Below are 241,956 nucleotides of genomic sequence, written 5' to 3' on the forward strand. Positions count from 1 at the left end.
AGAAATTATATGGCATTGATCCTTTGAGGATTACGAAAAGAACGGCTGACACTGGCCATTAGGCTCCTAGGATAAGCCCTAAAAGCCAATGTGATACCTGCATGAGTCTGTCTCCCATCAGCCAATATCAGCCACAGTACCTCAGCTGAAATCAGTGGCATTTCACCAGTGTAAGGGAGGGGAGCCTCAGACCCATTGGCTTCCCCTGCTCAACCACATATCAATTCTATCATGATCAAGTGAAATAAATGACGCAGATAGAAGTAACGTTTCAGTGCCTGACGGGCAACAGAAGATCCCATTCCAAGCAGTTCACCGTTTTTATTGGACGCCATAGGACGATACATGTTTCATGCAGGCGCTGTGTTTGTCCCAGCCGCCGCTCAGAATGAAGTGCTTCACTTCATGTAGGTGGGTCCTGGGCTAAGGTACTTGGTTCCTGGTCTGTAGCACCGGTGGCTTTATCGAGGGTCCTGCAAGCAGAAAAAGAGAGTCATTCCACAGCTGCTAGACTGAACCGGTGATCAAAGACCACAGAACATGCCCCCCCCGCCCGCCCGCCCTCGCCAGTTGGTATTGGCCTCACAGTGAATCACTGCATGGAGTGCATTCATTTATTATAAACCCAATAAATAGTTCCTACGATCACCATATCGACGATGGGACTGATTCTGCTCTCATTTAGGGACTGATCTAAAGCCCACTGAAGTCAATGGGTGTCTTTCCATATACTTCACTGGGCTTTGGGTCAGGCCCATGCACTGGTTTTACTACACCTGTGCCACTTCATTGACTTCAGCAGACTTGCTCTGGGTTTGGGCACAAACAGGATCAGTCCCAATGGGAAGCCACAAATCGGGGATGAAAAATGTTTGCCAATTGATTATAACCTGCATAGGCAGTCAAAGGGTGTCTCACTGTAAAATTCTACAACAAAGAAGCAGTGTCTTTCCCTCAAAGCGAGCCGTGACTGCCCTGTGACATAAGGGAGCTGTGTGCTATAAATTAAGGGGTGACTTGTCTGCCCTGAGCGTCTTAGGGACTCCTGAAGTGCTCAGATCCTGCCGGGTCATTAAAATGATTGGCTTTACCAAACAGCAGCTGCCTGAATAATACAGGCCAGGGTTTAGGGTAAGCAGATAGCAATGTGAAAAATCGGGACACTTTCTTTTGGGGGTGGGGAAATGGGGGTATAGTTGCATATGTAAGACAAAGGCCCTAATATTGGAACGGTCCCAATAATATCGGGACTTCTGCTCACCCTACCAGGATTCCACTCTGCCAACACCTTTCATATGTAAATTCAGCAATCCAAGGGAACTGACAGACATGGGTGGTGGGTGAAGCTTCCCCTGGGGGCTCGCTCTCTGTCCCCCACTCTGCCCCAGGCCCTTCCCCATCCCCACTCAGCCCCCCCCCACTGCTGCTCACCGCTTCCCTCCTCACCTCCCCACTCCTCTCAAGGCCCCCCCCCGCCCACCACTCGCTGCATACCTTCTCACCTCCCCACCCCTGCATGACCCCCCCCCACCTGCCACTTCCCTCCTCACCCCCGTGAGACCCCCACCATCCACCAGTCATCGTGCTCCCTCCTCACCCCCCTACCCCTGCAAGACCTCCCTGCCCACCACGTCCCTCCTCACTCTTCCAGCCCCACAAGACCCCCACCATCCACCTCTTGTCTTCTTCCCTCCTCACCCTCTATCCCACAAGACACTCCCCGCTAGCTGTGTACCTCCTCACCCCCCAGTCCCCACAGGGGATGGGGTGGAGGAGAGGAGGGATGTGGCGAGCAGCAGCAACCTCTGGAGAGGGGGTGGGTGGAGTGAAGGAGAGGAGAGACAGACTCACAAAGCAGCAGTGGGCGGTGGGGGCCTCAGGGCAGGGTGGAGCAGGGAGGGGAAGAGGCAGAGCGCAGGCAGGGCCACTATGGGCCAAGCATCTGGCAGCGGGTCAGAGGACGCTTAGCCTCCCCTGGCCTATTATACCCACCGCCCATGATGACAGATTCTGTTGGGTTTTTTGAGGGGGGGGGACTCAGATGTTGGGCATCGGTATTGATTAGCGCTCCACAGGGCCAGCGGGTTCCATAGGAGTCGATGCTGATGTAACCAGCTGAGGCGCTGGGTCCTTGTGCTAAGGAGGACAGTCCATGGGGACCATAGTAGGAGGTGCTACATGCCTGAGGTCAGCGCAGGTAGCAAGTGGAAGCAGGAGGGGAGAGGATCCTGGAATCAGGGAGGATGGTGGGGGAACAAGCTGAGGGAGATCAGGGCAGGAGGCAGATTGGCCCCTGGAGGGGAAAGAAGGAGGTCTGCGGGTTTGGCGTGCAACAGGTGAGAGCTGGAAGGAGAGGATCTATGGGGTCAGGAAGGGCAATGGATGGGATCCATGTTGGTCAGGAAGGAAATGGAAGGGGGATTTCTGGGGCTGGGGAGGAGTATGGGAAGGGAGAGATGGGTGGGAAGGGCTCTCTGAGGTCACAGAGGCAGAACGGAGATGCGGGCGGAATCCAGGCCAGATTTTAAATGGCTGCCCCGCGGCCATTTGAAATATCTGGGAACTGCGTTGCCCTTTTCAATGAGACTCATACGCAGGCCCTGGCCATATGTACAGACCGATGATAGTTGGGGATTAAAAGGCAGGGTGGATTTTGTGGCCAGCGCCCTGCCCATGTGCGTGTAGGTACAGTAGTGTCTGCCCATCTGATTGAATCCAGTGCAATCCTGGTTTGCAGCCTGTGAGCACAACTTTCCCTGCAAGAGGCTATATGCCAGTTCAGGCTAGAGCCTGGACTGGGAGCTGCTCAGCTAGGGACAATCTCGCTCATGTGTCCAGGGTTTACCTGACCTCCACACTTGCAGCAGGGTGGATTTTTCTGCCGGAACATATTGGCAGGGGGCCTGTGGGCACTTCCCCACCCCACGGAGCAGTCATGGAGCAGGGAGTAAGCTGGTAACACAACTGGCTTTCTGCAGAGGCCAGGGGTGCGCGGTGAGAGAGCTGAGAGCTGGCCATAACTTGGAAGGGGGGGACCCCAAGAAGGAGGTGAGCCCAACACTTAAGGACAGTGGAGTCAGTGGGAGTGTCAGGCCTACGGCAGCGCCCCACCTGGACCAGTCAGGTTAGGGCGCTGCACTGAGTGCCTTGGGGCATATTTACACTGCATCTAGGAGTCAGCCTCCCAGCCTGGGTCCACAGACTCCTGTTAATGTGCTAAAAATAGCTGTGTAGACACAGTGGCTTATGCTGGGGCTCTGAAGCCAAGGGTGGGGTTCAGAGCCTGAGCTCCAGCCCAAGGTGCACCATCAAAGCAATGTCTACACAGCGAATTTGAAGGTGCTCGCATGAGTCTGTGAACCCAGGCTCTAAGGCTTTCTCCAAGATGCAGTGTAGACATAACCTTGGAGGCCAAAGTCCTCTTGGCATAGAACAGGAACAGCAATGCAAGTTCCCCTGCATCACCCTGTGCAAATATCATCCAGCAACACATGGGCAGGCTATTCATCTGTATTTAATCTGGACAGTCCTCTTTTTGGGTGGTTTGTCCCTTGTCTGGTACTGAGACAAAACCAGACCTGGTTTTGTCCAGTATCAGATGGGGATGCCATTTTGAAGAGGCCATGTTGGCCGGGGGTGGAGGAGCGCAGTCTTCAAAATGGTGTACTCTCTGTGTGGCGTGACCTCGTACACACCGTGGATGTGAAGGCAGGTCAGCCGGGGCAGGCCTCCGCCATTCCCAGCAGTACCAGAATGCTCAGTATTCTGGGAATGTGTCAGCAGACACCCTAGCAAACCACACTAGGGCTGAGAGGGCCTTTCAGTCTCCATGCAGCACTCGTGCTATGAACAGTTCTCCCCTAGGAGCTGAGCTGAGACCACCAGCTTCTTTCATGTAAGCCACTGAATGGCCATGAGATGAGCATGTCCCAGCAGGCTATGCACCAGCCTCCTAGATGAGAAAAGGTCCACCAGGCCCCCACCTCCCCCTTCTTTGGCATCCTTCATGAGACACTGAAATAAGAATAATGGTGTGATAGTCATTTCAAATAAAGCTGATTCACAACAGGCAATAAAATGGGGGAGGGGGAGGCTGCATTAATTCCTTGCGAAATCCCTACTCAAGGAAGGACACAAGAAAGAAAACATCCCCCACAACCCCTACGTTGTCCAGCACACGCAAAACAACCAACTGGATCATGTTCAGTGGACCTGGACAAAGTGAGTCAGGAAGGTGAACTATCTACCCTCAGAACAAGGGGTGGTTTGAAAGAAAAGTGAGTCAGGAAGGTGAACTATCTACCCTCAGAACAAGGGGTGGTTTGAAAGAAAAGCCAGATCCTGAAATAAAACTGTCTCAATTTATAGACTGTGTGTTAAAAATTCCTGTTGTCTCAGCCAGGCGAGGCACTTATCTGAAGTTCTTTGCACTCTCACGGACCGTCTGTGACAACGTATCATCCAACAAAACTGGGGTCTCGCCAAGCTTGCAGCAGAAATTAATGATGTGCTATGACAAGGTGACAGATCGGTGCCCTAAGGACGGGATGGATGCTAGGCAGCAGCTCATAACTCTGGTTGCAGGCAGCTTGGGAAAGAGATCTGGCAAGAAATGCAGGGGTTTAGTAGTGAATTATCAGGTGTCTTAACAACCGGCCAGCATTTAACAGCTTTAAACAACAGACTGAGATACTGTATGTCATGCACAGAACCCCTCGTGTGCTAACAGGAGGCTGTGGCCCCAGGCGGGGAGGCTGGCTCCCAGTTGCAGTGTAGACATGCCCCAAGGCACTCAGTGCAGCGCCCTAAACTGACTGGGCTTGATGGAGAGGTGCTGTGGGCCTAAAGGGCCCACTGACTCCATTGTCCATAGGCATTGGGCTCCCCTCCTTCCAAGTTATGGAACCCAGAGATGGGAGCCCACCTCCTCCTGATTCTTCTCCCTTACATCACCACTACGCTGGTGTCACACCAGTGAGCTCAGTGGCACGCCTCATCCTGGTTTGCACTGGTGTAAATGTGTTTAGAATGGGCATAGCTCCATTAAAAACAGTGGGCCAGATCCAGTGCTATGCGTTGGGCATGAACCTAGGAGGCAAAGGACCTAGCTTCTCATCCTAGCTCTGATGCTGACTCACTTAGGGAAAGTCACTTAACCATTTGGTGCCTCAGTGTATTAGGGATATGAGATTTCGCCACCTTTGTGAAGTACTTCGAGAGCTTTGGATGAAAAAGAGCTAGATGCAAACTACTATGATTTGTAACTAAGGTTCATCTTTGGTAAACAAGGACTGAGCTGCTAAGAATTCATAATAAGGAGAAGTGCTGGTACCCAGCACTTGCCAGAAGAAGAACCAGGGACCATGCATGTTCTTGTTCCATTTGGGCACTGGAGTTTTTGTTCCTAGCTTCTTCATTTCTGTACATTGGTTTATCCTAAGGGCCTGATCCTCAGCTGGTGGCAGTGGGCATAGCTCCACTCCACTTACACCAGCTGAAGATCTGCCCCTGAATTGCATGTCATTCATTTGCCTAGATGCCTGCTCTGCTCATGTCATCATGAACCCGGGGCTAGATTCATAACAATGACTTAGCCACATAATGCCTAGGTATCCTGCTGTCCAGTGGAACCCTCAGCCCCACGTTATGCACCCAGGCTCCCCCTGGGCACAGTGAGGCACTGAAGAAAGGGACTCACAGAAGGCAGGATGCTGAGTAGGGAGCCACAAATGACAGGCAGTAGGAAATGTCAAAGAGGAGGTGGGAGGCAGCACGCATACAAGCCAGCCCATTGTAGCCACCGCCCTGTGTTAGTCACTCACTGGGGAGGCAGAAGACTCGGGTTTAAGTCCCTGAACTAAATCAGGGATTCAGACCTGGATATCCCACGCCCCAGATGAGTGCCCTCACCCGGACAGACATACTCCAGCCATCCCCCTACATGCCTGCTCCTGGCTGTGTGTGCAGGTGAGGTATGTTCTGAGCACCCCGACCAGGTCATGGCCCACAGACAAGATAAGTGGGGGAATGCCTAGTTTGATCATTTTTCCAGGGCTCAGGTGCGAACAAGGGCTCCCAGTAGTTTGGTGACAGCAGGACCTAGGCGGCTTTGTGCTTGCCCACCGGCAGAACTTTAAGCACCTAGGGCCTACAGCGTCAGCTGAGCGGTGGTTTGTAAATGTCAGTGACACCTAAATGTTGGCCTCAGGTGCCTTAAGAGGCAGTTAGGTGCCCACGTCCCTTTGTGAATCTAGCCCTTGGTCACCTTCCTCCTTCTCAATGAAGGATCCAATTTTGTGGCATCTGCCGTGTTAGTCACTTCCCCGCATGTGTGTTCTCTTTTCTAAGACACTGACGGATAGAGGCAGTGTGGTCTAGTGGACTGAGCATGAAGATGGGCACTCGTAAGTTCCTAGATTCAGCCAGAAGGGACCATTACGGCCATCGTGTCTGAGCTTCTGCCTGTCACAGACCAAAGAACTTCACCCAGTAAACTCTGCCCCAAGCCCATAACTTCTGGTTGAGCTAAATTCTAATTAAGTTAAATTGCAATCCCAGGTCTCCAAATGTCTTGCTGTGAAGCCTCAAGCGCATCACTTAGGCCTAGATCCCCAAGGTATTTAGACGCCTACCTCCTGTTAATTTCAGTGGGAGCTAGGCACTCAAATAGGTTTGAGGATCTAGGCCTTAGCCTCTCTGTGGCTCATATGTAGAATGCGGAGAGTAATACTATGCTTCCCTTGCGTCTTCTGAGAAGTGTGAGCATTAACTAGGTAATATTTCAAGTGCTTTGTAAATACAGAGCCTCACGCCTTTGCGTTGCACTGGTGGACTGAGCGCAGCACCAGACAGGTAAAGCATGAGGGTTGGGAGGTGTTAGATCCTGATACCCTGACTCACAGTGGATAGTCCATTATCCTGCTAGCAATCCCATTGATTTCAATGCAGAGTCATTTAGTACTCAGTGAGAGGAAGGGCATCAAGAAACTGGCCCTGTAGGAGCGCTATGATCAGAACTAAGGGGAACAGCTCTGTCCTTCATAGTGGCCTGGCTCTCGCCACACATCTCTGCCTTCTCTCCCCTTCGAGCCTTCCAGCTCCCTCATGCGCCTCATGCCATACATTGTCTCTGGCTTGCTCGCATGCCTGTAGCTGGCACTGTGTTATGATGTCACACACTAGTACATTTCCTGAAGGAAGCCTTTTCAGTGGTGACTGGCTGGCTCCCATTGTTCCTCATCCAGTCTTTTACTAACATGCTGCTCTTTCTCTGTGGCTAACTGCACCCAGTGATCCCATTGTACACAATGGCAGGTCTCCCGCTGGAGGTCATTAGGAGCAGAGTGTGGTGATGGGTAGCAGTTCAGTGAGTGCATATACCCATTGCTACCCCTACCCTCCTTATAGAATATTTTGTGGTGGGATGCTGTAGGAACTGAGAAGCAAGGATCGAGCTGTGACTCTGTCGGTCTCAATGCAGTCCCTGCTCTGCCCCTCACAAGGGCAGGCCAAAGATGAGCAGTGCAAACCAGAACCATCAGGCTGTCATCCAGACTCAGGCTACAAGCAGCCCTGTTGAAATCCACCCTTGAAACGTCTCCTGCTGCTGATCCAGCCGCTGCAGCTTCCTCTGGAAAAGACGGCTGCTTTGATGTCCACGGATGCAGCTTTTGATGTGGCTCCCGCTGCTTTCTCTGTTCTGCTAGGAAAGGCTGATGCGTGGGCATCTGCTGCTGTTGTGGCTTCTGCAGCTTTCTCTGGGCTATGCGAGCTCTTTCCCAGCCTCCACAGCTCACATGGCTGCCCCGTCCCATGAAAATCCAGGAGCCCCAACGAATTCCTCCGCGCGGAGCCCCCGCCCCCCCACGTTCTGCCAGCAGCACCAGGGCCGCAAAGGCAGAAGGTCACGTGACAGCGCTGAGGTGTGCAGAAGGCACAGGGCCGAGTGGGGTCCCCCGCTGCCATCAGCCAGGGGTGTGGGAGGGAGCAGAACCACAAGCTCAGCAATCCCAAAAGGCTGCTACGATAGGCCAGGTAACCAGGCCAGACAGACCGCGCTCTGGCAGACGGGGGTGCCGAAGCTGCACACCCGTCAGAGAGGGAAGTGGGGCCCTGGAGGGGTGAGGTATCATTGTTTATTCTCACCAGTTACATAGCGACGGACGTCTAAGCTCAGGGAAGCCCCGACGAGCTGACGCTGCACAAGAGAGCAGACAAGGCACGAGACAGGCGCTCGGGGAGGGCGTGGGGACGGTGGAGGGATTCCTGTCAGAGGCAGGTTTTCAGGAGGGCTTGGAAGGAGAAGGCGCTTAGTGGACGGGAAGCAGGAGAGGTTTAAGGGTGTGGGAGGGGCTGCACGACCACACCCTGCCAAAACGACGGAGAGTGAAGAACGCGGAGGGGAATGAGAGAGGCGCACAGAGAGCAAAAGGGGAAGCAGCGTGCAATGACAAAGGTAGAGGAGGTGGTGGTGACCTTTCTCCTCTCTGAAGGGTGGCTGAGCCACAGTCTGCCCCAAGAGGGTCCCGGGGTACCTAGGCTTGTCCCAGTGAGAGGAGGCTTCCACAGACAGGCAGCTAGCAGGACTGGGGATTCAGGTGCCGCGTGAGCAGCTTCTCGCCGCGCAGCAGACGGCAGCACTGAAAGCAGCTTCGAAACAGCACATGCACAGCCCTGTCCTGATCTGCAGCCGCCTCTCCCTGCCCTTCCCGCAACACCTGCTGCTGAGATGGAAAAGCCCAGGGCAAAGCCTGGCCTTTTGGGGTGACGTCAGCTCCCAGGACGTACATGGCCCTGTCAGCTCAGTAAGGAACCCTTACTGAGTTTCAGTGTATGGGCAAGGGGCCTACCCTAACAGAATGGAGCAAGGCAACCCACGCATCCCATGCAACAGTGTCTTGCTGGCCAAGGAAGATGTGAAGAAAGGCCACTACTACAGCAGACAATTTGCTTTAAAAGCCGATGAGGGTGGGAGATCATGGGGTATCATGATGACAACAAAGTAGTTTCAAATCTCAACAAATGTTTATTGGAAATGAATTTTCTCTTTGCTGGCAAACATTCCTTCCAGCTGTTGCTTACATTTACTTTGCCTTCTTAGCCACTGTCTTCTGAGAGCACGGACATCTCCATCCTGTAGCTCGCTTTATGCAGCAGCCTCTCCGTAGAGCAAGCTGGCATTCGAGACACCCAAAGATCCTTTCAATCCATGCACAGATTTGTCATGAGCCTCACATGTCCTCCATTCTGACATTCATTGGGTAGGTAGCTTTTCAAAAGGCAGCCTGAAACAGAAATCCATGTTGTTTACACGGAATCTCCACACTTCACCATGAGCCACCAGTCATCAAATATCAGGGGTTTATTACCCCTGCCTGCAAACTTTACTCGTGTGAGTAATCCTAGTAATTTCAATAGATTTACTCACATGAGTAAGGATCTGTATGATTGGGCCCTTAAACCCACAGTTAAATCAGACTTACCAAGTAGCTACTGCAGATAGGTGGCCAAGATCTGGCCAAGATCTGGTTTGGAAGATGGAAGCACCAGGGTATTTTGCTACAGCACTGGGGATAATATTCTTAGCACTCAATGCTAGCATATATTCAAGTCCACACTTAGAGAAACATTTCTTGTTCCAGTATAGTTCTTTAGTTTCTGATGCTGCAGTTGTTGAAAGAAGAACACAATTATTTCTAGACATTGGGAAACACCAGCAATGACAGAGACTTCTGCCTTGACATTCCTGTTCTCTTTGGCAGTGGCAGATGGCCCAGTATATCCTAATGCCTACAATATTGACACACAAAAGACAGGACTCATCTCTGCGGGTAGCGCATCAACCAGTGAGATATATTCTTGACTTACTTGGACTTTAACAGTCAGGAATTGGGACTGATTAGTTTAAAAATTTGAGATTTTCGAAGATTATCTGGAGATTTAGACACACAACTTGGAATATCTCAATCCAAAGCCACGTCTTAGCCAGCCAGGCAACCTAAAAATAGCCAATTGTGAAGGGAAATCTAGTGTATTTTGTCAGATTTAACCATTTTTTGACTGGCCAGCTACTGGTAGCTCAAGCCAACCTCAAACATTCGGTTTCTGAGGGTGTAGTGAAGTAAAGTTGACCGTTGGTTGTTTTAATTTATACATTTCAATTCTTTTAAATCTTTTCTCCCCTAAATTCATATCCAACACTGTGCTCATTCTGGTGTGTCTCTCCACATTTTAAGTGATCTACAAAGCATAACATCCCTTTTTAAATAATGCTTGTCCTCAAAGCTTTGTACTGATAGTCCCACAACACCCCTCTGAGACAGATGAATTGTGTCAGTAAGTGACTTGCTCCATGCTACACAGTGAGTCAGAGGCAGACCTGTGATTAGCCCCCCAAGAGTTCCTGGTGTCTAAGCCTATCTTTCATTCATTAGGCCACACAGTCTCTTCAAAATGTATTATTCACATATATGTAGCGCTTGAAATTCACAGCTAATTCTAAATCACGTTTTCCAGCACTGCGCATGGGGGTTTCCTGCAGGTTCTTGTTGGAATGCTAAGCAGAGGTGCTCAGTGATTCCATGGTAGGTCAGATCCGGGTGCATAAATACTGGATGTATGAAAACAATTCTGATGAGCTCCCACAATTACAAACACACACATCCAAATTGCGTACTCTTAATGACACACATTTTCCCTATCTACCCGATCTAGCTGAGTGCAAACACACCTCTGGAAATTAGAGCTGTGGCTGAGACACCCTTAGAGCAGCTGAAATGTTTTACGGCTGTATGGTTGTCATTGACAAAGCCCTGGCTGGGATGATTTAACTGGGAATTGGTCCTGCTTTGAGCAGGGGGTTGGACTAGATGACCTTCTGGGGTCCCTTCCAACCCTGATATTCTATGATTCTATGATTCTATGCTTGACCACAGGTTGGTACGTGTGTGTCTCTGAGAAGTTGCTGAGGCTAGAACAGGGTGTTGTTTTCAGCACTTGATGGAAATGGATATATATTTAGCAGATTGTTTGTAGACTAGGCATGGGTGTGAAATCTGGTAGGACATACGGTATAATGTCATTTTTTTTTTACATGGGCCAGTTTCTCAGCTGGACTGAATGGGCATAGTGCCACTGAAGTCAATAGTGCTATGCCAACAGACAACAGCCACAAATCTGGCCCAAGGACAGAAGATTTTCTCCAGTTGAGGATCTGGCCCAGTGTGTTAACGTAGCATTCATTAAATGAGAATAGAGGTAATATTCAAAGCAGAAGCTTGCAGATCTGGATGAAAAAAGCTGAATTAAGTTCTCTGGCTGTTCATAACTTGAAGCCAAAATATCACCCCTTCCCCCTCTACCCTTCATCTTTTTTCCCAGCTAGGAATCACATTTACATTACTATCTACACCAATACTTTGCATTTACACAGAAACTTTCATCCAAGGTGCTCAAAGTGCTTCATACTCAGTTAATTAAGCCCCTGAAGAACATCTTGGTGGTTGGGTATTATTAGCTTTAGATGGGTAAACTGAGGCACAAATAAATTAATCTGTGACTTGTCCCAATCAGTGGCACACAGAAACAGAACTCAGGAGTCCTGGATTCCAATCCACTGCTCAAAATAAGACCATTCTTCCTCCCTCATGTAGCCAATATAGTACATGTTCCAACATGTATTTTTAACCCTTTGTCACCTAATTACCACTGAAAAAAAAGTCAAGCAAAACAAATGCACTATTTTCCCAGCACGGATTTTATGGACCCTGGTCAAAAAATTGTTTGGCTTCATATAGACTGCCTGTGTAAGCCCCCTGCTGCTGGTCATCTATGCATATGGACCAGCTTGTGAATGGGCACCAACTCTTCCTAACACCTGGATATGACTGTTGGCAAGATAGGATGCAAGCGCTGGTGTTGAGAGTAGGATTCTGAGTTTCCCGGCTTGTGGTTGAGAATGTGCCATTGTTAGTTCACCGCTGGGTAGCTTTCATTTTATATGATCATGTCAGAGAACCCTGAGCGTAAGTTTCTGCACTCAAGGCCTGATCCAAAATCCATTGAGGGCAATGGAAAGACTCCCAATTGACTTCAATGGGCTTTAAGTGGCTTTATCGGAATGCCAGGTATGAGTGCTAATAACTCAGCCATCATGCTCTTGGCAGGAGCTCCTCTCCTCCTCCGCATGGGCCATGTTTCTGTGGCCTGGCTGACTGTGATCCGAACAGCAGCAAGGCGCAGAGAATCTTGCCCAGTAACCTCCTGCACGCAGGGGCACGGAGCAGGAGACCTCTGTTCAACACGGCACCGATTAGAAATAAAATCCAAACTACCTGCTTCGTTCACATGACTTCACTGTCCATCTTCATCTCTGCCAATGTTTAGCCCTCAGTTCATGCTTATGTGATTTTAGCAGCCATCTGAAGAGAGCCAGATTGCAGCCTCTCACTGTTATCTCTGCAATATGAAACTCAGCATGGCTCTCCCAATGTAAAACATTGGAAAAGGTGCTTCCTTCACTTACTCAGTTGTGCTTCTTAGCGAGAAAACAAGATCAAGAAGGTGGTATTCGTCTTCAGCATTTATTTATCATTGGGGGAAAAAAACCCTTTGAGCAAGCAAAGATCACAAGCACGTCACAATCAATTGGCTATACATTAATCTTTTTGTTTCATCATTCTCATACTAACAGCAAGAATGAAGTAGCACCAAGAGGTGGTGTGCTCAACACATTACAGAGACAATTTGTGATATGCAACCAAAGCCAGGCCACAAAATAGTAATTAGACACTTCCTAACTGCCTCGAAAAGGCAAGAGTACATGGGAGTCATGTATTTACACCAGAAACATTGCAGATGAGGAAGCGGATGATGGATTTGCAAAGCAGTCAGAAAAAGAAGCCTGTTGGCATTTAGCACCATCTTGCAAAAGGGAGTGACAGCACAATAAGAAGACATAGTGAAAATAAGAAAGCAGGTGGTCAAAACCATAGCAATTCTCACAAGGATAAAGCAAGCACTTTTTAACCAGGAAAGCAAAACATATGATAAGTTGGTAATGAAGTATAACTGCCTTTGTGGCAGTTGGAAACCCAAAATCAGAGAATAAATTCTTGCCAAATTAAAGCCACAAGCTTAGCATCCAAAGTGGACTTGAATGAGCAAAGATTTCATCTCCTTTCTGATCAATGTTAAATTCACTCTGTGGATATTATGTCGGAGCAATGAGAAAGCAGGTGGAGGGCTATACACTGTCCTGAATCCAGGCACACAGCTGACATTGGTAGGAGTTCCATCACAAACTAAGGCAAGATGAGGCCCCTAGGACCAAATTCTGTGCTGAGACATGCCGCACGTAACCCAGCTGACATCAGTGGGCTAGCATGGAGTGCAACTCAACGAAGAGTTTGACCTTAAGACCTGATTTTATTATATCTCCTAATACTAATCCCCGGGCCAAACTATGCACTTCAATGCATGCCTGGGGCCCTCAATAGTGTGCACATATAGGGACAAAATTGGGCCTATCCAAGGGACTTACTGCTAAATCTCTTAGGGCCCCATTTTAGTCCCATTAACTTCCAGTGGACTTGGCACTTAGTGACGCATTAATATGGATGCTAATGGGCAAAAATGAACGATCCTCTGCAATGAATGGATACAGTCTCTCTCCTGTGTGAGGGAGCCAGTGTTTCTGGCTATTGTAAACTACTTTCACGCTTTAACTGCTCTAACGCTTCATCATCTTAACTGTTGCTATCCTCTACCTGAGATAAGGAGGTATGTTATGGAGGCCATGTCTACATTAGCACGTACATCAGCAAAGTCTTGTCGCTCAGGGGCGTGAAAAAAACACCTCCTGGAGCGACACAAGTTTTGCTGGCATAAGTGGCAAGACATTCTCCCACCGACATGACTACTGCCACTCGTTGAGCTGGTTTTATTGTGGCGACAGGAGAGCTCTTTCCTATTGGCATCCTGCAGCTACACAAGCGTTGTGACAGCAGCACGGCTGCATGGGTACAGCGGTGGCCCTGTCAGCTTGTCAGCGTAGGCACGGCCAGAGAAGTGTAACGGTGAAGGGAGGCATCCGTCAACAGGTCAAGCGTCACAGAGTCTTTGAGGCTCAGCTCTCTCCGAAAAGTTAACAAACATCCATTTTGATGCAAGGAACATGCGTTATCTTTCATGAGTTCAATGAAACCCTTTGCTGAGCTACTCTGCACTCGCAGACAGAACTGAGGTTTGCAGTTGCGCAACATCCATTCAATTTCTGAGCACTCGGAATAGTGATGACCATTATAGACAGTTCAGTGAGGTTCTCCATGAAGCATGCATGTCAAAAATGCATTACATTCGCAAACAGTTCCACAGTTTTACTTCCTGGAGGATTTCCCTGGTTTCCTCCTAAATATTGGAGGTATATGTATGTATATATATATTTTTTTTCCACATAAACATCCTGGTTAGTTCATACTACACAGTTCTAACACAGCTAAACTTGGAAATACACCACTGAATTCAGAACATTACACTTATTTATACTCAAAAGCTTTAGGCTGTTAGCACAAGGCAAACAGGACACATTACACAACACACTAAACTTTGCATGTATTCATTACTCGGGCCAACAAAGTTTGCTATTCCCATAGCATAGAACTTCCTTAATCTTTAGAAACCTTCTCTTACCCTTCCATTGTGGCACCCCTTTTAATTTTTCAGACATACCAAATGACAAACATTTAGATTCTGAAAACTGAAATCGCCACCTCCGGAAAAACAAACAAACCCTTGCAAGTATTTAACTGAAATCTAATATAATCTAGAAGCAAGATAGTCCTTTTTCCAATACCACTACAGCAATATGATCCTGGAGCTCTCACCTAACGTCATCCCAAGTTGCTTTTGCCTAGTGAAATTTGCAACTTGGATTGAGCTATAACAAAAAGGATTAACCAAGGCCAAACAGGAATGATTCCTACAGCTGCTCTGGGGGTTTATTACCCAGGTGGTTCAACATCTCCGTTTTGTTAAGCTAAAGCAATCCTGCAAGGTACTTAGCTCTCTTAGCTCCTGCTGAATCTGTGAACCGAATGCTGAGATCAGCACTCTGGGCCAGACTCGCAGCTGGTGTAAATCAATATAGTTCCATCGATTTCAACAGAGCAATGCAATTGATACCAGCTGGGAAACAGGCCTTTGTTTACTGAGTCAGACTGACATTGGTGGGAATTTACCAGAGTAAGGACACAATAAACACTGAGTTGAGAGCTTGAGGATTTGGCCAAGTTGGAGGTTAGGGCTCCCAATAACTGAGTCATGGCTCCAATCGCACAATTATGAGCAACCATGACTTAACGTGCAGGTATATTTAAAACTATTGTGCTTGTGACAGTTTCCTAGCACTGTGTATGAAAATGCAATCAGAGCTAACAATGGTGACTTGCTCCATGCTACCCATAAAGAAGCCATGTCTGCAAATTGAATCCATTTCTGAAACCTCCTCCTACTCCTGTTGCACACAATATCCATCTGCATCTGAAAAACAAAGGAATCAGACCAAGATCCAAAACAAATCGGAAATCATAAAAAAGAAGCAGATCCTGGAAAATGACAGGGAGGAACAACCTGCAGAGTCTGACTTGAAGCCCATTCAGGAAATCTTTGCAACCAGCTGGACTCTCTCTGTGCCTTACTTCACTTTCCATTCTGCTGCAACACAGGGCCAGATCCTGAGCTGGTGTAAATGGGCATGGCCCATCTATACCAGCTGAAGATCTAGCCCAAAATCTTTCCTTACAAGGGATCTGAGCCTTCATCACTTCCTTGGGCCAAATGCCCATTGATGTCTCTGAGAACAATTCTGCTCTTAGTCCCAGTAGTGTGAGTCTGGAGTGACTCCACTGAGTTATGCCAGGTTTGCAGGGCCTGATCCTGCAAGATATTGAGCACCTCTCCTGTACTGTTGATGCCAATGGGAGAAGACAAAGCTCAGCACCTCCAAAGGACACTCAGCCTCATGAGATCAGCTCCTGGGAACAGAACTGAGCCCATTCCCTGCACCAGTGGAACAAATGGCAGCTTTACACCATCAAAGCACTGGAGGATCAGGCCCAAGGAAAGAGACAAGCCTTTTAATACATTCGCAGCACACAATTAATTGAAAACCTTTGTAATCCTACAATCCTCTGTGCATTCCACCCTCCTCATTCTCTCCCCATCATTCTGTGTAGATCTGTGTCGTACAGGCAAAGCCAAAAACCTGACCTCTGAAATGAGGATTCCTAATCCTCCTTGGAAATAAAACATAAAAGCTTCTAATACAATCAGAACAAAAGCAGATTAGAAGCCTCTAATTAATTTTGTGGCCTTTATTTAATAAAAGAAAAAAAAAGAGAGAAAAGTGCAGTGAAATTTACTCTTTAGCCTCAGCCAATTTATTGTTCATCTCTTTACTTTTCTCCTTGTCCTCTGGCTTTGTCCCACTGGAGCTCTCAGCACTCTTTTTCTTGGCAGCCCGGCCAGATGCAATCTGCTTGTCTTTGGCCTTTTTCAGTAGTTTATGGCTCGTCGTTGTCTTTTTTGGTTTGGAAGGCTGAACACTACGCTTCTCCACCTGGATGGACGTAACATACAAACCGCCAACACAGAAACACACAGGAAAAGGTAGAAAAATAGGATTTAGAGAGAGACATCATCAAAGAGATGGCAATTTGTATTTATTTATGTTTCGCATTTAAGAGCTTGTCTACACGGAGACTTTGATTTACACCCCAGTTTGCCACGCACTAAGCCTAGTCTACACTGTGGGGAGAGGGAGAGAATCGATCTAAGTTACACAACTTCAGCTACGTGACTAACGTAGCTGAAGTCAACCTACTTAGATCTACTTACCGTGGTGTCTTCACTGCGGTAAGTTGACTGCTGACACTCTCCTGTGGACTCCGCCTGTGCCTCTTGCCTCGGTGGAGTACCGGAGTTGATGGGAGAGTGCTCAGTGGTCAATTTATCGCGTCTAGACTCGACGCGATAAATCGACCCCCCGCTGGATCGATCGCTGCCCATCGATCCAGCGGGTAATGTAGACAAGCCCTAAGTCTCTGTGTAGGCAAGCCCTAAGTCAAGTGTTGGGGCTAATGCTATTTAAGTACAAAGCGCCAGACCGTCCTGCACAAGGTATATTGACATATTGGCACTGAAGTAAATGAAGCTACGCTGATTAAAGCCAGCTGAATGTGTGGCCTGACTCTGAGCTCTCTAAGGAGTTCTACTCATTAGGAGACGTCATTCAGGGCCTTATTGTATTTGTTTAAGGATGCCGTCCAAGGTCTCATTCTAACGTCTCCATAATGCATGTGGCTATCGGGACACCACTGAGGAAAACAGCTGTCAGCGTTCAGCAACCTTGTGAACAATGGCTGCTAGGGTCAGCTTAGCAAAAGGGGCTTTTTGATGTGATATGTTGGACTCCCCAGGTTTTGAGTAAACACAGAAGGATGCAGGGATACTGGTCAGTCACTGGAGGCAGGGGGCACATTTTGTCACCCCCTTGACTGGCTGATTTGGGGAGTGGCCTTTGCAATCTCATTAGGCGTGGCCTTTCTTTGGGATCAGACAAGGGAAACGATGGCCCAGAACAAAGGGGAGGGGAAGAATCACAGGATCCTCTGTTGGATGCTTTATAAGTTCCATTGTTTGGGGGGCTGCCGACGCGGGGTGGCGGGGTGGGCGTGCTCCTTGTTCCGCTCCTTTCTCAGGTTGATACAATGGAGGAAAAACACAATGGGATGCCTGGGGCTCATCTACTGCCAAAAGAAACAGCAGCACCAAGCGTGGACTTGGAATGATATCAGGGGAAGGTGCGAAGCAAAACCCTGGATCCAGCCCATTCTCTCTCCCAGACTTGGGGAGGTGGGGTGGGGTTCAGAATCCCACTGGAAGCAGAATTTCCCATCTGACCCCGTCTCTCTTTATATCGGGACCAAACAACACCTTGAAGAACTGCACAACCCCAAACTCTGGGATGAAGGAAAAAATCCAGACCCAAAATTGTACAGATCGGATCCATTTAAAGACCCATCCGTGGTTGCTGTAAATCAGTGTAACTCCACTGAAGTCAATGGAGCTACCTCCATTTACACCAACGGAGGATCTGGCCCTTAGCATGTTACTGGGGTGAAAGACAAGAAGGTAACGCATTTGTAGCTTTGTGTTTACCAAGTAATAATAGTCTACATTAGAGATCAGGGAAATGCGAACACAAAGAGATTGTCCTGGGGCCAGATTTTGCACCTGTTGTAATCCAGCATCCCACCTCTGACTTCAGTGCAGTTATATTGATCTACACCAGCTAAGGATTCAGCCCCACACCTCTTACTGGGGTGTCAGAGAACGAGTCCTAATAGGGTCCCCTATTGAATAAGAAATGAATAAGCCATGGGAAGTGGAATGAAACTAAGCAGTGCTGTGAAGTCTTCATAGCTATGCCCTGCTGCAGACACGTGCTGGCCCTTGTCCCCTTACACTGTATTTCTCACCTTTGAAGATTCTTGGAAGGGCTCACTGTACAGGCTGCGTATCCTCCTGCGATCGATGAATTTGTTATCAGCTTGTACAGGCTTGCTGGGCTCCCCCTTGAATTGAGAGCTGTAACTGGTTTCGTGGCTCACTTTCTCGTCCGGGGGCTTGTATTGGGGCTTAGCTTTTATAAGCTTGACTCTGTTGACATCTACCCAAGGTCTGAATTCATTTCTAGGGTTCAAAAAAACACAAACAGGAGGCAGAAATTAAAACAACGGCAACATGGGTGGCTTGTGAAAACTAAACCAACCTTTCTTAGCAGACATCTCATTAGATGGCCCTTCCCCTTCTGTATATTTTGCATTCTGAAAACCCTATGCCATAGACATATGGGGCCAGATTTGACAGAACTCAGCATCCAACAGCTCCCGTTGGGCTTGATCCATTGCCCATTGCCAAAACTCCTACTCGGATCTGGCCTATTGAAACAAAAGTCGTTGCTGGGAGGCTGAAAATCTCACCACTTAATTTAGGTGTGTAAATAGCTGGGCCTTTAAAAATCTGGTCCCAGATGTGGGTGCTGAGCCCTTTTGAAAGTCTGGCCTGGCCTCAGTGCCTCTTAAACCTATATTGCTTCACCTATGCTCTGGAAAGCCCAAGGAGAGATTCCAGACTCTTGTATGCATTTATTCTTATGATGAAAATTTATATGTAAAGAGAGAGGAATGTGCAGGGTTACTGGATGTCACAGTAAACGTTTGGTTTCCCATCTCAGCACACGAGCTTTGTTATCAGCGAGTTTACCTGTAAGAGAACCAGCTAGGTGAGTGTCAAATGTAAAGAATCCAGTGTTTTCTACAATCACCACTCATCTAGGGATTGTATTGCGCCATTTGTACTATTTTGCACCACAACGTATACATTAAAGCCCTGGTTTAGCACATCCCTTTGACTGCACATCTGTCAATTATGTAAGGGTTTTTTAGGATTCGCCCAGATTGCAATAAGAACGGGAGGACTTGTGGCACCTTAGAGACTAACCAATTTATTTGAGCGTGAGCTTTCGTGAGCTACAGCTCACTTCATCGTTTGTTAGTCTCTAAGGTGCCACAAGTACTCCCAGATTGCAATGTGTACCAGCACTGGTAGCTACATCTCTGCTTCTCCTCTTCATTAGCCCCTGAAGGCAAACACTAGAGCTAGTGGAAAATTTCCAATCAAAACTTTTACTGGTGGGGAAATGGCTTTTTGGTCAATCAGAAATTTTTTAAAGACTCCATTTCTGTTTAAAATTTTCACGGATTTTGGGAGAAAAAAAGCAAACAAAAATTGTTTTGTTTTCACCAACCAAAACAACCCAACTTTTTCCACTAAAAAAAAATCCACAACCTGGAAAAATTTCAAACAAACTGTTGACAAAAAATTTTTTTTCACCAAAATTGTATTCAGGGAAAAAGGAGAAGCATTTCCTGACCAGCTGCATGAAACACAAAATCGGAATCCCATGCTACGACATTTCCTTACCTACAGATGAAATTCACTTTTGCTCAGGGAGCCAGCACAAGATCTGTGCATCAGTTATGTCCTAAGGGTTCAAGTAGGTGATGCGTTAACCCTCTGCACGGGGTGAATTTCATCCATATAGCACAGCACTTGTCTGTTTTTACAACGCTTGAAGGAAATTAAGCGCTGCATGCATGCATTTCTATCCCTCCTGCTGTGGCTGCAAGGTCTCTGTGGGTGCTATGACCCATCTTTGACTCTGGTAAAAGCTCCCAGTTATTAGTCATTTAAATTTTAACAATACCTTTCACTTGAGGACCCATTTGGTCTTGTATTTACAAGCCTCTTGCTTCTGCTTCCTCACAGAATGTTCCTCTCTCTGCTTTCTTGCCTCTTCTCTCTGCCCATCTAGCCTTTGAACTTTTTACCTTTACTTAAAAAGAAAAGGAGTACTTGTGGCACCTTAGAGACTAACCAATTTATTTGAGCATGAGCTTTCGTGAGCTACAGCTCACTTCATCGGATGCATACCGTGGAAACTGCAGCAGACTTTATATACACACAGAGAATATGAAACAATACCTCCTCCCAGCCCACTGTCCTGCTGGTAATAGCTTATCTAAAGTGATCATCAGGTTGGGCCATTTCCAGCACAAATCCAGGTTTTCTCACCCTCCACCCCCCCCACACAAATTCACTCTCCTGCTGGTGATAGCCCATCCAAAGTGACAACTCTTTACACAATGTGCATGATAATCAAGTTGGGCCATTTCCTGCACAAATCCAGGTTCAGTTTGGATGAGCTATTACCAGCAGGAGAGTGAGTTTGTGTGTGTATGGGGGTGGGGTGTGTGTGAGAAAACCTGGATTTGTGCTGGAAATGGCCCACCTTGATTATCATGCACATTGTAGGGAGAATGGTCACTTTGGATGAGCTATTGCCAGCAGGATAGTGAGTTTGTGTGTGTGGTTTTTGGGAGGGGGGTGAGGGGGTGAGAGAACCTGGATTTGTGCAGGAAATGGCCCAACTTGATTATCATGCACATTGTGTAAAGAGTTGTTACTTTGGATGGGCTATCACCAGCAGGAGAGTGAATTTGTGTGGGGGGGGTGGAGGGTGAGAAAACCTGGATTTGTGCTGGAAATGGCCCAACCTGATGATCACTTTAGATAAGCTATTACCAGCAGGACAGTGGGGTGGGAGGAGGTATTGTTTCATATTCTCTGTGTGTATATAAAGTCTGCTGCAGTTTCCACGGTATGCATCCGATGAAGTGAGCTGTAGCTCACGAAAGCTCATGCTCAAATAAATTGGTTAGTCTCTAAGGTGCCACAAGTACTCCTTTTCTTTTTGCGAATACAGACTAACACGGCTGTTACTCTGTTACCTTTACTTAGTCACTGTTGGTGAAAGAGCCTTCTCCTCTGCAACTCCTACCAGTTGGAACAGCCTCCTTGTATCTCTACACCACCTCAACTCCCTATTTTATGGCAGATCTCAGCTAAAAACATTTATTTCCTTTGCCTCTACTTCTTCCTTTCTCTCCCGCTCTGTAATTATTTAATCCTTTAATTGTCTGGTGGATTAACTATGCCGACTGGAGAAGCTCTCTCCCATCGGCTTAGAGTGTCTTCCTGATAACCCTCTGCAGAGGTGTTAATTACCCACTTCATTTTAAGTGGTCTCCTACAGCATGTGTGAACCCCTTATGCTTAACAACCTGTCCTACTTTGTATTTATCTTCTCCACACCCGATGCAGTGCTCTGTGTAGCTCAAAAGCTTGTCCCTCCCACCAAAAGATGTGACCCACCTACTTTGTCTCCTGGGACCAACATGGCTCTAACAACTCTGCAAACTAGCTAGCAGTGTCAAAACATAAAGTGTAACAAGGTGTAAGCCTATTTGTGGCCAGCACTGAACAAATTAAAATGAAGCTCTTATTCAATAGCGTTTGTATGCCCAAGAGATGCTGCTTTCAAACAAAAATGGAGGCTTTGTTCAGAACAATACGCCCCCTTGTGGTATACTCTGGATGCATGGCATCTTTGTTGTGCTGTGTCAGCTGATCCTGGAACAATGAAACAGATTCAGCCTGGCAGCAAGTGGTTGTGACGCTGAATGCTCCTCCATTACTATTTAATATTTGCATTGCCCCAGAAGGCTGTGAGGCACCTTGCAAACAGGTAGGAGCACAAGATTCCTGTCCTGAGGAACTGACAGTCCAACAGCATGATGGAACCTGTGTTATGCTTCCACACAGAGGAGACAAAGGCATAAGATGTCTCCTCGCTTCTCAGCACCAGCTGCATGTATGGCTGGAGTGAGAAAACGGCCTCCACAAAGCTGCTACTCCACCCCCAGTACAGGGGGCTGGAAACTGGACAAGCAGGTCTGGGAAGTTGTCGGATCCTTGACTCCACCCCCTCTCCCACATGAACCGGCAGTATGGTAAAGTGCTGGTGCAGAGGACTTGCCCCTTGGACCACATGGGAGAGAGGAAGCAGGCTAATCATCACACATGGCCCCTTATACAGGGCTTGTGGCAAAGCCACCTCCTAGCCCCAAACAGGCAATATGAAAGAAAGGCTGGGCGTGGACTGCAGCAGTGAGCATGTGCAAGAGAGAATGGGCACGGTAAGCACAGCCTCGGTTAGCCCACCAGGTTTTGTTTCAGATTTTTTCCCTCCTTTAATTTTGCTGAGTTTGTTTTTAAGGAGGTATTTCTTTCGGTGAAAGGCAGGCAGGAGGCTGCCAAGGAGCTCGCTCCTGATTCGCCATCCAGCCCCAGGCACAGGTGAGGAAGATCTGAAAAGAACTAACTGAAAATCACTGAACTCCCCAGTATAAAAGCCGTGCCTGTGGAATTCAGTGACTACTAACGGGTCAAATCCCACACTCCAGCCTCCAGCAAAACTCCCACTGCCGTTAACAGGCGTTTGACCAAGTAAGGACTGACCCAAAATATGCAACTGAGGACAACGATTAGCATGTCATTGTATGAAATCATACAGTACCTCTGACCCTGGGTAATATTCCACAGAGTGGTTAGTGAGCTATCTGACTTGACTCAGGCCCGGCGTATCCTATAGTCAACATCCATGAGAGTCAATGGCAGTCTTTTTTTACTGTCTTCAATGAGCTTTGGGTGAGGCCCCCATTCTGCATCCGATGAAGTGAGCTGTAGCTCATGAAAGCTTATGCTCAAATAAATTGGTTAGTCTCTAAGGTGCCACAAGTACTCCTTTTCATTCTGCAGGGAGACTCTACTGTTGGCCAGCTGGATTCATAGTGGTTCTTTTCACTCATATGTCAGATTTGATTCCCCCTCGGTCCAGGAGGGTTAATGGAGACTGCAGGTGAAGATGAAGCAAATAACCCACACGCACACACCTGTGAGATACTGGCTGAACCGGAGCTTAGCTCTGTGGCTGGCAACCACCTGAGGAGATGCTCACTGAAAGTCAGGTAGGCATTGATTTCTCCCATCTCCGTCAGGTTTTGAAGCCAGCGCCTACAGGGGTCAGGTTTAACTGGTTCAGAGAGTGATACCATTTCAAGCTACAACCCACACGTCTTTCAGACAGGTTTATGTTTGCTCACAATGAGCTTAGGATGTCCAATTAATTCTGCACCCAAAGGGAGAGATCTTACTATCAGTTACGCTAGTGTTAATCTGGAGTGACTCCACTGACATGCATGGAGTCAGCATCTCCTAGATTTACATCAGTGTAACTGAGATGAGAACCTGGTGTTCCTTGGCTTTGATCACTTCAAACGTACCTGGAAGCAGATGCTACAAATGGAGCCTGCACATGTAACCCCTGGTTCATCGAATGTTACGGGTTTCCTCCCAGTGGCTGGTCCACAGGAGATAGGAGTCTGCTACAGCTAGCAGTGAAAGGAGTTCCTCCTTGGGTATGTCTAAACAGCAGCTGGAAGTGGGATTCCCAGCTTGAGCAGACACACATGGGCTAGCTCTGCTTGAGCTAGCCCCTAAGAGTAGCAGCATAGCCCTGGCATGTTGGGTGGCGGCTTGGGTGCGCCGCCCAAGTACAAGGCCATCCAAATCGCTGGGTGCGTCCTCGGGAGGCCTAGCCCGAGCTGCCATCTAGGATACGTATTTGTACCTGAGCTCGGGCTCACACCTCCCAGTCGCTGGGGAGACATACCCCTTCAGGCTCAGTGCTAAATGCCCCTGCTCTTAGTACGTCCCATTTTCGGTCCCTGGTGATTACTGTCATTGTACACCCTGTGCATAGTTCCAATCTATCCACTTTCTAGGGCTTCCCAACAGCATCTCCTCTATGCCAGCCCATGGTTCTCTCTGCTCTCGAGGCACACTTCAATTTCCCTTATACTCTGGTTGACGCTAACAACATCCATCTGCCAGCATGAATCAACAGTGTTTATTCTGCATCTTTATGCAGAGTGGTAAAAAGGTCTTTACACGGGGTTCCACCCTTGGTCTTAGCCTGGCTTAAGAGAGGAGCCCTGAATTCATATGCAAGGGCCTAGAAACTGTGACCCTGTTACAAACCTTTGCCCCAAAAATGTCAGCTTTGAGCAGACTCAGCCGATCTGTAAGTATACTCACTCCACCAGAGTTTGAGCAATAGAAACTGGATGTCACGTTATCCACTTTGTGTTGGGGAGTTAGAAAAATATTTTCATGACTACACAACAATGCACAAAATTATTTTTAGCAAAGATTTAGAACCTGGAATACGTTGGTTGTATTTGCTACCCACTCCTGCGTTCTACCTACCAGTAAACTGTTACTGTGTTTTTAAGTTCCAGACTGATGAAGGAAGGCTATGACACAATGAAGCCCTATTACTTATCACCTCGGCTTAGAAAACAGTGAACAGGATAGAATCCCTGTCTCCTATTCTATCCACCCAAAAATACATCGTCCAGATTCCTTCCTTATTGTGATCAGGCACTGTAGGGCAACCAGATTCTAACACTGAATTTACTTGGACAGTGGTGTTTGGGCTGCTAAGGTACCAAAGTGGTGGAACATATTTAGGAGCCCAGATGCTCAAATAAGATGATGGGAGCTGTACACAAAGAGATAGATAGATTGATAAATCACTTATTAAGAAAAACATTTTGGTTAGGATAATATTAAGTGGCACTAGTCTGTTACTAAAAGGAAACTGCTTCTCATAGGTTAAATGCTACTGATAAAATTAGAGGAAAGGTGTGCAGCAGGGGACATAATAAATCAAAGCAGAAATTAAACCCAAATATGAGCATGCGCTGATAAAATGAGCATTCCCTTCGCTTCCATCACATCCACTTCTGCCTTGGCTCCAGGTTAAAAAGAAAGCACCTTCAATTATCTCCTTTTAACATGGAAACTGAAGTACATTTCCTGTCAGTCCGAGACAAACTCTGATGGCTGCAGACTGCACTAGTGCAGCATGTTTGGCAACTCCATTAGTGCAAATTTAAGAACCCTTTGCAAAATCCACTTAGCACGAACTAGGTGTGATAAATGTTTCTTCAGAAAAGTCTGGCCGGCACAAATTAAGGGCTACATCCTGCTGCTCGTACTCATGGAGAGTAGCTCCTTACTATTTGAGTAGCCCCATTCAGCTCAGTGCAACTAGTTGAGAAGCAAAGGACTACTCTATGTGAGTAAGGGTGGCAGAATCTGGCCCTAGACTCCTGATTTTACACATCAGATAAATTACAGAGGACAACACCACACTCATCTTAAAACGAGGGGACATAATGAAAGCATTTAAAATAATGAATGTAGAGAAGGTAGATTGGGAACTTCTGTTCTCCCATAACACATGGCAAGCAAACATTCAATTAAATTCAGTGGTGGGAAATGCAAAACCCATGATAAGAAATACGTTTTCACTCAACATGTGATTGAACCTCTGGAACTTTCTGCCACAAGAAGTCACCGAGGCCAAGGACTTAACAGAAAGGGACTGAACATTTATATGGACATCAAGAATGTCCAGAGTTGTTATAATTAATGACAACAATAATTTTGGAAGGGATAATAAACTTCATGCTGCATTGTGTGCTTTGGGTCTTAGCTAATCTCTAACTAGAGACCAGGATGAGAGCTATGTGTAGGAGGCAGATTACCCCACAACTCCCCACTGTCGGGTTCTTGCACCTTCCTCTGGTCATCTGGTGGCCGCCACTGTCAGAGACTGGATAGGATGGACCACAGGTCTGATCCAATTGGGTGATCCTACTCACACAAATCCAGTAGGACTGCTCAGGTGGGTCAGATAAGAGCTTTAGGACCAAAATGTGGTTAAGCTCAACTCTAGTGGCAAACATCCCATGGACATTAATGGCAAAAAAACAGGCCCCCGCGCATGCCTGCAAGCCAGTACGTGATCTGTTTATGTTAAAAATAAAGACCCCCTGGACTGTAGGTTATTACAAGATCAAATTTCTACATGCAGCCATACAAACGTCACAGATAATTTTTTAAATTGTACTATTGTTATTCGTATTACTTGGAGAAGCAGTTGGTTCAGGGAGTTCGTAATGAATTATGGAGCCTTTCGCCCTTCAGTCATTGATGGGAATGCAGTCCAGGTCAGTACTGACTAGAGTTGGGCAATTTTTTTCAGTGAATAGTGTATTCACCAAAAACCACTATTTGTGAATTTGGAACAAGTTTTGGCTCCCCAAAAATTGGAAAAAAATTTCAGAAAAGTTGACACTGTTCCTTTCAGCCACTTAGAAACAAAATGTTTTGATTTTTCATTTCAAAATGGCATTTCATTTTAAAAAATTAGCTAATTTAAAAAGTGGAAAAACACCCCAAAATGACCCAAAACAAAATGAAGAAACCCCCCCAAATTAGTTTTGGGTTGAACAAAATGTTTTGTTTGACCTGTAATGATTTTTTTTTCCTTTTTTTTTTCCTTTTGGTGAGAAAAAAAAGATTTCAGTTTTGGTTCGAATGGAGCTCAATTATTTTTCAGATGTTGCGGTTTGGCCCATGAACCTAAAAATCAATTATTTGCTCAGATCTATAATTTACTGACCCAAAATGACAGGTTTCAGAGTAGCAGCCGTGTTACTCTGTATCCGCAAAAAGAAAAGGAGTACTTGTGGCACCTTAGAGAGTAACACATTTATTTGAGCATAAGCTTTCGTGAGCTACAGCTCACTTCATCGGATGATCTGATGAAGTGAGCAGTAGCTCACGAAAGCTTATGCTCAAATAAATTTGTTACTCTCTAAGGTGCCACAAGTACTCCTTTTCTTTTGACCCAAAATGGTTCCCTTATATGGACAACATACCCCCATATCTCTATGTCTGTACTTTGACCGGTTAAACTTTTACCCCCAATCGGGGAGATTGCAGATTATGTATTCCTTACGCCACCCGTTCCTAAACCGAATTTCACACCCCTTGATAATCTGTACCTTATTCCCTGATAACCAGAAACTTCTATGCTTGAACTCTGTACCGTTTTCTTTTTATTTCAACATTATCTTAATAAAATTATTAAATTCTTGGTCATCTGTGTGAAATGGGGCTGGTGGCCTAGACAGAAGTTAGATAGTACGGGATCATTAGCTAGGCCAGTTCATATCCCTGCCCCAGGGAGAATTGATCCCTACTGGGCATTTTCTAAAGTGCTTTGTCTCAATCCAGCTCCTAATGGACAAGAGCCCAGATCACAAAACCACCAGAAGAGCCAGTACTAATTGACACCAATGTTGGCCAGCTCAGCAGAAAGGCCTAGTTGCAAATGAACTATGGAGTTCCAACTATCTATCCACTTGTATCAATGGCCTTAAGGACCAATGGCATAAAGATATTGGGGCCTACGGTTCAACACACCTAGCCCTCCAAGCATAACAATGGATTAAACCCCAAGAGGAGGTGCTGAGCTCCTGAAACTCTTGCACCAAAGGAATTGCAGGAGCTTGGCAACTTTCAGGATTCCCAGTGACTGGGAAGATCCCATATGAGCGTGAGAGGGAAGCTGAAATACCCAGTAACAGCTGATCCGTCAAGGGAAAGGGACACTGTTATCAACTTCGCCACAGTCACTGGTGCAACCCCTGCTTACAGTTACACCTATGTAAAAAGCTCAGTAGCTCTGTTCAAGTTCATGGAGAAACTGCAGACTGAAGGCCTGCTCCAACCTCATCAGAAGTGAATGGAAGTCTTTCCCCTTGGCTTCACTGAGATTTGGCTCAGGTCCATCTGCCAGCAGGGCTGAGAGCAGAATTTGAACTGCACAAAATATCTGCAGTATCATGGTATGAATGTATCAGTTATGTACAAATATCCTGAATCAGTTTGATGTATTCATGTGTGAGTGGGAAACAAAAATCAAACAGAGGAGCAATCATCAAGGGGAAATAAAACCTATGGATATGCCTCGCTAGGTCTTACCCTGCGCTGAACTCAAACACGAGAGGGGGAAAGAGTCTGTAGGGATCCTCGCTCACTGCGCAAGAGGCATGAGTTCAAAAAGGCTGTAAGAGGGACCAGGCTAACATGCTATCCATGTACCATATCCTCCACAGGATGTGGTCAATTCAGCTAGGAGGAGTCAATCCTTCCACCTGGTTATGAAGGATGCTAGAGTCAGTAGCTCAAGACAGCACTAGAATGAGGACCCCAAGTTAATGTGCCAGCCATGCATCGTGGCCCCCATACAGCGCAACACAGAAGTTGCATCTGCTCTTATCCCTGCTCCACTGCAAACAACACGGTGCAGAAGAGTGACATCAGAAATACTCTAGAGAATCTCAGAAAACCAGCACGGTAAGATAGCAATGCACCCTTGAGGGCAAATCTAACCACAATCTAGCCCTACTTGATTAACAGATTTGCCATGCGCCCATGCTTCAGGATCTGCAGGAGCAACAGGGGGAGTAGTTCCAGAACTGAGGGCCTTCCACTGAGAACGGCCACACATCATGTTCAGACCCAGTTGATCTCAATTTCTGCAATGGTGCCTTGGGAGGAGAGTCGGTCTACACGGTATGCAGAACCCAAACAATGTGGGGCTTTAAATGTTGATACCAACACACTGAGTGATGCGGAAAGCAATGCAGTCTTTAGCCCATGGGTGTAATATGCTCCCTACGACCATCCCCAGCGAACAAGTGGGCTGAGCCCTTCTGCACTGGTTGTAGCCTCAGAGCGGTCTTCAGAAGTAGCTCCATGGACCATGAAGCATGCTGCAGTAGTCCAGTCTGGACCCATCTATCATTGTCCAGACTCTATTAAAGCAACACAGACCAGTTTTATATCTTGGGCTTCTGAAGTTAGGTGACTGAAACCCTCATGGACATGCGTGGCGGGTGACCTTCTGGCTCGAGGAGGCTAGCCCCTGGCCAGCCCCACCCTTTCTGCCCTCCTTCCCGCGCTGGAGCCCAGAGGCCCCCCCCCCCCAGTGCACCAGGCAGGCAGCATGCAGCCCTCCCAACCCAAGCACCAGGCAGGCAGGAAGGCAACGTGTGGCTTCTAAGCCCAGAGCCTCCAGCCCCCCCGAACACAGAGGGGGCAGCCGCAATGCCAACAGCCTCTCCCCAGCACTGGGCAGCCCCAGCCACAACCAAGTCCCAGCTGCAGACCGACTGCGAGAGCCCTAGCCTTAAACCTAGCTGCAAGCACTAGCCCCAGCATGCTTCCCTAAAGAGGAGCAGCCAGCCTGCCTGGGCTGGAGCAAGGGCGAAGGGCAAGCAGGAGGGGGGGTATCCGGAAGGAGCGTGGGTGGGGCCCTGCGGGGCTGTTTTGGGGGCACAGCCTCCCCCAGCCCATGATACGTGCCGCCCATCCTCATGGAACTGTTTATAGGTCTGACCCAAAGCCCACTGACACAGTCAAACTTCCTAGTGTAAATGCAGCTTGTTGTAAATGCTAAAACAACAGTACTGGTCAGCCCTGCGCAGAGAGCCAGTAAGAGGCTTAGGCAGCATTTAGGTGCCCTGCGAGCCCCCCAATTCCCTCCCAGTGGTGTCAGAATGGAAGCCACAGCACGGATTGTCTTGTCCGTGCCCTCCAAAAGCGGTGGGGAGGGGGCTGCAGAGGGCGAGTGGGAGAATTTGCAAACCTCTCTCTCCAAATGCGGGTGAGCGAATCACCCTGCAACACGTTAAAAGATCAAACGAACAAAACAACTAATTACACAGATGTTCTGAGACGTGAAAATCTTTATTGTTGACAGCTGAGTACAGCAGGATTAGAATCCAGTTCAGAAGTTGTCAGAGGCAGATCTGGGCAAGCCTTGGTATTTAAACAGAGCTAGAAGAGTGAAAGTGCTGCTGTAAACATTTCTTGGACCATGGAGTTCTGTGGGTCTGATTTATCCCAAGAACACGTGCAGTGCTACACTTTTGCAGTGGGAGGATACAGGCATACAAAATACTGAGACTAACAAAGCAATACGCTCTATATCTTCCTAAATTCAGGGAGGAAAGTTCAGGGAGGAGGGGTACTGACATAACCTGCAAAGACAACAGTACTTAGCACAGTCCTGTAAATTCTGCTTTTCTCGGAAGATGCAAATATACTTTTGTGCAATTAATATCAAGTGCAATTCATTCACATATCAGGGTACTGGTAGACTGGCTCCAGGATACCATGGTGACTGCATGTGCTCTCTCCTTCTCCAGCCTAAGTTCTTCTATGGTGCCTGTCCTAAATGTAAAGGGAAGGCTAACCACCTTTAAATCCCTCCTGGCCAGAGGAAAAACCCTTTCACCTGTAAAGGCTTAAGAAGAAAAAAGATAAGCTCACTGGCACCTGACCAAAATGACCAATGAGGAGACAAGATACTTTCAAAGCTGGGGGGGGGGGAGGAGAACAAAGGGTTCTCTCTGTCTGTGTGTGTCTTTTGCTGGGGCCAGAGCAGGAATGCAGGTCAGAAGTCCTGTAAAAGGTTAATAAGCAATCTAGTTAGATATGCGTTAGATTCTGTTTTGTTTAAATGGCTGATAAAATAAGTTGTGCTGAATGGAATATATATTCCTGTTTTTGTGTCTTTTTGTAACTTAAGGTTTTGCCTAGAGGGATTCTCTATGTTTTGAACCTGATTACCCTGTAAGGTATTTACCATCCTGATTTTACAGAGCTGATTCTTTTACTTTTTCTTCAATTAAAATTCTTCTTTTAAGAACCTGATTGCTTTTTCCTTGTTCTTAAGATCCAAGGTTTCGGGTCTGTGTTCACCTATGCAAATTGGTGATGATTTTTATCAAACCTTCCCCAGGAAAGGGGGTGTAGGGTTTGGGAGGATTTGGGGGGGAAAGATGTTTCCAAGCGGGCTCTTTCCCTGTTACATATTTGTTAGACGCTTGGTGGTGGCAGCAATAAAGTCCACGGGCAAAAGGTAAAATAGTTTGTACTGTGGGGAAGTTTTAACCTAAGCTGGTAAAAATAAGCTTAGCGGTTTTTTCCTGCAGGTCCCCACATCTGTACCCTAGAGTTCAGAGTGGGGAAGAAACCTTGACAGGGTGGCAGAGCGGTGGGATTAACTTGAAATCATTTTGAGATCAATTTGAGATTTTTTGAACCAGAAGCACAGATTTTAAAAAGGAAATTTTTTTTCCTTTGGGCAGCTGGAAAGCAGTTAGAGGGTTTTTTTTGTCTCTGCTTGGGGGCCAGAGCAGAGACAAAAGGGAATTGTCTTTTCTGAGCTGGAGTTTTCTCTACCTAAAGGCAGGGTAGTTAACCTCCTGCAGGGAAATTTACAAGTCTTCACAGACCTGAAGAGGTGGGTTGTTTTTTTTTCCCCTAAGAGCAACTAGAGGGGTTTTTTGTCTATTTGCCTGGAGACAAAGGTGTTAGTTGGTTTTTTTTTTTGGTTTTTTTTTAAAGGATTTTTCTGTAGGCTGACAATCATTATCAAAGAACATCGGTATCTGGTTACAGCACAACCTATTTTTTTTTTGACAAGCCAAGTTTTTTGTTTTTTTGTTTGTTTGATTTCTAACTCTCGGGTGTAAAGTTAGTTAAAAACAGAGAGGCTACCATGACAGAAACCAAGGCACAACACAAATTGGAGTTAACCAGACTGGAGGCAGTGAAAGAGGCAGAAAAAGCCCTAGAGGCTGCCCACAGGAAAGCTACGGAGGCAAGGGAAAAAGAACTGGAGGACAAGGAAAAAGAGAGGAAGCATGCACTGGAGATGGAGAAGGTAAGAGCTGAGCGGAATCTACTGGTTAACCCTAACAATCCCCAACAATCAACAAATGGGAGCGACTATGTCCACAGTGTGATGAATCCAGTGATATTGCTGAATATTTTCTAACCTTTGAGAGACTGTGCACTCTCCATAAAATTCCTGAAGCTCACAAGATGACCACATTGGTCACAAAATTGACTGGAAGAGCTCTGGACATATTCAATAAGAAGTCTATTGATGAGGCTTCTTACTATAAGAAGTTCAAGGATTTGGTTTTAAAGCAATTTCAAATTACACCTGAAACGTACAGAGTAAAATTTCGAGCCCTTAAGAGAGGGCCTGGACTAAGTAATGTGGCTTATCTAAACCAGATGAAGGATCTGTTAGATAAATGGGTCCAAGGAAGGGGTGTCACTAGCTTTGACGGAATGTGTGATTTGATAGCTCAGGAGCAATTCCTGAATATGCCCAAAGGAGGAAATAAAACAGTGTTTATGGGATAAGGAAATGGACTCAGCAGAAAGTCTTGCTTCTTATGCTGATCGATACGAGCAGTCCTGGACCGCCAGAGAGGCGGGGCAAGCCAGAACAAAATGGGTGGAGGTAGGAGAGAGGAATAATCCTGGTCACAGTTGGAGCAGATACCAGAAGGGACACCCTCAGACCACACCCTACTACTGGGGGCAGCCCAAGACCCCAACTACACACCAAGGAATATTCCAGACACCTTATCGTCCTGCCACACCATTCTCCAGCAACCCACCTTGCCCCAGTGATCCGTCAGCTGGACGATGTTTTAAATGTAACGAGCCGGGGCATGTGAAGGCCAACTGCCCCAAGAACCCCAACAGATTACAGTTCATTGCACCGGAATCACACCAGAGGTCCTCAGGCCCAGATACCTCCCAGATACCCTTGGAGCGGAGGGAAACTGTGAGAGTGGGCGGGATGAAGGTCACCGGGTGGAGGGACACCGGAACACAAGTGTCGGCTATCCGTGCTTCCTTAGTGGACCCCAATTTAATCGACCCAGAGATCCAAGTGACAATTCAACCCTTCAAGTCCAACTCTTTCAATTTGCCTACAGCCAAGTTGCCTGTCCAGTACAAGGGCTGGTCAGGAACGTGGACTTTTGCAGTATATGATGATTATCCCATCCCCATGCTGTTGGGGGAAGACTTGGCCAATCATGTGAAACTAGCCAAGAGGGTGGGAATGGTCACCTGCAGTCAGGCTAAGCAAGCTGTCACACCTAGATCTGTTCCAGAAACTTCTACCAGGGCCCGGTCAGAGGTGATGGACCCGGACCCCATGCCAACGTCTGCAACAGCAGTAGTGGACCCAGTCCCAGAGACCGGAACCGGCAGCAGCCGATAACCCTACACAAGAGGCTCAGCCGGAGCCTGAAACCCAACATAGTGCACCAGTGGAGAGCGGTTCACAGTCAACGGAAACAGCCCCATCCCCTACATCGCTTCCAGAGGGACCAAGCCTAGGTCCACAATCCAATGAGGAACTGATGTCTCCAGCATCAATGGAACAGTTCCAGACCAAACAGGAAGCAGATGAACACCTCCAGAGAGCTTGGACCGCGGCACGGAGCAACACACTGCCTCTCATCTCTTCTAATCGATCCAGGATTGTTGTAGAAAGAGGACTTTTATACAAGGAAACTCTTTCTGGTGGACACCAGGAAGACTGGCATCCTCAGAGACAGTTGGTAGTTCCAACTAAGTACCGGGTAAAGCTCTTGAGCTTGGCCCACAGTCATCCTAGTGGCAATGCTGGGGTGAACAGGACCAAAGACCATTTGGGGAGGTCATTCCACTGGGAGGGAATGGGCAAGGATGTTTCTACCTATGTCCGGTCTTGTGAGGTATGCCAAAGAGTGGGAAAACCCCAAGATCAGGTCAAAGCCCCTCTCCAGTCACTCCCTATCATTGAAGTTCAATTTCAGCAAGTAGCTGTGGATATTCTGGATCCTTTTCCGAAAAAGACACCCAGAGGAAAGCAGTACATACTGACTTTCATGGATTTTGCCACCCGATGGCCGGAAGCAGTAGCTCTAAGCAACACCAGGGCTAAAAGTGTGTGCCAGGCACTAGCAGACATTTTTGCCAGAGTAGGTTGGCCCTCCGACATCCTCACAGATGCAGGAACTAATTTCCTGGCAGGAACTATGGAAAGCCTTTGGGAAGCTCATAGGGTGAATCACTTGGTTGCCATCCCTTACCATCATCAAACAAATGGCCCGGGGGAGAAATTTAATGGGACTTTGGGGGCCATGATACGTAAATTCATAAATGAGCACTCCAATGATTGGGACCTAGTGTTGCAGCAGTTGCTCTTTGCCTACAGAGCTGTACCACATCCCAGTTTAGGGTTTTCACCATTTGAACTTGTATATGGCCGCGAGGTTAAGGGGCCATTACAGTTGGTGAAGCAGCAATGGGAGGGGTTTACACCTTCTCCAGGAACTAACATTCTGGACTTTGTAACCAACCTACAAAACACCCTCCGAACTTCTTTAGCCCTTGCTAAAGAAAACCTACAGGATGCTCAAAAAGAGCAAAAAGCCTGGTATGATAAACATGCCAGAGAGCATTCCTTCGAAGTAGGGGACCAGGTCATGGTCTTAAAGGCGCTCCAGGACCATAAAATGGAAGCGTCGTGGGAAGGGCCATTCACAGTCCAGAAGTGCCTGGGAGCTGTTAATTATCTCATAGCATTCCCCACCTCCAACCGAAAGCCTAAGGTGTACCATATTAATTCTCTAAAGCCCTTTTATTCCAGAGAATTAAAGGTTTGTCAGTTTACAGCCCAGGGAGGAGATAACGCTGAGTGGCCTGAAGGTGTCTACTACGAAGGGAAAAGTGCTGGTGGCATGGAAGAGGTGAAACTGTCCATGAACCTTGGGCGTATGCAGCGACAGCAGATCAAAGAACTGTGCACTAGCTACGTGCCGACGTTCACAGCCACCCCAGGACTGACTGAACGGGCATACCATTCCATTGACACAGGTAATGCTCACCCAATTAAGGTCCAACCTTACTGGGTGTCTCCTCAAGCTAAAACTGCTATAGAACGGGAGATCCAGGATATGCTACAGATGGGGGTAATCCGCCCCTCTGGCAGTGCATGGGCATCTCTAGTGGTTCTAGTTCCCAAACCAGATGGGGAGATACATTTCTGCGTGGACTACCGTAAGCTAAATGCTGTAACTTGCCCAGAGAACTATCCAATGCCACGCACAGATGAATTATTAGAGAAACTGGGATGGGCCCAGTTCATCTCTACCTTGGACTTAACCAAGGGGTACTGGCAGGTACCGCTAGATGAATCTGCCAAGGAAAGGTCAGCCTTCACCACACATATCAGGCTGTATGAATTTAATGTACTCCCTTTCAGGCTGCGGAATGCACCCACCACCTTCCAAAGACTTGTAGATGGTCTTCTAGCGGGATTAGGAGAATATGCAGTCACCTACCTTGACGATGTGGCCATATTTTCGGATTCCTGGGCAGAACACCTGGAATATCTACAAAAAGTCTTCGAGTGCATAAGGGAGGCAGGACTAACTGTTAAGGCTAAGAAGTGTCAAATAGGCCTAAACAGAGTGACTTACCTTGGACATCAGGTGGGTCAAGGAACTATCAACCCCTACAGGCCAAAGTGGATGCTATCCAAAAGTGGCCTGTCCCAAAGTCAAAGAAACAAGTCCAATCCTTCTTAGGCTTGGCCGGATATTACAGGCGATTTGTACTGCAATACAGCCAAATTGCTGCCCCACTGACAGACCTAACCAAAAAGAAACAGCCAAATGCCGTTCAGTGGACTGAAGAGTGTCAGAAGGCCTTTAACCAGCTTAAAGCAACACTCATATCTGACCCTGTGCTAAGGGCCCCAGACTTTGACAAACCGTTCCTAGTAACCACAGATGCGTCCGAGCGTGGTGTGGGAGCAGTTTTAATGCAGGAAGGAGTGGATCAAGAATTCCACCCTGTAGTGTTTCTCAGCAAGAAGCTGTCTGAGAGGGAAAGCAACTGGTCAGTCAGTGAAAAAGAATGTTATGCCATTGTCTACACTCTGGAAAAGCTACGCCCATACGTTTGGGGACGGCGTTTCCACCTGCAAACCGACCATGCTGCGCTACAGTAGCTTCATACTGCCACGGGAAATAACAAAAAACTTATTCGGTGGAGTTTAGCTCTCCAAGATTTTGATTTTGACATACAACACATCTCAGGAGCTTCTAACAAAGTGGCTGATGCACTCTCCAGTGAAAGTTTCCCAGAATCAACTGGTTAAAATCGTCCTTGAGATGTGGAAAATATTGTTAGTCTTTATGTACTTGGTAGTATATTTAGAGGTACATGTATCTTATTAACTTTGTTTTCTCCTAGAGCTCCAGGAAGAAATCACAGCCAGCGTTTCACCCTATCTGTGATTTGGGGGGCGTGTCATAAATATAAAGGGAAGGCTAACCACCTTTAAATCTCTCCTGGCCAGAGGAAAAACCCTTTCACCTGTAAAGGCTTAAGAAGAAAAAAGATAACCTCGCTGGCACCTGACCAAAATGACCAATGAGGAGACAAGAGACTTTCAAAGCTGGAGGGGGGGTAGGAAACAAAGGGTTCTCTCTGTGCGTGTCTTTTGCCGGGACCAGAGCAGGAATGCAAGTCAGAAGTCCTGTAAAGGGTTAATAAGCAATCTAGTTAGATATGCGTTAGATTCTGTTTTGTTTAAATGGCTGATAAAATAAGTTGTGCTGAATGGAATGTATACTCCTGTTTTTGTGTCTTTTTGTAACTTAAGGTTTTGCCTAGAGGGATTCTCTATGTTTTGAACCTGATTACCCTGTAAGGTATTTACCATCCTGATTTTACAGAGCTGATTCTTTTACTTTTTCTTCAATTAAAATTCTTCTTTTAAGAACCTGATTGCTTTTTCCTTGTTCTTAAGATCCAAGGGTTTGGGTCTGTGTTCACCTATGCCAGTTGGTGATGATTTTTATCAAGCCTTCCCCAGGAAAGGGGGTGTAGAGTTTGGGAGGATTTTTGGGGGAAAGACGATTCCAAGTGGGCTCTTTCCCGGTTATATTTTGTTAGACGCTTGGTGGTGGCAGCAATAAAGTCCAGGGACAAAAGGTAAAATAGTTTGTACCTTGGGGAAGTTTTAACCTAAGCTGGTAAAAATAAGCTTAGGGGTTTTTCCTGCAGGTCCCCACATCTGTACCCTAGAGTTCAGAGTGGAGAAGGAACCTTGACAGTGCCCATCACTTTATGTATTTGTGAGCCAGATTTATATATGTTGGATGGTGCCTTTCCCCACAAGTAATTCTATTGATAATACCAAACTGGGAGGGGCTGCAAGTGCTTTGGAGGACAGGATTAAAATTCAAAATAATCTGGACAAATTGGAGAAATGGTCTGAAGTAAACAGGATGAAATTTAATCAGGACAAATGCAAAGTATTCCACTTAGGAGGGAACAATCAGTTGCACACATACAAAATGGGAAGTATGCACACATTCACTGCGGAAAGGGATCTGGGGATCGTACCTGATCACAAGTTAAATATGAGTCAAAAGTGTAACACTGTTGCAAAAAAAGCAAACATCCTTCTGGGATGTATTAGCAGGAGTGCTGTAAGCAAGACACGACCAGTAATACTTCTGCTCTACTCCATGCTGATTAGGCCTCAGCTGGAGGACTGTGTCCAGTTCTGGGTGCCACATTTCAAGAAAGATGTGGACAAATTGGAAAAAGCCCAGAGAAGAGCAATAAAAATGATTAAAGGTCTAGGAAACATGATCTATGAAGGAAGATTGAAAAAATTAGGTTTGTTTAGTCTGGAGAAGAGAAGACTGAGAGGGGACATGATAACAGTTTTCAAGTACATAAAAGGTTGTTACAAGCAGGAGGGAGAAAAATTATTCTCCTTAAGCTCTGCTTCTTGTCCTATCCTCAATGGGCTTAACTTGCAGCAAAGGAAGTTTAAGGGGGGGCATTAAGGAAAACTTCCTGTCCAGGTAGTTGAGCACTGGAAGAAATTGCATAGGGAGGTTGTGGATCTGTCATGAGAGGTTTTTAAGAACAGGTTTTACAAACTCCTGTCAGGAATGGTCTAGTTATTACATAGTCCTGCCTTGTGTGCAGGGGACTGGACAAGATGACTTCTTGAGGTCCCTTCCAGTCCTATGATTCTATGACTTCAGTGGGACTATTTGTGGAGTGAAGTACTATTCCCTTGACTAAAGTTATCAGAATTTGGTCTTAAGTGCCTGTAGATAGATATTCAAAATATTACTCCCCAGTACTCAGTGAGGTACTTAAGCACATGCTTAATTTTAAGTATGTGCTTATGTCCATCCCTATTCACGAAAGCACTTAAGCACATGCTTAACAGTACATAAGCACATACATTTAAATGTACTTAAATGCTTTGCTGAATCAGAACCCATGTTACTGCAGTTAAGAACTTAAATTCAATCTACATTTTAATTTAAAATGGAAATCTGGCACAGCTAGGTGATTTGGTGGAGGCTGGGAAAGACAAAGGTGTTTTGGATCAAATGTGTAGAATCAGGGTTCTGTTGGACCACCTAATAGTTCTTAAACCAGGTCCTTGGTAGAACCACGGAAAGGAACTGGATGCAATGCTTTTCAAGAAAGAATGGTCTGAATGTTCAAAAAATATGGCATGAAAACTGCCCAATCAGACTGGTAATAATGCAACCGTCTGATCTGACCTACTGTAGCAGGAGCCAGGGCGGGCTCTAGGCACCTGCAAAACAAGCAGGTGTTTGGGGCGGCACATTTCTAGAGGCGGCATCCCAGCGCTGGCCATGCCCTCCCTAGAACTGTGCCCCTGCCGCCCCAGTCTGCTCCCCTGAGCACGCTGCTGCCGCTCCACTTCCCCCCCGTCCCGCCCAGGCTTGCTGCGCGCTGAACAGCTGTTTTGCGCTGCAAGCCTGGGAGGGAAGGAGGGAGGAGAAGCCGAGGTGGTGCGCTCGGGGTAGGCAGCGGTGGTGGAGTGGAGGTGAGCTGGGGCGGGGAGTGGTTCCTCTGCCCCCCCGGCCCTCACTCCCCTCCACTCTGCCTGCGCCCCTGAACGCACTGCCTCTCCCTCGCCTGAGAGGGACGGGGGAGAAGCGGAGCAGCAGCGTGCTCACGGGAGCAGGCAGAGCGGAGGTGAGCTAGGGTAGGGGTTGCGGGGGGAGTTGTGGGGGGGTGGAGAAAGTGGCATGCCCAGGCGAGGAGGAGGCAGGGCTGGGGATTTGGGGAAGGGGTTGGAAAGGGGTGGAGTTGAGGCGGAGCCGGGCACGGGAAAAAAAAGTGGGGGCAGCCAAAAAAATTTTTCTTGGGACGGCAAAAATCCTAGAGCTGGTCCTGGCAGGAGTTGGGGAGAGAAAGGGTCTTTTGTTCTGAACTCTTTGTTTCATAGAATATCAGGGTTGGAAGGGACCTCAGGAGATCATCTAGTCCAACCCCCTGCTCAAAGCAGGACCAATCCCCAATTTTTGCTCCAGATCCCTAAATGGCCCCCTCAAGGATTGAACTCACAACCCTGGGTTTAGCAGGCCAATGCTCAAGGGAGTGATTCATGTCACCATGGAACAGATATTTGCTCTTGCAGGGGAGGAGTTCCACTGTGGAAGAACCCCTGCTGTTTTGGCCATCATGGAAGCTAGGGTGTGAAGCAATTTCAACACACCTGCCTGCTCCCGTTATCTAGACTCTTTCCCTGCTCCAGCAAGGGGACTCGATTCCAACTCCAGTGCAGGCCCAAGAGCTAAGAGCAAAGTCTGGACACCTGTGGGGATGGCGCTGATGGAGCAGGGCAGCTGTTGCTCAGATCCTCGCAGGAGGTTATTGGGCTGGATGCAGGAATTACGGGGTGAAATTCTCTCACCCGTGTTAAACAGGAGGTCAGACGAGACAATCACCATGGCCTTAAAAAAAAAAAAAGTCTATGCATCTCGGAGAATGTCTTCACGGCAGGGGTAACAGCAGCACAGCTACGGAGCAGCCGCTATGCCACCGAAGCGCCACAGTGCAAACGTGTCCTACGTTGACGGAAGGGGTTTTTCCACCTATGCAGTTAATCCACCACTCTGAGAGGCAGTAGTTAGGTCAACAGAAGGCTTCTTCTGTCAGTCTAGCTGTGTCGATAGTGGGGTTAGGTCGCCCTAACTATGTTGCGCAGGGTGTCACACTTGACACAGCTCGGAGCCACGCAGCTAATTTTTAGTCGTAGACCAGGGCTACGTTTTGCCCTAAGGTCTGGACTTAATTTTACCAAAATCTTTCTAAACGATGGCCTAGATGAATCCTGAAAACCACAACAGTCAACTCTCTCTCTCATGGCTCCCTTTTCTCCATTCCGTGTGGAGGGAAGCGTTGGAGTTGACCAACCTGCTCTGACCCAGGGAAGGTCAGAACGGTCTTTGGCAGGGGATAGATGTCTCTGTTTCCCCGCCATTTAATATTATTGGCCAAAATATTCTTTCCAGTCCCATTTGGAAATCTCTGGTCCACCTTCCCCCCCGCCTCCCATCCCCAGTGTTTCTAATGGAGCTTGAAATCAGCATGGCTTTCTGATATCCTTTCTTATCTGTGCATCAGCATCATCAACCATGTCAATTCAGCTGTGGGAATAGAACTGAACCGACTGCCTTTGACCAGGCAACAAAGGAGACACAGGATGAGAAACACTGTTGCTGTCTAGGTCCTACTTAAATAGCAGCTATTGTTTTGCTGTTCTGTGGATCCAGCTGGGTATTCATACTGCGCTCATCACCATAGCATCCTTTATACGAATATATCTGGAGTATCACTTACAATGTACACAAGACACAATGTACTGCAAGACTTAAATAAAAGACCGTTCTCAGACATGGAAAGTTACTGGTTATTCAAGTCGGAAAACACATCCCATGTCACGTTAATATGAGGATGTGATAATGATGCAGGCGTTACTGTAAGACACAGGTACCCAGCTTCTAGTGCTTTTCAAGTTCAAGACACTAAAAAGGCAAAAGTAATGATCCAAGCTTCCACTATTGGGAAAGGGAGCACAGGGATCTGAGCCCTGGTCTACTCTAGTGGGGGGGGGGATCGATCTAGTTACGCAACTTCAGCTAAGTGAATAACATAGCTGAAGTCAATGTACTTAGATCGACTTACCGTGGTGTCTTCACTGCGGTGAGTCGACTGCTGCCGCTCCCCCGTTGACACCGCCTGCGCCTCTCGCGGAGCTGGAGTACAGGAGTTGATGGGAGAGTGCTCAGGGGTTGATTTATCGTGACTAGACTAGGTGCGATAAATCGATCCCCGCTGGATCGATCGCTGCCCACCAATGCGGCAGGTAGTGTAGACATACCCTAAGTCTCCTTGTACACTCATGCAGGAGCAATCAGAGAACAGGGACTCCGCCTGTGCGCTAACAAGCTGAATGGTGCTGTGTAGCACTAGGAGGGTGTGGCCATGCTCCCCAGCCTTCTGCTCAGATGTGGCTTTTCGCAAGGGGTGCTGGAGGAGGGGAGAGGCTGCTACTGTTTGGGAGAACTCAAATTTAACACCTCTGTGCCAGCCTGCTCGACATAAGCAGGTGGAATCAGGGCCCCTCCCCCCGCACCCCAACCCACTTTGTAAAAGTTTGTCTGGAATCTATCTGGGCAACAAAGAGCAACAAACGTCTCCAAGAGCAACAAACGTCATCCCAAGACATTTACAAAAATAAAGACCTATACAACTGAAGTACATTTTATAACAACGTTCAACTGAGCTCTGTGCTGGATACCACTTGCAGTTCAGAGTCCTGAAGCATGATCCTCCTCTTCCTTACACTTGTGTAACACAGGTGACTTCAGCAAAGTCACTCTTGGTTTACAATAGTGTGAGAGGGGAACTAGGACCATGATGCTTTGCAAATGCAACTAGGGCCTGTTCCAACTCCTGCTGAAATCAATGAAAAAAACTCCCATTGATCTCAGTAGGAGCTGGATCATGTCCTTAATTATTGACGAGATAGGCATTTCAGGCCTATATTTGGTCAGATCAGTCCACTTAGTATTCTGCATCTGCAGGGATATCCAGGCAGCCTTCCCTTGGGCAGCACTGCAGCCATTTCAGCATTTTCAAATTCTAATGAATACCAAACATTTTGTGCTGTTAACAGGCCAGTGCAAAGAAAACCCAGCTCTGGCAGCCCACGGAGCACTGAACATGCCTTCTGCACATATTGCTAATTACTACCAAAGGTAGAGAGTCTGATCCAGAAATCCTTAAACTGACAATGTTTTCTTCGACTTCAAGGGCCCATCAAATTCACTGGGAGCGTTGATGCAAGATTATGCCCTAAATTGCCTCCAATGTCTATGGATAACATTTTCAGAAGTGCCTAAATAGCCTATAATACCTAGCTCTTACATAGCACTTTTCATCAGCAGATTCCAGACATAGCACTTTTCATCAAAGCACGGTGCAAGGAGATCAGTATCATTATCCCCATTTTATAGAGAAGGAAACTGAGGCACAAGGTCACCCAGCAGAGACTAGAACCCAGGTCTCCTGGTTCCTTGTCCAGTGCACTTATACATTAGACAACACTGGCTAGATCTATACACAATGTTGCACTGGTTTAACTAAATTAGAGAACATAAAAACATAAGAATGGCCATAATGGGTAAAACAAATGGTCCATCTAGCCCAATATCCTGTCTTCTGACAGTGGCCGATGTCAGATGCTTCATGGGGAGTGAACAGAACAAGGTACTTTATTGAGTGACCCATCCCCTGTCGTCCAGACCCAGCATCTAGCAGTTTAATGTTTACGAACACATAAAGCATGGGTTTGTGTCCTCGACCATCTTGGCTAATAGGTCCACCAGGCTATCCTCCAGGAACTTATCTAATTCTTTTGTTAACCCAATTATACTTTTGGCCTTCACAATGTCCCCTGGCAACGAGTTCCACAGGTTGACTGTGCATTTTGTGAAGAAGTACTTCCTTATGAAAAAACGAGGAGTCCTTGTGGCACCTTAGAGACTAACACATTTATTTGGGCATAAGCTTTCCTGGGCTATAACCCACTTCATCAGGTTGCATTTGTTAGTCTCTAAGGACTCCTTGTTATTTTTGCTGTTACAGACTAATATGGCTACCCCTCTGAAACCTACTTCCTTATGGTTGTTTTAAATTTGTAAACCTGCTGCCTATTAATTTCATTGGGTGGCCCCTGCTTCTTGTGTTATGTAAAGTGGTACAGAACACTTCCTTATTTCACTGTCTCCACACCAGTCATGATTTCATAGACCTCTACCATATCCCCCCTCGGTCATCTCTATTCCAAGCTGAACAGTCCCAGCCTTATTAATCTTTTAGCATATGGAAGCTGTTCCAAACCCCTCATCGTTATTTTTTTGCTCACCTCTGTACTTTTTCCAATTCTGATATATCTTTTTTGAAATGGGGCGACCAGATTTGTCACCCAGAAAGAATGGCTCAGGTGTGGGAATCTGCCTCACATCTTCTGCAGTGAAGACCAATACAAACAATTCATTTAACTTCTTCGTAATGGCCCTGTCTTAGCACCTCGATCATCCAGGGACCCACTGTCTGTTTGGCCGGCTTCCTGCTCCTGATGTTCTTTAAAAAAACTGCTATTAGCTTTTGTGTCTCTTGATAGTTACTCTTTGAATTCTTTTTTATGGCCTGTCTAATTCTACTTTCACACTTGACTTGCCAGAGTTTAGGCTACTTTCTATTTTCCTCAGTAGGATTTGACTTCCAATTTTTTAAAAGATGTCTTTTTGATTGTAACAGCCTCTTTTACTGTGTTGTTTAGCTATGGTGGGATTTTTTGTTGTCCTCTTACTGTTTTTTTTATTTGGGGTGTATATAAATATATATATATATAAGAATATATATAAATACACCCCCCCCCCAATAAAACTTGCAGGCATTTTACTCTTGTGACTGTCCTTTTTAACTTCCCTTTAATATTTTATGTAGTTTCCATTTTTGAAGTTAAACGCTACTGTGGTGGGTTTCTTTGGTATTTTCCCTCCTACAAGGGTGTTAAATTTAATTATGGTTGCTTACCAAGTGGTCCAGCTATATTCACATCTTGGACCAGGCACTGTGTACCACTGAGGATTAAATGAAGAATTGCCTCTCCTCTTATGGGTTCTTGGACTAGCTGCTCTAAGAAGCAGACATTAATCCAGGAGCAACATGGCACCTTTAGTTAAACTAGTGAAACTTCTGCTCTTAGAGAAGCTTGTTGATTTTCAATGGACTTGAGCTAGTTAATCACCTAAACACTTTTGAGAATTTTACCCTATATTATTATTTATATGTATATAATAAATATAATACATATAATACATATGCATTATTTTCTATATCATTCCTCAAATGCTTTCTTTATGTGATGACATATTCAGAATTGTACAGATGATTTAAAACAATGACATTGTACACTTCATCGTACCATAGAATATGGTCCATGTTTTAATATGGTGGAGGGACCACCAAGTGCCACTCCTACAAGGCCAGATGCTGTTCTTAGCAGGGCTTATTCCACTTGAATGAAATCAGAATCCAAACCTGTACCCTTAACAAAATTTGATGAAGACTCATTGACCATATGGGGCTTCAGACATGAGAGTCCTGAGTATGACCAACATGCTGGCCATGTTACTTAAACTTCAACAGCACAACTGAATGCCGTCCACACTACCATCAACCAAAAAGTGCTGGCTAGCTCCGGTGCTGTTTGCAATATTACTGCATGTGGTTCTGCAGCCTTGTCTGGGTTTCCTGATGTCCTATGACAACATTTTCTTGAGACTTACTATAATGTGCTCACCAGCTGGCAGCACAGAATTCTGTATTGACCCACTATGAATATTTCATAGGACACATTTCTGCAATTCAACGAGCCACATTTCCACAATTCAACGAGCCACATTTCCACTATGCCCTGAGAGTGTAACGCCAGTGAGTGAAATCAGGCATAGAAACATGCAATATGCAACATGTGTATCTTCATTAGAACTCCGTCATGCATGCATTACGACAAAAACAGAAATATGAATAATGTAACACGGAACATGTAGGCAGCCAAGATTAACCCAGAGCAGAGCCGCTCCACTGCTGGAATTGGTGTAGGTCTGTGTCTTTTTACATGGCTATTTATAGTGAAATTAAGGTAATTTTTAGCTAGCAAATTACTGCTGCTGGCTTTGATGTAGTAGGCTGAATTCTGCCCTCCATTACTCCCATGCAATGTATTCATGAAGGTTTCTTGTACTGAAATAAATGAAGGTTGTATTTATTTTTAACTGGGAATAATTAAAGTCAGTAATAAAGATGGATCAGAACCAAAATCCGAGATCCAAATACCACTGAAGTTTTGGTGGGTGGGTGGGAGTCTGAACCAGGATCAGAATCTTAAATGTTCACAGTTCATTATCTCTATAAACGGGCCAACCTTTGCCCCAAATCTGAACAACCTTTAACTTTTGGGTGAGCAAAACCTACCTCCAGATTTGAACAATGCATCTCTAGCATGTCACTCTTCACAGTATAGTGCATCAAGCTGAAAGTGAGGTGACTGTCTGCATGATCCTGGAGCCCATACCTCAAATTTTAGGTAGGGACTTTGGGAAGAAATGTAGGGACATAGATTTTAAGTCCACAGAAATACACTGGGCTAGTGCCTAGACCACATGATATTGTGTGAATTAAAAGTAAAATAGACAAATAGACTAGACTGGGCTGGATAGACAGACAGACAGGTATTTTGGAGGGACAGAGTGGAAAAATGGGGATGTCCCTTGTAACTAGGGACAGTCAGCATGTGACTATGGTACAAAGTCTCACACTGTGTCTATAATCTGTATAGTTCTCTAGGAAGCCACAAAAGACCCCTCAAAACTACAGTGGGGCTGCACGGGGTTCACTGAGGGCAGAGTCAGGCCCATGGAGTGCATAGCACATAACACAACAGAGTAATACTTGGCCCACTCCTTTTTCAGCTGACTCTTCCTTCGTTTGTAGTTATTCAGGCCTGTGGAAGGCACAAGATTTTGGACCAATGGTAGAAGGCGACACAGTAAGATACCCCTTTCTCTCCCCCCCCCCCAAGAAAAACAGGCTGAAAGCTTTTGGAAATGTAAACACCATTTGCATGTCAATCATTATTTTACAGGGAAGAACAATTGAATCTGGTTCCCAAACAACTGTTTTAGCCCCACGCTATTGGATCAGCAAGCGCCAGGGCCATCAGCGGCATCTCAGGGGAGTCTGGGGAAGAGACAGCTCGAGACACTGCAGCAGATGGCCACATTGTAAGAACTCTTGCTAATTAGGTGAAATAAAGAACGATAGAAGTGGATGAAGCAATTATTGGTCAGAGCTGGTACTGATGTCACAGACACTGTTTATATGACGACTGCCGTCGAAAACCAGAAATGCTGAAAAGTCTTGCTTGGTAGGTTATGTGAAGCCAGGCTTCAGAAGAATGTTATTTTATAATGAATTCGCTTCGAGGTTTTCTCCAAAGGTTACACGGATTCCAAGCCTTTATGTTGAACAACGGGCAAAACTGGTTGCACCTTTGGACACCAAAGGAGTTTACAGTAACATGGGCGACTTTATACATTCCCCTGAAGGTTTCGTTCTAAACACCTGATCTAGGAATATGTATATCACAATGACCACAGAAATAGTGTTATTATTATTTGCATTACAGCAGCAAGACTGAGGTCTCATTGTGCAAGGTGCTGTACAAATACATAGTAAGAGACAATACTTGCCCTGAAGAGTTTACAGCCTAAATACACAAGACAAACAAAGGAAGAATTATTGTCCTCATCTTACAGAGAGGGAACTGAGGCACAGAGATTAAGTGAATTCTGCAAGATGCCACAGAGAATCTGCACTAGACCAAGAAATTGGACCCAGATATCCTGATTCTCTAGTGCCTTAAGCACAAGACCATCCTTCCTCTTTCATCTCACACTTGGCAAACAAGTAAATTCAGAGGTGATATGTGTTTTTCCAGCCAAACAGAGCAAATCGGATATGGTGAATAAGAATGGCTTTCATTTCAAACAAAAGTAAAGTCTCCATGAGAGAGTACAGTGTGTGTGTCTCCTCTGTAACTGCATGCACTGAACTAAACATTACAGAGACCGGTGGCCATTTTAACCCCATTGCCAGAGATTTAAAAGTGCAGTACACAGAAAACAAAGACATAATAATTGCACAGATTAGGGGTAAAAATTTCAGAAACACCTATGTGTTTTAGGAGCCTAAGTCCCATGTTCAGAAGTGACTGAGGCAGCTGTGTCTCACTGAAAGTCAGGAAGTGCCTAAGGGCCAGATTTTCAGAAGTATTTGGGCACCTAAAGATGCAGACAGGTACCTATCTTGCTATGGCGCATTTGAAAATACCACTAGGTGCCTAACTCCCATTGAAATCAAGGGAAGGTAGGCACTTAAGTACATTGGATGATCTGGGTTGTACACACCGAAGTCCCATTGACTTTCAATGACATTTAAGCTCTTAAGTGCCTAAATCACTTCTGAAAATGTTCCCTGAGATGATCACAGCTGTTCCATATGGCCTTAAAATCTACAAACGAGGTTCCTCTCCTGTTCCTGAGCGGTTACAGTTAATTTAGCACTGTGTAAAAATACTTCCAGTTACTCCTTGCAGTGTGCACCACCCTGCATTTGTCAGCATTTCACCTACCTCTGCTCTGCTCCCTCTGTAAACTCTACTCGTTGCAGGTTCTCCAAAGATGTTTTGCCATCATACAGCTACCCACAAAGGCTTTGAGATGTGGCTTGGATGGCAGTGCCCTTAACTTTTAGACAATTGAATTAAAAAAATAATAAAATGGCCAAGATATTAAGCACCTATAACTTATCTGCAAAGATATTTCATAAATATATTATTATGTGAGTAAATACCGCATACATTTACACTCCCTCCGAGCCACCGGGGTCCATGGGGTAAATAATCTGCATTTGGAAACAAGGTCAGTAAACACTTATTTCTTTGGAGCTGTTCCAAGTTTAATTGACAAACTAAAACCTGCTAGGAACAAAGGGTACTTAACTGAGAGACCACAGCAAGGAAGATAACTCCTTTCTGGCAAACCGTGCATGGTTTAAACACATTCCTAAATTGATATTTATTTCAACCAACGGAGCAGAAAGCTTGGAGAAAGCTGTGCCTTCCTCTCCCATAAATAATTTACAGTTTGTAACATTTCATAAATGTTTATATTTAAAAAAAAAGAAAAGTAACTTAAAAGAATGCAATCAAGTCAGAGAGAAATCAACAGCACTGAGGGTGGTGAAAGTGAAGGTCCTTAAATGACAGTGTTGGGTCTTTCCTTAGTCGCTGGCACACCCCAACCCACAGCAAAAGCAGTCGAAAGAGAGACTATTTTGCTCAGCAGGAATCAGAGAGCTAGTCCTTCCCTCTACTGCATAGGATCAAATCCTTCTCCTCTCTACACCAGTGAGAGTTGTTCCACTGATCTCCTTGGCATTTGGATCAAGCATCTTTTCATCAATGTTAATTCATCCAGCTTCCCCCCAACCCCCCCAGAATATGGACTGCCCCTTAGGGGAGATCCAGAGGCAGCAGCTGCTACAGAGGCAGGGCAAGGCCACAGTGCTAATGCAATGCCCCCTGGCCCTTGCCACATGGATGACTCCAGTGGATTCCCAGAGATCCTCATGGACCTGGGGGTTTTGTAGGCTTGCTTCCTTTTCTGGGGTGCAGCATAGTCTCATCTGTGCTTTCTAGGTGGGAGGGTGGACGTTCCCGCATACAGCAACTCCATGCATCTGCTGTGCACGCTCTTCCCTTTGTGTTTTTCAATGCACATTCGCATGTATTTCCAGCTGCCTGTTGCACTAGAGCTCAGTGCCACATTCACTAGCCCATACTGACAGGTCTGGGCCTGTAGCACTCACTGACAGAGGGTCGGGGCAGAAGTTTCTGACAGCTCAAAATCCCACTGAGGCCTCTCCATAGGCCCCCTGCTGCTAGCTGTAGAGGGCAACAAGGATGTCGTGCAGGGCGCTGGGGGCATGGTCTGCAAGTTTATGCGCACCTGGTAATGTGCAGCCCTTACCTGGCATTTGCACACCCAACCTGTGCAGCTTGTTTGTGCACTTTGGTGCCTGAGGTTCAGTAGGTGGCCCCAGACTGCGCTTATGTCGCAGCCTGGGGGTGGGAGGTACTGTGCTGCTGGAGGGGCTGGCCTAAATGCTTGGAAGCGTCCAGTGACTTTGGGTGCCTCCTTTTCTGGGTGCTCAACTTGAGACCACTTAAAGCCCCCTGATTCTTACAAACAGCTGAGCACCTGCCTGTTGAAAAGCAAGCCTTTTTAAAGCTGGGCACCCCAAAATGGAGGGACCACAAATCACTCGTCATGTCTGAAAATTTGGGCCATCAGTCAAGGCCCTCATCACTTATGGCCAATAAATCTCCCATGAGCATAGGGGTGGTAGACATGATGGCTCCGACAAATTAACATGTATGTTAAACAAGCACTATGGAGTGCATCTAGATGTCCAGTCAAATGATAACCACCTCAGAGCACCTGCTGGGCTGGAGGAATGTGTGTGTGTGTGGGGGGGGGGTGTAATGTGTGTCAGGGGAGGAGTAATGATTAAGGACCAACAAAGCCATAAAGGTCATTTGACTCACAAGTGACCTTACTTATATCAAAGTACTTTTTATTACAACTGCCATTGCTTGATCCAGCGCTCTCCCCGTGGAGCATGGAGGAAGGCAAGGAAAACCAAGGGTATCGCCGACTGGAAATCAATGGAGAGAATGATTGTGTGTGTGTGTGTGGGGCCATGGAGGAGGTGACCAAAACAATGGGGATATAGTGGGGGAAGCTATAGCCTCCAGCTGGCACACAATGTACTTTGGACCTATGCCCTGATGCAGCAAAACCCATCAGCACGTGCTTCACTTTGCGTATGTGAGTGACCCCACTGACCTCCCTGGGGGTGTCGTCAACAGCATTATTCATGTGTTTAACAATAACATGCGCTTAAGTGTTTCGCTGGATCAAGGGCCTAGAGAGACTTTAAATCTGGGTTTGCAAAGTAATTTGTGGGCTGTAGCTCAATGAGTCAAATATTGAGATCTGACATTTCTAATCCAAATTAGACATAAACACAAATTATTAACCATGAGGGGAGGATTAAGCAATGTCACAAATTACTAGGGGAAGTGATGGATTCTCCCTCCCTTGAAGTCTTCAAACCAAGACTGGGTGCCTTTCTGGAGGATATGCTTTAGCCGAACACAAGTTACTGGGCTCCGTACAGGAGTAACCCTGAAATCTGTACTATGCAGGCAGTCAGACTAGATCATCTGATGGTTCATTCTAGCCTTCAAATCTATGAATTGCAATAGGTTCCAGGTCAGGATAGTAGCACAGAACCTTCACCAGACATAGTGCTGTGAAGTCAGCCCCTTTTGGGGGCTCCTGAGTAGATTATTTCCTGTATGGAAGGGAAGGAACCACTTTTCCTTCTCCAGAGAGCTGTGAGAATGAGAAGCTGTGTTGACCTCTTCTCATACAGAGAAATGTCCTTGCCAAAGTGTGTGTGAAGACTAGACAGTGGGGGGGATTTGCTCAGTGAGTAGGATGACTGGGCACCAGCAACTAACTCGCCTAGTGACAGATGCAAGGCTCCAAGTCAATTACAATCTTTTCATTGATTTCATTGGGCAATGGATCAAGCCCTGGGCACTTGGCTTTAGCACCTAGAACTGACCCTAGTGGTAGGCTAAAGGCGATCACTCGATAGCCACAGGCAGGTTGGCTATCCTGGCATATTTGCAGACTTGCAAATACAGCATTCTGGCACTTCTTCTGCTCTCCCAAACCTCTGGATCTATACACTTATTGCTGTAATGGCTCTGAAAACATACTCCCGACAGCATTTTTGGCAATGAGACTTTTCACATTCCCCTTGTCTCATTACCAGCAATGGGGACCAAGGATACATCACCAAATTGGGACTGAGTCTATGTGCCAAGCAATTTCCACATTACAGAGAGAGAGAGAGAGAATCTAACTAGCCAGCACTTATATGGGCAAGAACTGGGCCAGAACATAGCGACTTCTGCAAATCGTAGCCAGGGCTGCAGTGAAATTAATTGAAGGTGAGGCATGAATGGATGCAATGCGTCTGGCTGCATTTGGGGGGCTTTGAACAAAGTAGGCTAGCCTGCATCTAAAATCACAGTAACCTGCTGCTGACAGCTCTCCCTTGCTGCTAACAGGATACTATTGAGCCTATACAAAGAGTCAGGCTATGAGAGCAGACAACCCCTGCCTATCCAGGAAACACAGACCCCTTAAATCTTAAGAAGTCCCCCAGAAGTCCCACCCCCCTCTGTGCCTCACGTTTCCTCCCCTGTTAAATGTCAAATCCCTGGGCTGGGACTGCAACCCACACCTCCACGCCTGCTCCAGTCACAGACCGACCAGCCACACCAGCTCTTTCGTGTGACGGCCACAGAGCCACACACAGAGATTACCGAGTAGCAGCAGCTACCACCTCCTCCCGAGCAGCCTGGGGCCCTGCATAGTGCATAAGCAAAGCTTCAGGCGTTTGTTCGAGGAAGGGAAGCCCAGCCTGCCTTAAAGCCCAAAAGAAAGCAGCCTCCAAATAAAACAAGTCCCCAACCTCCGCAACTCGTGGAGAATGAAAGCGACTCTTAGAAAAGACAAGCCCAGTTCCATGAAAAGCGCTACAGAGGTGCTGCGTGTGAGCATGGCCCACAGCAGACATGTTTTGACACTGCCTTCAGTACAGTGCATTAGGAGTGGCTCGTATTTTATTACTCAGTGCTCTGTATATTTATGCCAGTGGTTGGGGAGAGGGCACTGCCTGTCCTTAGTGTAACAAACCATTCCACTGATCTCCCTGACCTCGTCCACGGCTGGGAGCTGGGCAGCTGGCCAGGCGGGTTTTTCGTATGGATGATCGGCTCTCCACATTACCACCCTGCAGCCACACCGCACAAACAGGGCACGTGGTTCCCCTTCCGGCCACTACACTGTTCCACCTCGCCCCTTTGGCTGCCTGCCAGCAAACCCACTTGGAAACTTCAGGGCCGGTTACCATAGATACTTGCAGACTCTGTGACAAGCTCCGCTGCTTCGCTCAGACGGGCTCATTTATCCACTGGACACACGGCATCCCTGGCTTGCTCCGCTGCCTCACAGCAATTGACTATGCAGCCTCATGCAACCATAGCCAAGTCCTTTATAATGACAGGGGCGCTCCCCCCTGCATGCGACCTGCTCAGATCTCTTGCGGCGTAAGGATTGGTTCACAGGGATTTCAGGGATATTTCCTTGGCACTTGTGCCAGGTGCTTTATCATCCTGATTCAAAAGTCTCTAAGCTTCCCGGCACCCCGAATACACCAGCTGACTTGTCAGTCTCTCTAGGGTGGACATAGGTTCCCAGACTGCATGAATGGGAGTTCAGATGACCCTGCTCACTCATTATCATCTTACATCCCTTAGGAAGCCATTCGCACCTGGGCAAAAAGTGGGTGAAGTGCTGAGAGCAGAATGGTCAGGTGTTACCCAGGTGTAAATGAGTCCCCAAGGCAGCGGGAAATCAGCCCCTCAATCTCTGGGGCCTGATTCTTCTGTTATACTAGTTTTACCCCAGTGTAACTCCACTGAATGCATCCGATGAAGTGAGCTGTAGCTCACGAAAGCTTATGCTCAAATAAATTGGTTAGTCTCTAAGGTGCCACTAGTACTCCTTTACTTTTTGCGAATACAGACTAACACGGCTGCTACTCTGAAACCTGATTACAAGAGAGTCACTCCTGATTTACACCAGCATCAGTGAGAGGGGAAATCAGGCCTGCAGGAGAGTTCAGGACATGCTGGACCCAATTCTGGTCTGACACCAGTGCGAATCAGATCAGTGGGGCACCACCCTCACAGCTGGCATGAGAAGAGGGGTCATTATCTACAGTACAGTGTATGAGTTTTAAGGTTGTGTGGCTCCCCGTTCCAGGGCTTTCACAAATAAATCACCAGCCCCATCTATTTTCCCTGAGCTACCCAAGTCTGACCAAGGAAGGGCTAGCTGTGTTTTCAGTTCTCCCTATGCTTCCAAAGAGAGCTGCTACACAGATTTCTTTGAAAAGTCCCATTTGCACTTGACTATCGTATTACTGTATCCAAGGGCAGGGGACGCAAATCAAAAGTGGATATGAACTTAAGATCAGGTTTCTGAATTCAGTCCCTTCACTAAGCAGCTTGCAGGCACTGGTTCAGAATGGGTCCATAGGGATTTTAGTATGGTTTAGACAGCACGGTGAGGGGCGTGGTAAAAGAACCATAATAGTCTGAATTTGTACATTCTGTTCTCTGTCCTATGAAGAATTCCTGGTTCACTGAAATGTGACATCACATCTACAAGCAGTCTCATTCTGTCTGTGCAATTTGTGGTGTTTGCCATACCCAAGAGACCTTCAGCAAGCTAGGAAAAAAACCCTGGATTTCTGAACAAAGGAGAGTTCAGACCAAATTTCCTAATTAAGCTAAACCAATTTAAATGAAGCATAAACTGGTTTATGTGCATCAACATTAGGGGTTTCATATGTTAAGAATATGCATAAGGGCCATGGCTGGGGCAAGAGATTTCTGGTGTGGGGCACTGTCTTCTCCCCTTGAAGATTGTATTTGAAGGACCTGCTGAGGCCTGTGAGTTTCTGAGTGCAGTTTTTCTGGCAGGCATCTACGCTCTGTTGCCTGGTTAATGGGAAAGAATGAGAAGAAAATGGACAGGGAGGAAGAAAGCACTAACTCACTCCCTGAATAATTAATCACAGAGAATTCCTCATATTCAACCACACTCTCTCTCTATTAACCATCATGACCAACATTCCCATAATGGGCTTAACTACCTACCCCATCTGCAAGGGGTTACAGCAGGGGTGGCCAACCTGAGCCTGAGAAGGAGACAGAATTTACCAATGTACATTGCCAAAGAGCCACAGTAATATGTCAGCAGCCCCCCCACCAGCCCCCACCCCCGCTCGCAGCACCTCTCACCCACCTGCAGCCCCACCGATCAGCACCTCCCCCTCCCTCCCAATCAGTAGTTTTGTGGTATGCAGGAGGTTCTGTGGGGGAGAGGGAGGAGCGAGGGCCCTGCAGGCTCAGGGGAGGGGGCGGAAAGGGGTGGAGTGGGGGCAGGGCCTGTGGCAGAGCCAGGGGTTGAGCCGTGAGCCCCCCCTGGCACATTGGAAAGTTGGCACCTGTAGCTCCAGCCCCGGAGTCGGTGCCTGTACAAGGAGCCGCCTATTAACATCTGAAGATTGGCCACCCTGGAGTTACAGGATCAGGGCCAGCATGGGTGACTCCCTCTACAAGCAGGGAGAAGGCAGAACAAGGAAACTGGTGTATACTAATGTTATTGTGATGTTTCTGCACAGCACCCCTCCTTAGGTGTCAGACTGGGAGCAGACTCTCTTCAGACACAAAGCTGCTTTCCATGGCATTAGAAGCAAATGGCAATCAACCATGTTTTTATTTCTAAATAAACCTTCCTCCCCTGCTGTGACCCACTGCACCAGCATGAGAGCAGGGCTCAGTGGACCTGCTAGCACTCCACAGCCCCATGGAGGCTGCCTCTCTTGGCCAGATCCCCAGCTGGTGTGAGTCAGAATAGCTCCATTTATTTAGCTCCATCAAATTACACCAGCTGAGGATCTAGCTCCTTTGCGTAGATGCTGTGATTGGCAGGAGGGACATTCATGCTACTGCCTCCTGGAGCAGCAGGAAATTGCATCACAGCGTCTCTCGCCCTCTGCAGTCAGGACGGCTCCAGAACTGCTCCGCTCCCCAAAAAGTGCCTCTGGTGAGGAAAGAACATTCTTCACCCTATATATCTTATAAGATAGACCAGCAGCAAGAATCAAACAACAGGTCAACTTCCGATAGCCACCTTTAAAGCGAATGAAAAGCAGCAGCAAAACAATATTTGCAAGCCAAAATACTTTGCAAGGTCATTGATAACAGAATACCCAGCCAGCCATTCTCCAGGAAACACACCCGCAAGACTGGATGGAGAAACAACATGCTAGTTTTCATTTGCATGGAGGGGTGTGATCCTTCAGGGCCATGCATGCAAAGTCCCAGTGCAGTTCAGCCCTACATGTGTACTGTCCATGCAGAAGAGACAACACAGCTTTCCTTGCTATCGATAGTGGCATAGTAACCGATGCTGAAATGGATCATCTAACTTGCAGCTCCACCATGTCTCTGTGCTGATATTTTTAGAGTTAAGAGATAAATGATAAAGGCTTGTGATTTGACTGATTGCCAATCGTTTAGCACAAGAAATCACAAATTTTCTGGCAGCGACGGACAGACAGTTCTATGCAGTGTTAAACTGCAATGACAAGCTTTTATTCTTATAATACAATAAAGAGGAGCAGTGGGCTCAAAGGGTCTTAATTTAAAAACTGGGAGCCTGGAACATCTGAGTGCTAATCTCTATCACCAACTCCCATGCATGACCTGAGGTAAGTTATTTGAAAGCCCTGCCTCAGTTTCCCCACCTATAGCAATAATTATATTTTGCCTCACCACAGCGTCTTCCATCTGAGACTCTCAAAGCACCCTAGACATGGGGACACTAGTGACTCTGCTTCACAGCGGCATTGTGAGGGCTAATTAGGTGTCTGAAACTTGCCACATTTTATCATCTCAACAACTGATGCAAAGACAGTTTATTGTGCTGACTCAGTGCTTTGCCAAGCTAAGGGCTTGGTCCTGAGTGTTAGGCTCTGGTCCTCGCTGGGGTGGAACACATCTGTCCTGTCCCCAAGGAAGGTCCAGGAGGCCTGTTGAACAGCTCCTATAAACCCTGCCACACTCAGGGATACATTATGTGCTCCCCTCTGGGACCATTCAATTCTTCCAGCCAACGCTGAGGATCTTGGGGCCACTGCCTCCCCTCACTGCCCTTTATGGGGTGGCTAGGACACCCAGTCCTATGGGACTGCAGTCCTTAGGCCAGATCCTTCGCAAGTGTAAATCAGTGTAGCCCCATCGAAGCCAATGGAGTGACATTGATTTATGCCAGCTGAGGATCTGGCTCCTTGTGTTCGGTAGGACAGCCACTCCTGTGAGTGAATGGTTGTAGGATTGGGCCCTTCTGGCCCACTATGATGTCAGCAGGCACTTGGCAGTTGGAGATGCTTTGACCATCTATAGTCCTAAGTGATCAGATGGCATTTTTGGCAAGAGGTAGGGATGTGAACTACAGTGTCCTGTTCAAATGGCAACCCCAGTAATTACATGTGCCACCTAGAATCCTCCCCAGGACTGGGTCACTTCCCCTGCAACAAGTCTCCCCACCCTTCCCCACTAGAAAACACCCTGGCACAGGCTGTGTTTCACCACGGAGGTAGCAGTTTTCCCACTGGTGGCCAAGTTATTCCTACTGTATATACTGTTTGCAAAGTGTTTTGGGACTCTGCTGGGTGAATGGCCCCATATAAATATATGTAGCTATCATTAGAAAGCAATATACCTCAGATAATGTTCTACTTGAGGACAGGAGAAATGCTTGGGGACTGAAATTAGGAGCCCAGTATACTGAAGTGGGTAAAAGGTGAACCAAGCGCAGGAAGTTATAAATCGAAAGATAATTGTTCCATTAGATAAAACTCTCCTAAAACCACACTCACTGTCTCCCATTTGGGCTGTCAGGCTCAAGGAGGGGTATTTGAGTTCCTGAAATGGTACAAAGAGGGCTAACAGGTGTATCTGGAGATCAGACAGTCAGCATAATGAATACCTTCAGCTAGGGATAAAATAAAGCAAGACGTGGCGCTTGATAAGTATTTATAGACAAAGACCTGTCCTGATGGCAGGGAGATAGGAAAACCAGAAGATGTTAGAAGATACAAACAAATCATAGAACACCCATTCTAAATGTAAGCGTAAGGCGAGGGAAAGTCCAGCTCTCTAAATTAGCTGCTCCTTGCCGCTATTACCATTCTTTATTATTGTTATCACAGCAGCACTTTGAGGACCCAACTGAGGTCAGAGTCCTAGGCATCTACACGGAGAAATCTTACAGTCTAACTAGACAAGAACAGACAAAGGGTAGAAGGGGAAACGGAGAAGTGAAGTGACTCGACAACACATTAGAGCTGAGACTAGAACCCAGATCTCCTGAGGCCCAGGCCAGGAGTCCACTTCATGCCTTCCGAAGAGCCCTCTGCAAGTTCAAACACAAGCTGTTGGGCTCAGTGCAGGAATGTGTGGTTAAAACCTTTGGTCTGTCGTGTGCAAGAGGGCAGACTAGATGAACATCATGAATCTTGTGTCCTTCTCCCACTTCTGTTTTCATGCCTTCTGCCATGGCAGTCCTATGCACTTCTCCATGCTGTCACACAGGCCCTCATTCAAATCCTTTTCAAGAAGAGGGCGGCCAGTCTTGGGGTTAATGCACTGGACAGGGACTCAGGGCATCTGGGTTCAGTTTCTGTTTCTCTTACAGATGCACTGTGTGACCCTGGACAAGTCGCTTAATCGCTCTAAAAATGGAGCTAACGTCCCTTCCCTGCTTCAGAGGGGCGTGGTGAGACTAAATTCTCTTAGTGTTTGTGAGGCCTTGGATCCTACAGACATGGGGGCCCTATCAGTGTATCTTTGGTGCGTCAGCCAAAACGGCAGCTGTCACATAAGCACCTAGACAGATGGAAGACTCAAAGACTTTAAGGCCAGAAGGGACCATTGTGATCATCTAGGCTGACCTGCCACATTGCAGGCCACAGAACCCCACTCACCCACTGCTGCAATAGACCCATAATCTCTGGCTGAGTTACTGAAGTCCTCAAATCATGATTTAAAGACTTCAAGTTACAGAGAATCCACCATTTACCCTAGTTTAAACCTGCAAGTGACCAGTGCCCCATGCTGCAGAGGATGACAAAAAAGAAAACAATCCAGGGTTTCTGCCAATCTGACCAGGAGGAAAACTCCTTCCTGACCCCAAATATGGTGATCAGTTAGACCCTGAGCATATGGGCAAGACCCACTAGGCAGACACCTGAGAAAGATTTTTCTATAGTAACTCACAGCCCTCCCCATCTAGTGTCCCATCTCTGGCTGTTGGGGATTTTTGCTGACAGCAGTTGCAGATTGGCTACATGCCATTATAGGCAGTCCCATCACACCATCCCCTCTATAAACTTATCAAGCTTAGACTTGAAGCCAGTTAGGTTTTTTGCCACTATTCCCCACCTTGGAAGGCTGTTCCAGAGCTTCACTCCTCTGATGGTTAGAAACCTTCGTCTAATTTCAAGCCTAAACCTGCTGATGGCCAGTTTATATCCATTTGTTCTTGTGTCCACATTGGTGCTTAACTTAAATAATTCCTCTTCCTGATATTTATCACTCTGATGTATTTATGAAGAGCAATCATATCTCCCCTCAGCCTTTGTGTGGATATGCTAAACAAGCCAAGCTCTTTGAGTCTCCTCTCATAAGGTAGGTTTTCCATTCCTCGGATCATCCTAGTAGCCATACCCTGCACCTGTTCCAGTTTGAATTCATCTTCCTTAAACATGGGAGACCAGAACTGCACACAGTAGTCCAGATGAGGTCTCGCCAGTTACCAAAAAATACCAGCATCTTTAAAAAAATTAAAAATAAAAATAAATAAATAAAAAAGCTGTGCCATCCCCCCTTGTATAATGGTACTAACAATACTACCTTATCTGTATTGGAAATACCTCGCCTGATGCACCCTGAGACTGCATTAGCCTTTTTCACGACCGTATCACACTGTTGGCTCAGTCATCCAGTACACCCAGGTCTCTCTCCTCCTCTGTCGCTTCCAACAGATACGAATTTTTGCTATAAGCTCAGGACTTATTGTTAGTCCCTAAGTGCATAACCTTGCACTTTGCACTATTAAATTTCATCCCATTTCTCTTATGCCAGTTTTCAAGGTCATCCAGATCTTCTTGTATGATATTCTGATCCTCCTCTGTATTGGAAATATCTCCCACCTTTGTGTCATCTGCAAATTTTATTAGCACACTCCCACTTTTTGTGCCAAGGTGATTAATGAAATGACATCTTCTGCAAGGCCTACAGCCATGAACTCACCTCAGTCAGCTGCCTTCTTTATCCCAGGAATAAAAGAGGGAGGAAAGCAAAGTAGTCAGGGAGAAGGAGTAAAGAGGGAAAAGACAACCTGAAAATTGTGCCACTGAAGAATCAGGGCCCCAGTCTATAGACACCAATTTTAAATAAATAAATCCATTAAAATACAATCACATAGCAAAGCCACTTAACACACACACACACACCTGAGCCACCATATCTGATTATTACTCTTGTCCTCCCTTTCCCCTGTTCCTCTTCTTTGTTTATTGCTCTCTTATTGCATTAGGCCTAAAATTAGATTGTAAGCCCCTTGTGACTTTTGTTCTGCAAAGCACCAAGGCCCTGAACAAATAACAAAGAAATATTCAAATATGCAGTGGCTCACAGGATCAAAGACCATCACGTCTGGGAATCTTCACAAACAAGTCACTGCTGATATTACGGGGGGTGGTAGTTTCTTCTGCGTGAAGTTGATCAGTACGGGTAACGGACTAGACAGACAGGTGATTGGAACAGGTGGAATAGATGGGTTTAAGAAAAGATGGCCATACACCTCACATAACTTACTGGGTTTGCAGGCTGAAAAGTACCAAGCAGCAGGAGAACCAGATGTTCTCTGCATCTTCAGTATGGGAGATGCTGAGTGACTTAGTCCAAGGTTGCACAGTGAATAAGGGGCTATGCAAAAACTGGAGCACTAAATCATTCTGTCCCCCAGTTATATAGGTTGGGTGCCCGCAATCCACAGAGCCCTGATTGGCTGGAGATGGGCAGATGAGAAGCTGGCCTCTCCATCCCCCCCATCCCTGGTTGGTTAGAGAGCTGGCCGTAAATCCAGCTCTATGGAGCCCAGGCTGGAGGGACCATTGAGACTGTGCATGACTGATGGAGGCAGAGTTCCTGTTCAGCATCTGGGATTATACCACACGCCCATTGACTGTTCTCTGCCATGGCACCAGCGTTCAGCCCAGGCTGATCTAGTCACTGCAGTGATAGGTGTAAGTGAACCTAGCTGAGATGGGAGCCCCCAGCACAGACTGTACAAGCCAGACTACAGTGCTGCCTATTACCTGAACAGGGGGAGAACAGGCAGGAGTGAACTGGACTCCAGGGTGCAGAATTCACCTCCCCGACAACCAGATTTTCAGCCTCTCTCTGCAGTGGCTCAGCATCAGTTTTCACTTTGTTCGTCTCTGGAAGGTTATGCACAATTATTCATCCATTTAACCTGGCTGTTCTCCATGGCTTCGGCAGAGCCATAACATCCATGCTACCACTCAATTACATATTAAATAACCACTGAGTACCAAAGCTATTGTGGAAGTATAACATTGTATAAGTATAACGTTGTATAAGGGGACATGCTGGATACATTGTATATGAGAGGGCATGCCAAAACATGTTACAAAGTATCTGAGGGAGCACACTGTAGGGACAGTTAGCTTTTGAATGGAGAAGCAATTAAGATAGATCCAGCACGTCTAAGAAGCAGGCATCAGAATGGAAGGTGTGAAGGGCAATTAGTTAAGTTAACTGGAAGCTGTTAAAGGAGATTGTTAAGGGTGGCAGGTAATTGAAGATACGTGACTGGTCTCAGGGATCTCGAAGGGTGGTGACTAAAATCTTTTTCTTCTTTTGTCTGTAACTTCTCTGTAACTTGTTCTCCAAAAAAACTGTATAAATTAAAAGACACAAGCCCCACTCGGGGGGCTCACTTCTAAATGTATTAGCAGAGCAGCTTTGCTAATAAAACAGAGAGGTCTGATAAATTGTGAGTCTGAGTCAAACTTTGACAATTTGGAGGTTCCACCGAGATGGCAAGCGGCTTCACTGAGGCTGTGTGATCCCTGACTGCCTTGCAGGATGATCGTGGCAGCCGGCGCCTGGACGCTTAGTCCAAGCGATCCTCCACAAGACAGAAAGGTACACAGCAGCAACGCAGTCTACGCCATTGAACTTGTTGGTTCCCACTCTGTTTGGGTAGGGGTCTTTGGATCTTTGGTCTTCTGGAATCAGACGTCTCAGGTAATTATTATTCTTGTGCTTTAACCGGTTTGAGGACTGTCTAGTCTTTGTGTCTATCCGTCTTCCCCGTGGTGTGTGTGTGAATCTGGAGCCATCTCTGTCCGGAGACTGGCTGACCAAGGGGTCCCCGTCCCCACGGTCTGAATAAGTGGAATCCGCTCAGCTGCAGCCGCACCACGCCTTGGGTATAACCCCTGGTGTGAAAGCAAAGGCAGTTGAGGCAGTAGCCTGTGGGCTCGTTTCTGTGTGTTGCACCGGGTGCCGCTCTGCTGAGACCGAATTTCCTTCTTGTGTGAGTGCTGTGTGAAGTCCTCCTGGATGGGTAATCAGAAGTCTAAGGTAGAACAGTTCCCTAAGGGAACTCCAGCTTATTTAATGTATTTTAGGAGGGGTCCGGACTCTTGTAGGTTTCTTGAAAAATGGTCCAAATTAGCTCTAGAGAACCCCAAATTACAGTGGCCACTGTTAGGTTCTTGGGACAAGGATTGAGTGGATGCTTTAAAAAGCAAACTCGTCCTCCCAAAAACCAAATTGGAGAGAGGAGAAGTAGACTGCTTCATGCAGTGGTGGGAAGAGGCAACTCACCTCTCTTAAAAATTCTATCAAAAAACTAACAGTTCAATTGGATGCAGTCTCTCCCACCACTAGTCCGAGCACTCCCCTTTACCCAGTCCTGTGCAATGATCCGAATCAAACCCTACCCCCACCATACTCCTGCGCAAATAAGAAATCAGAAAAGGAAAAATCTTCAGTGACTACAGATAATGAAAGTGAAGAAGATACCCTCATTGGCCTCGCAGCTCTGCAAAATATTATGAAGAAGAAATCCAAAGCAGACTGCAAAGATTCTCTTGACATCTCTTCTTGGAAAAGAGAACCTGATGGGAGGTTAATGAGAGACTCTGATCAAACTGTTGTGGCACCCTTACGAGTCCTTAAGATGGGAGAAAGTGAGTCCATATGGGATTATAAGCCCTGGACTCGTACAGAACTTTTATCTATAGTTAAAAGTTTTCCCAAACCACAGGAAAACTCTGTCAAATTTGCTGAGGAGTTTCTGTTAATCTGTGAAACCTATGAACCCTCTGAGACAGATCTCCTCCAACTGTGTAAATTGTTAGCTCCTGCCAGTTATTATGAAAAATGGTTGGCTGCCATAGACTGGCCAGCTGAGGCACGCCACTCAACCATAAAAAGTACTGGCCCAGATTCGGCATACAGAGACCGGTGTATGGCTCTTTGGAAGTGCCTGCATCAAGCCATTCCCAAAGTGTGGTCTCCTAAAACAAACTGGACAGCAATAGGTTGCTGTAAGCAAGGGCAAGGAGAAAGCCCAGGCGACTATAGGTCCCGGCTAACTGATATTTTCCTACAACATTCAGGAATACAAGAGCCCGATGTAAATGGGCAGGGGGCCTTGGCACATGCATTTGTTGATGGTCTTCTCCCTGCCACAGGCAGCATGTTAAAACGAATAAGTGTGGAATGGGAAACTGAAACCATGGACAAATTGCTGGTAGTAGCAGAGCATTGCCACCGCACTTTAAAAGGAAAGGAGGAACAGTCCTCCCAAAAGTTAATGGCTCTGCAGATACATCATTATTCAGGACTAAGCAGACCACACCGGGGACAGGACAGGGTTGAGGAAGGGGGTGGGGGGCTGGATTAACTGGGGTTTGTAACTACTGTAAACAGCCTGGACACTGGAAAAAAGAGTGTCCAAGACGACCTAATAATTGTATGGGAAATCAAGTGAACCCCCCGCTGGTTCCTCCAGCTGATCCCCAACCCTATTTTTCACCCCAACAATGACGGGATGCTGGGGAACCTCACAAAGTTTTAGCTCCCTTATTACCTCTGTCCCCTACTGGAGAATGTGTCCTGACTGTAAATGATCTCTCTCCCTTTCCTTGTTGATACTGGAGCTTCTCTTTCTACAATCCGCACCACTGACTTGCCTGAGGTTCCCCGATCTGGAAAATCTGTGTCTGCTGTTAGCATTACAGGGATCCCTACCTCTTTTCCCCTCTCAAAACCTTTGTCTGTTCAGGTCGGTCCCCTCTCTGAGGAGCATGCATTCCTCCTCTCTGATTCCACCCCTGCAAACCTTCTGGGACGGGACTTGCTATGCAAACTTGGCTGTTCTATTTACTGCTCCCCAGATGGTGTCTATCTGCAAATCCCTCAGTCTTCCTTATGTGATTCTGTAGCCTCCCTGCTGTCTGAAACTTCCCTCTCCACTCCAGTCCCTTGCTGTCCCTTAACTCCATCCCTAGAGCACCTAATCTCTCAGGTGCCTTCCTCCCTATGGCCATCGCACCCATCTGAAGTGGGCTGATTAAATACTGACCCAGTTCGGATTACTGTAGACAATTCCAAACCTCTGCCTTGCCTGTTTCAGTATCCTTTGAATCCTGAGGCAGAGGCTGGGATTGCTCCAGTTATATCTGCATTAAAAGAACAGGGAATTATTGTCCCTTGTTCCAGCCCCTGTAACACCCCTATCCTCCCAGTTCAAAAGGCTGATGGCAAATCGTGGCGATTTGTTCAAGACCTTTGAGCTATTAACCGTATTGTCATATCTTCTTTTCCAGTGGTTCCTAACCCTGCTACAATACCAGCGTCTATTCCTCCAAATGCAACCCACTTTACTGTTGTAGATTTGTGCTCCGCTTTCTTCTCTGTCCCAGTTCACTCTGAATCCCAGTATCTCTTTGCCTTCTCCTACAAGGGTCAGCAATATACATGGACTACCCTTCCCCAGGGGTATACAGAGAGTCCATCCTATTTTTCCCAAGCCCTAGCCAGGGATCTCGCTGATCTGGTTTTCCCATCAGGATCCACACTGATCCAATATGTGGACGACTTACTCCTGTGCTCCCCCTCTCTGTCTGCCTCAGAAACTGATTCACTAACACTTCTCACAGCTTTAGCAAACAAGAGTCATAAGGCTTCTCACACAAAATTGCAGCTCTGCCAAACCTCTGTCACATACCTAGGCTTCCTTCTCTCCCAGGGCTCCCGTACACTCTATCCAGCCCGGGTACAAGCCATCCTTAGCTTTCCCCAGCCTTGCTCTCCACACCAGGTCAGAAAATTCTTAGGCATGACAGGGTTCTGTAGGCAATGGATTCCCCAATATGCTTCTCTGGCTAAACCACTCCAAGAACTCACTCGATCGTCTGTACCTAACCCCATGCCATGGCCACTTGAAGCAAATGCTGCTTTCATCTCCCTTAAGCAGAATTTAGCCTCTGCCCCTGCCTTAGGGTTACCTAACTATGACAAGCCTTTTACCCTTTTCTGTCACGAACAATCTGCTTGTGCCCTCGTGGTTCTTACTCAGGAGCACGGTGACAGAAATCGCCCGGTGGCTTATTTTTCTGCAACCTTGGACCCTGTAGCCCAGGGTTTACCCCCTTGCCTATGCGCTGTAGCTGCTGCAGCACGCCTGGTCGAGATGTCTGAGTCCTTTGTCCTCCGCTCTCCTCTCACTCTCATGGTTCCCCCATTCTGTGAAAACTCTCCTTCTGCAACGCAACACTGCTCACCTCTCCTCTGCTCGCCTCACTAGGTATGAACTTTTGCTGCTTTCAACCTCACATATCACTATTAAGCGCTGCTCCCGGTTAAACCCTGCTACCCTCCTTCCTTTACCTAGTGATGGTGAACCCCATGACTGCCTTGCAACTGCCTCCTCTATCACTGTACCGCGCCCCGACTATCAAACATGTTTTTTCAACATGGCCCATAATGGCTTGAAGGAAACTTTGCTTGGTCTTTCCTTAAATACTGCCAAATCCTACTCTCAGTGACACAGAGCTTTCAAGGGATTACACAGATGTAACCAAGAGCAGAATTTGGCCCATACTGTTATATACCCTGCTTTAATAATATCATGGGCCCAGTCTGGCTCCTTATGGGTCTGATCCAAAGCTTATAGAAGTCCATGGAGAAATTCCCATTAAGTTTAACAGGCCCGACACCACTGGTGGATATCAGGAGTAACTGCTGACTTCTTTACTCTGGATTCACCCAATAGTAACAGAGTAGAAAGAAATAGGTCCCATAAATGTTAATTTACAGAACAGGTGACACTCCTACTGTCCAATGGTTTCAATAAGTACCTATAATCCAGTTACAGTAAGATCTATCAGGCATGTATTACTAACTCAATCTTATCTCCAGAGTCAGAGACAGAAATTCTAGACCCAATTCTGAACATAAAGTGTAGTTCTGAATATGAACTTGCTACTTTATCAGGGCCTAATCCAGCATTTCCTAAGAGGTCCCTCTATTTGTTGCTTGTGTACTGGAGGAGGCCAGGCACTGACATCTACTCTGTGGCTTTTATGAACTTTCACTTGTTCAGCTTGTTTTTAACAATGATTTCCAACCCAAACCCCTGCTCCCAAAAACAAAACAACAACAACCCAAACAGGTTTGTTTTTTTTTATGCTAGCAAATTATATCTACCTTTCGAGAGCAACACCATGACAATGCTGGTCAAAAGTTTTCCAACAAAAACTTTTTCTGAGGGAAAACACCTTGTCAACCAAAATGAGAATTTTCACTCTCACACACACACACCCCCCACCCTTTCATTTTGCTCAAAATTTTTCATTTTTCAGTGAAAATTTGAAACGAGTTAATTTTTTCCAAAATGTTAATTTCATTGGGATGAGAGGGGATAAATCACTCTTATTTTTTCCTTACTGAAAAAAAGATGGAAAATTCCCACTCTATTTTTTCCCCACAGGGATGAAGTGAGTGCAAGCTTTTGCCTACCAAAATATAGGGAATTTTTTCATTAAAATTAAAAAAAAAATGCTTCAACATTTTTCATTGATAAAACCAAAATGTTCTTTCTTTCTTGAAATTTTTTACCCAACACATTCCCCACTTTCTCACCTACTTTAATCAATAGGTCCTGTGGGCTGTAATTCTTTGGTGTCATTTCAGCTCTTGGTTGATACACAGGAGGTCTTATTAGATGATCAAATGGTCCCTTCTGACCTTAAACGCTATGATTCCATGACTCGATGCCACTGCCAAACTGTATGCATATTACATGGACTACTCTGCCACAACCCTCCTTGGGTAAGTCACTTGGGCTCTCTGGGCTCAGTTGCCCATCTGTACAATGCGGATAACTGCACTGCCCTACCTCAAATATGTGAGGATAAATGCATTGAGAGATGCTCAATTTCTAGCGTAACAGGGGCTATACACGTCTGTAAAATAGAGAGATTAAGCAGAGTATGAATGTTACTGGATCCTCTTGCAGGACACCAGATAACTAAATACAAAAGGGCTCCATTCACCAGCAAGAACTTTCCATGCAGCTGAAAACCACAAATTTGGTTTCTTCCACCCAGACCATTCATCCGATAATTGGACGAGTCACGTAGGCCTGTTTTTTTCCTGTCAGGCTGCAGAGCAGAAAGCCAAAAATGGGTTCAATCACCGAGTAGCATACACGAGTACTTCCCCCTCCATTCAGCCATGGCTGATGATCACAACTGGTTTTAAAACAAAGCTAATCCCCCTTTAAACTGGATCACTGGGGTCGGACCCTGCCAGTCACATACCTGTCCCTTGCTGGCCAACCCAGCTCAGCTGCTTTTATTTGGCTACCTTTTGCCACTGCGGGGCCTTTCTTCATTCAGTTAGTCAAATGCCCTATTCGCTTGCTGTTGGACAGGACAGGCAGCCACGGGGTTGGAGTTGACTTAAGGGTTCCCGTGAAACCCAGCTGAATACAGTGATGCGATGTATCCACCAGTCACGTGTGGCTGCATTGGCTCCATACCAGTGCACAATATACAAGTAACAACGAGGAGTCCGGTGGCACCTTAGAGACTAACAGATATATTTGGGTATAAGCTTTCGTGGGTAAAAAGCCCACTTTTTCAGATCGAAGTGCGTTTTTTACCCATGAAAGCTTATGCCCAAATAAATCCGTTAGTCTTTAAGGTGCCACCGGGCTCCTTGTTGTTTTTGTGGATACCGACTAACACAGCTACTCCTCTGATACTTGAATATACAAGTGCTATTGCAGATGTTCACAGCATTGATGCTGGTGCACCCCAGGTTGTACCTGCTAGTTTCTGGATTATGTTGGCTCTCGTTTTTATCTTTGCAGCTACCTTCTCAACATGACCATGGAAGGAGAGGGCGCGCTCGAGTTTCACTCTGAGATATGTTGGAATGTAATTGTGTGGCACATTTTTAATCACTGAATATTACTTTCAGTGTGTTGTTGGCACTCCTATTATCAAGATGAAATGCGCTTACTATTGTTTTTGCAGGGTTTGGTTTGAGCCTTCATTTCCAGAAATATTGTTCCGTATTTTGGAGGTCCTCAGATAATGCTCTCTCAGTGTCATGGAGGTTTGATGCTTGGCAGGATCATCTGCATATCCAAATTTTCGTGATTTAGTTGGAGAGATGTCACTTATGTACATACTAAAAAGGATTTTTACAAGTACAGAGCCTTGTGGTAACCCATTGTTTCTGATACAGGATGAGCTGGTCTTATTAGCCAGGTATACCCGTTGGCGTCTGTTACTCAGCATGGGCCACAGCAGGTGAAGTGTTTGGTAGCAAGGTATAATTATAGCAAGTTTCAGCATCAGGCTCTTAATCCAGACAGTATCATGCACAGATGACAGGTCAACAAATACTGCACCGATCTTTAGTTTTTTTTGATCGCCAGCCTCAATGTGAGTTGCGAGCACCAGAATTTGGTCACAACAACTATGTTTTGGCCAGAAGCCTGCCTATTTGACAGGGATAATTGGCTCAGTAAAAGGGCATATTCTTTTGAGGATGATACATTCAAGAAGTTTATAGGTCATACATAGTATAGAAAATGGCCTACAGCTTCCTGCTTCATCAGCGGGCTTTCCAGGCTTTGGAATGGCAATTACCGTTGCCTCATGCCATATTTCAGGGATCCATACTGTCCTTAAGGTAGTGGAGTACAATGTTGCTAGCCATTGGAGTCCTTTGGGGACCAGATGGTGGAGGAATTCTGGTGGAATACCATCAGGGCCTGCAGCCTTCCCTTTTTTTAATCGCGGCAAGTCCTTCTTTTACTTCCTCAATGCTGACAGTGGAAGGTTCTCCTGGGGGGATCGATGCAAGTGTTCAGCAGAGTTGTTGATACACTTCTCTTCTTGTATGTTTATCAAGTGGTCCTTGTGTGTTCTCCACCAGTTTGAGGCTATTGAGTTTGGCTGGATTTTTGGTGGCCAGTAGTCATATGATGTGATTGCAGTTATCCTAATGAATCAGTGGCCTTCCTGGCCATTATAGAGCTGGGGATCATCAGAGTGCAAGATGGTCCTTATGCGTGGTGGGGAGCTGGGAGTGAACAGCACAGAGCTGGTTACACAGCCTGAGTATTCTCTATGCCTCTGAAATCCCCAGCTGCCCCATTAGGGCTGTTTGGGGGTACAAAGGGGCTGGGATGGGGAACTCCTTGCCAAGCCACAGACTCCCTGTGTGGGCAGACTCCCTTGGACAGGTGTCTTATCCTACACTGTGCCTCACTTCCCCATATGTATTTAAAAAAAAAAAAAAGTACTTTCCTGCTTCACAAGGGCATTGTGAGAATAAAATCTATGCACGAGGGTGAGATGCTCCGCCACTACAGAGGAGCCCGTAGACAGAAGAGACAGTCTCAGATATGCACATGTACAACAGATTACTGGTATCCATCTAGTGCAGACAACGTCTCCGAGTCAAATCACAGCTCCCTCTGCCAATGTGTGCAGTCCCCTTGAAGCCAGTGGAGCAGCACATGGGAGTGAGATAAGCAAAATTTCCCCTTTTGTGATGTGCTGCCATGTGTGGTTTGTACAGCACCCAGCACTACGGGGCCCTGGTCCAGAGCTAGGGCTCCTTGGTGCTACCGTAATAGAGGAATATTAATGTATTGTGCCGACATGTGTTATTATTTACTGTCTGTATTTCCATAGCCTCTGGGAGCCCCAGTCCATTGTGCGAGGTGCTATACAAACACAGAACAAAAAGCCAGTCCTGGCTTCAAAGAGCTCTCAATCTCAGTGTTTGCATGAGTAATTATGAGCTTGTCTATACAGCAAAAGAGCGTGGGGGTATTGAGAGCTTTTCAGTGGTGAGCTACATCAACTCAGCTAACACAACTGTAGAGAGCCCCCTTTCTGTAAGGGAAGGATGGGGTGAAGGGATGTGCACGGGGGGGGGGGGGGCAAGCAGGGGCACGGGCTGCCCAGTTTCATCAGGGGCACAGAACTCTCCAGGCCTCCCCAGAGCTGCAGGGAAGAGAGTGAGCTCCAGCCAGAGCCAGAGAGGGGGTGGAGAGAGAGGGAGAGGAGAGCGAGCTCCTGCCGGAGCCAGGAGAAGGGAGCACAGAACGTGCCCCCCCAAAATTACTGCACATGCCCCTGAATTAAGATGTTGTAGGGCTAATGGGGAGCATCCTTTACATTGATTTGTCTTGTATATCTACACGTTGATTCAGTCTTGTCCATTTGCAAGTTCGGAGCTATTTTTGTGAGTAAGTCAAAGCTGGCAGAAATTATTATCTAGCCGTATCCTGGGGGGAGGGAGTGGGGAGCAATTCCAACATGGGCTGGGAAATCAGGCCCCAAACCTCGCTTTAATTAGGTGTCAGAATTTTCATGACCAGCTCTCATGAACCCCCTCTAGCAGACCCCTGAATAGTGAGTCACCTTCATAAGCTTGATCCTGGTGAAATCCCCAATGAGTGCTGTGGGAGTTTTGTTCGAGAAAGCAGTGCAGAATCAGGCCCTATTCCCACTGCATCCCTACAACCAGAATATCATCTGCTACTGAATTTGTCATTTGCTTTTGGCTGGAGACCGGTTTTATGGCCTTAAAGCATCACATTACGCTGATCTTCAGCAGCAACAAGGACTGTAAGGAAATCTCCCAGGTCATCTGTTCTCTGAATATTGGCTGCCAGCCCCCACCTGTGCATCAGTGCAGCTAAGGGCAAAGAGGACAGGCACCAATATGAAACGTCCTTGCTGCCCTGAAGCAATAGGTTAATAGTATTACATTGAGTTTAGGGTCTGGCCTCTGGCTGCCCTTACTTGGCTTTGCTGGGGGAGGATGGAAAGAAAATACAGGAAGCCACTTCCCTCCCCATTACACCCATGCAGTCTCCAGGCATAACAGTGACCATAGCACTCTTTAGGCATTGATGGAGAAGATCCAAAGGAGGCATAGTCAACTGGTTTGAAGGTGTGGTCAGTCCTTGTGCCATTGGCTATCCAGCGGTACAAGGAAGGTGCCATTTCACCTTTATCTGCCCTGTGCAAGCACAATGCCCCAAGCACCTCTGCTCAGCTGCCACAGATCTGTATCCACCCAGCCCCTCCCTTCTCTGCCTACAGTTTGCTTTTTTGGGCCCGATACTGAAAGATGCTGAGCAAAGTTCTGTGCTGATGTCACTGGGGGGCCAAGAGAGCCCTGCACCTGGCAGGATTAGAGACTAACTCCTTAAATTCAGGTGATTGGAATTCGGCCATCAATATTTCCTTAATGCCTCCTGAAGGCCCAGCAGCTCATTTTAAAAACGCTTTTCAGACACAGTGATTTCCCTGATTTTTTTCGGAATAAAGTTAAACATAAAACAGAATAGCTCAGAAATTCCATTAATTTCTACACTTGTGCAAGTGAAAAGTGGCTTTCATATCAGACACAACATGATGTTTAAAGAGCACATGGAGTCAAATTTTCAAATGTAGGCACCAGAGGGTAGGCACCTAAATCCGGATTTTGTGTACTTATCGAGCTGGTTGCGTCATGGACAGGTGAAATTCACATGCCATGAAGTCCTAAGTGCCTAATACAGATATTTACAGTATGTGCCTTACCGAATATGAGCTGCCTAAACTTCTGGCATTCAAGTTTGCAAACTATGCCCTTCGGCTCTGGCACACTCTCTTTCTTATTTGAGGTCTTGGCGGGGAGGAGGAAACGTAAATGTCTGAGAGACTACACGCACAGAGTGCTGCTTATGAGCAGAACGCTTTTCACTAATTAAAAGGATTTCTAGAATTTGGCATTTTCTAAACAATGAATAACTCTTAAATATTTCCATATTAAACACAGAACTAGAAGTCATCTGGCAACTAGCACAAACATCACTTTGTTATAAACGAAGAGGCAAGTGCAAAGAGAGATACCATTTTATAGCCCACTCCCCTCCTGTGACACACTCCAAGGACTAACAGGATTAAAATGAGAGCACAAAGAAAGGAATACTGGGGGGGGGGGGGAAGAAGAGATACCAAAAAGGGATAATACACTGCAGATTTAAGGCTCAATCCTGCCAGCACTGAGGCCCTTCAGTCAGCATTGATTCCAACACCTCCAGGGCTAAAGATAGAGCCTATATAGCATATGCTGGACACCCAGGACTGACAAAGGAATGAGGAGTCTACTGCTCAAGATTCACTTTGCAAAACACCAAACAATGGGCTTTGTAGCAGATCGCAGACTCACAGCGCCTCCTGCTAGTCATCCGGGAATTAGCTTGATTCCAGCACTCAGAGCACCTCCTGCTGGCTGGTGTCGCTCCTGCCTCAGGCCCTGTGTCCCTCCTGGATGCTGGTGCTCCTTTCCCTTGGGGTTCTGCCCACAGCAGCACCCCCCCACTCTGGGTCTCTGCTCTCAGGGGAACCCGCAACCCTCTAAGCCCACCTTCCCTCAGTGGCTACTGCCAGTCATTATCTAGTCCCCTTTCTCTGGGCAAACTGCAGTCTGTAATGGCCACTCATCACTGGCGAGGGAGTTGGACCAGCTGCCTCTGCCTATCCCCAAGGCTGGAGTGAGACTAACCCAGCTCCTCCCTTAGCCCTTACATCAGGGCCAGCTGTGGCCTGGCTGGGTTTGGCCACAACTGTGGCCACTTCCCCAATCAGCCTACCTTTTCCCCCAGGAGCAGAGTGAGTGCCCTGCTACAGGCTCATATGACAGATGACAACAAACAAGTTCAGAAGAAGCTTTCAGCATTTTGATGGTAAATAACTTATTTCCAAAGGTAGGACTCTACTTTGGCTCAAGGATCTGGACCTGTGTTCAAGAGGATGCACCACCTGCAGGGTAGCAGCTAGAGGCATTATCCCTGCACAAGGCAGGAGCAGGCATGAAGCCTTTAGAAGAATGAGGGGAAAGTACAATCGCTTGCAGAAGTTACTTCACCGGTAGGAAAGGTATAGCTTGTGCTATCCCAGTGATGCCTCCTGGCGCTAGCTAGTGTGAAGATGGGGCCATGACTAGCCCCATTTGCAGTGGTGATCACTCATGTTAGCACTGGGCAACACCTCCTGCCAAAGGGAGCGCAATCAGCTAAATTACAACTGCTCCCTGCATGGGTGCATGGAGGGAGCGGGGAGAAGGGGGTCATCCATCCTACCCTTTCAGCAGCCTCAGAGAATAGGCATAAACCTGCCCTTTATTAAGCATACCAAACAGAATTGACCTGATCAGACCTATTACATTATATCCACTGCATCCTCAGAATTAGTCATGGCATCAAAATACTGACTAATCCGATTTAAAGATGCTACAATCAGTTGCATTACCAGTGCACCAGGGCTGTGATTCTGTGTATGTAAATAATCTAAATATCCACTTACTCAATGTGGTAGAATAGAATATGGCACTTTATCATGTCAGCTATCACATGATTCAAGGGCACCGTTTACCTTTTATTCCTGCCATTAAAAAACAAGCAAGGAATGTTAAAGGCAAAAGCTATTTCTGTTACTAAAAAAAAGTGTCAAGAAAATCCATAATTAAAAGGGACTAGTGATCTTAAAGAAGCCTTATTTTTAGAGGGCAGGTGCTCAGCACTTTCTGAAAAATCAAACCCCTTTAGGGCACCTCCAGATGAGCCCCCTTAAATATCGAGCCACCCCAAACCACTAGTCATTTTGGCAAATCTTGGCCAAATACCGTAGTTCCTTTGTCCTTTAAACTTCCTACTAGATATTTCACAATATAAAGGTCCCTAGTGTCACATGCAGAGCTTTGACAACAGCCGATAACCACGGGAGCCCTGATTCAATCCAATATCAGTCTCAACTCCAAAACAAATCAGAAGGCTCTTACTAACCCCCTCCCCACCACCAAAAAAACCTGCTTAATTCTCAGACATTTCCTACAGGGATGTGACAGATACACATTAATTTCTGACTTTTGCAAATACTAGCCATAAACAGACATTTCAGATATCGTTTTTTCTATTTAAACTTTTTAGGTTAAAATTTTGTTCACAAGGGTGAGCTAATTTGCAAGCGGCATGTTCATATCAGAATCTTAGGGCCCGTTCTGCTCTCACATTAATACAGCTCCATTGACTTCGAAAGCTGTCACTGCTGCTTTATACGAATGTGAAATCAGAGTGAGGCTCGTATATACACTAGGGATCTTCATTGCGGTGTATCGTTTACACTAGTGCAAAGTGAGGGTGAAAACACTGTCAGCTAAGAGTGGCACTGTTTGACACTACTTTTACTCCTGTGGGAATTCTGTGCCACTTTGCATATGCGGAGTTCATGTCCCGGGCAGATTATTTTTCTCCGCAGAAAATACATGCTGCTGGAGAGGCGCTGCAGATACACCTTTCACCCCCAGAGAGTGTTGTGGCGAGTGCAGCTGGCTCACAGGCCAGAGCAGCCAAATGTGGAGAGGGAGGAGGAGAGCCTGCTTTCCTCACAGTGCCCTGCCCCTTGGGCCAGGTGAAGAGGCCCAGGTTTTTTTTGGGTGTGGGGGACAGACAGAGCTGGGCATATGGGAATGCTGGGGGGGTGACACAGACTGGGGTTCAGAATGGCTATGGGGGGGACAGACTGGGGTGGGGGCTGAATGGGAGTGGGAGTGCAGGACCACATGGGGATGGGGGGCGGCTGAGTGGGGGTGCAAGGACACCAGGAGACTAGGGGTCAGCCAGGGTCTCCATGGGGCAGGCTCCCCAATTCCCTAACAATCCCTCCCCTTCCAAAAAAACTGTTGCATACTTCTTCCACCCACACCCAACAACTGTTCAAGTTCACTCCCAGTCTCCTTCCCAGCAATTACTTCCCTCTCCCTCACCTCCTTCATTATCCCTGACTTCCCCAAGCCTTTGCACTGCTTGTAAGGGGTGCTGGAAATAGCATTCTGTATTGTAGTTGAAATGAATTATAACTTAAAGTTCTGTATTAATATGCCTAGTAAAGAATCTATTTGTCAAAAACATTTCCTGAACCTTTTTTAGTTGTCTGTATTGTTACAGGTATACTTGCTGACAGGTACTTTGAAATAAATTACCGAAATAATTGAAATGGGTGTGATTACACAGTGTTATTTTGACAAATAAAATATGCAGAATTTTTAATTTTTTGGCGCAGAATTCCCACAGGAGTACACTTTGCACATGGGTACATGGCTGCCAACATGCAGGGCAATGAAGAATCAGGCCCAGAATTTTTAGCCTTAGTTCATAAGAAGGAAAATTCTACCACGTCCATGATTTTCAAGCTGAATGCCAACTGTCCCTTTCCCCACTGCAAGCAGAAAAATGGAGAAGCTAAATTATGTATACATTTTAGATTCATATGAATTGTTTCTCATGTTGCTATGTGACAGATATCATCTGCAGAACCCATGAGATGGGCTAATTAGTCACATTCGCTTTGCTGGAAACACCCCCAATGGGGGTTGAGGAGACAGAGAAATTGCAAAATTTATTTTATCAGCAAAAAACCAGCAGTTCTGCTTTCAGGACTATAGAACCCTAGTTTCCTCTGGCAAGGAAAGATCTAGAAAGCAGCATCACGAAAATCTCTGATTTCAAAAGGAAATCAAAACTCCAGTTGGGCCTAGACAATGTGTGTATACTTCCAGCCTGTCACCTCTTTGTTACAGTTTGTTTTTCATTTATAATACATACTTCTTCAACCAGAAACAAACACCTTACAGCAGCTACATTTCATTCTGAACCACAGGGAGGACCATTTTCATGTGAAATCAGGCATCAACTGCCTTCTGAGAATCAAAAGAGAGATAAAATCAAGGAGAGAGGTTACTTCATCAGTGCTGGGGAAAATCTGTGGCTTATATATACTGGAATGTGTGATTCCCCCAGCAGCCAGCAAGCTACTTCAATCAAATGGATTTAACACGACAGTGACAAAACTTTGTCCCACCCACCTACCGCAGGATCCTGGAGGACACACCTAATCTGCATAAATGAAGCCCATTGTGGAGGTCTGTTTTCATCCCAGCCACCTCCTGCTCTTATAAATCTGGACCAATGCATGCTCCCACCTGTAGCCTCTGCAGGAGGCACCTTTGGATTAAAGGCACACTGCAGGCTTTAAACTCCACAAGTTGCCTTCAGCTCACAGTCCATGCTTCAGCCCAGTTGATTTTATCCTGGGCTCCTATGAAGCCTCCAGCCCAAAGCCTCACTGTGTTCATAACGGCTTGCAGACATAGTGCAAAAGTGGCCAGCAGGTTTATTAGCCCAACATGTGAACACATACAGTTACAAACAAAGGGGAGGTGGAAATGGAAGGGTGATTTATTGTTGAGACTGCACTGGTGGGAGGAGCCCCCAGAAAGTTCTTGAAGCTGCAGACCCAGTGATTTTTTATTGGGTTTAGCTAGTAGGAAATGGTCACGCACACCACAGGGAGATACAGTATATCTGGGGTGAGGTTAGGGGAGGATGGCAAGAGATTTCCCTGGCTTCCCCTCAACAGAGAGGACACAGAGGATGGAGGAGGGGTGTTGGGCAGGTGTACAGGGGTTGGGGGAGGGTACTGGGCAGACACAGAGAAGATGGAGGAGGGGCGTTGGGCAGGTGGATGGGGCTGGGGCAGGGCACTGGGTGGACACAAAGAGGATGGAGAAGGGGTGTTGGGCAGGTGAAGGTGGGTTGGGGGTGGCCCAGAGACACTAGCTACTGGGCAAAGGCACACAGAAGATGGGGGTGCTGGGTAGGGGGGTGATGTATCCGCCTCTCACCTGTAGGAGCTGCTCACCCCGGCTGCTGATTCCTCCCTGATCTGCCTGTTGAGGGCATCCACTGCTGCTCGCCCTTTGGCCGCCTCCTGGGATGCCGAGAGCCCGGGCTGCTGCTGCCCCCCATCCTCGACCACCTGGACCCTCTTCTTCCGCCCTTCCTCAGCCCTGGCCACCTTGGGCTGCTCCTCCTTTGCCCTTTGCTCTGCCTCCTCCTCCTTCTTCTCCTGCCCTGGCTGCAGCTTCCTCCTCTTCTCCTGGCTGGGAGGTTTCTCCTGGGGGCCCTTGTCCAGGGCTGGCCCAGGGGACGGGGCTGGCTTGGGGATCCAGGGGTGGTCCCCTCTCTTGGGGATGGGCCAAGCTCGGAAATCCTTCTGGTACTGACTCTCCTTCTCAAAGGGGGTTTCCGAGGGCTGGTACTCGCTCTTGGGTTTGCAGCTGGGCTCCGGCCGCTGCGCCTTCCAGTGCTTGTAGTCCTGGCGCATCACCGAGTCGGCCAGAGGCTGCTGCCCCGGCCCTGCCTTGTGGTCCCCCCCTGCCGCAGTCGCCTTGGCAACTGCATCCAGGTCGCTGCCAAGGATGGAGGGCTGGGTCTCGATGGCAGAGGAAGGGCGTGGCTGCTGCTGCTGCAAGCCCACCTGGGCCGTGGGGTTCTCAGTGGCCTCGGAGTATTTGGTGAAGACCAAAGGGACCGCGATGTCCGCCTTGTCCAGCTGGTTCCAGAAGCGGGCGATGCAGCACGCCCGGGTGATGCAGGGCCAAGCCATGGCGACGCCTCAACCTCTTCCCCTCCCAGACAGCCTGGCCTCTCCCCGCACACCCTGCAAAGAACACAGCAAAGTAATCCACTCGCTCCGTCACTCCTCCTCCTGAAACAGCCCCCGGCCGAGGGGGGCAGGAAAAGGAAATTCGGTGCCAGTTCGAGATCGAGGGGGGATCTCTAGGAATTGCAAAGGGCTGGGGGGGGGGGGCAAATCGAGCTGCGGCGGTGCACGCAGCACTTCGAGGGCGCGGGGGGGGGGGGGCAAACCGGTGCCAAGCCCGAGAGTCACAGTCCCTAGCTGCAAGCAGAAGGCTCTGTACGAATTGCAAAGGGCGAGGACTCTGGCAAACGCAAGGCAAAGGAAATGCTGCCCCGCAAGCAATGGTCGGTCAAAGCTGCGGATCCCCCCCAAGTCCTTGGCGACCTTAGGCAAGTGCAACCTCCTCCCCCCCCCCCCCGCACCCCACCCTGCAGGCGCGCGGCAGCCCGGTCGGGTTTCAGCCCCGGTGCATCGCGGAGAAGAGCCCGGCTGCAGGCTCCTGCCTTCCCCCCGCACCGCGTCTCTCCCCGGCTGGCGCCGCTGCGGATCTCACGGCCGCGGCTGGAGGAGCAGCCGCCCTCTAGCCATCATCTGCGCGGAGAGCGGAGCATCGCCGCCGCGGCGGCTGCAGAGAAAAAGGCCCCACCCAGCCCCGCTGTCAGCAGCGCCGCGCAGCGAAGGATGCCGAAGAAGGGGGGGGATGCAGAGAGATCACCTGCCTCCCTCAGCGCCTGCGGAGTGGGGGGAGCCCTGTTAACTCTTCCCTCCCAGACCCCTGGGGCGGAAGGGAGGGGAGCCTAGCTGGGAAGAGTGTGTTGTGTGGCTGGACAGCAGCAGGGAGATGCTCTGGTCCCACCCATTTTCAGGACTAAAAAGCTTTGGACAGAGGCCCGCCTCCATACAGCCGTGCCGTGCAGAGAATGAAGCCGCAAACAATAAATTAATCCACTTTAATCCACCCTGGCATGCCCAGTTCAAGAACCAGGCTGCGGGGCGGGGAGGGAGAGAGAGAGAGAATGAGGATCACCGGCTATTAAAGCCTTAGGGTCTTTAAGGAAATCCAAAGGGCTAGAGCCACTTGCTTGTTGGGGCGATTGTTCCAGTGGCCTATTTCTGGGTGTGGATTTCAGCGATCAAAATGGTTCCCCTCATGGGGGAGAAAAAAAAAATCACAACAAACCTACCCAGCTCACAGCGCCACCTTAAAGCAAACACTGTCTAGACAAGAGTAAAAAAAAAATTAAAAAACCACCCAAAGCCCCACCACAGACAACTCAGATCCTTTGTAGGGGACTGAGAATGGGAGATGAATCAAGAGGGAAAAGGTTCTTCCCTCCCCTCCAATTGGTGCTGACTCACTGCTCCTTCCCTTGATGGCTCAAGTTCTGTTTCCCTTAGGGAGTCTGCATCTCTGCTGCCTCTTCGTCCACCTCACCCTCATTCAGTCTCCTCCCTGCTTTTACAGGCACCTCTCTCTCTGGGCTGCTTCTATCAGACCAAATCTTGTTATGCCACAATTTTGAGCCTGTGGGTATTTAGGTCCCGAGCTAAACACACAAATAAGCGTACACACAAGTGGGGTAAACTTGGCAGGTTGGGGGCCTTGGTCTGAAATACTGTCCCCTCTATCGTTTTAGTCCCTGCTGGGTAAATAATTCCAAGAAATATACAATGGGGGAGAAAAAGAGCTGGGTTCATCCGAATTTCTTGCCATTAATGAGTAAAATATGATAAGAAAATGATTTTCCCCAGCTAAGGTAAGTGTCTGAAATTTGTGGGGCTGCAGCAAAGAGTAGCTTCAGCTGCTATTTGGTTGTATTATTAACAGTAATGCTAACAATACTTTGCACTACTATAGTACTTTCAATCCTACAATCTCAAAGTAATGTACAGACATTCGCAATATAGCCCCAGATACTCCGAGGTATTTAGGTACCTAACTACCATTTATTTCAAAGGGGGATAGGCACATAAATACCTTTAAAGATCTGGGCCTTAATCCTCACCCCTATGTAAATTTACATGACTGGTTTAAACAGATGTGTGTTTATAAATCCAACAGCTGTCCCTTTATCTATAGTGACTGCCCTGTTTCTGCTTTTATAGAAAGCACAGTTTAAAAGGGGGCGAGAAAAGAGTTTCCTCTTTGCTATGAATGAAATAGGAGGTTTTTCACCCTCTCTCATACTGCAATCAAGATAATTGCAAACAAGCCACAGGTCTCCACTACCTGGCTCTGATATGTGTATCTCTTTTATTATGGCTTTTAAAAATAACAGCTAGAGACATATTGCCTGGCCCATTACAGCCAGATAAAAGCAGTGCTGTAGTTAAGGCTGAGCTAAGTTTTGCACTTGAAGCAGGGATTGTAAAGACAAGAGCCCCAGGGCAGACAGTACCTTTTAATTTGAAATTAGATGGGAAATACATCAGAAAGACAACAGACCATGGAAGGTGAGGTCGTCTGGGAAGAGTATTCATGGGGAGAGCAGGAGGTAAATCCTGATATTTGGATATACTCTGCACAAGCATAGCACTTTGTACCCAACTCCCACCACATTTTATAGAGGTGACTGTGTTACTCCTGTTTTATAGATGTAGAAACAGGGGCACAGAGACTGAAGTTGATGTGTGTGAGATCACACAGTAAACATAGTGGCAGAGCAAGAACCAGAACCCAAAGCCCCTGCTACCCAATCTCCCACTCTAATCTCTAGTGAGCTTTGCTTTCTGCAAAGGTACGATAGTAGGTACTAGATAATATTAGTTCTGATGGTACCACCAATGATCACAAGTCAAGAAAATGCTACTTAATATCTCAGAGCAAACAGTAAAGTCACAAGGTTTTCTGGGAAAAAAATCCTGCTGTTTGAACTTCTAGGATGCTTTTTAAAAAATACTTATAGGCAGACAAATAATTCTATTTATCTGAGCCCTGCTACAATCAAGTACTACAACATAAAACCAATACTGGTCTGAGATCTGCTATTCTTGGAGATCCCACATGCCTGTGCACACACATAAAATCATAGAAGTAAGTGTAGGAATGGAAGGGACCTTGAGAGGTCATCTATTCCAGTCCTCTGCACTCATGGCAGGACTAAATAATGGCTCGGCCATCCCTGACATGTGTTTGTCTAACCTGCTCTTAAAAACTTCCAGTGACAGAGATTCTACAACCTCCTTAGGCAATTCATTCCAGTGCTTAACTACCCTGACAGTTAGGAAGTTTTTCCAAATGTCCTACCTAAACCACCCTTGCTGCAATTTAAGTCCATTGCTTCTTGTCCTCAGAACAAATTTTTATTCTCCTCCTTGTAAAAACTTTTTATGTACTTGAAAACTGTTGTGTGCCCCCTCAGTCTTCTCTTGTCCAGACTAAACATACTAATTTTTTTTAAATCTTCCTCAGAGGTCATGTTTTCTAGACCTTTAATCATTTTTATTGCTCTTCTCTGGACTTTCTCCAATTTGTTCACATCTTTCCTGAAATGTGGTGCCCAGAACTGGAGACAATACTCCAGTTGAGGCCTAATCAGCGTGGAGTAGAGTGGAAGAATATCTTCTCGTATCTTCCTTACAACACTCCTGCTAATACATCGCAGAAGGATGTTCGCTTTTTTTGCAACAGTGTTACACGGTTGACTCATATTTAGTTTGTGATCCATTATGACTCCCAGATCCCTTTCCACAGTACTCCTTCCTAGGCAGTCATTTCCCATTTTGTACGTGTGCAACTGATTGTTCCTTCCTAAGTGGAGTACTTTACATTTGTCCTGATTGAATTTTGTCCTATTTACTTCAGACCATTTCTTTAGTTTGTCCAGACCATTTTTAATTTTAATCCTATCCTCCAAAGAACTTCCAACCCCTCCCAGTTCGGTATTGTCCACAAACTTCGGAAGTGTACTCTCTATGCCATTATCTAAATCATTGATGAAGACACTGAACAGAACCAGACCCAGAACCGATCCCTGCAGGACCCCACTTGATATTCCCTTCCAGCTCGACTGTAAACCACTGGCACCAACCCTCTGGGAACCGTTTTCCAACCAGTTATGCACCCACCTTATAATAGCTCCATCTGGGCTGTATTTCCCTAGATTGTTTATGAGAAGGTCATGCAAGACAGTATCAAAAGCCTTACTAAAGTCAAGATATACCACATCTACTGCTTCCCCCCATCCACAAGGCTTATTACCCTGTCAGAGAAAGCTATTGGGTCGGTTTGACGCAATTTGTTCTTGACAAATCCATGTTGACTGTTACTTATCACTTTATTCTCTTGTAGGTGTTTGTAAAATGATTGCTTGATTATTGGCTCCATTATCTTTCCAGGTTCTGAAGTTAAGATGACTGGTCTGTAATTGCCCTGGGTTGTCCTTATTTCCCTTTTTATAGCTTGACACTATATTTGCCTTTTCCAGTCTTCTGGAATCTCTCCCATCTTCCATGACTTTTCAAAGATAATCACTAATGGCTCGGATATCTCCTCAGCCAGCTCCTTGAGTGTTCTAGGATGTATTTCATCAGGCCCTGGTGACTTGAAGACATCTAACTTCTCTAAGTAATTTTTAACTTGTTCTTTCCCTATTTTAGCCTCTGATCTTACCTCATTTTCACTTGCATTCACTATGTTAGATGTCCAAGCACTACTAACCTTTTTGGTGAAAACTGAAACAAAAAAGTCATTTCACATTTCTGCCATTTCCACCTTTTCTGTTATTGTTTCCCCCCCTCATTGAGTAACAGGCCCACCCTGTCCTTGGTCTTCCTCTTTCTTCTAATGCATTTATAAAATGTTGTCTTGTTACCCTTCATGTCTCTAACTACTTTAATCTCATTTTGTAGCCTGGCCTGTCTAATTTTCTCCTAGCATGCTTGTGTTGTTTGTTTATATTCATCCTTTGCAATTTGACCTAGTTTCCACATTATGTAGGACTCTTTTTTGATTTACAGATTATTGAAGATCTCCTGGTTAAGCCAGCGTGGTCCCTTGCCATACTTCCTATCTTTCCTACACAGTGGGATAGTTTGCTCTTGTGCCCTTAATAATGTCTCTTTGAAAAACTGCCAACTGTCTAAAACTGTTTTTTCCCCTTAGACTTGCTTCCCATGGGATTTTACCTACCAACTCCCTGAGTTTGCTAACATCTGCCTTCTTGAAATCTACTGTCTTTATTCTGCTGTTTTCCCTCCCAACATTCCTTAGAATCATGAACTCTATCATTTCATCTGATGAAGTGAGCTGTAACTCACGAAAGCTTATGCTCATATAAATTGGTTAGTCTCTAAGGTGCCACAAGTCCTCCTTTTCTTTTTGCGAATACAGATTAACACGGCTGCTAACATCTCATGATCACTTTCACCCAAGCTGCCTTCCACTTTCAAATTCTCAACCAGTTCCTCCCTATTTGTCAAAATCAGATCTAGAACAGCCTCTCCCCTGGTAGCTGTCTCCACCTTCTGAAATAAAAAAAATGTCTCCAATGCGCATTCCAAGAACTTGTTGGATAATCTGGGCCCTGTTGTATTTTCCCAGCAGATGTCTGGGTAGTTGAAGTCGGCCATCACCACCAAGCCCTGTGCTTTGGGTGATTTTGTTAGATGTTTTAAAAAAAGCCTGATCCTAGTAAGGCAGGTCTGTGGTAAACCCCTACCATGATATCACCCTTGTTTTTTTATCCCTTTTTTACTTACTCAGAGACTTTCAACAAGCCTGTTTCTTATTTCCATCTCAGACTCAATCCAAGTATATCCATCTTCGATATACAAGGCAACACATGCTCTCTTTTTTCCCAGCCTGTCCTTCCTGAGCAAGCTGTACCCTTCTCTACCAATATTCTAGTCATGGGTATTAGCCCACCAAGTCTCTGTGATGCCAACTGTGTCATACGTGTGATTATTCACTAGTATTTCTAGTTCTTCCCATTTATTCCCCATACTTCTTGCGTTAATATGCATCTAAGATACTGATTTGATTTCCCCCCCACCCCATGTTCTCTCTTGTCTCTCCTTTATCCCTGCTATCACAGCCCATGCTCCCTACAGATTCCAACCCTTCTCCCAAGTCTCCATGTTTTTGATTTACCTGTGGGCTTTTGTTTCCTGCCCCCACTGAACCTAATTTGAAGCCCTCTTCATGAGGTGGACCCATCTCTGCTCAGCATTCCTTCTTCCCAGAACAGCATCCCATGGTCAAGGAAGCCAAAGCCCTCCTGATGACACCATCCCCGCAGCCAGCCATTCGCCTCCAGGATGCATCTGTCTCTGGCTAGGCCCCTACCTTGACTGGAAGGATCAAAGAGAACACGACCTGTGCTCCCAACTCCTTCCCCCTTACTCCCAGATCCTGGTAGTCACTTCTGATCTGCTCAGAGTCACACCTCACAGTATCTTTAATGCCCATCTGGAGGAGTAGCATTGAGTAGTAGTCAGAGGGCTAGATGATCCTCAACTGCTCTTGTATTGCGCAGTGATATTATTGCTCTGTTGTTTCATATCTGTTGCCTTAAAAGCTATTGGTGTGATTAGTTGTTGTAAGTATAACAGAGATAGTGTGGTCCAGCAGATAGGTTACTAGACTGGGAGTTAGGAACCCTTCATTCTACCTCCACTCCTGACACTGATCTTGATCAAATCATATATCTTCTCATCCCTCCCATCCTTCATCTATTTAGACTGCAAAGTCTTCAGGTCAGGGACTATGTCTCACTATGTATTTGCCCAGCACCTCACACAATGGGGCTTTAACCTCATTTGGAGACTCCAGACGTTACTTTAATACAAATAATTTTGCTACAATATTTGAAAGAAGCTTTAAAATATCTGTTGATACTTACATCTTGCATGTGTACAACTAGCATCATTTCACTCTACTTCTTAATAGGTCTTTTTAAAAAAAGGAGAAATAAAATGCTTTGTCATATACAGCTAGCCTTATTCTACATGAGATATGGCACCAGCACATACGGTACAGTATTTGCAGACAGAGGATGGTATAAATTCACTGCTTTGCAGACACCAGTTAGAGCAAGAGGCTGTAATAAGCTCCATAATGAGACAATATCAAAATGCCTTTGGTAAAGGCTGTTTGTTTTTGCAGTTAAAAAAAATGCCCTGAAACCTAGCTGCTGATTCATTTTCAGAAATAAGCTACAGAAAATAATGTAATCTCTTTCTGCAAGTAAAGCACATTAGCACCAATCAGTTGAATTGATTTGCTGGCTTTAAATCTCACTCATAAAGGACAGAAGGTTAAATAAATAAAATGCCTTATGTTTAAATAGCAGCAGCAGTGTACAGGAAGAGCTTTTATCTCATGCAGATGGTTGTGTAATGATGGGAAAATACCAACAGCAGAAACAATTGTGCTATGTAAATCATCTGATCCCAACTAACTTCAAAGAGGCCAGGATTTCACTCTTTACCTTTAGCTCTGTCTCCTACCTACTTAGGACCTAGTGCTGCACCAACTGAAGCCAATGGGAAAGTTGCTATGGATTTGGATGGTGCAGAGAGGAACGATGGTCCAGTGGTTTGTGAAGCAGAGACTTGAACCCAAGTCCTAGACTAGGGAGACTTCGGTTTAATTCCTGGCTCTGACACAGACTTTTTGTATGACTTTAGTCATTTAGTCTCTGTGTGCCCCAGTTCCCCATCTGTAAAATAGGGATATAATACCGTTTTCCTACCTCACGTGGGTTCCGTGATAAATACATTAACAGATCATGAGCTGCTCAGATACTAGGGTAATAGAGGCAATATAAGTACCCAAGATAGATAGGGTTAGGTTTTTACAACACATGTAGAACACAGCATGGTATAGTGGATAAAGCAGAGGACTGGGAGGACCTGAGTTTTATTCAAGACTGTCACTGATTTTTTGTGTGACCTCGGGTACTTCACTATTTTTCTAGGGCATTTCTAGGGTACACCCACTGTCATAATATCAAGGTGACTTTGCCTGTGCCTCAGTTTCCCCATCCTTAAAATGGACATAGTAAACATATGCCTACTTGTCATGCACTTGGAGCTCTTCAGATGAAAGAGAGCATATCCATGAAGGTATTATTTAATAGCAAACAGATGCATGTAGTCACTGAATGGAAGACTGAAGGAGGACTGGTGACATCTGATTGGTTGATGTACTGTGCATTAATTCTCAAGAAATCCCAGGAACAGCTAAATGTTGCATAGCTCAACTCTAGCCGTTCCTCACTACCAAAGCCAAGTCTTCATGTCACAGAGCTGCTCATGCCTAGCTGGCAGGGGAGGGGACCAGTCCTATTCAACATATAAAAATGATACATGCATACAAATAGGATAATCATATTCAGTACATTATAACCTTTCCAATGATATCTCACATGACCTATCTTGCATAAAATACATCATAATTATGCCATACTCATATCATAATAATATCACTATAACGAATACGGGATGCAGTGTCACAGTAAGGCTAACATTTAGTCACAGGTATTTTAGTAAAAGTCATGGACAGGTCACGGGCAATAAACAAAAACTCATGGCCCTTGACTGTCCATGACTTTTACTAAAAACACCCCTGACTAAATCTTAGCTTCCCAGGGGACCCCCCAAGTCCAGCTGCACCAGCTGCTGCTCAGGTGGTTCCTGGGGCCACGCTCCAGCTGTTAGTCAAGCCAACCTGGGACCGCTGCTCAGGCAGTCCCTGGGGCCAGCCGCACCAGCTACTGTACGTCAGCAACACTGATGTCAGCAACACTGGCCGCTGCAGCTGCGGAATTTCACAGATGTCGCGGAAAGTGACAGAATCCGTGACTTCTGCGACCTCCATGACACACTTGCAGCCTTATTTAAAGGTGAGTGGGGTGTGTGGCCATGCATGTCAAATAGCTGGGCATTCGCTAGAATAGGAGGAATTTAAATACCAGGGTGTATTTGCAGTACTTTGCCAGGAGCTGTTACTGAGGCACCAGCCCTGGGGTGTTGACAGTACACTAAATAAAATACTGAGAGGTCAGTACAGTGGGCAATCCAGCGCAAGCTGATCCAGGGTGTCCTCCCCATGCCCAGAATCATTATTCTGGGAAGTTTACTTCTCAGATCCCTCCTTTGTGCTCTTATAGACTCATAGATATTAAGGTCAGAAGGGACCATTATGATCATCTAGTCTGATCTCCTGCACAATGCAGGCCACCGAATCTCACCCACCCACTCCTGCAATAAACCTCTCACCTATGTCTGAGCTACTGAACTCCTCAAATTATGGTTTAAAGACTTCAAGGTGCAAAGAATCCTTCAGCCAGTGACCCATGCCCCATGCTGCAGAGGAAGGCGAAAAACCCCCAGGGCCTCTTCCAATCTGCCCTGGAGGAAAATTCCTTCCCGACCCCAAATACGGCGATCAGCTGACCCCTGAGCATGTGGGCAAGATTCACCAGCCAGATACCCAGGAAAGAATTCTCTGTAGTAACTCAGATCCCACCCCATCTAACATCCCATCACAGGCCATTGGGCCTATTTACCATGAATAGTTAAAGATCAATTAATTGCCAAAATCATGTTATCCCATCAAACCATCTCCTCCTCTAAAGAGAAGCATTCTCAACCTAGCAGAGAAGAGGAGAAGGAAAACAAAGAGGAAAGATATTGCAACCAGAACTGTCCTGGGGGCGCAGGAAAGAAATTGGACCGGGCTAAGAGCTGGAATTTCAGTAGGAGTTTCCCTGAGGCTCTTTTGAAAGTCAGTTGGAGTCATAGAATCATAGAATAGAATATCAGGGTTGGAAGGGACCTCAGAAGGTCATCTAGTCCAACCTCCTGCTCAAAGCAGAACCAATCCCCAATTTCTGCCCCAGATCCCTAAATGGCCCCCTCAGGGATTGAACTCACAACCCTGGGTTTAGCAGGCCAATGCTCAAACCACTGAGCTATCCCTCCCCCCAGGAGTCTTTATTTATAGAGCTTTTTCTGACTTTCGTCACCGTGGTATCTTGGAGCTTCAGACATTAGTGGTTTAGCCTCCCACCACCTCTCTGAGGAAATGTATTGCCATCCCTTTTACAGGTAGGGAAATGGAAGCACAGATATTATAAGTGACTTGCCCAAGGTCACATAGGAAACCAGTGTCAAAGCCAGAAACTGAACCCAAATCTTCTGACTCCCAAACAAGTCCATCCTTCCACCTCTGTCTATTAATTTACTGCACATTGGTAAAGATGCTCTGATATTATACTGCACCCATTTCATAGATTCCAAGGCCAGAAGGGACTGTTGTGATCATCTAACCTCCTGTATAGCATAAGCCATAGAACTTCCCCAAAATAATTCCTAGAGCAGAGCTTTTAGAAAAACATCCCATCTTGATTTTAAAATGGTCAGTGATGGAGAATCCACCATGAACCTTGATAAACTGTTCTAATAGTTAATTACTCTCACTGTCAAAAATGTACACCTTATTTCTGGTACGAATGCCTTATTTCCAGTCTATGATAAATAAGCTCTTCCTGATCTCAAATTAACACCCTGCTAGGCTTTGGGTCAGTAACAGTGTGGGGTTTTTTTTCCTCTGTTAATTTTGAGTTCCAATGTGTCAAAAATCTCTAGGATCATGTGCATTGAATTGTTCATCTGCTGTGGTTGATCTTCCCCAGACCATGACCCCTTGTCTCCTCCAAACTGCTGCCGCAGCTGCCAAGCACTTGATGAATACAGCTAGTACTCTGGAAAGCAGAGATGCCTTGTATTCACCAGAAGTGTTTTTTACCAAGTAAAATAATGGTTTTTATCACCCCGTAAGAAACTAATTAGTCCCAGTTTAAGGCATTTTCTATTTAAAAAAGAACTGTTTAATTAATGCACACCACATTACACTTAGCTTTAGTGACACATTCAGAGTGTGGTTACATACGGCTGTTTCAATGAGGTTAAAGGACTCCGTTTCTCTTTCAACCCTATTGCAACAGACTATTTCAATTTTTCCTGCTCCTTTTTGGAGTAACATTAAGGATACTGTGGAATGTGCTGTGCCCCCAACCAGAGAGCATCACTCCAATATCTTTTGCTCCCCGTGTGTTTCCAAGGCCAGAGTTTTGCCTGTGTTTTAAACCTAGTCTGGTTTAAAACAAAACAAAACCCATCCCCCTCAGTTGCGATGGCAGCCTTTTTAGTTCTCTCTAGTCTTTAAAAACAATCTGTTGACTGCTAGAGATGAACGTTTGCACCTAGTTTCTAACGGCGCCCTTGTGTGAGGCAGAAGCGCTGTGGGAGCTGCAGAAGCGGCCGCTTGACAGCATCCTTTCATGAGCTGCAGCAGGCAGAGATTTATACAAGGTGTCTCTGTGCAGGAACTGACAGATCAATGACAGCAGGAAGGTCACCCTTTGAATTCCTTATGACTATCGCTGCTCAGTGCAATTGCTGTGCACCAGTGGAAAGCAATGAAGAGGGGCACAGCTATTTATGGTGAGGAAGGGATGGGGTAGGCTGCCATTCTCCAATAGCTATGCTCAGCAAAGTCTCATTAAAAGAACTTTCGGCGCTCCATAACCCTTTAGAGGTTTTCTCCCCACAGAGAGGCAGCCTCTCCCAGAGAGCAAAGCCCTGAGATAACAGATTTCAAAACACCCCCTTTGCGGGGTTTCTTTCCCCCAGGTGTTCCTGTTGGGCTAAGGCGAGAGGAGCAGGCTGAGCATTCCCTCTGTCTGGGAGGGACCACCACTGGCACCTCCCTCCCTAGCGCCGCCTCTCCCATGTTCTGAGAGAAGGAGGTTGGTTCGTATCCTGTCCGCTTTCTCAGAACTCTTTCTGATTGGCTATGGGAGGGGGAAGCCCCACCCACACTGCAAAACTCCAGTCTAGGACTACAGAAGGAAGGAGCAGCCCAGGGTCTTCTCAGAACACCAACCACCTTCCTCTCACGCAGCGGCTGCCTGCCTGGGTCTTTGCAGCAAAACCCAGGCATGGCCCCAGAGACTCCCCTCTGCAGCCGTAATATGCGAGTACACTTCACTGCAGCAAATGGTCAATGATAATGAAAGGCAAAAAGGTTAAAACTGATCGAGATTTAAAGCCACACAGCATTTTGCTAACCAATGGAACTCATAGCCACAAGATATAATTAAGGTCAAGAGTTTAGCAGGACCCACACAGGAATTAGATCTTTATAGCAATGAGAACATCCATAGCTGTACTGGGTCAAGGGGGAAGGGATACATCAGTAAATGCATGCTTCAGGGCAGGAACTACCTACTCACTGATGAGGGTCAGGAAGCAAACTTCCCTGAGAGATTGGTTATTCCACAATTGTCCACTATGTGTTAAAGAGACTCGGCAATAAACATCCAGAGCATATTTGCATCAGAAATGTGTGTGTGTGCCTATCTTGACAGCTGAGGGACTTCAGCACTGTGCCTCAGGATAGCACAGTTCACCCTATGCTACTCTGCGCAGGGCACCAAGTGCAAGGTGTGTGTCATGGCCTCACCTCCATCCCGCCCACATTCCCCAGCAGCAGGAACGAGACTTCCATAAAGGGGAATGCAGTGACTGCAACTGCAGTTGGGCCCAGCCTTGGGGCATATGGGATGAGGTGAGAAGAAATGTTCCTACCTCTTGTACACAGAGGGAAGGACCAGCCTAGAGCTGACTGAAAGTCGGAATTTCCGTTCTGTGGGAAATTCCAAAATTCTAAAAAAAGATTGCTCCCTTTTTGGAACGAAATGGAAATTTCTCAGTTTCCCACTAAAGGGGAATCCAAACCCCTGCCCACCCCAAACACTTTGTTTCCAAATAATGTTTTGCTTAAAGAAGTTGAGTCTGGGAGCCCAAACTCCAAGGCTCCCCGACTCCACATCACTCTTGGTTTATGGACACGGAGCTAAAGAGCTCTGGAGTTCTGTCTCTGAGGCAGTCCATCCGGCAGGACTTCCCCAGAGCTGCAGTCACTGGAAGCTCTAGGACAGTCCATGTGGTGGGGCAGCCCCATTGCCACAGACCCCAGAAGCCTGAGTACCCTTGTTTCTGAAGCCTGCTTGCGTTTCACTGGAAGTTCATCAAAACCAATGTGCTTCCACAAAACATTTCGGTTTCAACAAATTGTTATTTTCCGCTGAAAGACTTCAGTCAGGATATTCCTGACCTGCTCCAGACCAGGCATATCAGGCAGATGGAGGGCCAGACTGTCTTGATTAGGTGGGGGCAGGGGCAGTCAGGGAGGCTAGCAGAATTTGGCTGCCTTTAGAATTTGATCATCTGCATTAATAGCCTAATTGACAGAGTCAAGCAATTCAAGGAGATCTTTCCCCAGGGCACTGCACACAGTGCAAGGGAGTCATTTAATCGTTGTGACAGCCCTGCACATTCTAACAGGCACCCAACACTTTCCCAGCTTCTCTCCCGCCAAGGCATTTACATACACAGACCCTGGTTTAACTGAGATTTCAACTTGTAAATTCTGAACCTTCAAGCTTTGCAATCTTCTGGTTATCAGAAAGTTGCCAGTGTTAGCAAATGTCTCTCTGCCAGTGTTTATTACTTTATTGTCCTTTTATGATGCAAAGCCTTTATCTTCTAGGCTTTACACCACAACACGGGATTGGCAATGGATTAGTTCATTTTCTTGAGTAATTTCTTAATTATCAGAGCTGGCCATACATTAGTGAGGGAGAGGGAAGGAATCTATTAATGTTTCTCAGTGATTTGGGGGGATAATATTATTCAGACTGCTGCTGGTGATCCACCAAAAAGTTTGTGAACTTCAGTACAGATCTGAAAATTTGTACCTGGAGTTTGTTATCCATTATTCTTCTGGTTAAGGAGGCTCAATCGTCTGGGATCAGAAATATCATGTGGTTTAGATGACAAAGCTACAGAGAAAGGATAATCTAGTGATTAGAGCACACCAGTACTCAGCCCTGCCTGCCACAGACTTCCTGTGAGATTTTGGCAAAGTCACTTAGCCTCTCCGGACCTCCATTCTCCATCTATACAATGAAGACTTAATGATAATTATTTCTATTGCAATAGCATCTAAGGTCCCACAGGGGGATCAGGATCCCATTATAGCAGACAACAAACAAGTCACAGAGACAGCCCCTGCCCCAGAGAGTTCACAAGCTAAGATTTAGACAAGACACGGTGAAGAAACAGGTGGAAGGACAAGTTTGTAGCAGACCTAAGTTAGTCATCAGAATGTTCTCAGCCATCACAAGCCTAAACACTATTTAGCTCTGATAAAAGCACTTTAGATTTAGATACTTTAAGACCAGAAAGGTCCGTTCTGATCATCTAGTCTTGTCTAATACAGGAAATCTATAGCCTGTATCTAGCTCAAAAACTTGTGGTTGTACTAGTAGAAAGTCATACAGTGTTGATATAAAAACTCCACGCAATGGAGAATTTATCACCCCCTATTAGCAAGCTGGTTAGAGACCCTCCTTTAGAAATTTTCATCTTGTTTCACATTCAACTCCCAGCAACTGGATCTTGTGACACTTTGGTCTGCTGGGTGAAAGAGCCATCTAGCACCAGATATTCTCTTTAATAAGATAAGCAGATTGAGCTCCTCCGAGCTCACTAATTTTTCAGTATCCATTTTTATCCAGAGATTTCCAAAGCATCTCCCATAGAAAGTGTACTTTTAACGCCTGATAAAGAGGAAACCGAGGCACAGTGAAACTAAACTTGCCCACAGTCACACAATTGGTGAGTGGCGGAGCAGGGAACTGAACTGAGGTCTTCAACTCCCAGGGTGGTGTCCTTGTTGCCGCCTTTGAAAGCAGTACATAAATCAGAACAAGAGTTGTCTAGTTTCCCAGTTGTCAAATCTATTTTTCCTCCTTACAGTAGAAGGTAGAAGTTTACTGTACGCTTCAAGGTTGTTAGAAGAAATGAATCCCTTCTGGTAAGTGTTGAGTTCACCACCTCACTTATCTCAATCATATGCCACATGCGCCATTTATAATTCAAGCAAATATCATGGAGATCATGATCCAAGTAAACTGTGCAATCAGAGAACCTCTTGCTGCCCACCTCTGACCACACACCTTGCTCTTAGACCTGATGGCAGAATCTTCTCTTTTCTCTCTCTCTCTCTCTCACTACAAATTTAATCATTAAAATCAATCAGCTGAAAACCCCAGGCTTTTGTCACCACAAAAGCAGACAATTCAAGTGAGCTCTATCTTGGGGCTATTCTGGAAACTGAAGCTAATGGAGAGTGCAGCGAGTCATCTACTGATGGGACGTTATACCAGGACCACAGCTGGTGCGCCACACGTAGCTGAACACAATTTATTGGGGAAGAGTCAATGTGGCTTTTGTAAAGGGAAATCATGCCTCACCAATCTGTTAGAATTCTTTGAGGGGTCAACAAACATGTGGACAAGGGCAATCCAGTGGATATAGTGTACTTAGATTTTCAGAAAGCTTTTGACAAGGTCCCTCAACAAAGGCTCTTAAGCAAAGTAAGAAGTCATGCGATAAGAAGGAAGGTCCTCTCATGGATCAGTGTGTGGTTAAAAGACAGGAAACAAAGGGTAGGATTAAATAGTCGGTTTTCAGAATGGAGAGAGGTAAATAGTATTGTTCCCTAAGAATCTGGACTGGAACCAGTCCAATTCAACATGTTCATAAATGATCTGGAAAAAGGGAATAAATAGTGAGTTGGCAAAGGTTGCAGTTGATACAAAATTCCTTAAGATAGTTAAGTCTGATGCAAACTGAGAAGGGTTGCAAAGGGATCCCACAAAATTGGGAGACTGGGCACCAAAATGGCAGATGAAATTCAATGTAGATAAATGCAAAGTAATGCACACTGGAAAACATAATCCCAACTATACCTACAAAATGATGGGGTTTAAATTAGCTGTTACCACTCAAGAAAGAGATCTTGCAGTCATTGTGGATAGTTCTCTGAAAACATCCACTCAATGTACAGCAGCAATCAAAACAGCTAACAGAATGTTAGGAACCATTAGGAAAGGGATGGATAAGACAGAAAATATCATAATGAATTTATATAAATCCATGGTACGCCCACATTATCAATATTCGTGGAGTTCTCAGACTCAGAGACTTTAAGGTCAGAAGGGACCATTGTGATCGTCTAGGCTGACCTGCACATTGCAGGGCATAGAACCTCCCCCACCCACTCCTGTAATAGACCCACAACCTCTGGCTGAGTTACTGAAATCCGCAAATCATGATTTAAAGACTTCAAGTTACAGAGGAATCCACCATTTACCCTAGTTTAAACCTGCATGTGGCCCGTGCCCCATTCTGCAGAGGAAGGCAAAAAAAACCCAGGGTCTCTGCCAATCTGACCCTGGGGAACATTCCTTCCTGACCCCAAATATGGTGATCAGTTAGACTCAGAGCATGTGGGCAAGACCCAGGACCCAGATACCTGGGAAAGAATTCTTTGTAGTAACTCAGAGCCCTCCCCATCTAGTGTCCCAGCACCAACCGTTGGGGATTTTTGCTACTGGCAGTCTTTTGTAGTTCCGCTAACCTGCTTACCAATCTCCCCCTCCAGCTGCAGTAGCCATGAAAGATCCAGTCCCTTATCTACAAGGTAAACCTTTTAAAATCAGATTCATCACCCCCAAAGCAACAGAGCTTCTCGCCTCTGCCCAGCAGACACCAACACCCTCAGCTGTTGTGTCTTCCTCATTTTGTAATATTGTCTCCCTGCATTTGCCTTGCTCTAAAAGAAGAAATAGCTGGATTTCCAGCTTCCAAAGCTGCACTGCTGAGGGAGAATTTTGCATGGGTCCTTCAGCTACATACAGTCTGCAAATACAAGAGCCCTTGACAATGTGAACAATGGACCTGCCTGTGCTTGTCCCTTCTATAATAAGAGAAAAGAAAACCAAAAACAATTCTAATTTACAGTTGTCATGGAGCGTTGTATGGGGAGAAAGAAAAGTGTCTCTCCGTGGCCATGTCTCAATTGTGTGCATGTGTGTGTGTGTGAATGCTCCAGAGACCAAGTCCCTTCCTAGAAGCAGATGCACAGCTGAGTACTTCAAGCAGCTGGAGGAAAGAAACAAGAAACTCCTTCCCCCTCCCGCCCTCCCCCGGAAATAGGGACACACATGAATAAAAGGTCAGATCAGGGTCCTAAAGAGAGCCTATTTCAAGGATGGTGAGTAGGAGGTAAGATTGTGAAACCCTAAGTGACTGTCTGGTTTTTGTTTGTTTATTTGTTGAGGGCTTTGATTTACAGTCCCTGTCTACTCCCAGAGAACATTCTTCTACTCACGCTTCCTGAAATGGGCTGGGCTTGCTGATCACAAGATTACCAACCTCTGTACTTACTGTATGTTGCACAACTTGCTGTACTGTAAAACGGTGTAAATACATGCAAAAGACTTTGCTCTCTGCTTTTCCCACTTGAAGAAAGTCCTGTGCCTTTTGAATCACACACTTGGTCCAAGATGAAGGTTGAATTTGCTCCTCTCTCTATTCCTTTAAAGAGAAGGCTTCAGACTGCTTCAGTAGTTCAGTGGGTCTTCAGTTTCCTGGGACTAGGTAAGATTTATTTTAATGTCTCTCTAGAGAAAAGTGCTATCCCAGCACCTTACAGAGGAAGAAAGAGCCTGTGACCCACATTACAGATGAGGAAACTGAGGCACAGAAATTAACCTCTCACATCAATACAATGGCAGAGCTGGGAACAGAGCCCAAGCCCACCAACGCCTATCAGGTAGCCACTGCACGATGCTGCCTCCTTACAGCGCGAGCAGCAATACATTTGTGCACAGGGAAGCTGCGGACGCCCCCACATCTCTCCCTTACCAGAATCTAAACATTCTGTAGGTTAGGAAAGCAGGATAGTACATCTCAGAATATGTTTAATAATAACGAAGAGGAGTGGAAAGTTAAGTCCTTTCTTTGGACACAAATGACGTTGCTCTTAATTTCGATACTGTGCCCAGATACGGGTGTGTTAGGAAAAGTCTGTCCTGCAGCCTGTAAATTGCATTTGCCGCTGCACTCTGCCTTGTTTCTGTTATCACCACCCAAACAGCATAGTCCCAGGATCTACTGAGCGCTCCCTTTCTGTGGCTTTGCCTTATTTAGGGATTTCTTTAAAAAAAACCCTGCAAGCTAAGAACAGAGACTTGGTGTAGTCTGCATCTCTGAGCCACTCTGCCCAGCCCCACTCCCACTTCTTATTCAGAGCTGGCCTCTAAATTAGTTATCCTTTCACCTCCTTAGGCTTGCCTTTTTGCTTGTCTAATTACACACGTGCTCGGTGTTACTCATAAAAATGCAACCCTGATGATCACAATGCCTGGATTCAAGTTAGTCATAGGAGCGTCTACAAAAATGCATTATGGCCGAAGGATGTAGAAGCTGGTCTGCCTGCACTGAGCAGCAGAGTTCTTTGTTTAGATAAACAAAACAAAAAAAAAAGGCAGTTTCCGAGGAAACCCAGCTTGGGCAAGGAACTCATTCAAAAGTTCAGAAGCTCAGAAAACCTATTATCATGCAGCTAACAGATTAAATTAAATAATAATGAAAATGAGAGGGAGAGACTTGCTGTTCTATTAAGGCAGTATTGTTCAATGGACAGAACGTGGGTGTGGGAGTCAGGAGATGTGGGGCCAGATTCTCAGCTGGTGTAAGGTCTGTTGCTTTATAGCAGTTCAAGATCTGGCCTCTAGGTTCAGCCACAAGAATAGGAATAAACTGGACCACTGTCCCACTGGCCAAGCCATTTAACCTCTCTATATCTCAGTGACTACGGGAAGTGGCTAACTTATTGTGGCAGATGCAATGTAACTGTGCCCTGGATACAAAGAGGCACAGCAGAGGTTCTTTGGGCAGAGAACTGGGGTCTTGCAGGGAATCCAGACCTGCAAGGAAAGCAAAGGCTGAGGTTTCGTTTTGTTGTTAACCCTCTGGCATGGCTACGTTTGGACTCAATGCTGTGTGATCCATAGCATCGGCCCCTTTATATTGTACCAGGCGCACCAACAGCCCCTAAAGCCACCCTAACTGGACAATTAATCCTTCCCCTTTCCCTTGCATCTCTGAGGAATGCTTAGGTGGTGCAGAGCTGACCAGGCCAGCCCTACACCATCCCAGCATGTGTGGCGTTTCAATGCATGTCAGAGCACGGCTGGGCAATCGCTCTATTGCCTTGCACCTGCTCTAATTTGCCAAGTGCTGGTTTAATGTCTATTGTAGCCTGGGGGATCCCAGGAATGCAAGGGAGGTGTACAGTTCCCTTTCCCCCTCCAGGTTCTGCACAGAATACAGCTCCACTGGACCCAGTATGTCTAGGTTCTGTTCAGGAAAGTCCCTCTCCCCCATTTATAAAATGATGGGCAACCTTCCTCCAACTGAGCTAAATAGCTCAATGATTGTAAAGCACTTGAAGTTCCCTCTGTAAGACGTGGTATATTTGAGGGTTTTAACAGCACATTGGTAGCCAAGTTGCACTTTAAGTACAAGTGGAGTTCTCTAATCAGTGACAGGAACAAGTTTTGCTCTTATTTCACGCTGATGTAAATCAAGAGCGACCCTGCTGAAATCAATAGAGTTATGGTGGTTTAGACCCGACAAGTGAACAGAATGAGCTCCCTTGACTTCCAAGGGGTTACTTCTGGATCACACGGTTGTAAGGATCGACCTGGTCAAAACTCAGAGTTTCAATTCTGAGAGAAATGCTGAAGTTTGTTATTGTTCCAAACTGAAATTTCTGGGGGGCAAGAGGGCGGGGAATCAAATAGTTGAAAAAGAAGTTGGTTTGGGGCTCAAACAAAAATGTTTTCTTTAGATTGTCACTTCATAGCTCATATTCTATATATAAATGTACATGCACATACACGCACACAAGCATCCCATACAAAAACCAAGGTGTTCCAAAAAAGTGTCAGAAGGGAACCGTTCAACATGGCTGAAATGCCGACAGTTTCACTCCCTCCCATTCCCCCCAAACAGAACGTTGTTGACATCAGAACTTTCCGCAGGAACACATCAGTTTTGACAAGCCAGCATTTTCTGATGGAAAAATATTCAGCCAGAAATTTTTTGATGAGTTCTATACAAGGACATTACCCTGTAAGGTGCTGTGTGCCTTACAGGGTACCACCCAAACTCACAAGATCAGGCTCTAAATGAGCAGAGTTTGGTCCCTGGCTGCTAATCTCTGGCCTAGAAAGGTTCAAGGTTCGGCCCTGAGATAAGGACTCTCCAAGGTACAGTCAATCTGTGCCAGGCATTTGCACAGACCTTTAGCTGGAGAGCCAGAAATCAGCCATTCAGCTTTACCTCCTCTGGTAGCTGTTGCTATGGTTATGCAAATGAACCAATGCAAGGAGAATGGGGCAGCTGGGAAGTAAGAGGAACCATTCTTTCTCAAGAGGGGTGCTGGATAGCTCAGCACATGAATGGCACAGCCAGATCCCAGGGGCTGGGCCAGCTCTGGGGGTAGAGTCTGCTGCAGTTTCTTTTTCAACAGGCAGACATGATCTGCATCTCCACGAGGCCGAGGTTGGGTCCTGGAAAAAGAGAAAGAGAGGCACGTGAGAGAGAGAGAGAGAGAGTGTGTGTGATGAACATTGAGGTCCTGCTTGCTTCAGAAGCAGAAAAAGCTTGGGAGGCACAAAGCTTGTGGGGGGAGCGTGTGAAAAAACAGTTTGCACCTCTCCCATCGGACGCTTACAGCCTCAAGGGCTGCCCTAGCATGTGCCTCATCTGCCTGGAGTTTTGCAGGGCTCCAGAATCAGCAGAACCCAGCTCCATTCTCATTTACCCCTCTGCCCCTTTCAGCCTGCCTCTGCTCCAGTGCCATGGCAATGGCGGTTCTGCGCCTGGACACAGGGGCATCTGCATCATGTGGATCCCCCCAATGCGTCCTGGCACTTATTCTATGACGCAAAACTTGGGGGAAGTGGTAAATGATGAAGAGGACAGGGCACTGATGCAGAGCGATCTGCATCGCTTGGTAAACTGCCACAAGCAAAAGACATTCATTTTAATACAGCTAAATGTGAGTGGATACAAAGACTGTAGGCCATACTTACACAATAGGGGACTCTATCCGGGAAGCAGTGACTCTGAAAAAGTTTTGGGGGCCCTGGTGGATAATCAGCTGAACATGAGCCCCTCATGATGCTGTAACCAAAAGAGCTAATGTGATCCTGGGATCCAGAAACAGGGGAACCTTGAGTAGGTATAGAGAGGCACTGTATTTGGCACTGGTGTGACTGCTGTTGGAACACTGTGTCAATTCTGGTGCCCACAATTCAAGAAGGATGTTGAAAAATTGGAGAGGGTGTAGAGAAGAATCACGAGATGCTTAAAGACTTAGAAAATGTGCCTTATAGTGATGGATCTACTTAAGCCTATGTATTTTGTTTAACAAAGAGAAGGTTAGGAGGTTACTTGAGTACACCCTATAAGTACCAACCAGGAGAACAAATATTTCATAATGGGCTTTTCAATCTGGCACCTTATAAATGCTTATGATAATTAGTGTGTGATGTGCTATCTGGTGTGTTGGTGCATCACCCCCTACTGGATGGGATTAGAGCTACTAAATGTTGTCTTAGGCCCTATGCTGCTGAGAGACCTTCCTTTAGTTCACGCAGTAGTGCCAGAGAGTCAGCCCCAGTGGACACCGATGTCACTTTCAGAATCTGAAGAGCCTCCATTCATAAGCCACCGTTCTTCCAAGTTAAAGACTAAATGGACAGATACTAAAATTTCAGGATCCGTTGGCATCTGGGCAGCTAGTTTTGCTGGGACATGAGCCCTCCTTTGACATAGACATAAGAGTCTCTCACCTTTGTTGCTTTCACTCCTCGAATAGGTTATTTAAAGCCATAAAAAGCCATTGTTGATGTTTCAAGAGGTTCAAAAGGAACCAGCTGAATTCTGAGGGAATCCACTACAAAGAATAACCACTAGGCAGCAGGAGCCCCAGCCCTAAAGACCATAATCATGTCTCCTACATGGCAGAGCAGAGCAGTAACCACTAAGATAACACACTCAGCAGTGAGACCCAGGAGGACAGCATCCTAGACAGCACCAGGGAAATTACACCTAGGAATCCAATACAGCAGTGTTACACAGTAACCACTAGGCATCAGGGCTGAGGCCAGAACACTTATAACTTGGCAGCCTAATGTCTAACGACAGGATCTTAGATTCTAGGGCAGGAATGAAAGCCCTGGCCTCTTGAATTCTGCACAACAGTAAATGCCAAGGGCTAGATTGTGTCTAACCCTAACCTGGTCCCACAGGCAAGGGAAGAATATGGATCCCTTTTGCGTGGTCACCTAAATGCTCAGGGGGGCAGAGTGGGCAGAGTCATGGCTCCATGATGTGTACACACACAAGCAAAAAATAGAGCCCCAGGAGGAATTATGCCTCTGTGCTCCCCGCTTCCCCATCTGGGGCAGTGCCCTGTTATGGGCAGCATGATCTAACCCAAAAGAGTTACAGGCACTGCAGCCTGGGCACCTTTAAGGGCTAGGCTCTAGACTCGGACAGAACTGCTGTATGGGAAACGCGAGTTCACTGCGGCATGTTTTACAAGCACATGCACTAGTAAGCTAGGGTGGAGTCTGGTGGGGTACGGCACCTATTCTGCCCAAATAATCTATTAACAAAAAAGACAACCACCTGAGTCTAAATAACAGGCATTAATCATCATGAGACATAACTGCAAGAATAAATCTAACTTTACTGACCAGCAACTACTTCTGGCCAGGAAGACCACTGCCTCCTTGTAATATGTACTTTGGGCTGTACGCAATAAGATAAAAAGGTAATTAGATATTATGCAATTTTGCAGCCAGCTTGTTTGCATGGCTCAGAAGTGTATTAAGAGCATGGCCAATTTAATGTCGATATGGGGCTTTTGTACATCATCTTGTCCCCCAGCGCCTAATTTAGCTTTGGGTGCTGTTTTCACAACGTGTTATAAGCAGTCCATGCACATGAGTTGTGAAAGGTCATTTGTAATATTTAATTTCAACATGATTGTCAGGTTGAAAGGTCCTGGCTCATTCTACCCTGGATTATTACATGAGATTCCCATTGAATTCTGTGGAGCATCTGTAGCTCTGCAATGGTCTGGTCTATTTATTTTTTTGTGTACTGCATTTCTGTGTGCCTAGGCATCTTGTCTGCTGGAGGCCACTGTATTCAGTTTAGATGGATACACTCCAGCCTGCAGCATCTGCTCTAGGAAATTGCATAGTCCTATTTCAGCTCTATGCAGAGTTAGATAACATGGGGCTGCTAAAATGCTTATGCTAGGTCTACACTAGAGCTTATTTAATTGGTAGCACCTGTGCTTACAACTGCAGAGCTGTTTGTCAGTGTCTACAAGGCTTTGCAGTCATTTTGCCTGAAGATACGACTGCATTTTGTGCACGCAAAAAAAGAGAACCGCAGAGCAGTGCAGACGTCTCCTGGTTAAGAAAAACCAAACAAGAACGAGCTACAGTGATGTCAAGAGAGCACTGTATGTGTCTCCTCTAGCAAGATGCATCTGAAATGAACTCAAGATGGCAATTACTGCCAGCCAACTGCTATAAGGGTGAAGATCTAGTATTCAGGGCATAAGATCCATCCACATACACCACAATTTCAGTGGAAGCCTGTTACACAGTACACAGGAGCCTGCAGCAGCATAAACTTTGAAGAAGTTCTTATGTTATCAATCACACCCTTACTGGGTCCTTACCTATGTGCCTGGGCCCAGTGACTGGTCGCATGACTAGATATGCACAGGACCACAATTTGGATTTTCTGGCAGAACTTTATATATGCTGATGATAGCACGTTATTTTTATTGTCTGTTGACTTCTTGAGCTTTGCTCTGAAGCTCAACAGCTCGGTAGTTTGTCCTCCTGCAGGAGAGCAGGAAAAGCGAGTGTTGTGTTTGGGCTGCACAGTGTAGAACAATGTTGGTTGTTTTTTTTAAAAAAAAATCCTAGAAAGGTTTTACACATTGACTCCCCCTCCCAGTCACACCCAAATTCCACTCTCACACAACCCTCCTTCCCCACCCCTGCCCCAGATACAGTCATGTAGGGGATCGAAGGTAGCAAGCAACCTGTGGGCTACAACCGGTACTCCAGCCTATGACCCAGAATAGCCACTGTACTCTCTGTAGCAGCTGTGGGCGGGGTAAGGCCACTTGATCAGCACAAGTGGATTCAGAGGCCCTGCCCACCCAACAGCCCCCTCCATGCTGGCCCAGTGGAAGCCATCATAAGGGGTGACTGCCCATGAAATAGGGCCATTGGCACCTGCCCACTTCTGGGAGGGCAATGCAGGGGATTAAGTGGTGCAGAAGGTCTTGGGCCAATCTAGTTTTGCGGAAGCAAAATAAAGACTAAATTTTGGGCCTAGCCCATCTGATAATGGTGGTAGATTACTTAGGGTCAGCGTCCAATAGCTACAGAGCATTACTTGTGACAGTAATTGTCAGCATTGCCAACCTCAAGAGATCAAAAGACATGAGACTGGCATCAAATTGTGGGGTTTGTGTGTATGTCTTTTGACTTTTTAACTCCCCCGCTATTCCTCTGCCGGTGCGTGCGTGATAATTGCAGGTTGAAAAAAAAAATCAACCTTTAATGCACACAAAAGTGCCACCTCTCCCTGGCTGCTTGGATGGAGACTCTGCTTAGTCTTGTCTCACCCCTAAAATCCCTTTCCTCTTCCTGTCTGACTTGCCCCCCTCCTGGTGTATTTCCTTTGGTCAGAGAAGGGCTGGATGGTCAATCGGTTTAGAACCACTGACCTAAATTAATGCATTATTATTCACAGATAAATGTGTTACTTTTTAGGGCTGATGAGCTAGACATTAATTTAAAGTTCTTTTAACATGAGTATCATTCATGGAGTATCACAGCAAAGACAATATGGGACTGGCTTAGCCTTTTACACTTCCCAGGCCGCCCCACCCCATCCCCCGACTCTTTTGCCCAAGACCCTCCCCCCGACCCCAGCCTTCACCCTGCCTCCCCGAGTCCAGAACCCCCGTCCCTGACTCCCCCTGAACACCCCCCCGCTCCAGCCTGCCACCCCCTGCTCCCTCCCCCACGGGTATGCTGTCACATATTCTGTACCAGATACAGACTAGCTACAGAGCTTGCTTATACGCACCAGATGTGTTCCTCAAAAGATCCCTTAATGCGCAGCCAGGTAAGGCTGTTGGCTGAGGTGAGCTTAAATAAGGTATTTTACACTCAGCACCACCTAGTGGGTGAAAAGTATAACACAGTTTAGGGTTTCATTACAACTGTCCTCCCTTCTTGTCCTCTGGAACCCCCCCTTCCACTCCCCTCACCCTCTCCTCACTCCCCCTCCTCTCGAACCCCCCTTCCACTCCCCTCACCCTCTCCTCACTCCCCCTCCTCTCGAACCCCCCTTCCACTCCCCTCACCCTCTCCTCACTCCCCCTCCTCTCGAACCCCCCTTCCACTCCCCTCACCCTCTCCTCACTCCCCCTCCTCTCAAACCCTCCTTCCACTCCCCTCACCCACTCCTCACTCCCCCTCCTCTCGAACCCCCCTTCCACTCCCCTCACCCTCTCCTCACTCCCCCTCCTCTCAAACCCCCTTCCACTCCCCTCACCCACTCCTCACTCCCCCTCCTCTCGAACCCCCCTTCCACTCCCCTCACCCTCTCCTCACTCCCCCTCCTCTCGAACCCCCTCTTCCACTCCCTTCACCCACTCCTCACTCCCCCTCCTCTCGAACCCCCCTTCCACTCCCCTCACCCTCTCCTCACTCCCCCTCCTCTCGAACCCCCCTTCCACTCCCCTCACCCTCTCCTCACTCCCCCTCCTCTCGAACCCCCCTTCCACTCCCCTCACCCTCTCCTCACTCCCCCTCCTCTCGAACCCCCCTTCCACTCCCCTCACCCTCTCCTCACTCCCCCTCCTCTCAAACCCTCCTTCCACTCCCCTCACCCACTCCTCACTCCCCCTCCTCTCGAACCCCCCTTCCACTCCCCTCACCCTCTCCTCACTCCCCCTCCTCTCAAACCCCCTTCCACTCCCCTCACCCACTCCTCACTCCCCCTCCTCTCGAACCCCCCTTCCACTCCCCTCACCCTCTCCTCACTCCCCCTCCTCTCGAACCCCCTCTTCCACTCCCTTCACCCACTCCTCACTCCCCCTCCTCTCGAAACCACATCCACTCCCCTCACCCTCTCCTCACTCCCCCTCCTCTCAAACCCCCGCTTCCACTCCCCTCACCCTCTCCTCACTCCCCCTCCTCTCGAACCCCCGCTTCCACTCCCCTCACCCTCTCCTCACTCCCCCTTCTCTCGAACCCCCCTTCCACTCCCCTCACCCTCTCCTCACTCCCCCTCCTCTCGAAACCCCCCTTCCACTCCCCTCACCCACTCCTCACTCCCCCTTCTCTCAAACCCCCGCTTCCACTCCCCTCACCCTCTCCTCACTCCCCCTCCTCTCGAACCCCCATCCACTCCCCTCACCCTCTCCTCACTCCCCCTCCTCTCGAACCCCCCTTCCACTCCCCTCACCCTCTCCTCACTCCCCCTCCTCTCAAACCCCCGCTTCCACTCCCCTCACCCTCTCCTCACTCCCCCTCCTCTCGAAACCCCCTTCCACTCCCCTCACCCTCTCCTCACTCCCCCTCCTCTCGAACCCCCTCTTCCACTCCCTTCACCCACTCCTCACTCCCCCTCCTCTCGAAACCACATCCACTCCCCTCACCCTCTCCTCACTCCCCCTCCTCTCGAACCCCCCTTCCACTCCCCTCACCCTCTCCTCACTCCCCCTCCTCTCGAACCCTCCTTCCACTCCCCTCACCCTCTCCTCACTCCCCCTCCTCTCGAACCCCCCTTCCACTCCCCTCACCCTCTCCTCACTCCCCCTCCTCTCGAACCCCCTCTTCCACTCCCTTCACCCACTCCTCACTCCCCCTCCTCTCGAAACCACATCCACTCCCCTCACCCTCTCCTCACTCCCCCTCCTCTCAAACCCCCGCTTCCACTCCCCTCACCCTCTCCTCACTCCCCCTCCTCTCGAACCCCCCTTCCACTCCCCTCACCCTCTCCTCACTCCCCCTCCTCTCGAACCCTCCTTCCACTCCCCTCACCCTCTCCTCACTCCCCCTCCTCTCGAACCCCCGCTTCCACTCCCCTCACCCTCTCCTCACTCCCCCTCCTCTCGAACCCCCCTTCCACTCCCCTCACCCTCTCCTCACTCCCCTCCTCTCAAACCCCCGCTTCCACTCCCCTCACCCTCTCCTCACTCCCCCTCCTCTCGAACCCCCGCTTCCACTCCCCTCACCCTCTCCTCACTCCCCCTTCTCTCGAACCCCCCTTCCACTCCCCTCACCCTCTCCTCACTCCCCCTCCTCTCGAAACCCCCCTTCCACTCCCCTCACCCACTCCTCACTCCCCCTTCTCTCAAACCCCCGCTTCCACTCCCCTCACCCTCTCCTCACTCCCCCTCCTCTCGAACCCCCATCCACTCCCCTCACCCTCTCCTCACTCCCCCTCCTCTCGAACCCCCCTTCCACTCCCCTCACCCTCTCCTCACTCCCCCTCCTCTCAAACCCCCGCTTCCACTCCCCTCACCCTCTCCTCACTCCCCCTCCTCTCGAAACCCCCTTCCACTCCCCTCACCCTCTCCTCACTCCCCCTCCTCTCGAACCCCCTCTTCCACTCCCTTCACCCACTCCTCACTCCCCCTCCTCTCGAAACCACATCCACTCCCCTCACCCTCTCCTCACTCCCCCTCCTCTCAAACCCCCGCTTCCACTCCCCTCACCCTCTCCTCACTCCCCCTCCTCTCGAACCCCCCTTCCACTCCCCTCACCCTCTCCTCACTCCCCCTCCTCTCGAACCCCCCTTCCACTCCCCTCACCCTCTCCTCACTCCCCCTTCTCTCGAACCCCCCTTCCACTCCCCTCACCCTCTCCTCACTCCCCCTCCTCTCGAAACCCCCCTTCCACTCCCCTCACCCACTCCTCACTCCCCCTTCTCTCAAACCCCCGCTTCCACTCCCCTCACCCTCTCCTCACTCCCCCTCCTCTCGAACCCCCATCCACTCCCCTCACCCTCTCCTCACTCCCCCTCCTCTCGAACCCCCCTTCCACTCCCCTCACCCTCTCCTCACTCCCCCTCCTCTCAAACCCCCGCTTCCACTCCCCTCACCCTCTCCTCACTCCCCCTCCTCTCGAAACCCCCTTCCACTCCCCTCACCCTCTCCTCACTCCCCCTCCTCTCGAACCCCCTCTTCCACTCCCTTCACCCACTCCTAACTCCCCCTCCTCTCGAAACCACATCCACTCCCCTCACCCTCTCCTCACTCCCCATCCTCTCAAACCCCCGCTTCCACTCCCCTCACCCTCTCCTCACTCCCCCTCCTCTCGAACCCCCCTTCCACTCCCCTCACCCTCTCCTCACTCCCCCTCCTCTCGAACCCCCCTTCCACTCCCCTCACCCTCTCCTCACTCCCCCTCCTCTCGAACCCCCCTTCCACTCCCCTCACCCTCTCCTCACTCCCCCTCCTCTCGAACCCCCTCTTCCACTCCCTTCACCCACTCCTCACTCCCCCTCCTCTCGAAAACCACATCCACTCCCTCACCCTCTCCTCACTCCCCTCCTCTCAAACCCCCGCTTCCACTCCCCTCACCCTCTCCTCACTCCCCCTCCTCTCGAACCCCCCTTCCACTCCCTCACCCTCTCCTCACTCCCCCTCCTCTCGAACCCTCCTTCCACTCCCCTCACCTCTCCTCACTCCCCCTCCTCTCGAACCCCCGCTTCCACTCCCCTCACCCTCTCCTCACTCCCCCTCCTCTCGAACCCCCCTTCCACTCCCCTCACCCTCTCCTCACTCCCCCTCCTCTCAAACCCCCGCTTCCACTCCCCTCACCCTCTCCTCACTCCCCTCCTCTCGAACCCCCGCTTCCACTCCCCTCACCCTCTCCTCACTCCCCCTTCTCTCGAACCCCCCTTCCACTCCCCTCACCCTCTCCTCACTCCCCTCCTCTCGAAACCCCCTTCCACTCCCCTCACCCAATCCTCACTCCCCCTTCTCTCAAACCCCCGCTTCCACTCCCCTCACCCTCGTCCTCACTCCCCCTCCTCTCGAACCCCCATCCACTCCCCTCACCCTCTCCTCACTCCCCCTCCTCTCGAACCCCCCTTCCACTCCCCCTCACCCTCTCCTCACTCCCCCTCCTCTCAAACCCCCGCTTCACTCCCCTCACCCTCTCCTCACTCCCCCTCCTCTCGAAACCCCCTTCCACTCCCCTCACCCTCTCCTCACTCCCCCTCCTCTCGAACCCCCTCTTCCACTTCCTCACCCACTCCTCACTCCCCCCTCCTCTCGAAACCACATCCACTCCCCTCACCCTCTCCTCACTCCCCCTCCTCTCAAACCCCCGCTTCCACTCCCCTCACCCTCTCCTCACTCCCCCTCCTCTCGAACCCCCCTTCCACTCCCCTCACCCTCTCCTCACTCCCCCTCCTCTCGAACCCCCTTCCACTCCCCTCACCCTCTCCTCACTCCCCCTCCTCTCGAACCCCCCTTCCACTCCCCTCACCCTCTCCTCACTCCCCCCTCCTCTCGAACCCCCTCTTCCACTCCCTTCACCCACTCCTCACTCCCCCTCCTCTCGAAACCACATCCACTCCCCTCACCCTCTCCTCACTCCCCCTCCTCTCGAACCCCCATCCACTCCCCTCACCCTCTCCTCACTCCCCCTCCTCTCGAACCCCCCTTCCACTCCCCTCACCCTCTCCTCACTCCCCCTCCTCTCAAACCCCCGCTTCCACTCCCCTCACCCTCTCCTCACTCCCCCTCCTCTCGAAACCCCCTTCCACTCCCCTCACCCTCTCCTCACTCCCCCTCCTCTCGAACCCCCTCTTCCACTCCCTTCACCCACTCCTCACTCCCCCTCCTCTCGAAACCACATCCACTCCCCTCACCCTCTCCTCACTCCCCCTCCTCTCAAACCCCCGCTTCCACTCCCCTCACCCTCTCCTCACTCCCCCTCCTCTCGAACCCCCCTTCCACTCCCCTCACCCTCTCCTCACTCCCCCTCCTCTCGAACCCCCCTTCCACTCCCCTCACCCTCTCCTCACTCCCCCTCCTCTCGAACCCCCCTTCCACTCCCTCACCCTCTCCTCACTCCCCCTCCTCTCGAACCCCTCTTTCCACTCCCTTCACCCACTCCTCACTCCCCCTCCTCTCGAAACCACATCCACTCCCCTCACCCTCTCCTCACTCCCCCTCCTCTCAAACCCCCGCTTCCACTCCCCTCACCCTCTCCTCACTCCCCCTCCTCTCGAACCCCCCTTCCACTCCCCTCACCCTCTCCTCACTCCCCCTCCTCTCGAACCCCCTCTTCCACTCCCTTCACCCACTCCTCACTCCCCCTCCTCTCGAAACCACATCCACTCCCTCACCCTCTCCTCACTCCCCCTCCTCTCGAACCCCCGCTTCCACTCCCCTCACCCTCTCCTCACTCCCCCTCCTCTCGAACCCCCCTTCCACTCCCCTCACCCTCTCCTCACTCCCCCTCCTCTCAAACCCCCGCTTCCACTCCCCTCACCCTCTCCTCACTCCCCCCTCCTCTCGAAACCCCCTTCCACTCCCCTCACCCTCTCCTCACTCCCCCTCCTCTCGAACCCCCTCTTCCACTCCCTTCACCCACTCCTCACTCCCCCTCCTCTCGAAACCACATCCACTCCCCTCACCCTCTCCTCACTCCCCCTCCTCTCAAACCCCCGCTTCCACTCCCCTCACCCTCTCCTCACTCCCCCTCCTCTCGAACCCCCCTTCCACTCCCCTCACCCTCTCCTCACTCCGCCTCCTCTCGAACCCCATCCACTCCCCTCACCCTCTCCTCACTCCCCCTCCTCTCGAACCCCCCTTCCACTCCCCCTCACCCTCTCCTCACTCCCCCTCCTCTCAAACCCCCGCTTCCACTCCCTCACCCTCTCCTCACTCCCCCTCCTCTCGAAACCCCCTTCCACTCCCCTCACCCTCTCCTCACTCCCCCTCCTCTCGAACCCCCTCTTCCACTTCCTTCACCCACTCCTCACTCCCCCTCCTCTCGAAACCACATCCACTCCCCTCACCCTCTCCTCACTCCCCCTCTCTCGAACCCCCTCTTCCACTCCCCTCACCCTCTCCTCACTCCCCCTCCTCTCGAACCCCCCTTCCACTCCCCTCACCCTCTCCTCACTCCCCCTCCTCTCGAAACCCCCTTCCACTCCCCCTCACCCTCTCCTCACTCCCCCTCCTCTCGAACCCCCCTTCCACTCCCCTCACCCTCTCCTCACTCCCCCTCCTCTCGAACCCCCTCTTCCACTCCCCTCACCCTCTCCTCACTCCCCCTCCTCTCGAAACCACATCCACTCCCCTCACCCTCTCCTCACTCCCCCTCCTCTCGAACCCCCGCTTCCACTCCCCTCACCCTCTCCTCACTCCCCCTCCTCTCGAACCCCCCTTCCACTCCCCTCACCCTCTCCTCACTCCCCCTCCTCTCGAACCCTCCTTCCACTCCCCTCACCCTCTCCTCACTCCCCCTCCTCTCGAACCCCCGCTTCCACTCCCCTCACCCTCTCCTCACTCCCCCTCCTCTCGAACCCCCCTTCCACTCCCCTCACCCTCTCCTCACTCCCCCTCCTCTCGAACCCCCCTTCCACTCCCCTCACCCTCTCCTCACTCCCCCTCCTCTCGAACCCCCGTTTCCACTCCCCTCACCCTCTCCTCACTCCCCCTCCTCTCGAACCCCCGCTTCCACTCCCCTCACCCTCTCCTCACTCCCCCTCCTCTCGAACCCCCATCCACTCCCCTCACCCTCTCCTCACTCCCCCTCCTCTCGAACCCCCCCTTCCACTCCCCTCACCCTCTCCTCACTGCCCCTCCTCTCGAACCCCCCCTTCCACTCCCCTCACCCTCTCCTCACTCCCCCTCCTCTCGAACCCCCCTTCCACTCCCCTCACCCTCTCCTCACTCCCCCTCCTCTCGAACCCCCCTTCCACTCCCCTCACCCTCTCCTCACTCCCCCTCCTCTCGAACCCCCCTTCCACTCCCCTCACCCTCTCCTCACTCCCCCTCCTCTCGAACCCCCCTTCCACTCCCCTCACCCTCTCCTCACTCCCCCTCCTCTCGAACCCCCCTTCCACTCCCCTCACCCTCTCCTCACTCCCCCTCCTCTCGAACCCCCCCTTCCACTCCCCTCACCCTCTCCTCACTCCCCCTCCTCTCGAACCCCCCCTTCCACTCCCCTCACCCTCTCCTCACTCCCCCTCCTCTCGAACCCCCGCTTCCACTCCCCTCACCCTCTCCTCACTCCCCCTCCTCTCGAACCCCCCGCTTCCACTCCCCTCACCCTCTCCTCACTCCCCCTCCTCTTGAACCCCCGCTTCCACTCCCCTCACCCTCTCCTCACTCCCCCTCCTCTTGAAACCCCCCTTCCACTCCCCTCACCCTCTCCTCACTCCCCCTCCTCTCGAACCCCCCTTCCACTCCCCTCACCCTCTCCTCACTCCCCCTCCTCTCGAACCCCCCTTCCACTCCCCTCACCCTCTCCTCACTCCCCCTCCTCTCGAACCCCCGCTTTCACTCCCCTCACCCTCTCCTCACTCCCCCTCCTCTCGAATCCCCCTTCCACTCCCCTCACCCACTCCTCACTCCCCCTCCTCTCGAACCCCCCTTCCACTCCCCTCACCCTCTCCTCACTCCCCCTCCTCTCGAACCCCCCTTCCACTCCCCTCACCCTCTCCTCACTCCCCCTCCTCTCGAACCCTCCTTCCACTCCCCTCACCCACTCCTCTCTCCCCCTCCTCTTGAACCCCTCCATCCACTCCCCTCCCCACCACTCCCTCTCCCTCCTCTCGAACCCCCCTTCTACTCCCCTCACCCTCTCCTCACTCCCCCTCCTCTCGAACCCCCGCTTTCACTCCCCTCACCCTCTCCTCACTCCCCCTCCTCTCGAACCCCCCTTCCACTCCCCTCACCCACTCCTCACTCCCCCTCCTCTCGAACCCCCCTTCCACTCCCCTCACCCTCTCCTCACTCCCCCTCCTCTCGAAGCCCCTCTTCCACTCCCCTCACCCACTCCTCACTCCCCCTCCTCTCGAACCCCCCTTCCACTCCCCTCACCCTCTCCTCACTCCCCCTCCTCTCGAACCCCCGCTTCCACTCCCCTCACCCTCTCCTCACTCCCCCTCCTCTCGAACCCCCCTTCCACTCCCCTCACCCTCTCCTCACTCCCCCTCCTCTTGAACCCCTCCATCCACTCCCCTCCCCACCACTCCCTCTCCCTCCTCTCGAACCCCCCTTCCACTCCCCTCACCTCCCTCCCCCCTCGAATCCCCCCTTCCACTCCCTTCACCACCCCTCCCTCTCCCTCCTCTCGAACCCCCCCATCCACTCCCTTTGCCCACTCCTCCTCTGAGCCCCCCTTCCACTCCCCGTGTCTCCCTCCCCCTCCTTTGGAGCCCACCCTTCCACTCCCCTTCCCACTCCTCTCAACCCCCCTTCCCACTCACCTCAGCACCCCTCCTCTCAAACCCCCCTTCCACTCCCCTCACCTCCCTCCCCCCTCGAACCCCCCCTTCCACTCCCTTCACCACCCTCCCTCTCCCTCCTCTCTAACCCCCCTTCCCACTCCCCTCACCACCCTCCCTCTCCAACCCCCCTTCCCAGTCCCCTCACCACCCTCCCTCTCCCTCCTCTCTAACCCCCCTTCCCTCTCCCCTCACCACCCTCCCTCTCCAACCCCCCTTCCCAGTCCCCTCACCACCACCACTTCCACTCCCCTCCCCCCTCCTCTCAAACTCCCCCTTCCACTCCCCTTGCCGCCCCTCCCTCCCAGTCCTCTGCAACCCCCCTTCCACTCCCCTCCTCCTGCCCCCAGTATGCCCCTGCACCCCTTAAATCTGCCTCCTGATCCCCCTCACTCTCTCTATGCACCTTTCAGAGCATCTCCCTGATCCTCACAGTCCCTGTGTCCCGCCCACCCCCCAGATGGTTGGCAGCCATGTGGCCTGTGGGCCTGGTTTCATGTTCAGTGTCATGAGGGAGGTGGCAGTCAGCTTTATTAAGGGCAGCCCCCTTCCACATGCAGACAGACTGTAGGGGAGTGGCAGCTGTTAGGGACACATGGAATATTCAAAGGCTATTATATCAACTTCATAAATGTACGTATATCTGTGGGCTAGGGGTTGTATTCTAGCTCCATGGGGGAGCTGTAAGAGATTCCTGCATGAACTAAAAGTCACTTGGGGGACAGAGAAATTAATACAAATCCTTAGTCTGGAAACCAGGCTGGAGAACCCTCCCTGCCTGGGGGAAATTGCATAGACTGGTTTGACCTGGTTGGCGAAGCCTAGCAAGCAACGACTGAGAAGTGAGGACATTGAAACCTGCCAGGGGCTCCATGTGGCAGATGGGTATTGTCTAGTGAGCATGCAGACAGGCGGTTTTTTGTTTTTAAGGTATGTTCTTTCTGTAATGCTTTTGATCTGAATAAGTAGTATCTTGCCTTACAAATGCTAGCAAGTCACTGGTGAACTCTGTCATTGGCCCTACCAGAATTGCAGGTGCTGCCATAAAGTCAGGCCTTCTAATGGGATCACAGTGGATAGCAGCTAAATCCCTAGTCTACAGGGAAGGAATCCCAGAACTCTGCCCTGCAAAATGTGATGGGTAGAGGCCGGAGATCTGACTGAGGTGTCCTCAAGAAGGCAACAATGGCAGTCAGAGGCGCCTTGGAAGCCATGATATTTCTGAGTAAGTTCTTTCACCTCTTGACCCCAGCCGAGCCTGGTTTGCCCATTGATTGCCCTGTTTTTATCTCAGCACAGTGCTGCATAGTTCTCTTCATCGGCCTCTTCTTCACTCGTTTGTGGCTGGTCAGCGTCCTGTATGCAACATGGTGGCTTCTGGACTGGGACAAGCCAAGCAAAGGTGGGCGACGAATTCACTGCATCAGGAACAGCGTCATCTGGAGATACATGAGGGACTATTTCCCCGCCACTGTAAGTGCAACCAAAGGTAGGGTCTAATCCAGTTCCCACTGAAGTTTATGGGAAGGAACTCCCATTTTGTTCCATGGGCATTAGATCAGGCTCTTACAGCCCTGAAGAGGGGCCAAGGGATCCTAGCACTGGACCTAATAAGTCAGCACTAGATTTTACTGCTTTGTCTTTCACCGCCTGGAGGGAAGGGTGGGCTAGAGATTAGGGCAGAGGGTAGGAGACCTGGTGCTTGACCTTGTAATAGTTGTTTAGCCAGCATTTTCAGACCCACAGACCAAAATAAATCTGGCTTTAGATGCCTACCTCTTCAGTTTCACTACACCTTGGGAGGTAGGGAAATAGTCTCCCCATTTTCCATCCATGTGTGTTTAGATTCTTGTCCTGCACCCTCTGTGGTATCTGAGCACTTTTAAGGAAGCTGAAGAACCAGGGACACTAAGTGAAGTTACACAGCCAGTCAGGAGCTGAGATTGGACTTAAACTCAAGAGTTCCCGGCTCCTAGGTCCTGTTCTTAGAGCAATTTACAGACAAGTAGCTGGCTGGAAATTAACTGGCTTGAAGTCGAGACTGTAGCCCCCAGCTGCAGGGCCGGGTGTACATTTTAAATCCTAACTGGCGCTTTGTTTTACTGTTGGCTATACAGCACCCTGAGTGCACATGACACAAGGCGCATGTGCAGAACCCATGAGAGGGCTGGCTTCAAAGTGCTTGCAGTTTCCAGGCATAAGCTGTGCAGTACAAAGCCATAGGCGCTGACTCTGTGGGTGATCCGGGGCTGGAGCACCCATGGGGAAAAATTAGTGGGTGCTCTGCACCCACCGGCAGCTCCCTGCCCCACCCCAGCTCACCTCCACCTCCCCCCGAGTGTGCCGCCGAGTCCTGCTTCTCCCTGCTCCCTCCCAGCGCTTGTGCTGCGAAACAGCTGTTTCACGCAGCAAGCGCTGGGAGGGAGGGGGGAAGAGGAGGAGGAATGTGGCGCGCTCGGGGAAGAGGCAGGGCCGAGACGGGGATTTGGGGAGGGATCCAATAGGGGCAGGGAGGGGGCGGAGTCAGGGCTGGGCCAGGGGCTGGGCCAGGGGAGGGGTGAGCACCCACTGGTGCCAAGGAAAGTTGGCGCCTGTGTACAAAGCAACGTATTATGGAGAGTCAGGGATCCTGCCATGGAGTGAGACCAAACTAGGCTGGAGTCTGAGAATCTTTAGGTCAGGTCACAAGACCTGCCTCTTCAAGAGCTGCTTGGGTGCGGGGGAGAAGCTGACAAAACCCCCCAATCAATGCTCTTAAGAACCAAAGCCAGAGCCTCCAGAAGTCCACTACTACAGGCCTCGCCATGCCAGCCTGTTAGCCTGGGAGGCAGACAGATACTACTGCTAAGTACAATAGAGAAGATTGACCCGGTGAGGATCCTACAGGCAGAACACTTCAAACAGGTGGGCTGTCAGGAGCTCAGAGAGGGAGGGCCATGGGGCAAACGTTAACCAGGAAGGCGTTTTCCATAGATTCCAAAGCCAAAAGGGACCAGTGTGATCATCGAATCGGATCTCCTGGCCAAAGGACTTCCCTGAATTAGAATCTACCTTTTAGAAAGACATCCAATATTGAATTTTAAAAAACGTTGCCAGTGACGGAGAATCCGCCACAACCCTTGGCAAGCTGTTCCAGTGGTTAACGACCTTCACTGTTCAAAAACTGCCCCTTATTTCTAGTCGGAGGTTGTCTAGCATCAGCTTCCAGCCACTGGTTCTCGTTACACCATTGTCTGCTAGACTGAAGAGCCCTCTACCGCCAAGTTTTTGTTCCCCCTTTAGGTACTTACAGGCTGATCAAGTCACCCCTTAACCTTCTCTTTGATAAATGAATCACTATAAAGATACGGTTTGCAATCCTTTAATCGTTCTTGTGGCCCTTCTCTGAACCCTCTCCCATTTATCAACATCCTTCTTGAACTGTGGACACCAGAACTGGACACAGGATTCCCAGTGCCCTTATGACCTCCCTAACTTGCGATTCCCCTGGTTATATATCCAAGGATTGCATTGGCCTGTTGGCCACAGAGTCACACTGGGAGCTCATGTTCAGCTGGTTAGATACCTAGCATTTTGTGGTTGTTGTGAATAGGGTGGCATGAAAGGCAGCACAGAGTTGGGAGTGGATGAAGGGGGCGCAGGGAGAGAAGAGTCAGCAGAGAAGGGACAAAGGGACCAGCAGAGAAGTCTTCAGGACAGGGATATAGAGAAGGTACAGAATGGGTGTAGTGGGGCTGCCATCCTTCTAAGGCTTCATGGGGGAAGTGAAACTTGATCTCCAGTGTCTTTGAATGAAAGATACCCTGAGTTATTAAAAGAACTGGGGATACCCTTGGGCAACAATGGTGGAAGTGTGTTCTGCTATACATGAGCCTGTCATACATGGACGTTGGCTACTGGCATTCAGATACCACACCCCTCTGACAGCAATGGTGAGCAGCCCTGCTTTGGGTCTACAAGGAATATTGCTCTGCAAGAGCATGTATTTAGTGCACTTCTTAAGTGCCAAGGATATGCACACCGCTGCTGCTGCTTCCTGTGAGGGAAGTGAAAGGGAAGTGCAGCGCTGCAAGTAATAAGAATAAATCGGTGCAGAGATTAGGGGTGGGCAGAAGACAACCCAGAGTCTCTGTTTGGCCAGAACTCACTGATGGGTTTTGATTTGGAGCCAGTGGGGGAAAAAGGTGGATGCTTGTGTAACACCTGCTTCATTTGGGACGTCTGCTTTTAAATAATCCGTGCAGTCCTGGAGTTACAAGATGCAGCCTGTGGCCATCCTCATCTTTTAGGCCTCAACTCAGCAAAGCACTTTAGCACAGGGTTTAGAGCACAGTCCATACTTTCCCGAGTCAGTGCATCCTTAAGGAGGTGCAGCCCATGGAGACGACAGATCCCAGCCAGTACCGCTCATTTTCCTCCGAGCAGCCTTAGAATGAGTCTGCAGGCAGCTGATGGCAAATACGTGCAGGTGTTTGGGGTTCGGGGGCCTTGCTATTCCTACAGCAACAGAATACAGCCGGCTATCCTACCAAGCTGCCCCTCGTCCAGACTTGCACGTGAGTGCCAGAGAGGTACTTTATGGGTTTGTAGGCACATTTGGTTTTTTTCAGTGTTTTTAAAATATTCCAGAATGCAGGACACCATCTGGCATTCCAGCATTTTCCAGGGAATGAAGTCCCCCAATTCCCCCCTCCCCCTACTCCACCAACCCTTATTTTAATGGTTGCTTCCTTCCAGATGCCCCACTGTTGCTCGGCTAGGTGCCGGCACTTGTCATTCGTGTACATTAGTTAATTAAGCCAGCCAGCTTTGCAGAGTGTTATTTGCACATGTGTCAGGGTTGAGTAATATTTTGTAGGCAAGTGAAATCTCATTTGTTTTTTCATTATCATCATCATGACAGCAACAAGGGAGGGGGATGGGTTGCCTGGGCTGCTTCAAAAAAGTGACAATTTTACAAGGCTGTATGAAGCCTTCAGAGCACAATGCGATAGGAAATCTGCAGTTCTTGCTTATCTGTGAAATGGGGATAATGAAGTACAGCGGGACTAACCTGTAGTCATCAGCGAGCCAGAAGTAGATCCAAAAATAAGTTCTTCAAGTCTCAATTTACAGTCCCCTGCTCTAACTACTGGACACTTTCCTGTGAGCTTGTATCATTTTTCCCAACAATTCTTTAACAGACCAACCTCCACTCCTCGTTAAGTCCTATCAACACGACTAAAGTGGTAAGAGAATTACTTATTATTTGCACTTCAGTAATATCTAGGGGCCCTAGCCAGGGATCAGGGCCCCATTGTGCTAGGCCTGGTATAAACAAGAATAAAAAGACAATCTCTGCTTTGGAGAGCAGCCAGTCTCCTTGAGCCCCATTCCAGCAGAGCCGCATCTGGCTCTAAACACTAGACCAAAGAGTTTTTAAGAGTCCCCATTGCAAAGGGCTACTGGATCTCCCCTGCATGCTGCTGGACTACAGCAGCCATACTAATTTTTAAGACATAACATTTTAAGCTTTTCTGAAATTGCTCTCCTGATGCCCATTGTACTTTACATTTCTCCTGGGTGCAGTGATCAAAACTAACAATGCCTTTGAATCTGAGTGCCCAGTGGCACTGTAGACGTTAGGGATCCCTCTGTGATAAGGAAGGAGCAGAGGCTGCAAGAGAGATATTTATGCTGTGGACAAGGAACAGTCACTGCTGCAGAGCTCTGGACTGGGAAGGATTAATATTGTCAACAATAATACTTGAGCACGGCTACATAAATGCTGTTGTTAAAATGCTGTACAGACAGTAGCTGATTGAATCTCACAAGACCCCCATGTAATAGGCAATTATCCATCACCAAGTGGGGAAACTGAGGCACTGAGGAGCTGAGTCACTTTACAGTCACATAAGGAGTCAGTATCAGAGTTTGATTTGGAATGCAAGAATTCCCAGTAAAGGGCCATGAAATATTTGCATCACTTCTGGGCTCAAGGTCCAATGCCTTCCACAAACAGGGACAGAAGGGAGACTTGTGTCACTGAAGTCAGAGTCATACCAAGGGCAAGTCTGGGTCAGCACATTCACAAAGCTACTAGATTTGCAAGTCCCCTTCCTCCCTCCTGGCAAGCCACCCGCCCTCACCAAGGGCCCACTGAAATCAACAAGAGTCTTTCCATTGATTTCAGCAGGCATTTGGTCCGGCCCCCAAGAGCTCCAAGTTCTCTCCCACCATCTAAGAGCAAGTCCCTGGAACAGGGTGGCGTGCCTCTTTACAGGCCAGAGGCCAGCCCTTCCTACCACACCCAGGCTGGGGTGTGGTGTTTAATGAATAGAACCAGCTGGGTATGGTGGAACTGCTTCTCTCTAGGGTGACCATCTGTCCCATTTTTAAAGGGACAGTTCCATTATTTGGGACTTTTTCTTATATTGGCGCCTATTACCCCCAACCCTCTGTCCTGTTTTTTCACAGTTGCTATCTGGTAACCCTACCTATGAAGAACAGCAGGGAGCTGCAGAGAGGGGGATTATCAGGGAGGAACAAGCAGTGTCACTGGCTGCTGGGAGCCAGCAGGCAAGACTAAGTTTTCAGGGAAGAGGCTCCAGGCAGGGAAGGTGTGGGAGACCCCCCCCAGCAGGAAGACAGGGAGCAGGGACTTGAGAACTTTTATTCTGAATGGTTTGTCAGGTTAATAAATCTACCCATGGGGAGGGGTGTTGCTGAAGCTAAGTGAGTGTGTGATGTTTTAAAGGGGCTATGAAGAGGGGAAACTGAGGCAGAGCTTGCAGTGCTACCCCCGGCCATGAGGGGGCACTCAGGAAGTAGCCAGCCTGTTCAGTCTCCAAATCTTCCTTTCCCGCCCCTACCTTTAGATGGCCCTGAGAGGTCCCTGGTCCGGTTGTGGGGGGAGGGATTGGCTGGTGATCCCTGTGGGAGGAAGAGGAAAATATCCTGTGGAGTTCAACAAACAGAAAAGCTTAACTCCTGTTGAATATACAGGTTCATAAATTATAAAGCCAGAAGGGACCACAGGGATCATCTGCTCTGCCCACCTGTCTAACACAGGTCTGAGAACTTCCCTAGGAAAAGCATCCAGAACAGATCTTTTAGAACCACATCCAATCTTGATTTAAAAATTGTCACTGGTAGAGATTCCACACCAGCCCTTGGCCGCCTGTTCCGATGGTCAGTCACATTCACTGCTAAAAGCACTGCAGCTTCTTTCTAGTCCGCCCCTGTCCAGCCGCTGGACCGTGTTATGCCTTTCTCTGCTGATGGAAGAATCCTGTATTATCAAATTTCCATTCCCTACACATAGATATGTACAGACTGCTCAAGTCACCCTTTACCCTTCGCTTTGCTGAGCTCATACAGTGAGCTCCTTAAGTCCAAGGCACGTTTTCCAACCCTGTCATCGTTTTCACGCTCCTTCTCTGAGCCCTCTCCAATTTTGAAACATCCGTCATGAACTACAGACACCAGAATGGAGCACGGCATTCCAGTAGCGGGTCTCATCAGTGCCAACACAGAAGTAATATAACCTCCCTATTCCTACATGAGATTCCCTATGTATACTGCCAAGGATCACATTAGCCCTTTTGGCCACAGCATCGCACTGGGAGCTCATGTTCACCTTATCATCTACCATTACCCCTTTCTCTCCTCCCTCTTCCCTCCCCAAATCTTTTTTTCGGAGTTATTGCTTCTAGGAAGGAGGCCACCATCCTGTAAGTATGGTTAGTGTACATACGGCCCAGAGTTTAACAGGGATTACCAATGGAGTTCCACAGAAATTGGATCTCTCAATCCTTACAGACAACAGGACATGCTAACTTGTCTATAAAGTGTTTTTAAGACAGCGCTGTAGCAGCAACTTACCTTTTCTTCACTATAACACAGCTGCTACTTCAGTTTCCCTTTCGAGGCTGGGAAGGTTAGCGCTCCAGCCAAGCCCAACAGTTCCTCTTCCAAAATAAGTAAGAATCCAAGCCCAGTGCAGGGGCGCACCACTCCCATTTTAGGAGTGCTTTGACACTGGACTTTGGTCCACAGCCTTTTGGTGGAGAACTACAAGGAGCTCCCATTCACTCCAGGTCTCTCTAGTTTTCTAGAGCAAGACACCACTCATCTTCCAGAGCCCCTTTGACTGTCTACTTAGGCCTCTTCCCAGGCTCCTTGCATAGAGAAATTCAGCAGTCAGTCCCACTCCCTTCAGGTAGGAGATCCCAAAATAAATCTTGTCTCTTCGTTGACTAATGTCTCACCCCAATTTAAAAGACAGCTCTTATATATCCCTGCCCCCTTTTCCAAGGATGCATCACTGCCCAGACTAAAACTCCCATAGTCCCTCTGAACTACAAGTCCCAGAATGCCTTGGCTCTGAGCTGAATCAGGAACAGGAACAGTGCTTGACCTTGAACCCCTCTTTAAGGGCCAGCTCACTCTGTGGCACTATCCTATAGAATCCTACAGCAGAGAAACACAGTTATATTAAATCCTATTACATGGCTTAAAAAAGCCTATTAAGTTCTACAGGATTTTTCTGTAAGGCACAGTGGCACAAGTTACCCATCTCTACATGGAGATAACTACTTCCCACACTAAGGACTTGTAATGATTAAATTAACTAATCTGGAAGATGCCATATAATTCCAAAGCATCATGACTTGCTGTACAGGTCATCAGCTGAATCTGAACCCAAGACCTTCTGCACAGGCCTCTACCACTTGAGCTAAGGGGCTAACTCCATTAGCTGGTAGCAGCAATAGGCTGTTATCCTCTAGTGAGCCAGCAACGAGTAGAGAGTGGGACACACACTGTGCTAAGATGGGTTAGGCTTGCTGCATTTGATTTCTGCCTCACCTGTTGACACACAGTCAGCAAGCATCAGACAGAAGTACCTTTGGCACCTCAGAGACTAACAAATTTATTTGAGCATAAGCTTTCGTGGGCTAAAACCCACTTCATCGGATCCATGCAGTGGAAAATACATTAGGAAGAGAGATATATATACACAGAGAACATGAAACAATGGGTGTTACCATGCACACTAAACCTTAATTGATCACTCTCCTTATAGTGTGCATGGCAACACCCATTGTTTCATGTTCTCTGTGTACATATATCTATCTTCCTACTGTACTTTCCTCTGCATGCATCTGATGAAGTGAGCTGTAGCCCACAAAAGCTTATGCCCAAATAAATTTGTTAGTCTCTAAGGCACCACAAGTACTTCTCATTCTTTTTGCTGATACAGACTAACACGGCTACTGCTCTGAAACCTGTCACCTAATGACAGGATCCCTGGGGCTTTAATAAAAGCACCACATACCCCAGGAGAGTTGGCAACACTGCATTTACACCAGGGCAAACTGGGTGCAAGCTTCTGTTTCCACAATCATTTGGGGCACTGTTTTCTATCTGTGCCAGCAATGAAGCCTGGATCGTCCCCGTGAGATCCGTGTCTGGAACTCCCCACTCACATGTGGATGAGGGACTCAGCCACTTCATGGCATCAGCCCCCCACCCAACTCTCACCTTCCAGAGGCCTCTCCTGGATCCAGATTTCCTGCTGGGAGAGGGGGCTGGAGATTGGCTGAAATGGGGCACACTGTGTCCGACCCCAAACAGGAGGGTCAGGTCAGAAACCAGCGTTGTGGAGAGACTGGCTGTCTGGTATGTGGAGTGTACCAGGGGGATGCCAGGGAGGAATTCCAGCAGCAGCAGGGCAGAGTAGGACACACCCCGAGGAAGAATCCTGACCTCCCACAAGGAGATCTCACTTCCCCTCTGCTGGAAGCCTTCCTGATACCTCCCCAATGGTGCCTTCCAGCAGATCAACCCACAGGCGCCTGAAGACAGCCAGCTCCCACACGTCCTTGTATTGCTTCATGAGGACCCCAATGTCAAAGTTCAGGCAGCCCTTGTACCTGCACCAAATCAGGGAGTATGACAAAGGAGCCCTTCCCTCTTCTGCATGCCAACACGGACTCTGAGCTAGTGCTTACCCCATGGGCCCAATGGAGTTTCCACGTTGTCTGAGCCACCATTTTCCACCTTAAGCCCCTGCTCACCTCCAGACGTCACTCCATTGCAGTAGTAACTGCAAGGCCAGAAGGCCACGCACCGCAGTTACATTCACACAGGTGTAACTGCCCTGGACTGAGGAGATCAGTCACTGATTTACACCAGTGAATGAGAGATCAGAATCAGGACCCGAGAGTCTCCTCCAAGGCAATGCTGCTGTTCTCTAGACCGCCACTGGGTGGTGCTGCAAAGCAACAAAGCCCATGCAATATAGCTCACTCTGCTGAGAGGAGGAAGAGCTGGGAAAACAGTGGACTCCCCCAAAACCTTCCTGCTCCACACAACCTTGCTTCAGGACCATGCTCCTCAGTCACACAGACGCTTAGCACTCTGCTGTCAATAGGAAAAACAACAATTAAGGCCTTATGGCTTGAAAGCCCTTTGGAAACATGGATCATGACTCCCGCTTGAAGCAGGGCAGTGTTATTATCCTGATGGAGATAACCAAGGCCTAAAGGCCCGGAGACTCGCCCAGGTCACAGGAAGACTCAGAACTGGAATGAGAGGCTTTTATTATTTATACGATGGGAGCCCCTGACTGGGGCCTCATTTTGCTGGGCAATGGGCATGAAAATATTAAGTGAGAGTCCCCTGCCCCAAAGAGCTCACAGTCTGACAGCAGGCAGGCGAGACAAGCAAAGGGAGGGGAGCGCAGACTCCAAGTGATACAGGCAGGTTTTTGCAGAGCCTGAGGCCAAGATTATCAGGAGTGACGCGTGGTTTCTCTGTGTAAAGGTTTCACAAAGCATGGAGCATTTGGAAATCAGGCTCCTGTTTAAGGCATCTGAAATCGATCACTAGGCACTGCTGAAAATGTTGGCCTGGGCCCAGGGAGGGGTCTCTTTAGAAACACAAGGTGTTGCGTGTCAAAGAGAAGACAACCTGAACAGCACACAAATATCGAAAGAGAACCACTGGGCTCTGGGAGCGAAGGCAGCCAGAACCATTCCGCTGGGCAGGGCTTGGAAGGAAAGCGTTCCGGTGCTTCACGGTATTGTAGAGCAGTAACGTTACACCTCGGTACAACGGGCTTCTTTACTTGCGACATCTAGTAGGGGCAAGGCAGATCAAGAGAGGGTCTGGGCCTTGACTTCAGGAGAGCTGGCTGCTATTTCCGCACCTGCCATTGACTTGCTGCCTAGCCTTCGCAGGTCTCTCTGTCCCTCCATCGATACGGTGCAGGGAGACTGAGCCTTCCTTTGCTCTGCAAAGAGCTCTGCAATCTCTGGAGGGCCCGCACCATACGGCATAAGGGCTGAGTATTATTGCCGTGCAGTTGGCTAGGTGATGGATACCCAAATAGCTAGCAAGCTTGAGCATTACCAATCTAATTTACTAAAACAAATGGATCTGGTCTTTGCTCCTCAGTCGAGCCCCAGAAAAGCAGCTCAGGCTGCAGTGTTTGTGTACGATCAGTTCATTTAACACAAAAGGATCAGCTGCTCCTGGAGGATTAAACATGGCTTCTAATCCTCCCCTATCCCAGCAGCAAACCTGGCATGGCAAACCTTCCGTTTCTGTGGGTAAGAAGGTGAAAAAGAGCTGCCGATTTGCTCTGACCTCTGTTATTTTAGGAAGCTATTTTAAATGTCCCCTACAGCTGAGCTCTGATCTCGGAGCACCATTGCTGCAGGAGAAAGGAGGGGAGGGCTGGTTCGTGCATCCATTTTCTTGGAGTCTGAGTGAAATTAACTCATCATATGCAGCTACTTGCCTGCAGGTAACTAACTGGCTGTGCAGTTTTGCCATTGCAAGCTTCAGGCATGTGAACATGGGCTTGTCGCAGATCTATCACTGTCAGAGCTCCCCGCTGCTGGTATCATGCTAGCAGAGTTACCATGGTGTGACTTTTTTAAAAAAACAGGGACAATTCTGTAAGCGAGGGCTGCCAGGCCCCTGTGAACAGGCCAGCAGGCCGGATGCCCGTCCTGGTGAGTTTAGGAGAACTTCTTAGAGTGGGGAGAGAAGGAAGCAGAGAAAAATAAACCTGAAATTCAGCAGGGTGCACAGAAAACTCTTGCACGGCAACCCAGACCCCTTATGTGCAGTTGCAGCAGTCTGTAGGGGGTGGGGCTGGCAGGTTTTGAATGAGGGAGGTTGCAGCAATGGGCCACTGAGGAACTGGGCGAGGCCCTGATGCGTGTATCATGATCAGGGCCAGGGGAACTGGAGTCAGAGGGCACGCGTTCCCCAGAAGGGCTGTTAGGACCAGGGGAACAGGTCTGGAAGCACCTCAGCCAGATGGACAGACTAGAGCAGGGCACAGGGTTTAATAAAGTTGCACTTGTTCAGCTTAACCTGCATTCGGCTTCACTCTTTGCTAATGAACCAGTGGGTTTAATGGGCACTTGCTAACTACCACTGGCCATCCCCCACTCAGTGTTCCTCTCCTGTCCCTTCACACAGTCCCTTCCCTTCCACACACATCCACTTGCATCCCCCATGCACCTGCCCCACTCACGCTGCGGGCCATCTATCAGGAAGCGCTGTTGTCTGGGGGTTTCAGTGAGAGACTAGATGTCAGGAGCCCTGGGTTCTATACCCAGCTCTGGCACTGGCTTGCTGGGAAGCCACGTTACTTCACCTCTTGTTCTGCAGCCCCTCTGTAAATGCAGGGGTGATAATGCTTACCTGCCTTGCAAAATTAATGCTTCGATATCTTATGGGGAAAGGCCCTGTCAAAGTGCAGAAGCCAGAATGTCCCAGGGCTCAGTCAAGCCTGGTGAGATTTAACTTGAGGCCTACCAGCCTGAACCTTGCCCTCATACAGCAATTTCTTGTAAACAAACAAACAAAACCCACCTCCAAATTGACTGTTACCTGGTTTCATCCTGACGCAATTTGACAAGAACCAGTCGTTAAGCCCAGAAAGGGGAGAAAATGGAAACCCTGTCAGAACCAGAGCAGAACTGATGCAAAGCACAGGAAGCATGGGCTCTTTTGTAATCAGCTACTGTGTGAAGAGCAAATCCACCCTTAAATTCTTGTCTTCCGGTTCTGGTATCAGGTACTAGAGTACCACTCTAGTACTCGGGACAGGTAGAAAAGTTTACCTCAGTATATACAGCATCCCTTTCTCTTTCCCGCTGCTTACAAGAGGAAATATCTCAAGTACTGCAAATACTGAGGTTATCTAACGGAATCTACTTATCTAAGGCAACTGGCAAACTTTGAAAGGCCACCACTGTAAGTGGCGTCACGCTGGATTGTCACTGGTGTAACTGTGAGCAAAATCTGGCCCATGTGTCTTCAGATAGCACAGTGTAATGCTGTAAAGCTGCCATTCAGGACTTTCCGGCCTGCATCTTGCTCATTCCATTGGTTATGCAGAAACCATGACTGGGGTTACTTAACAGAACTGTGGTCCTGAGGCACTACTGGATTTTTCAGGCTCTGACCCATGCACAAACTACTTTGATTGAAAACAAACGCACCCAGGAATTCTTTACGTCAGCGAGGACCCTTCGTCATGAGCTGTATAAAAGGGCGGCATTATTCGTAATTGAGGCAATTTATACAGTTGCCTGTGAAATTAACCATGAACTTTTAAATTTCTAACAGCCTTGGCCAGTCACTTCGTTTTTCATTTATTGGTAGGAGAAGAAAGAAGGGAGTATGGGGTTACACAAAGTCAAGTGGCGCAAAGTCATCTCTCTCTTAGCTCTTTCTGTGTCACTGGCATAGGCCCCAATCTCTCTAGGCCATTTGAAATCTGCCCTAATTTAGGGGCAGGGCATCGCCGTATCACTCCAGAAGGAGACCACAGAACTACAGACAGCTCAGAGTCACCATTCCTCTCCTGCGCAGGGAGGAGGGTGCAGGAAGCCTGATCCTGACTGAATACTCACATAAACTTAGGGTGACCAAATTTTTATAGGGACAGTCCCGTTTTTTTGGACTTTTTCTTATATAGTCACCTATTACCCCCCACCCCATGTCCCGTTTTTTCACAGTTGCTATCTGATCACCCTACATAAACTCATATTTACTGGTAGGAGTTATGTGGCCAGCCTGAAGCCTCTTTGGGAGCCATCCAATCTGGGAGACTACACAAATACTTGAAGCAGTAGTCTGGGAGAATGGATCTTGAATAGCCCACAAACGGAGACGTGCTCATGCAAACCATTCCTTCCTGCCTACACTGGCTCAGATCAGTGCCTTTTCCAGGCCAGGATCCTAGCTCCAACAGCAGCCAGCACAAGCTGCCTCAGAGGAATGTACAACTGTGGAATAAACAGCCCAGAGAGGAACTTCCCTCCTGACCCCCTCAATTAGCCCCCTATATGCACGAATAATGAGCAGAATGTATTGACACTGAAGCCTGTTTGCAGATAATTCACTGACCTCAGCCTATAAACTGCCTATTGTTAATAAATGTGTCTACGGCCCCCCTTGCTATAGTACCAAGGTGGCCCCTGCTCTTTTAACATAGTTATCCCCATAGCACCCCTGTGAGGTAGGGCACAGCTATTATCCCCATTGTATAAAGAGGGAAACTAAGGCAGAGTAAGACTAAGTGACTTGCCCAAGATCACCCAGGTAGTCTGTGGTAGAGCAGGGTCTTGAACCCAGGTCTTCTCCCAGTTACAGTCTAGCGCCCTGCCTGCCCAGTCTTTCTAATTCAGCTAGCTCCCCCCGGTTACCATATCACTGACGTGCCTTGCCATTAAAATACCAAACAAAGCTCATTTTGACACAGAGATGATCAAACATTGCTAATGGAACATTTTTCAATCAAAAAGTCCAATTCAAAAAACCTAAAGGTTCCATGGGAACATGTCAATTTCAATAACATTTTGTTTTGAAAAAAAAAAAAAATAATGAAACAGTTCAATGTGGTTGAGACGGTCCATTTCAACCTTATCAGAGCATTTCAATTTTTCATTTTGAAATTGACTTCTCATTTAGAAATGTGTTTTATTTTATATTTTTATTTCATATTTATATTATTTTATTATACCATTTTATGTTATGCAAATTACAGTATCAGTTACTAAACTAATTAGCAGTTGGATTACCAAACACAAATTATTATTTTATGTTCATATTACAATTTTAAAATAATTAAACCCTCATTTCAAATTATATAAAAAAAGAAAAATAAAGTAAAAATTTATATAAAATAAAACTATAATGGACAAAAAGAGTCAAAGTCAATATTCAATTCTATGGAAGTGAAATGTTACAGCTGACCTGAAACAAATTTTTTATTCTGAAATTACACGTTTGGGGACATTTTGAATTGTCAACTTTTTGTTCCAATCTCAAACCAAAAATGTTTTTTTAGGGTCGGCATTTGCCATGGAACAGAAATTCAGTATTTCAACCAGCTCTGTTTTTTCACTGCAAAATGTAGCTTTTGCTTCCCTGCACATGTCTGATCAGCCTGGTTTCCCATGTTGTGATCATTTGACTGTAATCATCGGTCCAGGACCAAGGCATCTCGGTACTACCAGAATAGAATAGAGAAGTGAAATATCAAGATGAGCCTCATTGTACGGCAACTTCAATCCTGTGCCCGGATTCGAAGGCGTGTGACTTGATGTGTATTGATTTATATGCCCATTTATCATATCGTACTGTATTATGGCACACGGTTCTTGCATTTATTTGTTGGCTACTGACTTAAGCTTTATGCACCTGATGGTGCAGCAAGAACGCTGATGCTGATACTGCTAAGTGATTCCTGCTTGTTTTGAAACCACCTTTTATGTAACTTTTCATGCTGTACATAGGTCATATGTTCTCCCCCGCCCACCCCACATTTCCTTCAATAACCTACGAGATAACTCAGGGAGATTGAAATGAGACAAACCAATCTGGAATTCAATCTTGCTTCATTATTGTCTGATACTGCAGCTGCCCCTGCTAGTTCACTCAAATGCCAGGAAGTCCCAATGGCAGTGAAACCTCCAAACCATGATCTTGAAAAGCCCAGCATTGTTCCGACTGGATGGAAGCACATCAGATTTATCTCACCCTGGTCAGCAACTCTGTCCTTCTTTGAGCTTCCTGTGCGTATGGATACATACACCATAGGAGCATAAGTGTCAGATGCAACAACATGGGAGCAGTCTTGGCAAGTCAATGACACATCTGTGAGATATAAGCGAAGGGCTAGCTTGAGCCTTTAAGCTCAGCCCTGAGTAAGGGGCAGTGTGTAATCGCTCAGCCCCAGGAAGCCATTTTGACAAGTCACAATTCCTCCCATCTCCCTCTTGCTCAGGTGGGTTGGAAGCAAGTTACTACAGCCTTTGAAAGGGTGCTGCTTGAAATCTTTGAGGCAGGGTTTTTTTGTTTTGTGTTTGTACCATGCCTGGCACAGTGGAGTCCTCTAGATCCATAACTCAGGCTCTGAGGTGCTACCACAAAACAAATAATAGCACTTCTCCATGTTTACCTGGCAAATAACCTGGCCAGTGCATGGGCGGGAGAGAGACACAGCTCCTCCCCTTGCCCACCCACTTGCACATAGGGGTTAATATCCCGAGAGCAAGGCCTGCATTCCACACCAAACTGGACTCCCAGGTAGGCCAAGCAAGGAGGGGTGTCTTCTGCCAGGAAGTCGCTGGGAGGTGTGTGTGCTCAGCACCTGGGAACATCAGGCCAGCTCTGCTTAGGAGCCTCAATGTGGATTTAGGGGACCAGCTCAAGACACACAAGTAGGAACACTTTGGCCTAAGAGATTTATCCCGGATCAATCAGCCTCCGATTGGGGAACAGACTCCTGGTGCCTTGCTCTGATCACAAGACAGGCTGCCCCGGCCTCAGGGGAAGGGGAACTTTGCAGCTCCAGTTGTGTTCTAGAGCTGCCCTGGAATGAGGGGTGTGTGGGCCTGAGGGGACTCCACATGGGATCACAAAGCAGCAGAAAGCAGTGGCCCAGGGCGGGAGGAAGGGGATGGGGAGGAGAGAAGGTTTGCTGTTGTCTAGTTGTTTACTGGAGCAGAGCAGGAAGAAGGACTGTGGCCCACAGCCTGATCTCCATTTGAATAATGGAAACATAACACAAACGCTGCTTGGACTGCATGAAATATTAACAGTCCTCCTTCTCCCTGTGGATGTGCTAGCCAGAGAGAAAACATGGCTTTAGCTTAGGCTCCAGGGCCTTTCTGCCTAGGACTGAAGATTAAAAGGTGTAGTGGTGTAAAGGGCAATGATTGCCTGGCAAACACCAGCTCCTCCATCTCAGGCTCAGGAGAACAAAACAAGAGCTAATGAGCTTGTATTTGAGAACCACAAAGGGTGAGGCATGTGTGGTGTTTAGGTGTTGCTTGTAACTTGCCTGGCTACTACAACAGCGTGGCCACTCCTAAGAGCATTGTAACAAGGCCAGTGCAAGGTTTCTGGGCATACGTGCACTCAGGAAACCCTTGCTGTGCCTTTTGATAGGGCACAGTGTGTGTATCCCACTGCACTCTGCCGGCTGGTGCGGACAATACCAGGGTCAGTGCTCTTACCTCGCTGGCCTGTGCCCCTGCATGGAGGGGAGGGGGATTCTATCTCAATACTTATGTATCGGCTAAGGAGAAGACAGCAGATTAGCAGAGTGGACAAGCCAATGTGACTTGGGTGAGCTGTATCCTGTCCCTTCCCAGCTTGTGGAAGTGGACCAGGCCTCTGTTACCCAGTGTTGTGTGTCATGTAAAGGATTTTGCATCTTCTGTTTATTAAGAAAACCAGCCCTGAAGAAAGAGACATGGACTTGAACTGGAGGGTTTGGGCTTTATTTTGACTACTGTGACAGATGACTTTCCCCCAGTGGTTCTCAACCTATTTACCACTGTGGGCCACATATGCAGCTCCCCATGTGTTATGTGGGACACACAACACTGGGAATAGAGGTCTGGTCCACTTCACAGTATATATACTACCTGTATGGCCCTGAGGGCATCACATGGGCCATGGCTGTGTGGGCCGCAAGCAGCCCACAGGCCATGGGTTGAGAACCACTGCTCTACCCACTGGCTTATAGTAGTATTTGGGAAAGAGCAAAAGGGAGTGGATCTAAAATGGAGTAATGTAATAGGATGAAATTTAGCCCAGGAAAGTGTAAGATTAACTCATAATTTAACAGCAAGGTCCACTGGGCTGTGGAATAGTCTTCCGAGGAAAGAGGATAAAGCCCAGTAAACAGAGTAATTTAAAATTGCATTGAAAAAAGCACCGGGGAATACTTTTGTAGGGAACAATCTCTCGTCAGGAGATGAACTAGCCTGTCCTTTGACCTTGAATTCCTACAGTTCTGCAAATATAGCTGGCAGCAATGTTAATCTGAGACCCAACACTGCTCAGCTTGGAAAATCTAACACAATCACAGCCGAGGTGGGTTCTTAGGCATCTGGATCTCCTGCCATTGGCTCGGCATCCCTCAGATCTGTTGGATGCAAGAGGAAGGCACATCCACACAGGATTGTTTCTTGTTTACCATTTTCTTTTGCAGGTTGTTGTTTTTCTGGAATGGGAAATACCTTGGGATGCACTGTAGGACAGGAGCTCACTTTATTTAGATTTATCTACATGGATACACCTGCCCCAGACTCTGGGTGCTCTGACAATTATTAAAGGCATAACTCATCCAAAAAGAACAGATCAAGAGCAAATCCCACCCCACTTTAAAAGCAAACAAACAAGCCAGCCAATCAGCAAGAGAAGAGGTCCCCACCTTTCTCCCATCCCAAAGGGCCTATAGGACAAGTCTGTATTGCATAACAATTAGGCCGCACAATGTAAGAGATTAGCTCCCTTCCTAGTATGTGAATATTGTGACCATGACCCAAACTTGACCACTAGTCCGGTAAGAGATTGAACTTTGACAAAGAGGGAAAATGGGAATGTCTAAATGTTAGAAAGAAAACATTCAGGCACCAAGGAGCTAGTTATTGTGTCTAGGAGTTCCCTTAATGAGAGGAAGGCTAGAGTAGAAGGATTGTCCAGTGGTAAGCATAGCACCTGGGAGACCTCAGTTCAAGTCCATGTTCTGCCACAGACATCCTGTGTTACCTCAGGCAAGTCTCTGTGCCTCAATTCCCCATCTGTACAATGGGGATAATGTACTGCCCTACCTCACAGGGGTGTTGTGAAGCTAATTCTGTTAAAGACAGTGAGATGCTTAGATACTGTGGTAATAGGGGTCAAATATGTACCTAAGATATTGAGAAAGCATGGTTGCCCTTACCCAAGCTTGCTATATGCACATCACTATTCAGTCCAGCCTGAAAGGGGCAGAGGTGCTGTGAATGTGAGCAGCCGTCTTATTCATTGATCTAGGTGCAAGTTCCAGCTGTGGATACTTGAGCTGCCCATGAAAAAGTTGCTCACACGTCCACTGTGTGCAGAATTGCTTGTTGTTATTACAGCAATGCCCAGACGCTGAACCAACGTCAGCACCCCAGTGTGCTAGGTGCTGTACACACACATAGTAAGGAACATCCCTGCCCCCAGTGCTTATAATCTAAATAGGCAAGACAGGAATTTCCCTTTCACCCACAACATATCAATGGAAGTTTGGGAATAGAGGCACTGATGTGACCAAGGTGACACAATTAGTCCATGACAGAGTGAGAAATTGAACACACATCTCCTGAGTCTCAGGCCAGTGACCTAACACCAAAGCACCCTCCCTCCCCAATCTCTATGCCAGTGGCTCTCAACTTATTACACATTGTGGGCCGCATATGTGCCGCATATGTGGATAAATTGGAGAGAGTTGTGGATAAATTGGAGAAAGTCCAGCGAAGGGCAACAAAAATGATTAGGGGACTGGAACACATGAGTTATAAGGAGAGGCTGAGGGAGCTGGGATTGTTTAGCCTGCAGAAGAGAAGAATGAGGGGGGATTTGATAGCTGCTTTCAACTACCTGAAAGGGGGTTCCAAAGAGGATGGCTCTAGACTGTTCTCAATGGTAGCAGATGACAGAACGAGGAGTAATGGTCTCAAGTTGCAGTGGGGGAGGTTTAGATTGGATATTAGGAAAAACTTTTTCACTAAGAGGGTGGTGAAACACTGGAATGCGTTACCTAGGGAGGTGGTAGAATCTCCTTCCTTAGAGGTTTTTAAGGTCAGGCTTGACAAAGCCCTGGCTGGGATGATTTAACTGGGAATTGGTCCTGCTTTGAGCAGGGGGTTGGACTAGATGACCTTCTGGGGTCCCTTCCAACCCTGATATTCTATGATTCTATGATTCTATTCTATGTGTTACCTGGGCCGTAGGGGCTGGGTGGCAGGGCAGTAGCTGCCCCTGCCCCCCGCCACGCGGGGCCGGCCGGCTATCCGCCCCAGACCCTGAAGCTCACGGGGTCAGCCGGCAGCCCCGACCCCAGACCCTGTGGTGGGGGCTGGCTGTCCCGACCCCAGACCCCTGCCATGCGGCTGCCCCAGGCCCCAGGCCCCTGACCCCATAGGGCAGGCCAGCAGTCCCAACCCCACTGCCCTTGGCAGCAGGGCAACCTGGACACCTCCATGCTGGGCAGCTGGGAACCTGGCAGACCCCAGCACGCGGGCCGGCCTTTAGCACACTGCTGAGCTGGACCACAGCTGTGTACTAATTGGGCCGCATGTGGCCTGCAGGTTGAGAACCGCTGCTCCGTGCTGAAATGCCTGTTTCACTATGCTTGCAAACAACACATGAACAAGGGAACAGCCCATGAAACAATTTTCGTGGGACTGCAGAACTGACCCATGCAGAATGTGGGGTCCTCTTGGCTTCTCTGGTCAGCTGACTCCACGTTACCATCCTTCTGGTGGGTCAGCCAGTTGCCAACATTTATGTCCTAGCAGCCTTTGCACTCATACCCATTAGCCGCTGCTGAGGCTGCTGGGACATACAAATCTATGTGCAACCATAACAGGGAGGCTGATCTGGAATTCTCTGGGCTGGCAGAGTAGTAGATGGGGCAGAGGGGAGGAAGGTTTACCCAGGCGCTAGTGAATGTGCAGCTGTGGGTCAGGACATGCAATATCAGCTCTGTGGAAGCATGGTCCTTTTGCCACCACAGCGGCCTAAAGTTGGTACTGTGTACACAGGTCAGGGTGCGCTGCTTACTCAGGGCCCTGGACATGCTGAGGCAGCCTGGCCAGGACTGCCCTGGCAGAACCAAGATCTGCACGTCTGCGTTACCTGGTGGGTCTGCGGAATTATGGAACCAGATCGGGAGAGGCTAACGCACTGGGGAGTGGATGCCGATGGGACTCATGATGCTGCCGGGCGAGCTGGTGGGCAGAGAGAGAGGAAAGGAGAAGCCAAGAGTATGGCGGGAAGAAGTGGACCCAGCTTGAGCAGGGATTTTGGCCTACAGTTCCTAACATGTCCACTGCTTTTGGATCACCCACTAGAGATGCCTGATTTTCAAAGGGTGCTGAGCACCTGCATCTGCCGCTAGCCTCAGCTGGAGTTGTAGGTGCTCAGTGCTTCTGAGCAACATGGCCCTGTGTCCCTCAGATTGGACAACCAGCATGGGAGGCACCCACAATGAGTGGATGCTGGGTTGACAATGTACCCCAAGAAGAGGGGAACTTTGACTGGGCCCTGTTTATAACCCTGAATGACGGAAGGGTAACTTTAGTCTTGCTGCCACTCATGGGACAGCTGAACATGTGAGGGTACATATTTATCTTAGGGAAACATCATCTGTATGGGCCCAATCCACAGCCCACTGAGGATAATGGGAGCCTTTCCACTGACTTCAGTGGCCTTTGGATCTGGCTCAACCTATATTGGGAACAGATGTTCCAGCTGATAGGATTATAAAACACCAGGATTTTCATTCTGGCTCAGCTCCTGCCAGAAGGAACCTGCAAAGAAAACAAATGATACGGCAACAGATAGCGCAATTCTAAATGCGGTGGCTAAACACAGGCATGCTATAAAAGTATAATAAATCACGGGGAAACCTAAAAGGAAAGCATTGCAGGAGAGCAATAAGCAGCCAGCAATAATGAGAACACTGTGCAACCAGTGATAAATTAACTGCACAGGAATCAGGATTCATGGAAATCAGGGATGGAAAAGGACTGTTCAGTTTTATCTAGTCCATGCCTTTGGGGCTGCTGCAGGTTTGTTCCCTCTAGTGTCTATTTGTGTTGTGTCCAGTCTTAGGAGGCACAGATGGACTATTCTTGGGGTTCTGATTGCTCTTATTGCAGGGGAGGTGTCAGGGTTCCCTCCCCACTCTGAACTCTGGAGTATAGAAGTGGGGATCCGCATGAAAGACCCCCTGAGCTTATTTCTACCAGTTTAGGATAAAAACTTCCCCAAGGCACAAAATCCTTCCTTGTCCTTGGATGGGTTATGCCACCACCACCAAGTGAGTTAGACAAAGATTCAGGAAAAGGACCACTTGGAGTTCCTGCTTCCCTAAAATATCCCCCCAAGCCCCTTCACTCCCCTTCCTGGGGAGGCTTGAGAATAATCTACCAACTAAATAGGTAAACCAGGTGAGCACAGACCAGCCCCTTGGGTTTTTAGGATACTAAAAACCAGTCAGATTCTTAAAAAACAGAACTTTATTATAAAGAAAAAAAAAGTAAAAGAAACGCCTCTGTAAAATCAGGGTGGAAGGAAATTTTACAGGGTAATAAGATTTGACACACAGAGGATTCCCCTCTAGGCAAAACTTCAAAGTTACAAAAATGGGATAAACCTCCCTCTTAGCACAGGGAAAATTCACAAGCTAAAACAAAAGGTACTCTAACACATTTCTTTGCTATTACTTACTATTTCTGTAAGTTTAGATATATCATTCAGTAGGAGCTAGATTACTTGCTTGGTCTCTCTCTTCGTCTCCGGAGAGAACGCCCAAGCCCAAAACAAAAACCTTCCCCCACAGATTTGAAAGTATCTTCTCCCCTTATTGGTCCTTTTGGTCACGTGCCAACCAGGTTATCTGAGTTTCTTAACCCTTTACAGGTAAAGGAGGGATTTTATGCTATCCTTAGCTGTAGGTTTATGACAGGAGGGTATCCCAGAATGGAAAAGGTTGAGAACCACTTGACTGTTCCAGTCTAATGCAGCGTTTCTCAAATGTGGCCATCAGGGGCTTTTCTTGCGGGCACAGCCTTCTGGGTGGTGACTGGGGACAGGCGAACCAGTGGCCCTCCCCTGGAGCCACAAACGCCAGAGGAGCAGACAGCTGGTGTGCACCTTCCCTGGGGTGGTGGGGCTCAGGCTTCCAAGTTTAGCCCTGGAGTGGCAGGCTCCAACCATGCGGTGGTGGGCTCTGGCCCCCAGCCCCTCATGCATCAGCCCCGGTCCTCGCTGCCTCCTCCAGCCCCTCACCCATCAACCACATCTTTCCTTATTAATCCCTCCAGCCCCCTAATTATATCTTTATTTGCCAGTGTCCTTTTGCTGTGGTGGTACCTAGTACTGAATGTACTGTCCAAGGCCTGGTTTCCCCAAGGATGACAGGAGCAGGACTTTCCTTCAGCTGTAACATCTCTATATTATGATTTGTGCATCAATAGCACCTCAAGGCCCCAAGCAGGTCAGGGCCTCTTTGCACACACGCACGCACGCACACACACACACACACAGCCCTTGCTCTGAAGAGTTTACTCTCTAAATAGACAAGAGAGACAAAGTGGGGGGGGGGTTGTCTGCCCATTTTACAGAACTGAGGCACAGAGAGGTTAAATGACTTGCCCATGGACACACAGGGAGCCTTTGGCAGAGCTGGGAATCAAACGTGGTCTCCTAAAGCCTAACAGCATCCAAAATTATGATTTCCACTGTCACATCTAGGTTTATTTTTCAGCATTCCTGCTTCCCAGGTGTCTGCTTCCTATTGAATAGTTCTCTTTGAGATTTGCATTCCCCATCCTCGGCTTGTCTAAATTGGATCTCCTTCCAGGAACTGTGCCCTGTGTCTCACTGTCCTTCCTTCCCTTATGGTCTGTGATAAAAATCAGTTCTCCCTGCATGACATTTTCAAAAATGTTCATTTTGTAGCATACAGGTTAATGAGGAGCCCATGCAAACAGAGGCAATAGTGCTTGTAAGAATAGAGTGTTAGTTAAGGGACTGGACTCACCTCAGGAGAGCTGGGTTCAAATCCTAGCTAGGCTATGGACGCTCTGCGTGGCCATGGACAAATTGCTTCCAGCCAACTTTTCAGATATGCTCCCTAACTTAGTGTGCCTCCATTTTTGGGTGCATAATTTGAGACACTTGTTCCTGGTTGTCAAGGAGGTCTGGACCCATGTCTCACCCTTGTGAGCTCGGCCAGTGTTATTAGTGTTGGATGTAGGTTGCAATATTCAGATTGTGAGCAGCTGAAGTCCATTCCAGGAGTGTGTGGCGTTGAGATTTTGATTTGGAGTCATCTCTCATTATTAGAGGGGCAGACCAAGGTCACACAGGACCAGATTTGCAAGTGCTCAGCACCCACAAAGGGTCAGGTTTTTAAGAGCTCAGCATCCGCCTTAGCACCTAGATAAAAGGACAAATTTTCAAAAACTCAGCTCTTATTGTGATGCCTATGGCCATCCCCATCCTGAAGTCTTCTGAAAGTATGTGGTAAAGCTAGGATTACAAACCAGATCTCCCAGTCCTCTGTTCTAACTACTAGACCAAACTACCTCCCTTGGCTACAACTTACCTACTTCCCCTTCGGGCCGGTGGAACTGGTCTTCACTTCCTCTCCTAAGCTGTTCTTGAGTGTTGCTGTGGCCCATTAAACAGCTCCTGAGAATCCCTCTGCCCCAGGGGCGATGACATTTCAGTGATGCCCCAAACCCTTAGATCTAGTTTGCCTTCCCGTTTATGGACTACTTGGGGAGGAGGAACAAAACTAGCAAACAAAACTAGGCTGCCTGAGGCTGAGAGACTCATGGAAAGGTCCCTGGCTACGGAGTAAAATCAGCAGTCGGACCCCTTTGCTTGCTCAGCGCCTGGGCCCGGTAGCAAAGGGGCTTTTTGTTCACGACCTCACCTCGTTAGGAGATGGCACGTGACTGGGTACATGTGCATTGTCAATAATGCTCCGGGACAGATGGAAAATTAGCCACAGCATAAAAAATACCTCTTATGACCTACCTGCTGTCGCTGCTGTTTCTGGCTTTCTCCAGGGGAATTAATTAGCTGCCCTGCCATTAGAATAGCTCCATGGAGCGGATTGATGTACTTGGAGGCAGCAGAGTGGATAATGCTTGTGGGGCCTGATTCTCTCTTAGGCAAAGGGCCCTTTAAGCTGCTCTGGAGGTGAAAAGGGCTTTATGCTGAGTGGAAATGGACCCCTGAATGGACCCCTGTGCAGTGAGCTTGCCCAGCTGGTGCAGAGCTGCTGTGCACCAACCCTGCTCCCAGTCTCCCTGAGCTCATTAACAAGGCCTCCACCCTGCCTTGAGTGCCGATTACAGCCTCGCTCTGCCTGCTGCGCTGCCAGCAGGGCGTGTGTATGTTCTTGAGGAGTTTCTTTCCCTGGGGGCTTTCCCTGGTAGATTTTATTCCCCTCCTAATAGTGCTGCAGCCAGACACGCACAGACTGCTCTCAACACGCTTCTTCACTCATGAAGCTGGACAGTAAGTAAAGCTAACTGTACAGCCAGTGGGGGTGGGACTGGATGACTCAGGGAACTGGGAGCAGGTCGGCAGGAACTTTTGTTTCCAGGTCACTGAGGGTTTGTCTACACTGCAATTAAAAACCCACGTGGCGGCTGACCTGGGATTGCGGGCACAGACTAAGGGACTGTTTAACTGTGGTGTAGACATTTGGGCTCGTGCTGTAGCCCAGGCTCTAGGATCCTGTATATCTACACTGCAGTTAAACTGCCCCTAAACTCCACAAATCCGAGTCAGTTGGCATGGGTCAGCCACTGTGTCTAATTGCAGTGTAGACAGACCCTTGGTCAAGTCTAACTCAGGCTGGAAGTGTCCATGTTCTCAAATGGGTCAGGCAAGTCAGTCTAGGGTCCCAGGCACAGTCCAGGCACCCTGAACTGCACTATCGTGTCTCATGTCCTATCAAATGAATCTGCTTCTCCTGCAGTATCCAGATAAAAACATACCCCCACCCACAATTCTCCAGATAAACACAGGTTTCAGAGTAGCAGCCATGTTCCCTGACACACCCTCCTCCTGTAAAGCCTGGGAGAAAAGCAGCCCTTGCAGCACATCCAAATGGCTATGAAATCCAGGCCAGCTCCAGATAGTTGGGGGCTCTAGCAATGATAGGGAGGGTGGGGGAGAATGTCGTTAAAGGGGCAGACCCGCAGTCCCCAAAAGCTGTCCCAGCTGGTAGGGACTGAATATCTGAGTTGGGCTGTAACCAAACTAGTCCAGTGGCTCCTGTCACCTGCTGATGATCACATCAATGAAGTGGGACAGGGATGCCCTTTAAAGGGGCAGATGCCCCTGTCCCTGAAACTGTCCCAGCAGGTGAAAGGACGGGGGGACTCCGGATCTGCCTCCTTCATAGGAATCTCCTTCATAGGATATAAGGGTTGGATGGGACCTCAGGAGGTCATCTAGTCCAACCCCCTGCTCAAAGCAGGACCAATCCCCAATTTTTGCCCCAGATCCCTAAATGGCCCCCTCAAGGATTGAACTCACAACCCTGGGCTTAGCAGGCCAAAGCTCAAACCACTGAGCTATCCCTCCTAAAGTTAGACACTCAAGGGAGCTGTGTGTGACATTTACCCCTAAGCCAGCCCAGCAAAGGGGGAAGCACTTTCCAGAGTCTGCAAAGAATACGATGATAAGCTACGCCTGTGTAACACCAAGGGACCCTGGTTGTTATCAGCTGGGATCAAACCTGGGACCTCTGGAGCTTAATGCATGAGCCACAAGACACGTGACTCTTAGCCAAGCCCGTAGCAGGCTCACCAATCTCTGATGGTGTAGCCACTCCTAGAGGGGGGCAGAGCGCCCCACCAAGGAGACAGGGGTTACCCTTGCACCTGGTCTGCCCCGCTTCTCCCACAGTCACTCCCCCTCGAAAAGTGGCTTGGGGTGGTGCTATAGCACCAGCGGGAGAATTCCTTCCCCTTCTCACTGCAGACGAGGCTCCAGGGAATGTGCTTTTAGCCCAGACGCCGCTGAGCGCCACCTGCTGGTGGCACTGGCTCTTTTTCAGCCTTCTGCCACCATTTTCCTCCTCCTCAAATGTGAGCGCTCCCCCACCCTCAAAGTCAGGCAGGCTGTGTTGCTAGGAATTCAAATTGTACCCGCAAGCCTTTGTCCTCTCATCGCCTTACCCCAGAGGGCCTTTGCCTTAAAGCAGAGCAGGAGCGTCACACCGCTGGGGTAGGACATGAGGACCCAGCTCCTCAAAGGTATTTAGGTGCCTAGCACCCACTGATTTCAATGGGAGTGAGTGCTGACATACTTCTGAGGCTATAGGCCTATTGTGCACAAATTCCCTTTGAGGATCTGGGCCAAGGAGCCTTCCCTGCATGCTTTGTTTGCACCACGGGAGCTAGGCACAGCTGCAGTCCCTGCTAGTGCTGGGTGAAAAAATGAGTGGGGGGAGGGAGAAACAGTCTCTCAATTTTTAAACTTTCCCACTAGAAAAGGAAGGGGATGTTTAAAAAGAGAGAGAGAGAGACAGGAGAGAGGGTTCCCCCCCCCCCACACACACACCGGGCCACATACAGCCAAATGAAATGTTTCCAAAAACTTCAAAAGCTTTTGGCTTGACATTTTTGTCAGAAATTGAAAAATAGTGACCAAAATGAAAATGGTGGGTGGAAATCTCCCATTTTGGTTCAAAGGGCATTTGCCATGAAAAGTTAAAAAAAAAAAAAAAACTGGGGGGGACACGATATTTTTGAACATCTTTAGTCTCTGTGAATGTCGGAGGGTAAGGGCTGCTCACTGGTAGCGCCCCCAAGAGGGAGGGAGACAGCTGCACACACAGAAAAATCATGACTTTTCTCTCAGGCGAATGCCCAGCCATGCAATGCCTGAGCTCTAGGATGCATTACAAACTCCCAGCTCCGTCTGTGTTATATCTCCTCATTGGTGATTGTGTCTCCAGCTGGTGAAGACGGCAGAGCTGGATCCAAGTAAGAACTACGTGGTTGGCTTCCATCCTCACGGGGTCCTGGTGGCTGGTGCCTTCCTCAATTTCTGCACCGAGGCAACGGGGTTTTTGCAGCTGTTCCCAGGGATGACCCCTCACATGATGATGCTGACACTCTGGTTCAGAGTCCCCTTCTTCAGGGACATCCTGCTGAGTGGAGGTAAGCAGTAGCATGGGGCAGAGTATGGGTGGCAGTGGTAATCACAGGTAGGACCTCGGCCCTCTGGGACCATGTGAAAAGCTGGAGATTTTGGAAGAGTCACACTGGGGAGCCTATTAGTTGTTTGGGTTCATATGTTCTTTGCCATAAGCATGGACGCAGTCAAGGAGTGGAGGGGACCCAGAAGAAAAGCTTTGAACAGGTACAATCCACCCTTTAAATGCTCTGTCCTTCCTTCTCTCCTCTCCCTACTTTCTCAGTTTAAATTTTTATCCTTATTTATTACCTCGGTTGTAGAAGCACTGAGAGGCCTCAGTCAAGATCAGGGCCCCATTGTGTTGGGTGCTGTACAACCACATCATGCAAGACGGTCCCTGCTCTGCGGAGCTTACAGTCTAAACCAGTGGTCTCCAAAGTGGGGTGCGCGCACCCCAGGGGGTGCACAGAACGATCGATGGCAGGGCGCAGCAGGAGGAGCGCCACTGGAGCAAAAGGGCGGCGTGGCAGGAGGAGCACCGCCCGAGGGGAAAAAAGGGGGGGCGGCCCTGAGTCCTCCGGCCCGTGGAGGAGCAGGGGCAGCCGCACAGCCAGCGACCGGAAAGAAGCGGCACTTTGAAGGGGAAATCATAGAATCATAGAATATCAGGGTTGGAAGGGACCTCAGGAGGTCATCTAGTCCAACCCCCTGCTCAAAGCAGGACCAATCCCCAATTAAATCATTCCAGCCAGGGCTTTGTCAAGCCTGACCTTAAAAACTTCTAAGGAAGGAGATTCTACCACCTCCCTAGGTAATGCATTCCAGTGTTTCACCACCCTCCTAGTGAAAAAGTTTTTCCTAATATCCAACCTAAACCTCTCCCACTGCAACTTGAGACCATTACTCCTTGTCCTGTCCTCTTCTACCACTGAGAATAGTCTAGAACCATCCTCTCTGGAACCACCTCTCAGGTAGTTGAAAGCAGCTATCAAATCCCCCCTCATTCTTCTCTTCTGCAGACTAAACAATCCCAGTTCCCTCAGCCTCTCCTCATAAGTCATGTGTTCCAGACCCCTAATCATTTTTGTTGCCCTTCGCTGGACTCTCTCCAATTTATCCACACCCTTCTTGTAGTGTGGGGCCCAAAACTAGACACAGTACTCCAGATGAGGCCTCACCAATGTCGAATAGAGGGGAACGATCACATCCCTCGATCTGCTCGCTATGCCCCTACTTATACATCCCAAAATGCCATTGGCCCTCTTGGCAACAAGGGCACACTGCTGACTCATATCCAGCTTCTCGTCCACTGTCACCCCTAGGTCCTTTTCCGCAGAACTGCTGCCTAGCCATTCGGTCCCTAGTCTGTAGCTGTGCATTGGATTCTTCCGTCCTAAGTGCAGGACCTTGCACTTATCCTTATTGAACCTCATCAGATTTCTTTTGGCCCAATCCTCCAATTTGTCTAGGTCCCTCTGTATCTTATCCCTGCCCTCCAGCGTATCTACCACTCCTCCCAGTTTAGTATCATCCGCAAATTTGCTGAGAGTGCAATCCACACCATCCTCCAGATCATTTATGAAGATATTGAACAAAACCGGCCCCAGGACCGACCCCTGGGGCACTCCACTTGACACCGGCTGCCAACTAGACATGGAGCCATTGATCACTACCCGTTGAGCCCGACAATCTAGCCAACTTTCTACCCACCTTATAGTGCATTCATCCAGCCCATACTTCTTTAACTTGCTGACAAGAATACTGTGGGAGACCGTGTCAAAAGCTTTGCTAAAGTCAAGAAACAATACATCCACTGCTTTCCCTTCATCCACAGAACCAGTAATCTCATCACAGAAGGCGATTAGATTAGTCAGGCATGACCTTCCCTTGGTGAATCCATGCTGACTGTTCCTAATCACTTTTCTCTCATGTAAGTGCTTCAGGATTGATTCTTTGAGAACTTGCTCCATTATTTTTCCAGGGACTGAGGTGAGGCTAACTGGCCTGTAGTTCCCAGGATCCTCCTCCTTCCCTTTTTTAAAGATTGGCACTACATTAGCCTTTTTCCAGTCATCCGGGACTTCCCCCGTTCTCCACGAGTTTTCAAAGATAATGGCCAATGGCTCTGCAATCACAGCCGACAATTCCTTTAGCACTCTCGGATGCAACTCGTCCGGCCCCATGGACTTTTGCACGTCCAGCTTTTCTAAATAGTGCCTAACCACCTCTTTCTCCACAGAGGGCTGGCCATCTATTCCCCATGTTGTGATGCCCAGCACAGCAGTCTGGGAGCTGACCTTGTTCGTGAAGACAGAGGCAAAAAAAGTATTGAGTAAATTAGCTTTTTCCACATCCTCTGTCACTAGGTTGCCTCCCTCATTCATTAAGGGGCCCACACTTTCCTTGGCTTTCTTCTTGTTGCCAACATACCTGAAGAAACCCTTCTTGTTACTCTTGACATCTCTTGCTAGCTGCAGCTCCAGGTGTGATTTGGTCCTCCTGATTTCATTCCTACATGCCCGAGCAATATTTTATACTCTTCCCTGGTCATATGTCCAACCTTCCACTTCTTGTAAGCTTCTTTTTTATGTTTAAGATCCGCTAGGATTTCACCGTTAAGCCAAGCTGGTCGCCTGCCATATTTACTATTCTTTCGACACATCGGGATGGTTTGTCCCTGTAACCTCAACAGGGATTCCTTGAAATACAGCCAGCTCTCCTGGACTCCTTTCCCCTTCATGTTAGTCCCCCAGGGGATCCTACCCATCCGTTCCCTGAGGGAGTCGAAGTCTGCTTTCCTGAAGTCCAGGGTCCGTATCCTGCTGCTTACCTTTCTTCCCTGTGTCAGGATCCTGAACTCAACCAACTCATGGTCACTGCCTCCCAGATTCCCATCCACTTTTGCTTCCCCTACTAATTCTTCCCTGTTTGTGAGCAGCAGGTCAAGAAAAGCTCTCCCCCTAGTTGGCTCCTCTAGCACTTGCACCAGGAAATTGTCCCCTACGCTTTCCAAATTGTCCCCTACGCTTTCCTGGATTGTCTATGCACCACTGTATTGCTCTCCCAGCAGATATCAGGAAAATTAAAGTCACCCATGAGAACCAGGGCGTGCGATCTAGTAGCTTCTGCGAGTTGCCGGAAGAAAGCCTCATCCACCTCATCCCCCTGGTCCGGTGATCTATAGCAGACTCCCACCACTACATCACTCTTGTTGCTCACACTTCCAAACTTAATCCAGAGACACTCAGGTTTTTCTGCAGTTTCGTACCGGAGCTCTGAGCAGTCATACTGCTCCCTTACATACAGTGCTTCTCTCTGCTTCTCTCCAGCCACTGGCTGCACGGCTGCCCCTGCTCCTCCTGAGTCCTCCGGCCTGTGCTCTCAGGGCCGCATTCCAAAAAGGGCTTTAGAGCTGCAGGCCAGGGCCCCGGGGCCCCCTTAGCCCAGGGCCCTGAAGCCCCTAAAGCCCCTGCGTTCCGGGTGGCCCTGCCTGCTTGGGGGGGCAGCTCCCAGAATCGTGGCCATGGGGGTGGTGCTGCCCTGCGCACAGCCACCTGCACACCCCCTGCACCAAACAGGAGCTGCCCCAGGTCAGTGCTCTGCACCTCCTGCCTGCCCCAGCCCTGAGCCTCCTCCCGCACCCCCACCCTGAGCGGCCTCCCACACCCTAACTCCCTCCTAGACCCCCCACCCCACCCTGAGCGCCCGCTGTATCACAAAGTGTTAAACCAAGATTTTCAAAAATAATAAAGCATATTCCATCACATTGCTCTCACTAAAACAAAAATTATTATTAATAAGATTTTAGTGAGAGCAAAAAAAGTTTTTGTACTGTTAATAAATAAAATTAAAAAATATTTTAAAAATATTGTTTATTTCATCTTTATCTCATCATTTTTTAATTTCTATTTTTGTGTATGTTTTATAATTTACACAGTATATTAGTACAGTAGTACATGTATATAATTTATACATAAATAAGTAGGAGCAGAAGAACAGCCAGGCTAAGTGACTCGCCCACGGTCACATAGGGAATCTGTGGCAGAACAAGGATTTGAACCCCCATCTGTTGGGTCCTGGCCTAGTGTCTCAGCTACGAGACCACCCTGCCTCTGTTCATGCATTGCTCGTTACATGAAATGGTTAAAGAAAAGCCAACACACCCTGATGCAACCCCAAACACGCTCAAAGCTGAGGACATAGCTTCACCGCCGCCGCTGATTTCAAAGGGCGAGTGCTGCTCACTGGCAGAGCTAAATCCCCCACATGCTGGGTGGAGAATTCAATTATTTCATGTTCAAATCGCATCCAGGCGAGAACTTGCTCTTACTATGGAAGAGGGAGAAAAAACGTCCTCTGGACTTAGACCCTGCTGCTGTTGCAGGGAAACACGATGCAAATAACAAACCATTGTGCTACAGATGGAGCTGCCAGTCCACAGGTCACACAGGGTACATCTACCCTGCAAAAAACACCCTGCAACAGCAAGTCTCATCTGACTCCGGTGCTCACTACAGGGCAAAAAAATAGCAGTGTAGATGTTCCCACTTGGGCTGGAGCACGGCTCTGAAACCTGGGGCGGGGGGGGAGAGTGTCTGTTTTTAGCCCTGCAGCATGACCCTTGCAAGCCCATCAGTTAAACTGGGCTCTGAGACTCACTGGCTTGTTTGGCAGTGTAGACGTACCCACAGACAGAGATAGAATCCTGGAGACTGGAGAAGAAACAGGCAGTGAGAAAAAATAAGCAGATGAAAATAATACATCGCACTTTCCATCTGAGCACCCCCAGCACTTTTCGAAGAAGGTTAAGTGTTATTGAATAGATGGGGAAACTGAGTCAGGGAGCTAATAGGTACGATTTCCACCTGAGCCAATGAGAGTTAGATACTCAAATCCCAGTAAGATTCAGTGGATGTTTCTTAGGTTCCTTTGAAAATCCCAGCCTAAGTGTCTTGCCCAAAGTCTCTCGGTGAGTCAGTGGCAGAGGCAGAATAGAATGCTGGCCGAGTCACAGCTGCATCTCCACTGTTTAAAGAGACATAAGAGGGAGGCAGAAACCCAGTGGGCTCACCAGGGCTGGCACCGTTTTCATTGGCTCCACAGGTGAAGATGGGGTTTGTCATCCCACCAGGTCACCCATGGGAGCCCAATCCTGCTCCCATTGAAGTCAGTGGCCAAACTCCCATTGATGTCAATAGGAACTGCACGCCAACCCACCTCTGTCCTTTCCTCCTCCAAAATGCTGCCCCTGTTGCTGTTTATTATTAAATCAGCGAGGCTTTAGGTCCCGGTCCAGTAAAGCCGGAAGCATCCGCTTTGCTCTAGGCACGCGAATGGTCTCACTGAAGTCCGTGGCACTATTTGCACACAAAGGTGAGCACCTGTGTAAGTGCTTTGCGGGATCAGTTCCTGGGTGCTTGCCCAGACCCTTTACACCCGTTGCAGCAGCGCTTTCAAAGTGCTGGAGCAGCAGCTTCTGCTGTGCCCCTGGCACCCGAAAGTGCCCATTGCACATGAGCTGGCAGAAAGTGCAACAAGGTTTTGGGGTGGGAACTGAGCGAGCAGCCGCGCCATGGCATGATGCACAGCACTTTCCAGCTGAGCACGCGCGGCGCTTTATGAAGGACGAGATGGGGAAATGGAGCCAGAGAGCTACTAGGTACGATTTCCACAGTGGCCAGTGAGAGTTAGACACTCAAATCCCAGTAATATTCAATCGAGTTGGGCACCTAACTCCGAAAATCCCAGCCCAAGTGAGTTGCCCAAAGTCTCTTTGTGAGTCAGTGGCAGAGAGAGGATGGAATGGTTCAGGGCTGGCCTCTTGGCAAAAGGCCACAACAGCTCCCGTGCTTCTCAATAGCAGCTGTTTAGCAGAGCCATAACTTGGCATTGTAGCACCTGGGGCAAGCAAACATATTTGCGCCCCTGCACGGGTTTTTTCCTCATGCCCCCCCCCCCCCCCCCCCCGCAGCTTGGCACCCTGGGCGGCTACCCCACTCGTCCCACCCTAGTTACGGTTCTGCTTTTTAACCTATTCCTTTGTCTGCTGCTGCCTGGTCTCCAGATGCTAATAATCACATACGTACTGTTGTTTTCCACCATGATGCCTCCTGCACCAGGAGCAGTCTCTTTGACCAAATCTGTCAAATACCTCTCACCTCCAAATCCCTTCTTAAAATCTCCCCAGGCAGTCGCTGCCCCTTACTTCTTCCCATTAGTAACCCCGGACCTGCCCTCTGCAGAAAGGGGGCCATAGGTCTTGCCTTGTCTTATTTAGACTGGAGACTTTTCAAGGCAGGGAACAGGACTTACCTCTCCAAGGGACCTCATTTTCAGGGACACCACTCATTTCAGCCCCAAAGTCACCCACATTCCATGCAAATCTGTTGTTGAGAAATTACTGACATCAGCGATACAGAACCCTGACCCCGACCTAACAAAGAGAGGGATAAATCCCACGCTTGTTCAGTCTCCTGCATGGGCCCCACACGTTGGGTCACTGTCACAGAGTGAGGCTGAGCCCAGATTCCCTAAAAAGGACCAGCTCACCCTGTGCCTGTCCCCCAGTTGGGGTTTGGAGGGCTGGAAAGGGCTGGATCAACTTCTGGCACTATAGAAGAGAGGAGGAAGCACCTTCAAGCACCGTAGCGGAGCTGTACAAGTAGTGATGTATGAATGACTGACCATGGTAATGGAGGCTCTTCATGTCAAGTGTCTCTTCTTGTCTCTGCCCCACCCAGGCCTCGTCCCCTCCGACAAAGACAGCGCTTCGTACGTACTGAGGAGGCGGGGAGGCGGGAACGTGCTGGCCATAGCAGTGGGAGGGGCCCAGGAGGCCCTGGACGCACGGCCCGGAGCCTTCACCCTACTGCTGAAAAACCGCAAGGGGTTCATTCGGCTGGCCATAGAGCACGGGTAATGCTGGGAGCCCTGTCGCTGCCCTCACGCCGACACCACAGCAACAGGAGGGGAGGCAGGGGAATAAGGCCACTAGGCCAGAGGAGGGGAGGACAGCCTGCTGGCTGGGCCATTCCCCTTCCAGTCCCACAGCCGGAAGGAGAGCCGGGGCTGGCCTGAGAGCGCCAGGACTGACGCTGGTTGGGGTGCCTCTACCGGCCAGCTCCAAAGCCTGTTGACGCCAGTGGGAGTCTCTCCATTTACTTCAGTGGGCTTTGGCACGAGTGGCCATTGGCTTTGCTCATGCTCAAGGCCGGCACTGTGTTCATAAAACCACGCCCTAGACAGCCCTGCCCATCCGCGGGAAGGGGGAGCCTGCTTGCTCTGAGCAAGATAGAGACTCCTTTGATGGACAGGGGTAGGCTAGCCGAGCCACGCCACTCCCCCGGCACTATGAGCCACAGAGCCCTCGCGTGGGCGCTGCAGACGCTGCTCTTCCAGAGGGGCAGGTGGCGGTGCCTTCACCTTGTCTCCTGCCCAACGGCAGAGCGAGCATTCGTGCAGAGTGCAGAGCTCTGCTGGCTTCTGGCCATGCACAGAAAGAGCCTCCTTTTGCGTGCCCTGTCTGCTGGCCTGCTGCCTGCCGTGTCCCCGTTCTGCCTCTGCAGGGCTCCACTCGTCCCCGTGTTTTCCTTCGGAGAGAACGAGCTCTTTGACCAGGTCGACAACCCAAAGGGCTCCTGGCTGAGGCGAACGCAGCACCGACTTCAGCAAATCATGGGCATCTCCCTCCCCCTGTTCCACGCCCGGGGCGTGTTCCAGTACAGCTTCGGGCTGCTCCCATATCGACGGCCCATCTTCACCGTGGGTAAGTTTGTCCCGGTCACAGGGTGCTGTGATTGCGCTTGGAGATGGTGACAGGCACCTAGGGCAAGACGGTGCCTTTGGACCTAGCCCTGTGCCAGGGATAGTGCTTACGCTACATCAATCCCAAAGCAGCCCCCCAAGGGGCGTTGTTACTCAGAGACATACAATTCCTGCCCCTGCTTTCTCCTGGCTCCAGGGTGGAGTTAAGGATTTGCTGCCAGCTTGCACAAGCTAAGCCATGGCTCGTTTCAGGCATATGTCTAGGGCACCTGCTCCTGGATGCACAGAAAAGCTTGAAAAGGTGACCCAACTATAATGGATGTCTGCCTGAGTCTGCAGACAGCCTGAAACAATAGCTCTAAGAAGTGTGAACTGCCCCATTGATCTGAGCTCAGAAACCTTCTGCCTCCCGCAAGGATGGGCTGGGCTACAGCATAGGGATGGGGGCTACAGGGAGCCCCTTTTATGGTGTACATAGGGACCAGGTTGCTTTGGTTCAGCTCTGACCTGAGACTTTGCATCACACTAAGTAGATTTGATTGTTTCTGCATCCTCCAGCCAGTTCCACAAGCAGATCAGAGACTGAACAAATCTGCAGCCCTACGGAGTGTTTAAAAGGAGCAGCACTAGATTTAAAGAAGCAGCTGAAAGAGCTGGTTAAATGAACAAACTACAGAGAAAGGCGGTTCCTAGCATGCCAGTCCACGTGTGGCTAGATTTCAGTGGAGCTCAGTGGTTTCAATGGAATCGCACCTGCTTTCACCAACAGTGGATTTGACCCACTGAGCACAGCCCGCATTTGTTAGTCTAATTAAAGACCAAGGCTGACCATGCTGATTGGGTTTGACAGCCTACAATTACTCCTAATTGTTTTACAGCTTGTTTGGAACTTCTCAATGGCTTTACTTGCCCTCACACCTGCGTCTTCAGGACCTTTAATTAGAGAGATGGACAGCAACTTGAAACAATAGGAACCCATTGCAGCCTGACAAACACAATTAGAGTGAAGTTCAGAAGGACAACAGATAACCTCAAGGCCTTCCTGCCTGATAAAGAGGCAGCCTGTCCCACTGTAAATTGCTTCTTGGGGAGGAAGGACATTTGTTCTTATTGCTAGAGTCTCTTAGGCCCCATCTACATCTTTCATTGACTGTAATGGAAGTTAGGGGCCAAAATACCTTTGAGGTGTTTCAAAATCAGTTTCAAACCCTGTGAAGGTTTTCAGAGGGTGGGCGAATAGCACTTTCTGAAAATCAGGCCCCTTTAAGGTGCCTCTCCAGGTGGGCGCCCAGAAGTGGAAGCAACCAAAATTACAAGTGTATTTTGAAAATGTTGACCTCTGTGGATATGCCTCCAGTGCAATAAAAGACTGGCCGCTGGCCCGTGTCTGCTGGCTCAGGCTGGTGGGACTGGGGCTGGGGGGTTATAAAATTGCAGGGTAGACCTTCAGACTCAGGCTTGAACTGGGGCTCTTGGAACCTCCCCTGTCGCGAGGTCCCAAGTCCTGACTGCAGCCTCATCTCATACATCTATACTGCAGTTTTTTAGCCCTACAACCTGAGCCCCACCAGCGTGAGTCAGTGGCCATTGGCCAGCGGCAGGTGTTTCACTGCAGTGTAGACATGCTCCCCAGGCCTCACGCCTAGCTCCTGGGGCTCTGTGAATGGCTTTGTAGATAAATTCAGCTTACGATTAAGGGGGGAGGCTTTTTTGGTGATAGCCACAGTGCTCCCACGGCTCTTCCCTGGGCAAGAGCCAAAATTCCGGTGGCAGCTTGTGGCTTCACTGAGATCTTTTCTCTGTGTTTTAAAACAAGAGGTTACTCTAGAGGTGCCAAATCCTAGTGACAGTGAGGGCTGCAAGGGCAGCTTGCCAGGAGCCCCAATACCATATCTCATTTATCTCAAATGGTGACAGCCTGCCTTTGTGTCTCATGGTACCCACAGATAACGTTACCTAGCTCTTATCTAGCACTCTTCATCCACAGATCTCAAAGCACTTTACAAAGGAAGGTCAGTATCATTATCCCCATTTTACAGATGGGGAAAACTGAGGCACAGAGTGGTGAGCAGACTTGCCCAAGGTTACCCAGCAGAGCTGGAACTAGAACCCAGGTCTAGTTCCTGAGTTGTAGTTCAATGCCCTATCAGCTAGGCCCACCACCTCCCAAATACAAGTCCATAGCGTACAATATTCCATCTTGATCCCTAACTACAATTCTGTTCAAATGGAACATTGCATACTTGAACCTAGAGCCTCCAGGGGCCACAGCTTGGGATTAAAGATGAGGGCAGCATCTGGATACCCTGGCACATAGGATGTAGTCTTTCCTAATGTTTGTGCATTTGTTTTCCAGTTGGGAAGCCAATTAAGGTGGAGAAGAAGCACAACCCATCCCAAGAAGAAGTCGATCGATTACATCAGACGTACATTGAGGAACTGTGCAAACTCTTTGAGGAGCATAAAACGAAATACAATGTCCCAGAGGACAGGCATCTTGAATTTATATAAACCAGGCCAACCCATTTGTTTATTCTGGGGATGGGCCTGAAAGTTCAGCTCCACATTTCTCCACCATCTGGAGCGTTCAGAACCTCAGGTTTGGATCCTGCCCTCTATAAAGCTAGGGGCCAGCTACAGATTTGGGGCCTGTTTCCCCAACATTTGTGTGCGTTTAGATCCAGAGTTTGAATTTAGGCCCATCTCTAGTTTCCACTAGTACCGTATGGTACTTTCTCCAGTTTCCCACACTCTATAGTGTCATGATCACTTGGTAAGAGATTGTCAAATAAAAATCACAGCAATATTAAAAGTCCCCTTTAGTAAAACTCCTATTTCCAATCCAGCCTTAAGACTTACATCAGCTTTATTAAATCACCCTGCTATTTCCAGACAGTAGTAAACTATTAAGACCCTCCCTTGCATTTAAGTCTAGATGGGTGTTGTTTTCACAGGTTAGCCGTGAACAAGTTCAGGCTCAAAGAAGCAGAGGTCAATGCCCGCAGCATCAGTATGGGCTATTGAGCCTTTCACGGGTAGATTGCCTGTTTGGCTTCAACAGAGGTTATGTCTGCACTGCAATCAGATAGGGCGATTGCAACACACGTATACATACCCAACTTGGCTTTGATCTAGCTAGCAGTATAACTGCTTATGGAGTAACAATAGCAGTTATGCTGCAGCAACAGCAGTGGCTACACGGGCTAGCCCTGCCCGCCCAGACCCTGGATACACACCTGAGTGGCCTTCGCCCAGGTACGTCGACACGTGCTGCAGTCGCACCTCCTGACTGCCGTGTAGACATACCCAGAGTTACTCAGCATTCAGACCAAGGTAACAGATAGGAGCACCTCCCCAAGGGATAGCTCAAAGCAGTCACCAATGAGCTGAGAACAGGCATTGAAAAAAGAATGTTTATTCATAATCTCATCTGTGTAAATTGCTATAATTTTTTAACATAATTTTGACAGATAAATGTATGCTGTTTTATCTCTTAATCTGGTGCTGGTTCCTGTACTCACACTGGGTTTTTTCCCCCTCCCTGAACTACATATAATTTACTAGGAGGTTCAGATTCTCAGCATCACAGCATGGCCTTGTGTAACAAAGAGACCTGTGGCCATCACTGAATGCTGTATCCCACTGACATGAAAGAGACGAGGCCCTTTATAAAGGGCAGGGTGAATTTCAAAGGGTTTGAGATCCCAGCTGAGGCAGCACCTGCTGTGTGTTAGGTCTGGATAGTTTGGAAATGTTCACAGCTTGGCACGTTATCCACATTTCATCACACCATGTTGTAACTGTACAGGGAACGAAGGATTCCCAAGCACTTTGTTAACATTCATTAACCAGGTCTCGCAACACCCTGATGAAATGGATCATTACAGACACTGCGACTGTTTCCCTCATATTAGGTAACCCTAACCTTAACCCTAATCCTTTGAAAACAAACTCTGTGAGACGACAAGACCATGCTCCCTTCTCTCTTCCGCCAGTGCAATCCTACTGATTTCAACAGGGCTGCACCAACATACCAGACGAGAGAATCTGGCCCAGAGAGTCAATCGTGAATGGTGCTATGTACACATAGTGTTTAATCCTAAACTCTTTCTTAAAGGGAGAGTGTGATGGTTTCAGTCACAGAGACCCCCTTGGGACTGTCACCTGATGTGCTGGAATTACCTCTGAGCTCGTTTTCCCTGCCAGCTTGGGACTCCAGAACCCTGCCTTGTTGAGCCAGACATGCTAGCCTGCTGCAACACAGACCTAGGTCTGGTCCACGCCCCCAGAGCTGCAGACTTTAACCAAAAACTGTTCAGAGGGTCACCTATCTCCAGCACTCAGACACCCAGTTCCCAATGGGATCCAAACCCCAAATAGATCCATTTTACTCTGTATAAAGCTTATAATGGGTAAACTCATAAATTATCCATCCTCTATAACACTGCTAGAGAGATATGCACAACTGTTTGCTCCCCCAGGTATGAATCACTTATTCTGGGTTAATTAATAAACAAAAGTTATTTTATTAAGTATAAAAAGTAGGATTTAAGTGGTTCCAAGTAATAACAGACAGAACAAAGTAAGTCACCAAGCAAAATAAAGCAAAAACATGCAAGTCTAAGCCTAATACATTAAGAAACTGATTACAAGTAAAATCTCACCCTCAGAAATGTTCCAATAAGCTTCTTTCACAGACTAGACTCCTTCCTAGTCTGGGCCCAATCCTTTCCCCGGTATAGTCCTTGTTAGTTCCAGCTTAGGTGGTAACTAGGGGTTTACTCATGACTGGCAGACCCCTTTGTTCTGTTCCACCCCCTTTTATAGCTTTGGCACAAGGCAGGAATCTTTTGTCTCTCTGCGTCCCTACCCCTCCTTCTAAATGGAAAAGCACCAGGTTTAAGATGGATTCTAGTATCAGGTGACATGTTCACATGTTCTGTGAGACCCCAGCTTTCATTCTTCCAGGGCTGGCCCGCACGCACCCAGGAAGGTTTGCAAGTAAACAAACCAACCAATTGTCCTAGTCAATGGGAGCCATCAAGCTTCCAAACCACCATTAATGGCCCATACTTTGCATAATTACAGTAGAACCTCAGAGTTATAAATTTGTTAGTCTCTAAAGTGCCACAAGTCCTCCTTTTCTTTTTGCGGATACAGACTAACACGGCTGCTACTCTGAAACCTTTCATATACCTAGTTTCAGATACAAGAATGATACATTCATACAAATAGGATGAACATACTCAGTAGATTATAAGCTTTATAATGACAGGTTTCAGAGTAGCAGCCGTGTTAGTCTGTTCCGCAAAAAGAAAAGGAGTACTTGTGGCACCTTAGAGACTAACCAATTTATTTGAGCATAAGCTTTCGTGAGCTACAGCTCACTTCATCGGATGCATTCAGTGGATCCACTGAATACTCCTTTTCTTTAAGCTTTATAATGATACCTTACAAGAGACCTTTTGCATAAAGCATATTCCAGTTACATCACATTCACACTCATAAGTATATTTCCATAAAACATTATGGAGTGCAATGTCACAGAGAGTAGGAGGACTTGTGGCACCTTAGAGACTAACCAATTTATTTGAGCATAAGCTTTCGTGAGCTACAGTTCACTTCATCGGATGCTGTAGCTCACGAAAGCTTATGCTCAAATAAATTGGTTAGTCTCTAAGGTGCCACAAATACTCCTTTTCTTTTTGCGAATATAGACTAACACGGCTGTTACTCTGAAACCTGTCACAGAGAGTATGGACAGAAGATGAGGAGGGAGAGGCATCTGAGACAAGAAGCATGTTACTAAAGGGCACGTTTGGCAGGTAATCAGGACTTTAATTAGCTGCTTCTTGATATTGAGAACTTTATTAAACACTAACTTAATGGCATTTAGCATTTGGGAAGTTATGCTGGGGAATGAGGAGTAATCTTTAGGAGGCCATGAGCCATCTGTTTAGATTATTTTTCACTGCCCATAGCTCCCCAGGGGCTTCTACAACCATCACTTCTCTCCCCCTTCTCTCCTCCAGCCGTATGGAATGCAGTCAGAATTCTCTCAAAGATTTTTATTATAACAATTATTTGTATTAATGCACCAACAAGCACATCTTTTAGCACATGGGTAAAAATGGGCTGATCAGTTTCTAAATGGGGAATACTATTGATTTCTAGTGCACTTGTTCCAAATTCTAAACTGATCACATTGCAGCTGGTATTATTCTGAGGTTGAATAATCCTGCACAAAACTCTCCTCTTTGGAAGGAACAATAGACAACAACATGAAAAAGCAGCAGAACCTCGTAAACATTTCTAAACACTCCTCTAGTAATCCCATGCTTAATCCTACTGAATCAAGCAGGTCATCTGCCATCATTTCTTGCACTGTTCCTATTAATAACTCTCTCGCTCAGGCCTTAAATAAGGTTGCAGGTGGCCATATGCAGCAGGAAGATGTATCAGGAAAAAGAAATTACTCTCCAGCTCCCCTTCCCCCTCCATTCTCATCCAAGCTCTTGCTAAATCCTGTTGTTTCTTCTTGTATAATAGCACCACAGTCTGTCCTGTGTTTTCTGTCTTCATGGCCATTGTCTGTGCCTCAGTGGCTTTTCAGCTCGATTGCCATGACCATCTCCTGCCTGACCTCTACAGCTACAGAGCATCAAGACTGGTATTGTTGGTGGAGTGGAGTCTGAGGGACATAAAAAGAGACAAGGTCCAAGATGCAGGCCAAAGCAGTGTTGTGCAGGGCCTAGAAGACAAGGGGGAGATGTTTAGCTTTGAAGTAGCATGACAAGGGGCTAATAGGTGGGGAGCTGACATGACCAGATCCATGCATGAGGAAGATCATTTTGGCAGCTGCATTTTGGATGGCCCGGAGGGGGTGATGTTGTTGCCAGGGTGGCCAGACGGGAGGAGGCTGCAATGAAAAATAATCGGAGCCTGGGTAAGCATTCCAGACATTGGGACAGAGAAAAAGCCCTAGAGTCTAGATATATTGTGGAGAAAGAAGCGGCCTGACTTAGATATGGCCCGATGACCCCCGCAGGCTGCAAGCCTGGGTGGCACATAGGATGGTGATATCAGCAGACATGGAAACTGGGGGAATAGGAGTAGACCTCAGGAGCTCAGTTTTATCCATGGTAAACTGGGCTAGGAGGGAACATGAGCGAGACAGGCTGAGCTGCCAGAGGGAGGGAGACAGGTCAGCAGGGGAGAGGTAGATTTGTGAGTCCTCAGCACAGCCAAAATTGCTGAATTCATGTGAATGGAGAAGGTCACGCAGGGAGAGGGCATGGGAGGAGAAACGGAGCTGGCCAAGGACAAACGCCACACGGACGCCAGCCGAGAGGGGGAGGAGGAAGAGGTGCCAAAGGTGGTTGTGAGTGAGCTGTCAGACAGGGGGCAGTACGAAGGGTGCACAGGGCCCCAAAAGTCAAGGGAGGACAGTCCAGGGGGTGGCAGCGAGCAGTAGTATCAAAGTGTAGTCTGGTGGGCCTGGCCACACAAACACAGGAAATATGGAAAAGTAACCAGCGTGATAGTCCTGACCTGGACTGAGACTAAAGCAGGGTCTTTACCCCCTCTCCTCCAGTAGCTCAAGGGTCCTGGCCCTTCCTTAGCATCAGGGGGACTACAGGCCAGCTGGCCTGCCTGCCCCACCCTACTGCTGCTGCTACTAATCAGGAAAGTGTTTCTCTCTCCCTTACACAGCTGGGTCTCTCTGGAAATCTTTAGCTGCTGCTTAGCTAGAACAGCTGGTTCCCAGCACCTGCTTACTGGGCTTCTCCTTAGGCCAGGGCTTGCTACACCCTGGCTCTGCAGACCCTTAAGAGGGGAAGACTGCCCTGCTGCAAAGGAAACAGCACGGCCGGAGAAGGATGGAGTACAGGCCCTGAGGCCTGGCCAGGAAGATGTAGAGACCTTGAGGAGGGCAGTTTCAATAAAGTGGACAGAGCACAAGCTGAGGCTGGAGTGACTCTAGATTTGAGCTGGAGGAAAGGAAGTGAATTAAGGCCTTGGTTATAAATGGTTTGTTAACAGGACAGTTTTGTCCTAACGCCAGGACTGTGCACGTGGGCACCACAGGAACCTAAAAAAACCCACAGAGCTCAGTATTTGTGCTTGCATTGTATTTGTCATGCAGCAGGGAGCCATTAATGGATCAAAACAATGCCAGGCCTTATCTTCTCATGGAGCCACCGGTCAGCAACTGAATTATTGTCAGGAGACCAGCTCTTGTGTTAGTTTGGTCGCACAACTGGCTCCTTGACTCATTAAAAAATCCCGTGAAAAAATACAAATACAAATAATCAAAACTTGGAACCAGAGAGTGACCTGAACCAAAATCTCAGACTCAAACTCCAACTCCTTCCTGAACGACAGCAACGCTGGGATCTGAATTTCCTGTCCTGGGGCCATCTCTCATTGAACCACAAGTACTAGAATTTGTGGATGCCCACCCATACTGTAGCCAATGCCAAATCCACAGGAGTTCATTACATTATGTGCAGGGGTCATCTAAAAAATACATCACTTTTTGAAGATAGAATTACAGAGCCCCCTTTCTACCCCCTGCTCCATACATCAGCACCGGGGACTGGCTTTGTTTAATGTGAGGCACAACCATCAACAAGAAATGATCAGTTCAGAGATTGCTTTCGGGTGTAGCTAAGGTAGCTCTAACTGAATGTGCTGCACACATAGACAGACATTTCATGTTTCCTTGTTTTGGAAATATCAGAAGAAACTTGAGAGTCCTGGTTTAATGGTCTCTGCTTGCTTGGTCGCTTGTCCATCTGTCAGATGCTCTTTCTAGCAATTCTCTTAAGAGAAACCCTAATCTGGATTTGTCTTACTTAGTGGATTCAAATGATAAGACTCAGAAAATCAACTCAGACAACTGAAGAATACAGAACACTGACTGATTCCAAAGCAAAAGGAAAGCCAAATATAATAGCAATTTGCCCTTGAACAGCAGCTTCCCTCCAGAGATTGCAAATTGCTTTACAGATGTCCTTGAATCAAGTTTAAGGTTTGTTGGTTTCATGGCAAGAAACTATAGAAATTATGCTTTGTCATGGCAAAAAGCCTTCTCAGTGTGAGCTGAAATCAACCCCACATCTCACAGTATTAATGTTTTTGCCAAGTATATTGTACTTAAAAATACCCCAAAACTACAAATGCATTTGTACAGCGCCTAGCGTAACAGGATCCTGGTCCATGACTGGGGTTCCTAGGTGCTACGATAATATAAATAAATAAATAAATAAATAGCAATTAATAATAAAATCACTAAATTAATTCAAACAGAAAAAATCCAGAATCCACCTGGTATATTTATATGTTTATAAAAATTATCCTAGACTTCAGTTCAATCAAGTACAATGATCTAAAGGTTCCAAAATACCTAGTGATTTTGGGTACCTCAGTTCATGGGTTGCCCAACTTGAGACACCTTTGTGGGATTGGAACTTCAGAGAAAGCTGAGCACCTGCCCTCTGAAAGGGGCTAAATTATATGGTTTTCTAGATCTCCTGTCACCTCTAAACACAGCTTGACAAAAAGATGCTTCCAGAAGCAAATAGTTTGTTGGACTTCAGCAGGCAGCACTGCCTTGGTTACACTTGGAGGATTATCTTCATTATCATAAGCACAAGGAATGGCCACATATTCAGAAGTAGCCAATGATGTTGCATGTGTCAGCCTGAAACACCATGGACTGAATCTTAAAAAGTATTGAGACCCCTAACTCCAGCTGAATGAGATGCAGGCGAACATCAGAAAGTCCATTTTGACTTCAGAATCTTTAGTATTCCTACCCGAATCTTGAGTCTAAGAACTCATGCAATCAGGGGACAGAAACATGGAATGTGATATACGTAGCCAATCAAAACAGCTTGATGTTTGAATACGCAAAATAAACTACCCATGAGCAAGCTACAGACCAAGAAAAATGTCTAGAAAGTCCTGGCAAATTATTTCAAACAACATGACATTTGAGAAAACCACGATTTACTTGCAGATGCTTCATGAACAGAAAAAGATGCGCAACTTGACAAATTAATTTGTTCTGAATTATTCAACCAGCCCCAGTAACTGATATTCAGGACAAAAACCCATTATTTTGGGACAAATGCGTAATTGTCTCTAATGCTATTATGGGTTCAGTAAATACAGTAGTTTTGTGATTGCAAACAACTGATTCATGGGAAAGCATACACGTGGAGTAATAATAAAAAGAAATTCTACTCCACATCAGACCGTACTTTGAACTCAGTGAATAACCCTGCAGTACCAAAGCAGGTAAATAAAGCTATAGAATTCTCCTCCTATATATCACTAGAATAAAGTAACACCAAAATGTTCAGAAGGGACCACCTAGGACTAAGTACCTGCTCTCTGAAAATTAGGCCCTGTTAAAGTGTCTCAAATTTGGCCACCAAAAAATAGAGCCCAGTCACTTTTGAAAATCTTACTCTAAATGACCTGCTTTTATCATCCCATCGCTGCTGGGACTAAATATTAATCACCTGTGCCAAAGGAGTTACTTGGGTTGCATAATCCCTTACTGTATTGTATATCTGGCCATGTTAATATCTTAATAAATATACTTTGCAGCATCAAAGACCAGTGACCTCAAAGCACTTTTACAGATATTTATTAAATAAGCCTTACAATCTCCCCGTGAGAGGGGTATTATTAGCCCCCATTAACAGATGGGGAAACTGAGGCACAGACCGGTCATGTGACTTTTCCATAGTTACGAAACATGCCAGTGGCAGAGAAAGGAATGGAATACAGAGCTCTTGGCTCCCCATCTTGTGCTTTAACCACTTGATAGACTTCTTCCCTTTTGCTGAAGGATTGTCATAATTTAACTCTTTAAACAATGCAAGAAGTGATGTACTGAGGAAAAGGTTATTGAATTTAGCTCCTCCTCCCAAAGAATCCCAGTCCCTCCCCTTAATATTGATTGGTCCCTCGTCCTCACCCACTGCCCAGATTTGATGAGATGAGATTTGGACGTATCCCGCCCACCGCCATCCACACACCCCTAACAAGTAGAGGACAAGATTGTGATAGCTGTTGGCAATTAGTAATTTATTAAGGGTGACCATTGTAGGTAAACTGAGGCAGGGTCCAGACTAATAATGAGGCTATCAAAATACTACATATTTTAGTAATGCTTACTAACATGTCATTCTGCATTTGTACAGCGCCTAGCACAGTGGGGGTCCTGGTGCATAACTAGGATTCCTAGGCGCTATCACAGGGCAATTGATCAGATAATAGTAAATAATAAAAATAACAAGAAATGCTCCTCAAGCAGGTCCTGGCACTCAGCGCACGCCACAGTCACTTAAACACCAATAGAGTCTAAAACATCCTGGGCCAGATCCTCCGCTGGTAGCCGCCACTGAAGTCAACGGCATTGACGAGCACGATTTACACCTGCGGAGAGTCTAGCGCCATCAGATAGATACTATAAAAAACCTGGAAGGGGCATCATTAAACAGCCTGTGCACTTGACATGAGCATCTCCTATACCACTGACAGCATGCCCAGCCATGCTGGATAACGCTGCCCCAGCTGGGCACCTCCTAAGGGTTCAAGACAAAAGGAGGACCAAACTGGGGGCATGCTGTGGACGTCTATTATTATCTGATTATTGTCGTGGCTAGAGGCTCCAATCTGTGGTGCTAGGGGCTGTACAAACACACCATGAGAAACAGGTCCTGCCCCAACCAGCTCACAATCGAAATAGGCAGAGGAAGGGTGGGTGAAAGAGGAGGATTATCTTCTGCATTTCACAGGTGGGAACTGAAGCACAGCGAGATGAGGGGACTTGCCCTGCGTCACAGGAAGTCTGCGGCAGAGCTAAGAATTGAACCTGGGTCCCAGGACCTTGACTATAGGACTATCCTTCTTCTTTTCTCTGAACCCCACAGCTCAGGGTAGGGGTGCGGGGGTGGAGGGATGGGTGTCGGATAAATGGGTCTGGCCCATCTCTGCTACCAAGCGTGTCCCTTGAAAAATCTCCTGCTCTGGGCCTGATCCAGCCAGATACAGGGAGGCACCGAGGCCCAGACCCTCAAAGACATTTAAGCACCTAACTCCCACAGATGTAATGGGAGTTAGGCACCTATGTATCTTTGAGGATCAGGGCCTAAGCTCCCCTTTAATGCCTGATCCTGAGAGGTGTGGATCAGCCACACTACCTACCAGCTCCAATGGGAGCTTTGCAGCTTGCAGGATTGGGATCCCTGAGAGGGGCGCAGACAGATGAGAGGGGGCAGGATTATTCACTGATACCTGCAGGGCCTCAGGGCCTTATCTTCTCCCAGGACAGAGCCCTAAGCACACTGCAGGGCTTTCCTGTACCACACAGGCTGCTGCACGGTGATTGGGGGGGCCGGGGGGAAGGTGTACACACAGCCCTGGGATTAGAACTGAGCCCTCCTGGCTATTAATTAACAGAAGTATTTCAGTCTAATGGCTCTCTGGAGACAAGCCGCAATAAAGAACTCGCTAAGGCAGCATAGCATCCAGGAGGACACCCTGCCGCTAATGCATCCATCATGTGGTGTCAGGCGTTGGAACAGGCTGGGGGAGGTGATCCCATGCAGCGAATGGGTGCTTTGGTCCTTCCATGTCTGTGAGTGGTACTGGGTTGTGCGGGTGTTTAGCTTCTGGCACAGGGATCTACTTAACAACCCAGCGGTGACGAGAGGAGGTAAAATTAGAATGCATCAAAGGAATCAATTTTTCACTCTAATAAGGATGGGTGGGGGGTTATCGGCCCGGTGGGTGACAGCCACCAATCCCAGCCCTTCACGAGTCCCCCAGCAAGGGAGGAATGTGGATGAAACCAAGTGCTTTGTCAGTGTCGATGGGCCTATTCTCATTTATACCCTGTTACACTGGGGGCTTAAAGTGGGCATACGTTACATGTAGAGTCCCCTTTCCATTGCCAGAGCGGTGCAAAGGCCCTTAGGTGTGAATGAGGGTCAAGCCCAAGATTTTTTTGTATCTAAAACCAGCAAATCTGGGGCCTAGGCCCCAGTCATTAGATAAGATTCCAGTGTCCGAGATTCAAGGCTAGTTCCAAGTACAGTGTGTGCAGGATGTTAGACCTGGGCTACACACAAGTGTTGGATTTATATCATTATTTTGATGAGGAGGGGTTAGTTCTACTAGCCTGGCTGCAGTTATACGAGTATGAAGGCGTTTATACCAGTAGAGCATATTCCCCTTCCTTTTGGGAATAGCTATACACCTGTCTAACTGCATCCACACTAAAGGGCTGTATGTACCACTTTAACTATGCCAGGAAGTGAGCTGTAGCTCACGAAAGCTTATGTTCAAATAAATTGGTCAGTCTCTAAGGTGCCACGAGTACTCCTTTTCTTTTTGCGAATACAGACTAACACGGCTGTTACTCTGAAATATGCCAGGATAGTTAAACTCATGTGTGTCGATATGCCTGCGTAGCCCCTTACACTAACTTAGTTTGGTCCACACGCCAAAGTTTTGGCAGCTTAGCTCGGTCGATTGGGGTGGGGTTGTTTTCTATGACATTTCTTTGCTGGCAAAAGCCCTAGTGCAGATGAAGTTATACCGGCGTCCATCAACATCCATTTGCTGGTACAGCTTCTTTCTCTCAACAAACTGGAATAAGCTATACCAGCAAAAGCACTTTTATAGCGGAATATGCTGCATCTAAATTAGGAGGTTTTTGCCCTTATATGGCTAGTGTAGACAAGGTCTTAGACTGTAGGGCAGATTCTTCATTGCACTAAGAGATTTTTTAGTGGGTGAGAGTCTAAGAGCTTGTCTACATTGGGGGTTAAACTGTGGTGTTTTGCTATGCTGCAGGTAGCGCACAGTGTGCAAGCCACGATAATAGTGTGCACACAGGCGGGTGGGCCCCCTGTGAATGCACATAATTGTGTGTGCATGGCCGCTGTTTGCTGGGAGCTGAGAGCAGGGCATTCTTGGAGGATATCGCATGCTCCTTTGCATCACTGGTGAGCAGCGTGCATTCTGGACCTTTGCCCACTGTGCATTTTGGGAGGCATAGCAGAACCCTGGTGCATTCACATGATCCATCTGTCTCCACCCCGTACTGTACTTCTGTTCTGTGCAGGCCAGCACCATTTAAAAAGAGCTGTGAGCCAGCATGGACCCAGCAATGCGCTGTACCACTATGCTGGCAACCGTGATAATGCAGAAGCTGCTTGGATTGTATTTCAGCACTCAAAGCTGGATGAATTCGGCTTGGGACTTCGCCTGCCACACCCCCAAAGCAGACGATGTGACGGCGGCAACAGGAGCAGTGGATCCGGGATGGAACGGTTTAACTACCCCCCGCAGCAGGTGCCAAATGGTACTAGTGCAGGGAGCATTTGGCAGTTTGAAAGGGAGATGGTGCTGTTTGTGGACCAGGTTGGAAGCAGCAGAGAGAAACACCCCAAAGGTTGTAGCAGTGTGTTGTATTTTGCACAGTGTTTGAGAGTAAGGGAGAAAGCCTTAGTGAGGGCAGGGAAGCTGGGCCGCAGAAACCTTCTCAGTGGTTTGAGCAGCCAGCAAGGTATCCACTGCAGAGTGCAAACAGCTGGGGCGGTATCGTCAGGGAAGCCTATTGCGGCCTGACACGGTGCCGCTGTACATCCAGGTATTATCCCCTGCGGGTTGGGTTACGGGGAAGGGTTTTTTGCACCTTTCAGTGTTGTTTATGGGTGGTGGACGTGTGATTTTGTAGCAGGCCCTATTGTACCTTCTGTTTTTGCCTACAAGCGTTTGCATATTTCACAAGAGTTTTCGTTATTTCAATCAGCAGCTGCGCCATGCTCTTCCTCGCCATTTTGAGCTGTCAAAGGGCCTTGGGGGCATTCACTGGCCAGGACAGCAGAGGGAAGGTGAAAGGAAACGGGTACATGGGAATATGCCTTCCAAATGGTCAGTCCTTGGTGCTTTAGCATTTGGTGCTTTTGTCCAGCCGGTGCAGCGGGCATTTTGGAAAGGAGGAGAACAGACAACGTGGGCTGAGGGAGGGAAGCTGAGGAGGTCAGACTTGGAAAGGCTTCTAGCCTACAATGGCTGCAGCCAGGATGCACCCGGCTAGCACACAAGCTAGCTCCACAGTAGAGCATTATAACTATAAATTGAAAGAAACAGTAAATCGTTAACGAAGTAGTGGGAAAACGTACACGTCGAGGTTCCCTCCATAGGATCAGCCTGCTCAGCCCTGGTCTCAGATCGTGCCTGGGAATCAGGCTTTATTGCTGCAAGGCAGGAATCAAATTCACCTTCTACGTGGCCAGCATCTGGGTCCTGAGTCCCAAAGAGATCCTGACTTTCAGGGGAGTTCTCTGCATTGGCCTCCTCATGTTCATTCTCTGGTCATCCTTACTGGTCATCCTCCGGGGAGAGGAGCGGAGAAGGGAGCCAGCAGGCTCCACAAACTGCCATGAAGCCTGGTCATGTCATTATGCAAAATCCTGTTTAGCTCCTCAGTAAAGTGGATAGGTTACATGTCTTCACACAATGCACAGTCAACCTGTGGAACTCCTTGCCATCGGATGTTGTGAAGGCCAAAACTACAACAGGGTTCAAAAAAGAACTAGATAAGTTCCTGGAAGATAGGTCCATCAATGGCTATTAGCCAAGATAGGCAGGGATGCAACCCCATGCTCTGAGTGACCCTAGCCTCTGTTTGCCAGAAACTGGGAGTTGACAACAAGGATGGATCACTCGATGATTGCCTGTTCTGTTCATTCCCTTTGAAGCACCTAGCATTGGCCATTGTTGGAAGACAGGATACTGGGCTAGATGGATCATTGGTCTGACCCAGTATGGCCGTTTTTATGCCTCAGTTTCCCCATCTGTAAAATCAGGATAATGATACTGACCTACTTTCTAAAGTGCTTTGAAATCTACAGATGAAAAGTGCTATATAAGAGCTAGGGATTATTATCATATTTTACACTAAAAGACAGACACCCTGAATTCCTATTTTCAAAAGAAAAATATAATGAGGACTTTAGTTTAGACCTTGCCCTCTTAAAGAAAAAGCTTTGATTAAAAAGGCATATAGGGGGATACCTGACATACAAATCATTAGTCCTCACAACATTAGCATCAGGGCACAGTAGTTTCTGTTCCCAATTCTATGCTCTGACCACTAGACCACACAGTCTCTCTCCTACTACAATGTGCTTGGCATCAGTTGCTTTGATAAAAACAGCTGTGATTTGCTTGTAAAGTACAAGATCTCCTTGTGCCAAGGGATGTCCACATCTCTCTGAGTGGGGGGTGAAATATAATGGGTTGCAAATCTGGATCAGAGGGAAATGGCATCCAGCCCAGAGGTTATTGGTTTCTTTATTGCCCTTTGGGAAACCTGGGTTCAGTTAATGAATTTTGTTTCTTACTTGGTGGGCTGCTGGGCGGAGTGAGTTATGGAGGCAGAATCTCACTCAGCTGAGCACCTAACACATCACACGAATACTCATAACTGCAGAGACTTGCTGGTCCCAGCTTGGATCCACATCGGGAGGCTCTGACAGGCGTTTGGCCCTCAGGTGGGGGCAGGTCCCTGTGATGTGACCCCTTGGAGTGGCGGAGGGAATGGAGGACTCCAGAAATTCAGAGAGGAAGCTGGAGTCCATGGAGACCGGGGAAAGCTCAAGGATGCTGATAGCAGAATAAGGAAAAGGAGAAGAGTGGGAAACTTCTCCCTTTGAATCCCAAAGGCTATGGCTACACTACAGAACTTACAACAGCAGCACCACCGGGCTGCTCGTGCTGATGGGAGAAAGCCCTCCCATTGATTTAATTACTCCAGCCCCTGTAAGGGAGAAGCTCTTCCACCGACATAGCACTGTCCACACTGGGCCTTAGGTCAGTGTAACTTACATTGCTCAGGGTGGGGGGGAGTATGGATATCCACACCCCTAAGCGACATAATTTATAGTGTGTAGTGTGTACATAGCCTAGCTCTTTCCCTGGTCTGCTTCCTACCCTCCTCATAGAGGCACCTGTTCTTTCCCCTTATCTCACTGTAGCCCCCTTCCCCATTGCCAGCTCCCTGGCTTGATAAAAGCCCTGTCTGTTTCTGCCCAGGTGAGCTTCATCCCCATTAAACCTCATTGCAGCCTAGCTCCCTTCCAGGTGCAGCCTCTGGCTAATTGGCCTCTCTTGCCTATATTATCTCTTCCAGGGCTAGTGTGCGGGGAATGCCCCCCCCCTTGCAACAGTATAAAAATAACATGGCACACGTTACATAGATTAAAAACTGTCTAACTGATAGGTCTGTAACTGTAAATGGGGAATCATCATCAAGAGGGGGTGTTTCCAATGGGGGTCCCGTAGGGATTGGTTCTTGGCCTTACGCTATTGAACATTTTTACCACTGACCTGGAAGAAAACATAAAATCATCATTTGAGGAAAGTTTGCAGAACAAAAACTGGGGGAGTGGTAAAAAAGGAAGAGGACAGGTCACTGCAAGTAAACAACAATACACATTTTAATATGGCTAAGTGTGATTGTATGCATCTAGGAAGAAAGAATGAAGGCCATACACATATTGGGAAGTAGTGACTCTGAAATAGATTTGGGGGTCCTGGTGGATAATCAGCTGAACATGAGCCCCCAGAGTGACGCTGGGAGTTGGGACCAAAAGATGTGATCCTGGGATGCATAAACAGGGGAATCTGAATAGGAGCAGAGGGGTTATTTTACCTCGGTGTCTGGCACTGGTGTGAGCACTGCTGGAATCCTCTGTCCAGTTCTGATGCCCACAATTCAAGAAGGATGCTGATAAATGGGAGAGGGTTCAGAGAAGAGCCAAGAGAATGATTCAAGGATTAGAAAATATACCTTCTAGTGATAGACTCAGGATGGTCAATCTATTTAGCTTAACAAACAGAAGGTTAAGGAGTGACTCGATTTCAGTTTGTAAGTACCAATATGGGGAACAAATATTTAATAATGAGCTCTTCATGATCCAATGGCTGCAAGTTGAAGCGAGACAAATTCAGATTGGAAATAAGATGTAAATTTTTAATGGCAAGAACAACTAACCATTCAGACAATTTACCACGGGTTGCATGGATTCTCCATCTCTGACAGGTAGTAGATAGTCCCACCATTTGGTATCAGGGCGGGACACGAGGGTGAGGAAGTGAAACGTGTGGAGCACGAGCATGTATAGTTGTTTCCTTGGCACGGTTTGGAAGTGAACCGGCTGCAGGGCATGCAGCCAGCTCGGATTGTGGAAGGGAAGGGGCTGGGAGGGCTCACGGGACAGGGGCCCGATGAAAAGGTCTGAGGGCCTGGGGTGAGGGGTGGGCAGGGAGCACCCTCTCAGAGGACGCACTCAAGGAAAACCCAAGAGGTGGGCGACAAGGCTGCCCCCCCACTCCTGGAATACACACTGGGGGGTCAGAAGGGTAGAGAGCCCCATGTGCTGACAGAGCCCTCGGGGATTCGCCCAGTCCCCCTGTCATAGGTAAGGAGGTCTCTGACCATGGTGGTTTCTGCCAGGACCAACTTCTGGCTCACCGAGGGAGACTCTGCCACCTGCACACGAAGGTAGGGGTTGTGTAGCAGGGGGTCCGCGATGAGATACACCTCCTCAGTGGCCACAACAGATCTGGTCACCAAGAACAGCTTCCAGGTCTGGAGGAGGTCCTGGTAGAAGACCGGCAGGTCGGAGAGGTCTCGCGGAAGAACTCTGGGGTGAAGAAAAAAGAGCTGCCGGTCGTATTGGAGCCCTTAGAGGCGGCGGAGAAAGGCGTGCACCAACGTGTTCCATGCCGGACTACTTCCACCATAAAGGAGTTTCTGCAGGGCCTAGAGGCGGAAGTCATGGACCTGGCTGCAGAGGCAGACCAGGCCCTGTCCTCCCTCCTCCAGGGGCAGATTCAGAACCCCTGGAGAGACTCGGTGCAGTCCCGGCCAGAAGAACTCCAGAGCTCCCCTCTGGAGCTGGGCCAGGATCCCTGGGGCTGGGCTCAGGGTGTTGAGCTGGTGCCAGACCATGGACAGGACTAGCTGGTTCAGCACCAGCACCCTTCCTCGCAGGGAGAGGCACCGAAGCAGTCATGTCCATCTCCACAGCCACTCACCCACCTTTCTTAGGCAGTGTGAGGCAACAGTAATTGTGCCAGCCCTCTGATCACTGGATTGCCAATTAAATTGCCCCAGAATAAACTCAGGGGCAAAGCTGTCCCTAACTGAAAGATTGGGATGGGCTGAGGAGAGTCCCAAAGACTAATTAACCCATTAACCCAGAAAGTGGAAAGGTACAGGAAGGACTGGCTCGGGGGGCAGAGGCATAGGTGTCGACTCCGTGGGTGCTCTGGGGCTGGAGCACCCATGGGGAAAAAGTAGTGGGTGCTCTGCACCCACCAGCAGCCAAGCTCCCCTTCCCGCTCCACCTCACCTCCCTGCACCTCCTCCCCTAAGCATGCCACATCCCCGCTCCTCTGCCTACCTCCCAGCACTTGCCACTGCCAAACAGCTGTTTGGCGGCGTAGCAAGCTCCGGGAGGGAGGCGGAAGGAGCGGGAATGTGGCACTCTCAGGGGAAGGGGGGAGGCCGGCATGGGGATTTAAGGAAGGAATCAGAATAGGGGCTGGGAGTGGGCGGAGACTTTGGGGAAGGGGTTGGAATGGGGGAGGGGCAGGCGGGGGCAAGGCAGGGGTGGAGTCGGGGCGGGGCCAGGGGCACAGGGGGGTCAAGCACCCACCAGCCTGAGCAGAAGTCGGCACCTATGGGAAGAGGGGTTTTTTTGTTTTGTTTTTTTAAGAGCTAGAAAAGTGATCTCAAGGGGAAGAGTCTATCTGTCTCCTTGGCTGAGTGAGGGAAGGGACTGTGGGCTTGTACGTATAGAGCTTCACGGGGTGCGTGAGAACGCTCTAAATAAACGACACGAGGTATTTCACCAGAAGAACGTCTGTGAGCAGTTTGGGGTGAGGAAAGAGAGTGAAGTCGGGTGAGGCCCTGCCTCAGGCAGGTCTGAGGGCGCTATCATCTGTGTGGAGGAGTTTGGGATTGAGCTGTGTTGTCGGAGGGGGTGTGTAGTGCTTGGGAGGCTCAGCCGTGCCAGTGAGGTCAGTGGGGATGCACCCAGACTTGGCTAATAATATTAAGCTTGTCCCAACTTGCCCTAGCCAAGCATGTCAGCTGCAAATTTAAACATAATGGATAGGAACAATGCTTAAAAACAACGAGGAGTCCGGTGGCACCTTAAAGACTAACAGATTTATTTGGGCATAAGCTTTCGTGGATAAAAAACCCCACTTCTAAATGTTTTTTTTACCCGCAAAAGCTTATGCCAAAATAAATCTGTCAGTCTTTAAGGTGCCACCAGACTCCTCGTTGTTTTTGTGGATACAGACTAAGACAGCTACCCCTCTGATACTTGAAACAATCCTTAAGAGTCTCTTGCTCCTCGGGGAGCAAAGAGTGGCCCAGAGGGTGGAGTGTGATAGACTAGTGCAGAAATGTTACAAGGGCCATGAACTGCACATGGCCAGCTGGGCCCCCTTTGCCTGCTCTCCTGCTGAGGCCAGACCATGGAGCAGCAGGGTGTGAACAGAGAGTCCTTTGCAATGGCTTCAAGTCCCACCCTCCAACAGCATGGGCAATAGGAGCTTTGCTCAATGGAAGAGTTAATAGGTATGCATGGAGGGAGAGTGGATAGTTTAGGAGTCTGGCAGCCAAAAGAGAATAGATTCTAGTCTTGGCTTTGCCATGAACATCCAGTGAGAGTTTGGGCAAGAGGCACACACACTCTGTACCTCTGTTTCCCCATCTGAAACAAGGACGAATTCATCTGGGTGGCGTAAGGCTTAATCCATGAAGACTTGTAGAGCACTGGGAGATGCTCGCTACAGAAGTGGGCTGGATTACTATTAATTAGACAAATGCTATATGTTTTGCATGAAAATTTAAAATGGAACAACGTTAATTTCTTTTAAAAGTTTTTTCCCTGGAACTTTTGTCAACTAAGCAAAAATGGAACATTTCATTTCTACCCACACCCCGCTCTTTGGTGGAAGAGGGGGACACCACCCCCCAAAAAGATTCAGAGGAAAAATGCATAACATGGAGTAAAACAGACATTTTCTGTGGAGATTTTCATTTTGGTAGAAAAGCTGTTTCTTTAAAGAAAATTTCTTTTTTAAAGAAAAATGTTGATCAGCTCTGTTGTTAATGCTGCTATCCTTGTTCAGGCAAAGCCCGCATGGACCTGAATCAGGAATAAAAGACTTTAACCAGACAGGTTTCAGAGTAGCAGCCGTGTTAGTCTGTATTCGCAAAAATATAAATCTCCCCACTGTATTTTCCACTGAATGCATCCAATGAAGTGAGCTGTAGCTCACGAAAGCTTATGCTCAAATAAATTTGTTAGTCTCTAAGGTGCCACGAGTACTCCTTTTCTTTTAACCAGACAGTCCATCTTTATGAACTCTAATGTTAGACAATCAATAGTCTGCTGTCTGTACTATGGCAAGGGTACAAACCTCTGAAATCTGGCCTTACTCATGAACTTGCATAAATCCTGCGGTCTGTTACTGTCCCTCTTTTTTTTTTTTTTTTCTTCACACAGCTCAGCACACATTCTGTCTGTAAAGATTTCATGCTGACCTTTGCTTCCACTTGTGAACAGAAGCCATTAGGGTAGCTGAAAAATGAGTCCCTACACTTCAAAATCTATGTACTTTCAACAACTTGATTTAACTTTTCCAATGAAAAAAAAAAAGAGCCCAGTGCTATAAAAAGTACAGATTTCTGCTTTGTACTTCAGTTGCAGCATTTACTGGTATATTACATGATACGCACCCTTTGCCCTATTAACAAAAGTGACTTCTAAATTAGTGCTTGGTTTATAAAGTGACTGCTGTGCTTAGATACTTCACAGAGAGTGGTTAGACACAAAGTGATGGGCTGCACAGAATAACCTGAGATAAACATATTTGATAGTGTAGTGTCAATGGATGCTGGTGATGCACAGACCACGTTCAGTGCAGGGATTAAATGGCGCATTAGAGTAATAATATGCTTCAGAGACTTTCACTCCTATGACAGTGGGCTGAAACCAGTCTATACAACTGGCAGCAAGTGAAAATCTGCTTGTGTGTTAATCTCGCACCATGTGCACTGGTGTCACTGAGAATTTGACCTGAAATACTTAGGCCTAGAGTCTCAAAATGTATTTAGGCTCCTAAATTCCACTGAAATCAATGGAAGTTAGGTGCCTAAATGTTTGAGGACGTAGCTTCATTGACATCCAGGCCGGCTGACAGCAATTCCGGGTGCCAGGGCAGAGCAGTCAATGGGCCCCCCTGCACGCACAAGCTGTGCCGGCGTGGATGCGGTCTGCCTGACATTTGGGCAGTGCTGGCTGGTGCCCAGTGAGCGGCCGGCTGTGCTGCTGGTCGCACTCCTCCGGCACGGCCAGGGCTTCCACATGCCTGCCCAGTAGGGTTGCCAACTGTCTAACTGGGCAAATCCAAAGACCCCTGACCCTTCCCCTGCCCTGCCCCTTCCCTGAGGCCATGCCTCTGTCCCGCCCCTTCTCCAAGACCCCACCCCCTGCTCACTCCATCCCCCCTCCCTCTGTTGCTCGCTCTCCTTGACTCTCACTTTCACTAGGCTGAGACAGGGGGTTGGGGTGCAGGGCTTTTGGAGGGAGTTTGGGTGTGGGAGGGGTATGGGACGTGGGCTCTAGGAGGGAGTTTGGGTATGGGAGGGGTGAGGGGTTGGGCTCAGGGAGGGAGTTTGGGTGCAGGAGTGGGTGCGGGCTCTGGGAGGAAGTCTGGGTGAGGGGTGCGGGCTCTAAGCTGGGACAGGAGGGGATTGGGGGGGCGGTGCTTACCTTGGGTGGCTCCCGAAAGTGACCGCCACACCCTTCTGACAGTGGCTTGTAGGAGGGGTTCCGGGGGGGTCTCTGTGCACTGCTGCTTGCAGGTGCCGCCCATGCAGCCCCCATTGGTTGCAGTTCCCAGCCAATGGGAGCTGCGGAGTAGGCGCTCGGGGCGGGGGCAGTTTGCGGAGACACACACACCCCCCAGGGCTGTTGGGCCATTCCGGTTGCTTCCGGGAGCAGTGCGGAGTGAGGGCAGGCAGGAATCATAGAATCATAGAATCATAGAATATCAGGGTTGGAAGGGACCCCAGAAGGTCATCTAGTCCAACCCCCTGCTCAAAGCAGGACCAATTCCCAGTTAAATCATCCCAGCCAGGGCTTTGTCAAGCCTGACCTTAAAAACCTCTAAGGAAGGAGATTCTACCACCTCCCTAGGTAACGCATTCCAGTGTTTCACCACCCTCTTAGTGAAAAAGTTTTTCCTAATATCCAATCTAAACCTCCCCCAGCCTTAGCTCCACGGCGCTGCCAGGGGCAGCTGGGGGCCCCTGGGCAATTGCCCCCCCCCATCAGCAGGCCTGTTGACATCAGTGGAACTACACTGATTTACTTCAGCTGAGAATGTGGCCCAGTAACTTTTTATACCATGGTAAGGGCCTGCTCTGTTGCAGTCTCAGCAGACAGTGCTGAAGCATCTCTCGGGGTAGTACTTCACACTCTTGATCAGAAGATCATGGGTTGATCTCCAGTGACCAGGTATTACAGATGGTATCTGCCCAGGGCTGCATCTATTGCAGTGCAATACAGGAGAAGGCCTAGGCTTTTAGAGAGCTTGTCCAAAGCAAAAGTTAAACTGAAGTCTCTTGTAGCTATTCAGATAGAAATTAGAAATCCCATAGAACTAAATTCTGCATTTAACCTTCAGTCATGTGCCCACTTAGAAGCGTAGGACTGGAAGGGACCTCGAGAGGTCATCTAGTCTAGTCCCCAGAACTCATGGCAGGACTAAGTATTATATAGACCTTCCCTGACAGGTGTTTCTCTAATCTGATCTTAAAAATCTCCAATGACGGAGATTCCGCAACCTCCCTAGGCAATTTATTCCACTGCTTAACCACTTGGACAGTTAGGAAGTTTTTCTTAATGTCCAACCTTAAACGACGCTTGCTGCAATTTAAGCCCATTGCTTCTTGTCCTATCACCAGAGGTTAAGGAAAACAAATTTCATCCTCCTTGTAAAAATCTTCTATGTACTTGAAAATTGTTGTGTCCCTCCTCAGTCTTCTCTTTTCCAAACTAAACAAACCCCTTTTTTCAACCTTTCCTCATAGGTCATGTTTTCTAGACCTCCAATCATTTTTGTGGTTCTTCTCTGGACTTTCTCCGATTTGTCTGCATCTTTCCTGAAATGTGGTGTGTTATACCAATAAAATAAAAACCAGCAGGATCTTATTAAAGAGGAAAAGGCAAAATACCACATTTATTGTGAATACAGAAAGAATCATAGTAAGCAGTTAGTTATAGTTATAAACGTTCCATTCAATCTCATATTTATTCTCACATTCATTCATTCATACACACACACACACACACAGAGGTTCTGCAAGGTTGTTATCATAGTTACCAGCCTGAGAGTTGCTCATGCCAAGCCACTGGCCAGGTGGCCTGGACATGAGGAGGGAGCAGGGCCTTGTCAGATGCTCATCTGATGCTCCTGGAAGTTGGTTTGCAGAATCAGACCCTCCCACCCCGCAAAGTTCTCACTTTCTAGAGTCCATTTTTATAGGAGTTTCTTCTTATGCCAGTCTATGGGAATTGCTTTATCATGCTGTAGCTGAATCAATCAGCAGATAGCACATTCCTGTCGGCTCCTTGCTGCTAGATGTTATCTTGTTCTTTGGTTCTCCCATTCTTGAGGCTGTTGGGTGGATTCCAGTCTGCCCTCCGGGGCGGGGGGTGGGGGGGTGTCCTCTGGTTATTTCCACTTGACGCCTTCTTCAGCTGATGGACACTGCATTCTTAGGCTGGCACCTCCCTGATCATTCAGTTATTATCCACACCAAGCATCCATCCACATACATCCTCTCTCTCTATTTTAATCACAATTGTTAATACAACAAAAGGGCGGGGAGTCTCTGGGTGTTGTTACAGAGTATTGCTTTGAGTCTCTCTCTGTGTGAATTACTTTGAGAACAGACTTTGTCTTAGAATGTACTAACGCAATTAGCAGCTTGCAAGTTTCACACATAGAGGGAGAGAAACAGTACCAAAAACCAAGAGACCTCTTAATTAGTAATACCCTGGAATTTAAACTATGGAGAATCAAACTCATTTGTGATTTTAATACAGAACTTCTTTAATATGATCCAACATAATCCCCCTTTTGACACTAAGATTTATAATCGTCAGTGTCACTTTCTATGTAGCCTATTCAAGAGAAGGTACTGTGAGGCAATTTGAGTTTGTGATTCCAATTCATCCCACATACATGATCCTAGTGATGTATCTTTACTACAAGGTTCTGGGGCAACAGGCAAGGTGAGGCACACCCACTTTTGAGGAGTCCATTCAGTACAACCTCTAGTGTCCAACAGCTTCCCTCCCTCCCCAGCCCACTGGGTAGCCAGAAGGATCCTATGGGTATGTCTACACTACGAAATTAGGTCGAATTTATAGAAGTCGGTTTTTTAGAAATCGGTTTTATATATTCGAGTGTGTGTGTCCCCACAGAAAATGCTCTAAGTGCATTAACTCGGTGGAGCGCTTCCACAGTACCGAGGCAAGCGTTGACTTCCGGAGCGTTGCACTGTGGGTAGCTATCCCACAGTTCCCGCAGTCTCCGCTGCCCATTGGAATTCTGGGTTGAGATCCCAATGCCTGATGGGGCTAAAACATTGTCGCGGGTGGTTCTGGGTACATATCGTCAGGCCCCCGTTCCCTCCCTCCCCCCGTGAAAGCAAGGGCAGACAATCATTTCGCGCCTTTTTTCCTGAGTTACCTGTGCAGACGCCATACCACGGCAAGCATGGAGCCCGCTCAGGTAACCGTCACCCTATGTCTCCTGGGTGCTTGCAGACGCGGTACGGCATTGCTACACAGTAGCAGCAACCCCTTGCCTTGTGGCAGTAGACGGTACAGTACGACTGGTAGCCGTCATCGTCATGTCTGAGGTGCTCCTGGTCACCTCTGTGAGGTCGATCAGGAGCGCCTGGGCAGACATGGGCGCAGGGACTAAATTTGGAGTGACTTGAGCAGGTCATTCTCTTTAGTCCTGCAGTCAGTCCTATTGAACCGTCTTATGGTGAGCGGGCAGGCGATACGGACTGCTAGCAGTCATACTGTACCATCTTCTGCCGAGCAGCCATGAGATGTGGATGGCATGCAGTCCTTCTGCACCGTCTGCTGCCAGCCAAAGATGTAAAAGATAGATGGAGTGGATCAAAACAAGAAATAGACCAGATTTGTTTTGTACTCATTTGCTTCCCCCGCTCCCCTGCCTAGGGGACTCATTCTTCTAGATCACACTGCAGTCACTTACAGAGAAGGTGCAGCGAGGTAAATCTAGCCATGTATCAATCAGAGGCCAGGCTAACCTTCTTGTTCCAATAAGGACAATAACTTAGGTGCACCATTTCTTATTGGAACCCTCCGTGCAGTCCTGCCTGAAATACTCCTTGATGTACAGGCACACCCTTTGTTGATTTTAGCTCCCTGAAGCCAACCCTGTAAGCCGTGTCGTCAGTCGCCCCTCCCTCCGTCAGAGCAACGGCAGACAATCGTTCCGCGCCTTTTTTCTGTGCGGACGCCATACCAAGGCAAGCATGGAGGCCGCTCAGCTCACTTTGGCAATTAGGAGCACATTAACCACCACACGCATTATCCAGCAGTATATGCAGCACCAGAACCTGGCAAAGCGATACCGGGCGAGGAGGCGACGTCAGCGCGGTCCCGTGAGTGATCAGGACATGGACACAGATTTCTCTGAAAGCATGGGCCCTGCCAATGCATGCATCATGGTGCTAATGGGGCAGGTTCATGCTGTGGAACGCCGATTCTGGGCTCGGGAAACAAGCACAGACTGGTGGGACCGCATAGTGTTGCAGGTCTGGGACGATTCCCAGTAGCTGCGAAACTTTCGCATGCGTAGGGGCACTTTCATGGAACTTTGTGACTTGCTTTCCCCTGCCCTGAAGCACATGAATACCAAGATGAGAGCAGCCCTCACAGTTGAGAAGCGAGTGGCGATAGCCCTGTGGAAGCTTGCAACGCCAGACAGCTACCGGTCAGTTGGGAATCAATTTGGAGTGGGCAAATCTACTGTGGGGGCTGCTGTGATGCAAGTAGCCCATGCAATCAAAGATCTGCTGATATCAAGGGTAGTGACCCTGGGAAATGTGCAGGTCATAGTGGATGGCTTTGCTGCAATGGGATTCCCTAACTGTGGTGGGGCTATAGACGGAACCCATATCCCTATCTTAGCACCGGAGCACCAAGCCGCCGAGTACATAAACCGCAAGGGGTACTTTTCGATAGTGCTGCAAGCTCTGGTGGATCACAAGGGACGTTTCACCAACATCAACGTGGGATGGCCGGGAAAGGTGCATGACGCTCGCATCTTCAGGAACTCTGGTCTGTTTCAAAAGCTGCAGGAAGGGACTTTATTCCCAGACCAGAAAATAACTGTTGGGGATGTTGAAATGCCTATATGTATCCTTGGGGACCCAGCCTACCCCTTAATGCCATGGCTCATGAAGCCGTACACAGGCAGCCTGGACAGTAGTCAGGAGCTGTTCAACTACAGGCTGAGCAAGTGCAGAATGGTGGTAGAATGTGCATTTGGACGTTTAAAGGCGCGCTGGCGCAGTTTACTGACTCGCTTAGACCTCAGCGAAACCAATATTCCCACTGTTATTACTGCTTGCTGTGTGCTCCACAATATCTGTGAGAGTAAGGGGGAGACGTTTATGGCGGGGTGGGAGGTTGAGGCAAATCGCCTAGCTGCTGGTTACGCGCAGCCAGACACCAGGGCGGTTAGAAGAGCACAGGAGGGCGCGGTACGCATCAGAGAAGCTTTGAAAACCAGTTTCATGACTGGCCAGGCTACGGTGTGAAAGTTCTGTTTGTTTCTCCTTGATGAAACCCCCCGCCCCTTGGTTCACTCTACTTCCCTGTAAGCTAACCACCCTCCCCTCCTCCCTTTAATCATTGCTTGCAGAGGCAATAAAGTCATTGCTGCTTCACAGTCATGCATTCTTTATTCATTCATCACACAAATAGGGAGATGACTACCAAGGTATCCCAGGAGGGGTGGTGGAGGAGGGAAGGAAAATGCCACACAGCACTTTAAGCACAGCACTTTAAAAGTTGACAACTTTAAAATTTATTGAATGATAGCCTTGTTTTTTTTGGGCAATCCTCTGTGGTGGAGTGGCTGGTTGGCCGGAGGCCCCCCCACCGCGTTCTTGGGCGTCTGGGTGTGGAGGCTATGGAACTTGGGGAGGAGGGCGGTTGGTTACAGAGGGGCAGCAGTGGCAGTCTGTGCTCCAGCTGCCTTTGCTGCAGCTCAACCATACACTGGAGCATACTGGTTTGGTCCTGCAGCAGCCTCAGCATTGAATCCTGCCTCCTCTCATCATGCTGCCGCCACATTTGAGCTTCAGCCCTGTCTTCAGCCCGCCACTTACTCTCTTCAGCCCGCCACTTACTCTCTTCAGCCCGCCACTTACTCCTCCCGGTCATTTTGTGCTTTCCTGCACTCTGACATTATTTGCCTCCACGCATTTGTCTGTGCTCTGTCAGTGTGGGAGGACAGCATGAGCTCGGAGAACATTTCATCGCGAGTGCGTTTTTTTTTCTTTCTAAGCTTCACTAGCCTCTGGGAAGGAGAAGATCCTGTGATCATTGAAACACATGCAGCTGGTGTAGAGAAAAAAAGGGACAGCGGTATTTAAAAAGACACATTTTATAAAACAGTGGCTACACTCTTTCAGGGTAAACCTTGCTGTTAACATTACATACATAGCACATGTGCTTTCGTTACAAGGTCACATTTTGCCTCCTCCCACCACGTGACTACCCCCTCAACCTTCCCCCCTCCCTGTGGCTAACAGCGGGGAACATTTCTGTTTAGCCACAGGCAAACAGCCCAGCAGGAATGGGCTCCTCTGAGTGTCCCCTGAAGAAAAGCACTCTATTTCAACCAGGTGACCATGAATTATATCTCACTCTCCTGAGGATAACACAGAGAGATAAAGAACGGATTTTGGTTGAATGCCAGCAAACATACACTGCAATGCTTTGTTCTACAGTGATTCCCGAGTACGTGTTACTGGCCTGGAGTGGTAAAGTGTCCTACCATGAAGGACGAAATAAGGCTGCCCTCCCCAGAAACCTTTTGCAAAGGCTTTAGGACTACATCTAGGAGAACCGCAAATGCCAGGGCAAAGTAATCCTTTCACATGCTTGCTTTTAAACCATGTATAGCATTTTAAAAGGTACACTCACCAGAGGTCCCTTCTCCGCCTGCTGGGTCCAGGAGGCAGCGTTGGGTGGGTTCGGGGGGTACTGGCTCCAGGTCTAGGGTGAGAAACAGTTCCTGGCTGTCGGGAAAACCGGTTTCTCCGCTTGCTTGCTGTGAGCTATCTACAACCTCCTCCTCCTCATCATCTTCTTCGTCCCCAAAACCTACTTCCGTACTGCCTCCATCTCCATTGAAGGAGTCAAACAACACGGCTGGGGTAGTGGTGGCTGAACCCCCTAAAACGGCATGCAGCTCATCATAGAAGCGGCATGTTTGGGGCTCTGACCCAGAGTGGCTATTCGCCTCTCTGGTTTTCTGGTAGGCTTGCCTCAGCTCCTTCAGTTTCACGCGGCACTGCTTCGGGTCCCTGTTATGGCCTCTGTCCTTCATGCCCTGGGAGATTTTCACAAAGGTTTTGGCATTTCGAAAACTGGAACGGAGTTCTGATAGCACGGATTCCTCTCCCCATACAGCGATCAGATCCCATACCTCCCGTTTGGTCCATGCTGGAGCTCTTTTGCGATTCTGGGACTCCATCATGGTCACCTGTGCTGATGAGCTCTGCATGGTCACCTGCAGCTTGCCACGCTGGCCAAACAGGAAATGAGATTCAAAAGTTCGCGGTTCTTTTCCTGTCTACCTAGCCAGTGCATCTGAGTTGAGAGTGCTGTCCAGAGCGGTCAGAATGGAGCATTCTGGGATAGCTCCCGGAGGCCAATACCATCGAATTGTGTCCACAGTACCCCAAATTCGAGCCGGCAACGTCGATTTAGGCGCTAATCCACTTGTCAGGGGTGGAGTAAGGAAATCGATTTTAAGAGCCCTTTAAGTCAAAATAAAGGGCTTCATTGTGTGGACGGGTGCAGGTTTAAATCGTTTTAACGCTGCTAAATTCGACCTAAAGTCCTAGTGTAGACCAGGGCTATGTGTAATATGGGGAGTGGGCTAACCTTCAATACCTTTGCCTCCAGGGACTGTTAGTGTGCAATTTTGAGAACAATTTCTCCCATTAACAAGTCTGGTTTTACAACGTATTGCATCCATTCATATTGATAAGTGTCAAACAATGATCTCTTTCTTTGTTTTAACAAATGCATCAAACCCTTAATATTTCCCAATATGACCCAGAACATTTTGTGTTCCAGAGTTGCTAGGGCAAGTATCTGCATTTCAGTGCATCCCATAGCTATGGCTGTGTAGTTTCCTATTTCTAAATTTTTTTTCTTATGCATAAGCCATGTGGTAGTATTAAGCCATTGCCAAAGATTCCATCGGGGCTTTTAGGTTATCCAGACCAATTTGGACCAAGTCTACATTGGCATGTACTTGTTTTTGTATCAGGCTGTCCTGTAGATGGGACAGAGAACTTAATTTATTTTTAATTACCTGCAGGTCTTTAGTATTTTTGTTTTAAACACACAACAATGTTAGCAACAAGACAAAACACAAGACAAAACATAGAACACAAAACACAATTTCTAGTGTGACAATAGATTCATGGTATTGGGTTGCTTTGCAGCTAGCATCAGCTTTTTCTGGTTTTCTGAAAGACAAAAAGAACATGTTTCTACCCCTTTTGGGGTGGCAGATTATTGCTTAAAATATTTCTTTTACAAATACCCTTGCTGATTGCAGGCAAAACAGAGGAATTGCCCCCACATTTTCCTGTTTTTGTTCTATAGGCAGGCCAGGTTTCAATGGCTTTTATCTTTTAAGGGTTATGGGGAAATTATCCCACTGTTTAGTCATCAAATCCCTGAGTTTTCCTTCTTATACAGCAGAGCAAGTTTATAATGTTTTTCCTGCTGTGTTAAGCTTTAAGTTTTATTTACAGGTAATAACTGAGAAGCATCATTACCATACGACCTTAAAGGGTTTTTCCAAAAATCATACACACCATACAGTTACAGGGATACTTATTATCATTAAATTTATTAAAATTATCTTGTTATCCCATGCCTTTTGTTTAGACAATTTGTTTGCTGACCGGGTGTGTCCTTTATCTGCAGCTCCTTTGTGCTGCTAGTTCTTTCCTTCCTTTATCATTTAGGTCATTTGCATTTTCACAGACGCTTCCTGCTTTTGGATTTAAAGCCATCAGCAGCTCAGAGACTCGATCTTAAAAGGAAAGGAGTAGTTGTGGCACCTTAGAGACTAACCAATTTATTTGAGCATGAGCTTTTGTGAGCTACAGCTCACTTCATCGGATGCATACCGTGAAGTGAGCTGTAGCTCACGAAAGCTCATGCTCAAATTGGTTAGTCTCTAAGGTGCCACAACTACTCCTTTTCTTTTTGTGAATACAGACTAACACGGCTGTTACTCTGAAACCGACCTTAAAAGGGACACAATCAACTTTCACCAGAGTTTTGATCACTTTTTTTTTTTAACTTCTGCTTCCAAAACACACAGCAATCTACAAAAAGAAAACCCAACCTATTGTGGCTCCCTTTGGAGCCCGAATAGCATTTTAATTAAGTAGCATGGTATGTTTGCATTTCTTTTGCCCCTTCTACAATATACCCTGCACATGTTCTGGGGCAAATGCACATTCCTTCCATAGTTTAACTTCTATAACATTATCCAGATCCATTTTTACATAAGGTGTAACTATCTCATTTTTTTTTTTGCTTACAGAGTTTTCATGTACCTTTTATCAAAGTGACAGTCTGATTACTCAGAGCCATTTTAAGGCTCAGTGTTTCTAACATTGCTTCTTTTTGTTTTGTGCACCTCACCCCTGCTGTTGCTTCAGAGGGGCACAGTCTTTTTTAATTTTTTTTTTTACTACAACTCTCATCTGCTATTTTGTTACAAAAACAAACAAACAAACAAACAAAAAGAATCCAGAATTTTTTTTTTCCTCCTGATTTTGACTGCCCTGCTGTAGCCACAACTTAAAAACATTTTAAATGTTGTAAAGCATGGAGTTACCTTTTAAGGGTTTCAGAGTAACAGCCGTGTTAGTCTGTATTCGCAAAAAGAAAAGGAATACTTGTGGCACCTTAGAGACTAACCAATTTATTAGAGCATAAGCTTTCGTGAGCTACAGCTCACTTCATCAGATGCATCTGATGCAGTGATGAAGTGAGCTGTAGCTCACGAAAGCTTATGCTCTAATAAATTGGTTAGTCTCTAAGGTGCCACAAGTACTCCTTTTCTTTTAAGGGTTAAATGCCAAATCCCAAAGCCAAACAACACTCATTACCTGTGTCTAACAAAAAGGTCTGTCAGTTTTGCAACTTTGAATCAAAGAGTCAAATGGATTTTTAGTGGCATTATTTAAAACAAAACCAATTGGTCCTTAGAACTTTACATATTTAAACACACACAAATAGATACATACACATTTTCTTTTCCTTAACATCCCTTCCACACTGCTCGTTTTTTGGGGTTTTTTTTTTTTTTTTTTTTTACATCTTACATTCCCTTTATACATTTGAGGCAGCTAAGTTCCAATAGAACCCCCTTATGTTCTTTTAGCAAATTTGACTAAATTGTCCAGTCAAATGATTTTAATCAGATAGTTTATTTTTGCCTGGCTAATTTACAGACGTTCCTTTGGAAAAGGGCCCATTTTTCTTCAGAATGGTTGCAAAGAAACCAAGAATGCTCTTCTCTAACACATTTCCTTTTTAACATTTTCACAAAGTTTAGCTGCTTAATTCCCTCCAGCCTCTGCAGAGTTAACTTTTTCACTCTTTTTGTATTCCTGGAATGTCTCTTTCACTATTTTCAGCTGGCTTTGGGTATTTCTAGCCAGCACCTTCCAATTGTCTGCTCCCTTTTCCGTTTGTGCCTTTTCATCTTTATATGAGGACAAGCGGAGGGAAGAATCCTTACATGCCTCCCACAACAACCAAATTGCTGCTGCATCTCTTTTGGCAGCACTAGAAGGTTTGTATATGAGGATATACTGAGCCAATCTATCCTCTAGGTCCGAAACAGTGCAGGCATCAGCTAGGGCTTGTTTAGTCCAAGGACTGTGCCCAAATTTTTGAAGGATTTGTTTAAAAGGTGTAATTTTTTTTTTTTTTTTTAAACAAAAGGTGAGGTTGGAGTTCCTTCTGACTCCATTCCTCCCTCTGGTACTGGCTTACCCTGTTTTCTTTTGAAATATCCATGTTAAAATGTTTAATCTCTTTGTCACTCCTAGTATTACTTAGCAAGTGACACAGCCTAGATTCTGAAATCATAGCTTAATCTATGTGTTTTTCCCCTGCTACCTTCCCGGAGGCCAGCAGGTCCGGTTAAACTATTTCTCCCTGCTACCTTCTCGGAGGCCAGCAGGTCCGGTTAACCTGTTCTTCCCTACTACCTTCTTGGCCCTGGTCTACACTAGGACTTTAGGTCAAATTTAGACGCTTTAAATCGATGTAAACCTGCACCTGTCCACACGATGAAGCCCTTTATTTCGACTTAAAGGGCTCTTAAAATCGATTTCCTTACTCCACCCCTGACAAGTGGATTAGTGCTTAAATCGGCCTTGCCGGGTCGAATTTGGGGTACTGTGGACACAATTCGACGGTATTGGCCTCCGGGAGCTATCCCAGAGTGCTCCATTGTGACTGCTCTGGACAGCACTCTCAACTCAGATGCACGATTGTTTGCCGTTGCTCTGACGCAGGGAGGGGCGACTGATGACACAGCTTACAGGGTTGGCTTACAGGGAGCTAAAATCAACAAAGGGGATGGCTTTACATCAAGGAGTATTTCAGGCAGGACTTCATGGAGGGTTCCAATAAGAAATGGTGCACCTAAGTTATTGTTCTTATTGGAACAAGGAGGTTAGTCTGGCCTCTGATTGATACATGGCTAGATTTACCTCGCTGCACCTTCTCTGTGAGTGACTGCAGTGTGACCTAGAGGAATGAGTCCCCTAGACAGGGGGCAGGGGGGTTTGCAAATGAGTACAAAACAAATCTGGTCTATTTCTTGTTTTGATACACTCCATCTATCTTTTACATCTTTGACTGGCAGCAGATGGTGCAGAAGGACTGCATGCCATCCACATCTCATGGCTGCGCGGCAGAAGATGGTACAATAGGACTGCTAGCCATCCTCATCTCTTGCCTGCCCGGCAGAAGATGATGCAATAGGACTGCTAGCAATCCGTATCACCTGCCTGCTCACCATAAGATGGTTCAATAGGACTGACTGCAGGACTAAAGAGAATGACTTGATCAAGTCATTCCAAATTTAGTCCCTGCGCTCATGTCTGCCCAGGCGCTCCTGATCGACCTCACACAGGCGACCAGGAGCACCTCGGCCATGACGATGACCAGTCCTATTGCACCGTCTGCTGCCACAAGACAATGGGTTGCTGCTGCTGTGTAGCAATGCAGTACCATGGCTGCCAGCACCCAGGAGACATATGGTGACAGTGAGCTGAGCAGGCTCCATGCTTGCCGTGGTATGGCGTCTGCACAGGTAACTCAGGAAAAAGGGCGCGAAACGATTGTCTGCCCTTGCTTTCACGGAGGGAGGGAGGGAACGGGGGCCTGATGATATGTACCCAGAACCACCCGCGACAATGTTTTAGCCCCATCAGGCATTGGGATCTCAACCCAGAATTCCAATGGGCAGCGGAGACTGCGGGAACTGTGGGATAGCCACCCACAGTGCAACAGTCTGGAAGTCGACTCTAGCCTCGGTACCGTGGAAGCACTCCGCCGAGTTAATGCACTTAGAGCATTTTCTGTGGGGACACACACACTCGAATATATAAAACCGATTTCTAAAAAACCGACTTCTATAAATTCGACCTAATTTCATAGTGTAGACATACCCTCGGAGGCCAGCAGGTCCCCTGCTACCTTCCCAGAGGCCAGCAGGTCTGGTTAACCTAATAGAAATGCCTAGCTCAATAGAGCTGGCGGTGTGCACACCAATATTTACAATAACTGAGGTTTTTTACCAATATTCCCCCTTTCGCAGTTCTCCACCAAAATGTTATACCAATAAAATAAAAACCAGCAGGATCTTATTAAAAAGGAAAAGACAAAATACCACATTTATTGTGAACACAGAAAGAATCAAAGTGAGCAGTTAGTTATAGTTATAACATTCCATTCAATCTCATATTTATTCACACATTCATTCATTCACACACACACACACAGAGGTTCTGCAAGGTTGTTATCATAGTTACCAGCCTGAGAGTTGCTCATGCCAAGCCACTGGCCAGGTGGCCTGGACATGAGGAGGGAGCAGGGTCTTGTCAGATGCTCATCTGATGCTCCTGGAAGTTGGTTTGCAGAATCAGACACTCCCCCCCTCCCGCAAAGTTCTCACTTTCTAGAGTCCATTTTTATAGGAGTTTCTTCTTATGCCAGTCTATGGGAATTGCTTCATCATGCTGTTGCTGAATCAATCAGCAGATAGCACATTCCTGTCGGCTCCTTGCTGCTCGATGTTATCTTGTTCTCTGGTTCTCCCATTCATGAGGCTGTGTTTCCACTTGACGCCTTCTTCAGCTGATGGACACTGCATTCTTAGGCTGGCACCTCCCTGATCATTCAGTTATTATCCACACCAAGCATCCATCCACATACATCCTCTCTCTCTATTTTAATCACAATTGTTAATACAACAAAAGGGCGGGGAGTCTCTGGGTGCTGTTTCTGTTGTTAGAGTATTGCTTTGAGTCTCTCTCTGTGAATTGCTTTGAGAACAGACTCTGTCTTAGAATGTACTAATGCAATTAGCAGCTTGCAAGTTTCACACATAGAGGGAGAGAAACAGCACCAGAAACCAAGAGACCTCTTAATTAGTAATACCCTGGAATTTAAACTATGGAGAATCAAACTCATTTGTGATTTTAATACAGAACTTCTTTAATATGATCCAACAGGTGCCCAGAACTGGACACAAAACTTCAGTTGAGGCCAGTTCAGTGCAGAGTACAGTGGAAGAATTACTTCTCGTGTCGTGCTTACAACACTCCTGCTAATACACCGGACCTTCACTAGAATGCGCACCTAATAACAAAAGTGACTTCTAAATTAGTGCTTGGTTTATAAATTATATATGCAAATTCGCATATAAGGTGGTCGTGGCCATGGATCCCAAATTTAATTACTTTAATTGCAATTCATTTTAACGCGGTCCCCGCTATAACACGGCCCCCACGTGGATCCCAAATCCCGTGTTCTAGCGAGGGTCTGGTGTACATCCCAGAATGATGTTTACTTTTTTTTTTTACAACAGCATTACATTGTTGACTCTCATTTAGCCTGTGATCCACTATGACCCCCAGATCCCTTTCCGCAGTGCTCCTTCCTAGGCAGTCACTTCCCATTTTGTATAATAGGGTGGTAAACACATACCAGCCAACCATAAGGTAATTTTTTTCCAAAAGACTGAGGGATGACACCAGTGCCTTTGTAATCTTCCTTTTCCTAAGCAAGTTCTCTGAAGGACTCTCATGAGAAGCACACTTTAGATAAGATCATTAAGTAACAGGAGATTATAAGGGTGGTGTTTAAAAACATAAACACAGCCCCTTGCTAAAATCCAAGTGATGTTATGAAGGTATGGGTGGTGGGAAAATAAAAGGCTTGAGTAATAAGAATACCTACTCTTACTTTTTATCCATGTATCTCTGAGAAAGCCCTGATCCACAAAGGTATTTAAGTGCCCCTACACCCTAGACTTTGATGCTTAAGGGCTTGTCTACATGGCAGTGTGGGCTATAGGGGGATGAATTGTGAGTGTTAGAACATATGGTGCTCTAACTGCCCTGTGCAGACCCTGCCGGTGTGAACCACATGGTACCTACCCCTCACTGATGTAGTCCAGTTTCAAACAGGACTACACTGACATGAACTAGGTACCTTTTCGTTCATGCCAGCAGGGCCTACATGGGGCAATTAGAGCAAAACACAGGGGGCTCCACAATTCATACCCCATCATCCAGACCTCAGTGCTGTGTAGACAAGCCCTACATCTGGGATGACACCTTAGTCCCAGTTTTAGGTTGAACCCTGTAAAACTCAGTGCCTGAGTTTTCAGGGTAAAAGTTTCCTAGGCACACAGGCTGCTGCCCCACTCTAGGTGTCCAGACACCTATCTCCCATCTAAGCCACCACATGATCCACAAACTGGGAGAAGACAGGTGTTCCACCGCCTAACTCAGGTGGTGGGCCCAATCCACTTGGGGTGCTCAGAGGCTGCCTACTGCATGGAGTCCTGTTCAAAAGCTGGAGAAAGGGGGAGACCCCTGTTCAAAACCTAGGAGGGTGTGCTAACCCCTGAGTGATGGAATTCCCTCAGCCTTTCCTGTGGTGCAGCTTCAACTTTGGATTAACTACTTAGAGTAATCGAGGTGGGGGGGCTGGCTGTGTGGCCTGGGAGACAGCAAACCCAGGGTGCAGTCCCCCTGCTCCACTCAGTCTTTAATTATGTATCATACTGGAACAGCTTCCAAAGGAGAGACTGAGGGAGTCCCCCCTCAGAATATCCCAATGCTCTCCTGAGAGGGGGGAGAGCACCTGTTCAAACCCTCTTTGCCTGAGGCAGGAACTGAACCTGTGACAGCCACATCCCAGGTGAGCATGCTAACCCCTGGGCAGAAAGCTATCTGGTGGCAGGGGCACCCTCTCTTCCTCTGGCTATTTTCTGTGGAGTGAGACAGGGACCTAGTGCAGTCTCACAAGAGGGAACTTGGGCACCTAGGCCATCTGACTGCAGGTGAGGGGGTTCCTGCTTGTGGATCGCTAGTGAGATAGGTGCCTAACTCTGGGCTGCAGGGAAGGGCCTATCTCTGCAAGACACATGCCTCTCATTGGCTAGCTTAGGGAACTCTCTGCCTAATGTGCTGGCTTTTGTGGATCATATTTGAAGGTGCCTATCTCTCTCCATTCATGGTATAGGGCTCTTAACTCAAGTTCTGTAGATCACAGAGTTGTGCCTGTAACTTTCTAGGTGCCATGACACTTAGCATCACAGCACCCGAGTTTCGTTGTGGATCCAGGACAAAATGCTTTACAAAGGAGGGCAGCATCATCCTCCGCATTTTACAGATGGGGAAACTGAGGCACAGAGTGGGGGCATGGCCTGCTCAAGGTCACACAGCAGGCCAGTGACCACATCAGAAAAAAATGCTTGCATCCCAGTCAAGTGCTCAGCTCACTAGCCCACACTGCTACCCACTAGATCATTCTGAGTAGTAGCTATTAGTGGCCCACCAACCTCCATGGTTCTGACTTGGAGGCTGGAGTTCACCTGCACAGAGCCCAGATACTCACTTCCTCCCATCTGAAAGCTGGGAATAATAATACTTGCCTACCTACCTACCTCACAGAGATGACATGGGAGAGAAAAGATGTTTGTACAGTCCCTTGCCATCCTGGAATTAAGACCTGGAATTTTAAAGTATAATTATTAATTCCCATGGTTGTGTGTGTGAGCTGTTGTTGAGGGCATGGTAGATGCCCATCCACATTGCACTACTGCTGACATGTTGTGTGAGATGCCTGGAATGAAAAATAAAACCAAATTTTGTTCTATTCTTTACAGAGGCCAGGATCACACATTATAATCAAGTAATCTTGGGAAGGAATTGGCTATTCCTATTACTAGATCAAAGCCTCCCTTATTTAAGACAAGTGAGTCTTTGCTGTCCTGCAGTCAAGACCTCTTGCAGCAGGAAAACCCTCTTAACAAGCGTTACGTAACATCATGGTCTGTCACTGCTGTTCATCTGCTCTGGAGCTGTTACGTAGATTAAAAAACCTGACAAAGGACATTTCAGACACAACCCAACAATTACAGATGATGTGCTCCAACAGATGGAAAAACCTGGATTTGTTGCTGAATTCAAAGATCCTTGGTGACAGCTCAGTTTGTAATACTGGAGTTGTGTCTAATGTAAACAAACACACACAAAACCTTGGGGGCCCAATTCTCTTCCCCACACCCCTTCCACTTTCAGTGATGTGATTCAGAGGTGTCTTCTTTGAAATCAATGGTGAAAACCAAGGGTAAGTGAGAGCAGGATGAGTGTGTATAAATCATGTATTGATCTGAAATCTACAATATCTTTCTAAGGGAGGCAACATTTCTCTCTGTATAAGGAACAGGATTGGAAGTTTTGTAAAACAGGAATAGCAACACTTACCTATCTTTGTATAGTGCTAGGAGGAGGCAATATGTAGTAAGTGAACTGGCTAAAAAGCTACTTTTCTCCATTATACAGGTGGTCCCTCCATTTTAAAGTTGAGGTCTATTGACAAAGTAGGGTGAGGAAGCTGTCACTGTTGCTTCCAGAGATGTTCTGTGGATACAGGACTTCAGCCATCAAATCTGTCAACCTGGTACATCTATTAAGCACTAAAATTAAGAAAAAGAAGGGAAAAATCTGTCAGATAGCAGAAGGTCACATGGAGTTTCCTCTAGCTCTGCACAAAACCTTTGAAACTATGTTGCAGGCTATGATCCTGCAATGTAAGGGGATGGACTTGATGACCTAATAGGTGTTTTCCATCTCTAGTTTCCAGGCTTACAAGTTTTTCTCTACAGATGGCATCTTGCAGATCATGTTACACTCAAGTCTGAGTGAATAATCACTGGAATCTGTGCCAAACTCGCTGATGGAGAAAGTGGGCACATCTTCGTTAAAAGTAGTTGAGCTAACTCAAATGCCTTCACAGGAAATATCATTTGATCACAGAACATCAGGCATCAGCACGAGCGGGGACTCCATGTAATGTATAGAGCAAAAAGACATCAGCATAAGTAAAATGAGTGGCAGCTAAAATAGTAACCAAAGCAACAGTTATAAGGAGACTTTTCTGTGTGTTTTGTCTTCTTGGCAATTTGACAAAATAAATCTTGCTGGCTCTCTCATTCAAATTCCCTATTTATGTATCTGCTTTTACTGTCTAGTTATTATGCTATGTAACTGAAAATGTGGTTTACATTATTCAAATTAAATACATAATTACTATTGCTATCAGTAGCGGATTCTGGGCTCAAAGTAAAATTGATGTGGAAATCCCAAGATTGTGGATCCACCCATTCCCTGATGCACTCAGATCTTGAATGACTTCCCAACATAGTCAATGGCAAAACTCCCACTGACTCCTATGATACACACTTGGGCTCTAACAGACAATAATTCGTGATATTATCTAAATACAATACAGCTTTCTCTCTCCAGCTCTTTCATCAAGCCAACTCAGTAAGATATGTTATTCCTTCTAGGTGGGTGACATTTTCTATCTCCCCTGTTTCCAGCTGAAATGTGGTTTATTGTATTGTAGATGTTGGAATGACGCATGCTTACCTGAGTCACATGAGTAACCCAGATGAGAAGGGTTTGGCTCAGTGTGGATTTAGCCAACCTAGATGGTAGGAAGTAGCATGCAAAGAGGAGGTCTTCATCTTTTGCCCCAATTCTATTCTTAGTTACACTGATGTAAATCCAGGGGCACTCCATCAAGCCCAAGATAGTTACTCTAGATTTATGACTTGCATAAATGAGATAAGAATTCTGGCCTTCTGACTTAAACCTAAGAGTCCAAAATCACAAGAATATTTGCTCCTACACAACCTGAGGACCCAATTCGGCAACCTTTACTCACACGAGTACTCACTCATGTGAATATCTAGTTCCATCAAAGTTGGCACCTTCTTGACCAGCTTAACAGAGAGGCCAAGGTACGAATGGGCAAGGAGACTGAGGTGGTCTCTCTGTGTTAGAGTTGATGCACCTTGACAGTGCAAGCAGGAGGCTAAAAGGACTGTAGTTTGTAACCCATGCTAGAGAACATGGCTTGGCTCTGCCTACACTTCCACTATAGTCTCGGGTTCAAATCCTTGTGATAGTCCAAGCATGGTTGGTTATACATTCACTCAACTTCCTGGAAACAAAATCTTCTAAAAATAATATCACCTGGAACCAGAAACCGATAAAAGCAACACCAGAAAATATTAACTAGCTTACCTGTCCACTATTAACTAAATTTTAAATATATACATAGAAGGCAAGAGTTACAAATGCATGCACATAATTGACCTCAGCTACCTTTGAATGTGCCTAACATATGCAGCCCTAAATTGCCATACACATTGGCAAATAGCTGATCTTTGGGTAAGTACTTTAGATATTTGTGTGTGTGAATGATGTGCACACAGATCATTACACTTGCCTGACTTTGAAAACCTGGCTTTATTATACTGTATTGTGAGGTAGCCCACAGAACTGCTTTAAACTTGTTGCTGACTCATAAACTGCTGTATACAGGTGCCTTTCAAATATTTTCAAAGTCACTGAACATTACTGCAAAAGAAAAGCTGCTTTTTGGTGGAAAGACCAAGAGCTTTGGCGGCATTTATTTTATATTCAATAGGAATATTCCTAAAAATTCAGAGCATGCATTAAAAATGTCACTGCACAAAGGTGCATTGTTATTGCTCATTGTTTTTCCGGTCCTGCTGTTTACTAAAGACATAAAAATGCCGCCTCAAGATTTCTGCTACTACTGTAAATGGTTTTGGTGTACAAACCCCAAAGATTGCCTGCTATCCATGGTAACCTGTTCAAAACCTGTTCTCCCACAGGCTTAAGTGAACTGATAGTATGTTATTTGAAAGAATGGCATTGTTTGAGGAAGACTCTGCTGGAGATTCGGGTTGTTATCTGTGCCAAATCGGTAATGTGAGCACAAAGCAGCACTGTTTAAAAAAAAAAAAAAATCCACCAATGCAGCCCCCTGTAATTTATAAAAGCATTTCACAAGTGAGTAGTTTGGTGGATGGGTTATTGGGGGTGGGGGAAGAGATCACAGAAAAAAAAATCTAGGATCCGATTCTGCCACTCATACTCACGTTGAGTCATACACTGCTCCATGAATGGGACAACTTACAGAACAAGGTACTACTTAATGCAAGTAAGGCAGGGAGAATCTGGGTTATAATCAACTTCTTTCCCATGTCCTATTATTCAAATACATGTTGACATTGCTGTTATTCATTATTGCTATTGCAACAGCACTTAAGGGTCCCTACAGAATCAGGGTCCTATTGTACATAGGCAGTGTGCAGACAATCTACTGCAGGAGTGGGCAAACTACAGCCCGGTGCTTCAGACGTTTTAATCCAGCCCTTGAGGTCCCGCTGGGCAGCAGGGTCTGGGGCTTGCCCCACTCTGAGCATCCTGTGGCTCCATGCAGCTCCCAGAAGCAGCGGCATGTCGCTCCCTCCAGCTCCTACGCATAGGGGCAACCAGGGGGTTCTGCACACAGCGCCCGAACCAGGGGCCAACCCCGCAGCTCCCATTGGCCTGGAACTGTGGCCATTGGAAGCTGTAGGGGCAGCGCCTACAGATGGGGCAGTGTGCGGAGCCATCTGGGTGCCCCTCTGTGTAGGAGCCGGAGGCAGGACATGCCACTGCTTCCGGGAGTTGCTTGAGGTAAGCGCTGCCCGGAGCCTGCACCCCTGCCCCCGCCCTGTGCCCTTGCCCCAGCCCTGATCCCCCTCCCGCCCTCCAATTCCCTCGGTCGCAGCCCAGAGCACCTTCCTGAACCCCCCAACCCCTCATCCCCAGCCCCACCCCTGAGTCTGCTCCCCAGCCAAAGCCCTTCTGCCCCTTCACATCCCAACCCCCTGCCCCAGCCCGGCGCCCCCTCCCACACCCTGAACTCCTCATTTTTGGCCCTACCCCAGAGCCTGCACCCCCAGCCAGAGCCCTCACTCCCTCCCACACCCCAACTCCCAATTTTGTGAGTGTTCATGGCCCGCCATACAATTTCCATACCCAGATGTGGCCCTTAGGCCAAAAAGTTTGCCCACTCTCATCTACACAGAAGCAGACCATGTCTGAATGATCACCGGTCTCTAATCCGAGCCCATGGTCCTCAGGTAGGCCTCAGACCACAGCAACTGCCTGGTAGGTCGCTGAACCCTAGCTCACCATACGTACCACCCACAGAACTTCTGATTGGAGGAGATATCTCCGATCTCCTCTCTGGCTCAGACTCACTATTTAAGCCAGGAAGGACAGAAAGTTGTCTGAGCAGCTGCTTGGTGAGTCTTGGTCTTGCTGCTGCATTGGACACTGTTTTTCTTGCCTGACTTCTGTTGTTGTTCCAGATCCCTGCTTCTATGCCTCACCTCTAGCTAGTGAGTCTGGCTCCAGCCCTTGGTTTGACTCTGTCTCTGACCCCCTGCTCTGGTTTCTGACTCCTGGTCTGCCCACCAGGCCTGACTTCCTATATCCTGGTCCATTGCAACAGTTCCCAGAAAGCTCACAGGCTAGAATTAAGCAGACCCGTACTAGATCTGAGGCCAAATTTTCAAAAATTGGTCTCACATTTTGCAATTGCAATTACAGGTGGAGTTTTGTGCTGTGTTACTCAGGCCCCCCACTTACTGTCACTTGACAATCTAGTTACCTAGTTTGTGGCTGCAGATTCTTAATTTTAAGGGACCCAAACTGTTTCTGCAAATAAACAGGGGTGGAAAATTATACTCATATAATTAATGGGGTGCAGTGACCGAAATCTGACAAAGTTAGCCCTGGAACACCACATCTCTATCCATTACAATTATTTGTATCACTGTGGCACCCAGAAGCCCTAGTTATGGACCAGGACCCCATTGTGCTAGGTGCTGTACAAACACAGAACAAAAAGACAGTCCCTGCTCCAAAGAGCTTACAATCTAACTCAGTGGTTTTCTAACTGTGGGTCACGACCCAGTACTGGGTCGCGGAATGGAAGGCACTGGGTCATGGCAGCTCTGGTCAGCACTGCCGACCGGACCATTAAAAGTCCCATTGGTGGTACTAGCTGTTCTGACACTGCGCTGCGGCCAGAAGCCGGACCTGCTGCTGGCCGCTAAGACTAAGAGCCGCACCTGCTGCTGGCCGCTTCTGGGGCGCAGCGTGGTCAGTGGTGTCAGGACAGGCAGGAAGCCTGCCTTAGCACCCCCACTGTGCCACTGACTGGGAGCCGTCTGAGGTAAGCCCGAGCCCCAACCCCACACCCCAATGCCCTGCCCCAGCTCTGAGCCCCCCAAACCCAAAGCCCCTTTGTGCACCTCAAACCCCTCATCCTTGGCCCCACCCCAGAGCCTGCACCCCCACCCCAGAGCCCTGACCCACTCCTGCACCCCAACCCTCTGCCCCAGCCCTGAGCCCCCTCCCACACCCCAAACCTGGCATCCCCAGCTCCATTGGGTCGTGGGCATCAACAATTTTCTTCAACTGGGTCGCCAGAAAAAAAGTTTGAAAATCATTGATTTAACTACAAAACAAGACACCACAAATGGATACAGACAGACTGATGGGGGGAATACAAGGAAACAGCATGGTTAGCCTGATAGGCAGTGAGACTACCAGTAGCCTAACTGTTGTCAAGCTTTTTTCGGCATCATGGCAAAGAGGAGTTTTGAGGAAAGACTTGAAGGAGGATACAGAGTTAGTTTTGCAGATGTTTATAAGGAGCTCCTCCCAACTGAAGGACAGCATAGGAGAAAGCACACAGGCATGATCTCATTGATACAGTTAAGTCAGTCAGCGCCAAACAAATGGCAATAGATGTTCATAGATAGATGATCATAGATTCCAAGGCCAGAAGAGACTATTGTAATAGTTTAGTATGACCTCCTATATAATGCAAGTCATAGAACGTACCATAGCACTGCTTGCTTCAGGAATCCATACTCCTTGCCCATCCTCTTTTCTATATGATAATATTAAAGTATACTGTAACTATGGGTTTTTCCATCCAGGACACATCGCTGTAGCTTACACCCAGGAGTTGCTGGGCAAAACAGAGCTTCCAGACAGACTGTTGCAATATTCCTTTTTGGTACATATTACAACAGAATATTGGGACTGTCAACAGGACAGTTCAAATGCTCTTTTGGCACCGAATGGTTTATACAGTAATGGCTCAGGGGATTGCTTATGGGAAATCCAAAACCTTTCACCTCTAGGTCACTGATTCGAGTCCAGCACAGGCTGGTAGCAACCAAAAGCTATAACCATCTGTTGACTCTCTGGTCACTTTATTGTGAAATGAGTTGTTGATCTCACACCAGATCCTAACAGATGGGTATCCCCATGCCAGAAAGTTATTGTTTCAGCTTGCCCTCCTGCCAGCAGGGATGCTATGATTGCATGGGCAAGAACATAACTCAAGCTCACTCCTAAAGGTAGTTGCTGCTAGGTGAGGGTTGAAGTGGCTCGAGGAAGCTAGCACTGCTGCAGCCCATGCTGGAAGTGTGGGGAAAATACAGAAAAATAATAGCAACGTTCAGCACTAACATTAGATCTCAAATTGCTTCACAAAGTTGGATAAATATTATCCCCAAGTCAGAGAGATGGAGTGAAGGGCCTGAACCTGCTCTCTCTAAAGTCAATAGCAAAAACTCCCCTTTCAGTGCAGGATCGGACTCTAAGGACCTGACCCAACGCCCACTAAAATCAATGGCACATTTCCTACTGGAAGCAGATTTGGGCCAGATTTTGAAAAATATGCTGGTGCTTAAAGATGCACCTACTAGGATTTTCAAAAGGCACCTAGCTCCCCTTGAAACTGATGGAATTAGGCATTTGGGCACTTCTGAAAATCTCACTAGGTGCCATCTGCATTTTTAGGGGCCTAAACACCTTTTGCCCAAGTTGCCCAATGAGTAGTTAATGCCAGTGAAGGATCAAACCCTAGTAGAGCTGGGAAGATAACCAAGGTCTTCTAACTTCTAAAGAGCACTTTGAACTCCAACACTAAATTAGTGCGCACACACACACAGAGAAAAGCAAGAAGCTGAAAAGTATAGATTCCTCATCTGGAATTAAATCTGTACAGCATCCATAAAGGATTTCAGAGTAATATTTTCTTAAACACAGACATTGTACGGATCAGAGGAGGAAAAAAAGTGTGCCCAACAGCAGCAAAATATTCACGATTTGGCACGTATTTTTTCATCCAAAAGCTTTGTGGGGAACATGAGAGGTACTCAATAATCTCGAGGCTTCTGTAATGCTGTTCTCCCAACGCTCTGAAAGCCCTTTACGTAACACATTATACAGCGCCTAGCACAATCGGTTCCTGGCCCAGGGCTAGAGCCCCTAACGATACCGCAGTAATAAGACGAAGGATAAACAATACCGCACAGCGCTCACACCAGCCAGGGGCTCTTCCTCCCATTCCATAGCCCGTTTAACCAAGGCGCAGGAAGCGGCTAGAGCCCAGTCACAGCGGTGTGGCTCGATCCACAGAGCAAGAGTTCGCCCTGCACCCCTGGGCCCGCGCCACGAGTCAGCAGCAGGGGCAGGGAGGACACCCACGGGTCTGGCTCCTGCTGCCTGCGGGCCACTCCCCGGGGCGCGCGCAGCGGGGGCGGGGGGGGAAGGGGAAGGGGAAGCCCATGAAACTTGCCTGCGGTTCGGGTGGCCCCCAGGCCGCCGGCTCCAGGCACCGGCCACTGGGGACGGAAGAGCATTTCCTTTCGCTTGCAAGAGCTCGCCACCGAAATTGCACACTCCTCCCGCCCTTGCAACACACGGGCTCTTTTTGCAACACCATTGTTCGACCTACCTATTTTTATAAAGCGAACTCCCCCCTCCCCCACAGCACATCCCCCCGTGCATCCCTGGCGAGCAGCCACTGCCCCCGCGGCTGCATCACAATCCCCGCGGAGGGGCGGGGGGACCAGGCAGGGCGCCTGCGCGCCGCCTCCCTCCCGGCCGGCCGATATAAAGCGGTGCGGGGCGGCCGGCCGGGCTGTGCGGGGCTGCGCTCCGCTCCGCTCCGGTCTCTGCCTCCCACGGACGCCCCGGCCCCAGCCCCAGCGGGGCGCGGTTATGGACCTGCCTGGGGGGCGCCGACGCTGAGCCATGATGAAGACCATCATCGCCGCCTACTCGGGCGTCTTGCGAGGTAACCGCAGCCTTCCTAGCGGCCGCTCCCGCGGGGCCATATGCCTCTGTATGGACCAGCCGCCGGCGAGCCTCGGCGCAGACGACCCAGGGCGATGGAGTGGGCCGGTCTCGGCTCCTGGCTGTCCCCTTGTCCCCCAACCCCCCAAAGTCTGGAGGGGGCTGGCAGCCGCATTAGGCATTCTGCGCCCCCGCCCGCGCCCCCTGCGCTGGGGTTTTGTTTTTTTTCCCGCCTGTTGACTGTGTGACTGACCAATATGCCTGCTGGAGGGGTGTTTGGAGCATGGCTCTGGGGCAGGTGCACTGGCTGGCTGCTTGGCTTTTCGTTTTGGGAGGGCTGCTGGGGCCAGAGCCTTGGAGCTGTGTGTTGGGAGGCTACTGCTCCCTCTCCCCCAGTAGCAGCGTGGCAGTGGGTCTCAGCCTGGGGTATGGGTACCCTGGGGGTACATAGAGGTCTTCCAGGGGGTACACCAGCTCCTCTAGGTACTTGCCTGGCTTTACAGCGGGCTATGTGAAAAGCACTGTTAGTACACGCTGAAATTTCATACAGACAAAATGATCAAGCTGGCCGTTTTTCAGTAACCATGTGGCTGTGACACTTTTGTGTTTTTATGTCTGATTTTGTAAGCAAATAGGTTTTAAAGTGAGGGGAAACTTGGGGACCTGTAAGACAAAGCAGATTCCTGGAAGGGGCACAGTAGGCTGGAAAGGTTGAGCGCCACTGCCTTAAGGAAAAGAGAAATACTTGGAGCATTGTTTGCAGCTTTGGGAGGCTTCCATGGGAGGGGGGGGGGATCTGTTTGGGGTCGACTCTTCAGCGAGCCTTGGAAAAGATGTTGGGTTTGTCGACTCTGATGCCTCACAGCCTGTCGCAAGAGTCTCTTTCTGGGTTTGATGTGTTCCTGAGGTTCTCATTTTCCTAATAACGCATGGGATTTTGTGTGCGAGGGGAAGATGAATATAATAGCTTTTATTATCAGCCTTGTGGATGCAAATGACCATTTCATTGGAAACTAGCTGTGGAAACTTGATTTAGTTCCTTAAATGCTCCTATTCCTATACTCGTGGCAGGAGGAAGAAGCTGGAAAGAAGTGACTGATGTCCATCTCCCTAAAACATCTTAAAGATTAAGTTTTTAAAAATAGGCTTTTATCCAGGGCAGCATGGGTTAGTGGCTAAGACTTCCTTTCACCTTTACCCACCAATACAAAACTCTCCTCTCATTTCTGTAGTGAAATGGGGTTGGTGACCCTCAGCTGTGATGAGGAGAGAGACCTGAAGGAGACTTCCAGCTTGACAAACTATTGGTTTATATGTTTCAGAGTAACAGCCGTGTTAGTCTGTATTTGCAAAAAGAAAAGGAGTACTTGTGGCATCTTAGAGACTAACCAATTTAACACGGCTGTTACTCTGAAACCTGTCATTATGCAAGGCACTGCATTTAGCCGTATGGAGGGGAGATCTATCAACTGCATGAAAGTATTAAATTGGTTAGTCTCTAAGGTGCCACAAGTACTCCCTATCTGTTTATAGACCCTGAACACTCCATCTAGGGAGGGTCGAACCTTTACCTCAGGGTTGAGGTCACTGGACGGGCAATGTGCTGAAGCTCGTGTTATAGCTGCCTTGGGTGTCAGTAAACAAGGCCTCTGAAGGTACAGCAGCAATAAATTAGCAAGTGCAAATGTTTACGCCTCAGAGCCTGCTCTCTCCTCTTTAGAGAAACCGGTTTACTGGCGTTTTAGCAGTGATGCGGGGCTTCCACACAGGTAGTTTTACATAACTTTGATAAACTGAAACTTTAAAAATCACCCACACTTGATGATCTGTACCACAGTGTGGCCTGGAGACCCCCTTGTGCTGTACACGTACCGGTTGAGATGGCTCCTGCTCTGAAGAGCTGAGTAGACACTGGACAGAGAGTGGGAAAGGAAATGGCGGCCCTGAGGTAAAGTGACCTGTCCAGGCAGGGTTTGCCAACATGAAGAGCTGTGTGGGAGGGAACTCCCACTCTTCTGACTTCTATTCCAGTGCCCTGTCCACTAGCATGCACTCCCTCCACTACTGTCCTTGCCTCTGGATTTCTGGTCTTCCATGTGTCTTTTGGGCTCCCATCCTGCAAATAGCTTTGATGTGGATGCCTGTGTAACACCGACAGACCCTGCTTGTTGGTGGGTGGGATCGAACCTGGATGCGGGGAGGGATAGCTCAGTGGTTTGAGCATTGGCCTGCTAAACCCAGGGTTGTGAGTTCAATCCTTGCTATTTAGGGATCTGGGGCAAAAATTGGGGATTGGTCCTGCTTTGAGCAGGGGGTTGGACTAGATGGTCCCTTCCAACCCTGATAGTCTGTGATTCTGTGATCTCTGGAGCTAAATGCTTGAGCCTCTACTGCATGAGCTAAAAGCCACATGGCTCTTAGCTGAGGCTGTAGCAGACTCATTAATTCTAAGTGGCCTCGGTGCCACTAGAGGGGACAGAACACCACACCCAGGAGGTGTGTGGAATGGAATCAGGAGGCACCTACACAAAGCTCTGTGTGAGCAGTTCTGATTGCAGGGTCTTGGAAAAGACTGTATCTTGCTCTCCTGGTCAGCACTAAGAACACTGTTGGCCCTTAATAAATAAAATCAAGAAGTTGTGGTAAACTGACAAAAGCAGAGATTTTCCCTGGTGCCATTTGGAGATGAGAGCCTGTGACATGAGCTGACAGTGCAGTGTAAACTACACTACTCCACTTTTGGACTTCACTTTTTACTCTGTTAAGAAAAGACTAAATCATTCATGGAAGGTATCAGATATGTAGCACTGACCTGATAGACCACAATGGCACCTCCTTTGTGAAGCCCATTCTGAGCCAATATTTTATTAATGTATTTAGGGCATGTGCATATTTTAAAGTGGCCTGTTTACATACAGTGTAGTTGGCCTTAACTCAAAATAATCTGATGTAGAGATGGAAAGCTGTCTTAATTCTCTCACGCAGGTGAGTTTCCCTTCAGGCCTGCACTGGTGCATTTGCAAATTCTCTTCTACAAGTATGACTTGTTCATCTTGGAAGGAAGGTATTGCTTTGGTAAGTGTAGCTTCCTTCCAAGGTGAAGTTAATTAAATGTCACCACTTTCTAGGCTTGCAAGCTGTTCACAGCTCTGTAATTAGTCAGAAGTGACTGATACCTTGGTGGGGGGGATTTTAAAAGCCTGTCTGTAAAAAAAACAAGGAGGACCCCATCCAGAGAAAAGCTGTGGAACCTTGTGATTCCTCCTGTACCACTGGAATGAGTTTTGTCTTTTACAGAAACTGTTTGGTGGGATTCACCTGGCAGAGCACAGGGAATTTAGAGGCAGTGTGACTTAGTGGGTAGTGGACTGAGCTGGTAGTTAGGGGTCCTGGATTATATTTCCCAGTTCTGCCATTGATCTGCTGCGTGACACTGGGCAGATCACTTCACCTGTCTGCCTCTGGTTCCCTCTTATCCTCTGACTTTGTCAATCTAGATTGTAGCCTCATTAGGGCAAGAACTGTCTCTCACTAGGTGTTTGTGTAATGCCTTGCATATTGGGACCCTAGTCTGCCATAGCTTCCAGGAGCTGCCCTAATACAAATAGTCACTTGGGGTCTCCAGGCTTGTCCTCTGAAAAGAAAAGTTACCCCACTCGAATAGTGGGATCAGCAGTGATGCCCAGCACTGAGTCTGTTTTGTTTTTTTTCCTTCTGCTCCAGAAAGAGGTGGGCAATGGAAGTTTTTGGAAAATGTAGGGGACAGTTTCCTGGTGCAAGTGCTGGAGGAGCCAGCTGGGGGGAGCTTTTCTTGACCTGCTGCTCACAAACCGGGAAGAATTAGTAGGGGAAGCAAAAGTGGATGGGAATCTGGAAGGCAGTGACCATGAGTTGGTTGAGTTCAGGATCCTGACCCAAGGAAGAAAGGTAAGCAGCAGAATACGGACCCTGGACTTCAGGAAAGCAGACTGCAACTCCCTCAGGGAACTGATGGGTAGGATCCCCTGGGGGAATAACAAGAGGGGGGGAAAGGAGTCCAGGAGAGCTGGCTGTATTTCAAGGAATCCCTATTGAGATTACAGGGACAAACCATCCCGATGTGTCGAAAGAATAGTAAATATGGCAGGAGACCAGCTTGGCTTAACGGTGAAATCCTTGCGGATATTAAACATAAAATAGAAGCTTACAAGAAGTGGAAGATTGAACAGATGATCAGGGAAGAGTATAAAAATATTGCTCGGGCATGTAGGAATGAAATCAGGAGGGCCAAATCGCACCTGGAGCTGCAGCTAGCGAGAGATGTCAAGAGTAACAAGAAGGGTTTCTTCAGGTATGTTGGCGACAAGAAGAAAGCCAAGGCAAGTGTGGGCCCCTTACTGAATGAGGGAGGCAACCTAGTGACAGAGGATGTGGAAAAAGCTAATGTACTCAATGCTTTCTTTGCCTCTGTCTTCACAAACAAGGTCAGCTCCCAGACTGCTGCGCTGGGCATCACAACATGGGGAATAGATGGCCAGCCCTCTGTGGAGAAAGAGGTGGTTAGGGACTATTTAGAAAAGCTGAACGTGCACAAGTCCATGGGGCCGGATGCATTGCATCCGAGAGCGCTAAAGGAATTGGCGGCTGTGATTGCAGAGCCATTGGCCATTATCTTTGAAAACTCGTGGCAAACGGGGGAAGTCCCGGATGACTGGAAAAAGGCTAATGTAGTGCCAATCTTTAAAAAAGGGAAGAAGGAGGATCCTGGGAACTACAGGCCAGTCAGCCTCACCTCAGTCCCCGGAAAAATCATGGAGCAGGTCCTCAAGGAATCTATCCTGAAGCACTTACACGAGAGGAAAGTGATCAGGAACAGTCAGCATGGATTCACCAAGGGAAGGTCATGCCTGACTAATCTAATCGCCTTCTATGATGAGATTACTGGTTCTGTGGATGAAGGGAAAGCAGTGGATGTATTGTTTCTTGACTTTAGCAAAGCTTTTGACACTGTCTCCCACAGTATTCTTGTCAGCAAGTTAAAGTAGTATGGGCTGGATGAATGCACTATAAGGTGGGTAGAAAGTTGGCTAGATTGTCGGGCTCAACGGGTAGTGATCAATGGCTCCATGTCTAGTTGGCAGCCGGTATCAAGTGGAGTGCCCCAAGGGTCGGTCCTGGGGCCAGTTTTGTTCAATATCTTCATAAATGATCTGGAGGATGGTGTGGATTGCACTCTCAGCAAATTTGTGGATGATACTAAACTAGGAGGAGTGGTAGATACAGTGGCAGGTAGGGATAGGATACAGAGGGACCTAGACAAATTGGAGGATTGGGCCGAAAGAAATCTGATGAGGTTCAACAAGGATAAGTGCAGGGTCCTGCACTTAGGACGGAAGAATCCAATGCACAGCTACAGACTAGGGACCGAATGGCTAGGCAGCAGTTCTGTGGAAAAGGACCTAGGGGTGACAGTGGACGAGAAGTTGGATATGAGTCAGTGTGCCCTTGTTGCCAAGAAGGCCAATGGCGTTTTGGGATGTATAAGTAGGGGCATAACCAGCAGATTGAGGGACGTGATCGTTCCCCTCTATTCGACATTGGTGAGGCCTCATCTGGAGTACTGTGTCCAGTTTTGGGCCCCACACTACAAGAAGGATGTGGATAAATTGGAGAGAGTCCAGCGAAGGGCAACAAAAATGATTAGGGGTCTGGAACACATGACTTATGAGGAGAGGCTGAGGGAACTGGGATTGTTTAGTCTGCAGAAGAGAAGAATGAGGGGGGATTTGATAGCTGCTTTCAACTACCTGAGAGGTGGTTCCAAAGAGGATGGTTCTAGACTATTCTCAGTGGTAGAAGATGACAGGACAAGGAGTAATGGTCTCAAGTTGCAGTGGGAGAGGTTTAGGTTGGATATTAGGAAAAACTTTTTCACTAGGAGGGTGGTGAAACACTGGAATGCGTTACCTAGGGAGGTGGTGGAATCTCCTTCCTTAGAAGTTTTTAAGGTCAGGCTTGACAAAGCTCTGGCTGGGATGATTTAATTGGGGATTGGTCCTGCTTTGAGCAGGGGGTTGGACTAGATGACCTCCTGAGGTCCCTTCCAACCCTGATATTCTATGATGGGGGTGTAATGAATTCAAAATTTTTCCTCTAAGAATCTTCTGTGCAACGATTTACACGAATGCTAGAAATGGGTTGAAGCCCAGCTGAGAGTTCCCTGCATGGATTTGTCTAGTATAGACAAACTTCCTGTGAAACTGTCTTTGGGCTGAGGAGCAGTACCAGACTGCTGCTGGCACTGAAGATGCTGCAACTGACTGTTCCTCCCCTGCTGGTTTTTGGCCCAGTGGAACTGTACTGTTGCTGGGTCTTGCCACGCACATGCTTACCTGAGTGGTGCGTTGCACAGCCCTACGACCCTAGAGTGTGCAAGTGGTGCAGAGCCCTGGACAATCCTGATAAGCTGAAAGTCCAGGATCTCGGGGCCTCTGAATGCGGCAGGGTCATGTGCACATTTTGTTGCCTTTTGGGTTACTGCCTTGGAGAGGTAGGAGGGAACAGCCTAATGTTCACCAGAATGCATAGATTGCCTCAGGTCTGCATCTAGGGGCTGCTGCTTGGGAACCGTTGGGGAAAAATTGCTTCCGCTTTTCACCCACTGTCTGTTCACCTGCCTCCCGCAGGGTCCCCTGGCCTGTGCTGGGTGCTGTTATTTTCAGCAGGCGCTAGATTCCATCTGGGAAGTAGCAGCCAGCAAGAAGCTGGGAGAGGTACAGCTGTATGTAGGGCGGAGCGGCACTGTAGCACAGACCATCTTGTTTTTCAGCTGCATCTCTTCTCTTCTCCTTGCTCAAGGAAGGGCCCTTGCTTCCCAGAACTCCTCAGTGGGCCCCCTCCAGCTCCTTTCCTAGCCTGATCCTCCTGGCCAACTCCATCTTGACCCTGTGTAACCACCTTAGCTCCTCTCCTGCCTGAGCCCTTCCCTCAGCTTGCCTCCCTGGTTTCTCCCCCTCAGGCAATCGTGCCTTTGGGGGGTGCAGATCAAACCGGATTAGTGAGAGCTGTGCTGCTGGGGTATATGTGCAAATCGATGGGCTGCCTGTGAAGTCTGTGAGCGTTTGCACTGTGCTGGTCTGTTGTGCGCAGCGGGAGCAACGAGGCTCTCGCAGGCAGCGCTCTAGAGCAGGCAGTGATACTGTAGCTGGACTTGAAGCCTAGTTGGCTTGGGCAAAGTTTCATTCTAGATCCAGGCTCCAGACATTTGCCACCAGGCACTATAGGCTAATCTGGCCCTGCTTAATGCTGTGTCCTCCAGCAGCCCCTTCTTCCTATAGTAATTCTCTGGCTTTTGGCACTGGCTGCTGCTGGACTGAATCTGTTCAGAGCTGAAAGTGGAACCTATAAAATAGCTGTGGTCTGCAGAAGTCTAGCAGTTTTTTGCACTGTGGAGTCTCTGGCTCCTGTCCCCTTTTTTGGGGGTGGGGGGTATAAAGTCTGCTTGGGGCAGTCTGTTCTAGGAGGACACCAATGTAGAAGACTTAAAGGTATTTACACTAGTGCAGTTTACCCAGGTTCAGCACCAGGATAAGATGCACTAGTACAAATGAAAATGCACTGTTGTCAGTTGTGTCTTCACTAGAGTTTGCACTGGTGGCTTAAAAGTCACTATCGGACAAGGCTTAAGGAGCAACAGCTGTTCTGCTGGTAGTTTGAGATACCAAGTGGGAATGGGAAGAGGCTGTAGTAGGAACCAGAATAGGTGAGTGATTTGACTGCAGAGAGGGAAGTGATTGAAGCCAGGCAAAAAGGCTCTAGCAACTCTGTATCATAGATCACTTTAAGATTTTACCTGTGTCAAGGTTCCTCCCCCACTCTGAACTCTAGGGTACAGATGTGGGGACCTGCATGGAAAAACCTCCTAAGCTTCTCTTTACCAGCGTAGGTCAAAACTTCCCCAAGGTACAAAATATTCCACCCATTGTCCTTGGACTGGCCGCTACCACCACCAAACTAATACTGGTTACTGGGGAAGAGCTGTTTGGACGCGTCCTTCCCCCCCAAAATACTTCCCAAAACCTTGCACCCCACTTCCTGGACAAGGTTTGGTAAAAAGCCTCACCAATTTGCCTAGGTGACTACAGAACCAGACCCTTGGATCTTAAGAACAATGAACAATCCTCCCAACACTTGCACCCCCCCTTTCCTGGGAAATGTTGGATAAAAAGCCTCACCAATTTGCATAGGTGACCACAGACCCAAACCCTTGGATCTGAGAACAATGAAAAAGCATTCAGTTTTCTTACAAGACGACTTTTAATAAAAATAGAAGTAAATAGAAATAAAGAAATCCCCCCTGTAAAATCAGGATGGTAGATATCTTACAGGGTAATTAGATTCAAAAACATAGAGAACCCCTCTAGGCAAAACCTTAAGTTACAAAAAAGATACACAGACAGAAATAGTTATTCTATTCCGCACAATTCTTTTCTCAGCCATTTAAAGAAATCATAATCTAACACATACCTAGCTAGATTACTTACTAAAAGTTCTAAGACTCCATTCCTGGTCTATCCCTGGTAAAGACCAGCATATAGACAGACACAGACCCTTTGTTTCTCTCCCTCCTCCCAGCTTTTGAAAGTATCTTGTCTCCTCATTGGTCATTTTGGTCAGGTGCCAGTGAGGTTACCTTTAGCTTCTTAACCCTTTACAGGTGAGAGGAGCTTTCCCCTGGCCAGGAGGGATTTCAAAGGGGTTTACCCTTCCCTTTATATTTATGACAACCTGTTTCTGTCAAACAATCAGTAATGCCACTGGAGTTCCTTATGTGTCTGTCCTTACTATTCTTTGCCTCCACTTAAAGGAATAACTCTCCATCACTGTCTTCTAGAAAATACACTTCAGTGCCTGCTTCCTTACAGGATGGTACTATTCAGGAAGTCTTTAAGATCGACCAGTCTGTTTCCAGGTCTGAGCAGCATGCAGTACTTGATGCAATATTGCAACATATCTACTCTCCAAAGCTCTTTGGATCCTTCTCACCAAGGGAATAACGTATGAAGGCTACACCAGCTGTAGATTATAGTCCAGCACAGTTCATAATCCTGCTGGAAGGCTATCTTTCAGAAGCTTAGAAATGGGCAGGCTGCCACAGAGGATCAGTGGCTGTATAACTGCTATTCAAGCTCAGGCTGAATTAGAATATACAATCTTGTGGAACTTGCCAGAGGAGAAAAGGAGGACGGGGTGGAAAAATGGTGTGGAAAAATCTATCCATAAGTACCTATGAATCACTGAGTTCAGTGCTGCTGGTGGTGGTCTCCCCAGTCCTTCTGATTTACTGTCATGGGGTGGGGGTGCAGGGTCTTTGAGCCTCATGTGATCTTTACAGAAAGTCTACTGCATACATATTCAAGCCTGAAGGGAATCTGTTCTTCCTCTTTAACTTTCCTTCAAGTTGACAAGCAGTGTGGTTCCTTAACTGAAAACAGAGGTGCCTGGTGCTTTTTCTGCAAAACTTTCAGCTGTTCTTGGCCAGAGATAAAGCAAGGCAGATGCACCTAATTTTTGTGCCCTTGATAAAAATGCAGAAACTGTCTTGTTGCCCAGGTAATTCCCAAAGTGCTAGGTGATATAGAGAAGTGCTTCAATTGTTCCTGCAGTTGGGCATGGGCAGTGGTGTAGATCAGTGTCCTGACCCTGTCACCTCAAAGAGCTCTGCCTGCTAGACAGGATTGCTAAGAATGTGCTCCATATTATTGGATGGGAGATTGTGCTGTTGGTAGTCCCATTCCTGAAATGGTGTTCTGGAATGGGTGGCCATAACTGCAGCCAGTAAACATTCCAAAGTGGAGCAGATAGCGAATGGGACCAAAGAACAGTTACTAACTGTCTTATTACTGCTTCAGTAGAAGATGATAGCTCCTATTTTTGCAGGATTAAATTTTGGACCCAGGGAAGAGATTAATGTAAATGGTGATCAAAGACCAGGTCAGTCCATATCTTCCTTGCTTCCCCTCATAAATGGGCTAACCCTGAATGTCTAAGTAGAACCCGTCTCATTCTCTTCCAGACATGGAAAGGGGATGCTGGGGGCATGTGGGCTTTTTTCTTAAATTCTAGGGAAATACATTCAGACTATACACTAGTAGCTTAGAATATAACACTTTTATGGCTGAACTATGAGCAGTCCTTCTGATCAAGTCAAAATTTGTCACCTCTGTTACTCATGTAATTTACAACACCTAGTACTTGGGTTGGGGGAGGGGACTCCTTGGCAAACTCCTTGCAATTGTTGAGAGACTTCCTGTGAAGAGAAGACAAGGAAGACTTACACTTAGTTACTGGTGGCACTAAACTGTGTAGAGTAGCCAACTTGGAGGTATGTTGTAATTCACCTTTACAAATTATCTAACGTCCTCTGGGATCTCTTAACAAACCTAGTACTACCAAGAAGTCTTACCATGAACTGCAGTATCTCTGATATCCCAGAATACATCATTCTGTCCCACACTAATGGACTGGAAAGTACTAAGTCAGAATTCTAAATAAGTAATCTAAAGCTTTCCATGCCAAAAAGCTGGTTAAGCATTCAGCACAAACTTGAGTTTACAGTTCAGGTTATCCCTCTTGAAAAACCCTCTGAATTACTTCTGATTAAACACTTCATAACTGGTTTTTATTTTGTTGGATTAATGTTTGTAATTGAGTAACTTTCAGAAAACCAAACACTTAGCAACCTGTTAAATCTCCTTCTGATAAATAGCTTTTCATTGCTGTGCATTTGCTCTGGAGTATGTATCACTTCACCGTGAAGCAGCAAATCCTAGCATACATGATGCATAGTGCAGTTTCAAGCATAGGTGTGTTGGTGGTAGCATATTACCAATCTGCAGTACCCAATATTAGGGGTTGTCAGTTAAGTAAATAGCCCATCTGTCTGTTAGTATCCAGGAAGAGCTGAAGAAGTCTACAGGAGATTAAACAGGTCCTTGGTTCAGGAGAAAGAGGGTAGGGACCCACTCCAAGAGTGGAGTGTATAGAGACTTACTCAAGGTAAGTAAACATACCTCTGAATAGCAGCACCTTCAACTATACTGTGATAAAATTACAAGGATTAGGTTTCCATGCTTCTGGTATAAACTAATTGCTGGCTGTCTCCAGAAGGAAACTGTCTCACAGGGTAAGGTATTGTGCAACTATGTCTTCCTCTCCAGTAACGGGCATTGAGCAGGCTTTTGGAGGCAGGATGCTGGACAAGAGTGGTCTGTACCACTCTGATCATTGCAGAGGAGCTGTTAAGGCTCACACTAAGGCAGTTTGGCTTTTGCAAAAACTACAGCAGTAGGAATTCTCCTGGATCTGGATATGCCAGCAGCCATGCTCCTGGGGAACTTTGCTGGATGGTATAAGGTATACCCTAATGCCGAGTTCTTCATTGTTTGCAGGTGTAGAAGCTTTCTCTTGTCTCAGACTTGAAGATGCCTTTGGTTTAAAGGATTCAACAAAATATCCTCTGACACAATATGGCTACTGCGGCGGGCAGTGTAGTAGCCTGGCTTGCAATTCCACAATGCATTTGACTTATAAAGACACCCCCCCACCCCCACCCCCTTTTTTTTTTTTTTTTAAATTTTGCTGCCTTCATCTCTTTACGATTGTGTTGCAATTATCCCTCTTAGCAAGCTAAAACAAAACCAGTCCTGAGAAGCAGTGATAGTCAAGCTATCTGTTTTAGATGACTGCTACCAAAGGTTTCAGAGTAGCCACTGTTAGTCTGTATTCGCAAAAAGAAAAGGAGGACTTGTGGCACCTTAGAGACTAACCAATTTATTTGAGCATGAGCTTTCGTGAGCTACAGCTCACTTCATCGGATGCATTCCATGAAGTGAGCTGTAGCTCACGAAAGCTCATGCTCAAATAAATTGGTTCGTCTCTAAGGTGCCACTAGTACTCCTTTTCTTTTTGCTACCAAAGGAAGATCATTCCCCTAATTTTAGGTACATAATTATCTCAAACTGTAATCCTAAATCTGCATAGTCTCATTCACTCCCCCCGACTTCTAAATGCCTGTGATTTATTGAATTCCTTTACAGACTTCAGTTACAATTCAGCAGATGCTAATTGTGTACTGTTCAGCCTCCTTTTCAGACAGGGGGCTGGTTCTTATTTTGGATGTGTCCGCTTGAACACATGGCTGTTTATCCCCAGCTAGGAAAGTTTCCCCCTCCTCTTGGGAGGACAGGTTGCTAGGCAGACTTAATGGAATTTCCTTCAAGCTGATAACAGTAAGGAATAGCTACATGTTTAACTTTCTTCTAGGGTTTGGTATTGCTAGCATCAGAAGTGAGATGAATATCTTGCATCTCAACTATAATACAAGAATCCAACCATACTAATGTTACTGCTAGAGGCTCTTTACAAATATTAATTCTTGCAATGCCATTACATCAGGTAAGTATTTTCCCACTTCTGTAAGCAGAAACCTGGTCAGCTCCCACTTAAGGCAGAGTTTTTCTTATGGACTTAAATGGAAGCAGGATCACATGCAAGATAAGCAAGATGTGTGGGGGAAGGGAGGCTAAATAACATGTTGAAAGACATGGTCGTCATTGTTGGAGCTGAGCCTCAAATTAGCATCTACCTCCAGTACAGTGCTGCCTCTCTTTCATACTGACTTTATAACTAAAATAGTGAGGGGACACAAAGGATTACTGCAGAGTTGCTGGTAACCTTCCCCACCACTCAATACTAGCTGGGAGTCTTGTGCCTTTCAAGGGGCACTGCGCTTCTCTTTGACTATCTTACTGACTAGCCTTACTCGCAGCAGCTGAAATTACTCCAAGGTACTTTCAGTTTGTTTATGCACCTTCATCAAATGCACCCACCAGCTCCTCAAAACAAGAAGCTGTGAGTCTTTGACAGCAACAGGGAGAGAATGTAAAAAGGCAGTTCTAAAACCCTGCCACGTTCTGTTGGATTTGGGGGTCCAATCTTGTATTGGAGACTACTTCAAATTCATTTAACGTCTCAATTAAACCTAACTACTACAAAACTAGCATCCCTCACAAAACTGGGGACGCTGTCTTCCCTTCTCTTGTGCTGCCTCTAACATCCTGTCTAGTATGCTTGCAATGTCTCTGGTTAGCTACTTGCAGCTTCTGTCCTCTGAATTTGGACCTGCATCTGACTGTTGTATTTGCATGTGAATTGTAAGTGCAGGGAGCCCCTGCAAGTGTGACAGGTAGCAGTGTGCTTACTCCAACTCTTAGAAGGTCTGCATGCTCACACTAGGTCAGTCACATTCCAACATAAGGATTTCCTCAGATTTGCCTACTAGCAACCTTCAAAGGAGGTGGGTGAGGTGAATCCTTTCGCCACAAAGCAGTGTCACCCTCCCCACAGTCATGTAGACTGAAGAGGATTAGTAGCACTTTTCTGGGTGGACCATCCAGAGGCAAGGTGCTCCAGTGGATTGAACTGGGAGTCTATTCCCAGCTTGATCACTGACCTGCTGGGTGACCTGTGGCAACCTCTCTGTTCCACTGTTTGCATACCACCTATTGCAGTGGGGCCCTGACTGGAACCTGGGTGCTGCTGTAACACAAATAATGGGAGGCTCTACAGAGGCTTAGTTCATTTGGGCTGGGGAGGGAGGAGAGACGCAGTTAGGACTTCCTCTGTCCCTGGGAAGTGCCATTGACACCTTAGTCACGTCTTCATAGCCCCCGTGACACTGGAGCACATGCTCCATAACCAAGCAAGGGGCTTTGTTTCCTTGCTCCTGATGCCTGCAGAGATCCTGTCCCCCAGTGACAGCTGCAGAGGGGGGGAGGAGGAGGAGGAACCTTGAGAGTTCAGTGGCCTCCCAGTACTATATGAGAATGGTGCCCTGTATGGGGAGGAGCTTGTGTAGCTGGGAGGTGTCCTAGACAGTAGATGTACTTCTAGACCGTATATATGTGATGTTACAAAGTCATATGCCTATTGCCCTGTCAGTGACACTTCTCTTGAGTTCTGTTCCCCCTCCCCCCCACCGCACATGTCTTTCTAGACAAAGCTCCCAGTAAATTGGGAGATCCCCACAGATCTTAGATAATGAGTGGGATGAAGTTGTCCCCATGGCCTTCCCTGTGCTGTTCCATTGATGTGCCTTAATACTCTTTCAGTCCTTAATGCCTCTGCTGGGACTGTCAGCAAGGGGACCAATTAGTATAGACTGAATTTAACATGTCCTTTAGGAACTGAACTGAGACTCCTCCCTCAAGCTAACAGAGTGCTTGTCTGCCTTATGACCATCTTGCGCTAGATTGAGGCCAGTGACCTGCCATAGGAGGAAAGCTACCTATCCAATTACTAAAAGAAAAGGAGTCCTTGTGGCACCTTAGAGACTAACAGATTTATTTGAGCATAAGCTTTCGTGAGCTACAGCTCACTTCATCGGATGCTTATGCTCAAATAAATTTTAGTCTCTAAGGTGCCACAAGGACTCCTTTTCTTTTTGCGAATACAGACTAACACGGCTGCTCCTCTGAAACCGATCCAATTACTAACTCTTGTACTAGTTCTCCCTGTGGAATAGTTCAGTGCCACCAAACACACTTCTCACCTCTTATGGAATCTGACTTCACATAAAATTGCATGGCTCATTTCAAAGGAAAACTTAAAAATGCTTGTGAACTTGTGGTTGGACTTATGCATTAACACTGGCTTCTAGCTAACATTGGTGAATAGAATTTGTGGTTTAAATCAAACTAATTGAAAGGTTTACATCTCAAACTTGCAGTGAAATAGGGCATTTTTTATCTAAATCATATTAGAAGCTAGCACCTGCAAGTGTGTTCCTTCAGACTCGAGGCTGCTTGGCAAGCCATGAACAGCTGGCCTTAATTTAAACCTGCTATGGTGTAGTTAGCAGTACATTTCTTGTCACTTGTTCATGCTACGTTTATCTTATTAAAAACTAATCAGGACTTGATGTTTGGTTAAAGCATCCATGTTGCTGTAGGGTAGAACTATCTCCTAAATTCATACTATACCAGTAATCTGTCACTGACTTCTGCAGCTTTTACACTCCTGGTCAGTGCTCTGGATACATATTGGTACCTACTGCAAGCAAAAGATTTGAATGCTGACAAATAGCATTGTATACACTTTTAAAGCTTGTTGTGAATTTTTAACCAGAAGCCAAATTCCTTTTACACTTGGAATTTCCTGTCTTGATGGATCTGTAAATGTGTAACTTTCCAGCTGTCATCTTCAGGTCAAAAAACTTCTTGTAAGTAACCGACAAGACTTTAACTTCCAAAAAATCTGGCAGAGTGTCTGAATGATGGTGATCAATGTAGTGCAGTTGTTTGCTTTTTGTGGTTTGGTTTATTGGTCTGTTTGCAAACTTGAAGTTGACATTGTCTCTTTAAGAATAATTCTCAATAGTTTGATCTAGCATAGGATTACGAATATGGATTAGTTTTTCAAGTTGTAAACTGGGGAAACTGAGCAAGTTGCCTTTGGCCTCAGGGTGTCACTGCAGTTGGCAGTCGGGTATGGAAAAGATTCCTGGGCAAACCGCTGGACGTGTTAGTACACCTTGCAGTGTGACCATCACTGGCTTATAATGTAAACTTCAAAGTACAAGGGAGGCTGAAAGGACACTTGGAGTTTTAATGTTTACTATATAGGGTTTTGGTTGTATGCTCCATTACTGCACTTGGGAGCACTGAAGAGGATTTCTGCTGCTTTGTAGCAGTAATGGCAAGTATTTATAAAACTGCTCTGGTTAGTTCTAATATAACAGGTTTCCCCTTCAGGCGCTTTTTCTTAATGAGATGACATCCAAGAGACTAATGTAAACTACATAAATCCTGTTTAGTCATCTTAAACCAGAAGTGATTCCTGTAATCCAGCACAGACTTCAATGTTCTATGACTTCTGTTTTTCACTTCAAATGAGGCTTTGTTCTAAATGCATGTACAGAGTAACTTTCTTTTTATTTTTCTGTTCTTAGGTACTGGGTCAAGCATCCTCTCTGCTCTGCAGGATTTATCCTGGTTGTCCAAGTCCAAAGTAGAGAAGCAACTTCAGATTATATCTGTGCTGCAATGGATCCTTACTTTCCTTGTCCTGGGTAAGAAATAACTTTCATTCAAAAATGAAGGTTCTTGATTAAAACTGTCCTGGCAGAAATCAAATCATGGTCATGAACAGCTAAGGTAAAACCTATTAGGTCTCCCTCTGTTGCTTAAGAACAGGGTGTTACTATTGCTAGATAAACAGAACACATAGGAAGGATTACTACACACATGTAAGCAGGGCTGATCTATAGGTATTGGAGCACAAGGAAGCAGATTTATTTTAAAATCCTCCCTTCTGTACAGTATGTGCTCTGTAGATAAACGTATGTGTTGCCATGAATGCTCCAAACATCGTTGAGAAAAGTAACAAATCTGCGTTTCTAGTGGCTGCTTCTTACAATATATTCTGAGCTTTGTTCGGTCTAGTTTGTAATCATCTCTCGCAATGTGACTCTTCTCTGGAGATTCCAGAACTCACTGTTGGGGAGTGCTTCCAGCTAGCTGTCTTATTGGTGACACTTGTGCACCTGCCATGTCAGTTGCAAAGACTCTTCCTTACTGCTTTAATACCTTCTTAGTTAAGTGGAGCTCTGAGTAGGAGGAAGAGAAGCATTTTAGTTTTTTGTCTTGATTAATAATGCTAGTATTAAAGTAACTCAAAGTTGGCTAGTCTCTCTGAGCACCTGGATTGCATTGTCCATCTCACCAAGTCCGATTTGAGCCACTATCAGCATGTCTGTTGTCAGATAATTCCTATATACTGCCTGTTGGGAGTTTCCAGCTGAATTTCCTCTTGTTTCATCCCAGACATGTCAGTGGGACATAGGGAATTTTTTCCCCCTCTCCTAAATTAAAATCAATGCTAGCTGCTTTTATATGAGAAGTCCCAGCATGGTGCAAGGGTGTGTGAGAGGAACTTTTGTGATGGGAGACATCCAGTGCACTGAGAGTCTTACCTGTGATGCAAGAAAGTTGAGCCAGCAGCAGAATCTCCTCCACATGAGGCCCAGTGACCCTGCTGCAGTTAGAGGGAGAACCTGTGGACTCTGAGGTAGGGACAGGGAAATAACTGCTCTGAAGTAGGCTGCTCTGGATGAAGCTTTGTCTCAGCCCTACTGAAGGCTTAGTCTCAATGTGATGTCACTAATCTGTAACCACTAAATCTGATTTAGTTTAAAAATCCTTAAGTATGGCAGGGTCAAAAGTCAAGGGGTGTTAATGCTGATCGAAATACCCACTCTGCAAAAATGAGACTTTAATGCCATTTCCCCTCTTTTTATCCCTCTGGCAACTCCAGGTGTGGCTTGCACTGTAATCCTCATGTACATACTCTGTACAGACTGCTGGGTGATTGCAGCTGTGTACTTGGCATGGCTGGTGTTTGACTGGAATACACCAAAGAAAGGTAAGTCGTCGAGACTGCAGTATGCTGACTCTTCTTAGAGTGGTAGAGGCTTTACATAGGACATGCAACCAAATGTGCAAGACTCCCCATTATAGAAATTATGGAAACATGTATGTGTTGGGGGAGAGCGGGAGGAATAGAACACTTGTTGGTTTGTGGCTGGCTTGCCGTCTAATGTGGCTTGTCTGTCCATGGCGGGGGCAGCCTGCAGTAGCTGGTGCCTACTAGTTACTCCACACGATCTTTGTGTGGACGCTTACTGTGCCCTGAGCGCCTTTGTGTGCATCAGCCTAATGCACTCTGGAAGTGTGCAAAACTAAAGCACATGAGAGCACTGTTAGTGTGCAGCAGTGTTCACACAGGGAATTAGCACAGAGTGGCTAATGCACTTTAAACTCACACCATAGCTTAGTGCGCACTGGCTTCCCTGTGTAGACTAGCCCGTGTATCCTGCCTAACTGTCCTGGGAAGTGACTGCAAATTTTCTTATCCTTATAAATGTGTAGCCCTTCTCTAAATCCAACAAAGACCTTGTAGCAATGTGTTCCACAGGCTAATTACTTGTCTCTAAACTTTCTTACAAGATTCCAAAGTCCTCTGTTTGAATCTTGCAAGCCAAATTTTCCCTGCGCTTTTGCCAAGTCAGGTTTTAATTTGAAGTCTTTACAGTTAAGATCAAGTGGCTGCTTTGGTTAGTGATGCACATGTTGTCAGGGGTTTTGTTTTGAGTTACTATCTGATGGGAAATATGTATATTGACCTACTGTTCTCTGGAAACTAATTGAGAATGATCAGCTCTTAGTTCGGTTGACACACTTGAATACAGTTTCCCTCTGCTTGTAAGCTTTCTTAGTAGAAAAAAGGGCTTTTGTAAACAGAGGGCAATTAGGACTTAATGTCTCAGCCAGACTTTAACTCTACATAGCTTTCAATGCAAAAAGATACTGGTTGAGCTAATGGGACTTCTTCAGCTGAAGAAACTGAGGCAAAAGATGGTAAACATGGATGTCTTGACACTACAAACCCCTGTGTTCAGTTCTTCTGTTTACATGGCACTGGAACTTGGGGACTTCTGGGTTCAATCGTTAACTCTGCTGTGCTGTTGATGCTTGAGGCCTGACTCTCTTCAGAAGTGCGGAAGCCAAGGAGAGGTGCAGGTGTTCCATACCTCTGAAAACGAGGCCTGAACCTGCTTTGTGCAAGTCTCTACCTCTCAGGACAGCACAGATGCCCTACAGCCCTGGGATCTTCTAATGGGCCTCAGTGGTGTTGACCTTCCAGACTGCTACTGATATTCTCAACTGCACTTCTTTCTTCCCTTTTTTCAAGGTGGAAGAAGATCCCAGTGGGTCAGAAACTGGGCCATATGGAGATACTTCAGAGACTATTTTCCAGTACGGGTAAATAACCTTTTCTTGCTCTACTCCTGACTGTACAAAGGGCTCTTCTGTTCCTCTTAAAAATTTGTCTTGTGATAACCTCTTGGTGGTTGGTTGTTTTTTTTTAAAAAAAAAAACAAAAACAAACAAAAAAACAACCTCTTTGACATGAGGAAACTAGCTCTTGTTCTGTACCCAGGCCTTATTTTATCCTTATCTGAAACTGAAAAACCAAAATAGGAAAATGTCCTTTATTTAGGATCCCATCATATGATGTGTGTCTCTGAAACAGTCTGTTTGCACTGCAAACTTGATGCATCCCTAAATGATTCTGATAGGAATGTCATTTGTTTGAGATGACTCTCCATTGACTCAAGGCATCAATTTGCCTTGGAGAAATCTGGTGGTACAAGATTATCCTATAAACAATGGATTTTCCTGTTCACACATGTTTCACTGGTGGGGAGGGGTGAAGTGAATGCTATCCTCTCTGCATCTTGTACTCTTCATTTCAGAGAACACTACCTAAGACCAAGATCTAGTCCATTGCCTATAAGGCTCCCTGGTGGAATAGGGGGTGATCACTTCTAAACTTTAATTTTATTTTTAATATGCAAAAGCCCTTGGAGGGGGGCAAGAATAATTTTTATTGCACCTGCTTGATGGCATGGTAGCCTCAATAAATAGCTGTTCTGTCTCTGGGCTCCTGAGATGCTATTCAAGTTATTGGTAGCCAGGGTTGAGACTTACCAGTTTTCATTAAGAGCATAGCACTTTACAACTAAAGAATTCAAGGCTTCCTGTATGCCACTTGGTAGCACAAGACCTTGGAATTAGCAGGATTCCACTTCACAGCACAGTCAGCAGATGTCGGTGGTAGCTGTGGAAAGGTCTTGGAGTTAAAGGTCTTTATCTCTAACAAAATGGACCTGCACCCCCTGGAAATAGCAGCCTGCTCCACTTCAGCAGTGGCCAAGTGTTTGTAGCTAATTTGGGAGGGACTCCAGCACTGGGGAAGTGGATGTGACTTGGATGTGGAATCCCTCTCCTCTTTATCTTGCAAATGCTCTCTGATCCTGTAGCCTATGCTCCTCCCGCCCCATGCAACCAGTTTCTCAGCTAATAATTCTGACCCAACTAGACTCCTTGCTTGAGGAGAGGAAGGACTGGCAAGTTCATGAGATGGGGAAAACATACATGGAAGTAACCCTGCTGTGCAGCTAAGGACTCTTCAGGGCTAGTTAGAAGGCTTGGAACTGGGAAGAGGTCTGTTCTCAGAATGCCTGTTGGAGGAAGGGTATGTAGTTCTAGGTACTTATTCTAGGAATGCAGTGGTAGCTATTAAAAAGTCAGTATTTGCTAACAGATACTATAGATCAATAATATCGAAAAATGCTGCCCTTATACTTTGAATAGATGTCTGTTGGCTTTTCAATGGTGAGCCTTGCTGGCCTTGGCAATCAGAAGCATAGCTCAAAACTAAGCACATCAAACAACAATAGCTTGTCAAAACTGTAACTCCCAGGGTTTTCTACTGGAAGCTTGTTGAACACTTCCTATGGGATTTCTTAAACCAAGGTGACTCCCTGCTGACTTGCCATCTCCCTACAGCTACCCTGGAGAGCATGTACTGCTACTTCACTGATCCTTGGGCCTTGCACATAGATGGTGAATCTAGATAAACATTTGTTTATCAGCCACATAAACAGTGGAATGTGAAGTCAGCAACTGATTCAGCACAGAGTTGGAACATCTGTGACAAATGTCATGCAGCAGGCAGGCATGGGGGAAGAGGGATATTAAACAGAGGAAAAGCCATGAGCTCGATGCTTCCGGCTGTCCTCCACTGGCTGTGGATTCAGCCTTGGCTAGGTTATCCTCTCACCCTGAAGTCTCTGCACCAGACACCTGCCTCTTTGACTTGTGCAGAGAGCACAGCTCTTACGAAAAGCCAAAGTGGCAAATGGGCAGGACCCTTTCAGGAAGGTCTGTCAAATCTGTGGCCACAGATCCCTCTTGCTGGATCATGCAGGAATGCTGGTGTGATGCCTGCTACTCGGACTGCAATACTGCAGCATGTGTAGTTCTCATCCTGGGTTCTCTTGAGCCCTCTTGTGTATCCAGATGATTCCCTATCTATTGTCTTTGGCATGTAGCTCTGTCTCTGTCCTCTGGTCTTCATTCCCTCCATAAGGACACATGCCTGATCTAGGCATGCTACCCAGCCCAGTCAGATTCAACACTCCTGGTATGATAAGGGTGTAAGAAGGCTACATGCAATCCTGAGCTTTCCCATTGGTGGGGTCCCATTTCAACGGCAATGCAGGGGTCACTCTATAGAGAGCTGGGGACAAAGTCCTGCTTATCTAGAACTGTGCAGCATCACATAGCTAATGACCATGGCTGTCCCATGTAAGGAAACAAATGGGGGCACCCTGGTGCCTCGGCTGCCAAATGGCCCTGGTGCATTTAGAAGCATGTTTGGAAAAATGCCTGTTACCTACATGACTGGGTAAGGCGTTCTGGGGGTGGGGGGAAGAGCTACAGGCAGGGTGGGGCTATCGAACAGCCAGCAACACAACTAGCCCTTTCTCTCCAGAGTTTGGAAGCCCTGTGTACCTTTTTAAGCAAGAACCATATTCCTGTACTCCTGGTACTCTGTGGCCTTGTCCATGCTAGGAACCTGGCTATAATGTCCCGCTGCTGATGGTTTAGCTCCACTGGTGATAGCAAGTATCCTTCCCTCCAGGCTGAGCATTCCCACTTCCCAGAAAAGCGATGTTCTGTGCACAGCCCCCAGAATGTTCATCATGTGGACCTGCTCTGAGAGTGGCTGGAAGACACTGGCCTTAACAGCAGAGCCTAGGAGTGAAGCTGAAGCTCTGAGCACTGGTGGGAAAGCTTTCCCAAGGCTAGTGCAGACATACTCCTAGCTACTAACGCTGAGAGGCAGGAGCATGCTATGGTGTTTTAAACAGCTAATATTGTAGTGGCCTGATCAACTTCAGTGGGGAAGAACCACCCCGGTTCTCTCCTGAGTCCACTGCCTAGAAAGTGTCCACTTTGCCAACAGCAGCCTATCTGCTCTCTGATGGGAATGGTGACAAGCCAGCATGGGCAGACTTAAGGTGCTAACTATGATGTCATAAAAACTTGCTTAGGACAGGCAGGGATTGGTTGGTGTTTTAAAATCAGCCAGATGTGCACCTGGGTGTGATCCGAGACTGGTACTCTGCAGAAGTCCGTATCAGTGACTCTAATTAGAACCTGGGTTAATCTGTGCTCCCATCAGCTGTAGGGGAGTTCAGCAAACTCCAACCTTAGGCTGGAAGGGTTTATATAAATGTAAAATATATGTATTAAAGAATTGCTGGATGCTGATTTGGGGCAGGGGGGTTACCTTGGGTATGGAGGGACTGAGACCAGTTCCTCTAAGTATTGAACAGCTAAACATGCCATGAATAGCAGGACTCAAAAGTGTTATGGCATTCGCTTTGTCATACATGGCTCCTGTGTAAACCATACTCTCTGGTCTGCATATGGGTGATACCAGACCAGCTACTGCCTCCTCCTAAAATGCTTGCAGGAGCCAGCTCTGACTGATCACATTCTCTGGAATCAGATTAAAATTTGCTCAGTGTTTGTCTAGGTCCCACTGCGGCCACTGAAATACTTCACTGGGCTGCCTGTCACCACATGGCTGAACAATCATGACCGTGAGCTTGCTCTACTGATCCGGACAGCAGACTGAATTTAAAAGGCAGAAATGACTGTGTGAGACGGAGCTCATACCTGTAGGGAGAGGTGTGTGACCAGGGAGAGAGCATAAATAGGTGCCACCAGCTAGGCTGAGTTCCTACACGTAAGGGATGTAGGCTTGGGAAGAATCGGGACCTAGGACAGCGTTTGATCCCATGGCTGCTTGGGAGTAGGCGGAAGCACAAATATCCTACGGGAAGGTGCTCAAATCCTACAGTGAATGCAGTATTAAAAAACCTGTCCACAAGGTTGCTAAATGGCTTGAAAACCACCTACACAGGCTAGTGACTCCCTAAACCGACCCCTGACTTGTGAACTGCTTTAGCTAGTTCAGAGGAGGGACATTGGGGTGGCAAATATGCTATGAGGACGTGCCATCTGTTTTTCAGCCCTTGCACAGCCACATAGTGGGTGAAGTGCCCAAGGGAGATCATATGGGTCTGAAAATCCCTTGTGCTGTTTAAGGTGGAGACGGGAGGGGACATCACACTGTGATGCAGAACTTTGCCCTGTATGAATCATTCCCATGATCACTGAGCAACAGTGTAATCTTCAACGTCTGCCTCCAGTTTACAATCAGTGTTTAATTCTCCTACTGCATCTCTGCTGCTCTGAGCTACACAAACTACCAACATGTTTGTTTTGTAACAGCAAACGGTGTGGTAGTACTGAACAGATTTAAAAGCAAACCTGCTTAAAGGGCATAACCATGTAAAGTGTTTGCATTCCCATAGGGGAGCACTTACTGCCCATCCCACCATCACCACACTTGTATCTCTGCGATAAGCAAACTGCTGTGAATGATGTATTCCTAAGCTGGGTATCTGGCACTAGAAACGGTATAAAATGGAGTGATTCAGGTATAGGACTGAGTCCAGAGATCTAGGCTTTACACCCAGCTGTGTCATGGCCCTGCTCTGTGACCTTCACTGTGTCACTTCAGCTCTGTGCTTCTGTTTTTTGGCCTCTCCCTTGTTACACTCTCACCCCATTTTTTTCATATCCTGTCTCTTTAGGTTGTAAGTTCCTTAGGACTGGGGTTCCTCCTACCTCCCACTATGTATGTGCAGCGCCTAGCACAATGGTGCCTCTCGCTTCTACTGTAATCTAAATAACTCTTAAATCCAAACAGTTTAAAACACATGAACACTGCCTGAAGAGCTGACTCAGCTGGGTCTGCAAATATGCAGGAGCACGCTATAGGAGAACCTGGCTAACTCCAATAATGATGGGGGTGGGGAGTAAAACCTTTTGTGACTTAGTAAGGAAGCCAGCCAGAGTAATATTCTCATCAAAATGTACAAGTTGGGTTTTGGCAATCCCTGTAGCCAAGCTTGCTATGCGGCGGAGTGGAATACTCATGGATGTGGACTGTTTCATTTCTTGTGTAGCACTTATGAAGTCTTAGGGTACTAGAGTTTGGTCTCTTATGCCTAAGTCTCTGAGAAGTGAGGCTTGGTTACTAGGCTGTCTGCGCTGCAAGGTTATAGGCAAGGCTGCAAGGCTGTAGGGGAGGTTATACTGTATTTTGAAACTTCCAAGGCTTGAAACAGAGGATGCTGGACATGAATCCTGTGTCCCCTCTCTCCTCTTTCAGTTAAAGATCATGCCAGATACAAAACTGACCTGCTGCCAAAGGTGTAGGCAATATATTTAGTGAGGTTAGCATGTAAGGGAGCAGAATAACATGAGTTAGTAGGGCAGTAATAAGCTTAGGAAGCTGTTGGCTTAGTAAGGCTTATGTCTGCTACGACTTAGTGACTGGCCCTGGAAGTAGGAGTTCTTTGAGCTTAGCAATGTAGGTAAACTGCAGTCCTAGAGCAATTTCTGGAGTTCTGCAGCCTGAGGTGTCTGTCAAGATAAGGTCTATACAAGGCCTAACCTTTACTAATGTCCATCTAGACCAGGTGCTGTGACTAATATTTACCTGTATCTGTTAGTCTGTTGCGATCTAGAACCACTAGACTATGCTTTGTTGGATTCTAGAATCCACTTACCAAGCATGCTCTGCTAATCCTTGCTTATCTATTTATGATAATTACAATCTACTGATGATTGCATAACTTTGTCTTGTATCATAAAGTAAAGGCCTTCATTTCACTCAGGAAAATTCTCCGTAAATCAGCATTGGTGCACATCAGCACTTACACTGTTTATCTCTCTAAACCAGTGGCTCTCAACCTTTCCAGACTACTGTACCCCTTTCAGGAGTCTGATTTGTGTTGTGTACCTCAAGTTTCGGCTTGCTTAAACTACTTGCTTACAAAATCTGACACAAATACAAAAGTGTCATAGCGCACACTTACTGAAAAATTGCCTACCATATAATTATTTTAAAAAAAAAAATCGTGACCCTCAGGTTTTGAAATCCTGATATACTATGTAGGGAAGTATAAACACAGTCATGGTCTGTATGAAATTTTAGTTTTTACTGACTTTGCTAGTGCTTTCATGTAGCCTGTTATAAAACTAGGCAAATATCTAGATGAGTTTACATATCCTCTGGAAGACCTCTGTGCCCCTGGTTGAGAACCACTGCTGTTTATAAAGCTGAGCCCTTTAGGGTTCACATGCACAAAGTGCCTGATTGGTCATAAGAGATGCACAGTCAAAACTATGAATGGGTGTAGCTTAATGCTGGCAATTTAAAGTTCTGCTGAAGCTATTCAAGAGACAAGATTGCAGCTGCAAACAGCCTCTGCTTAATATGACTATTTTAAATAAGCACCTGACAATTATCTTGCTAGAAAAGTCAAAGGTGGCTGCAGGCAGCCTTGCACCATTTGTACAAATGAGGCTTGTAAGAGCTTTTCCAGCTTGCTCCCAAATCCCTTTGATCTGGCTGGCCTAGTTGGCATACAGAAGAGTATTTTCCTTCTAAGCTGGACTACTGCAGCAAAATTGAAGCAGGGGCTCCTGCATCCTGCACTAGATGTAGCAGATCTCCTTTACTCCCTAATTTCAATAACCTTCAGCCACTCTGCTGAGACAGAGTAGATGAGTGTTTCTGCTAAAATGGTAGCCAGACCCTGGGTCTTAACACTTTGTCCCCAGCTCGAGGGATTGGGCTATGGAAGAAGCAAGGCAGGACAAACTCCAGCCTCTGGGGATACAAAGGGCATTCACAGCACCCGTGAGAGGGGGAGCTGCCTGGCTGGTATTGCTTGCTCCAGACACCTTGGACCAGAGTGATGTCAGCAACCAGCGTGCGGCACTGGGAGCTCTCAGCCGGCTTTTACTCTCTGCTCGTCGGCTGTTTGCACCAGCCCCTGCCTCAGTCCTCTCACTGCCTGCACTGTTCTCGCTGTCCCCACCAACCCTTGCTCTCTTCGCTTGTTCTAACGCCCCACACCCACACTTACCCAACTCTTTGGGCTGGACCAGCATAAAGAGGAATAAATACAAACAGGAACTAGCTCTGTGCTTGTGGCTGCGTTCCTTTCTTTCACTTCTGGGGTATGTCTCCATGTGGTGCTGGAAGTGTAAATTCCAGTGCTAGCAGATGTACCCACATGAGGGGTAAGACCCAGTGTCTGGTCGAGTGGGTTAACAATAGTGTATGGTGGTGGGAGGGGCCAGCTGGCCCCAGCCGATGTCTGGCTGATATGCTAGGGGCAGACGAGAGGCCTCTGGCCCATCACACCCACACTAGCAGGAGAGCACAGTAGCAATGGTATGTCAAGCTGGAAACTGCACCTCCCACTCAAGGGTTAGATGTACCCTTGGTCCACAAATACCTTTGGACAGTAAATGCTTTAGGGATAGCCCTGTTTCTTCCTAGGTCTGGATAGTGTTCAAACCTTTGGACCCTAGGCTGTTCAGGCTCTCTGCTTGGACTGTGTCCTGTTAGTACGGCTACTTCCACTTCTGTTTGTGCACGCTCTGTCTTGGTATCAGACTCATCAGCTCCCCACCCACCCAGGAGTGCCGTTCACCCCAGTTTTATTCACTACGGGGAGGAAAGTCCACCCTCAGGGCACTGGGCTGAAGGTCATAGCTTCAGTCTGGGGGTAACCCTTTTTAGATATCACTCGTTAGTAACCGCTGAACAGCGTGAGGCAAGGGGAAGCAGGGATTTCGTGCTGCTGCACTTTGCATTAGGGCACCTTTCTCCTAGTGAAGGCTGTAAAATAAGGGGAGGGGGAAGGTTTCACAGGGAGTGGAGAGTGAGGTGTTGAAGTCGGAGCAACAGGGAAGCTTTAGGACGGGTGGGCAAACTTTTTGGCCCAAGGGCCACATTGGAGTGCAAAACTGTATGGAGGGCCAGGTAGGGAAGGCTGTGCCTCCCCAAACAGCCTGGCCCCCGCACCCTATCTGACCGACCCATCCAAACCCCCTGTCCTCTGACCGCCCCAACCCTTATCCACACCTCTGCCCCCAGACAGGCCCCCCCCCACCCTGGGACTCCCACACCTAACCAACCCCCCTGTTCCCTGACCACCCCCCACCCCAGAACCTCCACGCCATCCAACCGTCCCCTGACGGCCCCAGCCCCTTTACCATGCTGCGCAAAGCAGTATGTCTGGCAGCCACGCTGCCCGGCCGGAGCCAGACGTGCTACCCTGCATGAATGTGCAGCCCCGCCGCCTAGAGCGCTGCCTGCACGGTGGCGTGGCTGCGGGGAATGGGGGACAGCAGGGGAGGGGCCGGGGGCTGGCTAGCCTCCTGGGCCAGGAACTCAGGGGCCGGGCAGGATGGCCCGTGGGCCACCTCCGGCCCGTGGGACTGTAGTTTGCACACCTCTGCTTTAGGATCTCTATACTAAAGTAGTATTGTGTGTACAGGGGAAAACAAAACCATGGGCAGTTATGGACTACTCTCCCTCTTAATCAGTAGGCAGGCCCTGTAGGCGTTTGTGGGAAATGCCATGCTCAGAGCAGTGGTCCATCTAGTCCACGGTCCTGCCACTAACCGTGGCCAATGGTGGCCTTAAAGGAAAGTGCAAGAAATTCCTCCTGGGTAACTTGTGCCCAGGGAAAGTTTCCTTCTAGCCTGTACCAGGTACAGGTTTGGCTGAAGCCCTGACACGGAGCATTTATCATGCTTCCAAAGCTCTTGTTCTTTTAATTGTTATAATTTTGGATTTTCTCCCCACCCACCCGAGTGTTGCTCTCAAAAAGCCCCCTTGCTTTGCTGGAAATGCCACATTACTCTGGGGTACAGCTTTTAAGAGCATCGTGGTCATGGGCTGCTCAGTGATGAACTCACTAAACCGGCACCTACCCCCTCATCAGGTACTACAGAAATAACTGACTGGCCTGTCCCATCCTTCTGGGATGCTGTACAAAGGAAGGGCAGTGGACTGTGTTAAATTGAGGCGAGAAGGGGAGGATGTAGTTTTCTGACTCTGACAAGGTTATCTCATGTGCCAGACATCCACCAGGCTGGAGGAGTTGTGGGGAACACCTGTCCATCTGCTGCACATAAAAGCCACACGTGGTGCCGAGATCCCTGTAAATGGCACAGCAACACCAAAGGGGCCTTGAGCTGTTCAGCATGGGGTTGCACACGTCTCTTGGCGGCCGTTTACACTGCTGTCGGGAGGTGTGACTGCAGAATGCATAGGCCTACCAGCACTAGCTTGGATTGAGCGAGCTTGGGTAACGCGAGCACTATAGATGCAGGGGCCTGGGCTAGCTGTCGAAGCGTGTACCCAGAGTACTAGGTGGGACTGTACTCCAGGGGCTAGCCGGTTCCACCATAGCCCTGCTGCTATTTTTAGCGAGCTAGCTCGATCAAAGCTAGCTCGGGCCTGTCCACACATGAGGCAATACCACCTCACGACAGCAGTGTAGACCTACCCGTGGGGTTTCTGTAGGCCATTCACAATTCTCTGAGACGGGGTAATGGAAGACTCCTCATTGCAGCTTCAGCCTCCAGAAGGCTGGCAGGGTTGCAAAAGGGCTTCCTGTCCAGTGGAAGTCCTGACAGTTTAGGGTCCAATGGCAAACTGACACTGCTGTAGAGTGTGGCTTTCAGAGCCCCTGAAGGGTGTGAACTCCCTCCTAAAGTAACCTCTCGGGGGGAAAAACAAAAGCACGTGGGATTCAGGGTGACAAAGTACAGCTGCTGGGATGAGCTGGCTCTCTTCCGCCTCTCACTGTGTGGTCACTGAGGCATACAGAAGGGGCAGGCTCTGCATATGCATTGTTAGAATTCAGAAATGTAACCCAGACCTTGCAGCATCTTTAATTAGAAGGTCTCTGAGCTGTAACCCCCAAGCAGCCTTACTCATGAGAGAGGTATGGCCCCATCCCTTCACAGCTGCGGAAACTGAGCCACTGAGATCAAATAACTTGCCACAGGTCATACAGAAAGTTCGTCACAGAGCTGGCAATGGAAGCAGGACTTACAGGTTCCCTGTCCTTCTCTATTATCTAGACTACTCCAGCCATTGGAAAGCTGTCCTTAGTGGTTTGTACTGCTAGTTTGTCCCTTTGCCGTCAATCAGATTCACTTAAGTAGATGTTTTAAAGCTCCTTCACCCTTTTAACTGCAGAGTGCCTAAGGCTCTAAGGCTATGAATAAATGTACTACATGTAACTTATAGACTCTGGGGCTGGTTAAACCAAACTGCAGGTGTACTGTGGCCATCTTCCTTGCCCAGGCCTACTAGTCTCTTCTTGCTACCTGTCTCCCTCCCCCAGTACTAGGGCAAGAGAAATCAGGTACTGCTATTTTACCCATAACTGAATTTTCAGTCTCTCTCTACCTATTCCCCTCCATTTGTTATCCCTACTACTCCTGAAAAACCGTCTCCATTTCTTGGTCTAGCCACGTGACTTTTTCTTGCTTCCCAAAGCCGTAAGGATGTGGAATGTCCTTCCTGCTATGACCAGGTGGTGGAACAAAGCAAGGTGGCAGAACAGGCCCTACAGTGCCAGTTAATGACGCACAGCAGTTTGTTTAGTAACGGAGTTAAATGCAAAAAGATTGCATCTGTTTCTTTTTCTGCTGATGAGACATGAAACCGTTTAGCTTTAAAAACACATGGCGCCTGATTCTCAAAGATTGGGAGCGCTAGAATATAATCTTTGTTCTAGGTTTGTACAGTGCCTGACACAATGGAATCCTGGTCTGTGATTGAGGATCTTGGGTATTACTGCAGTACAAACCATAAATAATTGAGGTTTTTCAGAAAGCTCATCTAGAGCTTATTGTTCTGGGGGCTCAAAATCAGACCTTTGGGGTTTCTTCCTCCGGAGAAGGAAAACAGATTTGCTTTGTGTCATCTTGCCCAGCTTTTCTTTTCATGAGATTAGGGCAATATTTTTTTCAGGGTTTTAATTTATAAAGCGATAAGCTTGAATCTTGGCATGGGGGTGGCACTTAGCAAAACAGGGTCCCCTCCTGCTCAAGAACTCTGGCTGCTACCATATTGTAAAAAAGTCTCTGGGCATCTTAAAAATGCTCCTGGGATATTAGTCAGACATAATTTATAACCATGTAAATCCCTGGGGAAGATAATAATCCATGCATTTAACCTGCTGAAGTATCATTCATGTGCTTTTTCAGAACAAATGTGTTACTGTGCGGTATATTGTTTTTGAGAGTATCTTCCTCTGTTTGATTCAAACTCCTGGGCACTTGATTAATTGCAGAGTATTAGGTACTTTTTGGTGACCTGTAATCTTGGCAACTCAGGACAACATGACTTGATTTCTGTTGCCTGGAAATCTTTGCTTAAAATGTGTTGTGATGGTGCAAACCTACTTTCACCAGATATTTGAAAAGTTTCTGCATTCTTTCAAATGCAACCTACTTCATGTGCATACAAACGCCAGGGCACTAGATTTATTACAACACATTAGGCCCACAGAGATGCGTTTCGGTGCTTTGTAGTTTTGTCAAGTCATGTTGTCATCATCAAGAAACTTCTTGGAGTAAATCAGCTATGATGGTGCAACATTGTCAGTTTTTTGGAAAGTTTCTCTGCTCTTTCAAATACAGCTTATTACATATTCATACCAAGGGCCATATTCTGCCTTTAGACATGTGAGAGATTTGTAAGCTTCTTTGGAGAAGGAAATGTACAAACACATAACAAAAAAGATATCACCTAGCACAATGGTATCCTGGCTCATGACTGGGGTTCCTGAGTGCTACCACAATACCTACACATGAGTGCAGCTCCCACTGAAGTTAACCCATTAAACTGACTTGAATGCAAAATGCATGTATATATCTGAGGCCAAAATTTAGATTGTGATGTGTTGTATTGTATACGACAACACAGCAGCTAAAGTTTCTGCTTTTTTGGAACTCAGCAGAATCTGTACAGTCTCTTATTCTGAATGCACCATCTGAAACTAAGCAAATCTCTCTGCTCCTGCATCCACCAAGGAATTCTGTTCAGTGATTCCTGTTTTTGCCTTGTGAAAGACCAGTTGATAGCTTGTATAAGGTATGCAGGCTTTAATGGCAGAAGTCACTCACAGATGCAAAGCCATGCAGTACTCGTATGCTGTGATTACAGGTACAATGAACTGCGTGACAATTATTGGATTTCCTTTCCCAGTCCAATGGCTTTTCAAGGGGTTTTTTGGTGCGCTAAATATTAACAGGTATTTCACTGAGTAAGTGAAACCAGTTTGCAACTGGCACAGCTTTAGGCAGGATGTGGATTTTTCTCTGCACTTTGCTTGCTATGTGTGCCGGAGAACTAAGATGCATTGATGAAATTTGAATTTGTCTGGGAGGGATTGATTCTGTGCCAGTCTGTCTTCTCCTGATTTTCAAATGGCCAGAAAACTCTCAATCTTGAATCAAAAAGGCTTGTCACTTGGATTCCTGTACAGTTCCTCCAGGAACTGAACAGTACCAGCCACTGGTTATGAAGGCCTTGTGCATTCACTTTGGGCACTTTAGAAGAGTTGGGGAAGGATGGGATCGCTTAGGAAAGTAAAGATCTCACTAACGTGGGAAGAAAAAAGTTACAGAAATTGTCTGCTGCCAGTCAAGTGCAAACCATGTTGAGGCTGCTTATTTGGGGAGGTGACTAAATCTAAACTGCTCTAGAAGCACAAAGCAGCAGATGTGGGTTTCAGGGAGTCACAGAGCCTGCATTCGGGTACTCACAAATTTTAATTTTGCATTTCAGGACATGAGGGATGGCAGGAAGGGCATTGAAGGGAAATGGTTTTTGCTGAAACCCAGTCGGTCCCTTAAACATGGCAAAGTGAGTGTGTGGTCCCATGATAGGGAACACACATTCATTCAATATTTGCCTCTTAACTGTAGGGAACCAAAAGGATTTTCTTGTTGAATCTTTCATTTCCACCATCCTGACTAAATTCAAGATGGTATGTCCTGTATTTCCTTGGTGGTTGGTGATGGGAGGTAAATTTCGGGTCTGGGATAAGATGATCAGCATTGGTGAACTGGACACAAACGCTTTTGAAATTTTGCAGATTTCAAAATTTAGTGTCAAACTTACTTTTCAAAACCTCCTTTTTCTCTTGGCCTTAAGTTGTCTCATGCAAGAGAATTTCTGCATGCAATTTCGCTGGCGTTCTAACTTTGCGACCCTTTCTCTCTTTCTCAGCTGGTTAAAACCCACAATCTGCTGACGAACAGGAATTACATTTTTGGCTACCACCCGCATGGAATCATGGGCTTGGGGGCTTTCTGCAACTTCAGCACAGAAGCCACTGGTGTTGGCCAGAAGTTTCCTGGGATCAGACCGTACCTTGCTACGTTAGCTGGGAACTTCAGAATGCCTATTTTGAGGGACTACTTAATGTCTGGCGGTAAGAGCTCCTCTTCCTCTATCCCTCTTCCCCACCTAGCCGCCCTCCAGATTCTCTCTTTCCCCCCTCCCCCATATCTTGCCATAGTTCTAAGAAACGCTGCCGGTGAGCAATCTAGCAGTGGCACTGATGGATGTGGGCTAAAGGATACAATAAGCCTCTTCCATCTCCTAAGATCTATTGAGCATTTGGAGGTGGCGAGAAGAAACAGGCCAAATTTATGTCTAGCAAATGTAAGTGTTCTCTTTAGTGCTTGATATTTTAATGCTGTGGTTAACTTTGCTTCTCAATCCTATTGTATTTACAGTAATTACCAAAAAGGTTATAGAAAATTGGTAGTTAGTACAAGTTTCCCCCTTAAAGACATAAACTCTGATGGCCCGGAAAGGAATGTTATGGTAGGTCTGCGCTACAGAAATTACATTGTTGCTGCTGCCCGCCTGTAGGGCTTTGATGAAGAGTGCTCTCCCATTGGCTTAGTAGTTACTCCACCTCTGCGAGACACGGTAGCTATGTTGGCGGGGGAAGCTCTCCTGCCAGTGCAGCGCTGTCTCCGGAGGGGGCGAAGGTCAGTATAATTATGTTGCTCAGGGGTGTGGATTTTTCACACCTCTGAGCAACGTACTTGTACTGAAATAAGTGTGTGGTGTAGACTTGGTCTTAGGAAGGAGACTTATTAGCTCTGGAATGACTCAGACCTGCTCTGTGTGGCGATAGGCTGTGGTGAGGTTACGCTCTGGGCTTGACGACATGAACACTTAAGTTTGTGGCGAGCTGGAGGCGTGGGTCTAGCCTGCCATAGACTGTCCGCGTGCAGTGTGATGCTTCGCATTAATAGTCTGCTCATGTGCTTTTATCTAGTCTGTCTTTTTTTTTTTTTTCCAAAGAGGGCTAGCTCCAAGCACTGTAACAAACTCGCACACGCACACGCACACCCACACACACACGCAGAGTGTGCGCAGACAGACAATGACAGCACCCTGGGGTAGAGTGTCACCAAGGAGGGATGGTCTCTTGTTAACCTGTGCGTCAGATGCGCTAGTTAGCGACCCACCACAGATAAAGACGAGGTAATGGTATTGTTTCAGCTTGCAGCTGTTCCATAAAGTGCTTTTTCCTTCAAAAGGAAGCTGTCTCTCCATTTAGATGGGGCTGGGGGGATTAACCAATGAAATTGATCTTTAAATCATGTATGTTGCAGGTTCTAGTGAAAAAGCGGTCAGCGATTTCTGGAAAATTACGAGTCATTTGACTGTGTACTGTTAGTGTATCTGAAACTGAATTTAGGAACAAGGACACTTTTTCTAGGCTATTCATGTTTGTGAGAATAACCTTACCATAAAATCCCTGTATTTCAGGAATCTGAGAATAAACTGCATTTATTTTGAATGTATTTGGCATTGTCAATTAAGTGATACTTAATAAAGCTGGAAAATCCCCCTTTTCTACTTCTGATTGGAATTTTAAGCTCCTTGGAGCATGATGCCCTCCTGTAGGGCTGTATAATGGATGGTATTCACCTACTCTCCTGCAGACTGTACCCTCATCTTTGTCAGTGCAGGGTTCTTAGGAGAATTATGCTGAAGTAATCAAGGCACCACCAGAATACGTTCTCACCATACATACTTTCTGGTTTGAGAACAGAAAAGAAAGTGTCTAGCTTGCCTTAACTAACTTCTAGCACTCTCCACTCTGAAGTGCAGTATCGAAAAATGCACTCGTGCTTTAGCTAATCAGCTCTGGGATAAAGAGATCCCAGTGTGAAGGTGCATTGTGCATTTCTTGCTTTCCACCCCAGAACACAACACTAAAGCATCTCTCCAGGGAAATGAGATTTCTTCCCCCACTATTTCCTTCATGGTTTCACACTCCGTCCCCCAGCTAAAACCATCCATGACAATATTCAGAAAATCCTGCAAAATTGACTGAGCTCTCGAGAATTTTCTCCCTTTAATAAATGTAAAACTACTCTTATTGCCACAAAATTTTGGGGGCAGGATTTCTCCCTTCAATTAGACAGCCCTATGGCTCTTAGACAAATGGGCATTCATCTCTGAGTGCAGAAGTGAGCCCTTATGTGCTAGCAGTTCCAGCACTACACCAGTGACAAATGCTATGAACTGAAAGGGTAAAGTTCAGTGCCTGTGTGCCAGAGCAATTATGTGCTAGAATAGCAAAAGGTCATTGGGATTAGGGGCCTTGTACTGATGTAAGACTAGTGCTGCATCTATAGATTTTAGGCCCGTCTTTTTAAAGGTGTTTGGGCATTGCTGTGCCCTGTGTTGCAGCACCTAACTAATTTAGGAGTAAAAATATTTTCAAAAGGGATTTAGGCACTTAGGAGCCCAAATACCATCAGGTATCAATGAAATTTAGATGCTTAAGTGCTTAAATTCCTTCTGAAAATGAGATTTAGGCTTCTAAATCACTTAGATGTTGCAATGCTGAGCTCAGCATGCCCATATGACTTTAAAAATCTTTGGAGTTCCTTTTGGTCTCTGGGGATTTTCATTCTAAATTAGGAAGATGCTCAGCCTACTTTGGACCATCCAGCTGGTCTATAATAGCTGGAATTGAATAAGTGCTGTCTCTCACCCTGGGGGATAGGGGGAAATACTCGTTAAAAGTTGGGGATTGTGCAGAGCTTTGTTTTCAAAACCAAGTGTGTCTCCCCCCACCCACTCATCTTCTGCACTGCAAACAGCAAGTCTTCAGTAATTTCCAGCTAGATTTTTCTCTCCTGCAATGCTCAGGTATCTGTCCTGTGAACCGCGACAGCATAGATTACATCCTGTCCAAGAACGGCAGTGGAAATGCAATTGTCATTGTGGTGGGAGGAGCTGCGGAGTCCCTGAACTGCACACCCGGGAAGAACTCGGTGACTCTGAAAAATCGGAAGGGATTTGTGAAGCTGGCTCTACGACACGGGTAAAGGAGAAATCCGCTGTACTCCAGAACACTTTTTAATTTCCAGCACATCTATGGGAGTAGATTATAACAGCCCCTCCCCCTACGCTCTCCCTTGGTCATTACATGAAGCAATGAACTCTTTGGATTCACTCTTTCCATATTGTGTATGAGATTCTAGGATTTCAGGCATGAGAGCTTGTTCTTGCCTTTCCCTTTGGGGCTGTGTGTACATGGAGCAGTTTGCAGTGGAAGGAACTGACCTAGAGTAGTGGAGATCTTTCACTTGTAGTGTCAGTTTCCCTTGTTATTTCTTTGATGTAAAACAGCTTTGGCAACATCTACAGTTACCGCTGCCATCCGCACAAATGCGGTAACACTCTGCTGTTCCAAAGCCTGTATTGTCCTTTACTTTGTTCCACTTCCACGGTATTGTTCTGCCCAACCCTGAAATAGGAACCAGATTAACTTTTGGTTTGTGCGCACCTCTATGAAACTGGCAGTTCCAGGGCTTGCTTCAGTCCTTACACAAACAGAGCTGCATGGGAAGTGATTTGTGGCTAGCTCACCATTTTTTTTTCTAATTTGGGGGTTGTTTTTTTCACACGTTAAGTACTTGTATTATGCTAACTCCTAGCGGAGATCATTGTGCTAGGCATTCTGTGCACTGTACATATACATGGGCAGTCCCAGCCCCGAAGATCTTGCCAGTTGAAGACAAGGCAAAGCGTGGTAGAAAAATGGGGGGAAATCCTTCCTTACAGATGAGAAATAGAAAGATTTAAACGATTGGCCCAAGGAATCTGTAGCAGAGCCAGGAATTGAACCCAGATCTCCTGAGTCTGTCTGTCTGCCTTAATCACAATCCCATCCTCCCTCTCTAGTTGATTTGTAGACCTGATGGGCACCCACTGGAGCTTATTGCATCTTGCAGGCGTCGTAACTCCTAGCAATAGGGAAGGCTAGTTTCGTCTGTTGCAGGCAAAGTTGCAGTGAATACAGCGTGCAGAAAATCAGCAGGAGCCTCTTCTGCGGCTCTTCTTTGTTCAGGCATGTGCCTGTTGGCACTGAGCCTAGAAGCTGATCTCCAGCCTCGGGAAGGTTTTGACTCATGTCTGGTTTTTTTATTTGTAGAGCGGATTTGGTCCCGGTGTATTCATTTGGCGAGAACGAGGTTTACAAGCAGGTGATATTTGAGGAGGGCTCCTGGGGAAGATGGGTCCAGAAGAAGTTTCAAAAACACATTGGTTTTGCTCCATGCATATTCCATGGCCGTGGCCTCTTCTCTTCCAACACCTGGGGATTGCTACCGTATTCCAAGCCCATCACCACTGTTGGTAAGCACTGGATTTGAACATGTACATGACATACAGCACCACACTGTTCTGTTGGGCTGGAGAAGAGGCTGGTTTAGTGGACTCTGAGGTTTGGATAACTAGACTCCCTGGATCCAAAGGCTCAGATTCAAGCAGGATGAACTTAGCCCTTTATCCTTCTAAGAATAACTGAGTTTCTTGCAGTTACCATGTTATTTAGCAGAAGTTGTTACACTGGGTCACTCTCTAGAATCCAGATCTGTGTTGGGATCCCACTCCAGACTGAGTGTTCTGACACTGAGCTCCCTCTTTGTTCTCACCTCCCAAAGCACCAAGCTTTTCAGGAGGGAGAAACAGCCCAGTTCTATGCAGGGTTTCTTTTACTGCAGCTTGTATGTTAGGTCTCTAATTCATCAGTTTTAAAAATTACAGCAGTTACTTGGACCTACCAGAAACTGAGACTCTTGAAGTCAGCTACAGGATCCACAGTGTATGAAAAATCCATCCTACGGCAATTGCCTAAGCTCTGCAGACAGTCCAAAGTTATCATTGTTTCCCTACTCTGTCCCCCTTCTCTCCATGTGGATCCTATGTGAATATCCTATTTACAGTATTGTAAAGCCACATCTCCCTTTGTGACCCAGATAAGAACAGCACAGGACCAATAGCCAACTCAGCAGAGTGCAGAAGATCAGTATATTTGGCATGGACCACCCAGGAACAGTTCAGTGAGCTAGATTATTATACCTTTCAGCATAGGGTAATGCATAAGCAGCACTACCCCAGGCATTGCACCAGGAGGCGTTGTATTCCTGAGACATCCCGCTAAGATACAATTCCTCCTCCTTGCTCTTGAAAGGGTAGTAAGTTACCGCCAGTCTGTAACTGCAGAAGTTACTACACCCTTTGGTGCAGTGGCAGCAAAATTTGCACTGATGTAACTTTGATTCTGCTACAACCACTGTAACTGGCGACTGAAGACCCGCTCTGCACCACTGGAAACCAGGGATGTACCAGTGTGACTTGCATTCTGATGCAGAGCTCGCTGAACGTTGTGGGAATCTCCAATAACTGCAGTGGGCTTTGGATAAGCCCCTTAGTGTGTTAAATTGTTCTGGTGCAATCCCTGTCTTACACCATTGCAGGGCATCTACACCGGGGGCTGCACAAACGTAGCTACACCAGTGCAAAACGCCAGCGTAGACAGGACTTTAGACAATGCAGAAACCTCAGACACTCTGTTGGGAGAAAAAGCTAATGTTCTGGTTCGGTTTTCTTTTTTTTCTTTTCAGTTGGGGAGCCTATCACCATTCCCAGAATTGACCATCCGAGCCAGAGGGAGGTAGACTTTTATCACCGCATGTATGTGAGCTCTCTGATTAAACTCTTTGACAAGTACAAGACTAAGTTTGGCCTGCCAGAGACTGAGGTATTGGACATCAACTGAGAGAACTACATTTGACCTGATGTTGACCTGCTCGAAATCAGAGTTGGAGATGGGGTCTCCAGAAGTCCACATTGTTTTTTGTTCTATAAATCTGAAAGCATGTGTGGATGGGTGTCTGTTTTTAAAGGAAAAAAGTTGTTAAACTATTCAAATGTTAGACCTTTTTAAAAATAAAAAAAATCTTGCTTGAGATACATCCCATTACAAAGTGCTGTCACTATCCAGAAGAATATTATGATTCCCCACAGCTGTGGCAATGAGGACAGAGGAAAACATGATACCCATTGGAATCTGCTATATAATATTTCTGATGGTGGATGGTGGACTTTAAATATTCCCACTGCTACAGGTTCTTACCAGCAGTGGCACAGATTCTGCTGGGAGAGAAGGGTCCATTCATTTTACAACCCAAAGAAAGCACTTATTGATTTGATAGTGACCCCAGTATTGTAGGTCCATTGCACAAGAACTGCTTTTAGATGTAGTTACATAGCACAAGGGTGTTTCTGGTTGGGAAAAGCCCCCTCTGAAAGCACAAATAATACAGTTTGATGGTTGGGCCCAGTTTTATAGCTTCTGCTGTGCATGGTGTTGGAAACCAAAAGAACTTGTAACTCTAATGGACCATGTTATTTCCATACTGTATATTTAGCTCCCTATTTTTAATTTTTGAATGTCTTTATAAGCAGGTCTGACTTTAGATGGTACTTGAATGTGTGTTGTATGAGAAAATGTTGGAAGCGCTCAGTATTAGCCAGCAATACTTTAAACAAACTCTAGAAGTATTGGGAGGTGCAATTTTATGTGAATGTAACAGTGGCCTTGATCCTGCAAACACTCAGGGATGTGCAGTGGGGTGAATCTGATGGGGCTGTTCACATGCATAAAGTGATACATGTGTTTGCAAGATCAGGGTCCAAATGTAAAGTTGGGAATGAATTCTGCTGTTTAAAGAGGAGTTTATAAAAAATTATAATATATTCCATGCTATGAATGTGAGAGAGTAGCCTTTCTGCACAGGATATACATCTGACTGTTTTTTTTAAATGTTTGTTTACATGGATGTTGACACTTATGCTTGTAGGGAGATGTATTATTCAGAGTACAGTGTGTGTGTGTGTGTGTGTATAATTTAAAGCATTGCACTACTGCATGTGTAACCTGCCTTCTTCAACAGTTAATTGTTGAGTGTATTGAAGCTCTGATACGTGCCTTTGTATTATGCGAGAGGACAGTCCTGGAATCTTGCATCACACCTAAATGTTCCTCCTTTCCTATTTGATGGACTATTGTACCACATCCAAACTTTGTGTACAAATTTATAGAAATAAATTTGAGCAAAAATAGTTCATACCCTCCTCTCCTGTGCCATGGCTCTCTTTTGCATCATCCAGATGTGTAGCTGGGTTCCTTAAATGTTATCTGTGGCTATTTGGTTTATTTTATTTAGACTGTGTTGCAAGTGCTCCTCCAGCACTCTCTGGTTACCTGTGCATTAGGGCAATGACAGCCTAGAGATTAACCAGTAGTAAATCTTCCCCTCTCAACTGCTCAGAAATTAAACACTTACTTCCCAGAGATCCTTCATGAGCTCCAGGTTTGGAGTTCAGCCCTGCAAAGTGTTGAAACACCTCTTGTGAGGATCTTATACATCAAGTTACTACTTCAAGTAGTGTCCTGATGGGTGCTCCACTGTAGGGGTGTCTGGATCCCTGTGCTGCTGATTGGAGAGCTTTGGGAGCATGCACTGCTCCTCGCATGCAAACCCTCCTCTGGTCCTTCTCAACCATGCTTGGCTAGAGAGGGAGCTATAGCTGTCCATTCATGGCTCATTAATGCTTTTAGAATTGCTCATTTTTAGCTTCCCCGGAAAGCCTCCTTTCTTTACTTTGTTTACATTTTATTTTAGACGTTGCCTTTTTAATAATAATAATAATAAAAAAAAATTCTTTCACCAACCCCTTGGTATGTCCAGCACCCCCGCTTCCCCCTCCCCGCTTCAAAAAGTGTCTCAGTCACAAGGAATCTATCCCAGTGACTGATGGACACTCACAAGTGTGTTCACAGCCTGGAACAAAGACTTCCCACAGAAGTGTGGGTGGCTTGTGTCAGCAACTGAAACCCTTATCCAGGGAAGATGGAGAACTGAGGCTCAAACTCCGACTCAAGGAGTCAGCCCTTCAACTTCCTGAGTCCCAGTGGGAGCCCTCACCACAACCCTCCACTTCTAAGGGAGGTGAGCGCAGACTCCCACGAGCCACTCACGCAAGGCCTCTAAGGCAAGGACTAGGAGTCCCCACGGAGAGCCACAATCGAATTGAAAAGAATCTGATGAAGTGAGCTGTAGCTCATGAAAGCTTATACTCAAATTTGTTAGTCTCTAAGGTGCCACAAGTCCTCCTTTCCTTTTTGCAGCTCAATCGGTATCATTGGTATGGACAGAACCAAAGCCATCTAAATCTGGTACCCAGGGCAAACGTGGTACCAGACCAACAGAGCTAGTTAACTCTCTTAATGCCCAAACACTGTATAAAATGTACAAATTATAATGCACATATACACACACCTAATATATAGAACTATAATAATTTGTCCTGGACACTGAAGATGGCTGCCTTGAGCCCTTGAAGTCCTAGATTTAGATCATTCAGGTGAGAGAATATATCGGACAAGTAGCCCAGCCATGAGAGCCAAGCTGTCATACAGACAGTGAGAATGGGAATAGGTGGTCTGTCAAGAATACCTTGAACTGGGCATGAAGTTCAAAGCAATGTGCCAAGGCCTTGCCCTGTGACAGGTGTCAAACCTTGTGGAGCAATAGATTAACCTGTTTGCTTCCCATCTCATTACATAGAGTGGAACAGATTCTGGAGTTCAGTGGTTGAGCTTTTTATAAAGTTTACAGCGCTGTCCCACACCTTCCAGTGGTGTTTTGTGTTTTTTTTGGACAGGAACCATGTTTATTTCATGGGATACTGACTTACACTGGTCGATTGATTTCTACACGCACCGGGAACACTCAGGCAGCAACCCCCTCTCCCCCACCTGGCTGGGCTGACAGGAGGGAGCCGAATTCACACACACACATGATTATTTCCTCCAGTGGGCAGGAGATCAGCAGGGACGGTTCTATACACCTAGGCTTCTGCGCCCGAGGCGGTGAAGCAATGCCCCCGATCAGGAAATAGAAACATTAAATAAATATGTACAGACGCGCCCGCAGGTGCCCAGGCCGGAACGGGCAGGGGCTCAGTCCCCCATTCCTACTTTAGATGTCTGCAGGATGGCGACTATGACCCTGAAGAGCCCGATGGAGTTGGTGGGCATGCTTCTGGCAGCAAGTGCTTCCCTATGTATACTGCAATGCACCCACATCGCATTGGGAGTGACTGCTCTGATTCATGCCACTATTCCCTTGTGCTTACCAGTCATTGGTTTTGTGCCATTGATGCAGATGCCAATACATTGTGACCTGATGATATCACTTTGATTTTGTGACGTCGTCAAGCAACCAGAAAATCTTCTCCACTGTTCTGGAAGGCAGTGACTGGCAAAACACAACATCGTCCTGTATTGCACCTTTGTAAATATACCACACGTACACGAGAAGGGGAGCGAAGCCTGCCTTGTCCATGGATTCGTCCAGCTGCAGAGCAAAGTGCTGGCTACTAGTAATTGAGTTAGGAGATCGTGGGCCATGTCATCAATGCTGCTGCTATTTGATAATGGCAGGAACTGAATTAATTTTGGGGCCTAGTGCTTACCATGTCTGCAGCCACACGCAGCATTAGTTCCTCTGCTACGGTGTGAGATTTGCCTGATTTTGCAACATGGACGCTCACTACCTATGGCGCTTCGAGGGCTTTACTGTTGTCAGCAGCAGCCGAGGGCAAAACTTTCTTGTTCACCATTAACTGTGCCGATGTCTGCTTGAAAAATTCTGGTGGTTTGTCCTTTGTGTTCATGTTTTGTTTCCGAGGGTCTGCGTAGAAGAGATGGTTTTAGGCTGTTGTTTGATAGGTCTTCACTACGTCCCACACCCTGCACCTGAGGCTATTCGCTGGCTGCAGTTCAGAGGTGGGCAAACTACGGCCCACGGGACCCTCCTGCCTGGCCCTTGAGCTCCTGGCCCGGGAGGCTAGTCCCCGGCCCCTCCCCTGCTGTTCCCCCTCCCATCCGCAGCCTCAGCTCACTGCGCTGCCGGCGCCATGCTCTGGGCGGGGGGCTGGTGAGCTCGTGGGGCAGCGCAGTGATAGAGCCTGGCCTGACCCGGTGCTCTGTGCTGCACGTGCGATTGTAGCGCCGCCAGCCACCAGCGCTCCAGGCAGTGCAGTAAGGGGGCAGGGAGTGGGGGGGTTGGATAGAGGGCAGGGGAGTTCGGGGTGGTGCTCAGGGGCTGAGGGTGTGGATAAGCATCTGGGCGGTCAGAGGGTGGGAAACGGGGGGTTGAATGGGGGCAGCGGTCCTGGAAGGGCAGTCAGGAAGGAGAGGAGCGGTTGGATGGGGCAGTGGGGGGCAGTCAGGGGTGGAGTGTCCAGGGAGCAGGGGGGGTTGGATAGGGCAGGGGTCCCGGGGTGGGAGTGGGGCAGTCAGGAATGAGAGGAGGGGTTGGATGGAGCAGTCAGGGCTGGGGTGTCCGGGGGCGGTCAGGGGACAGGGAGCTAGGGTGGGTTGGATGGGGTAGGAGTCCCCGGGGCGGTCAGGGGGAGAGAAGCCGTGGGGGGGGGTCGGATAGGGGGTCGCACAGCCTCCCTTAACCGGCCCTCCATACAGTTTTGGAAACCCAATGTGACCCTCAGGCCAAAAAGTTTGCCCCCCCCCCCCCCCGCTCCAGTCCAAGTAAATCCCATGTTGATGTACTTTTTACCATTTATGTCTCTTTGATATAGATCCTGTTTTGTGACTGGTGTCGGTGTTTCGCATCAGAGGCTGAGATCCATATGGTGAGTAAGTAGTCAGCGTCTCACTGGCGATTTCAGCAAGTGCACAGATACTGGCAAAAGAAATTCCATCACTTCACTTCTCATCGCTGACACCTTGTGTGTTCTTACCATTACCTCTCTTTAGCCGTCTGTCCATATTTCACTGTTACGGACAGATATAGTGCAACACATACAACCAGCCCCCCCCCCCACACCCCCTTAAGTTCTGAGCTCAGTGAGACTGGACAGTTGCTGGGCAACTGAACCCGCACTGTGTGGTGATTCGGAAGTGAGGGCTCCGTATGCCAGCGTCTCTGTGTATCTGTTTTCGTTGGTACATCTTCAAGTAACGACTGTATTTATAGAACAAATTCCTACAGAGTTTTAAATCTTCATCTCAGTAGCCTATTATGAAGATGCAATAAATAAAAGAGTTAATAAAATCCACCATTACACAATTTCCCCCGGCAGAGATGTCTTGTGTACTCCCAGCGATACACATACCGGTTTGGGAACCCCTGCAAGGCTAGACACTGTGCGGAGATAAGAGAGAGCTGTCCAGAGGTGGCCAGTTGCATCTGTGCTGCTCTTTGGCTTGGTTATTGGTTTCTACTTTTGTGTGCAGCCTAGTTAATCCTCATCTTTGGTTATTCGGGGAAACCTTCGGGAAAGAGATGAGTCATGCAGCATGACCTGAAGATGACAAGGGCTGAGCTTGTGACCACTCTCCAGGCGAGGGCAAAGAAAATATGCATCATTGTGGAGTCCTCACTGTACCAAAGACAGAAAGTTAATGCTGCAAGAAATTTGTCTGCAAGCAGGCTCAAATACTATATATTAAAACCAACAGACTGGGGAGCTGGGACTTAAATCACTGCTCCTTCAACACAAAAGAAGACAAGCCTGTCACACTTCAGAACTCTATCCCACAGTAGTAGATGGTCCCCAGTTCTCTAGCAACATCACCAGCTCACCTAGAGCCTGTGTGTGAATGACCTGCCCAAAGTCTTACAGTTCTGGGATTAGGAGTCAAGCTCTTGGCTTCAAGCCTTAGCCGTGAGGCCTGGCTGGTCCTCTGTGTACTTTGTTCAACAGATACTCCATTACCAAGGCTCTGAACAGGGAGGAGGCGGCGAGCTCCTGATTAAATTCCAAAGCAGGGAACAAACAAAACTATTCCCAGGTATGAGAACTGCTTAGGAATGCTGTAATAGCTTAGGGGAGCGCTTAACCAGCCAGGAGGGAGTCTAGTGAAACCTCAGGTTTCAGAGTAGCAGCTGTGTTAGTCTGTATTCGCAAAAAGAAAAGGAGGACTTGTGGCACCTTAGAGACTGACCAATTTATTTGAGCATAAGCTTTCGTGGGCTACAGCCCACTTCATTGGATGCATCCGATGAAGTGAGCTGTAGCTCACAGAAGCTTACGCTCAAATAAATCTGTTAGTCTCTAAGGTGCCACAAGTCCTCCTTTTCTTTTTGCGAAACCTCAGTAGGCAGGTTGGCTGTTAGTACTAGGCAGGTGATAAAAAGGATTCTTTTCCCCTAGATCAGAGGTTCTCAACCTATTTACCATTGTGGGTCGCATATGCAGCTCTCTGTGTGTGATGTGGGCCATATCCACACTATATACTACCTCTATCCTACAAATAGTACCTGTATGGCCCCAAGGCTGTCACATGGGCTGCAGCTGTGTGCTGATTGGGTCGCAAGCAGCCTACAGGCTGCAGGTTGAGAACCACTGCCCTAGATGATCAGGACCAAGAGACCAGACAACATCCGTATCACTCTGCTCTAAGAAGCAAACACGTGCTGTCCGTGAAGACAGTCTGATGGGGCAGCTGATGTCTCGAGGCTAATTCAAAGTTAGGATCCCGGAATGTTTGAAATCACATTCCATCGGATTTACAGAAAAGCTCTACCAGACCCATGACAGGCCTGAGTACTGGGGTTTATGGTTAACATCTGATCTGTTGCAGGGGTTCTCTGTTATAACGCATGCAGTGATGGGCCCAAGAGTCCCTGCAATTTGGTTCTGGACCTGGATCTGGGCTTTCCATCTCATGTCCACCTCTGCTTCCTGTATCCTGGAAACAGAAATGGTCAGGGCTGGTAGCCTGGTGGCTTCATGTACAGAGAAGCAGGGAGCCAAATGACTCATCAGTCAAGGATAACAGTAGCTAAGGACCAGCCTGCTCACTTCCTCCTGCTTTACTGACAATGAAGACTATCCGTTCCAGTGTTTGCTTTGCCAGTGAGCTCACCTTGCCCATGAGAGATGAGATGCTCCACGCCCTTAACATGGCTGCCCTCTTGGAAAGGGGGTTTAGATGGATGTTGAGGAGAGGCCCTTTGGTGGTCCTGGATGGGAAGACAGCACCATGCTGGGGCTGCTGAAACATACTGCAGCTTCCTTCCTCTATGAGCACCTGCACTCCGTGCAGACACCAAGGCTGCTAACCCTGATGGAAGCATCTGAAGGACACTCCACAATGAACCTCACAGCATCCTCCTCCCATGGCTTTTACTCTGGGAAGGTACAGGAGAGCTCCGTGAGGCTTCTGCTTGGTTCTGCAGGATAGCTCTGCCCTATTGTAAGAGCTAAATACTGCACCTGGCACTCACCTGCCCCGTGATCATGAGCAAGTCACTTCCCATCTCTGGGCCTCTGTTTCCTCCTCCCACTCTTGGTCTGGCTTGTCTGTTTTAATGGTAAGCTACACTGGGGCAAGGGCTGGCTCTGACCACGCATCTGTACAGCATCTAGTGCAATGGGGCCCTGATCTCAGTCAGGGCTTCTGGGCACAGCCATCATACAAATAGTAGTAAATAGTATTGCTATCTATGGTTTCTGATTAAGCCCTATTGGCTTCCGTTATCACCTTATTTTCCTCTACCGCTTTATTAATTGTTACAGCAAATGTCTTAGTATTAAAGAGAAACTTCTTGGGCTCCCCCTCTCTCCTGCAGTGTGCTTCCCTTTCTCCAGTCCACTGGGGCTATATCTTTCCCTTTAGGTCTTCTCAGAATAACTGCTAAGATTATTTCTGCTACTTCCTTTAGGTTAAGAGGAATCAAACCTTTCAGGTTTCATTATGTCCCCATTCCCTAGCTGGTCTCTAATCTGTCCTTGAGGCCTCTCTGTCCCCTTTTAGCTGGGATTGCATTCCTAAGCATTTCAACCTTCTCATTGTCACCTGTTACTTGTTCACCCCAGTGGGTGTGGAGGAGGTGGGGTTGTGCGGGGTTTACAGATCTGGATCAGAGCTACTGCCCCACACAGCACCCCACCCCTACTCCAGTCCCCCATGGGCAGGCACAGCCTACTCATTGGCCCATCTGCACACACAGGGGAGCCCTAGATCTAGCTTTCCAGGATTCCAGCCCTGGCACAGCCCAGGTGCCACAGAGAGGCTGGGAGGGGCCGGGAGAAGCTGCAGGAGGTGCTGACCTTCCTCCGCTGGCCTCCCTGATAGGCTCAGAGCTGAGGCAACAGGGAGGGACAGGATGGGTATGGGAGGGAAGAGGCACCCTGGGAAAGGCAACACCTCCAGCAGGGGCTCCAGGGACTCTCTGCACCCCTAGAGAGACCCCTCGGCCTCAACCCCACTGATAGTCACTGTACCCCTGGCCCAGAGAGACCCCAGTTCTAACTGCACTGATCGTCACTGTACTCCCAGCCCCAAAGAGAGACCCCCCACTGATTCTCATTGTGCCCATCAGCTCCCAATCCCCAGAGAGATCCTCCAACCCACTGAAACTCATAGACTCCCTCCCCTCAAGTTCTCCATCCCCCAAACTCACAGGATGTGTAGAATTGTAGGATTGGAAGGGACCTCAAGAGGTCATCTAGTCCAGTCCCCTGCACTCAAGGCAGGACTAAATATTATCTAGACCATCCCTGACAGGTGTTTGTCCAACCTGTTCTTAAAAATCTCCAATGACGGAGATTCCACAACCTCCCTGGGCAATTTATTATAGTGCCTAACCACCCTGACAGTTAGGAAGTTTTCCCTAATGTCCAACCTAAACCTCCCTTGCTGCAATTTAAGCCCATTGCTTCTTGTCCTATCCTCAGAGGCCAAGAAGAACAATTTATGCATTTTATTTGAATAATTTGTATGAGGCCTATTGCCTCACTTAAAAACAATACCAAAAGGCATCAATAAAAACTACATGTGCTTACCTAGTATATGTATAAAGACATTGTGAAGTATCTGTATTAAATGCATGAACATTTATTTCACGTGTGTGTGTGTGGAGGGGTGGTTATGCTTGATCCCAACCCTCTGGCTTCCAAACCACTTGAAACACTGGTTCACCCTTCTTACTAAGTAGCAGTCAGAACTTTCCATTGTCACCTCTTGCCTCTCATGTACTTATTCAAAGTTTGCTCATCCCATTTTGCCACCTCATGCTAAAAGTACAGTATCTCACTTGGTGCCTGGCTCCTACAGTCACGCCCTGAAATTTCTTTAGTTATCGTGGGGAACGCCCCGCTCATTTTTGCTTAACCTTGTAAAAGTAGAATTATCAATCCGATGAGAGTGGCTGAAAGAGTAGGCGGAATGGTCTTGTAGGTAAAGGGAAGACATGGGATGCCAGACTCCTGCATTCTATTCTTAGCTCTGCCACATCACTTAGCCTGTCTGTGCCTCAGTTTCCTCCTCTGTAATATGGGAGATGTAGTCGTAGCTACCTACAAGAGTGTTGTGAGAATGAATTAACTGATGTTTCCTAAAGGCTCTGAGATCCACAGAGAGAAGGGGATAGTATTACATTAACAGAAACAGGGAGACTCTCAGGCTATCATATGCAAATATAGGAATAGCGAGTGATTTGTTTATTTATTTTGGTCTTTACAGAAAGAATTGTCATCTCAGATCTACCAAAAGAGACCAAACAGTAATCATGTGCTGCCCCCCAGTGGTCAATCAGTGTAATGCCACAATAGAATAT

The 241,956-nt window shown here is 47.6% G+C and overlaps 4 protein-coding genes across 16 annotated transcripts; 3 read left to right on the top strand and 1 right to left on the bottom strand.

Moving 5' to 3' along the window:
• Positions 1 to 258: 258 nt before the first annotated feature.
• Positions 259 to 77,952, bottom strand: MAP6 (microtubule associated protein 6). Of its 12 annotated transcripts, none has more exons than XR_012157679.2 (8): positions 77,678 to 77,952; positions 76,451 to 77,268; positions 18,537 to 18,750; positions 16,456 to 16,615; positions 12,333 to 12,456; positions 9,483 to 9,663; positions 9,082 to 9,284; positions 259 to 473 (listed from the first exon to the last, which is right to left on the bottom strand). XR_012157679.2 is itself a non-coding variant. In XM_073334972.2 (6 exons), the coding sequence occupies exons 2-5, from the start codon at positions 77,212 to 77,214 to the stop codon at positions 12,365 to 12,367; spliced, it is 1,230 nt and encodes a 409-aa protein (XP_073191073.1). In that variant the 5' UTR covers positions 77,215 to 77,268; positions 77,678 to 77,952; the 3' UTR covers positions 302 to 473; positions 12,333 to 12,364. The 12 variants fall into 12 exon arrangements, 7 of the variants coding, with proteins under 7 accessions (XP_073191048.1, XP_073191101.1, XP_073191073.1 ...); XR_012157675.2 differs by having other exon boundaries at positions 16,419 to 16,615; XR_012157681.2 differs by lacking the exon at positions 12,333 to 12,456 and having other exon boundaries at positions 16,419 to 16,615; positions 77,678 to 77,951.
• Positions 23,250 to 36,944, top strand: LOC144930407 (uncharacterized). Its single transcript, XM_078852099.1, has 3 exons — positions 23,250 to 23,489; positions 34,958 to 35,184; positions 36,568 to 36,944. The coding sequence occupies exons 1-3, from the start codon at positions 23,368 to 23,370 to the stop codon at positions 36,609 to 36,611; spliced, it is 393 nt and encodes a 130-aa protein (XP_078708225.1). The 5' UTR covers positions 23,250 to 23,367; the 3' UTR covers positions 36,612 to 36,944.
• Positions 77,953 to 94,632: 16,680 nt separating the features above from the next.
• Positions 94,633 to 150,269, top strand: MOGAT2 (monoacylglycerol O-acyltransferase 2). 2 transcript variants are annotated; one of them, XM_073335032.1, is made up of 7 exons: positions 94,687 to 94,770; positions 111,806 to 112,003; positions 112,073 to 112,251; positions 138,827 to 139,031; positions 145,749 to 145,923; positions 146,574 to 146,773; positions 149,129 to 150,269. In XM_073335032.1, exons 2-7 carry the CDS (start codon positions 111,964 to 111,966, stop codon positions 149,281 to 149,283), a joined length of 954 nt encoding a protein of 317 aa, XP_073191133.1. In that variant the 5' UTR covers positions 94,687 to 94,770; positions 111,806 to 111,963; the 3' UTR covers positions 149,284 to 150,269. The 2 variants fall into 2 exon arrangements, with proteins under 2 accessions (XP_073191126.1, XP_073191133.1); XM_073335025.2 differs by lacking the exon at positions 111,806 to 112,003 and having other exon boundaries at positions 94,633 to 94,770.
• A 43,631-nt stretch (positions 150,270 to 193,900) lies between these two features.
• Positions 193,901 to 233,437, top strand: DGAT2 (diacylglycerol O-acyltransferase 2). The gene is made up of 8 exons (XM_073335039.2): positions 193,901 to 194,063; positions 210,051 to 210,170; positions 211,415 to 211,522; positions 212,852 to 212,922; positions 226,205 to 226,409; positions 229,163 to 229,337; positions 230,451 to 230,653; positions 231,925 to 233,437. The coding sequence occupies exons 1-8, from the start codon at positions 194,021 to 194,023 to the stop codon at positions 232,077 to 232,079; spliced, it is 1,080 nt and encodes a 359-aa protein (XP_073191140.1). The 5' UTR covers positions 193,901 to 194,020; the 3' UTR covers positions 232,080 to 233,437.
• The last annotated feature ends 8,519 nt before the right edge of the window (positions 233,438 to 241,956 follow it).

The sequence above is a fragment of the Lepidochelys kempii genome, chromosome 1 (assembly GCF_965140285.1).
Source record: "Lepidochelys kempii isolate rLepKem1 chromosome 1, rLepKem1.hap1, whole genome shotgun sequence".
NCBI lineage: Eukaryota > Metazoa > Chordata > Testudines > Cheloniidae > Lepidochelys > Lepidochelys kempii.

What these genes read in the sequence shown, in the direction of transcription:
- LOC144930407 (XM_078852099.1), top strand. Translation starts at nt 23,368, where the DNA reads ATGGAGACTGCAGGTGAAGATGAAGCAAATAACCCACACGCACACACC. An exon ending in AGATGCTCACTGAAAGTCAG is followed by an intron (nt 23,490 to 34,957) that starts GTAGGCATTGAT and finishes CTTTTATTCCAG; the next exon opens with AGAATTAAAGGTTTGTCAGT. An exon ending in ATACCATTCCATTGACACAG is followed by an intron (nt 35,185 to 36,567) that starts GTAATGCTCACC and finishes GTTTTCTCCTAG; the next exon opens with AGCTCCAGGAAGAAATCACA.
- MAP6 (XM_073334938.2), bottom strand. Translation starts at nt 77,214, where the DNA reads ATGGCTTGGCCCTGCATCACCCGGGCGTGCTGCATCGCCCGCTTCTGG. An exon ending in CCTTCCAAGAATCTTCAAAG is followed by an intron (nt 16,616 to 18,536) that starts GTGAGAAATACA and finishes ACGTCCATCCAG; the next exon opens with GTGGAGAAGCGTAGTGTTCA. An exon ending in AAATTGGCTGAGGCTAAAGA is followed by an intron (nt 4,603 to 16,418) that starts GTAAATTTCACT and finishes ATTTCTTGCCAG; the next exon opens with ATCTCTTTCCCAAGCTGCCT.
- MOGAT2 (XM_073335025.2), top strand. Translation starts at nt 94,677, where the DNA reads ATGAAGGTTGAATTTGCTCCTCTCTCTATTCCTTTAAAGAGAAGGCTT. An exon ending in GGGACTATTTCCCCGCCACT is followed by an intron (nt 112,252 to 138,826) that starts GTAAGTGCAACC and finishes TTGTGTCTCCAG; the next exon opens with CTGGTGAAGACGGCAGAGCT. An exon ending in ACGGCCCATCTTCACCGTGG is followed by an intron (nt 146,774 to 149,128) that starts GTAAGTTTGTCC and finishes TTTGTTTTCCAG; the next exon opens with TTGGGAAGCCAATTAAGGTG.
- DGAT2 (XM_073335039.2), top strand. Translation starts at nt 194,021, where the DNA reads ATGATGAAGACCATCATCGCCGCCTACTCGGGCGTCTTGCGAG. An exon ending in AAGCTGGCTCTACGACACGG is followed by an intron (nt 229,338 to 230,450) that starts GTAAAGGAGAAA and finishes TTTTATTTGTAG; the next exon opens with AGCGGATTTGGTCCCGGTGT. An exon ending in CAAGCCCATCACCACTGTTG is followed by an intron (nt 230,654 to 231,924) that starts GTAAGCACTGGA and finishes TTTTCTTTTCAG; the next exon opens with TTGGGGAGCCTATCACCATT.